General features: G+C 40.1%; 8 protein-coding genes across 18 annotated transcripts; 3 read left to right on the top strand and 5 right to left on the bottom strand.

Annotated features, from left to right (window-relative positions):
• Nucleotides 1-31,819: 31,819 nt before the first annotated feature.
• On the bottom strand, nucleotides 31,820-46,838 carry LOC139759569 (venom phosphodiesterase-like). The gene is given in 17 exon segments (XM_071681846.1): nucleotides 31,820-33,152; nucleotides 33,500-33,641; nucleotides 33,874-34,117; nucleotides 34,303-34,479; nucleotides 34,830-34,965; nucleotides 35,621-35,710; nucleotides 36,607-36,789; nucleotides 37,383-37,609; nucleotides 38,467-38,698; nucleotides 39,077-39,184; nucleotides 40,050-40,166; nucleotides 40,358-40,419; nucleotides 40,422-40,500; nucleotides 40,818-41,090; nucleotides 41,544-41,578; nucleotides 42,360-42,431; nucleotides 46,758-46,838. Coding segments are annotated over 16 exon segments (2,271 nt in total). The 5' UTR covers nucleotides 42,370-42,431; nucleotides 46,758-46,838; the 3' UTR covers nucleotides 31,820-32,996.
• Nucleotides 35,651-70,082, top strand: LOC139759567 (receptor-type tyrosine-protein phosphatase epsilon-like). Of its 3 annotated transcripts, none has more exons than XM_071681844.1 (18): nucleotides 35,651-35,759; nucleotides 52,774-52,934; nucleotides 54,988-55,194; nucleotides 55,227-55,339; nucleotides 58,679-58,878; nucleotides 59,215-59,302; nucleotides 60,039-60,115; nucleotides 60,535-60,678; nucleotides 61,905-62,048; nucleotides 62,579-62,703; nucleotides 63,229-63,364; nucleotides 63,485-63,610; nucleotides 63,964-64,054; nucleotides 65,110-65,321; nucleotides 65,545-65,667; nucleotides 65,772-65,926; nucleotides 66,499-66,634; nucleotides 67,391-70,082. In XM_071681844.1, the coding sequence occupies exons 2-18, from the start codon at nucleotides 52,828-52,830 to the stop codon at nucleotides 67,502-67,504; spliced, it is 2,298 nt and encodes a 765-aa protein (XP_071537945.1). In that variant the 5' UTR covers nucleotides 35,651-35,759; nucleotides 52,774-52,827; the 3' UTR covers nucleotides 67,505-70,082. The 3 variants fall into 3 exon arrangements, with proteins under 3 accessions (XP_071537945.1, XP_071537944.1, XP_071537946.1); XM_071681843.1 differs by lacking the exon at nucleotides 35,651-35,759 and adding an exon at nucleotides 51,837-51,965; XM_071681845.1 differs by lacking the exons at nucleotides 35,651-35,759; nucleotides 52,774-52,934 and adding an exon at nucleotides 51,897-51,965 and having other exon boundaries at nucleotides 54,988-55,339.
• A 412-nt stretch (nucleotides 70,083-70,494) lies between these two features.
• LOC139759570 (putative ammonium transporter 2) lies at nucleotides 70,495-179,145 on the top strand. 3 transcript variants are annotated; one of them, XM_071681848.1, is made up of 14 exons: nucleotides 70,495-70,683; nucleotides 166,670-166,745; nucleotides 167,586-167,648; nucleotides 168,965-169,036; nucleotides 169,699-169,958; nucleotides 170,409-170,688; nucleotides 171,020-171,177; nucleotides 171,914-172,055; nucleotides 172,234-172,409; nucleotides 173,315-173,446; nucleotides 174,200-174,295; nucleotides 174,805-174,893; nucleotides 175,155-175,335; nucleotides 175,802-179,145. In XM_071681848.1, exons 2-14 carry the CDS (start codon nucleotides 166,672-166,674, stop codon nucleotides 176,017-176,019), a joined length of 1,941 nt encoding a protein of 646 aa, XP_071537949.1. In that variant the 5' UTR covers nucleotides 70,495-70,683; nucleotides 166,670-166,671; the 3' UTR covers nucleotides 176,020-179,145. The 3 variants fall into 3 exon arrangements, with proteins under 3 accessions (XP_071537949.1, XP_071537950.1, XP_071537948.1); XM_071681849.1 differs by lacking the exon at nucleotides 70,495-70,683 and adding an exon at nucleotides 159,859-160,012 and having other exon boundaries at nucleotides 168,968-169,036; XM_071681847.1 differs by lacking the exon at nucleotides 70,495-70,683 and adding an exon at nucleotides 159,859-160,012.
• Nucleotides 71,275-105,682, bottom strand: edl (ETS-domain lacking). The gene is made up of 3 exons (XM_071681842.1): nucleotides 105,567-105,682; nucleotides 100,992-101,157; nucleotides 71,275-79,444 (listed from the first exon to the last, which is right to left on the bottom strand). The coding sequence occupies exons 2-3, from the start codon at nucleotides 101,155-101,157 to the stop codon at nucleotides 79,230-79,232; spliced, it is 381 nt and encodes a 126-aa protein (XP_071537943.1). The 5' UTR covers nucleotides 105,567-105,682; the 3' UTR covers nucleotides 71,275-79,229.
• LOC139759565 (glycerophosphocholine cholinephosphodiesterase ENPP6-like) lies at nucleotides 129,822-143,727 on the bottom strand. Its single transcript, XM_071681841.1, has 9 exons — nucleotides 143,572-143,727; nucleotides 136,780-136,929; nucleotides 135,234-135,480; nucleotides 134,755-134,961; nucleotides 134,509-134,647; nucleotides 132,872-133,032; nucleotides 132,053-132,173; nucleotides 131,038-131,166; nucleotides 129,822-130,893 (listed from the first exon to the last, which is right to left on the bottom strand). The coding sequence occupies exons 2-9, from the start codon at nucleotides 136,917-136,919 to the stop codon at nucleotides 130,658-130,660; spliced, it is 1,380 nt and encodes a 459-aa protein (XP_071537942.1). The 5' UTR covers nucleotides 136,920-136,929; nucleotides 143,572-143,727; the 3' UTR covers nucleotides 129,822-130,657.
• Nucleotides 179,146-180,491: 1,346 nt separating the features above from the next.
• Nucleotides 180,492-202,019, top strand: frtz (WD repeat-containing and planar cell polarity effector protein fritz). 4 transcript variants are annotated; one of them, XM_071681838.1, is made up of 12 exons: nucleotides 180,498-180,515; nucleotides 181,515-181,679; nucleotides 182,512-182,650; nucleotides 184,117-184,297; nucleotides 184,923-185,122; nucleotides 185,381-185,629; nucleotides 186,718-187,502; nucleotides 190,142-190,437; nucleotides 191,899-191,978; nucleotides 193,370-193,754; nucleotides 196,881-196,908; nucleotides 199,826-200,042. In XM_071681838.1, exons 2-12 carry the CDS (start codon nucleotides 181,597-181,599, stop codon nucleotides 199,896-199,898), a joined length of 2,499 nt encoding a protein of 832 aa, XP_071537939.1. In that variant the 5' UTR covers nucleotides 180,498-180,515; nucleotides 181,515-181,596; the 3' UTR covers nucleotides 199,899-200,042. The 4 variants fall into 4 exon arrangements, with proteins under 4 accessions (XP_071537940.1, XP_071537939.1, XP_071537937.1 ...); XM_071681836.1 differs by lacking the exon at nucleotides 180,498-180,515 and adding an exon at nucleotides 180,520-180,628; XM_071681839.1 differs by lacking the exon at nucleotides 196,881-196,908 and having other exon boundaries at nucleotides 180,492-180,515; nucleotides 199,826-202,019.
• Nucleotides 202,020-206,766: 4,747 nt separating this feature from the next.
• On the bottom strand, nucleotides 206,767-213,326 carry LOC139759562 (cytochrome c oxidase assembly factor 5). 2 transcript variants are annotated; one of them, XM_071681834.1, is made up of 4 exons: nucleotides 213,261-213,326; nucleotides 211,863-211,977; nucleotides 209,991-210,092; nucleotides 206,767-209,813 (listed from the first exon to the last, which is right to left on the bottom strand). In XM_071681834.1, exons 2-4 carry the CDS (start codon nucleotides 211,965-211,967, stop codon nucleotides 209,772-209,774), a joined length of 249 nt encoding a protein of 82 aa, XP_071537935.1. In that variant the 5' UTR covers nucleotides 211,968-211,977; nucleotides 213,261-213,326; the 3' UTR covers nucleotides 206,767-209,771. The 2 variants fall into 2 exon arrangements, with proteins under 2 accessions (XP_071537935.1, XP_071537936.1); XM_071681835.1 differs by lacking the exon at nucleotides 213,261-213,326 and adding an exon at nucleotides 212,897-213,050.
• Nucleotides 213,327-216,552: 3,226 nt separating this feature from the next.
• Nucleotides 216,553-247,512, bottom strand: TfIIEalpha (transcription factor IIEalpha). Of its 3 annotated transcripts, XM_071681832.1 has the most exons (11): nucleotides 247,369-247,512; nucleotides 240,833-240,911; nucleotides 225,525-225,655; nucleotides 224,941-225,107; nucleotides 224,352-224,480; nucleotides 223,102-223,260; nucleotides 222,744-222,817; nucleotides 222,409-222,496; nucleotides 221,857-222,000; nucleotides 220,601-220,814; nucleotides 216,553-220,071 (listed from the first exon to the last, which is right to left on the bottom strand). In XM_071681832.1, the coding sequence occupies exons 3-11, from the start codon at nucleotides 225,643-225,645 to the stop codon at nucleotides 219,887-219,889; spliced, it is 1,281 nt and encodes a 426-aa protein (XP_071537933.1). In that variant the 5' UTR covers nucleotides 225,646-225,655; nucleotides 240,833-240,911; nucleotides 247,369-247,512; the 3' UTR covers nucleotides 216,553-219,886. The 3 variants fall into 3 exon arrangements, with proteins under 3 accessions (XP_071537933.1, XP_071537934.1, XP_071537932.1); XM_071681833.1 differs by lacking the exons at nucleotides 240,833-240,911; nucleotides 247,369-247,512 and adding an exon at nucleotides 228,724-228,742; XM_071681831.1 differs by lacking the exons at nucleotides 240,833-240,911; nucleotides 247,369-247,512 and adding an exon at nucleotides 227,040-227,194.
• Nucleotides 247,513-267,167: the final 19,655 nt, after the last annotated feature.

Genomic DNA, 267,167 nt, shown 5'->3' with positions numbered 1-267,167 from the left:
CTCTTGAAGCCACAGGATGAACAAGACCGCGTAACGTCCCTCGCTCTGTGACACATGTGATTGTGTGATGTTCTTGAGTGTCGCATCCGCCCGTAACACTTCTCACTCAGGCCACAAACAAGGGTCGCCCCGTGCATGACAATGCTGTAGAGATCCCGTAAGGCCGCCACTCACGCGCGATGGCACTGTAAACAGGGTCACGTGCTCCATTAAGTGAGACGAATGAGGCGGACGGCGATAAAGGCGCAGCACCAACACAACGGAGGAGACGCGACACACGCTATACAGCTGCTACCTCCCTCATGACACACTTCTGTGGCCACCGCCACCTTCACCGCCGTCACCATCACCACCCCTGTGAAGCACCACACCCCTGTGACCCACACCGCCACAGAGGAGGCAAGACGCTGTACAGCCACAACCTCTCTAGAAACATTCCTGTGGCTTCCATCGCCAACGCAACCACAGAAGAGACCTCTCCTGACACAACTTTGTGGCCTCCACAACGCTACAGAAGAGGCAAGACGCTGTACAGATACAACCTCCCCACACATATTCTCAGGCCACCAATATCACCAGCCAACAGCAGCCAAGTCCTCACGATGAGATTCACGTCCTGCACCAGGAAATATTTGGCCTTGTGGAGACCAGTGCCAAGATTTGAGGACCCCCCTCGCACTTGATGAGATACGCAACAACCCTAGAACAATACCTTCTTAAAGTATAGAAGTTGTGTAAACCATGGTGGACGGAAAGTCACGGTTTTATTCACTGTGAACTAGCCACACTTCCGCTGAAAAATATTTTGAAAGTGAGACGACCTGACACTGAAAGCAAGTTTGGGGAGGATGAAGCACATTTCTTGTGTCATCACCTGCGTCCTGTTGTTGTCCTTAAGCCCTTGATGCTGCTGGGTTCTGTGGCTCAAGATTTAACAACAAAATCCTAAACTTTCTTAATTGGTAACTATTTGTTGTAAGTTAGGAAATCACTTAGACGTTCGGTTTCCTCAGAGAAAATGAAAAATGTTTGTCTGAAGTTCTAAACTGTCCACAAAAGGGACAAGGTTGCTTGGTTCGTCACAATTCCTCGCTGTTTGTAAACTGTTCAACACTTTCTTGCTGCGCATCAAAAGAGAGGAAGGGATACGGTAAAGATTTCCTCCTACTTCATGTAATTTACGAGGTGAAATTAATCAGAATCTGTCGGTGGGATGTCGCACTTAATCATTTACACTCAGCACCCCATACATCTCACACCGAGTGCCCTGTAAACCATACATTACGTAAATGATTAATCAGAATTGACTGAACGCAAAAGAAACCTCTCAGCTTCTGGATAAATTACTGATAACTTGAACGTATCTATAAATCAACTTAGCGATTTCAACATTTTCTTAGCGCCTCAGGCATAATAACCATACTGAACGTGAAGGAGAACTACAAGAATTTAGAATAACACTATGAGGAGCTTCGTAACTCAGCTGCTGATGATAGTTTGTAAACAACACTTCGTAAAGCGTAGACATTAGATGTCGTTCCCCTCAGCGATCTTCGCTGCTGCGCGTGCTGTGAGCGCGACCTTGGCTCATCACAGTTCTAAGCTACCAGGGTGGAAATAGCTTTTCCTTAAGCATGTGTTGAGGAGACAGAGTGGCCAGGGAGTGTGACACGCTCTTGCTGGCACTCGCCCGCGCTGTCCAACATCACGCAGTCCAACCTCTTGAATTATTGTGTTTCTTTTCTAGAAATAAAACGCTGGTTAACTAGATCTGTCGTCTTGCCAACCTGTAGCATAGTTTGGGCCGGGGACCCAAGACCTGTAATAGTGATTCCCATATAAGGCTTAGGTATCTCCTTGGGCCTCCCCTACGTAAATGAGAAATAAGGATATACAGACAAGTAAATTGGCGGATTTTAAATAAACATATTTTGAAAGACTCACTTCATAGACATGGTACATATAACAGATTTTTCCAGTGCCCTGCTTTCAAATATGTTTGTATATCACTGTTGAGATTCCATATTTGACATATGACAGGCAACTATAACTGATTCCTGCCTCCGTGGTTGTATCATTCCAAATCACATTACATAATTCAGATTCTGTCTTTGGCCAGAAAGAGTCATATATGCAAAACACGTCTTATTATGTGAATTAAGACGATGTGTGACACAATGTTGCTACGCAATGGTCCCCAGCAGATATATATTAAGACAAAGAATTTCCTGGATTTCCGAGAGCCAGTTGACGTAAATATTAACAAACGAAAAACACAGACATTCCTCAGGGGAAACACAAAGCAAATACTGAGACCATTATGCTGCGCTACGTAGCTTAGGGCCATAAATATCAGCCTTACGGCCCGTTGGAGTTGGCACCGCCCAACACTGCACCAATAGGCACTCCTCAGCCCGTGTCGTGACGCCCCACACATCACCACCACAAAACAAAAGACTTCCTAGCGGTAAATTATTCGTCTCTCCGCGCTACACTGACGAGGCCGTCCAAGCCACAAAGCCAACACTACCAAAACCAGACACCTGGACCAACCCTAATCTTACCTACCTTTATACCTAATCTAACGTAACCTTATACCTGACCAAACCTAATCTACCCTACCCTTATATCTAATCTAACGTATCCTTATGCCTGACCTAACCTAACTCAATCAAAGTTATCACAAACTAACTTTATATTTGACATAAGCTGACCAAACCTAACCTTATGCATAATATCACCTAACCTTATACCTAGCCTAACCTAACCTAACATAAAACTAACCATGCTAACCTTATACCTACTCTACCTAGCCTTACCAGACCTAACTTTGATTTAATCTAGATATGCAGCAAACAGTTTTTTACCCGTATATGACACTACACAGTGGAGCCGAGTAACAAAAGACTTGATATGGTATAACACGAGGCTATCTCCTGAAGTTGCATTTGAAGCCAACAAACTCCATATAGAATATCGCTGAGAGACGTGTGCGGCAAGGTCTCCATATCCTCAATGAGGAGCCTAAATTTGTTTATGCTGATGTACAGAAAATAAGGGTCTTGTTTTTTTACGATTTTTCAGGTCACGGAAGCTGTCTGTCGTGTGGGGTCTAAAACACCTGGGGTTTGAATGATGGGTCTGTCGCGCTCGTGGGCAAGAGAAGTAAAAAAATAAGTCATGGTGTCTCGTCTGTCATACAATATGTGTAACGTGTGGTCGGTATTGGATAAACGTGTGAACTTAGGATTACTTCGATGGGTAACTGTTCTTTTGTGTGAAAGGGTCAAAGGGAAATTGATTCTTGATTTCTTCGATGATACTGAAGGATAAGTGTATGACTAATGCAATTGATGTTGCTTTCGTCGTGAAGTCTACTGTCAGTTGATGTTCTGATATCTTTATGAATGTGTTAATGGTGCACCTCTAATGTTGATATGGTACTAGTGCCAATCATATATATCTGGTGTCTAATGAAGTCAGAGGAACCTGATTCTTACATGTACATGAACATACGGCTCGTTACACTTGTACAGAAGAATATATACTGAAAATCATGACAAAAATGGAAGAAAAATGTTTCTCCTACTTTTTGAGAATCTTGTTAATTATTTTCTTCCATCGTCAGAAATAATGAAAAGTAATAAATTTAGTTATGAACAATGACGATGGCACTGTAAATCTAATATTATAAAAAAAGAAAATAGAATAACCAACACACAAAATATTCTTCTCTTTAATACACCGTCCAGACTGCTTCAATAAAGTTCATTATCATTATGGTTGAGTCTACAACAGAGTTAATGAGATATCTCGGTAATTTGAATAAAGAGAGATTTTAGTGTGAGAAAATAATTAACATTTTAATATCGTGTGTTATAAACGCAGCTTCACGTAAACCATTATACTTGGCCCTGACCACAAATTATATCATATTCTTCCACCGCCTACCACATGCATTAGGACGACCACATGTATTAAATGCTTTTTTTTCCTCTTCAATAAAAAACTCAACCATGTCCATGCACACACACACACACACACACACACACACACACACACACACACACACACACACACACACACACACACACACACATATACATATATATATATCATACCAAGCTATCTGTGTAATAAGATGTGATATGAACTTCTGCTGAGAAATGGTAGAGAAAAAGGGAAGTAGTTCAAAGTAATCTTCAAGGGCTTGAATAACAGAAACAGCGAAAGAAAGAGGAAAGAAACTCCTTTTGTCTCTCTATCTCCGGCCCTCCCTTACAGTTCCTGCGGGCGTGCTACAGGAGGGAGAGCCTCTGGAGGGAAGGGGAAGGTATCCTGAAGGAGGAAGGAGAAAAAAGGTCCATTGGAGGAAGGGACAGTAGGGGCCCGATAGAGGAAGGTGGATGAGGACCACTGGATGAAGGGGGATGAAACCTACTGCAGAGAGGGAGATGGAAACCACTGGGAAAAGAGGGAGAGAGAGAGAGAGAGAGAGAGAGAGAGAGAGAGAGAGAGAGAGAGAGAGAGAGAGAGAGAGAGAGAGAGAGAGAGAGAGAGAGAGAGAGAGAGAGAGAGAGAGAGAGATGACACTGAGATGACACCCACTGGAGGAAAAGAGATGAGCCCACAAGGAAAACGGAGATAAGCCCACGGGAAAAAAGGAAAGGGGCCCCACCGTAGGAAGGGGAATAAGGCCCGTTGGAGGAAGGAGATGGGTTACTATATGAGACCTTTTGTCCTGGTTGCTGCTCCCTGAGGCTAGCGGAGGAAGGGAGGGAGTGAGGGAACTATAATTAGCAGTCATGACAATAGGAGTTCCTGGTCTGTGTTTCTGCAAGTCGAGTAGAACCTCCTGCAAAACCCCAACTACCCCACCATTTTCATACAAATTCATCCACGAGAAATGAAATGGAATGATAAAGAATAATGTCATCTTAATATGTGGAGGTTAATCACCCTTCATAAATTCGAAATAGAAAGTGTACATGGCAGTACATTCGAGTGCAAGGAAAAGCCAGATATCAGAAGACCAAATGGTCAATGACGAGACTATCTTCCGAAGGAGAGGAACACAATCCTAGATTCCTAATCTGTATAAATGAAAACAGGATGATAGTAAAATGGTTCGAGTTTTGAAGCGATTCGGTGCTTCCTGAATTATGAGTCATTCTCAGTTGATGGAAACTGCATATCCTTCCTGGATCCCTGAGGAGGGTCTTCGGGTAGGTGGCCTGCGGATCACCCGATGATCCGGGACCAACTTGATCATCGGCAGGTACACGGCGTCAAGAGGATATCCCCTTAGTCATAACCGTATGAACCTTAAACGAAATGGTTCGAACCTTGATCTCGATTTGTGACTCTTAGGTATGATGGTGTGACCTGTGACCTGACCCTGAAGGGTTAGGTCAAAGGCAAAGTCCATCATACCTAAGGGTCCTATTGTCGTGCTCAAGGGTCGTACCGTCGTAAGATTTACAAATTTTTGTGGTCAGAACACGGTACCAGGAATCTATCTTTAACTTTCCAGTCTATAGCTGTTCTGTATCCATATACATCGACAGATGAAACTTATAACTGAAAAATGACAAATTGTTATAACAGCAAAGTACATAGAGTCAAGCCTTTCACCGGCCTGTGCACCTTTATTCCAGATGAACATAAGGACATTTTTGTCGTAACACAACTAACACAAACATTCCATATTTTGCCATGACTTTCCTAAAGATTTACTGCTGTTATTCTTTTCTTGGGGAAAAAACTGGTCCATTTTAACTCTCCCGAAAGACATGAATTCCTGTAATATTTGTAGTCCTTGCGAACACCTATGCAGGCCCCATCACTCAGCTGGAACTCTCCTTCCCATACCAACATCTAGCAACTTACCTCCACCCTTATGATGGCTGAAGCTGTCGGTCCCAGTCACAAGAAGCACCACCACAGCTTCTCCCATTCTACACCGATATAAACAATACAATCAACCTAACTCTTCTCATACCTCAGGAAAATTTGTAGATTGTCTCGGCAGAGTCAGAAGCAAGTCTAAATATCCTGACTAGCCTTTTTTTCTTTGTATTGTAACTTGAAGTGCTTTTTCATTTGTAAAGAAAACTAAAGCCATCACTGTTCTTCCCCCCTTCCATAGGAGAAGGCTCATTTACATCCTCTAAGGGTCCCAGGTGTCCTCAGAGGCGCAGCCCAGATTCCTTTGATCTCCTCTTAGGATGCTACATCGTCATCCCGACGCCTCCTATCAAAGAACGAATGTCGATTTCACGAACATTTCAGGTTTTTGTGCGCGAGGAGGTCTATACTCCAGCAGCTACACCTGGAGGGCAGTGAACCCTAATGTATGGTGACTGGTATGTTGGATTTACTGGCCAGCGAATTTTGACAGGTTATTAACGTCTTCAGCACAGTGGTACAGCCCTTGAGCACGACGAAACGACCCTTGGGTATGTTGGTGTAGCCTTTGACCAGGTCAGGTCAAAAGCTACACCATCACACCAAAGGATCTTACCATTTTGCGAAAAGGAAACCATTTTATAGTTTCGTTATCACTGAACATCTGTTTCCACACAGAATAGTATGGTGTACACCAAGGAGTAACATCAAAGCCTGTGAGACGTTCCTTTCAAAGAGACAGAATATCCAAAAAAGTAAAGTGAGAGGAAAGGTCTATTCATTTTCGAAAGAGAGAGAGAGAGAGAGAGAGAGAGAGAGAGAGAGAGAGAGAGAGAGAGAGAGAGAGAGAGAGAGAGAGAGAGAGAGAGAGAGAGAGAGAGAGAGAGAGAGAGAGAGGAGAGAAGAAAGGGAGAGAGAGACCCCACATGCTCCACGTGCAACAAAATATTTACACCACACACCTGCACACACTTCAGTCTACTCCTGTATTTCAAACTTTCCCTTCCCTTCCCCCACCTCTTCCCTAACCACCATCTTATCAAGAATAGAAAAAAGGAAAAGTCAAGGTGAGGCGACACCATTCACGTCTTGGCCCTGAACCTGACGCCCACCATTATCCTGTCGTCTGCAGGATCTTCCTAATTGCTGGTTTTGCGTCACTCACGGGTTCAGCTGTCGCTGCCAACACAACTGTGGCTTCCTCAGCTGCAAGTTACAGCCCAACTGTAATGTGCTTTGTAATTGCAACATGCCAAGCAACTGCAAAGGGCCAAACAGCAATGATATGTGTGACTGTAACATGCTGGGTTCTCGTTTAGCATACGTATGTAACGAGACATCATTCTGTAACATGTTGTTCTGCTGTAAGATAATGCAAAGATAATGTATCTTTATTATCCCTCTCCTTATGATCACTATCTCTACCAAAGTTACGTTTTCAACTAATTGTCTTCAACACAGTTGATAATTTCGCCCCATCATCATCATCATCATCATCATCATCATCATAATAATAATAACTCTCACTACACATGATTCTTATCCTCATGTCCGTCCTTATTGTCTTCATCATAGTCATTATCATCATCACAGTCGATATGAGCCTCATCATCATGATCATGATGTTCAACACTGACGATACCCACTCACCACCACGTTCTTTGAGTTTATCATCTTCCCTGATGCATCAATGCACGCAAAAGACTTGGGCAGCGCTAATACTTATTCAGAAGCATATGTTTGATTATCACGTCTCCATCTACTGACCCCTTAAGCCTGCATATCACCTAAGGATCACGACACACATTAATCTCATCCTTCTCTAAATCTCATCAGCACAGTTGAGATGTTCTTACTCCCCTTGTAAAGTGAATCTTATAACTGGCTCATTAGCGTGGCCCAGGAAGGGTAAGGTTATTGTGTATCTATCACCCGTAACGCTCTGTATCTCGTTTCACTTGACGTGGGGGAAGCTGAGGGAGTGCGTACAAGTCAAGCGCTTCCCAGATGGGGTTGTGGAAATGTTTGCGTTTTAGAAATGAGGAAGAAAATGGTGGTTCGTGTTCCATCTGCAAATTGTCAGCGGAGCTCGAGGGTGTGTACGCTGCTTCTCTCTCTCTCTCTCTCTCTCTCTCTCTCTCTCTCTCTCTCTCTCTCTCTCTCTCTCTCTCTCTCTCTCTCTCTCTCTCTCTCTCTCTCTCTCTCTCTCTCTCTCTCTCTCTCTCTCTCTCTCTCTCTCTCTCTCTCTCTCTCTCTCTCTCTCTCTCTCTCTCTCTCTCTCTCTCTCTCTCTCTCTCTCCACGATCTTTAACTTAATTCTTCATATCCCATCATTGACCTTTGAGTTTAATGTTCCTCTCCCTGTACTGACCTTTGACCTACTTAACACCTTGCCTCGCTGACCTCTGGGTTAGTCTTCCTTCCTTCTCTGAACTTTAAGTTAGATCATTCCTATTCCTCTCTAATCTTTGATGTACGCTCTTCACTTCCCAGATATATAGCTAAACAGGGGATAGGGTAGAAAGAATACTTCCCACGTATTCCCTGCGTGTCGTAAAAGACGACTGAAAGGGAAGGGAGCGGGGGCTGGAAATCCTCCCTCCAGTTTTACTTTTTCAAAAGAAGGAACAGAGAAGGGGACCATAAGAGGAGACTTCCTCTAAGGTTCGGTCATCTGTTATGGAATGCTACCTTACTAACCCGGGAAATGGCGAATATGTATGAAAAAAAAGATAGATGATTAGATGGATAGATTAACAGGTAAATAGATTGGCAGACCATAGTTAGATAGATAGATAGGTGATAGGTATTTGTGTGTGTGTGTGTGTGTGTGTGTGTGTGTGTGTGTGTTGGTGCTTGTGTGCCTGGGTTTTCCTGCTAAACACCCTACATCAGCTGGATACCCTCCCATGACCTCCCTTACAACCTCGTTGATGGTAACTACCTCCACTGCATCATTACCATGTTAGCGAAGCGCTGAATGCTTTAAATTAACTGAATATGTGCCAATTAACCTGAGTAATTCCGCCGTTGCACCTTAATTGCCTGGCTCCAGGGCTTGATGATGCAACACGTCACAGGCAGGGGTAAGTGATGGGGTTGTGGGGCCAATTATCCCGTGATACAGGGCTTGAGGCGTTCAGTCTCCCCCGGGGTTACGTTCCGATAAGAAGGATAATTTGGGTTTTGAATTCACATCAAGCAGGAAGGTGCTAAAATAACACTGAAAAAAAAGAAATGTCTTCTATTCATGGTTTCTCATGGGAGGTTAATGGTCTTAGCTATGCTGTTCATTTCGCGGACACTGACAATGACTACAGTTTTTTTTTACTCTGCTGTTGATTGAATATAGGTCTGGATCTGTTGTAGTTGTCTCCGTTTTCTTCTGCTGTTGTTAATATTTGACTCAATTCGTTTCCCTTGTTTAACTATTCTTTTTGAGCTCTATTCTTATGGAGTTTGGCTTCATTTTCTTGGGAATATTCCTTTTGATCCTACTGTTATAGACAATGACCTCATTCTTTTCTTTCTGTTGGTTTAGGACCAACGGAGGTTTCCCTCTCTACCGTTCTGAACACTGGTTTCATTTTCCTTCAACAGATCTATTGATATACTGTTGGTTTCACGTGTTCTGCAGCTGAGATCATTAGCCTCAGAAACAACCTTGTTGTGAACCTTGGTTTTCTGACCTCTTACCCAGCTGTATTCAGAACTGAGAGACTAACTTCAGATGTTTGGTCAGTAAGAGCACAGCCTTTATGTGTTATGTCCGATAAACATTCTTTTTACTTTCGTCTTCATAGACTAAATCAAGATCAACAATTCAACTGATTCAGACTACTGGTTTGAATTACGAAAAAAAAAAAAAAAATATATATATATATATATATATATATATATATATATATATATATATATATATATATATATATATATATATATATATATATATATATATATATATATATACAAAGCTTCTGCTACATAATTCAGAAACACCTCACGTCAGATAACACATAATCAGAATGCTTCCCATGCAAATGATAGTTCAACACGAGTTTTTTCCCTCCAATATTCAAGGTATAAAAGAATGCCTCGCCTTGCAAACTCGAATTTGTAACGAAACTTAGGAATACACGTCAGAACTTGAGCTGGAAGATGGTGTGGCGTCATGAACTATAAATTACCATGAGATTTGCGAAACCCATGAGTTTTGTGAAACGCATGAAGTTTGCGGACGTTAGGTTAGGTTTGTGATGTTCAGGGGGCTTGACAAGCAGTCTGAAGGGGCTTGACGGGCTTAGGGTGCTTGTCAAGTAAACTGGGGAGGTTTGACAGGCTTACGATGCTTGTCAAGCAGACTGGGGAGGTTTGACAGAATCGGGGGAGGCCTTTCTTAGCAGACTTGTGAGGTTTGACAGGCTGAAGAGGCTGAACAGTCTTAAGAGGCCTGTCAAGAAGCATACTGCGAAGGTTTGACAGGCTCATGACTTTTATCAGCAAACTGGGGAAGCTTGACAAGCTTATGGAAATCTGTCAAACAAACTGAGAAAGCTTGACAGCATTAGGAGGCTTTTCAAGTATGCTGGAGAAGCTTGACAAGTTTTGGAGGCTCGTCAAGTAGACCGAGTGTGAATGGCTGGCTCAGGAGCCGTGCCAAGGAGGGTGGAAAGCTTGACAGGTTCAGAAATTTGTCAAGCAGTCTAGTGAGGCTTGACAGGATTAGGGATCTTGCCAAGCAAGCTAAGAAGGCTGAATAGGCTCGGGGGATTTGTCAAGGCGGCAAAGGAGACTACTGGACAGTTAGGTTCATGACGTTTGTCAAGCATTTTGATGAGGTTACATGACAAGTAGGCTCATGAGGCTTCTCAAGCAGGCTGAGGAGGTTTGCCAGACGTAGTGGGCTTGTCAGGATAGCTTCTAAGGAAGCTCAGGAAGTACCTCGAGCACAAGCTTGTCAAATGAGCAAGACCTGTTAAGCAGGCCAATAAATAATGTCTAGATGGAGCAAATGGACGAATAAAAGGACGAAACATAAGTTTAAGAACTAATAAAAGGAAGGTTTGCCTCTCAATTACCATTACTTAAGAGAGGGCTTTTAGTGAAGATTTACTAGGGATAATGTTCCTGCCATTAGTGTTTAAATTGCTTTCGTGTTTTACAGGAACAGACGCTGGTGCGGAAGAGGAGGGGAAACGTTAGCGTGAGATATGACACATTATACCGTAGTAGCATGACAGTCGTCAGTAGATAGATTCTAACCCTCTGGAGGACGACGGTGCAATCCTTGTGCACGACGGTACGACCTTGCGGTACGAACGTACGACCTTTGGGTATGACTGCCTGGTTTTGGACCTGACCCTGATGGTTAGGTCAATTGCTTATGCCATCGCACACCCAAGGAGGGTAACGTCCTGTTCAAGGATCGTACCGTCGTGTTTCGGTATCGTACCATCGTGTTTAAGGACCGTACCGTCGTTCTCAAAAGATTCATCAACTTTTAGCAGAGAAAAGGATTGTAAGATATTGTGAAAAAGCATACTTCACAGGAGCTGGTTGTAGCTTGGTAATAAGAGTGAAGGGATGGTTGTAAGGGAGACGATGTTTGTCGAAAGGTGAAGGGGTCGTGCTGTAGTAAACAGGACCCCAGTTAAGAACTTACTTGAAGGACTTACTAACTTTTTCATCTGCAACTTTTGTTGACTTGAGTTCTCGAGACTTAAGGCAAAGTATGTAGATTGGTAATGGCTGGAGACTTTGAACGTAAGGGAATCATATCTCCTGTACACTTTAAATTTCTCATGATACTGTGATAGGCTTTTCTCACATGTAGTCATAACCTTCTTCCATATGTATCAACAGATCTTTCGTTTGTCTCCTGCCATGAAAATTAAGTTCCTGAAAAATCGCATCTATAGATAAATGATGCATCTTATATATCTAACACACACACACACACACACACACACACACACACACACACACACACACTTACACACACACCAGAATGCTCCCTTCACATGCGAAAGAAGAACCATACTCAAATTCTACGTGACGTAACGACACTAAGAACAGGTCCTTATATAAAGCCCACTGTGCCATCCTCCCCACTTGTACCTCCTCCCCTGTAGGTCCCTGTAGGACTCGCCCCCGTACACTCCTCCTCAGACCCTTCTCAATCATCCAATTAAAAGGGGGTAGATGACCTCGAGATCAATACAACCCTATCCATCCCAAGCCGTTCTCTTTTGATATACCATATCGTAACCCTATATACCACCGTAAAATAGAATATGAAAGGTGTCTCATTATATACATATATATCCCACCTAGAGCTCTATATTCTGACGAAATAGCTGGTTTATTGATCGGGAAAATCATCGAGGATATAGTAGACAGATGGAGCCGGTCAGTACAATCAGGGGAGGTGGGTTGATAGTGGCTCAGAAGGAGAAGCTTTGCTCTTGGTGATCACATACCAGAATAATGACAAAACTTCACCTGGCAAGGACACCACTTTCCTCCAAGTTGGCTTGTAATTTGCTTAAATGGTTCTTTGCTAAGTGGGGCCTCAGTCATGTGATAAAAGGGACAGGCACTGGGACGGGAAGGGACGGGACAGGACGGGAGAGGATTTCGTAGAAAGGGATGGGGTGGCTCAGCATCATAGTGTGATGTCGAGATTCAGAGGTTTTATCAACTCCTTGACCACAACAGCACGAAAGTACGACCAATAAGCACTAAATTACGACCTATAATCACGAAGGTACGACTCATAACCACGAAAGTACGACCCATAATCACGAAGGTACGGCTCATGAGCACAAGATGAACACGAAAGTACGACTCATAAGGACGACAGTACGACCTAAGAGCGCGACAGTTCTCCGACCCTTGAGCACGACAGAAATGACCCCCTAGCAGGACAGTACGATGCTTGGGTATGGGACAGGTCGAATACTAGGCCTTATCATCCAAGGATCACAACATCGTGCTCAAGGGTTGGACTGTCGTACTCAAAGGTCGCACAGTCGCACCCGAGAGTCGTACCGTTGTGCTGAAGGTTCGTGCCGCCGTGCTCAATGAGTTGAGATCAAAGACAACTTTTTCCTCTCTCTCTCTCTCTCTCTCTCTCTCTCTCTCTCTCTCTCTCTCTCTCTCTCTCTCTCTCTCTCTCTCTCTCTCTCTCTCTCTCTCTCTCTCTCTCTCTCTCTCTCTCTCTCTCTCTCTCTCTCTCTCTCTCTCTCTCTCTCTCACTCTGCGTAGCAAATGCACCAGTGCCATGAGAACAAAAAGAAAAAGAAGAAATAGATTAACAGTGTCATTTACTATCTACATTATAAAGAAATCATTCGTCAAATTCTCTTACGTAACACGAAAAATTCCTGATGTAACTTTACCTGAGGTTAAGTAAATCTTATTATAAATCACAGAGTAAAAATGAAAATAACCTTCATTATGACAGGTTAATGATGCACCCGGTGATTAAGTCTGGACAATAACATGCAAATGACCTTTCTATTCGAACGCAAGATATGAAAAGATAAATATTTTGAAGTAAACTTTATAAATTGTGCATATATATATATATATATATATATATATATATATATATATATATATATATATATATATGTGTGTGTGTGTGTATGTGTATATGTGTGTGTGTGTGTGTGTGTGTGTGTGTGTGTGTGTGTATAAATCGTGATCAAAGTCAGTGAACATTAGTGTTTGTATCTGTTATTGTCTCTCGGGTCACAGGCCCCTGGAATTCCAACCCTGTCCTCACTAAGCCCCAGGTTTTGTTTGTCCACGAGACCATTTGAAATATCCAATGTTGACCACAGCTGGGGATCAAGAGCATGCAGGTGGGTGCGTTATCCCAGATGGTGAGTCGTCCCCGGCCAGGCAGGTGGATACGGGATGCCAGATGGCTCCAAACAGAGGTGAAAAGAATGCTGGTTCTCAAGCCACAACAAACAGACAACAGACAGACACAAAAACAGTAAACAAAACAGACACAAAAGTCTAGCCAACACCCCAGACACGGATAACGTCAGGCGAACCCCACAGCATATCAAAGGTACCTCACATCACAGATGATTAATTAAAGGCGCTATAAATCTTATGATAATTATCTACTTATTTGTGTGAAAGAAATTCGCCAGTTTGTATTCACTGATGGAAAACAATTTCAATGATAATTACAGTTCGAGATTTGTATTACATCAAAATTGTATATATATATATATATATATATATATATATATATATATATATATATATATATATATATATATATATATATATATATATATATATATATATATATATATATATATATATATATATATATATATATATATATATATATATATATATATATATTGCACTCTTGTTATAGACGAAATGACTTAAATCACGTCATTTGTAATATTCATTAATGTTTCAACGGACAGGGATTCAAACGTTTATATTTACTCATTAAAAGGTTAAGAATTAACACTCCGTGTTTCCCTCGTAAGTCTTACCCAGACTGGTTATTTAGAATCACCTGCAGCGTCGACGCCGAAGGTCATTAGAGCATCAATCCCCCGAATGTGCCTTTTTACGTACAGCCTCCTGAGGAGAGGCTCCGCTGTGATGATCCTCTGCAGGGAAGGATGGATGGTAATGGATCCCTTGTAAACCTAAGGCGCGCATGATAAGAGGATCAGAGAGATTCTTGTGATCAGATCCTTTGAAGACTTGGTCTCTCCTCTCCTGAAATCCAGCGTAGCGGTGCTTTTGGTTAACTTTTTTCATATTTTGAATCTTTCTCAAGATGGGGGAAGGCTAAAGTCTGCCCATGCGGATTTTTTTTTTGCAATTTCTTATGTGAATATGACAATGTTTCAGTTTAGTCTGGTGATGACGAATATTGGATCTAATAATTAGATTTATGGAATCATTTGTAACAATTACGTTATAATCAGCATACGTTTTCAGTGAGAGAGAAAGAGGAAGAGAAATGGAGAGATAGATACATAGATACATAGATACATAGATAGATAGGTAGATAGATACATAGATAGGTATATAGATAGATACGCTTTTGCATTTGTTAGCATGTCTCTGTTTGTTTCTTGGTTTAGATATTGGTTCCTTTCTCTTATTTTTTTCTCTTGGATTTTGATCTACGAAGTTCATGTAAACACGCTCAAACGAAGGTCTAACTTACAAGACATTTATACATAAGATACAAGACAATTGTCAAAGCATTTTGTTGCATGCCAGTAAAATATCTTAAACAAAAGCAAACTGTACGAACGAACGAATCAATAACGCCTGTGTGAACTTTGATTCTACCTGACAATATTTGATTTGGTAAATGGATGAAAACTCTGAACCACAATCAAACTGGTTCCCCTTAACAGCCGACCCCCAAAACGTTCGTATCAGAGTTCGTGTTGATATTTGATTCTTCAAAAAAGTTGTCGATAAAGTTGGCCATAAGCAGCTAAAATTATTAAAAGTTATTTTCTGGGTTACGAAAGAGAAATTACACAACATATTCCCTAAATTTTCTCGCCAAACAAGAAAAAATCTTTATTTTTAATTCACTTACATAATGCTTTGAAATATGTGGTACTTTTTCCCCGTTTTCGAAGCTGCTCACGAACAAAAAAAATAGTGTTATAAAAAAAATGGCACCATATCATCCCATTAGCTGTGTAGTTAACAAAATATTTCCCCTAATCCATTTATTCCCAACATGGTTAGATAAACTAGACTAGGTGAACAAAGTTGGGACGTATTCGGGGGGAATATATTCTAATTTTTTTTTATAAACTGGAGATAAGCTGATTACATACCCGAGTTTGCAACACAAGGACTAAGATCATATTATGGAACTGTCCCCCTTCTCCCTGATATACACATACAAGAGCCTTTTCTTTTCTTCTTTTTTCTATGGCAAAAGCGTCGAATTTTTTGTCTTCTACGCATTCCATGGGCGGTGGTGCAAAAAGGGGAAGAGAGAATGCACAAAAAAAAGGTCCAGGGACTGAGCCTCAATAATTGAGTTACATTAAGGTCCTGTATGCTAGCGAGACAGAGGGAGGGAAGTAAGATCAGGCCATCTCTTCATTCTTCTTTCATTAATCAAATCCTTTCTCAGGAATTTTCAGAGATCACCAAAGAGGATAACCAATATCGGTTTATTCATTATTCCGGTTTCCTTGAAGTGAATGAAGTATGAACTTTCGATCCTTGACTTGAATTTATCTTTCCCTTCTCATTTTGGTTTTATATTCTGATATATTTTTTCCTTTTTCATTCAGCTGTCTGTTCTGTCCTCAGAAGGTCCTTGATATCCCCAGCTTTCCTTCCTGTTATCTGTCTGCTCCACTCCTTCCTTCTGATTCTCTGTTATGCCATTCTTTTTCACTTTTTTTCCACGCTCACACAGTGTTTAAGCTATCTAGACAAACATGAACTGTCATGTATTTTCTTCTTTCTATGTCTTGTGATCTTTTCTTTTGTATTTCTTCATCTGTTGTATGTATTACCTCTTTGTTCTCTTATTTTGATACAGTTCTTTAGCCCATACCTTATTTCTGATTGTTCTAACCGATTTCCTTACCTTTTTATACTTTATCCTGAAATTTGTGCGTCCTACTGTCTGCATATGTTTCTGTGTAATTGAATGTGTATATATGTGTGTGGCTACGTGAGTGCATGATTATTATTTGTGTGTTACGGGGAGAGAGTTTTAAATTCGTATTGCTCTTTCTCTTAACCATGTATGTGTCTTTACTCCAGTGAAATTATGCACACACACACACACACACACACACACACACACACACGTAGCATAGGTGACAGACAGAAAGACAAACAGACTGTGAGTGAAAATTGATATGGAATTTTCCTGGTATTTGTTGGGCGAAGATAAATTAGAACCAACAACAGCAGAGGAAAGAAAATCACAAAGCACCTGTGTCAAATAAGGAAGCCCTCCCTCCATCTAGTAGTTAATGAAACACCATAAACTAAAAGACACCAAAAGGAAAACCAACACATGTGACATCTTTATTGCGCCTGTAAAGTGGTTTTACTCCCATATCAGAGACGTTGCATTCTTCTCCAGAGAGAATGTTTATACAGAGTTAGACAATGCCGTCTGCTTTACTATCCTGCCTCTATCTATGTAGCGCGTGAGTGGTATGGGGGCCTTCTTTTTAATTATCCCGTCTCCATCTATAGTGGTGGGTGAAGGCGGAGAATTCTGCCCCATGGTCCTGTCTCTGTCTATAGTGGTGGGTGGGAAGGGGACCTTCCGCCTTTTTATCCTTTCTTTATCTACAGTGGTAGGTAGGTAGGGGACCTCTGCTTAATTATCCTGTCTCCATATATAGTGAAGGGGAGGGGATGAGCCTTCTGCCATATCATCCTTCCTCTGTCTACAGTAGTGGGTAGGTAGGGGTCCTCTGCTTCATTATCCTGTCTCCATATATAGCGGTTGCGGTAGGGGGTAGGGGGGGAGGCCTTCTACCTCTTTATCTTGTCCCCATCTATATGAGTCAGAGACGTAGGTTATTGTCACTGTCCTCAAGCAGATAACCTCGTCATAGACCATCAACTACGTCGTTATCTGGCTTTCCCATGTACCCCCACATTCCTCCATCGATACCAAAGAAGTGGTTGGTAGAGAACTCATTTAGCACAGTGTAATAACGACATTAACTTAATTTGACTCATCACTGCTGGGTAAATCGGAACTAGAGACCCTCCAATCTAAGTCACGGTAATTCTTCACTTACCTCTAAGATCCTGATGTATATTGATGTAAGATGCTATACACAGTGGGCTGCCCTTGTGATTCATATAAGAATATGTTGTTCGAAGTCCACGACTGATGTTTATTTGCGCCTTCGTAGCTGAAGATGTTTACAGGTATTTCCTCTTAAGATCTCTACATGGGTTTTTTGCTCTCCCTACACTTAGCTCTGTCTCTAATCTCTTCAACTATCAAAAACAATCTCGATTGGGCCTTGGTGGTCTGTTGCTGTTTGCATTCTTTTGTGTTCAAGAGAGAAGGATAATCAACTGTATATATACATGCATGATAGTACGGTGAAAAAAAAATGGGTAATCAATTACAAAATGAAATATAAAAGACATCTTTAAAAAAAAAATCATAACAATCTAAGATGATTAACTGTTGTAATGTAACCCATAATATGTAGTAATCCATGATGATTACCTTTAGTAATGTAATCCATAACATGTAAGTTATTTTACATGTTGAGTGACTGATGTTTCTTCATTTGTAGGAATGACTGTCAAGTATTCTTGTTACATTGAAAAACCTTGTATTTCGTCATCCATCTTGTGCATGTCATCAGCTGACCTTTCTTAGGTCCGACTTCTTTCATAGATATCATTCTCTCTTTCCATTCATCAGATTCTTCTGACTTCCACTTCTGATCTTCAGTCTTCCCTGTCTCGTCTTCTGTATAGAAAACGTTTTCTCGTTCCCTCTTATTTTTTTTCAGTCTTTCCATCTACTGTTTTTGTCTTTTTTCTATATCACCTCTCTCTCTCTCTCTCTCTCTCTCTCTCTCTCTCTCTCTCTCTCTCTCTCTCTCTCTCTCTCTCTCTCTCTCTCTCTCTCTCTCTCTCGCCCACCCCCTTCGAACCATCTTAGCCTCGGGTATAATCAAGTAATGGCAGACTTGGGGGGAGAGGGGGAGCAAACACTGATGTTTACCGTCATTCCTTTAAAATTCATGTCATCAGCGAGATGGTCCTTTAACAGCAACTTGGTTCTTTGAACTGTTGACATAATGCATCTATTGTCTTCTGGATAAAGTTTGCGATTAAAAAAAGAGAACATCAACAAGCGCTGTTCTTCCCCCAGTCAGCGATGCCTGGACAAAGATTTATTTTTTGAATACTTCCGAATTGCTCATTAGCGTCAGCCATCGTCTTAGTAGAAGTTAAAGAGCCTCCGCCCGCCTTGAGTATAACGATACGATCTCTGAGTACGTGGCAGTACGGCCTTTGAATATGATGGTACGAACCTTGAGCACGACGATACGAATGTTAGATATTGATGGCCTGGTCTCTGACTTGACCCGATCCATAATGGACAGGTCAAAGGCCAAGCCAACAAGCGTAAAGATCGTGCCGTCATGGTCAACGAGGGTCGTACCGTCGTGATCTAGGAGCCGTACCGTCGTGCTCAAGGAAGGTACCGTCGTGTTCAAGGAATGTACCGTCGCGCTCATGGCATGTACCGTAGTGCTCAAGGGACGTACCGTAGTGCTCAAAAGATTTATGGGAAATCTTAGTTCGATCTGATATACTGAGCTATTCTCTAATGAGAATTAAAAAGGAAAATCTGTTTATATATTCTTAGAAGTCCTTTTTCTTTCATATGATTTGTTCGGTTGGTCTTCTTCTAACTTTATTAACGTCATTCCCATCTGTTATACGATGTTAAATGAAGTGTAAGGTCAACTCCGTTAGCGTTGATTAACACATGAGACGTACCTGAACTTTGACCTTATGGAACCCACGTCCTAGAGAAGCGAATGACCTACAGAGTCTAACACCGGAAGCCAGTGTGAGCTCTCAACAAATTTTCTCCTATCTAAGACGTGTGCTTTGTCCTGAACACGTCTTATAATATATATATATACATATATATATATATATATATATATATATATATATATATATATATATATATATATATATATATATATATATATATATATATATATATATATATATATATATATATATATATATATATTAGAGAAGTCATTATCGTATGTCTTCCTACTGGTAAAGATGATGATGGAATCTCATTAGCCTAAGATAACGTAATTGAGTCATCGTTGTACGTTCATTTTAAAAGAGTAAATACCACGAGCATGTGATGTCATCTCCAGGGAATTTTTCGTCGGAGTCAAGTGTCAGTGATGAGTTCGTTTTCAGTTGAGCAAAAGGTCAAGTGGTGAGGAGTGAATTTACGAGTTTCTGCCATCCTTAATCACCTCTCTCACTGTCCCTGCTATCCCAGAACATCCCTAATCCTTACCCCGATCCCACTTGACAAAAACCCCAATGATAGTCTTCTTGTCGTCTATCGTCCTACACCTACAATGCTGTATCCAGTAGGTGTCGTCATTCTATGTTCTTCGTTGCAACCTTTTATACAACAACATCTCCGTCTTCTTAAGTCCACCTCCATCCTACCGACCTATTTTCCTCAACCTTCCATCTGTCTATCTCCATCACCCCAGCATCTTCTCCCCTCCCTCTTTCATCTACTTCCACATATAAAGGTATACCCACCACGAATAGATTGGTCCGATTTGCCACATCCATTTCCTCCACCAAGTCTTTCTTCCTCTCCCCATACAGTAAGTACTAAACTTTCCCCTTCATCCACCGTCTACCCATCACGCCACAACCCTCCTTCTTATCATATTCCGTCCATTTCACTCCTCATTTCAGGAGCTTCTCTCACACGACTTGCCTTCTCCCTCCCTCAGGAGCACTTCATTTTTCCCACCAAGTTGCAACCTCCCGTTCGGAACAACAGAGCTGCTGACTGCTTCATTAATCAGACACAAGTGCTCTGTAAACACGAGTCTAATCAGGCAAACTAACATATGAGTACACTATGAGTGTACTCGAGGTACTTAGAAGTACTTAGAAACTGTCCTCCAAGGTATACAAAGGTACAAAGAGTGTCCTCGAGGTACACAGACTGTCTTCAAGATACAGAGAGTTACATATACTGTTGCAGAGGAACTCAGGAGTACATAACTCGTTTGTAAGGCACTCAGAATTACACAGACTTTCCTTGAGGCACTCAAAATTATATAGACTGTCCTCGAGGTATTCAGGACACAGACTGTCCTCGAGATATTCAGTACACAGATTCTCCTCGAGGATATGGTGCTTACAAGCTGAATGAAATCTGTGATTTGTATTTCTATACAAGGTTGTGATATCTAATTGTCTCTTCTTCGTCGTCGTCGTCTTCTTCTCTTTCTGTCCACTTAAACTTCACATTCTTACCTTTATTCATCATAACCATGATCATCTTCATCATGGTCTCATCATCATTGTCGTAACCTCGTTTTCATCATCCTCATCATCATCATCATCACCCTCCTATTCATTACCATCATTATCTCTTAAGCTTCAAAACTCTCTATCCTTTAATCTGTGTCATTTGTTTACCCTTCTCTCTCTTTTACCGTCATATGTTAATGTTATTGCGCCAACAGCGTTGTTTTCATCTGCTGTGTGTATATATATATATATATATATATATATATATACACAGTGAAGGCATGTACAGAGCATCAGATTGGGGAAGAGCAGTGTGGTTTCAGAAGTGGTAGAGGATGTGTGGATCAGGTGTTTGCTTTGAAGAATGTATGTGAGAAATACTTAGAAAAGCAAATGGATTTGTATGTAGCATTTATGGATCTGGAGAAGGCATATGATAGAGTTGATAGAGATGCTCTGTGGAAGGTATTAAGAATATATGGTGTGGGAGGAAAGTTGTTAGAAGCAGTGAAAAGTTTTTATCGAGGATGTAAGGCATGTGTACGTGTAGGAAGAGAGGAAAGTGATTGGTTCTCAGTGAATGTAGGTTTGCGGCAGGGGTGTGTGATGTCTCCATGGTTGTTTAATTTGTTTATGGATGGGGTTGTTAGGGAGGTAAATGCAAGAGTTTTGGAAAGAGGGGCAAGTATGAAGTCTGTTGGGGATGAGAGAGCTTGGGAAGTGAGTCAGTTGTTGTTCGCTGATGATACAGCGCTGGTGGCGGATTCATGTGAGAAACTGCAGAAGCTGGTGACGGAGTTTGGTAAAGTGTGTGGAAGAAGAAAGTTAAGAGTAAATGTCAATAAGAGCAAGGTTATTAGGTACAGTAGGGTTGAGGGTCAAGTCAATTGGGAGGTGAGTTTGAATGGTGAGAGGCTGGAGGAAGTGAAGTGTTTTAGATATCTGGGAGTGGATCTGTCAGCGGATGGAACCATGGAAGCGGAAGTGGATCATAGGGTGGGGGAGGGGGCGAAAATTTTGGGAGCCTTGAAAAATGTGTGGAAGTCGAGAACATTATCCCGGAAAGCAAAAATGGGTATGTTTGAAGGAATAGTAGTTCCAACAATGTTGTATGGTTGCGAGGCGTGGGCTATGGATAGAGTTGTGCGTAGGAGGATGGATGTGCTGGAAATGAGATGTTTGAGGACAATGTGTGGTGTGAGGTGGTTTGATCGAGTAAGTAACGTAAGGGTAAGAGAGATGTGTGGAAATAAAAAGAGCGTGGTTGAGAGAGCAGAAGAGGGTGTTTTGAAATGGTTTGGGCACATGGAGAGAATGAGTGAGGAAAGATTGACCAAGAGGATATATGTGTCGGAGGTGGAGGGAACGAGGAGAAGAGGGAGACCAAATTGGAGGTGGAAAGATGGAGTGAAAAGGATTTTGTGTGATCGGGGCCTGAACATGCAGGAGGGTGAAAGGAGGGCAAGGAATAGAGTGAATTGGAGCGATGTGGTATACAGGGGTTGACGTGCTGTCAGTGGATTGAATCAAGGCATGTGAAGCGTCTGGGGTAAACCATGGAAAGCTGTGTAGGTATGTATATTTGCGTGTGTGGACGTGTGTATGTACATGTGTATGGGGGGGGTTGGGCCATTTCTTTCGTCTGTTTCCTTGCGCTACCTCGCAAACGCGGGAGACAGCGACAAAGTATAAAAAAAAAAAAAAAAAAAAAAAAAAAATATATATATATATATATATATATATATATATATATATATATATATATATGCCTGTTTTACGTGCACATGTTTGTTTGGTACATTTATTTACTTCGCAGCGCGCCACAGTATATTACATGTCGTCCAATATCATTAATGCTTCAGCTATTTGGTGCAGAAACTCTGGCTCCTCCTTCGGTTTTTCCAGATAAGACTATCTGCCCAACCCACTCCCCCAAACTCGGAAGCCCCTGAGAACATGATCGACAAGGGTCAAGACCCACCCGCCGGGTACAGAAACATTCCCCGACGCTCGGCCGAAAACCAAACCTCAGTCAAAAAGACAAGAAAATGCAGCTCGTCTGACCTTTACTGACCTGACACAGTTCCCTTGGGCAGAAATCTGCAACTCTTCCACTTCTCTCGAAACTTCCCCCTTTCCCCCTCGGGTTCTCTAAATACCAGGGGGAGTAAAGGGAGGTACGTAGCCACCTGCTGATGCGCTTTTAAAACTCCAAACGTCAGGTCTTTGTTTCTTTTGTCTTTTACTTGCAAAATTTACAGTTTCCTTGCCATGGCTGGCTAGTCTCCCAACAGGAATTTGTGTGAATGCGAGAAAATGTTGGGATAGTTTCTGTCCCAATTTCGTCTGACGTATCATCCTTACTGCCATGTATTTGCCTCGACCCAGAATGCTGCGGCAGGGGGTGGGACATATATGCAAATGAAATATGTAATTGCGACTGCTCAAAAGTGCTTAGCATCCGCATTCGCTCAAGTAAAAGATATTTCGGTAAATAGCTCGTAAAGGAGAAACGAATACTTAGTAATGATGACATGTTTTTAAAGTGCTGTACGGGATAATAGTAGCATTATCATATTGCTCACGAGAGTTGATAACCTCAATGACCACTATTGAAAAATGATACCTTAGAAATACTCGGAGTTATTACCTGCACTCTCGACCATTTTCATTCAAGATTATATTTGCTTTTAAAATCTCAGTATATGAAATATTCTCTGAGTAAGAGTGTGGCGACAAAATGTTATTTTGTATCACTGAGTTCTGTAATTAGGGTCTGTAGTAATCATAAGTTTAATTGGTGATTGTTACTACCTACCTTGTGAGCATAGGGAGCATTACAGAATATTTTAGATTTATTTCTCAGGTAGAGAAGCCTTTCATTTTGCTAATCTTCTTCAGCTAATTTCCAATTCTGAAACGAAATGCTATTTTCCCTTTAAGATAATCTGAAATATTACGTGCGTTTTTCCTGTTTTCTTTAACAATTCAGATTTCCTTTGACTTACCAATACAGGTCACATTTCTAAGCTGAAAAAGTTTCTAGGGTACAGAATTCCTGACAGACCATTGGTACCTGTAATTAAGCTTTAAAATTGTTGCAGGTTTTATATATTATATAATTCTTTTTTACATTTTGTTGGCAATATTACAAAATATTTCAGTGTGATAATCAAGGCAACGATGCCTGTCATTATGGTATGTTCCCAGTTTAAAATTAATGTGTTTTGCTGGAAAAATACCCTCAATTGTATTCCTTTTTATAAAGTATAAACTAGATTTGGGTACAAATTCCAGTTTAGATCATATTTCTTTTATGCTGAATAAGATCCTTTGATTGATATGTGTTTTATAAGCAATTCGATTCTGTTATCGAGCTTTGAGATGATAGTATGCTTAATATATTTCTCATATTCATTCGCTTCCTGTCGGTAACATTATAGAATATTCTTTTTTTATACTTAAGACAGGGAATCCTTCCAGTATGTTTCATCTCTATACTGAAGGCAAATGGTTTCTAGCCTTTACCCTTAATCAACCTTAATATAGCGATGAATAACTCAAAGATGATAAAGGATAGTATTTTAGAGAATATCTTCATATTTTGATATTTCCCTGTGTCAAATGATGAGTCATCATCTATTTTTCAAAAATCTTAAAAGACTTTTTTTCTAATTGGCAGATAACATCTGACTCCCATGAATTTTTGAGATCACGAAAGTCAAAGTTCATGTCAGATGGAATAACACTGATAATTCTTATCTCTCAAACGAAAGTTGATAAAATAACATTATTTACTTGAGTAGAAACCTGACAATAGCTTCGTGTCCCAGAAGCTGCCAGTAGCTGCATGTCCCAGAACATGACATTAGCTGCACGTCCCAGAACATGACATTAGCTGTACGTCCCAGAACATGACTTTAGCTGCACGTCCCAGGCCCTGATATTCGTTAATGATATTCCAACACCCCCATTAGAATATTGCCGGACCGGAGGAAGTCATCCTCGAAATGATGCTGCCCCTCCAAGCTGCCACTCGATCAGTAAACCTCCAGTCCAACTAATAAACTCAGGATTCTTCCACATACAGAAGGGGAAGACGACTTGATATATGAGCACAAGTTAAGCAAGAATTAATAAATAGTCACGCAAGGATCCCAAGCATGATTTTCTATTCACAGCCCTAACTTTCTTTACCTTTACAGCCTTTAGCTTATTTCAGATAACTTTGAATTGGTTATTATCTTCTTTCAATAATGTTCACTCCCCATCGTCACCCTGTTACACCTTGTCCAATAAATTTTTTATGCTTAGACTCCCAGGTACATAAATCTAATTTTCCTTTTCAGTGATCTAGTCTTTATATCTCTTAATCTCCAATTAGCTCCTGGAGATCAGGTCTCAGTCTCTCTTAATCTTAATGATCATCTAAGATGTCGCAAAGCCCCGAGTCATTCCCAGGATCAAGATGAACTTATACTAAGTCGTGTTCCCTGGATGATGTGAGTGAACAACAACGACGCCAAGACCTTCTCACAGCACTGTTGAGAGTTCCTTTCTCCTCTTTCAGCTTCTCCTTTCCTCTCTGCTTGCTCAAGTGCCTCATATATTCTCGACGAATCCCAGCTCTAAAACTTTTCTAAATGGCGTCATTCTGTAAGGATCTGCGTGAACTCCTGAAGAAAGAAAAGAAAAGAAAAAAAGGAGGGGAGATTTATATGACTCTGCTCGTGCAACGAGGTCAGGCAAACATGCCTTGTTGGTCTTGGATATGTCAGTGATAAGTAGATTTGTGTAAGGCGCAATAAAAGGTTTGTTGAGGTTCGTTGCATCGCACTTGGCGATACGAAACATTGCTTCGTGGTTTTCTAAGTAACAGGAAGTAATGGTAATTCAGCACCTGAACTCGTACATGACCTTTGTTGGATGACAAGAAAGATCTTTGGTCTCGCTTATCACCAATCAGCTTTGTAATTGATACTAACCAGCTCAGAGGCGTCCCGGTGATACATATCCCCGGCTCCACTCACAAAGATTCCTGTGTCACATAAGACCAGTGATAGAATTAAGGACATGTACGTTTCACTGAGATGGATCATAATTATTGAGAAACTGCCGCGATATGATAACGTGATGAATATTTTTCCGTGTGTGAGATCTAAATAAGGAGACTAAAACTGGGAATAGACATATCTTAGAGGTCCCCAGGGTACTAAACCCTTTTCAGTCGGAGATATAAAGTTTCTGAATGACAGAATAAATCCAGGTGAATTTGTAGATTTCAAGATTGATAGCTCTTATGTATACAAGAAAACTTTATAGTGGGTCAGATTCGCAACAATAAAAGAATTCTGTATACCAAAATGCTGAATGGCATTAGCCTGGGGAAAATATAGAAGGAAAGACTTTACCTACCCTTTTATATCTTCGACACCATAGAAACTAAGTATCCTCAGTGTCTAGCATTGGAGATGAGGAAGGATTCCTTACAAGTTCCCGTGTCGTTGCATACTAATGTCTCAAACAAATCTGAATAAACAATTCTGCTAGAAACTCTCTCAAAAGCGACTCATATTTCGAGTGACAAAACAGTTGCTAAACTTTTAATAGATCTCTTATTTAGTAGAACAAACTTATGAGTTGTTTGTATACATACACAAATGTTTACCCTCCGTTTAGGAGGGGTGGAATAATGTATATTTACTGAGAAGTGTGTAAGCTGTAAATGTGTGTTGTGGTTTAAGTCTCGAGATTACTGTAAAAGAGATGAGGTTATGATTGTTTTCAACAGCTGCAAATGTGGATGGTGAGGAGAGCTTGGTTGTGGGTGGAGGAGACTGCTAGGTTATGGATGGAAAGGACAGCTGGAATCATCCACAGATGTGGCAATCACTTATACCAACTTTCTTTTTAAATGTCAAAACGATAAAAGCCTTACACCATACTCTGTGTCCTGCAAGACTACCTTACTTGAATATGAATGAAGAAAATAGCGGGGGGGGAAAAAAGTTCCATTGGTTGATACAAGTACATCGGTATTCCTTGAAAGTTACAGCTGTGAGATCAGTTAGGATATTGTAACCAGATATGGTGGTTCAGGGTTGCGCCCTCTAAGGACGAGACAAGATCAGGCAACATTGATCAGCTAAACGCAGGGGAAAGCAACACTGATGCACCACAGAGGCAAGTTTCGTGAGCCACATGAGAACATCTCCTGTGTCCCTGTGCTATATCACTTGTCTGCTTCGAATGAAACTCTTAAGCTTCAGAGTTTTGGGACTGAACGGAAGAAACGCACGGATACCTTCCCTAATGTCAGCTATGGAAACGAGGTGTTCTCCACTATCGCACTGTCTGATGTAAACTCTCTGGTTACATTGCTGGACCCGGCCTGTTGACATTTTTCCAATTCCAGCCACATAGTTTGGGCGTTTGATCTTTTCAACAAGCAATGGTTTACAGGGAGATTGATCCGAATCCTTTCCAGTGGATGATAGCTGTTTCTGGGTGAAATAGCAAGCCGTAAATAAAGCTAACTTTGCATCACCATCACTGCATTTTGTGCATGTCTATACAGAAATACTGTGGTCACACGAGACCTTCTGTGCTGTAAGCGACTCCACGATAAGTGGGTTTCGACAGGAGTATATTCATCTGTGATTTATATTTCACGTGTGTGCGTTACAGTTTTTTATTTTTCTGTGGTGAGAGAAGGTTAGGGATTAAGGAGTAGTAGGGAATAGGAGGTGGAGAGGAAGGGGTAGTTTAGCTATAATCATATCTTACACTAGGCCCTTGAAACCAGCCAATTAATGCTTACGAACTTTGTGTATATTGGTGTCACATTCATTCTCATAGTTGCTGTTCTATTTCTACAGAGGATCTCATTCGCCCCTATACGAAGTACTGCTCGTATATGTGGATTAGTTCTCCTTCCACCTGTGTTATTCCACCTTGACATCTCTCTAATCCTCATATTTCCTACTCCCTCCACCATAATGTTGCTTTCTTTCTCTGTTCAACACATATCACCCATTCCTTCTTTTGACTTTCATTTTTCCTAAAGGAATGAATTCTACAAACGCCTGAAGGCTAAAAGAGAAATCATGATAATGCTATTTCAAACATTTTCAGTGGCATGGTTTTGCTCGTATCATGTAGGTTGCTACTTAAGACTTTTCTCATACTTGTTTGCTGTTTCCTGCTTTAGCAAAGAGGCGCCAGGAACAGACAAAGAAAGGCCACATTTGGTCACAACCTTTCTCTAGCTGTCACTTGTAATGCACCGAAAACACAGCTCCCAATCCACAACCAGGCCTCACAGACTTTTTAATATTTTTCCCAGCTGCTTCAAATGCCCTGGATCAGTCTGTTGGCAGCACGTCGCCCCCTTTATACCATATCTTTCCAATTCATTCTTTCCTATGCACGCCTTTCACATGTATGGGCTTTATGGCTTTGTAATATGTTGAAACGATTTTTGAAATTCTGGAGGGTTGGAAGGTTTCCAGAACATAGAAGAAAAAGAATAACTGGCACATGTCTTGAACGTGTAGTTTCAGATTAGTGTGTCTACGCGAGTGGTGTCTAAGACTGGACTGGCAAGGTTATTGCTAGTCTAGTCATTACCGTGTGTATGTGTTTTGTCAGTGTCGTGTTCGTTGGGGAAACGTGGAGTAGGAACAGGTTTTATATTTCTGTCTGGGGGATGGAGGTCGATTACAGAGTAGCTTGGATAGAAAACGTCCAGTGATGTCGCAAAGAACCGAGTGCCAAACGTATTAAAGTATGATTTTACTGGGAGTAATTTTGTTGTTTCATTGTGCACTAGCTGTGGTTCTTACACAGCTGGTAATAATTGTCCTAAGTGCTCTGTTCTATGTGGTTTACAGCTTTGTTGTATTTGCTTTTGAGTGGATGGCTAGCCAGGCAGGTGAGGGGTACTTGAGGGTTGAGTGAACGTGTTGTTTGTAGAGGATGATAAGGGATTCTTTTACTTGTTTAAATCTGGTACCGGTAAGTCTTTTGAGGGCGGTTACTTTACTTATGGCTTATGTGTTTGTGGTGTGAGGATTGAGTGTCATTTCTGTATGTCGTATTTCTTGCCTAGTATGGATATAGTTTTGTTGAGTGGGAGTGGTTGACCATTCAGGGCGATGGAAGAGTGTGAATTGGATTTATGTGAAAGTTGAGAGCGTTGATTTCTTTAAAGATATTTCTCTAAAGCTGATATTTAGACTCTTCGTTTAAGAAAGGCATATGGATACATCATTACTTAAATTTATTCTTATAATCTATCATGTGATCTAAGATAAGCTAGATAAATTACCTTAGTGGAAATATTCTATAAAGAAAATAAACACTAGAAAAATTTTAACATTTACACTAGTCTACCCAAAATAACATTTTCTATGATAATCAAATTTTGAATAAAAGAAAACAAATTTTTACTTGGGTAGACTTTAGTATTATGATCCAATATTTGTATTTATTTTTAGATTTCACGACAGGAACAGAATATGTTTGCCCTGACTATACTTCATGGTAATATCACATAATCAAGGTGTAAGTTGATGAGCGAGATACGCAAAGAACAAACAATAATTTACTACTAAGATCTGTTTTTGTTTCTAATTCAAGAATTTGCTGTCAACTTCTTCTCTTGACAAGATATCCAAGCTGGATATACATCGCTTTGGTGACATTCACAGAACAGAATATCAGTCCTAGTTTAGATTAACACATACGATAACTCTGAAAGTGACCTTGCATAGCATGAATTGAAAAAATCATCATTATCATACGATCCAGATATACCCATCATCTTGTTTCGGATTCTAATGAAACTCATTTGAGCAATCCTGTGTTAGAATATGAATAAACACAGTGATGGGAGATCATGTAGCAACATGGCGTATTCTAGAACTCCTATGTTGAAATGGTGGTTGAAAATATACGTTTTTCATAAGCTCACTCTATACGTGCTCCGAGAACCGTCCGCAACGATGTATAATGGAGCTGTTCACTCGTTCCCCCTGCAGAGGGAGCCTAGCTCTCGTGGGGGCCGGGTGGGATAACAAGTCCAACCCCCTAGGCCCAGTGCTTAGGTCCCTCACCACCGGCGAGCCACCCTAGGGCACAGGGCCCGCATCTCCTGAGTTGTAGGGAGGTTTAATCTCAAACAACATGAACATCGTTCCCTTAGTTTACATTCGCGTCGTGAGCGAAGACTCAAGAAATCTATCGTGTACACAAGCCTTTGGCTTTACAGTCTGCTGGGCTAAGAAATCTAAAGCGCTTGTGTAAGGAAATACAGCGAGAATTTTGAGAGAAATTCAGATCTAGTGTAAGAAATTGTTTCATTGTAGAACTTTATTTGATGCCAATTTCTGAAGTGAAAATGTTTTCTGGAGCAACATAAACACTGAGGCAGCGACCCCCCCTTATGCAAAACTTCAAATGACGTTATCATTAACATGAACGAAATCTGATAATCTCTTTCTATATACCTTCGTAATAATGAAAAACCTCTGTCAATACGGACAGTCATTATCTAATGAGCAGCAGATATTTGTGTTTCATCTGCGCTCAAACATAATTAGTGATACAACATCATTATAATCAAGATAACCGAGGAACTTAGAATACGTGTGTGGACTAATACCGTGAAATGAGAGTGCATTATTTGTATGTATTTGAATACCCGCTCAAGACACAAGTGAAACAAGCACCAAGCACCAAGCATATTTGGTGATTGGCGTTCTCCGTTACTGGCCAGCTGATCAAAGCTCCTCTCCCAAGTGAGCAGGTGAGGCATAAAACAGTAGAGAGAATGAGGTGTGAGGAGTTGTAGGAGGTGGTTATGAGAGTTGACTGGTGGGTATGTCTGTTGCAAGAACCTCAGCGGAGGACATGAGTACGTTAGAATTAATTTGTGATGAAGATGCACGGAGAATATGGTGACATAAGGAAGATGGGCTTTAGTAAAACAGGGGAACGATAGGCGAATATTCATAGGGAAATTTCAGTCGCTATGCTTCACACATGCTAACATTAACCCAACTTTAGGGAAGTCTGTGTTTTGTATTGCACTAACCAGTGTATTGTCAAACTAGATCAACAATCCAAGCAAATGGGTCTATAGGACCAGAAGTTTGCGTATTTTTGTTAACCAAGATATGTTTCCAGACCAGTTGATCAGTGAAGGAAATCGTATTAAACATACGATTTCCATCACTGATCTGCTGTGATCCGCGTCGAAAGTGTCGTTAGCGAATTTCGAATTATCATAAGAGATGATCGTTGTGCTGCTGGAAAGCTCGCTCTCTATAGCGAAGTTTCGTTGACAACTGAAATGTTTGTTACATTTTCTTTTTTTTTCCCCCATTTGGCAACTCACCCGGTTGAAAGCGTGCTCTAGTGGAAGACATTTATAACGAAAGGAGATGAATAAAGAGTCTAAGACAAAGAATATGGGAGAGGGGTGGATTAAAGCTCCTCAGATTTTTGTAGATTTCAGCCGTGGAATTTTTGAAATTGATATTAGCACAAACTAGTTTATGCGCGTATATGAACTAAGCCAGGTTATTACTTCCTCATTCCGAGATGCTGCGCAGGCCCGAATTTTGAGAGGAAATGGGTTCAGTGAGAGGAAAAGAATCGAGTATAGGAATTAGGAGGGAAGGGGAAAGAATAGGTTGTAATATGTATAGTGGAATCGTCGATGTAAGAGTAGATAGTGTGTGCAGCTGAAGAAACGCAACCTATACCGACAGAAAACGGAGGGTAGGCGAGAGGAAAAGAACACCACTGGTAACAGGACTGGAAACGAAAATTAATACTTGAAGCGTTTAATAAAAATAAACATATGTTTCGTAAATCATCAGAATATTTGATAACCCCGTCATTATTCGTACCTGCTTAGATATACGATAAGTTTACAGATCTTCCTATTTTCTACTCCAACCACATTAAGTCAAGAGTTTCTGTTCTCTTCTACTACCACAAACAGCCTCGTCACTACCACAAACAACCTCGTTAGGACCCACTCGTCTGTTGGTGTTCGAATTCACTTGTATTCATTTGTATCTGTAATGTTACATCATCACATGCTTTGGTGTCCCAAAGTTCGTTATAAACAAATGGTATGAAGCCAAACCTAATTCAACTTAACATAGTTTAGATTTTGCCAAGCTCGTAAAAACAGACATCATACCCTACAACATACATTATACTCTGCATTATACTCTCCATTGTACTCTACATCTGGCTTCTCGTAAATAGAAAAATAGCTTGAAAACTTATGTTAAAGTCTTTAGCTACTTTGAAATGTTTAGATGAAGTTTGGTTAATGAGCTTTCTTTTCGGTAATGAAAATATCTAACAACTTTCATCTCATTCACACCCTTAAACACACACACACACACTCACACACACACACACACACACACACACACACACTTAAACACACACACACACACTTAAACACACACACACACACACACACACACATGCACACACACACACACACACACACGCACGCACGCACACACACACATTATATATTGGAAAGGATCATAGTTTTGCGCGTGATCAAGTATATTCTTACGAGTCCACGGGGAAATGAAACACGATAAATTACCAGGAGCACTTTCGTGTAATAATCACATCATCAGGGGAGATACAAGAAAGAAATATAAGTCAGTTGTAACACAAGGAATGACGTAGCTAGGACGCCATTTGGTAAACAAGGGCTGTCACTTGTTTACCAAATGGCGTCCTAGCTACGTCTCTTCCTTGATAATTAACCGACTTGTATTTCTTACTTGTATCTCCCCTGATGATGTGATTATTACACGAAAGTGCACTTGGGAACTTATCGTGTTTCATCTCCCCATGGACTTATAGGAATACATTTAAAAAAAATTTGAAATATACATATATCTATATGTACTGAAACCAACAATACATATTCTCAGTTTAAAAATCTTGCGACCACTCCCAAGGGTTGACTACTTGGCCATGTCACTCCCCCAGAGGTCAGGGTGGACCCTCAAGATGACCCTGACCCGGTCAGGAAACGTCAGTGCAGGGAAGAAGGTCAGTCCAGTAGCAAGCTCCACATCGCGGACCTCAGCGCTGAAGATCTGGGCGTAACGTTCAGCCGACTGTTGTGGGGAAAAGGTTAAGATATAGTTTGAAATTTATGAACTCTTAAGAGATCATTGGTATTATCGAACGTTAAACCTCTTCATAGTTCTTTTGGTTAACGTAAAAGGGAACAATTAAAAAGGACCAAATAAGTGAAAGCAGCTCTGATTTTAGAAATAAGGGGAGATGACCACAGTTTTACCAGTTAAAGACGTCATCTTAGAACTGTGTAAGGTAAAGGAACCAAAATAACACGTTTGATGCATGCAAAGGACAGTTTTACAAATATGTACCGGAGAAAAAGTTATATATAGTTTCAAAATTTATAAAGGAAATATATACATATATATAATTTTCTCCTTACCAAACAGTTTGTGACAGCTTGGAATTGAGGGAAGATGAAGCTGATGGCGTCCAGACTCTGGTGAGGACACAGGTCAAGCGACGTCACCTTCTTCATGCAACGAGTCACCACAGCGAACATGTCAGTTGGAACCGCCGGTGTTCTAAAGTTGGTAAGGAAGACATAAAAAGAACTTAAGAATATGTGTCTATTATATATTAAGCTCCATAACCTTAACCAGGCCTCAAATACACTTGAGATATTGTCACACTTTATATACGTGATGTTGCATTCGGAAGGCTAAGTCAAGAGTCGAATTAGATTCTATGTATTATATATACAGGTGAACACACAGCGGCACAGAGGTGTGGTGAGGAGAGCGGGTTCCAGTCTACCTGAGAACGACCAAGTTGTCGTGATGGGAGTCGTCGTCAGCGTCGTACACAGGGCCCAAAACGACGTTGATGGGACCGTGCTTGTCGAACCACCTAGGAATCATCTGTTCCACCAGACGTCGCCACCTCTCCGCCAGCTGGTTGCTCATGGCCACACCGTTGCTCACGAGGTATGGCACTTCCCCATGGTTTCCATCCCCAGGGTCGTTACGCTCCCTTAGGAAGGTCGGACTTCCCGCCAGCCCTGATAGATAGTAGTCTCCCTTTGGTTATATATATATATATATATATATATATATATATATATATATATATATATATATATATATATATATATATATGGGTTTGCTCACTAGTTAACAAACATGACTGAAAAATACAAATTGAAAGATATTTTTATGGTATTAAGTCTAGATTTATCGGACTTACATGGAGGAAAGAGGGGCGTCATGGTAAAGTTGGCTAGTGTACTGAAGTCGGTGAGGGAGGGCGCGGCGCTGGGCTTCAGGCGAGGGTCGCTGGACCAGGCAGCGAGGGGCGTCTCGAAGGGCTTGTCTTCGACGGTGAAGCTGGTCCAGAGGGGCACCTTCAGGAGTTGAGAGTACCCTGCGGGGGTAGATGCCCTCTATTACCTGTGGCTCTCTAGGGCCTCTCTATTACCTAAAGCATGTCTATGTTTCCCCTGTTACCAGGGGATTTCTAGATACTCCCTCGTTACCTGAGGCTTTCCAGGTACACCCTGTTACCTTGGGCTGTCTAAATAACAGTCACCTGAGACAGACTGTCTAGGTTCCCCTGTTACTTGAGCATTGCCTTTATTTGTCATTGAATTGAGAACCGTCATCAAGAACTTGTTATCAGAAGCTACCATAAGTATGGCCTATAACCCCCCCTTCCGCCTTCCCTGTGGCTCATTGTCCTCGTTCACCCTAACCATGACCGTTTGGTTTACTTACCTGTGACGTGGCTGAGGTGATGGAGGAGGACCATGTCAGCCTTGAGGGTGGCAGAGTGTGGGGTTCCCCATGGTAGGTGTCGGGCCTCCGCCTCCTCTCTCTGCGACGCCGTCATGACCAATGCCGACAACCACCCCTGCAGGGAAAGACAGTTCAGGATGAGAACGTTTGATCCGTGTTTAGATACGTTAAACGCATTCAAAAATGTTTTATTCATGTTCAGAAACGTTTGACAGTCAGAAATGTTTTCATTCTTGATCAGAAACATCTGACACGCACATAAACGTTCCAGTCTAAGACTCTGAATTAACACACAGAAGACTCATTCACAGCGTTTTGACTGACCGAATTAGATTGAGGTAATATGAAGCGATACGTGGGATGTGAAGGGAAACATTATAGAAACCAAAAAACTGTCGAACATAAGCGATGAGGGTCTGTAGAAGAGCTTGGTCAGGGAAGATTTAAGATGAAAAATGTTAATAAAGACTAAGAAATTGTATGCACTATTTCCTGTTCTACAAAGAGTTTATGGGTAAGTTTATACGGTAGTATTTCAGGTTAAAATAAGATGAGACAGAAGTATACTTTTAGGTGAGTTATGTACGCCAATATATATATATATATATATATATATATATATATATATATATATATATATATATATATATATATATATATATATATATATATATATATATATATATGGCGTTTCTGAAAGCTAGGATCCATCAGTCAGACAACAAAGACTAAAGTCACTACTTAAAAACAAATGGAGTGAATGGCCTTACCTTATCTCCTGCTAGGTTACAGTCGCAGTCAGCGGAGGCCTGTGACTCTGCACCGTTGCCAGAGCAGCAGAGCGCTGGGGGTTGGACCTCCTGTTGGTAGACGAGAAGGAAAGTTTTAGTCATCAAAGACCTGCCGAAGGTATGGCTCATCACGTATCACTGTCATATCTCTCGGTACTTTTGACTAACATAAGGTACTGGTACATTAACACAACAATTAATTCCTACACTGACGTCAAGTATTACTTTATTTTGCATTCGTATAACTAACATTGTATGTACTAGCATACGTACATTTAACAGAGTATATTTGAGAAAGAGTTCTCTAAATTCCTACTTTGTCACTTCTATTATACTTTTTTTATATTCGAGACAGAAGCCCCTGCCTCTTGTACTGCTGCTCCTTAATTAATAATCACTTACGGGACAATCATTAAGAAAGAAAGGTTACATCTCTTTTTTTTTTTTTTTTGATGGTTGGGGAGAATGTGTAAGACACCTCCGATGGGTTGTCTCAACGTTTTAATTTGACTGCATCAGATTATCTTCAGAAGCGTGTGTTGAGGTCACTGAAGCAGCTGGGAATGACTGCAGGTTGCTAGACGAGAATGGGTAATAACAGTGGGCGGATATGCATGTATCGATGCGCAGTTATTGGTTGTTACGTGATGCTGGTCCGTGTAGCTGTGGCAGTAGTGTGTGTGTGTGTGTGTGTGTGTGTGTGTGTGTGTGTGTGTGTGTGTGTGTGTGTGTGTGTGTGTGTGTGTGTGTGTGTGTGTGTGTGTGTGTGTGTGTGCGCGCGCGCGCGCGTGTGTGTGTGTGTGTTTATAGGGGAGAAAAAATACTTCCCACTTATTCCCTGCGTGTCGTAGAAGGCGACTAAAAGGGGAGGGAGCGGGGGATGGGGCTGGAAATCCTCCTCTCCAGTTTTTTACTTTTCAAAAAAAAAAAAAGTTGTAAAGGTGGGTCAAGGAGGCAACATTTACCTTGGCAATGGTGGGGTTGGGAGGTGGGTTGGCCAGCAGGTGATGGAGCGCACCCCAAGTGCCGTTGTTAGGGACGGGCGCCACCCCCGTCAGGATAGTCATAAGGTTGTATAGTTCAATGTTATGGAAGGGCTCTACCTCCAGCCCATGCTGCAGGTCCGGTCCGTAGCCCACGAACAGCGCCTGTAGGAGGAGATGCGGCCTTAGAGACATGCACGAGGGAGAGATCCTACTTAGTGACGGGTTTTAGTAAAGGCGACAACTATGGTTCTGGAATAGATCTTCTTCCACGGAGACCCATTAAGGCGACAGGTCTTAGAGAGATCCAACCGAGATAGTATTCACATTGAGTCAAAGTCTCGACGAGGATCAGCCCTGGGCAGGAGCAGACGAGGGAGAGTTAAGACCTATGGTAGGAGAAATATTCTCTTCCCTATTTCTTCCTGGGGGATATAGAGCCTGTTGAGCCATAGAAGATGTTCTTAGAATCAAGAGAAGTAAGATATGACGTGCCTTTCCCACACCCTCGCCAGAGATTTGGTAGAATGGCTAAAGTTTTCAAGACATTTACTTATAATCATGAACGGAAAGCAACACAAAGCTGAACTTTCTCTTCGATTTATCTATACCAGGAAAATTGAGCTGTCGATCACTAGTCAGTAACTGAGCTACATTTCTTTTCCACAGCAGGAAGTACTTACTGACAAAACATCAGCCTTTGGCCAACCATTGTAAGTACTACAGTAACAAAGTCTCCACCTTGGCCAACCACTTACGTTCATCTCCGGGAAGTAGTAGTCATAACCATGGTAACCGTGATCAGGCCTCTTCTTCCTGTTGTTGGGGTTGATGTCTTCGACGCTGTACCCTGGATCAAGGTGAAGCACCAGGTCGTTGATGCGTCTGTTGTTCGTGTAGTGGAGTCGCTTGGGCAGGTCCTCTCGTCTGAAAACGCGCATTTTCTCCTGGCAAGACAAGCGTTGCAAAATGTCCAGCTTCGTTTCTGAAGAAGAAGAAGAAAGCTATTCATAATGCTACGATATGCAAAAAGCAATTCATAACTCTACGATATGCAAGAGAGAGAGAGAGAGAGGGAAAGATAATATCTAATGCCTGGAGTAAAGGAAAAAATAATATCTACATCAGAGCAAGCAGGAATGGCATTTTTTAGCGATGGGAAAGAAACAATGTGCGTATTGCATCGACGGAACCTTCTCTCTCTAAAGTCACCTGTTGAGGGTTTATGACGCATCGAAGAAAAAGCAAGTATTTTCTACGTTGACAGAGGAGAATGAAAACATTGCCTACAAGGATGACGTCCCATTCCTTTCCCAGAGAGTAAGTGATCTTAGAAGGCATTGAAAAACAATTTCTTGGTTTGAATAGAACCTTAGAAATGAATATTGCCACACAGCTATGAATAACACCCATGACAAAGACGGGATTATTTCCTCTTCTTCCACTGACGGAGTGATGAAACAAGGGGAAATTACAGAGCTAATGTGCCTGAGAAAAGTATAAAATGCTTGACTGTTATGTGTCAGACACAATCACCTTTGTGTTGAGTGCCTGTGACATGTTGAAAAATTGAGACATATTAATACCAACTTCTGATGTGTTCGTAACAGATATGAAATAAAAAATGAACTGTCCCCTGCCACTGTGTTGTGCCCCATACACTTTCCAAACAGGAAAATATAGTTCAAGTTATTTCATTGAAAACCTTTTTCACTGATAATACAAAACCTTTTCTAGTGCGAAGTACTTGCTACTGAAGAAAGACAAGCTAAGGTCTTTACTGTCTTAAATCCTATCAAGACTTGTCCCATCGTTTCTTTAGACCTGACCATCGAGCCTCACCTTCGTTGTCGTTGCGAAGCCTGATCCCCGGGGAAGCCCCGGAGAACACATCCGCTTCCATGTCGATTTCCGGCACGTATCGCTCCAAAGAAATAACCTTGTCTGGCCCACTCTGGGCCATACCGTGGTCAGATACCACCAGTATGTTGACACAGTGTTCCAGCTGCCGCTCGGCCAAGCCCTTCATTAGCCTAGAAATTTCATTATCCACAACTTGCAGCTTCTCGTTTAGCTGAAAGAAGAAAGGGCGGTGATGCATGAGTAAATAAGCAGCCATCTGGGCAAGATCATGTATGAGGAACCCTCGAAGGGCGAGTGCACTCGGCGTTCTGGAAGTTTTTCTAGTTAAGTTACACGATGAATGTATACAATCTTGTTCTCACGTCTTAAAGCGAAACGCCTCCTGATCGCAGTCCCATCTACATCCCTGCTCCTCTCCAGATGCCAATTCCACACCCGTGCACCTCCCTAGACGTTACATCAACACCCCTACACCTCCCCAAAGGCAGCATCCACATCTCTGCACCTCCCCAGATGCCACTTCAACACCCATGCATCTCCCCGAGGTACCAGCATCTACAAACCAACAACCCCCACAGCAGCCACCTACCTGTGGCGAGTATGGTCCCGTAGCGTGACCCTCATGATCTGGTTCGTTAAGGTAAAGACACACCCAGGCGGGTCTTTCGTCAGCTGTTAGGGACAACCATTCCAAGACCTGCAATACAGAATGACTTGAAGCACTCACAACAAATCATCGTATGCAAACCTGTGTTGCAGAGGGCTGGCTGACACACTGCTTATGAGAAATATACATTTTCTGTGGATTCCTGAGCTCTGTAAGCACTACTACTGAAAGGGACTACATGGAACAGTATTTGTCAGGGCCTGTAACAGTGACGCAGTCGTCTTTAAAACACTTCCCCAGCACTTGTAACAATGGCGCTGCTACACTTAAGGCCCTGTGAGCTACAAAGCTCTCGTACTTAGAAAGATTCTGATGTCTGTTGGTGAAGTTGTCATATTGTGACGGCTGTTACTGTACTCTTAATCTATCATGGTTCTCTAACGGCTGTTATCGTATAAGCGTACTCAAAGGTTTAATTCATCGTACTCTAATGGTTAAGATATTGTACAGTAAGGATTATAGTATCTTAGTGTCAAAGGTATCGTTCTCCAAGGTTTAAAACAATCGTAATATGACGATTAGTTTTAGTACTGTAAGTATTAAAGCTATTGTATGCCAAGATATCGTACTCTAATGACTAAATCCATTGTATGCTAACTGTTACAAATACTATCCTGAATTACAGTATCCTAAGGATTAAAGTTATCATTCTCTAAAGATTAAAGGTACAGTATGCTAAATTTTAAGTTATCGTACTCTGAGAATTAAAGTTATTGTACTCTAACGACTAAGTCAACTTACCATTCAAGTTACGTATCAGTTCTATAAGATGTATATCATCAAACGAAAGAAGTTGAGATCCAGGGCTCACTGCGTTGGTTAGACAGAACAAGAGACAGAACAACAGGTAATGGCAACAGAACCGTTGTTATAGTACAGAGGGCACGACACTTACTTGTTGAACTCGGTTCCGGTAGGGAACGCTCCTCTCGTACTTGCGCCAGTAAGTGGGATGCATTCCCTGGATGTCGGCATCTGAACCAGGCCAGAAAAAGGTGGCGCTTTTCTTCCCCTGGAGACAAAGTAGGCGGATATTACTACACATACAAACATTGCTGACGGACACAGACAGATTCGAATCCCGGACAGATGAGCCGATTCACAGATAACCCAGCTCTTCATCCTCCTCTTTAATAGTGTTGACGAACAAGAGCCAACGGCAAGGAAGCAATCATAAAGACTAAAACACAGTCCAAAACTTACATGCCTGGCTAGGGTATTCCAGATTGGCTCCCCGCCCCACCAAGTGCCGTTGAACTTGACGAGGTCCTGAGGGAAAAGTTCGCCTGGAACACGGGATCGAAGAAGTAGTTGCTGATGATCCCATGGCTCTCTGGGTACAGGCCCTGCAGGCAGCACAAGATCGACACCACCATAAACATCAGGAGTGAGAAATAAGAAATATATATATATATATATGAGTGAACTACTCCGGGTTTTGGGATCCACAACCTTTTATAAAAGATTCCGTATGATCCAAAGAAAGATTCACAACCACTGGAGCATTCGGTGTGAGTGAAAGACTCAGTATAGATACAGCAATCCAGTTTAGTGATGAAACTGACATCAGAAGGCAGGAGGGACTCGTGGCTTACTCTCGACGCTACGAAGCAAAAGTGGGCTTGTGAGCCTCATACGACCCCCATGTTTACCCTACACATACCGTGACTATGCTATAGTGGTTGGAGAAGGTGACAGTGGGGAAGGAGGACATCATGAAGGGAGAGTGAACTCCGTTCTCCGCCATCCTCTGTATGGTCGGAGTCAGTCCTCTCTGGAGGTAGTCAGCTCTAAAGCCATCGAGAGAGACGAGGAGAACTGGGCGGTGACCATAGTCGGCGGGGCATTGCGAAGGATCTAAGCGACTCGGAAGGGTTTCTCCACCTAAGGTCAAAGACAGAGTCACCACTAAGGCCACCACCAGCGATGAGCTAATCTGTTGGTAGAGGAGGTGGGGTAAGTGGGCGCAGGTGGGTGTATGTCACAGGAGTTTTTTTTTTTTTTTCGCTGACAAAAGTTTCTTTTTTTCTCGATATTTAAATGACATTGAGAGGCCATGGTCCTCAGCAGGAAGGTTTGTGTTCTGGCTCATGCAAATTTGGAGATTTTACATGTTATCTGTACACTTCACTATCACCCGTGATGACCAGGGGGGTGTGTGGTAGGAATGGGAAGAAGAGATGTTGCTCGTGAAAAACTTCGGTCTCTCTCTCTCTCTCTCTCTCTCTCTCTCTCTCTCTCTCTCTCTCTCTCTCTCTCTCTCTCTCTCTCTCTCTCTCTCTCCAGCATAATTCCAGGCTAACAAACCCATCCAACCCCCTTGACACATAACACGTCCACTGAGGGAACGTTCGTACCGCTAAGGGACATCAGGAAACGTTCTACTCACGGCTGTGATGATGGCGATGTGCCACGGGTTCATTCCTGGAAGAGAAAGAGGTGGTACATGTAGTTCTTCATTGCCACAGCTCGTACGCACATGGAAGGTATATAACTATTACTATAAGAAACCGGGTCAAGCTAATTTCTGTCTGTGATGTTCAGTGTAGTTTACAATATGTGTGAGCGTGTGTGTGTGTGTGTGTGTGTGTGTGTGTGTGTATCAAGACAACATACACATCGGATCGGATATACAGACACACAGAGCAAAGACTTAACGCCCAGATTCGGGATGACTTTCATATCCTCGTAGACATGAGGGTACGACCCTCGAGCACGTCGCTACGACCCTCGAGCACGTCTGTGCGACCCTTGAGCGCGACGGCCTGAGCCTTAGATGTAGCGTCTCCCTTTAATATAACCCTTAAGGGTCTGGTCAAAGGTCACGTCAATCGTACCTAAAGTTCGTAACTTCTTGCTACAAGTCGTACCGTTGTGCACACGAAGGTCGTACTGTTGTGCACACGAGGGTCTATACAGTCGTGCACGCGAGGGTTCATACTGTCGTGCACACGAGAGTTCATACCTTCGTACACACGAGGATTCACACCGTCGTGCACACGAAGGTTCACACCATCTTGCACGCGAGAGTTCACACCATCGTGCACACGAGGGTTCATACCGTCTTGCTCAAAGGGTTTAACTACTCCCATGTGATGTGTGCTAGTTAAGGTTCAAATGTCTTCTAACCACTGTCAGCATAAGACTTTCCTTATCCATATTTCAAAAGGAGCAAATTAAAGGATGTATTCTGTTGCGTTCCTACCTGAGATCATGCTGCATCAGTGGTCAGTATTAAGTGATCACGTTGTCAGCTTCTTTAGCACCACGACGTCAGCTGAAGGTGGAGAGACAGACAGGTTGTGAAGACGATAGCACGAGAAATGGTATACGATGCAAGGCATCAGTCCCAGGCACGTCACCAACACCAGGCGCGTCACCAACACCAAGCACGTCACTAGCACCAGGCAGTCACCAACACTAGGCACGTCACAAACACTAGACACGTCACCAGCACAAGGCACGTCACCAACAGTAGGCACGTCACCAACAGCAGGCACGTCACAAACACCAAGTACGTCACCAGCACCGGGCAGTCACCAACACGAGGCACGTTACTAGCACCAGACACGTCTCCAACTCCAGACAAGTCGTCAGGTCCTGGTCAGGAGACACAATGAACACTGGCTAGCCATCTAACGTCAGGAAATTACTCTTGCCTTCCCCATGATACGTCAGGGTAAAACCCACTTGCCACATTACACGTATACATATATATATATATATATATATATATATATATATAGATAGATAGATAGATAGATAGATAGATAGATAGATAGATATAGATAGAGATATATAATGTTCACTGACACAGTTGTATCATAACGGATTATTAGTATCAAAGATAGTGACATACTAGATAACCGGAAATGAAAATGAATACATGAGACTTGATTGAACTTACCTTTGGTGGTTATCCATTTATCTTGGAGTAGCAGCAAATAACAGAACTGGACCCAGGAAAGTTCCTACGAGATACTGAATTCCTCGAGGGAGTCGACCTCGAGAAACGAAACCCCACGAGGCCTCGACGCAGTTGTATAAACTTGCCTCTCAGCCAAACATTTTTATTTTAAACAGTTTTCTCGCTTTTCTTGCTTTTATACCGGTGGATGAAGTAAGTCAAGAGATAGAAATGCTATTTTCTTTTATTCGTAATTTATTCGTGTGCATCAGTTCGACTTCAGGAGATACAGTTGAGGACCGTAAAAGATAGTTCAAGTCCACCGACAGCGGAGTGGCAGTGTTCCAATCCTTCCGTTTGGCTTCACTTAACCTTTTCTTTTTCATTCAAGTCCAGCTACTAAAGCACATCATATATCCTGAATCGGCTTTTGTATCACAAGGTAATAGGGATGAAAACTATAGGAATTCACGGCTTCAGTACTAACGTCAGATTGCATTTGAAAGTTCCAAACAGAAGCGGTGGAGCGGAGTGGAAAGTTCGGAAGTTAAAAAAAAGCTGTGACAGTCATGCTTGCAGAGCTGAGGGTGAGGCTGCAGGAGGCGGTGACTCTCTCTCTCTCTCTCTCTCTCTCTCTCTCTCTCTCTCTCTCTCTCTCTCTCTCTCCAACCTGCTGCTGCTTCGGAGGCATTTTGTGTGATCATGACAAACATCGTATTGTTGGTATTTCATGAAAAACAATTCAAATAGCCACCCATCTCTAAGTGATTGCTTGGCGAATAAGTAATTTCTTTTTCACTAAAAGATACACGAATTCACCACCTCCGTCGCTGTAAATTCGTGCCGTAAAAAGTTGTGGACTGAAACCCCTTTCAGCTTCCCTTCCCTAACTTGTTCCAGTGTTTATGCAACAGGTCACGACTGTGTGGAGCTAAGTTAGATTTTCTCTCACTTGGAAACCAGGAAAACATTAATCCACGCATAGAATTAGTTTATGTTGCTTCCTTTGTGGGACGCGATACTTAAGACGTTGGCGGGTTTATTCTGTCCTGATCTCTCGCTGGTTTTGAACTAACACTAGGCGACCCATAGTCATGGGGTTGTATTACATATATATATATATATATATATATATATATATATATATATATATATATATATATATATATATATATATATATATATATATATATATATATATATCAAAACCTACTCACAGAAATAGATATACATCACACTCACACCAGGAACTATAAGTACAAAATTATATAAACACATGCACACACACGCTCACACACACACACACACACACACACACTCACACACACTGCAGCACATCACATAACACTATTGTTACACTGTAGGCGACAGAACTAAATGAAGCACCTGAGTTTGTATAGTGTATTGTCTGCACTTCAATCCCAACTACATCCGGTGGCCTTAGGTGAGGCTGCGGATGTAGAGTTCCCAATTCACAGATGTTGACTGGCTGGCGGATTTAGCACTTGAATTCGCAAAGAACTATTGGACTGGATAAACCTCCATTATTATTACTTTCTTGATTGATGAAAAACGTACATATTTTTCTCTTTCATACATGATCGCCACCTCCAGTGTGAGGGAGGTAGCGCCCAGAACAGATGACCGAGTATTGCAGGATGTGAGGATTTCCAGTTACCCAACCGTGCCCCCCCCCCCCTAGTCGCCTCCTACGACTTGCTGGGAATACGTGGGCAGTATTCTTTCTCCCCTATCCCTAGAGAGAGAGAGAGAGAGAGAGAGAGAGAGAGAGAGAGAGAGAGAGAGAGAGAGAGTTTACGTAATAGCAATCTCCTACTCACATACGTATACTTAGGCACATCTCTCTTTCTAAACCAGGCATTCCCAATCACCAGTCTTTTTTCAGTACACAAATTCACAAGCTCTTCACCATTTCCATTTACAACGATGAATACCCCATATACACCAATTATATCCTCAACTGCCACATTACTCACTTTCGCATTTAAAACACCCATCACTAAAACCTGGTTTCGTGCATCGAAGCTGCTGACACACTCACTCAGTTGCTCCCAAAACACTTACCTCTCGTAATCTTTCTTCCCATGACCAGGTGCATACACACCATTATGTATGTATTTGCTTAGTCGTTGTAATATATTCTCCACCACGAGCCCTGTTATCATACAGAAGGTCGCCTTCGCAACAACCTCATTTTCCATGCTGCTCAGGGAGTAACATCTCTCCACTTCTGACCACCAATTAAGCAGCCATGGGCTGATGTTGTAAACACAGGGGAAGGTACATGGGAAGATGAGACAGAGACCTAGTGGTCTGTTGACGGGATCGTCTGTGTGGAGACGGTAATAGATAAAAGACAGGAGGGCGGACGAACACTATGGAGAGTAGAGGGGCATCTGTGAGAGGATGAAATGAAGTCAGGGAGTGTTCCTTTGTGGTAGAGGAGGAACCCAAGGTCTTCCCTAGGGTCTAGAGTAGGCTCCAGTAGCCATGACTGGCATGTGGCTGACGCTGCCACACCTCACCTTACAAGGAAGGGACGACCAGTGTAGGTATCTTGGTGCTCTAATGTAAACATCTTACAACAGGGGTGAGGACGGGAGAGGATAGGCAGTTCACTAGGTTCAGTCCTCTCTCTCTCTCTCTCTCTCTCTCTCTCTCTCTCTCTCTCTCTCTCTCTCTCTCGGTATCAAAGTCGGGAGCACTTGTCTGCACGGATATGGTCCAAATACAATAAATTCATGCTTGAATTCAAATTAGATTTCTCTAAAAAACAAATCAACAGAGTTTACAGAACTTCACGTTGGTATTCTATGATTTCATTTACGTAAACTCTCTGCTTGACGGTATAATTCATCCAATACACTACACGAGTTTAGTTTACGTAGTTTGTGTTCGACTTACCCCGCATTGCAAAGGCCACGCAAATGTCCCTCATGCCCATATAACAGCATATCTCTGTAATCTCTAATGGTATAATTAAGGTCACGTTTTAGTATAGAGGCACCACAGTAAAATAATTCACGGATTTATAGGAAACGAATATCAGTGGGCTCTTTATATCTTTAGTGGAAGAGTTTTAGACCAAAGGACCGTGATTTGCTGTATTGCTTTTAGCTAACGAACGATAGATAAGTGACATCTGGGAAGGTTATAATGATCAAAGAAGCACGTCTAGAAATCAACTGTACCTGAGAAAATCTGACGTTCCAGAGGCCGAGATTTGTCTTAGTCGACGTTAATGTTGAAATATATCAACACCATCGTCATCTTCCCTCCATAAAAGTTACAGACAATGTGAGGAAGAGAACACATCCAGCGAACACATCAGACAGCGAATAGACCCATCGACAAGAGGAAAAAAAAGACGTAATAGTTACATGTTTTACCAGTAACTTCCAAATCAAGGGAAATATATGTTGCCAAGAGATGTTAGGTGAGATTCTCACAGATTCCTTACTCATAACCCCACATTAACTTATACCCAACATCTCCCATGATTATCACAGCCTTTCCCCTTCTCTCCATCAAATCCATTACATCATAGGATAACAAAATAGCGATCCAAACCACAATCTAAATCACTTCCACTGAGTACAAGGTATTATTACTCCAAGGGCACCTGAACTGTAACTAACACTACAAAATGAATAACTGTATTACTAAAACTCTTACTGTAGACTGTCCGAACACAACGTTGGTTGAAGTCGCTAGCTCCCGACACTCAGCAAAAACGTTTGCCAACTGATGTATAAAAACTGTGCTGGTTGGTACAGTTGCCAAGTACATCAGTACTCTCGCGTGATACTTGTACGCTGTTATTTTGAGCTGTATCCTTAGAGGCTCACTGTTAAAAGATGATATGTAATCTTACCTTAAGTCTAGCTTGGAGGCACAGTGTGTGTGGAGAAGTTCAACACGGTATGTGTGTTTGTGTGTGTGTGTGTATGAACCGAGCACTTGAGACGACATCTGGTATTTGGTGAAAAGATTTCTCAGTGGAAGGCGGAACCACGTATCTGGGCGATATGCGCGCGCACACACACATAGTTTTACTCCTGGGTCTGAGAGGGGCATGGGAAGATCACGTTGATAAATACTGAATAGTTTTGTGTACCATAATCTCGAGTATATAAAAAAGGACAAGTTTGTCTCACAAATGGTGCATGTTGGTTCCCTCAAGGCCCCTGTGGATTCCGAATCAGCAGACCCCACACAACGTAATTTTTTACAGCAGCTAGACTGATTAAACAACGTAAAAGTACTAAATGATGAAGAAAAACCTACACAAAATTTTCAGTAAATTCTTTGATTATGAATCAACAATTTTTCCGTTTTTATTAGACTTGTCTGCATTAAGTCCTTCATAGGCTTTTTATAGTAAAGTATGGGATGTTTGGTTACGTAAAGCACTGTGCTTGGACGGGAATGAATTCTGTTGTAAGTTATGGAAGTAAGTGCCAGGGAATAATATACAGTGCCAAAGAATGATTGATGGTGAAGGTTGACGGTGCCAAATAATGGTTAACGGAGCCAAAGAGTGGTTGACGGTGTCAAAGAATGGTTAACGGTGCCAAAGAATGGTTGACGGTGACTGAGAATGGTTACCGTTGAAAAAGAATGGTTGACACTACATAGATTTAACACGAAGGACGCGCCAAGGACACTTTCTCCACTCACAATTCAGTTTGTTTAAGGTTGTCAATGCCGAGGTCTTACAGTTCCCAGACAGTGGTAGTTAAACAGAAAATGAGCTAAGTTTTTACTCTGATTACTTCATAGTCATTACTCTCCCCCACATGTAGCTTCATCATACCATCGCAGGAATAAGTAATTGTGGTAAAGTTCGTCGCGCTAGACTCTTTAGACTAACCCCATGGTTTCATGCAACATTATGTCTTTCGCTAAGTTCAGTATTTTCCTTGTGCATTGAGTTGGCGCTGGAAACAAATCCTTATTTTTCAAAACTAACACAAGCTGAGAATACAACAATTTAACGAAGCCTACTATCATGCGATTAAGAATCGCGATTCGCTGCTGAGAATATTGGGCATATAACATCTTGCTGAACATCATTACTAAGTTTGAATTTGTCATCATTGATTTCCATTTTAAGATAGCTTTTACGATTGATTTTATGCAAACTTGTTGCTGGCTATGATTCACTTTCACTTTCCTCTTAACTATCGCTTTAAGGCTTTTTTAGCCTTTGACTATCAAATGCATTAGAAGCGCCCACATGATGAAATTATGCGCCACTCTAGATTAAGGCAAAAGCGGACGCTGGTTACCGCGTTTATGCGTTGTGTAAATAACACTAAATATAAACGAATGTCAAGGAAGGACACCGTTGACGTGTACAAGTTATAGACACCACAATAGCTCCATAACTAGTCCACCAGCGAACCTCAGTATGAAAAACATGGATAGGAATTTATTTAATGTTTTCACTTTTTTTCTTGAAAATCTGACTAGGAAACGTGATTCTCTAAAACAGTATCTTCAATGGCGTTTGATGTTTCTGTAATCACTTTCCTAAATATTGAAAATATAGACATACAAACATTCGTCTTGATGAATCTGGATGATCCTCTGAAATAGAAGCAGCGCGTTGAACGTTGAAATATATTCATGGATGAGTGTGAGAGCCCCACGCCGTCTCTCTCTCTCTCTCTCTCTCTCTCTCTCTCTCTCTCTCTCTCTCTCTCTCTCTCTCTCTCTCTCTCTCTCTCTCTCTCTCTCTCTCTATCTATCTATCTATCTATCTCTCTCTCTCTATCTATCTATCTATCTATCTATCTATCTATCTCTATCTCTCTCAGGGCTTCATCAGTGAGCTAGTCGACTAGATCTGGTATTAAAACTTTCCAGGTTCTCTCCTGTGACATGGCAACTCATAAGACTAGCCTCCATTGTGCTTACGATTGGTTAACAATTTTCGTATATGTTAAAACGCTTTGGTATGCAAATCATGACGCATACCAACAAACCTTGGGTTTGAGAATTCATTCATTCACTCAATTCTGAATTCTCATGACACAAACACACATAAACACTGACCAATCAGAGAGCAAAGGATTCATATGGTATACCACTAGTGGTTGTTGATAACTGAAGTATATAGATGGCTGATAGATATTTCCCACTTCGTAAACTGTGATCATATTTCATCACCAGTACACCACTGTATTATACATAGAACATAGACTATGTGTATCTGTATATCTGTGTGTATGATCGACTCCCATGCCCGAATGGGTAAAGACAATTGAGATGATATCTTATAGCCATATCCAGGGGACCCCCAAGGATATGCTTTGGCAACAGAAGAATTAAAGAAACACTTTAATTCTAAACTGAGAAACATTACAAAAGAAAAATCAGTTCAATGACCACAAGAGCAAAATTTAACCAAAGACAAGTTTTTTCTCATTGGACATGAATTTCACATTTCTGGGTGATTGTTACGAAGGGGCCGTAACCCAACCCAACCCTCCACCAAGCCCTCCACAAAGCTAGCATACGAAGGAACGGGAGGCCTGACTTCAAGCAGTAAGATATATATGTATATATGTATGTGTGTGTGTGTGTGTGTGTGTGTGTGTGTGTGTGTGTGTGTGTGTGTGTGTATCAAATATCCGAAAGTCCTGAACACAGCGACAAGCTTCAGCGTTGACCTTCAGAGAGCGGATGACGAGAGTTGCCACATCATATGTTTTTCATCTGCATTAGAAAATTTTTCGTTTTTTTCTTTTTCAGCAGTCCCTTACATCAGATATAAAATCATAGCAAAATTCCCAAAATATTTCTTGTCATATATATATATATATATATATATATATATATATATATATATATATATATATATATATATATATTTTATCCCTGGGGATAGGGGAGAAAGAATACTTCCCACGTATTGCCTGTATCGAAGAAGGGGACTAAAAGGGGAGGGTGTTGGAAATCCTCCCCTCTCATTTTCGATTTTTTACCTCAAAGGCTCAGTCCTCTGTTCTTAAGGCTACCTCGCAAATGCGGGAAATGGCGAACGGTATGAAAAAAGAAAGAAAAATATCATGACGTATTTCTGTAATGTTTAAAGAGGAAGAAAAAGTTATCACTTGGTACATGAATATTCCTCGTTCATCAATGTACCTTACGAACAATGGCGTTGTCTTTATACAATATTGATCTTGCAGAAAAAAAAATGATCTGTATTATCAATTATACTATCTTTCCTTACGTGGTTGGTTGGCTGGTAGGTTGTTTTGGTGCTCTAGTTTTATAATCTGCCAGGGTCATAGAAACGTAAACGTTTAGATACCACCATTAAAAGAAGGATCACCTCTCTCAAGGCATTAGGGATATTTCCAAGATCAATTATACCCTCACTCTTCATGTGGGCCCAGATCTGTCAAGATAACAAGCACGAAGACGAATAATATCAAACAGTGCTTTTGTCCTCGAGTGTAAGACTGTTATTCAAACGTCACTCGCTTCACACCGTTAGGGAAAGCTGTTGAAGCAAATGCATCTTTTTTAAAGTTCATTTAGGTAAAGACATAGACAATGTGTGTGGGTTCTATCAGCCATCCCTGGCGAGGCAGTACCAGAGTGAGGGTTGGTTAACGAAGCCAATCCTCCATCCCATGACGAAAGAAAGAAAAACATTCACATTATGAATGAGGTAAATCTCCAAGTAAAGACGTAAATGCCCCATATGACGAGTTAGGTAAATCCCCAGAATAAAGAATAAGGTAAATCCCTACTTAAAGAGGGAGATATGTCCCCTAGATCACGGGCAAAACAAATCCTTAAGTGACGACTGAGATAAATCTCCAGATGAAGTGGGAGACGGATATTCCCATATGGTGGGATAGGCAAATCCCCTCGTGGAATAAATCATCCAGGTTTTGGGTGAAATAAATCAACCAAGTGAAAGGAGAAATGGCCAACAGTCTTCTGAATAAATCCACCTCATAAGCGTATCGTAAATCTACAAGTAAATCCTGTCAATCCTGGGTAAGACAAGTCTCCCAGATGCCGAGTTAAGCAAATTCTCAGATGAATTAATCGTCTGCTATCTGTGTCTTCGACTACGAACACTTAAGTGATGCCTTTCCTATTTGTAGCTCTCCATGACCAGAAGTTTTTCTGGTATGATAATCGCAGACCTCAGAGACACCCCCCTTCCCCCTCCCATCATTTGCGCAACCTAAGCTGCCCAGAGTTATGGCTCTCTCTGGACTATAATGAATACGTGCCATAGTTCTGTATAGCTTTCATGTATTTTCACTGTGCTAGGTTAGTTCGTGATCGTTGCACTAGCTTTTTCATCATGCTCGGTTCAGATTCAGAGCTAGTTTGGTTTTCATTTGTCAGACTGGATGAAATTTTGGTTAAGTTTGGTTGAGGTAGGAGAGTTTAATGTTTGCTTGGGCTGGTTTGCTACTGATGGTTTAACTCTGTTGATGAATGTACAATGTACGTCAGCCAAAGGCGTGGTGAGGATGAACATCCTTCCTTTAGGATTAGAACGGGCAAACAAGATGTATATCTTTATCTACGACAATCAGAGTTGGTCTAACTAAAGCCTACAGTTTTTTCTCTGTTTCACAGTCACAAACAGATGTGAAGACTCAGGTATATAATTGACACGTAATAAACATTCGACAGAAACTCTAAGAGCACTTTAAAATATTCATAGCCATGAACTGGGGATGGCAACACTTCCATATCACAGGAGAAACGAGCAGTCACTCGTCCATCCTCTGTCAGTTAGATTATTTTATTTCGTGAGTGGAGTCTCTGTGCCATCTCTCTTCTATCATAACTCCCAAAACTGAGGTATTCCTCCAACAGCCAAGCAACTAGGACGAGAAGGTAGAGTCATTTGAAAAGGTAGTTTATTTTTTCCCATCTTCGATGATCAGTTTGGTGACATTTAATACGGAAATGTCACAGCCTTTGTGTTGAGAGTCTACATGGGTTTGTGGTGCATGGTCCATGCGAGTGTGGCTGCTACTGTCATAACTTGTGATTTACCTTATTGGTTATTACTGTATGACTTATTACTGGAGCTGTTGTAGGTTGGTGTCACGCTGGTACTTTGATGGATGTTGCTATGTTGCACCGCCCGCCACCTCCATTCCTGAGGTGCCATAGGAAATGCAACGGGTTTGGTTAAGGGTTGCACCGGAGAAAATGACAAATGCTTTCTGGCATTCCAGAAACACGTAATTCCACCCAGCCTTCTCTTTTGTTTAAAACGGACCTCACTCTTTAATGGAAGTTTAATTGATTTTTTTCTTTTTATGCCTTGGGCTATCAAAGTTGAAATGCGTTCATGATGAACGGGCGTATGTATGACGATCACACTCATTTTGCGTCATTGAGGGCACTCGCCAACAGAATCTATGCACTTCTCCAAATTCTTGGGCTTTCTTGTAAACAATGAAGGTGTAAAAGGCCATATTTTTACCGTTCACTTGTGAATTTTTAACACTAGACATTCTCTCTTAGCTTGTTGTGAGCGCTGCAAATGCTCCTCATTACGCAGCACATCAATGGAATTCTGTTATCAAGTTGATATAGACTTACACTGGTAGCAAATGAAGATGATAGGTTATATCTTTGTTGACAATGTAGCTACATATCACTAATGCTGCATCTCTTCATAATGACTCGACAGGAGCGTCACCATCGAAGAAGCCGAGATAATGAGCAAGTGATTATCTGGACTAACATGGAAAACAAAACGGAGACGAATTCCGAGGTTATAATCAACATCTTGACTGCCGTGTGCGTGACCTTGCTCCTCATCATCATCCTCATGATCATCTGGGGCAATAGGTAACTCGAAGACTGAGTGAGGATGGAGAGCATATCTGCGCTCCACCCTGCGACACTGCAGTCTTAACCACAAGGCCAATAGTCTTTCTTCTTCTCCTTTTGGCTATGCCTCACTCTCGCCTTAGATGCCCCGCACTGTTACTTCTACACATACTCTTCTTCACGACCTCACTGTGTCTCAGTTGATTCAGAAACACGATTTTCTATACCTCCAAAAAAAAAAAAAAGATAATGCTTCAAGTACAGTTTTATTTGGCATATGATAGGCCTAGATCCCAAGTAACCAGTGTCCAACGCCTCCACCCTCTAGTCTCTCTCTCTCTCTCTCTCTCTCTCTCTCTCTCTCTCTCTCTCTCTCTCTCTCTCTCTCTCTCTCTCTCTCTCTCTCTCTCTCTGCGGTGCAGCACTGCCTTCATGACGTGCTCCACTCAAGGGATCCTTTCAATCCCCCCATTCAAGCTCGGCCATTCATGTGAATATTGCCTCTCGAGTTTTCAGTCTGCCTCCTTCTTAGCTGAATGTTTTACTTGCTTTTCTGACATTCGGTAAACTCTCTGTTAATCCCATCCATTATGTGTTTAGATTTAACGTATCTGGTCATTCCTCTTCTAATCTCGTCTCTCATTTCCGTCTCTCCAACAAAGTTACCTCATGTCAGCCTTTAGACTTTTCTAGGGAGCCTTAGATTCTATTGCAATACTCGTATAGCATTTTTTTCATTGTCCCACAAAACTATTTAGCCGTGTTATACTTAATGTTCCTTTATTTACCACTGATTCGAACCTCCTACACCATCGTTTGCTACTCCTTATATCTTGTTATTGACTCCGCATCCTCTTGGTATTCTGTTGGCTTCCTTCCTTACTTACCCCAGTCCCTTCATCCATCAAGAAATCTTTTCTGTCATAAAGGAGAAAGGTAGGAGTCAGTCATCTCGCACCTGTAACGTAAAATGTATTGATTTGACATTTATACACTTAACATAAGAGACTGGAATGCATACAGATCGAACAGAGATGTCCTCAAACCCCTCACCTTGTGTCAGTGATGATGGTTATATCCACAGGTCTCTTTATTGGCGACGAATACTTTGAAAATGATTGTCACTTTTAACTGCAAATTTTCCATTTGTTCCGCTGTCAGTGGCCACTTCGTCGTGCACCCACCATTCTTTCTGATAATGGTGACACGAAAGGAATACATAGGTCACGAAGGGTCTTTGCCAGACACTAGTAGGTAGATAATCATTACATGAATTAGCATAAAGTCGGTTCATTGCCTCAGTTAAGTCTCTCACAGAGTAAGCTGTGCCATTTCTTGTGGGGTTTTCACAGTTTAAGACCCCGTGCCTGAGACAGCTCAAACGTTCGCCCTCAAACTTTTCAGTTCACATTATCACCATCTTCAGATAGGCCAAAGCGCCAGTAGTACCCATAGCTTAGCTTTGATCTAACAATAAAATCCTTTAGTCTTCTAATCTTATTACTTTTTCTCCATGTACGTGTTTTACAGCAAACCTTTACTTGTGTTGGAAAATATTTCTATAAGTGCCTGTGCACGCACTGCTATTTGTTTCAGAGATCTACTCGTTCCTTCCACGTTTCAGTTTTCAGACTTTTGATTGACAGTCTCGGGTTTTTTTTTTTTTATCAGCTTCTTTACCAAGTGTAAGTTTACAGCAAATGCATCACCCTTATCATCCTTCTAGAACCAGCATGAGAGGTAGTACATAACAATTTGATAGGATCCCATAACCAATCATATATGAATACTTATCTCTAGCTTCAGAGACCATCATATTACATTCTGATCTCAGGTTATTCAGGGTAATTAATGATGATAAGAATCACAGATAATGAAAGTGTTTGTGGTGGTGATACAGCAGACAGGATGATTATCCTAGTTAATGACATAGACCATACTCATACCATTAGGTAATTTGATATAGAAAAGTTCGTCACATAATACTCGGGATTCGATGTAAATCATTATGCAGATGAAATGGTGTAATATTAGCTGTCTCTCATGGCCCCATTTTCAATGATGTGTGCAGGAAGAGGATACTAGGACACCTGTCGAACTGGAGGTGTCGGTGCTCGTCCTGCGTGGGTGACGACTGGGGGTCGACCTCTACTGCTTTTCTCAGGAGACACAGGAACAGCTGTTCTGCTTGGTGGAATCAGTCGAGGAACAGGTGTTCTGCTTGGTGGAATCAGTCCAGGAACAGGTGTTCTGCTAGGTGGGATCAGTCCAGGAACAGGTGTTCTGCTTGGTGGATCAGTCCAGGAACAGGTGTTCTGCTTGGCAGGATCAGTCCAAGAATAGCTGTTCTGCTTGGTGGAAGCAGTCCAGGAGCAGCTTTGAATCCTGGTGCTCTAGACTCGCCTGTATGAAGACTTCTCCAGGTAAGACGTGTCTGGGAGTAGGAAGGGGGGGTTACTGAGAAGTGTGTGCGTGTGTGTGTGTGCACTTACATATCTATGATTATCAGTCTGACTTAATCTTAGAGTTCATAAGAGCTCACGTGAAAATTTGTATCATCCTATCACTATGGGTAGAACCCAGAGCATGTCTCCCTCCACACCACCTGAGCTCCTCCATTCCTTGTCGTAACGCTCCCATCGCCCAGTAACCCTCCACCTCGTCTTCGTCGCACTCACTACCCTTTAGGGTGGAAGCTAAACGTTTACGTCTGTACTATACTTTTTGAATAGGGTGGTTAGTAAGGAGAAAAAGAAAGGGGTTGGACAGGAGAGGTAAGGTGGAGAAAAAAAAAGGATGTCATAGAATATACAGACGTGTACGGTCTAGCGTATGTTCATGTGTTCCACTATCATGCCTTTTAATGTTAGTTTGAGACTTAGGATTTAACGGATTTTTGTGGTGCGTTATTCTACTAACCATCCACGGTATGTTGTTGGATTCTATTCTTCCTACGTCCCTTTCAAAGATGCTCAGTTTAGATACTGATGACTAAGTCGTCTGCATTAAAGATGTCCCTTGCTCATGTTCCCTACCGATGGTTAATGTCTATTGTGCAGGTTATGAACGACATTGGTGATAGGACGTTGCGTTCAGGGACAACGTGTGTGAAAGAAAATTCTGGTGAGCTTGTAGAGTTAATTGTGATTGCAGTAGGCAGTTGGATAAGATGCAGTCTAGTTTCAATCCGCTGGTAGTTGTGGCTAACATCAGTGATAACGCACATCCGGTCCACTAAAAATCATCTGGGAAAACGTTACCACTTTTGAAAACTAATCTTCAGAGTCATCACTAAGTGAGTCATCGTTGCATTCCAAATGTAGTGTACTGAATGATATATAAAGATACTGCAAAGGAAAGTATAGCGAGATGTCAACTTGGTGTACGGTTCGCTTTATAACGTTTTCTGTAGAGGTAAAATCAACACAGAAAATGAAAAAATTTTAAGGGTGTCTAAAGGAAATTTCCGAATGCTGCCTATCTTCAATACCATTATATCCACATTTTTTACTACATCCTTCATAGTGATTTAATGCATGATTATATATCTTGATGGGTAAGTAGTTAGTGCTAAGTTCACTTTATTGAGAATTTACGCTTTAACCGCGCGACCAGTGTTTAACAGACTTATATCATAGCAACGTAAGAAAATTAAGATTGCTTAGATGTGGTAAAGGTCTTCGTATTTAATCAACCAGGACTGTCTTCGACACTTTATAAACAGAAGGAAAACCAATTCCAGAGTGCATTGTCTGAATTGGATTGCACGTTCTTGAACGTAATGGCGTCATCTTCTAATAGCCACAAAGCCAGGTGTGCCATACCTCAAACATACAAACAAAAAATAATCTCGTTATGCTGATCACTTCCTCTGTTCCTCTTCTTACTACCGAAAATCTATCTACAAATCTGGAGAAGTTCTACAGAACGATTAGACACTTAAAGCAAGGGCCTGATACGTTATTGTAATAAAAAGTCTTATCCTCCTATTTCAATATATCATTTATGAAAAATGTAATTCATCTCCAGAGGAAGAAAATAACTACATATTCTGTCTATGCTGTATGTTTTAAAAAATCCATAGATCACCCGAGATTACCGGAGACTTACAAATATTAAGGTGTTCAGAAGAAGCGCGTCATGTAATTTGGTAACATACCTTCTGCACAAAACTCGACTGTATCTAACGTCTATTTATGATGTTGTAAGAAAAGAAAAGCCACTTCTGGTTGGCGATTCACTATTTAAAGCAGCTGCCATCATGTGAAATAATGTTTCATTTCATTATTTTATTTGTATAGGCTAAGTTCCTGTTCAAGTTTGATTCCGTACATCCTGAAAAAAGAAATGAAAATAAAGCTCCCATTGGTAGATTAAGTTGCTATTGAAAAGAGAGTGTGGTACAGTGAAATACATTGTTGATATAGATCTAACGACAGTTTCCTTCGGTGACCAGGATAAAAAGGTTTTCAAAACACCAAAAACTAAACAGGAGGAAACTTGTTGCAGAGGTCGTGTCCCCATATGGAGCATTGCTAATCACATAGTTTGATTATTAACCAAACCTCATCCAATGGTAGTTTGATTGCCATATTTGCCAGCCCACATCTAGAGTAAGTTCATCTAGCAGTGAATTTTTTTTTGCCAGCCCAGATCCTGTGATAGTTTCATTACATTATTTGCCAGCCCACATTATGAGGTTAATTCCTTCATCAACGATCCAACATCCTATGTAGTTTGCTTACATTATTTGCCATCCCACACCCAATGGCGGTTTGATTATGATTTGCCAGCCCATATCTCATAGTAGCCTTCATATTCTATTTGACAGCCCAAACGCTATGGTAGTGATTACTTTATTTCCCATCTTTTGGTAGGTTCATGACTGTAAGTGCCAGCCGACATCCAGGAAAAAAGATTACATGCACTCGACAGACGAGGGTATATATCAAAAATGAATATGTAGACAAATATTAGGTAAGCCACAGAGGTGGGCTGATAACCCCATGGATCCAGTGCATAGATACATGCACTATGTTGGTTAGATCAGTGTCCACATACATGGATACATGAACAATAAAGTGAGCAACGAGTCATAAAACAGGAGCTGGGCTGGGGCCTCATGTATTCAGTAACAAACACACTTTACAGGTTGGGCTGGCATTCACATACATATAGGTATATGCACAAAAAAAGACAGAGGAAAATGAAACATGATAAGTTCCCAGGTGCACTTTCGTGCAATGATCACATCGTCAGGGGAGATAAAAGAATGAGATAGAAGAGGTAGACCAGTCAGTTGATATAGAAGGATGTATGTCAACTGACTGTTCTACGTCTTCTATCTCATTCTTGTGTCTACCCTGACGATGTGGCCATTACACAAAAGATCACTTGGGAACCTTATTGCGTTTCATTTTCCTGTGTTTTTTTTTTTTTTTTTTTTTTTGCATTTACTAGATCACGCGCCCCAATGTGACCTCTTGCAAATAGGTATATACATGTGTAGTTACTGACTCATACGCATAGAAGAAGAAGGAAAACAGATTCCAACAAATCATTAGCATCATGGGTACAATCATTTAGGTATTAACTTACTCGTGAATCTGTGTAAGAACATTTTACATGAATCGTTTTACTGTTTCTTTGAAACATTCTACCAATTCATACAGAATCAAAGAAACATGAAAATATTCGGATTATATTTCACTGCTGTTTATATTTCAAGATGTCATGGTAATATGTTATTTGGCCTCTTCCAGCTCGGCTCGCTATCAAATTGAGTGTTTCCTCCCTGGACGGCGCTTCAGACAACACTGAGAAATTCGAAGGAAAGGAAACAAGCACGAGGACGGCCTCCCTTATGTTTCCTCCTAATTGGAAACGCATAAAGAGAGAGGAGCTGGAGGAGTACCTCACCAGTGTTGTTTATTCCACCGTGGACTTCGAGACGGAATTTCAGGTGATATGAATGGAGCAGGCTTTCTGGGCTCTGTCTATCCCCCATGCATGAGTATCTATCACATTGTGTCTGTCTGTCTGGTTTTGTGTGCTTTTGTTATAATTCCAAGGCTACAGTCACAGACTAAAGTCCCATTCAAGGCCAACCCTTAGCTGAAATGAAAAAAGGAAAGGTACAGAGATGGAGAACTAAGGAGAGAAAGGGAAAGATGATATTATAGGATTAAAGGAACTGGAAAACCTGCTTTTTTGTCCCTTTTTTGTGTGTGTCCTAGCCCCATTTCCCCCTGTCTCTTTGACATAGATCTGACCCCATGTCTTTCTCTCACACATGCAGGCCATCCCAAGCGTTTTCAACAAGTCCATCGTCATTGCTACCATGCCATCCAACATCAAAAAGAACCGCTACAAGAACATCCTCCCATGTAAGTCTCTCTCTCTCTCTCTCTCTCTCTCTCTATATATATATATATATATATATATATATATATATATATATATATATATATATATATATATATATATATATATATATATCAATCGCAAAAGAACACGTGATTCAGAAATATGCTGGTAGCCAAGAGATTGCATCTTTTCATTCAACTATATATATATAGAAATGCCATAGAGCCTAGCATTAAGAAGCATATCATTCATGAATATCTCAACATCATCCTAAGCATATGCAAATTAGATCCTATCATTATCAAATGAATTTTCTATATATACAAGTTTGTGAGTTATTCCATGACCTGACACTTGCCTTTGGTCATCCGACCCTTGCTTGTGGTCTTCAGACATTTGCCCTTGGTCACCCGACCCTTGCCTCGGATGATCATATTTCTTACATACCCTCCCTCCCCATCCCGCCTCCCGACCCTCACCTGACAAGGTCATGCATCTTACGCGTCATGTCTAAACGTCAGAGAAAAAAGTGCATTTGTTCATTACTTTTGTATAACTGGAAATGTGAATTATCATGAAAGTGCTAGGATCTTTGTGTTTCATTTTCTTTGTAGCTACCAGAATTTATCTCTATCTATCTATCTAATCTACCTATCATTGTATCATGCCTACGGGACATGATAAACTGTACCATATATTGTTCAAACGCCGATCAGTTATGACGCCATGAAAGAGGAATTGTTGCCAACCTTGCAGACGATGACACCCGCGTGGTGCTGCGTCGGCCCCCGGGAGCAACGGGCACAGACTACATCAACGCCAATTACATCAGGGTTGGTAACGATGCGAAAATTCGTTTTCTCTCAATCCCAACAAATTCACATGTTTCCAACAACTAGATTTTTTTATATGAGGACAAACCAGAAGGGTCATCCTCATGATTGGATTTTTTTTTACTTAAGGCACCTACAACCAAAAGCAAAACTCATGATGTAATGACGGATTCGTTCATATACTGTAGAATTATAGGTATATATATGTACATTTATTTTCAAGAGTAACTTTACAGGTGAATCTATTTATGTATTCCTATGGTTAAGTCTACGAAGAGGAGAAGTAGATATGGGTTAGAGACTTCATCTAATTTTTAGAGATTTAATCTAGCTGTTAGAGACTTCATCTGACAGCGGAAATAGAATTCCCCCTTTGCCAAGCAATGTATGATGATAATGTTCTTCCATCTTCCCCCAAGAGCCACAAGCAGCCCAAGGCTTATATCGCCACGCAGGGCCCCAAGGACACCGACGAGAGTACTCTGGGTGACTTCTGGAGCATGGTGTGGGAGAACAGCACCAACATCATTATCATGATCGCCAAGTTGGTCGAGGGAAACGTGGTGAGGATATTTCATTATCATATTAGAACGTTTTATTGTCCATTTATACAAGAACGTTTCTGTGATGAATTGGTCGAAGAACACATAATAAGGTGAAGGTCAAAGGAGTGTAGTACAGTGATCTAAACTCGTCATTGTTGGAGGACCAAGTGGGTCCTGTCAGTGAGAAGGAGAAGGACCAACGTGGACGTTTTAGTTACTCACATTGGCTGGTTGGTCTGTTATGTTCCCTGAGACTTCATTGGTTGGGTCTCACGTGTTGTAAAAAGGTTAAGTTGAGGCCTTTTTTATATCAAGAGGTCCCTGTTGACTGTGAAAACTTGAGAGAAAACGAAAGAGAGAAACAAACGAAGGATAGGGTCAGGCATAGAGAAGTGATATTTGGATTGTTTAATGTCGTGAATGAAAGATGTTGATTGTCCGTAACGTTATGTTTAAAGAAAGTGGCCTCTTCTCTTTACATGAGACCTTGTCTTATGATAATGCAAGAATACGGCGTAGGATATGTGACCCTCATCTACACAGAGGGCATGAGGGTAAGTGTGACATAGCCCATCCCTTTCAGAGCACGTGTGTTGAGTGTGGTTTCATTATGATGGTGGTGGTAGTGGGGCGCTTAGAGAGGAGGTAACCTCTCTAACTCTCCCGATGTCTTTATCACACAGACAACAAGAAACGAACTCGTTTCGGGAAATCCTATGTGTACTAGATGGTAAGAGGCGAGGAATGAGGTCACACTATGATTTCGGGGTAAGAAAATGTCAGGTCCATGTCGTGCTGGCGGATCTAAGTATCTAATCTAGTTCATGAACCTATATGAGATAAGAAAAAGTAAACCCCAAGTTGCTTGGATGCACTGGACAAAGATAAAGTAGAGATGATGTTCTTGGACAGCAGGAGTAGGCAATTGAGATGTCTAAATAACTAAATGTATATTAGATTTTGATCTCTGTAGTAAACTAAAACTTTTGATTCTACCACACGTTACAAGCATTATACAAATTTCCTGATACAGTCTTTGGTTTCTCTCCAGCACGTGCTGTAACTCCTAAGGACTGTAGTCCTTTCCTCCCTCACAGGTTCAGTAACATCCAGGAACTGTAACTCATGTATCTCAGGTGCAATAACCATTAGGGACTGTAATCCATATACTCCAGGTACAGGAACCTTCAGGCACTGTACCCCATGTATGCAACATCTGAACCCTTGGTGCATCCCCACCACAGGTGAAGGTGAGCCAGTACTGGCCGAACGCCTTGGGCGAGTGTTTGCAGTACGGGGAAGTGTGGGTCCAGCTGAAGACGCAGAAAAGGCAAACGGAGCACGTCAAAAGATGCTTCTTGCTGACTTGTAAGGGCGAGAGCCGGGAGGTGAGTGTTACTGTGTCACTGTTGGTGGTGGCGGTGCTTCTGTAAGAGGCTGCACATCGCAGGATGTGCAGCTTCAGTGGTGTCCTAAGGCAGTTCTTGCTGTTGTATGTTGATAGTATTTCTGAAGACTTTTCCCGCCATTCACGAGGTGCAGTAGAGGTGAGTCTACCATCTCCAGGTTACAAAGGAACCCATCCCCCACTTCCAGGTCACTAAAAGACCCATCTCCCACCTTCACGTCGTTTAATTCCCATCCCCCTGATAGCTAAGACCACTGAGTACTGCGGTAACTAAGAACCTACCCATCCTCCAGTAAACAACACGTGTTCTCCAGTAAACAAAGTATCCGCCTTCCCAATCATGAAATTCGTAACACTTCCATGAACTAACGTATCTTCCAGACACCTTAGTCAAACCTTTCCAGATATCCATGACCATACCACAGATAGAATAGGTCTTCCCTGTTCATATTTCTTAGTATCAGCAACTTTTCCCCAGACCACAACAGCTCTAACCTTTCTCCCCTGCAGGTGATGCACTACCAGTACACTAACTGGCCTGATCACTCCGCGCCCAAAGAGGCCATAGGCTTCACGTATATGGTCAGGGATTTCTACCAAATGAAGCGCACTGGGCCACTCGTCGTCCACTGCAGGTACGAAGACCACTTCGCATCTTGAACGTCTCCTGACTATCCTCCTTTTCTCTTCTCTCATGCTTCCCCGACTCTCCTTTCGTACAATCCTCAGCGCTTTTTTAATCATCCATTCTTCCTTTATTCTACAAAAGTTTTTCTCCTAAATGTATTATCCTCCTCAATCACACCTTCAGTGTTCTCTCAGCTTTCCTTCCCTCAGTAATTCTTTACTCTATTTCTTCCTTAATTTCGATCTGAGCTACTAAGTCAAACAACCCCTTTTGTACTTTATGTATCCCAGATGCAGTATCATCAACCCTTTAGCTTCTGATATATTCTGTTTCGACTTAGATCTTATACCCTTTCAGTACGATGTCTCCTTCATGAACTATCCCAAAGGTATGCTAACAACCCCGCATATACGTCCAGCGTAAGTCTACCATTCTTTGAAAACCCACTTTCCTTTTCCCTTCTCATTCACTAATGCTTGTATTCCCACTCTTGCTAATCGTCGTGGTTCTCGTTGCATGGACACGACATCAGTGCTGGAATGGGCCGCACGGGGACGCTGCTGCTGATACTGGAACTGCTGGTCCAGCTGGAAGACTTCGACCTGATCGATCCCTTGAAGACCGTCGTGGCTCTCAGACTGGGACGGGCCAGACTGGTCGAGAATAAGGTCAGCTCAGGAGTAAGACCCATCGGTAGGATTAGTCTCAGCGGCAATACTGGTGACTTGTTAAGTTTGAGTATTCCATCACCAACACTTTCTTACCTACATCCCTTCCTTCACCTGTAGATGCAGTACCAGTTCGCTCACCAAGTCTTGCTGGAGTTGTTGTACGGTGAGGTCACCAGCTATCCTGTAGATGGGTTCCCCAAGCAACTGGATAACATCAGAGACCGCCTGGAAGGGCAGTACCAGGTAAGAGTGGGGTTTTAAGGATTTGGGTTGGAGGAGATGGAGTGATAGTTGCAAAACTTTGTAGGGGAGAGAGCGACAGTTCCAGTCCACCACTGCGCTGAGACTTATCTTCAGCCTTGTACCTCACCAGGATGAATGCTAAACCAGTAGCGTAGAATCCTAGGATGAATTCCAGGTTAGTAACGTCCCAGGCTAGGATGTATTTCATACCAGTAACAATGTTAGAATGACTTTCTTCCCACTGATGAGGCCATGAACCAATACATTAACACGTTAGCATGAGTCACAGACCACTGACATTTCGTGTTCCAGCCGAGTAACGGCCCGGTTCTCTTTGTCTCCTTCTCCTGAAGAAGTTGAAGAACCTGCCACAGAAGCTGACGGTGAAGTGGGGGAGCCATCCGGGGCACGCACACATGAACCGCCACCAGAGCGTCCTACCAGGTGTGTTTCCTGAGATGTACCATTTACATCTACCATACACGCCCTCCTACCCGCGCCTACCAGCCACGTCCGCCCTCCAATACCTACCACCCACGACTTCCTTCCTGCGCCTACCATCCACGCCTTGCTCCGCCTGTTTCATGATTCCCTATCTAAATATTTGTTAACAAATTCCTATGTTAGTAATCAATATCTAAAAGATTTCTTTTTCTTAAACTTGACGTTGTTGTGAATTAAATTTTCCAGCATTCATGAGTAACAGGTAATTGCATTTGCTTGATTACTCTCTAAATTGGCAGAGTTAATCATTTTTGTATTATGATCGAGATGTCGTCAATCGTATCTATAGTCCTGTTCGTTTAGTTTGTTTAAGTAATTCCTGGATCAGTACTTCCTGTTCAATCATTTCCTTACGTAACAGACTTTTTTTTTCTCTCTCGATTGTTGGACATCCTTTCATACTGTTAAGTGATATTCAATCATTCCATAATGGTTTATTGTAACAAGTACACAATCATTTTGTCATATTTGGCATTGTTTCCTCTTTGGCGGATATTTTCAGCCATCGTATTATCCATATTTCGACTCCTCTTTCTCGTTTACGTAAGCATAACAACCATCTGATTAGGGAGAATAAAACCAGATACTCAGGGGGATACATAAACCAACCAGTCATTGATAGGAAACGTAAACCAACCAGTAATTGATGAGGATACATAAACCAGCCAGTCACTGAGAGGATACGTAAACTAACCAGCCATTAAAAGGATGTTTAAACTATATTAGGAGTTTCAGAAACAGACAAGACCTCTAACCACCATGTCTCTCTCTCCACCAACCTACCTGATACCACTTTCAACCTCTCTCTCTCTCTCTCTCTCTCTCTCTCTCTCTCTCTCTCTCTCTCTCTCTCTCTCTCTCTCTCTCTCTCTCTCCTTCCTCGCACACAGTGCCCGTCTCTTTAAACATCCTCTCTGTCTCCATCTCAGCGCCTTTCCCTCCTAGCGCTCCCAACCTTCCCCAGTCACTAACTCTCTCGTCTCGTCTTCTGACAGTTGATGGGCGTCAGGTGTTCCTGTACATGATCAACGGACAGAAAGAGTCGCAGTACATCAACGCTGTGCGGATGGACGGGGTTGACTATCCTGACGCGAACATCGTGACGGAACACCCTCTGCCCTTCACTCTCCAGCGGGTCTGGAGGATGATGTACGAGAAAAGGGTCTCCACCTGGGTTCTCCTCCATGCTCAACGACACGATGATCAGGTCAGCCACGGATTCTGACTTCTTGACCTACTGGTTCGACCTGGATGTGTACACAAGCGCCCATCAGAACTGTCTGCTTTTGTTGATATTAGTTCACATCCACAAGATTCTGCGGTCTTTATTTAACCCAGTGGTCACTAGTTAACCAAGCGATCTCTACTTAACCCAGCGGTCTTTGAATCAACCCAGCGGTCTCTAGAGTAACCTGGCGTTCTCTCTGCAGGAGTACCCGCCAGTGCTGCCAGCTGCCGGCCAGTGTCAAACGGACGAACTATTCATCAAGGTCGACCATGTCAACATCCACCACTTCTTCACAGAGACCTTCGTCTCCCTGGACACCAAAACGGTAAGACACACTCTCTCTCTCTCTCTCTCTCTCTCTCTCTCTCTCTCTCTCTCTCTCTCTCTCTCTCTCTCTCTCTTTCTCATCCTCCTTCTCCTCCTTCGCAGGAACCGTCCTTGCCCCTCAGGCTTCGTGTCCTCCAGCTACTCACTTGGAACTCTGACGAGCTGCCCGGGAATGTGAACTCGCTTCTGTACCTTCTGCAGTACCATCTTCAGCTTCGTCAGAACAACCCCGCCAGTCCCACAGTCTTTACGTGCAGGTGGGTGTCCCATCTGTCTGAGTGTCAGTGGTTGCTATACGTGGGTCTAGGTGGTTGCTTTACGTGGGTCTAGGCGGCTGCTACACGTGAGTGTAGATTCCTGCTGTACGTAAGTGTAAGTGGATGCTGTACGAGGGTGTAGGTGGTATCTATACGCGGATGTAGGTGGCTATAATACATGGGTGTAAATGGCTACTATATATGGATGCCGGCGGGTTTGAACGTGAATTCAAGTGGTTGGTTTACTTCGGTGAAGGAACAAAAACGTAAAACATGGGGCCCAGATGGTTAGTGTGAATAGTTTAAAGTGCAAGATGTGCAGTTCTATTATACGTGGGTGCAGGTGGGTGTTGAGTTTACATGCTAGCAACACTGCTGGAAGACACCTATCAAGTCCACTGTAAACAGGGGTGATGGTTGCGTAGGTAGGTTCCGGTGTTGCATATGAGATCCGACAGATGTAAGTGGAGACAGGTGTAAGTGGGCGTCGGTGGGGAGCCAGAACTACCTCTTAGTGGTGTAGTTGGACGTAGGGTAGGAACCTACAGCTAATTCATGTTGATGTGTTGCAGAGATGGGTACACAGCCTGTGGCGTGGCGGTAGCCTTGGATTTGGTGCTGTCGAGAATCTGGCTCGGAGGTGAGGTGGACGTCTACAGAGCCGTGCGCACCATCCTCCTCAGCCGACCACAGTTCATCACGTCCTTGGTGAGTGCTCCTGCCCAAGCGTCCGCTTACGTATCCTTCCCATGTCCAGGTGTCTTCCCTGCATCTCAGATGAGTCGTGGTGTCCACTCGTCCAATCTACAGTGTCCTCCTGACTTTACAGTAATAATGTCAGTCGACCTAAACTTCTCTTCTCATCTTATAAAGCTACAGTTAAGTCTAGGTTTCCGACTTCCTATTTCTGTCCTGTTGTTGTCCCCAGCATCACTATAACAGGGAAGTCATCATAGTCGTCCCCAGCAACACTAGAAGAATGGAGTCATCACCGTCGTCCTAAACATTATAAGTGAGGGGAGTCATCATCGTCATTCCAGCATCGCTACAAGAGTGGGGGGTCATCATTTTCGTTACCATTACAGTTGTTAGTGTCTTCATTTTATCGGTAAAAATATCTATAGTGTCTATTTTCCTCACACCACATGTTCCATGGTGTACACACATTTCTTGTTATGTATGTAATCTTTGTGCACACACCAATGACGATCATTTCGGGCGAGAAGAGGCTTGGCTGTGGGCGAGGAGCTGGTTTCACTGCATGATACACGACTGCTGAACTCTCCTCGTAATTTACATACCAGTCTCTCCCTCACACCCCCCTCTCCCCTACACTCGTCCTCTCTCGATGACCTCAACCATACCAATTACCAGTTCCCAAAGGTCCTCTCTCTCTCTCTCTCTCTACCCTCCTCACCCGCTCCGTATGCAAGATTCCATAATCCTCTGTTCCTTCTCCGACAGAGGCAGTACGTCTTCCTGCACGACGCCACCGTCACCTTCCTCAAACTGACGAACGGCACGACGGACCTCAACGATGAAGTAATGGCTGATGAGAATCACTCTGTCGTCCTTTAGACGAGTAGGTACTACGAGGAGGTCCAGTGGGACGGTTTAAAGGTCCACCCTAGTCTTGTGTGGAAGAGAGAATCCTATGTAGACATGTAAACCAGAAGAGACTTAGTGACTTAAGCTCTTTAAGTTGCGGAAGAGGTTAAAGCAATCTCGGAAGTATATGGAGAAGGTGAACAAGTAATACAGATATAAATTTATTGATTCTATACATACCAATTGTTTGTTGTGATTTCTTGTGATATACAGAGCCGTACAGTTATCTCCAGGAGTAAGCTATGAAGAAAGTAAATGTATGTTATGATGTACATTCAAATTCAGTGATTGTCTCATGTTGTAAGAGCTGTGTGATCTGTATGTTGATTTTCAGAGGTTTTAAGATGTCTTTTACCCTCCAGTGGAGACGCAAAGCGGTATCATAATGTGGGGAGACTGGTGTCCGAGGTGAAGGTATTTTGGGGTAGGAGGTATAGGATGATGCTTAAGGTGCTGAAGGTGAGGGAGGTCCTGTTAAGCTTTTGAAACCAAGTCGCTGGTTCGTTGCAGATGTATGATGGTGAGTCTTGAACTGAATCCCGATTAGGCGTGTTTTTGGAACAGTTTTTTGTTCAATGGATAATCTTTTCTCGTGTTGTAATAGCAAGGTCTTGTATGTGAACCGTTTGTTGATCAGTGTTATGAACAATCCTTTAGAACTTCCTACGCAAAGGATGTCATTTGTGAGAAGTGCAGTAATAGTACTTTAGCTTTTGAAAACCATATAGTTTTCGTCACTTAGTAAATCTAAGAGGCAAACTTAGCATATGATGACGCTTAAAAGGTAGCCATGTCTAAAGAGAGTCATCCATGCACAAATGGTTCAGTACCTCTGAGGTGTCTATGCCCAAAGGGCTCATTCCAGCTGCAAGGAAGCCCTTTTGTCCAAAGGTTCAGCTCATCTTAAGGGAAGCCCTTCTGCCCAAGAGACACAGTCCTACTGAAGATGTTCACTCCTGCTGATATCTTTCTCATCGTAATAGAGGTGATGATGCAGGATACAGTCACTATCATCGAAGAACCACCACCATAGTCCAAGTCTTGCTCCAGCGTTCTCCAGGTCTTGTTCTAATGTTCTCCTGGACGTACTCTAGCATTCATGAGTTTCAGTCATCGTCCTTAATTAAAGGTGACGTTTTTAGGAAGAACTCCAGGTACTCTAAATGTGGTTCATTCTCCTCCTCGGCAGGGGTCGAACCCTGAGCGATGACCCGAACCCAAGGTGTCATCCCTTATATCCATAAACGTAATTTGTAGAAAATGAATCTTGGGTTTTTGTCTAGCTCAAGACACAAAGTCCAGTGTTATTTGTTCTCGAGTTGCGTGATAGGAACATCTCGTCTTTTTAAATAATGAATACTAAAAAAAAGACCGAGCAGGTTGTTCGGATCTTGAATACTGTTTCGAAGAGTCCGGAGCTTTTTAAGAGAGAATAATAATTTCATCCGTTTAAAAAAGAGTATTGGAACAGAGAAGCCTTGAGCTTTTTTTCCGGATATAATACAGTTACTGCAGAGAGGCTAGAAGCGTTATGTAACCGATACAAGTCGTCAGAAATGTTTATCGATGGCTGCCAAGGAAGCCATACTCAGACCGGAAGCTCAGTGCGTGAGTCATGCGTCTGGCAATGACGCAGATTGAGTCATAGGTAACTGTCACGCCTTTCCAACCTACTGTGTCCACACTTAAGTTCGTCAGGAAGTAACCAGTGAGTGGGACAGGCTTCCCATGTTGACCTTTTGAACAGGATGACCCTTAAATAGGACGACGGTACTACCTTTAGGTATGGTGGCCTACATGGACTTTGACCTGATCCACAAAGCTAAGGTTAAAAAAGATTCATCATGCCCAAGGCCCATACCGTCATCTTCAAGGATCGTACCGTTATCTACAAGCAATAATACTTCTACTGTTAATTTGTTAAGTTATTGCTCTTGTTGAACAAGGAGTCAAGGATTTATCTGTATCTATATATGGTCCCCATTTGTAAAATACCTATTGCATTGTTTATGAAAATTATGTTAGTGATTGCTTACAAATCTATGTTTATAGGCACAAGGGTATTACTGTTGAGTAAGATATTTCATTTTCATATTCCCAGTTTTGTATATGTTGTACAGTCATATTGCCTTAGATATCTACATGTTATTTTGGTTTAGCTGAAACAGTGATATGATTTTGTTCATTGTATGACACGATGTGACTACAGTATATTCTCAAGTTCAGTATATGTGATACTGTGGTAAAATATTTATTTTTCAGGGTTTTCTTAACTGCTTTATTGACTAAGTTCCTGATCTATTAATTTGTATCTTATGTTGACTTAATTTACTGTCATGGTATTTCTTATTTTGGATATAACATCTCATCCAGAATTTCTCAAGTAACTGGAAAATATTGATTGATACTCTGATTAGAAGTTCTAAATTCAATGTGGGGAGAGAATGATTACATAGTACATAAAGTTCAGTTATGAAAACAATATTTTGAGAAATCCAATTTTTTTCTTGTTTTGTTACTGAGCAGAAAATAAAATATATTTATACCATTTTTCTTTTTCGATAGATTTTGATCCTTGGTCATTTGTATTGTGATTTAGGTCATAGATTAGGTATTTACTTCAACTTCATGCAGTTGTTTTTCACACTTTTGTGATTGTATAACATATCAAGGCGTTACCAGACTCCGTTACAAATCCGCTATCAAGTATCTTTAAGATAAAAACCTCTTTTTTTTTTATCAGTCATGACGTAACTTTATAGAATGTTGTATCGTGAGACACATATTCTTATGAAAATAAACCCCTGCGTGTTGAATTCTTCCAGTACAAAGGCGCCACGCTGGGTCATATGATCTAACAATCCTTAACAACCATTACGGGTAATTCGCTTGAACTCTTTTTCCCGCCCTTTTAACGCTGCAGAGGTGATGACCTGTCTCACATAGTATTTTACTGTAGACTCACTCGAGTAAGAGCGTATTCCGAGGTTCGCTGCTGTGTGTTTAGTTTACAGTGCATAGTTTACCACACTACGTCTTCCATCGCTTGGTTCCACGGCGTACCGTCTTCCCTTACTCAATAACAGACTAGCTCAAGCACCTCACCGATCCTCTCTACAACACCTTCATACGCAACAAGGCTTTCCTAGGTACGTTGCATTGTCTTAAATCAGTGGCGATTGTTGGATGGACAAGCCTAGACGTATTTTTACATACTGTTAGCTTTATTTATCATATAATCTTTATATTAACTTTTTCTACGTGTCTAGATAGCTGTAAATGGCAGCAGTAAAGGCGTGTATCTGTGTATCGAATTAGCAGCTTAGGCGAGAGATGTTTGGTATGAATGTAAGTACAGGAGGCAAGCTGTATCAACACTTTATATAATATGTATGTGTGTGTGTGTGTTTTACCGGATTCCACCTACAAGTGGTTACAACATGAATTAGAAATCGTCTCTCCTAACAAGTATGATCTGGCCCATTTCAAGAAGTTACGTTTTCCATTTCCTTCGAAAGTCTTAAAGTATTTTCTCCTTTTATCATTTCTCCCTTCACTGACCTTCACATCTCAGTAAAGGCTTGTCCTCGATGTGGTTTTACGTTCGTAATTGGAGCTTCCAACTTGAAGAAAAAATATTCCATATATATATATATATATATATATATATATATATATATATATATATATATATATATATACAATGTGTATTCTGGCAGGGATAAAAAGAAACGCACATCTGTCTGGATGCCTGTATATTCATCTCCCGTATATATTTATATAAACAACAATAAATACAGTGTGTGAAAGCTTTGTCGTATCTTCACTTAACACAGTCTAAACCTGTGACTAGATGCCGGTGGCCCAACGTAAATTAAAAGTTTGTCAAACTTGCAAGTTAGCCTAATATATTTCCCCACTGAACCCCATATCTGAAACTTTTAAACTTGATAAAGAACATTTGAAAAACTGACATTTGCTTCGATTGCAACATCACATTTACATGCAAGTAAAAAAATAGATAATTGAGTCTTAAATTTTCTCCTTTGACAAATTTCCTATTCTAATTAGTATACTATACTGAAAAATCTCACCTCTAATACTGATATTGTGAGACACCGTTCTGAATTATTTACGATTAACCAAATCAATTCACCATATTGATTATACATTTGTTTACAACGTAAAACAAAATATGAATTTTGAAATTGCGAATACTATCATTGAAAAATACATAGTATATCAGTAAGACAGTGTATCTAATAAAAACACACAAAAAAGTATGATGCATGAATTTCATAGCTCCTCAGTGGATGTTATAATAGCACTGAGGCCAACATACTTGCATTTTTGTTAAGCATATCCAAAATTTAATTCCAATAATTACAAAAGATTAACATCGAAAAAGAAAATCAACATTGTACAAAACAAAATTCCTTAACATCGCACAATTATTACAAGTTACTAAGCAAAACAATGTAAGTAGATTATATGTACAGAAAAACTGGGCATCTCTATTCTATCCATACGAATAAGACTAAAATTTGCCCATAAGAAAAAAGGTAGATATTAATCCTATAATACTGTAGATTTTATTGAACAAAAGCGTTTTACACAAAATAAAAGATCTGTAACATCCTAAAGATTCACACAGTTATAACTATCAAAGGTAATTCAAGCAAGTGTATATTTACACACAACGTCCTCAACACTTGACACGCAAGATTACTTGACACGCAAGATTACATTGAAGAGTAAAGATACAAAAATAATCAAGGTAATAAGGTAGTGCTACAACGGTTATTTCAACATGAAAGATATGATGTAAAGTTCAGAATAAGGCAGACTAGAGTAAAGGACTGGAAAGGATAATAATACTTAACACATCTTAGGCTATATACCCTATACATACGCATGACTCAAGTCAAGATTTCCACAAGGAAAATGGAATTGCCTAATGTTGCATTAGTTAACAAAATAGATCACAATACATTATATACAAAGACTCCGAGGTAACTGTAGCCTGGACTATGGTAATAGCATCAGCTTAAAAAATAGAATATACATTATACGAATACGTTGCTATAGTTAGAAATATTCGGTAGTGTTTTTTACTTGGCAATTATATTTTTTTCCAAGTGAACTTCACTACATTTGAAAGTATTAGATGAAGTTCGAAAAATGTTAAATCAATGGTCTTTCCATTCAAAAAAGAGCTGCAAACTGTGTTTCCTAGTTACATAACTGCGTTTTTCTCTTGTCTAAACCGAAAAGTAAAACATACCCCTGAATACATTTCCCTACCATAAACTTCCTTAAATACGGTTGAAAATACAATCAACAGTTCGGAAACATATTACAAACTCGGTTAACAACATGAAAGTGAACTGAATTTGCATGAGATGAAGCAATTCATCACATTTTACACAACACACACATTCGCCTTAGAGCCCAATACACTATAGTCAAGCACGGGCCGTCCTGAGCCAGTAATGGCACCCCGAGCACACATGCCCAACCTGTGCCAGTAATGGCACACTCGAGAATGAGATGTCATTGGCAAACGTCCGGACCAAAGCTTAAGTCTAGGCGAATCTTTAGACACGCACATGAACGGAATTATGCTAGAAAATGGCTGCAAAATACAGACAAGAGGAATACAAATTTTCCAAAAAAAAAAAAAAAGATAAAAAGGTGAATAAATAAATTGACCGAGGAGAACAATGGAGGAAGTAAGATTCGTTCAGTTCATTTAGTTCAACATCTGCTGGGTCAGCGCGGGACTTCCTGGGTAGAGGGAGCCTCCCTTGCCCGACACAGCTGTCTTCCACCACCGCCCCTCTCTCCTCTCATCACAGCTGTCTCTCTCTCTCTCTCTCTCGCACGTTATCTTTACACGAAGTTCTTCTCTAACCTTCCTTCTTACCTAATATTACACATATGGATTTGATGATGCATAGTATATGTGTGAACTGACGAGGAGGAAAAATGAGTAATGTCTTAACTTCTAACGTTCTTATAGCACCCCCTAGTGTGAAATGAGGAGGAAAATGGGCATGCGTTCCTTACTTCGTTACTCGCGTAACATATCCCATTTTCTTTGCAACGGCAATAAAAGAGAAGAATGTGGAGAACTCGTAAAAAAAAGAAAAAAAATCCAACTCGCAGGTCGACTTCCAATCGTCACTTTTTTTTTATCTTTATGTTACATCTCTCCCGGTGTCCTCAACCCCAGACTGGAAATGATTAGTAAGGAAATGATATAAAATCAGGTATATCGAATTACGAGAATAAGAGTGAAGAAAAACGTTTGTGAAGACAAAACAAGTTCGTTTTCCTGTTAGAAATTGATGACTTTCAAAGATTTCAATTGCTAGGTTAACAAAATCACTTCATTTTCAATATCAAATTTTGGTGTTTTATATATGAATTGCTGTGATATATTATCACACCGCTAACCAGCCTGAATAGTTAGAGTAGTTGCCATACGGTAAAGAAAGAGTGAAAGGAAACACGGCTGTTCAGTCTACCACACCTCCTCCTTGCCCTTACCAAGAAAGTGGATGTTTCCTCAACCACACTTCCTCCTTCACTGAAGCAACTCTGGTACTAAATAACTAACCATTGGTACGTAATAATGGCGTGTGAACTTAAGAGAGGAAAAATCATACGTGGAAAGGCTGTCTTCTTTTTGGCTTTTATAGTAATCGTTTCACCGTGAATTTCCCTCGATAAATTGCATAACGAAACGATTCAAAACAACTTGGGGAAACAGCAATGCCCTTTCGAAGTGATTGGGTTTAAGACAGAAACTTTGTTAAATGAAAACAGATGTTACAGATGACTCAGTATGAATACTGACAGTGTTGGATCTTATCAGTCATACAGTAGCATTTATATGTCGTCAATAATCACACTATTTCAGCAAACGACATGAGAAAACACAGAAAACTACATGCGATATGATCTCTCCAACGGGTAGTTTAAATTAACAGCCAGCAAACTTTAATCTCATTCTCGTCGTCAACTAAAAACAGGAAAACCATTGACATAACACTTTGGGCCCCTGTTAAGACACGGGACGAAATTGGGATATGAGCAGCCGTATGTATAGTGGTGTTTGGGATATATGTGAACGAAATGGGGATATGAGTAGCCGTATGTATAGTGGTGTTTGGGATATGTGTGAACGAAATGGGGATATGAGCAGCCGTATGTATAGTGGTGTTTGGGATATGTGTGAACGAAATGGGGATATGAGCAGCCGTATGTATAGTGGTGTTTGGGATATATTGTGATGTTAGGGCAGAACGGTAGGTAGTAAACGGTGCCGGAAGGGCGATCCGGTAAATATGAGGATGGGTGGCGTCCCCCGGTTACCGCTCAGACAGACCCAGACCGCCCCCCTCCCCCCTTTCCCGGTCATTATCGCTCGTAAATTATTGCGTCACAGTCATAAGCTTGACGATTGGGAAGTAAATGACTTTTTTTTTCGAAGTAATTACGGTGACTGAAGGATCTAGGCTTGACTTGGAGAACGGTTGGAAGTGGAAAGATTATTCGCTCCGGTTAGCGAAGGTGAGGGTTGGGCCTATATAGGCTAAACGAGGAGAAACAATGGCGATGTTTACATCCGAACAAGCACACACCCCTACCCCCCTGTGACTAGAGCCAAAAAAAACGATAAAGGTAAAAAACGCATGTAATAGTAAAGCTGAAAACTATACAAATGACGAAAAGTTAAGGAAAAAAAAATGGGGTGTTCAAGACCTGTGAATGTTGGTTGAGCTTCCGGAGGTTATAATTAGGTGGGAATAGTAGCCTGGTCAGAGGATATTACGGAGGGGTGTCTACGGCTGGGAGCGAGACGCCCCGTAGCGCTCCGATGGCAGACATAATCATATAGCAGCTTCACCTAAATGGATGTTTCTGGTTACGCTTTCTCCTTCGGCTACCAGTGATGCGGTTAAAGTCTTTATGAAATCGTCAAGAATCTTAAACAGTTTCCAGGCCTGAATATTTCACATAGAAAAACGGATGATGGTTGAGCGTTGAGTGAAACGGTGACCAACCATTTTTATGTTCTCAGCGTGAGCGAGGAAAGAGGCATTTGGAGTGGGTTAGGTTAGGAGGGCTGACTATTGGGCCAGAGATGTTTGCGAATTAAGAGCGGAGGATGTCAACAAGAGATAACAAGGTGTAAATAACTAGCAGAAGTGGAAACGTTGCCTGAGATTGATATTTTGGGCTTGGAGGACATGATATTATGAATTAAAAACACAAAATTTAAAATGCCAAGCAGTGCGATGTAACATAAGGCATTAGTCAGAACGGATTCCAGCATTTAGAAGTAGTGGGAGATGAGACGAAAGGAGAGTTCGATCGGGAAAGTAGTGCGAGGTGACGTGAAGGCACAATAGGTTAGCTTGTTGGAGCATCTGTGGTGAGGATGAGAGACGGTCAGCTGTTCGTCTGATCGGCTGTTTCCGGCGCCCCCACCCCACCCTACCACTGCAGCTGCCCCACACATGCTCTCAGGGGGAAGCAGGAGACAAACCTCCGACCTTTCCTTCTTACCTGTCCAGTGTGTGGTCACTGGGTGGAAAACCCAGCTAACCTTCTTACCTACCTGCCTGCCTAACCCGTCGAGGTGAAGTGGTTCTAGCTTGCTATCTTGGCTCCGTCTATAAACATTAGGAATATTGGGCACTAAGTCACTATCCTCCAGAAGATGACCTCGTCATAGACCCACACCAGGTCAGTCTGTTTTCCAGCTTTATACAACGAAGAACTTCAACCCTGTCTAACTTGCCTGATCATCTATCTATCAGCCCCCGTCAGTAGCTACCTAGTGTCACGGATCTCCCGTTCCCGCTTGATTTCCTCCTCCACCCGTCGTGGGAGGGGAGATCTGGGTCAAGGATACTCGAGGAGTCATAGGCCATACCTGCGCCATCTATCTAAATGTCCCTCTTCCTTCTCTAACCACCTTCCCATAAAGACCTAGAAGACGGAAATGGGATCCTAGTGACTAAGAGAATGAGTTAGGTGGTAGGATGACCAGTAACAGTATCAGCCATGTAGTAAGTCTCCGACAGCTGTATTTTACATACGGCGTAAAACAAAATCGTTTGAAAATCGACCAAGAGTTTGGTGATAAGTGTTTACTGTTGAGAGAAGCGACAAGCTGTTAAAGAGTTTTTAAGGCCAGTGCATCTTTTTACCCACAAACATGTGCTAGTGCGTGCACATTCAAAATATCCTCATTTGCATACAAACCCATACGTGAGAACGTTTTAAAAATTTCAATACAACGAACCTTCAACAATAAAAATGCTATGGTTCTTATGATTACATATCATTTACAACAACTCTGTAGGTCAACAGTCAATAGGATTTACTTTTACAAATTATGATTTCTGGAAATAATCTATCTGTAAATTTCCACATATAGACAGTGGCTGAGGTAATATGGTGTTGATGTGTGAAGCGTGTGTGTTTGTTGCCGCATTGTGCTTGAGTGTGTGTATTGTCGTGTTTGCTGTTGTGGGTGTTGTGCTTGTATCTTTTTTCTCTCTCTCTTTCGCCAAGATAGCCACGTGTTTATTTGTTCCCTGTCTGTAGTGTTTGTATATAATTCCTCCAGCCTGTGATGGGTATGTTACCAGCCTGTCCTATTGTGTATATACTTCTCGCTCGACATCCGGCGTTGTTTTGTATATCTATTACGCTCACTCAGTTCTACCCACATGGACCATCCTCGTTACCAGCCGCTGGTATATACCATGTTGGTTTATCGGTGTCTAGCGGAAATGACAGTTGACCAGCGGGGGGCGGGGCTTCTGTAGTCGCATTGATTCTGTATCGGCAGCCAGGATGTCCGCTGCCTGACCCCCTACCCCCAAAACACCCAGATACCCCCCTTCCCCCCGCTCCTCCTCCCTTCCCCACACACACACACACACACACACACACACATGTGGCAACTGAGGCAGGGAGGAAGGGAGGGAGGGAGGTATGCCCGACGGATGTAGATACGAGCTAACAGCTTCCAAGAGATAATTTGGTGTTGCGTTGGTTTCGGGGTTTTGGAGTCTGGCTCTTCGCATCATCGAGGGAACCCCACTTGTCACTGTCATTTAAGGCCAACAGTATAACAGGTTTCGGCTTGAGGTCACATCCATGTCAGGTGACCAATGTCTCTCCCTCTATACAAGACCTAGGGGACGAGGATCTACTCAGGTCGTGTCGGGTCAACCACTGACCTCATGCCGATGGAAAGGAAAGCGACCATGTCGGGTTCACGGAAGACTAACCTTAACTATTGGTCATTAGTATCGTCGGCGGGGACTTAGAGACGGAGTCAAAAGGCCGTCTGTTCCTATTTAGAAGCGTCGGGGGCATCACGACGGGCAGTGGTGGTGTTGGAGTGGATGATGGAACTGCTGTTGTCGGTGGTGAGGGAGAGGAAAAGCGAAAACAGGAGGTAGTGGAGCTCGGTGGGGATATTGGTGGTGCTCTGGTGGAGCTGCGTCCGGGAAACACGGCTGGGTGTGAACGAGGCGCGGATGCAGGTTGAAGGCTGAAGAAACGGGGTGAAGGGTAGTGGATGAACAGGTGAGGGCCGAGAGTGGGTGAAGGGTGGGAACGTATCAGGCTGGGAGCGGATGAAGGGTGGAAAGCGGGTGAGGGCTGGGAAGCGGGTGAGGGCTAGAAGCCGATGAGAGATGGGAAGCGGGTGAAGGATAAGAACGGATGATGGCTGGGAAATGGGTGAGGGGTGGGATCAGATGAGGGGAAGGGAAGTGGGTGAGGGTCCACGAGGGGTGTTGGTGGACGGATGTTCGTCGCTTCCCCTCGACGCAGCAGACACCAGGAAGTGCCGTGTACCGGTTTCCTGTTTGCTGGTCGATGCGTTGTTGGGGGCCTGGTGGGCGGCAACCATGGACGGACGGAGTGGTGGACACCAGCTCCCACCACAAACCCCCCGCCCCCAGCACTGACCATCGGCCAGAGCCAGAGGCCTAGCTACGGGCCGGCCCATAGGACATGATACCTCCATCCTTCGTGTGAGTGAGGCGTGGCCAGGACTCCCACCTCCTTCGCCAGGACAGGAGACATCTTGGAACATTCAGCAAGCTGTAGATATTCCTTTTCAAGATTTTCTACGCGTCAGGATAATAAAAGGAAACTCTTCGGCCTTGAAGAGGGACAAAGACTCTATAAACACAAGTAGGAACAAGAGCAGAGGGCGTCACACGTCCAATCCATCGACGCCCTGACAGCGCTTCAGTATAATCTTTGGTTGTTAGCACAGCAATGAGAGGTACAGTGCCCAGGTTATACACTTTAGACTCCAGGTCCCGCATAGTTTCTCCCTCTCATCATCATTATATACAAACCCGAGTCGGCGGAACTCAGACAAAACGACTAGGTTCCTATAGTCATTCTCGCATACCTTTCTGAACTTGTCTTTGAGATTATATTTCCTCAGGTGAATATGATAAATACCTGATCAAACTCATCGTCTTCACATGAATGGTATTTTCACACCTGACACTAAGCAAGACGTCAAGGCTTCCCCCGGGATTCCTCGAGCGTTAAGGAAACCCCTTCGTCAGCCACATCACGTCTCCCAGGCAGAGACACACCTGTAGAAGAACCACAAACTTGGTACAGAACCTCCTCAGAGTCATCAGGCGTACATAGCGTTACAAAGCCTCAGCTGGAAGTCCTTATAGAGCAGCTTGCCACCGAGGGGGACCCTCTGGACGAACATATCCAGCGTCATGAGGCACAGGGCCTTGCCGTTCATGAGGAACCTCTCTGGGAAGACCCGAGGTAACTGGTGAGCCTCTGACACATGATGGAGCCAACGGTGTACGTCCTCACGACTCCACGTCCGTGGGTCTGCAGTGGTAAATAAACAGAAATTAGCTGAGTGTGTTTAACCCCACGGGTCTACAAGTGTAAACAAGGAAAACGTAATATGGAATTGTGTACTTCTAAAGTCTGCATTTGTAGAAAAAAGTAAGACTGAAATGAGTAAAACCACTTGCATATATTATCAATATTCATAATCATACAGTTAACATGCAAAGTTTTGAGGTATAAAAACATTACAACTTTGAAATACATGACAGGAAATACGACGGCTCCATTAGTGATATTGTTAACACGAATGAAAATAGTATCAAATATGATTACAAGTAGAGCCGACAGTCAAAGATGTGGGCTTCGATTTATATGCAGGTCTATTAATATGAAATGTAAATAGATTTAACTCGTAAAAGTACACTTGATTCTAATAAGGTGTTGTTACCTATCACAGTAATCATTTCTGCAACCACAAAGAAAAATACCGGAATTTCTTTACATACAACTACAGAAATGAGTACATACAAATAAGTATGGTTACATGCATTCAGCACTTTAGAAATAGATATCAAACAATTATGAATTCCCTGATCGTACACTAAAGTGCAGATGATTGAAAATAGATACATGATTCAACTAAATGTATCTTTACACACGCCCAGAAAATACATACACATACATTTACACATGTAAAAGTAAGGGACGCACGAACACACATAAAAGCATATGAACAGACAAGTATAAAGCTAAACGCAAAGAGGTGTTTATAATTCCTTAGAGACTTTTTAAATCTCCCAGTAATCCATCCGAAGAGTATCTAATCCCCTTCCCTTGAATATATGGTAATTGTCCACAGAATGTAGAACTGCTTATCTGTGGTCTAACCGACATACATCAGTCAGTCTCGGGTTATACCCGTGTGGTTCATATTTTTTGGGTCCATCATAAAATATATTCTGGTTTGCTCTGCACCGAGCCTCTCCCTTATTCTTCGGCCTGACCAGTGATCTTCAGTCTGACCCATATTCTTTGTTCTACCACTTACTCTTCGTTCTCCCCCCGTATTTTGTGGTTTGCCCTCCGTGTAGCAATGACCCAGATATCCGGGTGAGAACTCTACATGGCGAGCTAAGAGGAAGGTAACTCTGCACATGGGTAGGAACACGGCAGCCTAAGACCACGTCTGGCTTGTCGATGGTTCATGAGGGATTTATAGTAAGGGAACGATGGCTCGAAATGAGGTTAGGTTGGCAAAGGTGAGTGCGGGTAGTATGGGTGGATGTGAGAAGCACGGGTAAGGTAGGTGGGTGATATGGATGGAGGTTGGCGAGGTGAATAGGCTTGAGTAGCATGGGTGGGTGTTGGTGACTTGGACGATGAGAGTGGCATGGATGGATGTGAGTAACATGAGTGAGTGTGTAAGATATGGGTGGGATTTGATGACGTGGACGGGTGTAAGTTGGTCTGGGTAGGAGGGGATCCTTCAAATGGGAGGAAATGTGAGTCTTTTGAATGCAGAAATGTGTATGGAAACTATCGAAGACGTGTCTACATTAGAGACTCGTGGAATAATGACCAGACCCTGAGAGGTGTGTACACCCCTGAAGGAGGCGTATTGGCCCAAATGGAGGCAAGTATACGGCGGGAAAGGTGTCTAGATATCGCAAAAAAGCGCCTAGCTACTGGAACGTGGAATCACTTGGGGGAAAGATCATGGAAACCCTTCAAGGACTGTAGAGAACAGTAGAGGTATGTAAAAGGTAAGCGTGTGGGTAGATGGGAAGGCACACAGACACCGGAGCAGGCGTGTAAGAGCCCCGAGGGCGAGTGTGTAGCAGCCCTGAGGGCGTGTGGGCGCCAACTACTTGATGACCGGAAAGTAAGGTTCAAGGAGTGACCCCAAACGTTCCACCCAACACTGTAATTCTTGCAGACCTCTTAAAAATGGCCTCTGGGGTGGGGTACGACGGTGCGGGAGGGGGTAAGACGGTACAGGAAGAGGGCATGACGGTGCGTGTAGGTGTTCGAAGGTACAGGAGGAGGACACGATGGAGCATGTGAGGGTACGACGGTAGAAGAAGGTACAATGCTACGTGGAGGGAGGGACCCACAAACCAGATGATGGGCCATCAAAAAAAAAGTAGTCCCAGGAACATCGGTTATAGGGTCCATTCTACCATGTGTTTGTTGTTGGTGATGATACAGTGGAAGGTGTTATGAATATTAGATGGAAGGAAGTGATGGTGGACTGGTTGTGTTGGATTCGGAGAAACACAGGGAGAAGGGCAATGGTGGTGAAATCATATTAAAATGAGAGAAAGATGATTGTGTGATGTTAGTGGTTAGAGAGGTCACTGTTATAGAGGAACACTGGTGGTGTTGGTGAAGGGGGTCGTGTTGGAGAGACAGAAGGAGGTCATGTTCGTCTCGGTGAGTCTTTAGTGGGGAGGTAATGGTGGACAGAGGGGGTTTGTCTTTATGGAAAGGCCATGTTGAAGAGACGGGAAGTGAGTCGTGTTGGTGGCGAATTGTGTCGAAAGAGAGGAAAGGGATACGGAAAGCGTCGCAACCACCACAAGTGTCGTCAGACGGCTAGGCTGCGACGCCTGGCGACAGGGCTGCGACGGGTATCTTAACGACGGTGTGAGGCGGAGGTTGCGCAAGGTGACACGTCGTCGCCCGACGTCCTGTGGTTGTGTGCGACATACTAGGGTTCTACTGCAGCCCCTAACGCCGTCCCCTGATGTGTGAGACACCCAGGGGATCTACTGTGGGTTCTAACGCTGTCCCTTAGGATTGTCGCACAACCTGGGGCTCTCCTAAGCCACTATTGCTGTCTCTTGTGTGTGTGGGCCATCCTAGATCTGTACTGGGTCATAGCTGCTTTCCTGTAGGTGTTTGGGACACCCTAGGGATGCTTTAGGGTACTAAGGGCAACCTCTGAGACTGTAGAATACCCTTAAATTCCACTAGAGACCTGGCGCTGTTTATGTGTATGGGACACCCTAAGGCTCAACTGGGACACTACTCCCGTGGGACACCCCAAGTTTCTTCTATGGCCCGAGGATCTCCTGATGTGCCACAACAGTAGTCCCCCAGGTGTGTGAAAGGGCCTCGGACTTAACTTGTTGCCCCAGTGGCGTTCCCTGGTCATGAAGAACTGCTGAGGGCCACCACCTGTGCACGAGCCTTGGGGTTGAAGGCCTTACCACCACCACAGTCGTGTGGGAGAGTGGGACGCCACGGGGCTCCAGTAGAAGTCAACACGAGAAGGTTCTGCTTAAGGGTATACCCTTCAGCTATTTGGTGACTTCAAAATCCCCTTTAGTTAATGGCACCTGATCACCTCTCTCCCTTCCGGTGGGCTCAGCGAACAGAGTGGATTGTATTGGTAATAGGTTACCAGTGGGACTTAGTAAATGTATTTGTGGTTGTTGAATCTGATGGTCGTTGATTGCAGTAGTTGTGGTTGTATGTTTACCGCTCGCGGTTACAGATGGCTGTTATTGTCTGGCGCCATAGGAATATGGATATTGGTAGTTATTATTTGCATTACAACCTCGGGAGAAATGTGGTGTGGACGGCCCGGGGCGATACGGGAACGGTACTGCCTGTAGCCTCAGGGGTGCGGACGGTGCGTGGTGCGAGGTGCGGCTGGTGCGTGGTACGGAGTGGGTGGGGTGGGCGGGTTAGAGGGGAAGGGGGTGTTGCAGCAGGCGTCCCCAGGCAACCACGGCCTCAAGTACAGACCACAACCACGCCCGGGTCACCAACTTTCCCAAGCTCCCCCCCTTCACACACACACACACACACACACACACAAAACACTCCTCTTTCCACCAACGCCATTGCCACCATTGCCACAGTCACCATTTCCACAACTGCCATCACTACCACCACCTCCACAAGTGATTATAAAAGTGATTACAACAATATTTTGGCGGTCCTTTTCTTTCGCTAGTATTGTATCCATAAGAGACTTTCTATACAAATCATTTAGACCTGAGTAATGAGTGATAATCATGACACAAAGTTTGCTTTCTTGGTCCATTATCCCTATCAAAACAACTTCCCGTCAGCAGTTATTGTACTACTGGTACCAACAGTGATGGAAGTAGCTGTAGAAGTTGAAGTTTTCACTGCTGTATTGATATTAACAGTGACAGCTGAAGAAGTTCTAGGGCTAACTCTTGTACTGGTGCAAGCAGTGATAGATGCAGTTGCAGAAGTTGTATTGTTATTTGTTGTACTGGTACGAGCAGTGATACATGTCATTATAGAGGTTGTTATAGGTTATCGTTAACCATAAGACCAAGAGCAGCACAAGACAACAACTGTTGTTGGTGATTGTAGAGGGCGGGTCTGGCTGGCTGGCTGGCAGGTGGTGGCGAGGGAAGCGGGCGTCCCACACAAGGTCGCCACCTTTCCCACCCAGCTCCACAGCTCCTCCAACTCACCTGGTTTACGCCCCATGTACTACAACACCCCCCCCCCCCCTTCCTCTAACACCTTAAACTCCCTCCACCATTCCAAATCCTTCTCGCTCTACTGAACGAATAAAATCCTCCTTTAGTCTCTCCTCGAATTAACGACCGCTCGCTTAAGTCTCCGCCTTAACACGCCATAAGACCTAACCCATTATCCCTTTGCTATCCTTAACCCCCCCCAACCCCCATTACCCCTTTACCTCCCCATCTTCGACACCCTTTTCCTCGGCCACCACTTCCTCCAAGCGAATACAGGAGGTCAATGTGGTTACAGGTCCTTTGGCTGTAGTAATCCATTGTTCCACATTGTGTGTGTGCGTGAGCGCATATGTCTTTTGACCGACGCTTATAACCTGGAGAACCGTTTAGCCAGCCGCTGGGGAAAGTGGAGACTTTGTTGTACAATATATAAAATCGATTCAAACGCCATCTATTATGGGAAATGAGAGGGCTAATTCTACTCAAACGACATGTGTCTGTGTGTATGCGTCTATGTGTTTGTGCGTTGTACATATACTCATAAAAATGCATGTGATTTTGTGTATATGAGTTTCTTGATCTGTGTATGTGTTAATTAGGATTTGTGTGTTATAAGGAGAGAATTATAGGCGCGTGTCCCTTAACATTGTATATATGTACTATGTCATGTGTAAACAAGTTCCTTCCAGCATTCTTACATAAGTATATATGTATGTGGTGCAAAGAATATGATTACAATTAATCATGCGAGCAGCACTTAATCTAATCCTGCACCCTTCTAACGTACGCTTTTTGAGGCATCATATCAGAATTATTGACCCACAGACCGCTATGATTCCCCATAATCAATAGCTACTTTAATCGCTTCTACTCCTAGATGGCAGCGAGCGCAGCTAACCCTTAAAGTCGGGAGTCTTAGACAGACCCAAAGACCCAGCCATGAAAGCCGTGGGTGGGAGGGAGTAAACCATAGCCAGGGACAGAGCGACCAAGGGTGGAAGGGAGCTTACGACGAGGACGGTAGGAGCAGTGTGTAAGCCATGGTGAGCGAGGTGGGAGGGAGTTAGCCGTGTGGTGGGTGGGAACAAGTCGTAAGTAAGAAAAGGGAGAAGAAATAAGCCATGGTGAGGGAAGCGAGGAGGGTGTGAGCCATGGGGAGGAAGGTGGGAGGGAGTTAGCCATTGGGAGGGAGGGAGCAAGCCATGGTAAGGGAGGAGGGAGGGAGTAGCCATGACAAAGAAAAAGGAAATGGTGTTTCCTCCTTGAGACACTCACGTGGTCCTGGACCAACCCTCCTCCGGCCCTCTTCCTGTTCCTTGTTATTCTCTGTTCCTTCCTCTGTACGCTTCCTCCCACCTGCCTCACACACCCACCCCTTCACGCGCACACCATCATAACCACACACACACACACACACACACACACACACACACACACACGGCCAGCGTATGGAAGGTCGTTACATACGAAGCTATAAATTCAAGTGGGTGGCCACCATTATCCTGGGAATGCTCCATAACCTCTAGGAACACGTGTGCATGATCCTAGAATATGACTCTTACGAACAGTGTAGATATCATTATACAGAAAATGTTCCACTAAACCCCGGTATCTTTGGCTTACTTCTCCTAGTAATACCAACACATTATTCTGTTTACATCTAAGGTTTTTTCCTTTTTTTGTCATCATTATCCTCATTATCGTACATGTGCTCATCCCTTCCCATTTAGTCTATGGAATCCTTTTCTTTTCATCAGCCTTACTCGCTGATATTTTTTTTCTTTCCCTTATGCTTCACATCTCCCCGCCTTCCCATAGCACCCGCGCCCCACTCTCCTCCCTATTACCACCCCCCCTTCTCACCCAGCAACCCTAAAGGTGGCCGCGTTAGGCCTGGCCGTCGCGACGGACCCCCGACACCAGCCTTGTGTCCGTCGTCAGCGTCAGGATTTACTTGAGTCACCCCCGCGTCTGGCGACGAAAACGGAACACTTCTTTTTTTTTTTTTTGTATGTGTCAGTTTCCTGTCGATGGTTTACGATAATAATACGTTGTGCTCCGGTTTGTTCCCTACACCGTAGTTTACATCGTGATTCGTATCCTGTTTGTACCAAGGTTTATGAATCCTGTTTTGTGATCGTCTAATATCTCGGTTCCTGTGCTGCGTACACCCGTTCCTTGTCTTATGAATCCTTCTCTGACTTCTAATATACACGTTCATACTCCCTACCAAGACAAGGAGACAAACTCCTACTTGCATCTTCTCATCCACTGGTATATCGCACAGCAAGATGAGATGTCTTTATCCTCGAATTGCATGCATGACTCAAGGTTAAAATGTATAATTATAAAAAAAAAATCATAAAATATCCCAAAAAAAGTACGTCCTCCCCTTAGTCTGTACACTTATTCTATATCATTTAACATCTGTTGCTTTATCACCTATACCGTTTTCATCTTGGCTTACATGATACAAATCCGGGTTGTCACAAGTTATGAAATTGTTTTTGTCGCGTATCATATCAGATGGAGTCTCCAACCACACGCGACAGATTATAACAAAGAGGTGTTACAAGTCATATACAGAGAAAGACGGTCATGGATTACGTTATACAGGGCGAGTAAAGCCCTTGCCAGGGAGTGTGTCAAACACAGAAACGGACTGTATCCTGTTTCTCCTCCCCTTCCTTATCTTGCCCTCCCCTTCTACCCTCCTCCCCAGGAAGAAGGCACTTGGGTGAGGATGTGGAGGCTTAGGTGGGTCATACAGGAGTAAGGAAGGAAGGAAAGAACTCTTGTAAGGTCCTGATTGTGACCATTTTGCCATAGTGTCCCTTAATCTGTGAGGAACTTGCACCTTATTGCTTAAATCCTTTCTTGTACTGAAAGCTCCATATCATGAATACTAATTGTTTAGACAAAGTTCAAGAGCTGGGACCCCATGAGCAACAATCTCCCTCCCCATACAGGACAAGTTGGTAAAACACACACACACACACAGTACTGAGTAGCCGCTTCATTATAATCGAATAGAGCTCACGAATACCACGACGTACGTCAAGTCCGTGTGGCATATGCGTCAGGACGTTACCTCGAGGAATGCGACGTGCACGTAACGCTCCGTGTCACGATGATTATGAACGCAGCACGTCCGGTGAGCAGTTCTTAGTCATTTTTCTGCCAGCGTCCGCCATTTACGTTCCCAGGTGGACATTGGCCGTCCTGCCATTAGCTTCGTACTGTCCTTCTCACACTCGTCCTCTTCCTCCTCCTTCTACTGCTGCTTCCCTTCACCCGCCCTTCTTTGTGCTGTCTCGCTATTCATCCCTCTGTCAACATTAGGTGTCGGCTCTCTCCGTCTTTCCTTCGATTTGTCAATATTAGCCCAGGACGCCTTTCAGTCCCCGTGTCTGCTTTCATTGTTCACTATTTCCGTTTCTTCTGTTTAATGTTTCTCCCTTCCGTCCCCTCTCTATTCTTTTCTTCTTTTTTTTTCAATCCTCAGTTGTCAACCTTTTCTGTACCTTCACCATCTATTTCATTCATCTTATTCAACATAGCCACTGGAAGTCTCACCAAGTGGGAGTGTGTGACAAATGTGTAAATTGGGAATTTCAGCAGCGCTGCTGTTCATTTCCGAATTATCTTTCACAATTGCTGTTGTTGTTAAAGATTCGCCAGACTTTATCTTGGCACGGGACCTTGTCTTCAGACGGCCTTTTCTCCCATAGTCTCTCTCTCTCTCTCTCTCTCTCTCTCTCTCTCTCTCTCTCTCTCTCTCTCTCTCTCTCTCTCTCTCTCTCTCATTCAATCAATGGGAATTCAATAAAAATTCTTTCACATGAAAACTTGGTCAGTGGAGCAACTGTTTACCAGTAAATGCCTTTGGTCTATATGGATGTGAAGTGTGGGAGATTCGTAGCTGTTAAAATCTTATTGTGTATCTACTGGATATATTTTCATTAGAATCCATCAAAGGGTCGGTGTTGTCGTGTGGTCTTTTTGTTGTTCCCCACCCGACTCAGATCATTAGATTTCTTCAAAACGTGCTTCACAGTGATACACATACACACACACACACACACACACACACACACACACACACACACACACCTTTTCTAGAAATATCATTACCAAACACGGTTCTACTCTGTCCCTTAATATCTTGTCGAATCAGTCATCAGCAATGATGAGTAAGTTCATTCATCACATGATTCAAGTGTTGCTTGTGATAACTGATTAATTATTGCTTGGGGATAACTGATTAATCATAGCTTGGGGATACTTGATTAATCATTGCTTGGGGATAACTGATTAATGAAAGATTTGACGAACTAGGGAGATAGCCAATTGGTTCCCAGTTTGAATCCCAGTGATGCAAATCTCGAAATAGATCAGGTTAGTTAATATGTGGACTACTGTGTTTGTTTATGTGTATGATAAGTTTTTGTTCTGAGTATTTCTAGACTGTATTTTCTTTCTATGATGTCTGAAGTAGCAGCTCCAGCGACAACTAACACTTACATCATAACATATATACAAGACATTGCCAACGTGGGTTTGAGTTTGATCAAACACAGAAGTTTATGGAAGTATAACCGTCTCTGTTTACCGAAGAAGAACGCATAGAGTCCTGGGAAGCCCCATTATTCCCCCCGTCAAGAGTCTGTGAAGTGTGAACACACACTGGATGAGAAAATGATACAATTAACCACAGAAGAGGCAGCAGCGAGGCGCTCTGTAGCTATATTTAGCAATTAAACTTACCGCTCATCTTACTCAATATCCGCTACCGAGACTTTTCCACAAATTACAAGACGACTCGCTTACCTCAGCGACATAATCATCTTGTATACAACCAAAGGAAGTCAGAAAATATGTACATTATGAAGGATTAGATGCTAATATATATATATGTATATATATATATATATATATATATATATATATATATATATATATATATATATATATATATATATATAATAAGACATACGGTAGTTACTTTGAAGTGTCAATGCTGCAACGATAAAGTTAGGATATTGATGATGACTGGCTCGCTGAGATTTCGACTCGATCGCATTTTCATAAACCCGCTTCGACACCCAACCGGGCGATGTTTTCCATAACTTAAGGACATATGATCATAACGAACAGCGTGCACGAACGACCAAAGTGGCGTTGACACAGCAGGTTACAGCTCACTGGACATCTTGCGAAAATGAAGGGCTAATCTTAGGGCAACTGTGCTGGGTAGTTGTGGACTATTGTATTGCCACTTTAAGAAGCTGCTCAACTCGGATGGTCCCAGTGCAAAATTACATGGGAATGGCAGGTTCTCTCTGATTACTGAGCTTAAAACGAAGTTATATATTTTTCATCTTTAAAATTGCATCTTTTGACTTCGGTGAGTGACACTGATTGCTGTTCACACACAGTTCTTTTTTCTTTTTCTTTTTGTAGCCGAGAGAAAAAGGTGATTGAATACATTCCATCAGTTCGGTCACGTCGGGGAGGAAAAAGAAATAAGAAAAATTGAATCTTTGATAATACCAACGTTGATTTTTTTTCCCGGTATTGGAAGAGGAAGATCATGCAAAAAAAGACTTTTATTCCTCCTACTCCGCCTTCTCCTCCTCCCACGATTCATCACCACCGGGAGCGTTCGCTCGCACGAACACCAAAAGTACACGAATTATACGAACGCATGAGTACGCATCCTCCCTAATCCACCAATTCCACTAGCACCCCAATACAACGATTTCACGCACACCCAAGCACACGAACCAAAACACATAAGTAGAACTTCATGAACACTTAAACTCACGACTCTCGCTAACCTGTAATTACACGAACTTTACGAACCCCAAATACACTATTTTCACGACAATCTAAGTACACGAATGCTACAAACGTTAGAGTACAAGACCTTCACGGACACTCGAATAAAAAAAGAATTCACGAATATCCAGGTATACATACTCCACGAATATGTAAGTGCATGTGCTTCACAAAACTTACAAGTTCCCCACCACAAAAAAAAAGAGACTTACACACACACACACACACACACACACACACACACACACACACACAGTAGCCCCAGGTCCACGAATCTAACGTACAGTGTACACCAACAAGCATAAACGACTGTGTGCAGAAACTCACAGGTACACGGATCCTCGTGTGCAACGCCCACCAGATCGCGCGGGGTTTTTAGCAAAATTTCGTCACAATGACAGATGCAGCGCGCAAGAAATTCCTGATATTATCTACCCGACCGTGAGACACTGGGGGGATCCATGACGTCCAATAGTCACCTAACGACGTCGAAGATTCTCTGGTGCGTCGCGAGGAACATACCAACTTAGATCGAAAGGAAGTGAACCTAAAATGAACGCTCTTCTCCTTCGGCCCCTTCGGCGTGAGGGTCTTACCACGGGCTCAGCTTGCTGTCAGCACACTGAAGCTATATATCAACTGGAGTCTACGTGAATGTCTTGGCTTAGACGGATTCTTTAGTGTACAAGAAGTGATATACTGTCGATCTGAATGTTCTCACTCACGTCAGGAATTTAGCAGAGCTAACGCATCAGTGGCACCATCGGACAATGTCAATGTCTGGATCTATCCACAACCCTCTGTACGTCAGTACGGATCAAGTCAGTCAATAGCACAAGAGTCGGATCTAGTGTACCCGTGACCTAAGTCAGATATAGTGTGTCCATGACCTAAGTCAATGCGACTGATCCGACACGTCAGTACATGATCGGTACACCAAGCGCTTTGAAGCCAGATTTGTCCCTACGTCAGGGTGCTTAACTGGACCTGATGCGTTCCTCCCCAAAAAAATTTAAAATGTTCCTTTTTTTTCCCCGTCAACTGCTTGATGGTCATTTTGACGAGCCTCCGCAGTAGACCTAAAACGTGTCCCTTCCTCCCTCGTACTCGTCCCCACAGGAAAATGGTAGCGGTGACGTTGGGTTTGGTGGGCCGAGAAAAGATTTATAGAAATAATTGTAAAGCGGAAATGTGGTAATAGTGTAATCGCGGCCACATCCTTGAGGCGCGTCGCACAGGAAGTTACGAGGGTCCTCCTCCAACTCATGGCGTCGCTGGTTTGACCAGCAGGGAGAGGTTGCTGCAGGGATGGACGGGAGGAGGGACATACATGAAAAGAGACGAAGGACGGGAGGAGAGACATGGGAAGAGATGAAGGGAGGATAGGAAAGGAGAGGACTTAGGTAAGGCGAGGACTGAGAGAGACAAGGGACGAAGAAGTAAAATGGGAAGAAGTAAGAAAGAAGAATAAAAGACAAGAAAGAAGAGCTGACAGGGTGATAGAGGGAGGGAAGGAAAGGATTAGGGTAAAGACACGAAGATGACGTAGCAGACGTCTGCTACTGTTTGCCGCTCGAGTTACAACTCTAGAATATACCTGAAAGTCAAAGGAGGAAAATGGAGCCTCTGCTGGTTCAAGGTCAAACATTTTCCTGGTTTAGAAATATGTTGGTTTATATCCACTTTTGAATACCACTGATTATTTCTTTCCATTATTCCATTTCCTTGGGGAAAAAAAGTCAGACACACAAAATTGTTGAAGTTTCGGAACACTCTCCACGCCACATTCTCTGGTATCAAAGCTTCTGTTTTTCTTTAAGATATGATTTGATACTTTAAGGTTTATGTGGGGAGATGTCTGAAATTTCCAGACAATGTGTCGCTCCCAGGCCATTTTGGCAGCCCTTCCTGGCGTCTGGACTTACGCGTCGCTCCATGACACCTTGCACAGGCTGGAGCAACACTTCTATAGATCACCAACCTGGCTATAAAACTACCTCTGTACATAACCCAGCAGGCTATAACTGTTCGACATAGGCCCGTTGTTGTTGGATTCTGTAAAGCATTCGCTTGTCACTGTGGACCAGATGTGTCCCGTGGGGAGAATGACCTAAATGCTTGTCGGACCCAAGAAGGGAGCCTATCGTATCCTGTGGTCATACGAAAAAGAGGTAAAAAGGATGGAATGGGACGGGTGGGTGGGTGGAGGGAGTAGGGTGGTGGGGAGTGTGGGAGGTGAAAGAAGGGGAGAGGGGTAAGTGGTGAGGAGGAGGGGATAACTGAGTGGGGGGGCGGGGGGCGTCAGTGTTGTGGTCAGCGCCGTCCTTGGCTACTCCCGAGGGCTTCCCACGTCACCAGCCACGCCACCCACCCGCTCCCCATCCTCTTCCTAGCCATCTGGACCCTTCGCACGTGTCTTGCCTTCCCGCATTTCGCGTTTTATCAATATCTCATTCAACAGCATATCCTATAGCAGCAAGGGGAAGCCCAAAAAAATGGGTGTTGGGCGAACAGATATATAATAATAGTTTGAGAATGAGAATAATAATCTCAGGATAATATCCATGCATAAAAAGTTGACAAACCCACAGATGACAGACATGTTGCGCCACCAGCTGACGTGAGCGGAGCTGGTACTGGCCTCACACCAGCTGTTATCAGTGACATAAATAGGCGCATAACTAGAGCATGAGCGGCACCGCCTCCCGCCATTCCTTGTATATTGAGGTCCGACGAGCTTTTCTCGTGAAGCTTCGAAATAAGTCGCGCAAGGCCGGAACATGTCCGCAGTAATGCTATCATCAGGTCACCCTGACAGACAATCATGTTGACGAGCTGGTAGTAAGGTATACAGTGATAGACAGGAAGGAGGAGTGTATATATATTTATATGTGTGTGTGTGAGTGGATGGGCCATTCTTCGTCTGTTTCCTGGCGCTACCTCGCTGACGCGGAAGACGGCGATTAAGTATAATAAATACATATAATCAGATTATTTGAGAGAGAAGTATACAATAATTATGAGGTTCCATTTTTTCCTAGGACGAACAAATTAGTCTCCTGCAGGAGAAACCTTTTTTTTTTTCTTTCCACTGACATCGAAAGGGACATTAAGGTGCAATGTGAGACTCGTCCTCCACATTCAGGGCGCCGCCGAAGGGTGAGGGGCCGTCAGGAACCTGGCCATGAGTGGACACATGGGGTCATCACAAGCGAAGTCTCGTAGCATATTGAGAGACGACTTGTGCTGGCAAATAATGGCCGGAAACTTTCAGACGGACGCACGGACATGAGTTTGATCCACTCTGACGTCACTCTTGAAGAGAGGAAATGAGCATGACGAACAATACGCCATAACATACACACACACACACACACACACACACACACACACACTTGCAGTACTGCCAAAGTTAAACTCGCACAAAAAAAGCCAAATATTCTTCACTGCCGTTGATTTTCACCTCATGGCAACATTAAACGCCCCCGCCGGCCAAGCTAACCTCCTACAAGGAAACATTAACCCCAAACTATCCATTCCCTCCGGCGTGTGTAAGTACCCCCGTCCCTCCCTCCCTAAAACAGACACGTCTAACTAACGTTTATCGCGCTGGAAAGTCTGGTTTTCACGCTAGGGAAATAGCTCCTTGAAAATTCTCACGTTACGAAACTCTAAACACTCGATATTTACAAGACCAGTAACTTGAAATACAGTGCAGATATTTACAAATGATCGATGTAAATGATGAAATACAGTGAATATATTTATAACTAATTGATGTAAATGATAAGATAGTGCAGATATTTACGAATGGTTGATGTAAAGGATAAAATACAGTGCATATATTTATAAATAATTGATGTAAATGATGAAATACAGTGCACATATTCATGAATGATTGATGTAAATGATAAGATACGTAAAGGGAGATAAATGAAGCAAACTACCATCAAGCAACGATAGCGGGAGGAACTATCGTGGAGGAAACTAGCCAGGGGTGGCGGGGAAGCGCTTGCCGTAGCATATGCGTGGCGCAGCGTCGGCCACTTTTGACTTGCTGACTTCGCTAGACGCTGAAGGGATGGGATACTGTAATACGACCCCCCCGTTACATCATACAGCTGATGTAGTAGCCAACATGATACTGAATGCGGCCAATATGGTGTATTCTAGAGGTGTGTGGCGTCATGTGTGAGCGAGAACTGCCAGCCAACATTTCTAGGCTATTTATACCTCACAGACTTTTACTGGCATCGCAGGGGGAACTATTATAGTTCTGAAGACAATTCATACGTCTGCATTTGAAAATTACTCGAGACATTCACCCCAAACAAGATTTCTCCACGTTATTTTGTCCTCAGTTACGTGGTCGGGTTAAACAAGACCTTAAAACCTCCGAAAAATGTGGCAAAAAAGAGAACGTATTCCAAACAATACTCCAGTAATAGAATACATCAACAACATTATCCGTAAAACTATTGGCCAACTGTTGCATCGAGAGAGAGAGAGAGAGAGAGAGAGAGAGAGAGAGAGAGAGAGCTGGGGCTGGGCGTGTGGGTGGAGCTGGGTGGGTGTCTGGGAGGGAGGGAACCAATGCGACACATACCGTCACGTCTCACAAAGTTCACTCCTCCCAATAAGCAATTAAAACGCGCACGCCCGCCAACCCCTCCTTTTCAGGAAGTACAACGAAGAGGATTTCCCCTGCAGTTGAAGGTATCATTACCAACATGATTATTAGTTACCTTCAAGTATCATTACTAATTTTCGTTGTTTATGCTATAATCTTCAAAGAAATACAAGCAATTCAAACTGCTGCAGACCCCTTGCGTCCCTTCGTGGCTATTTGTGATAGTGGAGGATGTCAGAAATTCACAGAGAATGTGCACGTACAGTACTAGAAAGCCATACAGATGATTCAGAGAGAAAATATCACGTCCTTTCATGTAACATAGGCGACGCAGATGATATTAGACGTGGACCTTAAAGTGGAAACATTCATAAAGTGTTTACTTATCATACCCAGTGAGTAGGACGAAGTTCTGTAATGATATCATATATTCTAACGATTGTGGCGAATTCTGCCTCGATGGTTGTGGTCGGTGATGGCCACGATATCAACAATAACATAACATACGGACTCTTGTCTTCATGATGCTTTGACGTAGGTAGCCATGAATGATTCGAGTATACACACACGTGTGTGCCATGGGTTGCTGCCCATTGTATAAGATTAAGGAAACGTAGGAGATTGTTGAAAGTGATCGTAATGACACGTCGCCCTCGCTATACATGCTTGTAACAATAACAATCGGATGTTACTTTCGCTTACATTCTGATCTTCATAACAAATATTAGAACGTGTCATTGTTAACATTTTTATAAAACTTGACTCGTCTCTGATCTGTATGATATTTCTTCAATCTTTTTGTTATGAAACACCGTATTCATATGTACAAAATGATAATGATAATGATAATGATAACGATAATGATTCGTAGAAATAATCAATATGATAATGATAATCATAATGAGAATGATGATAGAAATATTATTAATAGAAACACTAGCAGTAGTAGTATTAGTAATAATAATGATAATAATAATGATAATAAGAGTAATTCTGAGACCAAAATCCAATTACGTATTTCTTCACTAAAGGTTGGCATTCTTCTCATTTCCTTCCAAAGACAAGGAAAAAGAAGGTTTGCATCCTGCCAGAGCCGCTCCCTGTCTGACGGAGGATATACGCCTCAAGGAGTGCCACTCGTGGGCGCCTTGCTCCCCAACAGCGGCAGTCGAGCAAGGCAGGGGACCAACTCGCGCCCACGCCCCTCCCCATATCAGTACATTTCCACACTGAGGGGAAAACACCTACGTAGATATAATTATCAGATCGTGAACGTTACCAAGGGTCTTACGCCTGTCTCGAACGCTATCGAGTAAAAACAAAATCCTGCACTGGTTTACAACTTCTCTCTCTCTCTCTCTCTCTCTCTCTCTCTCTCTCTCTCTCTCTCTCTCTCTCTCTCTCTCTCTCACACACACACACACACACACACACACACGCAGATACATCTACCATTTGCAGACGTCTGTCATTTACAGTATCCTCAATCCGTTACGTGTACATTTTCAATGTTGTCCATTTGACATCGATATCATATTCGATCCTAGAACAAAATTTTGTTTTCCTTCTACATTCGTGAGCTTAGATTTGCCTTTCATTCGAGTCATCAGCTTGTAAGCCATACCAGACGCTAGTAACATTTAGACTGGCTGTAAGAAGCAGTACGGGGAAAGAATACTAGAGCAGACAAGAAAACAAGATAGTAGGGACAAACAGACGATACATTTACCAAGAAATGTCGTGAAAACGAAGATAAAAAAAGAGGAACTAAAAGCAAATCAAGATCCAAAGTATCACTAGTACTAGTGTAAGATACTAGGTACCACTTACAGGGAGAACCAGGCTAACACCCAATGCAAGAACTGATGGAAGTTGTAGTCTAAAACCCAGAGCAGTAATCAGATAGTCACCACAGCACCAGTTGAAAAAGGAAATGGACCTAAAACTCGTGTTCAGCTTAAAGCAGCGGGGAAAGACGGGAACAGGGGATGCATTGTAGAGGAAGCAACGACAGGGTGAAGTAGCCTATCACTTCCACAGAAAGTCTTCGAGGAAGCCTTGGTAGAGTAAGCGGCTGGTGTGACGACGTGGGTCCTGATGACTCATTACCTGGGGATGATCTTACCGGAAGTGCGCGCGCTGGTAGCAGGTTCAGCATCCTTGGGTCGGGGTCCCGGATGGGTGTTGGGGGATGGTGGCAAGGGGGGTGGAGGTCTTATTGAAGATTATAAGGGGGTTTGAGGAGTGAGGGGGGAGTATACCGGAGATATGGAGGGGTGCGTCGCCCTATATATATATATATATATATATATATATATATATATATATACACCGACTATCTTATGTACGTGTACACATCGATAATCATTCTTGTACGGCACTGCACAGATGTACACCACCAAGTACACACGTGTGAGTGTTTAGAGATAAATGTCCAATAGACAGACACGGTGTTTATCAATACACCAAGTTATGAAGGACGCCACTCGACTGTATGTACACGAACCATCTCATTGTGTATATATATATATATATATATATATATATATATATATATATATATATATATATATATATATATATACTGGCAGGATCGGTGGTAACGTTAGCAAGTAACCGGACCCTCCTGCTCAGCCCAGGGAGGCACGCGTATACACATTCCTCAGCTCAAAAACCGCTAATGGCAATCACGCTTGTCAGGTCAGTTGCCTTTGGACGCATTGACAGCCGGTGTATATTGGATGTTGACCGAGGGAATGATAACGTAAGTCATTAGCAGGGGATTGGGCAGGGGAGGAAGACGAAAAATACATAAGAGGAGGAAGAAGATGAATTAGAAGGTGGGAAAGAAGTCTCTGGCAAAATGATGAAAAGGAGGAAAGGGGAATGTCAAGAGGAGAAAAAGGTAAGGGGAAAAGTCTGAAGAGATGTAGAGAGGAAGACAAAAGTATAGAAGAGGAAAAGGAGAAATATGGAACAAAAGAAATGTCAAAGAAGAAAAAACAGAGGAACGAAGCAACAAGAGAGAAGAAAACGATTGATGAAGAAGAAGACCATAAATGAGAACACATAAGAAAGAGGATAAAGAAGAACAAAAAACTTCAACTGTAAATAAGACGAGAAACGATGAACGAAAAAATTCTGGGGGTCATGTTGAGGAGAGACGATCAGACATGGTCATGTGGCCGCGGTGTTCAGACACGAAACGCAGACACGCTGCCGGAGGTGCAGGCGAAGGAACGGAAGACGTACAGAGAGAGAGAGTGTAGATAAAAGTGGAGGATGAAGTCAGACAGACAGACAAACAGACATAGAGAATGTAGACATTCGACAAGCAGACAGAATCGCAAGGAATGCTACTACAATTAAGAAAAAATGTCACATTCCACGAATAAGGAAAAATTGTGTAAACATTTTACAAGTTATCAAAAATAGGATGACAGTTCAGTAAATGTATGATTTCATGTTTATGAGAAACACTTTCAACCTTATCGAACAATTCAATAGTTTACTTCTCATGTTCATATTCATTTCCTATTTTTTGCTGCTGTTGCCTACACTACTGATAATGGCTTTATTTCCTTATTCACTATTTTTTCTTTATTTCTCATCATCCAATTCAACCCTGCTGACGTACTGCCTCTTCTTTTTCCCTTTTGCGCCTCGTTCAAATACCAGTACTCATTATTTTGGTGTGTAGTCTACCAATGTCTTCTTTCTTCCTTAATCACTCATTTCCACTCCACCCATCCCAGGCATCTACTGAACTGTTTCCTTCATTCCATCCTACTTATCAAATGCTTATAAATTAACTCATTTCAATCCTCCCTTCCTACTTCTACTTTATATACCAATTTCCACACTATTTACCATTTCCACGCTACTCACCCACTCTTCCTTTTACCCATTTCCACCCTATTTACCTACCAGTTTCCTCCCCTATTAACTCATTTCCACCCTATTTACCCATTTCCTCCCGGTAGACATCGGGTGCTACTTAATAAGGGGCAATTACCTGCCACTAACCTTGGCCTACCGCACGATCACCCTTGGATTAACAAAAGCGAACCAACGCCTCCGTGAAGGTCCGTGTTGTTGACGTAATTACCCATAATACCCCACTAAACAGAAGAGGTGAGACTTCTGGGATGAGGATATGCTACCGACTTTATCTGCGGACCTCCTTGTGTTTCCTGTTTTCATTCGATCTTATTAGGTTGTATTGAATGAGGTTTATAAACGTCCAACAAAGAATCTGAGACTTTTAGTTTATGGAGAGTAATAAACGAAGATAAGAAGAAGAAGAAAGAATATGTCTGAAGACCACGAATGATGAAACGCAAAAAGGTAAAAGATACGATTATAATCCAACAGTACAACTAGAGGCAACAGGAGTCCATCAACAGGTTTTTGGGACCATGGGTTGAATGGGAACCTGAGGACATCCTGACGAAGAACGTGGAGGGCACCGCTGTCTTTGGATGCTTATGAGGACTCGTCCACGGCCTCTACCACCGCCGATCAGTGTTCCTCGTGGTTTCTAACGTCGTCCAGTGCCACCTGAGGTTTCTGTCGCCATTTTTTGTTACTAAAAACATCCGTCAGCGTCCAGTGGCACCCGTGTTTCTCTCATCATCCAGGATCTCTAAAGTCATCCACTGTCATCCAGGATCTCTGTCGTCATTCCCCTAGTGTTTCTGTCCTCAGTCAACATAACTTGGCCGCCCACCAGCGTATATACCACCCTGGTCGCCGCCCACCCACCCAGTAACGCACGGATGGGCGGCCCCGTCCTTGGAACGCGGATATGGTGCGATAATTATGTTGGTCTCCATTATCCGTACCTCGTTCTCCATTATTCGTACTTCTGTCTCTATTATCTGTACCACCATATGTCGTAAAACCTCAATTGACTACAGTCTCCATAAACCATAGTTCCATATACTGTAGTCTCCACACACTCACTGTATACCGCACCTCCAAGTTCTATACATATGGCTCGGTTTACTTTCTAAATCGTCCGAGTGATTAGGACAATGGCGATAATTTGTCGACGCTTTGTTCTGAAGTCATGCCACACCTATCTTCCCCGGCCATTTAAGACAGTCATGAGGTGTGTATGTGTGTGTGTGTGTATGTATGTATGTATGTATGTGTGTGTGTTCACGCGCGCGTGTTGTTTGTAAGTGTGTGTGTGTGTGTGTGTGTGTGTGTGTGTGTGTGGGCGTTTACGTAAATGGATTACGAATATCGTAAAAAACAAAGAAATCCTTCAGAATGTTTAAAGGTATATCAAGAATCATTATTAATACAACAGGATAGAATGATTCGGGGAAGGTAGAGTGAGGGAAGTCTGGAAATCCCCTCCTCCTGTATCACCACATTCTAAAAATAAAACCAGCAGATGGAGCCCAGAGCTGACGTTTTCTACATTTTCTGTCGGTTCCTCTTAACTCCATCTCATTTAAGCTGGCAAAAGGTGAATGATTATAAAAAGGATATATATATATATATATATATATATATATATATATATATATATATATATATATATATGTACGATGACGGTACTGTGATGATAAACCCTCGAGAGACCTGGTATAATCATGTGACCAAAGGTTGGACGAAGCGATGGAAAGTGTGTACCTAATATCCTGACAGGTGTTTGACTCGTGTGATGAAACTTAGATTACAGTGATTAAGGCTAAGTTGTACGTAGTTTAGTTAGGTTAAAACATGTGAAAGATATCGACGTCAGCAAATCGTACAGAGTGAACAATCTCCTCTCAAGATATCAAAAATGAGAGAGAGAGAGAGAGAGAGAGAGAGAGAGAGAGAGAGAGAGAGAGTCTACAGGCCAGAAGCCGCGCCCCCGCGCCTCAACCTACCCTGTGAATTTCAGGAGAGGAGGAGGAGGAGGAGGCGTGTGCCTCACATGACGAGCGAGTGAGGGAGAGTGGGCAGCATCGGTGGCAGGATGTGGTGTTGAATCACTCCTGAGCTTCCTCTCGAGTAAGATGAGTAACCATGAGTCACCGCTAGAGATTTCTGGCACTCTGTGGCGCCGATGTGGCACCGCCAGTAAGAAGGGGCGCGTCATATACACACACACCTCAAGCGACTCCAACTTGGCCCTCTCAGGCCTCGTAAGTGACGCGACATAACTCCAGTTTCCTTTGTGGCATTCTATTGAATCCCCTTCTGTCTCCTGTTATTATCTGTCCTTCCCACGTACTCCAACCTCCTCCACCTTGCCGTCCTCTGGGCTTGTGGAAAACAAACTCTTATCTAACTCTCCCTCCCTTTTTCCCTAAGGATCTCTCTTTGTTCTTAACCCCAGCATCCCCACCCGACGTCTGGACCGTATGACATAACTAACCGCCGACAGACGAGTCACCGGAAAGATGAGGAAAAAACTAATGACGCAATTCACAATCTCTTCGCTGAATACGTCCTTTAGAAACAAACCAAAAGTCACACATATGCGTAAGTGCAAATGAACTCCATGTATGCCTGAATACGTGGGTACATGTGTGCATTAACACCATACACGCACATTCAGACGCAAAGGCATTTAAATATAGATGCAGACACAAAGGACGTATAAAGGAATGGGGTTCTCCCTCACGCTCCACATACGTACCGTGGGGGAGGGTGTTCCTGACGGCGCGCTCGCGGGCCCGCAGCGTCTTGAGGGTCAAGTCGTGCACCTCCTCCCTGGGTGGGTAGTCCTCGCCCGTAGGTGGGTACTCCTCGGGCGTCGGCGGCCGTCGCCCTCCCATCAAGCCGATCAGCACGTCCGAACGCATCTATCGGGGGAGATAAGGCGAGTTAGTACGTGCAGGGGTGGCACTGAGAGCATAGGTCTATATCCATCTCTGGGGAGGAAAGTAGCTTCAAGGTTGACAAGATCACAGCAAATGGGGGCGTTAAGTTCAACTTAAGCATATATGGATGGAATATTATAAACGACGTTCATAAACAGGGAAGGAGAAAGGAATGAGACATGCGCTCCGAAGGAACATATGGCTATATAAAGTCTCTAGGGGATATATGGGGACGGATCTCATTACTGAAGCACATGCTTGGTTTGAAACTGCACATACGGGATTCATAGTTGGCATGGATTAATCACATCTTGGTAAGGTTCAAATCTATGAACTGAAGGGACAGTTCAACACGTATCTCTGAAGACCCTACGTGGGTTGAAACGGCTATGCGGTTACGATACGAGTTCAAGATGTATTTATGAAAGGGCATACCGCTTTGTAATGTACCTACATGGAACATATATAATGGATTAACGCATCCCTTTACGATGTCTAGTTGTTTGGGTATTTCAAGTCTATCGACTACCAAGGTCATTTTCAAGTGTTCGACATTATCCTAAGTCCATCTATGCGTAATCTGTTGGCTGAAGATGAAGCCAGGAAAATCCATTTTGATTGTTCACTGGAAGAAAAGGTTTAGGAATCGAAGGATTTAGTAGGGGTTTGTTGGAGACGAAGGAATTTGTAGGGAATTGTTGAAGCGCTCTTTTAGACGTGCGGTGAGGAGGAGAAAGCTAATAAAAGAGAACAGAAAAGAAGAGGGGCTATAGATCCGGAGGCTAAACCCAAGTGCGCTATAGTTGTCGAACGGCGAGTGTAAACATATCTACTGCGAATATAGTTACGTAAACTTTGTTCAGTGAGAGTTAACGAGAATTATGAGTTAAATTTTTGACCTCACACATACTTCTTCGGTGAAATATTGGAGTATTTAAATGTCAACTGTTTGATATGGATGCCTGAAGTCTATTACACTGATCTTTCTCGTTTCAAGCTAACTACAACGTAGAAAAGTGTTGACACATGACACTGTAGGTAAAGCTATAACATGCATGACAGCATTTTTTCCCGTCTCATAAAAGGAATCACTTTACACTGTATTATATTTCATATCATTATCAGTTAAGAGCATACTCCAAAAAATGATATGCAAAGTCGATATCTTTTTTATTATTTGTGTCATCATACTTTATATGAAAAGTCTACTTAATATTTACCGACAACCAGCGAGGGGAGAGACTGTAGACAAGTCAGCATATGTGATGTACTTTGCGGGTCTTGGTTTAATGACATGTTGCTGTTCATGACCATTAAATTCAACAACACAACGTAGGCACCGTACACCATCATCAGGTTTCATATTTTTCAACAAAAAAAAATATATAGACATACAGTTGGGATGATAATTCTCTACAATTAGCTCACAATGTAGAGGAATAACTAGAGAAAATTAGGTGTTTGTGTTTATAGTGACCAATGGGGTAAAGATGAGGGTACTTTAAATTCTCATCGGAGGGTCAAAAGATGAAGTACAGTACAAATTTGAGTTCTTGAGTCAACCTGAACTCGTATAAACCGACTTTTACAACTTGATGTAAAGAGAGAGAGAGAGAGAGAGAGAGAGAGAGAGAGAGAGAGAGAGAGAGAGAGAGATTTTTAGAGACGGCGTATTTCTTGTGGAAGTTGATGTATATTTTAGTACATGAGAAAGAGAGATGAGAGGTAGATAGATAGAATGATAGAAAGAGAGAGAGAGAAGGAGAGAGAGAGAGAGAGAGATCGGAAAAGTCCTTATATACTTATACTATGTACAGTAAATTAATATCGATACGGAAGTATGTTTCTTACAACCAATACTAATATAGGCTTTGCAAAGGGTCTCATTACGATGGGCAGTGTTGATAGGGAATAAGAGAAAGAGTCTGAACCGCAGTACTAGCTATATCAGTTCCTTTCAGCGAAGGAGATACCCAAAATCACACGATTAAAAAAAGAAAAATTAGCAGTAGGGATCACTTTTGTGCTTAAGTTGATGCCATGCAAATGCAAAGTCTACTAAATGCGTGCTTCAGGGTATGGCCCATAAGGTGGAGAGTTACGACTGGAATCCAACATCTTGAGAAGTGAATGTACCAGCGTGGAAGTTCACGTTTCACTCCTAAACACTGGGTAATGGTCGAGGATGTATGTGATACGGTACGCTGTATGTGCGTGATCCATTCCTCATAACAGCAAACAAAATTGAGGGAAACCAGACATACTGACGGACATACAAGGATATGAACAGTCTAAGAATTTTTAACCTGTGTATAGATAAATGTCGCATCATACCACCGGACTAACATAGACACAGAGAACTGTGTAGATCATTGTGGCATGATACGCATTTGCATTTATATGTGTTTGCGTCATTACTATATACGTGTTCCGGGTAGAGAGTTTTACACTAGTGTTGCTCTGTCTCTTAACCTTGTATATATGTACATTGTCTTTACTCCAGTGTGTGTGTGTGTGTGTGTGTGACATAATACGTCTCTTACTGTTGACACAAAGGAATTTAAACACCAACAGACCACTGGGTCCTTTCGCTATTGACTGTGACAGTAGAAGTGATCAGAAGCGTAGATATTAGTATGATAGGAATAGAGGATTATACAGGTATCTTAAAGAAAAATATCTGGAAACTTTTTACGTAATCAAAGAGTGGGCAAAAATCATGTCAGCTTTGGACTCGAAGCTATTTATCAAGCCTATTCCCCTCTCTTTTTTTTTTTATTTTCCAAAAGAAGGAACAGAGAAGGGAACCTGGTGAGGATATTCCCTCAAAGGCCCAGTCCTCTGTTCTTAACGCTACCTCGCTAACACGGGAAACGGCGAATAGTATGAAAGATATATACACACACACACACATATATATATATATATATATATATATATATATATATATATATATATATATATATATATATATATAATGCTTCTTTCAACAACTCTTCTTGGTAAATCATACCAAAATCAACAGTCCTGTGGAAAGAAATAGGTACTTTGCCTCACTCGAAGTAAAACGCTTACACACTACTACGAGTTGAATCAGACAAAATCTAGCCCTGTGCTGCTCCTGAGGACGAGATTATCACAACCTTTGATGATTTTAAACACACCGCGCTGAATCACCTCAACCCTTCCTTTTGAGATTTGATAAGAGCAGATGACTTCAAAATAATCAGTCGGTGAACATCACCCCCCAGCAGAATTCTGATATCCCTCCAACCCACGTGTTTCCAGGACTAAATCAACTTTTTGAAACACGATGACATGAGCACGATGATGCAACCCTTAGATATGATGGCCAGGCCTTATGTCAAAGGTCCCGTCATCAGCATCATCATGATGCTCAAGGGCTGTATGCTCTTAGGCTCAAGGGTTCGCATCGATGGCGCTCCTCAACGGGCCGAATGAAACTCTGCAGAAACACACCACAAAGTTTCATTTTCAAAATAACTGACCATAAACACACCTCGCAAGAGGTTTAATCTCATCAAGAGGGCGGATTTTTCTGTCGTGAATTTTGGCGCTCGCGTTCTATAAAACTGTTCCTGACGTCACCTACCATCGCGCACTCGTGTGGAAAGCATGGTGTACTGAACCACCAATAGTCCTAACACACACTACAGAAATAACACGAGAGTCACGTTCATAGATAGGCCGCGGACCGTGGGAGGGGCGGGGGGTGGGGATCAGGCCCCCCCACTATGAATGAAAAGAATTTTCACTAACTTATTACTAGACTTATCCTTGTGTGTGTGTGTGTGTGTGTGTGTGTGAGTGCGCGCGCGAAAAAAAAAATGTTGAAATCATCTCGATAAGTGTCCATTTATGTTAAAATCATACGAAATACTACTATTTTGATCTATTATTGTTATCATCATTACTAAGAAATCTCCCTCTTGTGGGAAAGGAATGTCAACTTAGCATCCATCACCTTCGGAGCATGACAGCCACAAACATTATAAAAAAAAATGTATAAAAAAAAAGGTCCTCTGCCTTTGAGACCCATGTCACAAAAATCAGCAAATGTTACCCTAAGTACGCGGGACTGCTAATGTCAAACCAATATATCCTACTTTCTTTAATGTGAAGTTGAGGTATGTAAAATAATGTAATCTGGACACCAGTCGCTGAATTACTGCATTAAAAGAGCATTCGGATTCTTTTTTAAATAATTACAGGCTTCCATTTCTGTGCACAGAATAATCATAACAATTCATTAACTTCATAGAGTAAGTATTATCTTTCCCACTATTTATTCACCGATTCGACTTATTTGTAAAAATTCAGTACAATTTTCTTTGTTCACAGGTAACCACCTCATATAAAACTGTGCCTACCTTGTATACGTAAGTGATGATGAAACCGAGAGATAAATATAACACAGCTAATCACTGCGTGTATTAAACGGACACCACCGCTCACGTCTTAACTCCGGTACGTCTGACAGAGGACTAATTTCTAAAGTTTGAAAACCCATATGGTTCTAATTTCTCCCAAATATCGTACTGCGTTTCCTGAAGAAAACTTTAAAAATATCCAGTTTCGGTTTGTTTTGGAAATCAATATAATCATCATGTCAGATGCATTCCGTCATTGTGCAAATGTACATATATGCATATATTTGTATATATAACTGAATACAGTATTGTATTGGTGAAAGGCTATGTTAAAGGGTAAAGTACAAGTGTTGTTGTATATCATACGTCTGGCAGTGGAGAGAGGAGCGGAAGTGAGCCTCCGTACAGCTGACACCGACTTCCCGCCAACTCGCGACCTTGCTGCCCGGGCACGGAAATCACTCGCATTCTGTCGCACAAAGAAATGTAAAATTGCAGCAAATAACTTCACGAATATGAATAACATGTACCTGCGTTTATGAACAGGTTTTCAGTTCTGATAATTTTTCACACCTGACCGCACAAAGAAATATACAACTGCTTTCTTTGGAACTCCGCTCAAAGGTTGAGTGCCACAACAGTAACAATTTCACAGGGCAAAAATGATATTAATCGTAAAAGCGATTTACCGTTCCCACTGATAGACTTCAAAAATGAAGCGTTTCAAGATTCCTAAGACAAGATAACAGAACTGCACATGAAATGTTTCGATTATCGCTACCTGTTGATAAGGCAAATATTCTTGGTCTCATATCTTGTCCAAAAAAATAGTGTGGTGAAAGTAAATGACAATTTTTTTCACCTCCTCCAAGATTGGTTACATGCCTTCCCTTGTCTCTTCTTCATCCCTTTCATAATCCCTTCTGTATTTCAGTGCAGGCCTGGCCTCGATGTGGTCTTTTGCCCATCACTGGAGCCTCCAGCGTATAAAAGAAAAATCCATGGTCTGACATGAACTAAATAGGAATTATTAAGACCAAATGAAGATCGTTCTAAAGTAGATTATCCTGAGAAGAATATAACGAGTTCGGTCAAGTTCGATACGGTATATAGCGTCCAGAATTCAGTCCAGCTTGACTGGTTTGGATTTCGCTAGAAAGAGCGAGTTGACACAACTAGTGAGGCTGGCTGAACCAGGTTCATTTAGATTGAAATCAGGAGTTGCTGAGACACTTTATAATCAAGTGCTGCAAGCCAGAGTCGTATGGCTGTCTAAATTGCTTTCGAGCAACTCAGTGCAGACAACGATTATATCTAGTTTGTTGAAGTCAATTAGAACATGTCATAACTTACATAAACCTCCTGTACATACACACCTCCTCACTCCCCGGCATCATCGTCCGTTTGATGTAAAGCAGGTTCCGATACCACGCTATACTGCAGGCGGTGCTGACTATGCACTGCCTCGGGAAACGTTGTCAGTGTCATCTCGCTTATCGGCTATGAACTCTTGAATAACGATACCACAGATATCACATACGACACAAGATAAATTTCGTACTGAAACGATTCATTTCGGCTAAATTGAATATATCTTCTGAAGTGGTCCTTAAAGATTTGCCAGGTCCAAACATCTTACAAGAAGCTGATTTCTATGTATAAAAAGCCTAACGTTTAAGTCTGTATGTTGCTATAAATGCCACTTGTGTCTGTGTGTACGGTTTCGCCCAACCTCTGGCTTAGCCAGGGCAAAGTTTTGTTAATGACAACGTGTTCTCGTGGACGTGTCTTGGGTTCCTATTACCGGCACAGGTCGACTCCTTTGTGCCTGTAACTGTGTGGGTATTTTAAGGTGGCTATGTTAACTATTTCAATGTTCCATTCTGAGATCTCAGCACGCGTTGGATTAATTAGTATAGAATAATTCTTAGTATGTTTTATACTTGAATACGTTAAATAACACTTGAAAAATAGATTTTCATAATACACTTCCGTATTCAATTTGCTACATTTTTTCTCTAGGTGTTTTGACTTCATGCACCGATGCTTTGAATTTAGGATTTTAAGTTAATGATTGCGACCCAGACCAGTCAGCTGACTCTGGTCAGTTGATAACAGACTAAACATGGAAATAGGATCAGCTGGCAGAGCTCATAATAGGTCACTGTTTTGTATGCAAGGAGTCGGTTCATTGTAGCAGGAGGTTAAGAAAAAAAAAAAAGAAATACCTCTGGTGAGAAATAAGTCTAATGATTTTCATCGAAAGACGAAATGATTTGGAGGAGGGGGAAAAAAATAAGTAATGGAGAGAAATAAAGAGAAATGATTGATGGTTAAGCAAGGAAATAAGATAGCCTTAAAGCTCACCAGAAGAGGATAGAGTAACTTTTGAACCATCTCGAGGTTGATGTCCCCAATGAAGGGACTTTTGTACAAAGTCCTCAACTTATCCTGTACTGCAGGTCGATTCCAGGCCGTTGTCACGTGGTATCAGGGGTTTGTAAGAGGTGGGTCGTAATGCTATCAAGTTGTCAGCTATGGTGTTATGATTGTTGTCATGTGGTGTCAGGGGTATGGGCTAGGTGCTAGTGCTGGTAGGTTGTCAGCCACGTTGCCAGGCTCTTGTCACGTGGTGTCAGGGATGTAGGGTAGTTCTTAGTGTTGGCACGTTGTCAACCACGGCTGAGTTTACACTCCAGGTGTACGACGAGGGCCACTGCTAAGTCAGGTAGTGACAGGTAGATTACGACAGGCCGCAATCTGGCCCACTGTTGGTAGTGTTGCACTGGCCCGGGGGCCATAATGTTGGCGGAGTGTGTGTGTGTGTGTGTGTGTGTGTGTGTGTGCTGGGAGAGTAGGTGGTTGTTCGCACGATCTCTAGTGGTCATGTCGTACAAGCGGGAGTTTTTGCCTGCAATCATCCGCGTATCCTGGTCAGTCCCTATCAGCGGGGAGGAGGAGGAGGAGGAGGCAGTGGGTAAACGATGGGGAGGAAAACCAGCGGGTAAGTGATGGGGAGGGACGAGTTCAAGGTCCGCGTCAAGTGTGAGGATTTATACCAAATAGAGACCCTGTGGCCAGTGCTTTGCGCCAGTTGTGGTCAGAGGAAGAGGGAAGTGAGGTAGACAAGAAGATATAAAAACAACATAATTGTTTTATAACTGGAAATGGTACAATCGTAATACATCTGGAAGTGATATATTTGTAATGCAATTGGGAGTAATTCAAGTAATATTAAACTAGAAGTAATGTAATTCCAACCCTTGCGTGTTTATACAAACAGCTTTTGTGCATGATATATATATATATATATATATATATATATATATATATATATATATAAAGTAGGTAAAGGAGATAAGAACAGTGATTGCCACCCCCCCCCCCCCTGTGAAATATAATGAGGTGTGAGGAGAAAAATTAAGGGAGAAAGACGTTTGATGCATGAGGCGTTGGAAAGAGTCGTGTATGAACATATATTGGTCATAATGTATCCATATAGTGCATACGCAGTAGAGGATGATATGGATACATTGGATTTTAGGTATCTTATATCTGAAACATGCATTATCAACGCATCTTACGTGCAAACTTGATATCTGTGTCTTCTATGGTTGTGAAAACCGACTAATATGATGTGTGTGTGTGTGTGTGTGTGTATGTGTGTGTGTGTGTGTGTGTGTGTCTACACAGGGGGATGGTGTGAGCTTACGTGACTCCAAAGGATACTGTAAAGTGCCACAACATAAACACAGACTTAAGCTGTCATGCCAGTGTGATCCAGTGGCTTCCATTAGTCTCTTGTGGCGACTGATTATACGATATCGCTCTGAGTTCTTCCTGTACCCTGACGCCTGTGTGTGTGTGTGTGTGTGTGTGTGTGTGTGTGTGTGTGTGTGTGATAAATTGAGTTCAGTCGTAGTAACCTTGCTAAAGGTGCTGTGTTTACAATTCTCCAGTACTCCTATTAATTCACCAAGCAAGAGACTGTCACCGTATACAAGAAGATATTACGTAATTCCCATTAGTAACGATGCTGGTTGTTTCCCATGTGATCAGAGCCCCTATAGAGTCTGTTACAAGCTCTATCATTATTACATCTGATGCGCAAATACCATCACAACCTCCTCCAACTACGCCTAAACATCTCTACCACCCCTAGATCAATGCCCGCCCTCCATCATGCCGTAAGCCCATATTTATGACGTTTACGATCTATCAACTTAAACCGGAAACAGTTGTTGATCCCTCGAGTACTGTGGAAGACCATCATTTTTTCAAATCCATAGTCATCCTTTTGAAATCATTTGGTGATGTTCATTAATACGATACATAATAATTACCTCTGTGAGCAAAACTGTCGTCAAATGTGGCAGAAATCTTTCAAAACTGTGCTGGTATGCACAAAAGCCAAACCAAAACAAATACGGCAACCTTTGTTGTCGAACCCCTATACAACGGTATTATCGTCGCGTTTTACACCTCTTGGCAGGGCGCTCAGGAAATATAGTCAGCACCCATTTTTAACGCCGTTTCCTCTCCTTCCTGTCTCCCCTCGTCTCCATGCGCGCCCCTGTAAACCCAGTTTCCTGTAAGCTGGGTGGGCGACGAACTATAACCATGTGTGCCGGATACCAAACTAGTCTCAGCCATGTGTGCCGGATACTGGCGCAAGATGGGTATTTTTCTTGTCGTGTCAGCGGATATTTGCGGTCTTGAAGTGTCTCTGTGATGGTGTGTCACATATAGGTGGGAAGACAACGTCAATCTCTCCATGGAGGAATCGTGCAAGAGCAAGACTTCCCTTCACCGTCATGTTTGGTTAGCACTGCTTAACTGATGAATTTTGTATACAATAGTCATGGCGTATGGATGACAGCAGAACATATGAATATGAATGAAAGAAGCATATATAGATAGATAGATGAACTAGATGTAATGGTGAGGCTTCACAAGAGGTTTGTTGATTGGTTGCTTGGTCTTAACGCCTATCAACTACCAGATTGTTGATGCTAAGGTCGTCACCATCATCTTCAGTTTTTATAGGTAATTCTGCGACCACATACACTATGCATGTGACCCTTCCGAAGGTTGCGTGGTTGGTTGTTATGGCATACATCGCAAGTCGAACTAATTTGAGCTACAGCGCCCAGTGATTTTATTGGTTTTATGGAAATTAGATATATTTCCAGCATGTGCGTTATTCTTGAAATATACGAATTATATTATGAAAGTAAGAATAGTCATTGAAAGGTTCTGAACTTTGACTCGAAGGTTGAGACCCACTTTTGGTCATATGACGTGATTCGAGCTAAGGGTTTGAGGAATGGAACCTTCGATCCTGAAGCATTCAGTAGCTTTCGTTCAATTGTTCCGAAGCCTCGAAGAACTGTAGTTAGGGGTTCCTCCGCCTCGGGTTCCGCACCGTAGTTTGCATTAAAGGCTGAGGAGTCGGGTTGAATTGAAGCTTCGGATCATCTGGCGCTTTAGATATATCAACACTTAGTGAATCTGGAGACATATATGAGATATTTTACGTTTATTTTTTAGATTAAAGTTGCTCCAGTTCAGTGACACAATATGAATTTTCAGACTACTGTAAGGGTATAAAGAATTTTGGTTAAGAATATTTTATAAAGAAGTTTGGTTAAGAATGTTTTATAAAGAATTTTGATTAAGAATATTTTGAGTGTAAGAGTCGAGAGGAATAGTGCATGGACATATCTTGATTGCCTCTGGAAATCCTTTCCAGAGGCTCCTGCAACCCACAGCTGCGGTATTCCCAGTAGCAGGGAAATGATGGACCTCTTTGGAGTGAAAAGTCCCGTGAGGAAACTGTACTCCCGGTGACACAACCTCGCCAAAGGTGACATTTTATTCATAGTGTAACCTCGTGCTGGAGGTAACGGCTCTCTCTCTCTCTCCCCCTCTCTCTCTCTCCCTCCCTCTCTCTCTCTCTCTCTCTCTCTCTCTCTCTCTCTCTCTCTCTCTCTCTCTCTCTCTCTCTATATATATATATATATATATATATATATATATATATATATATAATGTGTGTGTGCGTGTGTGTGTGTGTGTGTGTCTGTGTGAATGCAGACAGCGTCAAGGGGATAGGGTGTTACACGTGGTGAAGGTGTCACATGAAATGGCGTCACATGGAGGCAGGCTGCTACGCAGGGATGAGGTTGTTACAAGGGAGATAGAAACGTCACTTGTTTTGGGAGTGTCACGGGATGGGTAACACATGGGATGGGAATTTTATGTGAGGGCGGAAGTATCCCACGGGAATGGGGTTGACACACGGGATGGGAGTGTCGCTTGATGTCACACGGGGACGGAGTATACGTACGTCAGGACCGGGTAAGAGTGTCATACGTGGCTTGTGTCACACGGAAATAGGAATGTCACCCGAGGGAAAGAGAGTGTCACAGACAGTGGGAGAGTAACTCGATGATGGAGGTGTCACTCAGGGTAAGTGTCATACGGAGTAGGAGTCACACGTGGTCGGAGTATCACACTGGGATAGGAGAGTCACATAGGGGTCGAGGTGTCATACAGGGTTAGGAGGGTCACACGGGGTAGAAGAGTATCACACGGGGGGGTGGTGTCACACGGGGGAGAGTGACCATTTCCGCCTTCTGTCTCCTCTTCCGGTGACCCGACCTCGTCCCTCCCGTGTCCCTGGCCGCCCACACGCCGCCCGTGGTACGCCCACGCATCCTTCCTCCTCGCTGTCCACCATATATTAAGCGAGGCTGCGGAAAATAACGTAAGACCGTAGAAAAATCAAAATAAGACAAAGATGATCGCGCAGCGGAATTACCGGGAGTGGGAAATGCTTTCAAACAAACTACAGGAATGAAAGACAGGAAGTTGCAGGGAAGCGTCGATATGGACTTGGCGGGAAAGAAAGAGATTTAGCGAGAACACGAAAGGCTATAAATGGCGGGAAACCGCAAAGATGTAAACGATATATAGCGCGGAGGGAAATGACTGGAGGGGAAGAGAGCGGGAGAGGAAAGTGCAGCCAGCACAGAGATTTCGGTTGAGGGCTTCCGGGAAGGAAGAGAGAGAGAGAGAGAGAGAGAGAGAGAGAGAGAGAGAGAGAGAGAGAGAGAGGGACAAGGAATTAATACGAGACGCTGGAGGTTCCCTATCCCGCTCTGTTGACTTTTGTCAGTCGGTGACTCGAAGCACACACACACACACACACACACACACACGCACACGCACACCGTTCTTTAGGTGAAAGTTAATCTTTATTAGAACCTAATCCCCCACACCCGGCTTAAGCTGTGCGATTCCATAAACTTCACTGTGAGCATCACTTGTGCTGTCGTAACTCAAAGAGCGAATCTTCGAAAAATTGGAGGTAGGCAACAGTGATTAAAGAAGATAACGATTTCAGTAGGTTAACCTTAGCCGTTGGATAAGAGTTGTGGACTAAGTTGGCTGCTATATGTATATATATAATATGTCGCATATATCTGTGCCAAAATTCATAATGACAACCATCGGTATATTGATCATGCATCACACCTATCTGTTCAGGCATATACCCACTAGATATACAGTTTCCCTACACAGGTCTGATTTTACCCACAAGCTATGTGTGGTCGACCAACCGTAATACGACAGAAGACATGTCATTTCCAAATCCCACCGTGTGTTTATTTACCATATCCTGTATCGAGTAAGTCCCCTACGTCTCTGTTAATATAGACAGACTTGGCGAAGTGAAACTTAGTTGTTTCTCTACCCAAGGAAAGTTCTGTGAATCAGAAAGTGATATCTGGTTCTTTTTGGTTGTGTACCCCTGGAAAGAATTTTCCCTGTTAGATTCGCAAGATATACTGTGTACTTGAGGATGTAATGCAGCAGTAGATGTATTGCTGCATAGTCACAGTGATCATAAATGGTGCTATACCGGCTGTTTATGCTTCCAGTTGTAGAAATATGTTGACTCTTTCTTCTGTGTGGTGACGCTGGCGTGTGTGTGTAGCTGGTGTTGGGTGCGCCGGGAGAAGTAGGATGTTAGCGGGGACTCTAGTAATACTGCTGGCGAGGGACCAGTCCTCTGTCTTCAGAACTTGCTATGATGATAGCTTTCTTTGGCTGAGGGTCATAGGGACTATCACGCCTATATGTGGTCTTTTTAGGAGGCTTGTTTCGCTGCTTCATCAGCTGCGTCATTTACGTGAATTCCCACTTGATTAGGCCTCAAGTGAATGGCCCCTTGTTAACTTTGTGGAGACTACAGCTTTTCCAAAACGGTGGTGATCATGTTGGACGCTTTTACTGCAGCGTTTAAACTTATTACTTCGATTGGTGTGGAGGACCACTGGGGTCTGGTGGTAGTGTTCTATGTTAAGAGAGAGAGCCTTTGAAATGGCCACCACTAACTCCGTCTGAAGGATAGAATAGCTCATCAGATAGCCTTCGTGTTGTGTGTGTGTGTGTGTGTAAAGATTATGGAAATATTAATAAAGAGTATGATGGCGTGACCTTTCACCTGACCCTGAGGGGTCAGGTCATAGGTCAGGCCATAATACTCTGGATGCGACAGGTGCAAGTTGTTGGTGGTGCATTCGAAATGAAGCGCAGCAAATTTCTTTATGTTAGGATATCATCATGGTGAGGTAAAGGGTAATGATTTAGAATGATCGTCGGGTGTACAGAGCAAATATATCAACTTGTGAATGGTGTCAGAAATTCTCTATCACATCTGTATCATGAAAGTACTTTGAAGAGTTTTGATGATATTGTTAAAAGTTTGTTGGGAAATCTAAGATTTATGTTTATAACTTGCTTAGAATATTGCCTTTGCAAAACGCTTTCCATTTAACGGTACTAAAGTTAGTTTTGGATATTACATCTAATATTTAACATAATTGTATTTGTCATATATTGTTGAACTGTAGATTGAGAGTTTCAATACTCATGGTTAAAAAAGAAAACGGTATAACGAGAGAAAACGTTAACTAGTATCTGGGGGAACAACTTTAAATTTGATAGCTCCTGGAAACGTGCTTGTCCATGTTCAGGTGGCTGGAAGGTGTGGACAGGAGAGACGGATTTTGAGAGAAGACCTCCAGAGAGGTTTGTTCGATGATGTCATTTTTTTTCCTTTTTAGCTTAATAAGTTTTAGTCGTCTTGGCGGCTAGCATAGGACTTGTTTCTCAGTCGGAAAATCATCTTGATTGCTCGCTGTTGCTCCCTCTATATATATATAAGTAGGTAGGATGACCATAAATGAACACATTATTCAAGGAAGTGTCGCACCAGTAAGGATTATCAGGTTTTCAGGTTTCTTCTAAAATATAGGCCTAAAGCCCAAACGACCAACCAACCTTCTAAAACACTCTTTCACTAGGAAAGGTTCACTGCGTTTTAAAATGGACAGTGTATTGTTAAAGTAAACTTCTATAGAAACTATGAGAGAGAGAGAGAGAGAGAGAGAGAGAGAGAGAGAGAGAGAGAGAGAGAGAGAGAGAGAGGAGAGAGAGAGACTGTAATTACAACAGGGAACAAGGGCAATATTAACACCAAACCCTCCACTCTAAACGTCCCGCCAATGCCTGAAGGCCCATAGTCAGTGTTGATGACACCCTCTGTCAGCTAAAGCGCCACGCTTTACCTGGCAAACAATAGTTTACAAGCATCTATCACACATCCACTTATTGTCCCACAACGCTAAAACTACGTATGGCCCGCCTAATGCCAGAAGATACACAAACGACCGCATTAGGCAATAGCACACCCGACAGCGAATGATCTATAGTAGGTTACCAAAAGAACAAGCGATATAAATTTTCTCTGCGCTAAAGTAATGTATGATAACCGTTGAATCATTGAAGAGGTCAACAAATGCTGGCTTCAAAATTACGAAACATGTAATCGATTATAGTATTAAGAATTGTGTGCTAATTTTTGTAAACTTTTACTCTATTTTACACGACATTGTACTGTTTTCGTATACAAATTATATGTATATTTATTATATCATCAATTTCCTTTTACTTTAGATATGTCTTTCAAATTATTGTATGTTCATATTAAATTAAAAAAAAAACATCAAATTATCAGTAAGAGTAGCCTTATTACGCCTTTTTTAAAATCAAGTTTAGGGACATGAAATACCATTACAGAAAATGCTTGACAACGAAATCAAATGCTTGACATTGAAAAGAGCTCTTGCCAAGCCAAGTCTTCACGTACCTTTACACATATATTCCATTAATATCAGGATAGGCAACTGTTGCCGTACAAGATACAGTATCATAAACTTATATTGATAGACGATAATTCAAGTGCAGTTAGCTCAAAGAATGTTTCCATTATGGTGCATTAATTTGGTATAACTGCAGAATAACATGCTTTATAAAGCTCACCATTATCTTCCCCGATATTGATCAATACCTGCAAACTAGATATAGTACAATGTTACCTTGAAATTTGCTATACTGTTATGTAAGTTTAATTTTTCCAGGTTTCAAACACTTTCTGTAATGATTTACCATGTTCTTAGATTTGATTAAAAAAAAAATATCAAATTTACACTTAATGTTAATTTAATATTTTATTTAAGAAAAATGTAATATTTATTATAATATACATAAAAAGATATCATGAAATTAATAATTTGTATAGAAAAACAGTACAATGTCTTACAAAACTAATGAGACTGATAAAGATTTAGGCACTTCATTATATTACAGCACAACATGTTTCGTGGTATTTTTTTAGCCAATTTTGTTGGCATTCAATCATACTGATGCAAATATAATTTTCTAAAGTTAACATACACAATTTTTTATTTCAAGTTATATTCATTGTTGTTATTATCGTATCGTACTGAACACTATATAGATTTTTTTGATGTATGGAAAAATACTGTAATTAACACACAAAAAATAGCATTTTTCTCATGGGGAGGTGTTGAGTGATGAAACAATGAATCTCATTTAAAACAACACCCATACATTCGCCTACAGGAGCCCAGTACAACGCAATACCCTAGGGGCCGATTTGTGCCATTAATGGCACACCGAAAACACACACACACACACACACACACACACACACACACACTCTACTGGCATACCCGACACAGGCTGTCATTGACAAGAGCCTGTGCCAAGCAGGAGGAACAGGTCAACTCATGAAATATAGTTCTCAGAGACTAGCCAATTTCTATGTTATAGACTGGATTTTTTTTTTTCCTTTTGCAAATATATAGGTAAAAGAAATGCTACGCAAGGGTACCAGGTCATAACCCAGTTGTAATGCTCCCACCTGCGAGTGGTCAATAGTAGGGTACCAAAATAAGCTGTGATTATATTTCTTTTCAGGCTAAAGTTATTTATAATCACTGTTGAATGTAAGTTTTTATTCTGTGATTGAAGCCCAACAAATGTTGGCTGCAAAATTTAAAAGATGTAATCGACAAAATATATGATAACGTGCCAATTTTCATATACTTCTACCTAATTTTACATGATATTGTACTGTTTCTTTTATACAAATTATCAGTTTTCATACGAATTTGATTATGTGTTGAACATTATTATATATTTGTATCAAAAAAATCAAAACTTCAATAGGAAAGCTTTAGCATGTCTTTTTAAATCGAAGTTTAAGGACATGAAATACTGTAACTGAAAATGCTTGACACCGAAATCAAATGCTTAACATTGACAAGAGCCCTTGCCAAGCCAAGTCTTCGCATACCTTTACATATTTATGGGATAAGGTATTAATTGAAGATTGAAGCAAGTCTTTTTCAACATATCTTGATGAACACAAACTAGCAATGTAGAACCTGTGGTGAACCCAAGGAACTATTACCCTCTCTTTCTCTTCGTTACCGTGGTCCAAATCTCAGTGGGGAAGGAGGCTTCAAAATCCCATGTCTCCTTTAGCAACTACGAAGGAAATTCAGTGCTTTGTTAGCAGACCTAATCTGTCCGAGAATGATTTCAGGATCTACTGTCAACGTAAAAATTGTTTCCTATTAAACTTGCAATCAGATTATTGTCGTCAGACCATTGTATAGTTACCCCTCAGACCACCGCAACTCGTATAACAGTCTGTATTTTCAGTAACATCAAAAATAACTGTTAGTACTATGTTATTGAATATAATAACAAAATTTAAAGTTTTATTTATAGTAACAACATGCTTTTAAAGAATTGTAAGAAAAAACTAGCATACATAAACTGTATATTATCCACAGATTTTAAGCAAATTTGACAAAGATTTTTTTTTTTAAAATTAATGTATTACATTTGAGTATTACTTTTTCACAATATAGAAAAATTTATAGCCAATGTTGGTATATTACATATATAGGCTTTGCATTTCACAAGAGGCTTCACGCAAGGCAGCGTTCTGAGCTCAGTTTTGTCATGGATTAATGATATTCTGTCACCAATTTCCATACGTTGATATATTAGATACTCACTTTTATGCTGATAATTGTACATTATGGCTCCCCTTGTCCAATGCACACTTCTCATCTGGGTCTTTTCAAGGTTTCTTATTTCCTTAGCTCTGACCAACGCTTCGTGCTCTTTCCCACATTAGGCTCATTTACTGAGAATGCTTCTGTTACTGAAATAGGAGACTTTGAACATTAACTTGTAATGTTTCTTTAAGATAAAGCTAATTCGTCAAATGAATCTTGGGATATTAGCACACTTTAATTGATAAGTTTGCTGATGATTATACACTTTTTTCCGAATGATAGTTATCCTCATACAATTTTTATCGGTATTCATGTAGTTGATAACTGAGGACTTCATCGCACAGTATTTATGTATTTATATAAAATTGTGTGCGTTACGTTTTATTCATTGTTATAATTAAAAACATTAATTTTGATTAGTGTTGAGAGATTTTATCTTATACCGTTTTGGAAAATTAAATATCATCTTGATATTTTCTTTATACAATCTTTATACTTTTAGATAGACTTGACATACTATTACATTTAATTTATATTATTATTCATTACTGATACATTTTAGGAGTAGTATTATAAAGTAGTCTATTAAGTTTTGATTTTTTTAGATAAGTAAATGGACATAAAAGGCCATTATAGAAACGCTAAACAATGACAAACTGAACTCAACGTTTGCCTCGCTTAGCTCAAGTGATTGATCAGCTGAACCGTGGCTAAATGACTCGCTGTAAGTCACAGACTTTGCAGTTTATTATAAAACTATTCCTCTCAGTTTTAGTGAAATAACATTGATTCCCATACTGTATTCATCGTTCGGAGTAGATATGAAAAGATATTTTGTCATTGGTAGAAAATTTGTGTTTTTGGAATAATTCTTTGAACTTACGGTCTTTAAACTATCATTTTTACTGATTATAGTTTTCGATATTTTATCTAATAAACTATAACAGTATATCTAGATGTAAATACATTGAAAAATTGTTTTAAACAAGTCCCTACTCACGAGGATGATTAGAGAGAAGGGTGTGGTGAAAGAAAACGTGTGTATACATTTACTGGGAAGCAGCTTCAAGTTGACTGTTGCTCCTAGAATCGTTCTCAGTACAGGTTCAAGTGACAGCAGATAAAACTGAGAATATATTTTGTTAATATTAGACACGAGAGACTGGGTTGGGAGATGACCTTGGGTTGGGTTATATTGCAAGGGTTTCAGGAGCTTGTTAACGAAGAAAGGGATTAGCTGTTATGATACCTTTATCCTTCAAACAGCTAAGATGTTGAATTCTGTTCCTTCATTTGTCTTTCCCTCTTCATATTCAAGAGTCAGTTCTACAAACCCTTGCGAAGCCCTGGTCAGTTTCTACTCTTTTTTCTTTAACTTTGTTCTCTCGCCTGAGATAGCCTTGATTATGACATGTTTTGCCTGTGCCATCTACGTCGCTTAGAACAAAATAAAAAAAAGAAAAGATAACGGGATGATAATAGATCCCAGGGCATAACCCAACGGCTCCATTGTAAGTTCATCATGAAATTCTTAGAACAAACATTTTTTTGATTGATATTTCGTTTGTGTGAAGGAGTGTGTGTGACGATCACCAAGACTAAGCCTGACTCGGGCTCTTCTCAATCGCGGCCCGTCTCTTAAAGTCAGTACTGGCACAGGTCAGGTGAGAGTTCTCACAGTGGCATTGCTGTCACAGATTTGAGAGCGTATTGAGCTTGAAAATGGATGTGTATGTGTGTAAAGATTCACCACGTCCAAGCCTGGCATGGGTTCTTTTCAGTGACGGTCAGTCCTCGGGTGTGCCATTAGTGGTATAGGTCGAGTGTGCGTCCTCTTAAAGTGTGAGAAATTTCGAGTTAAGGTTGGTTGGTTGTTTGGGATTTGATACTATCAACTGCCAAGGTCATTAAAGCCGTCATCATCAAGCTACATCCACTAATCGAAGTATCTTTAACGCCCTCTTCAGATATTAAGGATAATTCTAAGATTGAAAACGCCCTAACTATGCGCATGTCTCTGTATCTGTGTGTGTGTGTGTGTGTGTGTGTGTGTGTGTGTGTGTGTGTGTGTGTGTGTGTGTGTGAAGGTTAGGCAAGAATAAGCTTGACACGGGCTCTAGTCAATGATAGCCTGTTCTTCGTCAAAGGTAGTCTCATATGTGACTGCAGTGCAGTGGGTTCTTTTAAGTGGATATGTGTTTTGTAAAATGTATTCTGGCCCATCAAGTGTATCAGAATGATTCATTATTTGATATCATACTCATGTGCTATATGATAGATATTGTAATATGTAAGCGTTCTTCTTGATTGGTTTGTTTAAAATCCTATATTTTGACTAAACCAAATTTTCCTAGGTTTTTATACTTTTTTGCGGATCATTTTAGTAAAATTTGTTTTATCACTCAGTGCCAAAATGCTAACAAAATTACCAACAGATCACATGAAGGTTCGCATCCAACCCCTCTCTCAACCAAACCTAACTTCGCTTAATCTAGACACTCAAGAACAGCGCTGGGGTTAAATGGAGCAACCTTCAGGTGACTCGTTGTAAGAACTAGTGTAATAAATACTTCCATAGAAAATAGAGCGTGTGGTAACAGGGCAGGTTTTCATTTGAAATTTGTCCGGTTTTATTATAGGCCAAAATTTTGGCAAAAAAATATATTTGGTAAGTTTCCATTACATATTCAAGGAGAATTGCATGTAACTATTATTCTTTTTCAAAGTTTTAAATATATCTTACTATTTTTCTATATAATGTTCACATTACAAAGACTTTTAAGAATATTTCTTTCATTGTTATATCAATTTTTAATATTAGTTAACATACATCAGGTATCAAAATATTCTACGTAGCCTTGATTTTTTTTCTTTTTAATTATGTGGACTTAAAAAGACTATTACGGAATCGCTTATCTTCCAGCAAAATGAAAAAGTATACATAATACTAGCTGAAGTTGATTGATTGGCAGAATCGTGGAAGAAAAAAAAACTGGTTTCAACCCATTTAGCTGATGATTATCAAAATTTCTGCTTCATCATTCTAGAATAAAAGTGGTTAGAGTGCCGCATATATCAGTATTTTTTTTCACAAAATTACATGCACAGTATTGGATTGACTCTAAGAACTATAGATTATTTAGCTATCATTTTATTTGTATCATTATTTGGTAATGTATCTAATACTATAATGATCGTCTTTCTTGCCATGAATTAACTGAAAATTGTTTTAAACGAGGATAAATAGAGAAAAGGGGTTTGTGATAGAAAACGTGTATAGATGTTTACTGGGAAGCAGCTTTAAAGGTATGGGCTGGAGTGCTTCCGACACCCTTGTGGAAATTTGGCCCATGTTGCCTCAAGAGTTCTGAAATTCATGTGAAAAAGAAGAAATCCTTTTATTAGTATCGACAAGTAATACAAGTAGTACAGTATAGTATCAAAGAAAATTGATGAAGTTGAATTATATAGCCCAAAGATTCTTAGTTCAAAGGATGAACCCCATATCATACACGTAATACTGAAGAGATGCACAAAAAACAATAATGCGTTATAAATCTCGCTGAAATCTATTCAGAACGCTGACAATTACACGGGGACCACATCCATATAAAGATGGGGACCACGTGACCAGTCACACGAGAGTGCTGTAGGAAACCAAAACTATGAAAATAGATAGATATGGAGATCACACAAGGAGCTGATAGAACTCCTTGCAAAATAGAATCCTCCATAAACACTCACATTTATATAATATGGACGAAAATAGCCCATTCTCAGACAAACAAACACCAATTGTGCCAACAGTGACACACCATGGAATAGAAAAAGCAAATGAACGGGCTGTCATTGACAAAAGCTCTTCCCAGTCTAAGACCTGGCGATCCTTTACGCATAGATGTTTAAGTAGAAAAATATGATGATCATTAGTAAAGTTAATTAATAAAAGCGTGTGGATTTGCCACGGTTCAGTTAACAAATCGCCTTGAACTAGTGTCTCGCAAACATTTTCTGTTATCGCCTTGTAGATTTCCAAAGGTATTTACAGAAGAAAGATAGAGCCTACAGAATATATTATGATTATAAGAATATTTATGGTCCATAATAATACAACTTTCCGCATAGAATGTTTTTCAGAACATTACTGAAAATTGAAACTTTTGTATAGGAAAACGGAAGAGTGTTTTCAAACCTTTAACAAAATTTCAAATTCGTATTCGTGCATGAAAATGTATAATGAAAACTTATCGATAAATGTAATTTTTTAAGCCATTGTTTTGGCAATTGATTATTCATAGGCTTTATGTGTTTTAGAAAGAAATTGTGATCCTATCAGTAGTCCAAACACCTTAAGAGGGTGTTCGACATGATATTTTCAGATGACGATTGACTGTTTTACTTGACCCTGGCAATTGATGTGTCTGAAGCCAAACTAACACTCGATGTGTATGATTATTTCCAGTCAAAATTTTACTTCTTTATCCAGATTATTGACTTTTAAACATAACAAACATGTTTCATGCATTTCGTTGTCATACGTTATATTTCAATGCAGATATGAAAAATATAGCGATTATCATTTCTTTAGATAGTATGTGTACTGATATGTAACGATATCACTGTACGTCAGCATCACTGTTACTCTTGAGAGAGAGAGAGAGAGAGAGAGAGAGAGAGAGAGAGAGAGAGAGAGAGAGAGAGAGAGAGAGAGAGAGAACCAGTCCTAACTGTGTCGAGCCAATTTTTTGACCGATATTTTTCCTTTATTTTCATAGTTTTGTTCCAAAGAAAAAAAAAATCTTTATGACAGAAAAAGCTCGGATTCTATGGGAATAATATAATAACGCGGTTAAAGTGTTTTAAGTATAGTATTAGATATTACTGTACTATTCATTATCAAAGAAGTGATAGAAACCACTATTACTCCATTTATTTCCTTAGAGGATTGAGTTGTATGATTGCAAGCTATATGTATTTTTCATTTTAAGCATTGTTATAGGCCAAAGTTTTGGCTAGAAAAATTACATTTTTAGATAAATTTTCACGCATTAATGACCGCCAATATGGTTTATAAGAGATTTGTTAAGATATGAAAAATACTCTTGTGTTTTTCTATCTAAAATTTTATATTTCTCTAATTATTTGTAATTTGTAAATACAACACTATCTTATTTTTCATTTTCTAATATGCTTTTAATGATAAATAATTTCTATTATTTAGGCCTGATATTTCGTCCATAACAAACATTACGGACCTAAATAGCCATCACAGAAAATGCCTAACTTTCTGAAAAGACCTACAGTTTATGTGCCACCAGATACCGTTGATTGAATAGATGAACCGAGGCAAAAACCACACTATTTGTCGTGAACATTTTAAATGGTTATCAAAATATTTTGATAGTAATGGCCCTTCCCGTATTATGGTCGGTGTTCAGGGCAGATGACAGAGACTTCATAATACAATACATCTTGCATTTATACAAAATTGCATGCTTAACTCTGAAGACTGATATTCTGTTTATGACATAGAAATGGATTATGGTCTGTGAATATAATATGATTACTGTATGGCCGTTGGCAACTCAAAAGTGGGCTGTTTTGATAACTCTTTCCTGACAATGGAAAGCTTTGGAACACTTTAACCTCTGTCTTTTTTAATGATTATTATCTGACTCATTTTAAAAGACAGGTTTTTTACTTCCTCCAAAATTCGTAAATGTTTTTTTTTCTCTCGTCTTTTCGTCCTTTCATCCATTACCCTCTTTATATTTCCATTAATGCCTTGATGTGACTTTCGTCCATGGCTGTAGCCATGTTTTGTTATTTTGTTTGTCATTATTGTTTATCGTTGGTAAGGGCGTGACATTGTTTACAGTATTTTGTCTATAGTTTTCACGTTTGTTTTATAAGTTGATATATAAGTTAATGAACTGAGAGACCTTAACAGAAAATGGTTGGCTAACAGAAAACCTGAGCATGAGACTATTTGATCATGTTTATAGGTTATCATTTAATTACCTGAAGGGACATGAGCCAAGAATCATGAAGTCAAGTTTGCCGTTCATCATTGAAGTTCGTTGCTAATTCACCGAAAATTATATTCATCAGCTGTCGGAGATCGAAGTAACATGGGTCATGTGTTTGAATCTGTTGAGATTGATTCTTGCCTGCGCCTGAAGATGAACTTACCGTAAAGTAAAAAACTTCTTAAAACATTTCACATTTGAGCTTGTGGATTCCACCCTCGTGACATCTTACACAAAACACACGCCCACCTTAAAGGGACCATACACTCACAGACACACGTCGATCTGTGCCAATAATAGCACCCTGAAAACATATGTTCAACCTGTACCAATTATGGAACAACAAGAAATGAGGCTGGCATCACCAAAACCTCGTACCATAATTAAGCTGCATGATTTTTACACAAATACAATTTATAAGACAAATGTAGTTTCATAATGTATGTCCGTTTTTGTGTGTGCCATTACGAGCACAGGTTGGATATCTGCACTCGGGGTGCCGTTACTGGCACGGGGTGTCCCATGAGTAAACTTATGAAGAGGGCTCTTTTAGAGGGATGTGTGTGTTGTATAGATGTGGATATGAAGGGTTGTTACATACAAAGTAAAAGTGTCCCATCATAACAGTTGTGATAGATATTGATTTTCCTAATTTTTGGTGTATTTCAGAGCTGAATTTTCTTTGCATTTTACTTCTTCCTACCTTATACTATTATGTTTTACAGAAGACAAAAGTTTGCACTAATAACATCAGAATGGACTGCATTTTATCATAATGGTATTTGATCGTGGTCAACTGGTCTTGCTGTTTCATATACTGATTTTATTTTCTGTATAACCGATGAAATCACTCTCTCATAACGTAAAGAGACATGATTATTGCAGTATTAATATCTACAGTAAATGTTATACGTATGATGAGAGAAATAATGATGTTAGTGTTACTTGAATGACATATTTAATCACCAAAAACTTGGCTTTAAAAATTGTTATTTTCTGTTTTTATTAATATAATTTCTATATGGAAAGATTGGAATTTAAAATTTTGTTAAAGTCGTCTGTTTATAAACATATTCATCTATACAGTTAATATACATACATATTATATTGTTTTCAAAATTATGTTTCATTTCATTTTGTTATATTTTATTTCTATATTGATATAATCTGTGAAATGAATATATGTCTATGAATTTGATAACTTGTCTTTAAGTGTATCAAATAAGAAACTCCGACTAGATAATGGTTAACCAATTTAAACTTGACCTTAAGAACATTTTGCACGCGTGTGTGTATCTGTGTTTTTATATATATATATATATATATATATATATATATATATATATATATATATATATATATATATATATATATAACATTCTGAAAAACTAAGCTGAGCACGGGCTCTGTCAACAACGGCCCGTTCTTTGTTCCATTACCTGCACAGGTTTTATCTCTGTGCTTGGGGGATCATTATTAGCACGGGGCGGCCCTTGTGTAACTTTATCATAGTGGGCTTATTTAGGTTACTGCGTATGTTGTGTGAAATTTGATGAATTGCTTCATTCCAAAATAATAGTAATCAATTCTTTATGCTTTTCACAAAATATGAGTTATTTCACATAATTCATCTCACTAAAGAGATACGCACTGATCAATTCAAAGGTAGTTTTAGATTATTATGTTGTAATATATCAAAATACAGTGCTATTATGTATGGTAATATATTTCATTATCATGTAATATTTATGTTAGATATTGTAAAAACTGTTTTGATATCATAAACTATATATTGCCTTAACCCAAAATGGAAACTATTTGCATCGACTTGAATGATGGAATGGGCCACGGTAAATTCTTTGTTTACGTGTTCATTGATAAGGCTTATTGATTTTTTTATTATTTGTAAGGCCAAATGCTGACTGTATTTCATTAATTTTTGTGTGTTCAAGAGTTAAATTTTCGTTACATCTAACGTTTTCCTGCCGTATACTTTTACGTTTCTCAAAAGACAAAAAACATATATTTTTGACGTTAGAATGAGTTAAATTCTGTTATAATGGTGTTTCGAGTTTTTATACTCTACAATCTCTGAAATATCCTCACAGAGCATATGTATGAATATCATTACAGTATTGATAATGATATCATCAGTTGTCATATAGCATGATAGTGAAGGTATGGGTCTGTGCATATCGTACGTACTGTATAATTAGCCTTATGATTGGTTCAAAAAATTTTATTTTCTGCTTTTATTTATCTGATTAACTTATTGGATAACTTGTTATTTATAATTTTGCCAAAGTCTTGTGTATATATAAGTGACTTACTATATGATTATTTTACATAATAGAATTTTTCGTGTTGAATTCAAATCTGATTGATTACAATTCATATATGGTTTATATTATTAGAATATTGACTGTGAATTTACCTTTTATTCTTACGTTAAGTCTGTACACTTTGAGATCCAAACAAAATTATTGATCATTGAAAATATAACTTAAGAATGAAACTTTGTGTCTGTCTTAAAACATTCATCAGGTTAAGCTTGGCATGGGCTCTTGTCAACAACAGTCTGTTCTTTGGTAAGCCATTACTGTTATAGGTGTGGTGTCTCCACTCGTGTGTAACTAGTGTAGCAGGCCCTTTGTACAAAGGATGGATGTGAATGGCTATTATATATAACGCAACTTCCAAGTAGTAGCAATTGTGATCAACAAGTATCTTACAGGGTTTTTTTTTTTTTGTATTTCAGTGATAATTTTTTTTTTAACTATATCTTTTCCTGCCTTATACTGTTACGTTTCATTAAAGAAAATTTTCTTATTGCATCAAAATGGATTAAATTCTGTTGTAATTTCGTACATGATGTTTTTGTTAACCAAATACTTGACTCGGAAGATTTTGCTTTTTGTTTTTATCAATCTAAAGATCTGAACGAGGAAATTGGAGGAACTGCTGTATATAATTTACTAAAAGCCTTGTATGTATATGTAGGTCTCTGGCACTTAACCTAAATAAGCCAACTAACTTTTCTATAGATTAATAACTTTTATACAATTTTTTAGAATTTGATATTACAGTTAATTTCAGTTATTCTTCCTGTATGATATGATTAATGAAACAGTATCATTGTAAATCTGATTCCTCATCACATCTCACTTAACACATCCACCTAAAAGAGCCCGTACACTCTCGGTCACCACAAATAGGCTGAGTTAGCCATGAAACACCCGACGTGTAAGAGGATTGGCAATGTAAACAACTCCCATATTAGCTTTCATGGAAATTGTTTAATTGATGTTTGCGTCCTCTATACACTGTATTTATAAACCAAGTACTTGGCTGCAAAAAGTTTTATTTTCTCCTTATATTTTTCTGATAACTTAATCTAGGTAATATTTGGATTAATAATATTGTCTAAGTCAAAGAATTATTTAAGTAATTTTCTATATGAATGTGTATCTTTTTGCTCTTTAATAGCAAAATTTACTTTAAAACTTAATTTTCATTTACCTTTAGTATTAGATGTTAAACAGGAATATATTTATTTAGAATTCTTCCGTCGTTATGATGTTTATGAGCTAAAAGCTGCTCACAAAAAATGGTTGACTTATTAAAATTAATACTAATTAACGCATTCAAATATAATATTTTATTTGAAACATTGTAGCTTAATTTGTTTAGTTTAAGCTTGGATATGATTTCATAAATTCACCGCTTATTCCTTTAAAACGACATTGCTTCTTATACTATGCTCATTAATCAAGAAATGAAGTTCATTAGGCATCAACATATAATACTCAGGCACATATTCATCTTCGGTATTGGATTCATTCCTAGTTATATATGAAGCAGCAAACATCCATCTGTGCATATGCTTAAGTAACAAGTTAGCTTCAATATATTGTTTTTAGACTTGGTATCTCTGTCATAAGCTATTTTCATACTAATGGCCCATCCTTAGTGAGATGATGTCTGTGACACAGAGACATATTTTACTCACGCTACACTTTGTGTGTGTGTGTGTGTGTGTGTGTGTGTGTGTGTGTGTGTGTGTGTGTAAAGTTTCACCAAGCTTGGCACAGGCTCTTGTTAATGACAGCCCTTTCTAGGGGTGCCATTGCTGGCATATGGTGGCCCGTACCTGAAGTGTAGTGGGCTTTTTTAGATGGATGTGTGATCTGTGTAAGCTAAAAGGTGGAATTATTAATTGATAAAATTTATGAATGGCCTATCATAACACCTGTGATAAACATGCACTTTTGTAGTTTTGGGTGTTAGCTGAATTTTCATTACATCATGCGTTTACCCATTTTATATCTCTAGATTTTCAGTTAGCGAAATAATTTCACTCATCAAAATTGATTAAATTCTGTTGTAACGGTATTTTATTGAGGTGAATTTGATCTTCCAGCTTTGTGTCCTGATTTTATTTTCAATATAATGAAAATCATCATATCGCAGTGATAGATATAATTATTACCATATTAGGAATTTCACTGGAAATTGTAACGCAGAATTATTGTACTTGCGTTTCATACCTGTTATTTAACTAAACCAAGTATTTGGCTGCAAAAAGTTTTATTTTCTCCTAATATTTTTCTGATAAATTAATCAAGGTCATGTATATTATTAATGGTCTTGTTTAAGTCTTTAAGTTTATTACAGTAATCTACTATACAAAATTTTATTTTAACTTTTAATATTTCTTAACGAAATTACATTACAATATTTTACATCATCAATTACATTATGTGATATATGAAATTTTTTATTTTCGTTTTATTAAATACATGAAATATAACGCCTAAACAGAAGTTGGTATACCAATTTAAAACATGAAGTTATGGATAATTGACAATAATTCATATATATATATATATATATATATATATATATATATATATATATATATATATATATATATATATATATATTGAATTGTCATAATTTAGCTGGCTTTATTTCAAGGTCGCAGATGTTTAGATGTTTACCTGAATTCACTGCTTATTCATTTAAGATGACACTGAATCCCTTACTGTCAGCAATATTCCGGGAGTAATCTTTATAAGACCATTCTTAAGTATGTCATGCTTAATAAGCTGAAGTGTGCGTGTGTGTAAAGATTAACCGAGACAAAGCTTAACATAGACATCCGTCAATAACAGAGATGCAATTATTAGCACAGGATGGTCCGTGTGTAACTGTAGTGTAGTGGGCTCTATAACATGTACATGTTCACTGCGATAATGTAATGAAGAGAGAGAGAGAGAGAGAGAGAGAGAGAGAGAGAGAGAGAGAGAGAGAGAGAGAGAGAGAGAGAGAGAGAGAGTGTGTGTGTGTTTATAGGGGGGGAGGGGGGGAAATATTTTACAGAACTATGCTTGGCACGATTCTATTTTGCTCCTTATATTTTTCACTCTATCAGTTTGTAGGTCCCTCATGAAGACTTCCTTCCGGTAAGGCAAAATTTATGTCACACCTTTCCTTCCTTCCTGTATTCCACTCCCCTAAAATAAGTTTTCTAGTGGGCATTCCGTCCCTCCTCTACAGTATCTAACCATATTCATTGATTTGTTATGCCAGAAGTGATAGCGAACTGCTTTTGGCAGTTCAGGATTAGCAGCTTTGCCTACAAGTGACTTTATTTAGAAAATGTGTGATCTTGTCATCTAATAACAATATGGCTAGAACAGTACCAAAAAGACGGAACCTCACAGTAATATGAATCTACAGGAGGGGAAAAAAACTCGTTTTCATAACACTGTATTTACTAAATTTCGATGTATTCCTTTCAATGGCTTTCATTACGTCCATTTTACCTATACGTTGACCTTTATAGTTACACAGAAACTTATCCGTGCAACCTAAGGTTATGTAAATACACTATAATAGTGCCACAATATATTGTAGAGAGGTATAGCCGAAAGATCTTAATAGTTTTAATATGGCACCATAGAGAATATTGTATAGTCGTGGTAATATTCAGGTTCGCAGACTTTAGTAAGAAATGCAGTAACAATTGCAATATACACAAGCAAACAAAAAAAAGGTACAGCACAATGAAAACGCTAAATCATCACAAAAATCTCTTATAGAATATTCTTGAAAAACCAAGTCTGCAGTTCACGGCCGGTTTGACTTGTAAACATTACAGCAGATGTTAATGAGAGTACTCAGATGTTAATACAGTACTCGGAAAAAAAGTGCATTTCTATTTGTGGGTATTATTCTGACGTGCTGATAAAAACAGGAAGACAAATGTTCTGCTTATTTTCAGTGATGAACACAAATTTTTGAGCACATATGGGCCTTACTAATGTATTGAAACTCTAGCAGTCACCTGCAAAATGACAAACATTTCTTGTACTGCATCACTTTAAACTAAAAAGAAATCACACAGGTGGAATATATTAGTTAAGAGAATATTATCTAAAAAATGAAAAGTTCATTCATTGTTTTGTTCTAAAGATTGAGCCTATACATAAAGAACTACATGGATGAAATATTTACACCAATCTATGAAGAGGAAGTTTAAACGAGAATATATTATTGTTATATGCAAAGGATATTAACAGTGTTAGCAAGGCTAATTGTAAGTTAGAGAAAGAATAAGTAAGAAGACAGCTGTCAGAAGACCAGTAGCTGGATTTTGAACATTTGGGGCATGGGAGTAACAGGTATCGTCACCATCAACTTTGAATATATTCTCAACACGATTCCAAGTGCCATTATGAGTCTGTGGTGTCAGATGCAGCACATGGGTTAACACTTGATAGATGTCCACCACATGAATTGGGTCTACTGTCCATCCGCATTTGAAGGCTGGAAAATAATGATAATAAAAAAAGACAAGCTTATTAGAATGGGTTGCAGAATTTACAGTATTTTGACAACGTCATATCAGAATACCTCAAAAGAAAATCGAAATATATATATATATATAATACGAGAGAAAAAAGATCTTACCAGGGCCTTTAGCAAAAAATATCCCCTTCATATCTTGGATATTTGGGTTGTACCCATGGGCACCAATATATACAAAGTCATTACGTGGAGGCAGTTGCTTACTCGAATTGGAAGCCATGATGAAGTGTCCTGCAAATAAAGACAACCATTATTTCCGCACTTTGAAAGGAAAGGGTGACCGGCTAGATGGGTATACGTACAATAATCATGCATTCCCTTGATAAATCTGAGCATTGCAATAAAATACCAACCCTTTTTAATTAGCATATTTTATTTTTTTCTAATTCATCGTAATTAATTGTGCGTAACGTGTTTACTGTTACTGGTTATTCATTTTTACTATATTTATCACTTTCACCCCAGTTTTACACTAAACCCAAATACCGTTAGTACTGTTCAACAAGCTGGATTAGCCTTTTATAACATGATACGCAAAATATACAGTTATCTGGGGATATGTATATTACGTATCAGCATTCATTGTGCACTGTATCAACCCGTCTTCTTCATTTGTAAGTTAGTATATAATAAGATCTGCTCTTTCGTTCCATGAACCAGACTACGTTCCACTGGTTACTATTTAGAATCCAAGAGTTGCCTACACAATAAAGACCTGAGTATTTATCACTTTGTAATGCAAAATTGTCGCACCGACAGTTTGCATACAGGTGAAAGAAGGAAGGCATTAACATATGTAATCCCAGGTATTGTAAATTTGGAAATCTCTAATAGACAGTAAGAGTGTGTGCATATCAAACTCAAGTATCACCATAGTTATCCAAATATAGATGGATGTCAATTTGTGGTAATTAGACAAGCAAACAATGCGCAGAAATTCAACAAAAATAATCTTCCATATCTGTTATTTAAAAAAAAAAAAAGGCCCCAGTTACCAATCTTTTCATTAGAATTGGCCTGAGATGAAACTTTTTCCGTATTAATACTGGAAAGATTTACCCAACAGGTTTTTCCGTGATATCGTCTCTCAGAAATAGTAAGACCTGCCAATGCTCACCTTCATCAGCTAGGAGAATGATGTCGTGGATGTATTTATTGTTCTTAAAGTGAAATTGTTCCGGGATGTCATAATGCTTGTATGCAGTCACCCCTGGTATTTCAGACACTTGTTCAAACACCTGCCGGTATCAAGGTCACAGTTAGACGAATCATATAAGCAGGAAAGTACAGAAAAGATCAGTAAGTTCTGGTTTTCCTACTGAATACCAGTCAGTATATATATATATATATATATATATATATATATATATATATATATATATATATATATATATATATATATATATATACTGACTGGTATTCAGTAGGAAAACCAGAACTTATTGATTTTTTCTGTACGTTTCTGTTTAAATATCAGAAGTAACGATTGCAGTAAAAGTTGGTAACCCTGGGAACCCTATTTTTTGGACCTCTGTAGCTTCGAAGTTGCACTCCACTCAGAAGAAGAGTAGACTGGTCTGTAAATCCTCGATGATGTGTGTGTGTGTGTGTGTGTGTGTGTGTGTGTGTGTTTTACCGGACTCCGCCCGGATGGGGTTACACCGCTAGTGGAATGTTATCAGTAGATTAACAGAAGTATAATCTCGTTCAGGAACTCACTCCATAGAAGTTCATTTCCCTAATTTTACGTCGAGTGCATCCTTGAAGCTACAGGAATAGTTATGTATTATGCAAATTATGTAAATGTTCGCAAAATAAAAGACAGCAATATATCAAAACATAAAATCTCATTAACAAATATACTTTGTGAATTATAGAGATTACTGCATTCATATGTCACCTGAAGGTTTTTTTGGGGAAAAAAAACATATCTAACCTTCTCCACGTTTTCAGAAGGAATTTTTATATTCATGAACGCGCCTTTGTCGGCAATATTCTCAACCAGGTCAGTGTCCAGAAAGTCGTCAATTTCATGCCGCACTATTGCTCCCGGAGCTGTGTATGTCATCCCATGGTCACTCACTATCACAATATTCACTGCAAGGGAAAACCGAAAGGTTAATCTATCTCTGGGTGATATCATTTTGAAAATTGTGAATATCGTGTGTGTGTGTGTGTGTGTGTGTGTGTGGAGAGAGGGAGAATTAAAGGACAAACTAGACGATCAAATGGTTAAAAGAGAGAGAAAAAGGGCATGAAGAATATTACATTCATATTATTCGTAATTGCTACAGGGAGCAGGAGAAAGAAAAATTATGATCATGCATAACAGAGTGTCAGAAAACGTTAACGATATTTCAAGGGCTGTGAAATGAAGGATAACTTACAAATCGTTCTGGAAGATATACTAGTAGGAGGAATGACTTGTACTTCCCTAAGTAATCAGAGTAGCCACAGATGACCCCTTGTCTTACTCAAAATCATTCACTTTGTCATCGGAATGTATTGACTTTGGATCAGTTTGGTATACGCTTCATCCTCCCCTCTATGTTTAAGAGAATAAACAACTTACTACACCACCCTTGCATGATATAAGTAAATCACAACTATGTTCCAAGAACCACTGGAAACCTTAATGTGTCAAACCTGAACAACTCTGTCACGCAGATCCGTCATTGTCAAAGCTCCCAACCATGAGTCAGGGCTACCTAGAATTTCAAACCTGGTTGTAATAACTATATATATATATATATATATATATATATATATATATATATATAACTACAACCTTGAACAGAAATTAACTTCCCTGTGTCTGTGTGTAAAATTATCCTCGGAATATCCGGCACTGCAGCTATGGCACTTTTCTCAACTAGTATTTCTCAACTCGTTACCGAAATTCATAACCCTCCGAAGATGTTTTCCAGTTTTAAGAGATGAGATATAAATGATTACAAAATTAGATTCAGAAGAGTACATCATCCCACTTGATATGAGGATATTCAGACCAAAGAACAGTGTCTTGGTTATGTTTAAGAGGATGATATCGAGAGAAGCCTGGGTTTATTTGGCTCAGAGGCAGAATGTTGCTGAAAGGTATGTACGTTGATTCGGTGTTATACTAGATGGTGAAGCATCGTCACATTCAGGAAGGTTAGAAATGAATCTACTCTGCAGTCATGGTAGTGAAGGGTAGCGTTTCATTATACAGTCTTGGAACTGAGAGGTTTGAGAGGTTCTGTAGAGTTATTAGACGATAGACACGCCTACAGATCTAAAGAAAAAATCGACATTTTTGTTCATATCCGTTCATATCCATCACATTTGTGCAACGCCATACATAATATCCTCATACTAATATTTCATTACACCACTGTCTTCGTTGAAATCTTCAGTCACAAGTATACCTGTATATCTCTATATGTTATCATCATCAGTTCTTCATTCCTTGGAATGGATCTCATAAATACATTTGCAAATGTATAGCCCACTCAATACACGAACAGTTCAAACCCTCCCCTGAAATTTCAAATCTAAGAATTCCTAACACCCTCTCACTCCACTCCAACCTACCTTCATCTTCGAGATTTCTCTTTTCCAACTCATCCATCAGGGTCATCAAAACATCATCGAGGTCCTTTACTGCTTGCCTTATCGCTGTTGAGTTAGGGCCCGTGTTATGCCCTGTGTTGTCTGCATGTTCTGTGTACACCTGTGGAAGAGCAGACATAACTCCAATGCAGCGAAGTGGGAGGGAAATTCTTCGGCAGTAGACTGTACAGTTGAAGCTTTTAACTCAATGTTATAAACAGATCTCACCTGTACGAAATCAAAGCCCTCGTCAAATTTGTCAAGTGCTTTCATGATGTTTTCTTCGAAGATAGCCTTGCCCGGGATCTTTACGAAATGTTCACAGTATTCAGTGACAATGCCCTGAATGGGAACGTCACATCGAGCCCACAAATACTGAGCTGTGCGGAGACCTGCCTTCTCTGCTGTTGTCCAAATTGGTTCTGATGTCCACCACTACAGAGGAAATAAAAGTGATGACAAACTTTTTTTTTTCGGGTTGTGAAAGTTATGTTAAAATTTAAGATAAAGGGGTTGGAAATATGGTTTTAGTCACGGGTGAATATATATATATATATATATATATATATATATATATATATATATATATATATATATATATATATATATGTATATATATATATATATATAGTATGGATGTTTAGGTAAGATATGTTGTTAGCACTATTATTGCAGTTATTTTTTTTGCTTTCAAAGCCGCAACATACCTTCTCCTTCCCTGTACTCGCATCATCAAAAAGCGAAAACACATCCCCAGTTTCAGGGTCATAGAAATAATTGCCAACGATGCCGTGTGTCTCAGCATACTGGCCTGTTGCTAGGGTAGTCCAGGTAGGGTAGGAAAGGGATGGGAAGAGAGGATTAGTCCATCGGGCCCTTCCTCCATCTTGCAAGAACTTGGTAAACGCTGGTAAGACACTGGCGTCTTCTTGATCCACGTAATCCCATTTGAACCTAACAACAACATGTGATGATAGAAACCACAAAAAAATGATAATGTATAATATATCCGACATGAACCAAGACAACATCAAGAGAGAGTGGAAGTTCTAGTAATAAAAAAAATACTCATGTCGAACTCTCCGAAAAACAAACACTAATTTCCCACAACTCATTTTCAAAGGCCACAAATAAAACAGTAGTTATCCTAGGCATAATCATATACCCCAAGCTATTCAGCAAAAACCCATACAATGAACATCGAAAAATGTGCTTCTCAAAAGCTGGAGACGATGTATTGATATTGCAATTATATTTCTAGTGAGCAGCTGTTCTTTATTTACGGGGGATATTAATTTGTGTAGTTCTTATATCTAAGGTGGCTTCTACATCTCGGTCTGCCGGAGTGGAATCGAAAGCCTTCCGCCTTCCGCCTTATCATTTCACCTGCTGTCACTTCTCTTACGTCTGCCGTGACGTTTCTTTGCTTTCGTCATTTTTCAGTTATCGTTCCGGCCACTGTTGCCTCAAGCAGTCTGCACCCCTTTGTCCTGAACCTGCAGCATGCGTTTGCCTACTGCTTCCCATAGTTTGTGTGTGGAGATCAGCCATGCATTGTGATACTTGCTCCTTTCCTCGACAAGCGAAGCTGTGAAATTCTCTTCCACCTTTTGTTTTTCCATCTTCTCATAACCTTTCCACCTTGAAGAGTCAGGTCTTCAAGCTCTAAAGAAACTCGAATTAATTCTTCTTGCTTTCTTTTACTTTACACTTTTCATCCCAAATCAGATAGTCGTAACTGGGACGTATTTTGCCTGTCTCATGTCAGTTGCTCTAAAAAGATATATGACCCCCCAGAAATAGAAGCATCGACTGGTAAGATGGGTTAACAACCTTCTAAGGAAACAAAAGTTACAACAAAGGCGCATGAAAACTGGGTGTTATGAATGAAATTAAAAGAAAGAACTATAGATTAAGCTAAGAATATGGCAAAGAACATATTCATAGAACCTTCACGTGAAAATGAAATGGCTGCACAGTGCATATACCCATCCTAATTAAACATGAAAGCGAGAGAATTTTGTCAAATACAAGAAATACAGAATAAATCTTAACCCTTGATGCAAGGGCTGTAAATAATAATGCAACATAGAGACATCATAAAGAACTAACCTCGCCCCCCCCCCCATTATAAGCTTGCTCCCTTCATCACAGAAAAGCTGCATAATCTCTTAGATAACAACCGATGCACATTGTGCACCACACTTTATAGGTAGCATTACTAAACATGTAAATGTTGGCTGCGAGACTGACCCATCCATGAGGATGTAGAGTAGTTTGCCATGGCCTTGGGTTGGGGGTCCAGTCTGTGATCCATCACAGGTTGGGAAGCCAAGAAATATACAGCAAACCACTACCCATGCCACCCACATCAAGTTGAAGCCTTTTACCATGCTTAGCAGCCTAAAAAAGAAAAGGAATGTATTAAAACAGCAACAATAAGTCAGAAGAGAACACTTGGTTATGAACATGTTCAGTAAGATTACTAAGGAGATAAGAGGACACAAGTCTGTAGACGAAAATACTTCGTTACAGCCTACGTCGTTGTGTGTTAGAGAAGCTTTCACCAGGGCTGGCCCTGGGTTCCCCTGTATACCACTAGCCTCTATATAGGACGCACTTCTGACGTATTCAAAGGAAATAAATTTTTTTCTTTTTTTTTCTTTAGCCTGAGATGATGATCTCTACTGTTTACATCATTAAATCATTTAACTTATTCCAAGACACTGGCTGACCGTGATATTCCCTGCCATAGCCTACCGTATTATAACTACCTTTGAGGCTTGTGGCTTGGATTTGGTTTCCATTGTTTCGGGGCACCGCTGGCTGATTTTGATGCCATATCACGTTCTCTTAATGCTACAGGCCTTGCTCTATCGTAAACATAATCCTTGGCTGCTGTGTATGCAAGGACCTACTCTCCGCTACACTCTTCTTACGAAAGGCTCTAAGTGACCGAAATGTATGGCTCCACACACAACAACAGAGAGGGCTGGAGCTTGAACGAGAGCAAACTGACTTCTTCCCATTAATCGAGAAATAGACCCATTGAATGAAGCTACAGCTGACCACTGTTTAATTCAGCCAAGGGGAAATGACCACAGAGTTAGGCTCTGATACATAGCATAATCTATCATGGCATTGAAAAAATGAGTGTAGATGATATGGCCACAGCGCAGTCGGTCCGCATTCTGTACAGATGTTATCCTCCTTCGGAGACTAGTTCATAAACTGCGTGTCTGACTGAAGAAAAAGTATATATAATCATATAAATATGGCAGCTACATGTGTGTAATCACGAGCATTTGTAAATTCAGCCAGTTCTCGGAATACCATTGCTGGCACAGGTTGGCCGTGCGTTACTGTGCATGAAATGGGTTCTTTCAGGTGGCTGTATGTGTTATGTACAGCAAATTTGTACAAGACTGTACTTTCAAAACATAAACATTAGGTAGGGAAAAAAAAAGTTGTTTTAAGATAACGAGGTTCCTGTAGCTTCAAGGTTAGGCTGCAATCAGGACCAGCGAATAGGATAGACTTCTCTGCAGGGAGGGTACAAGCTTACCAAAAAAAAAAAAAAAAAAAAGGAAAAAAAGATAACTCACCCGCAGTGCAGCCGCCTGCAGGTGGAGTCCAGTAACGCTCATCATCATTATTTGTGTCATGACATAATCCCAGAGCCCCATTTTCTGAAGGGACTTCTGTAGCTTCAAGGTTGCGCTATTTTCAGCAGGAGGGAAATGATGAGAGTTGTATAGAGTAAGAAGTTCCTCGACGAGATTGTACCTCCTTTCTTCCACTAGACAAAGATACAGTAGCCTTGCAGCGTAACCACAAGCAGGAGTAGTCCGGTAACACTCCTATAACGCACCTCTCTCTCTCTCTCTCTCTCTCTCTCTCTCTCTCTCTCTCTCTCTCTCTCTCTCTCTCTCTCTCTCAGCGTCTTCACATGGACCATTTTATGACTGGGACTCATCCATGGAGACCCAGCAATGACGATACCATGTGAGCAAATATAACAATAAACCCATTAAACGAACAGCAAGAGGACTGTAACCTTTATAAGTCTCCCGAATCACGATAAGGAGGAGGACTAACAATTCAAAATGTTTATTGTAAATATCTTCACATTACGTTAGGTTCGTTACAGGCAAGATTTATAATGAACAAAGTGCATCATTCATCACGTGGTTTATGAAGCTCTAAGCTCGGTGAAGCTCACACTACAAAGAGTTCATTATAACAATGTTCATTATAACCTATTGACGGACGTAACAAACGTATATAGTGAACGTTACTCATTCGAAATATGTTACGATTTGTTTCCGTCGTCGTACGCACCAACTTCGTTATATACATTGTTTATGATTATTCATGTTTGTAACAATACAGTTGATAAAGCAAGAAGTTTATTACAGGTAAAGTATATTTAGTAGGAAAGGATTTCTGACACCATTTGTGAGGATTTGCGAGTTAGTGGGAAGGTACGTAGGTAGGTGGGTAGATCTGTGGGAACAGAATGTGGGAGAGAGAGAAAAAGAGACGGTCTGAAGTTAGCTGGCAATGTTGACCGCCATGCGGGTACTGTATGCTAAAGATTTTTTCTCCTACTTTTCATTTCTGGAACTAAATTTCATGGGAAGAAATACTGAAAGATACACAGAAGAGAACGAAACCTACGTATATGAAATGACAAAACCACATTAAAAAGCAGGCCTACAGAATACACAAGACGGCACACAAACAAGCATCAGTTATGCTCCTTAGAATAAAGGTCAGGTTCCCAGAACCCTGGATGATTTAACTTATTTGTACCCTTCAAGGTGTCGTTGCTTAGGGAAAACAGTGAGTTACATTTTTCATTAGGTAAACAGCGACAAAGCAAAATAAATAAATATATATATATATATATATATATATGTATATATATATATATATATATATATATATATATATATATATATATATATATATATATATATATATATATTGATAACTTGAAGATTGCTTCCTTCCCCCCCCCCAAGAGTTCTTTTTGTGTTACGTTACGTTACGTTAGCTGGTCTGGGATAGCGATACCAATACTGGAGATAATACAGGTGTTCGAGGCAGCATCACTCCAAATCAGAGATGCCTGAGGCGGGTAGGATTGCCACACACTGCTATTAGCCATAATGTAGGGGTTTGGACTGCCAGAAACCATCATATATTAGGTGCTGGTATTCTGAGTTAGCCATATACCTCCTCGTACGTGATGTGGATGCTTCCGATAAGCGGTACATTATCATTTGCTGCTAATTACATTTTGATAAGTATCTGCACAGTTTACCAGACCAGCCAAGATTTGGTGTTTCGTAAGCCTACTGGCTTCGACCTGCCTCCAACAGCCTAAGAGAGCCGACCAGCAACCTGTCTGCTTAGTGTCAGGCCGAAGTGTACAGAAAAAAGACCACCGTAACAATCTCAAAGTATATATGTAAGATATGGTTAGGTCCCAAACCAATCTATTGGTGGAGGTAGAGGACCTCTTCATCGTTGTAAGATATTTGTAAATTTTGATAAAGCCTTAAACCAAGCTGTGGGAACAGAAGACCTGCCAAATCACTGTAAGGTATACGTAAGGTAAGATATGCACGTACATGGTGTAATTATGCAGGGTTACCCGTAACAATGAACCACCATTCGCCTAAACCCGCCTAACGTTCAGGGTCAGTATGGGATGAGCTGTACCTCAGATACAATGGGGTAGTGGACACTTCAAATGAATCACATGGAAAATTAGAGAAAATTCAACAGTCCATCACTTGTTGGATGCTTCTCTACACTCAAGGAACTTGCCAAGTGTTAGACACCCGTGATAAAATTACTATGGTACTGGTGGAAAATCATCGCCCTATTGAGCAACTATATTCGAAACGACTTCAAATAACGATTTATACTTCATATGATGGTTCTTCTTCCTATATACGATAACAAGTTGAAGAGATCAGCACCTACACTCCCTCAGCACGATTATTTAAAGGGTTGATACTGTGGAACGTTTTTTGAAGTACTCAAGTAAAATATAGTGGTCATTCGGCGTAGTTTACCCTGTGGGGGGGGGGGGGGGAATCTAAGAACTTACAATTATTTACATAGAGCAATTATTCTGAACTTTCAGATGTGCTGTACGTACGTACCTCCACCCCGAACTGTCTACAGTGACTTATGATAATGGGGCACTTAGAAAAAGTTAAGTGACATAATTAAAGCCACCATAGGTCTGTTCACCGTGATAGCTTACCATTTCCTCTGATAATCACTGAAAATATTAACAAGAATCTATAATCAGTGCGTATTTTTTGTTTTTTGTCACACTACGTATTCGCTATTTTCCGCGTTAGCGAGGTAGCGTTAAGAACAGAGAACTGAGCATTTGAGGGAATATCCTCACTTAGCCCCCTTCTCAGTTCCTTCTTTTGGAAAATTAAAAACGAGAGGGTAGGATTTCCAACCTCCCCGCTCCCTCCCCTTTTAGTCGCCTTCTACGACACGCAGGGAATACGTGGGAGGTATTCTTTCTCCCCTAAATCCAACGTTAAGATATACCTTCCACAAGTTCTTGTTATGCTGTTGCTCAACCAGAACTTCACCAGTTAACTTCATCTAGTTTTATACAGATGAGGATAGAAACTTCAGAGAGGAAGGACTGGAGAGAGTCTGAAAGAAATGGAGAATGAGAGGGAAAGTATGCGATTCAGTCTGTATCAAGGTGAGTGCGAGAATGAACAGAGAAAGTCCGTTTCCGCAGCAGAGCTTAGGTGACAGCTGCCTCCACCTCCACGGAGCTTGATACACCACACCACTCTCCTTCCTCCTCCTCCTCCTCCTCCGGCATAACACATCCATATTTCATGAGGGTTGAGGCTCGGTTCTTGGATCACCCACCCTATGAACCCACAATATCCTCCAGAAAATTGTTGCTGAACGCTAGAGAATAGTAACTATCCTGTGTTATAGACAGGTAGAACAATACCCACTTTTGTTAACGCTTAACAAAAGGTGATGTAGGTTTGGCCATTTTCTTTAGGTTTGTTATATTTTCCTAAAGGTATTTTGAGTTTCATGTTATGAATGTATACTTGTAACTTTCCTTGTTGGGAAGTTGTCGTCTCATTCCCATCAGAAAAACAATCATCTTTCTTTTATTTATAACGTTGTCTTTCCCGCCTTATGGAGGTAGCGCAAGGAACAAACAAACAATGGCATCACTTGCTCACCAACGCTGTCGCTGTCAAGTACAATGCACAACTTTTTCTCCCCTAAATCCAACGTAAGATATACCTTCCACAAGTTCTTGTTATGCTGTTGCTCAAACAGAACATCAACCAGAACAGCACATCGCTCCCTCACAAACACCACATCGATTTAGTTCATTCATTCCATTGCACGCCTCTCGCCTTCTTGAATATTCTGTTACCCTGTGCCGTAAAGCTTCTTTCGCTTCTTGCGCTGCATCTTCCTTTTCCTTCTCGGTTTCTCCCATTCCCTTTCTCCCTCCACTTCGTACGTGCATATCTCTGTTGTCAGCATTTCTTTACTCGTCCTATTCATGTAACTGAGCCATGTCACTACAACCTGGCTGGCCCTCTCAGACTGCGCATTCTACCACATCTCTGACACTGTCATTCCTTAAGTACTCAAATCCGCTCCACATTACCCACCATTCTCAGGCGTTTCACCTCCAACAATCCACGTTCCTTTCCTTTGCATTCAATGCAAACTGCCTTCGACATTAATATACCCTCAGATATACACATCTTTGCCCTTATTGACACGGACCTTTCCTTCCATATTGGTGCACCTATGACCATAGCTCCTACAACATGGCACTTCAGACTACACCTCTCCCATTTCTTTTCCTCACTAGCGATTTGACTTCCTCATCCACCACACGCTAACTCTTTTGCTAGTTCCGTAACGCACACCCTGTATGTTGTACACTTCACCCACCTATTTAAATAGTGTTTCACCAGAATCCTTACATTCTTCTTCCACTCCCTTAATTTCTTTTCACCTCATGGAATTCTCGTAATTTACCCTGATATTTTATCACACAGGCCTCTTCTCCCAACTCGCCCACTTTCACTACTTCCTTCACACTTGTGTCATTTCTTCTCCTCCTGAACCCACCACAAACTCCACACTTACATCCACTAACCTCTTTCTTCTATGCATGCCAGATGATCCCACTCCCAGTCACCTATGTATACTTGCTGACAGCCACAGAGCAAAATGAAGCACGATAGGTCCCAAGTGCACTTTCGGATGAGATATGTATATATATATATATATATATATATATATATATATATATATATATATATATATATATATGAGAGGCTGAGGTAGACGACGTTGATACAAAAGTGTTTGTGGTTTGTCGTTTATTATGTGGTCAAGAGTGGAAACGTTTTCAAAATTTGCCTCCAACAAAGCTATCCAGTTTATGCAGACCTTCATTAGTCTTCATATTGCGATTCTTTGTATATTTAATGAGAGAAGATTCAATAATATGATTGTTGATCAGATGTAGTAGTTAGACCATGTTATTTTCCTTTCTGATTCCTCTAGGATAATCTCTCACTTGGCTCTTTTCTCCCTTAAAAGCTACGCCTTAGACGAAGATGGAGATACTTGGTTAGTTTGTAAAATGTGTTATTGTCAAAACCTAAACTTTGGTTTGTGGCTAAATCATATATGATTTTCTGGCATACGAATCGTTCCCATTAAGTCATAACTTGTAAGGAATATGAAACGCATGTATATGGCATGGTGGAATAAAATACTGAGATCCATGATACGAGGGGTAGTCACTATGACGCGACGTGCGAGTTGCTAAGTCCCAGGTACTTTCAGTCTCCACCGATTCTGAATCTACTGACGATATATAAAAAAAAAATACATAAAGGAGATTTTCCTATTCAACTCTGGCCGGACATCTGCGAAAGTCTTATACCACTTCGTCATACATTGATAGATCAGTAGCAACAAGAACCTTCTTACCTCTTGTGTTAGCGTAATAGTAGAGCTGTCGACCTTTTTTTTAATTCTTTTCTAGTGTTAACGCTGCGTAAGTCTATGCTGCGCAGTATGCTAGCCAATCCTCGTCTAACAGTCTGCGCACGACACTGCCGGTAGAGTAAGTACTCTAAGGAGTATGGAGACAGCTGTTTCTTCCAGCGGCAGTTACATGGGTATCGTACTGCTCTGCCAAATAGCAGTTTCATTTATTTACATGAGATGATTGTTTTTCTTTTTCGTATGAAATAGCTCGGTCTGAGGAGTAGAGAACATATTCGTATCTTATTATGTCCTCATAGATATGAATATCATTTTTTTTTAGTTTTTTACGTAGTTACGATGCCATTCTGATATGATTGGTGCTGTAATCATAATGTGCTCAACTTTGATTAAGTATGTTACTTTTGGCAAACAAGACGAGCCAACATGATGCTTAATGATTACCAGTGCTAAGTTTTACGTCTGGCAGCGAAGTTTGAGCTTCCTTGATTTGCATCCCGAAGGTGAACGCTGTTTGCAGGTATTATCATCATCATCATCTTCAACATTATTATTATTATTGTTGTTGTTATTGTTGTTGTTATTAATGGGTCACTTTCATGAATCCCGGCATTATGACTTCAGCAAGTACACAGTCATTACATTGCAAAACAAAGGAAACTTGTTAAGTACATGACAAAGAAAAGTTGTCGGTTTCATTCCATTATCAACTTAGTATTATTAAGGCTACTTCGAACGCATTTTGTTTTGCTTGTCGCTGGTTCGAACTTCGTTCAGCAAAGTTTTGGACCTGTCCTTAAAACCCTATCCAGAGTTTGTTTATGAAACAGCGTTAGTTTTACAAATAATGAGTTGAAAAAAAATTTTCACCTTGATGTGTTTCTGTGTCGGACCTCCTGACTGTCCGTTGTTTAATGATAAAGCCAGAATATTCATCATACACTTCAAATACACATAATCAAATATACACGTGTAACATTACATACGACATTATTTGGTTCAGGTCCAGGTGTTTTAAAACCTTGGATATGATAATTCCGTCAGATCCACTACCCAGCATATGTCCGTTCGATCATTGACACGTCTCAAGCCTAATATCAGATCTTCAGCATTACCTTATCATTCGAGAGGTCTTCATCCCAGATGAATTCCAATGTAAATTAAATGTATGAATAACGCATTTCAAATTTGATGTGTTCCCCCTCAAAAATGGCACCTCAATAGAATTCTTAGAACAGATTTTTACGTCTTTCATATCACAATTTTCTGGTTCTTTTTAACTTATATCAGGTTACCGGTTCATCAGTCAGACTTCAAGTGCTGAAAATTCAACGATTAGATAGACGTACAATAACACATTGTGTACTTCAGCTTTACAGATAAAAGAGTGCACAGGTCCAGCATACACCTCAATACTTATAAAAGGCAGTCATAAGTAAGTCCTCTCTCTCTCTCTCTCTCTCTCTCTCTCTCTCTCTCTCTCTCTCTCTCTCTCTCTCTCTCTCTCTCTCTCTCTCAGCTTGTGATTACTCGTAAGTACTCTCTCTTTCTCTGTTTTATCATTAAAATCAAATGTCTTGGAGAAAGTAAGTGAAGTTATTAAAGAGTAGAACTTAGAATTCCAGTGATTACTTGAAGTTATTTTTACAACGGCCCGGTAACAGTTCAGCTGCGAGAGAGAGAGAGGAGAGAGAGAGAGAGAGAGAGAGAGAGAGAGAGAGAGAGAGAGAGAGAGAGAGAGAGATAGCTTGTCATCAGATGAGGTAAGGCTACGGATATGAAAAGATGTTAAGTCGATAAAGAAGGAAAAAATATTAGTCAGAAATGGCTGTCTATCTTTGACCTGCCTATCTATCGGGTTTTCTATCTGTCAGCCCGTGAAAGACTCTCGGAGTTGTGTGATGGGAAGATTGAACCGATATCGGAAGATTGTTCAACTAGTATCGGGAGACTCAACCGGCATCGGAAGATTGTCGGACGAGTATCGGGAGACCCAGCCGGTAGCGGAAGAATATCGGGCCAATATCGAAAGAAATGATGAGGAAGAAAAGCGAAGGAATAAAAGAAATAAGAATAAGGAAAATCGAAGGAAGAGAGAAAAATAAAGAGGAAAGAGAAGCAGAATGGAAAAAAGAAAAGAAATTAGAGGAAACATAAAATGACAAAAGAAACGTGGAACCAAAAAAGATAACATAGAAAAGCGGAGAAAGATAATAAAAAGAGGAGGAAGAACAAAGAAAAGCGGAAAAATATAATAAAAAAGAGGAAGAAGAACTAAGGGAGATGAAATGGAAAAAAGTAAAGCGGAGTAAAAAAAGAAAAAAAAAGAGGAAGTGGAGGTAGAAAGCGAGAGCGAGCCTTCTGTCGTTTTCTAAACGTGGCCAAGGTGACTCATGAATTGAATGACCTTGTTGTTACAGCGGCAGCTGTCCCTGAATTACTGTAATTTAATGCCGTCATGCTTGACGAGGAAGATTTTTCCTTTAGCACATAACCCTTAATAGAAATAACTTAAAATCAATATATGTAATATCACGTGTTCTAGGTAAAAGATAATGTTAAAAATAAGAAAATTTTGGATTAGCTTTAAAAAAAAAAGGTAGATTTACCCATACTTTGTTTTATATTAAGATTTTTTGTTACGGAAAATGGAATGATTATTATCCGAAATTGCAGATAAATGAAATTATCTTATTGAAGAAATATCAGTAATGAGGAAAAGACCTTGATAGATGTTATCATATAGCAGGCTTTGTGATATATATATAAATATATATATATATATATATATATATATATATATATATATATATATATATATATATATATATGTATATGTATATATATATATATATATATATATATATATATATATATATATATATATATATATATGATATGCCATTTCCCACGTTAGGGAGGGAGCGTCAAGAACTGAGGAGTGAGTCTTACAGGAAAAGAAATCCTCCCCTAGCTATCGCCCCTTTTCTGTTCTTTTTTGGAAAATTTTAAACTGGAGGGGAAGGATTTTCAGCTCCCCGCTCCCAATATCTCTCTCTCTCTCTCTCTCTCTCTCTCTCTCTCTCTCTCTCTCTCTCTCTCTCTCTCTCTCTCTCTCTATATATATATATATATATATATATATATATATATATATATATATATATATATATATATATATATATATGTAAACTGATCCGTAAAGATAGATGAACAGATATATATTGGAGAGCATGGCTGTACTTTTATCAAAACCCTGCATGGATGGTACAGATGTATTGATGTGGTCAATTGTTTTTCATGTTTCTCTGACCGTAGGGGTGTATTGATGACCCCAGTGTGTGCGTGTGTTTGTGTAATTATAGACTCTCATTCATCGTAACATTCATCACAAGGAAAGTTATATGATCACGAACAACTTACGTCGATAGATCATCCATCAGTAGACATATTTGGTCATCATATCCATCATCATCAGCATCATCATCCTCAGGCTCTATTCCGAAACATCATAACATCAATCAATAAATATTTCATGATCATACTCGTCAATATAAACATCAGTACTCATTTTGTATCCTGTCTCTTAATAGTTTTATCATGTTTGATGTTTGCACCATCCACCAAGTACTTCCAGCAGTGATTTGTACAATCATCAAGCCATTTATCAGTACCCATCAATGAGGTCATCAATAGCCATCGATACGTTCATCAATATTGCTGCCGTGGGGCGACCTCGCGTGCGGCGTCTTCAACCAACGGCCTCTTTGAATATGCACAGATCCCCTGTTACCTAAGCCCCGAGAGACAGAGGTCGCCCCACTAAAGTTTCACGGTAATCGAACGAGGGAGCAACGTGTATGTTATCGGGGTGGAAGTAAGTCTGAGGTTGAAGAGAGTGCAAAGTGGGCGTCGTGGTGAAATGTGGGTAGTAGAGTGCGCTAAATGAACCATTATATGGAGTTTGGGATAGTCGAGAGCGCAAATATGAAATTTTACAGTAATTATTGGGTGTCAAAGAGTACTAGATGAAAACTGGGAATGAGTTTGGGTGCTTGAGAGCGTAAAAATAAACCTTCAGATCGAAACCTGGGTGTCTGAGAGCGTATGATGGACCATGATTAGGAGTTTTGGGTAAAAGAGAGCAAATAATGAAACTAGTGTGACTTTGGATAGAAGAGAGTGCCTGATATAATCCTTCAAGTGTGAGGTGAGAATGGTAGAGAGTACCCCGAACTATTATACGTGAGTGTTGGTAAATAGGATACAAGCATATAGCATCACCAGATGTTTGGAACGATGAAAAAATTTGAAATTCAATTTCACTGGGTTACTATCACCAGGTGTTTGGAGCGATAAACAAAACATAGAATTCAGTTTGACGGGGTTCTAGAAACGGCCAAAGACTCAGAGCGAATACAATTGCGATATATTTGCTGACAGAGAATGTGAGCTAAAACGGAAGAAGTTCAGGGGTATGTCAGACGAAACTGAGCCTGCCATGAACTCAGAAGGAAAGTGGGAAGAGTGAGAATCCGCAAGAGAAAAGGGAGAAAGAAGCAACAGCTTACGAGACGCATTTGTACGGGTTGAGTAGAACGCGGGAAGAGTGAGTGAGAGGTGTGCGGTTAAGGCGGTCAGAAGAGAAAGGTAATTGGTGTCGTGTTGCCACATCATCCCGCTATACCTGCAGAACGTACCCCCTACATCCGTTTGTAGCGGCGGATGAACCACACGGGGCGGACTTAGCTGCAGCCCCTAGACCCCCACTAAAAAGCAGTGGCCAACGGAAAAGAAAACAGTAAGAGAAAAAATACAAAGCCCCTCAAAAGGGTGAATGAAATAAACACTAAAGGAGAAAGAGCACGACCTTGGGAATTACTGTTTACTGGCGTAGCGAGAAGGGGTTCTGAGTGGGGCAGGAGCCCTGGCCGGTATTATGTACGGAGCGAGATTTTGGGAGTCTCATAGACTGAGATGCGACAGAAATATGCATATATTTAAAGGAATGTTACCAGAACTCAGGATATAGACCTACTTGATGCAGAATATATGATATCTTTGGTAAATAAACTGATCCAATATTTCATGTCTAGAATCATAATCATATATGTTATGTAATGAACATGAATGTACATAATTACAACACCATTTATATCAGGCGTAATCATCATGTACGCACTTTCTACAAGTTTCCCTCGACTGCTGAACGTTTTAGCCCATAAAAGTTTCTAGGAACAAGAATAACTATTAGGCTGGGTCTTTTTTTCTTTATTTACGTCTCCATAGTTCAAGCTTTCTCAGACAATCATATTAATTTGGTGTTCGCGCAAAATCGTGGGAGAAAAGGAAAACTATTCCAGTCTCCGATGGAAACACGGCATTGTCGTATGCATTCGCAGGTCAGGCAGCTTCTCCCTCCTCCTACCTCATCCTCTTAAGATGCTCGTGATAATATCAGCTCAAGGTTAACAAGTTCATGAAATCCAGTTTGAATATTTGTTCTCATTATGATTGGGTTAGTTTACATATCGATGTCTTGTGTGTGTGTGTGTGTGTGTGTGTGTGTGTGGAAAATTTAGTTTTCAATCAACATTCGATTCACTGAAATACATATCCAGTTCGTGTATGTTCAGCATACTTTCGTATTTCTCTAAGATATTCAATCAGGCGCAAATGGAGGCCTCTCCGTTTACGTGAGTGGGAGAAGCCTTTATGCCAGCAGCAGCAGCTGGAATAAATTCAAAATGAGAAGTATTAGAAAATGCAATAAATAGGTAACAGTTTTATTGATCAAGAAATTATCGTCCGGGTAATCTTACCCGTGTGCGTCATGTAAAGAAGTTGTCAATATGAAAGATCAAAGCCACTGTAAAGTCAAGCTAAACGCCGAAACTAGATTGGGTGCACCACAAAAGGCGAAGCAAGTCAAACGTGCAAATTAGAAAATTTCTTTCAGATATATATATATATATATATATATATATATATATATAGTGGGAAAATAGTGGTCCGAGGACTGGAGACAGACTTACCAGCTGTGGGAGGGAACACGTTAGCCTTGATTTCTCTTCAAAGGACCCACTTGACAGGGAGTATAACTGGTTCTATCACACATAATGATCTCTCTCGCTCACTCTCGCTCTCTCTCTCTCTCTTTCTCTCTACATATCTCATTCTATCTCTCCGTGTCTTCCTCTTATCTCATTTTTCCCCCTAAAAAAAAAGCAGTTGCTTCCTCGACGTCTGGCTTTACCTTATAGAATTTAAGGAGACTGTAATCTCTTTAATGTCTGAGATCATACAGGAACCAGAGGAGAGGAACAGGTGCTGATGCAGACGTAAAGATAAAAATACTGATCGTTATTATTATTTCCTACGAGACACGACTTCATCTGTTTCCATACCAGCTTCGTGCGAATTCCTATAGCATAAGCTTTACAGATTTTGAACGTTTGTTGTGGAATACCTATTGGAAGATTGCAGCACATACTATTATTGTTATGTGGGTTGTGGAATGCGGGTATGTCCTTGAGCACAAGAAGGTTTAGAACATCACTCGAGTTCGTATAACAGTGTCTAATTCGACCCTATGTGACGTCGTCCGCAGCTTGACCCCAACTGAATCCTACCTTTAAAAAGGTTCTGCCTGGCGTAGCAGCTGAGCCGGACTTGCTTTGTGTGGTATAGAGCCCTCGGTGCATAGCCAAACCTGCTTTGTCAGGGATAGCGAAGTACGATTACAATTATCCTATTACTCTCGTTTGCTTGTCTCAGCGTATTTTGCTAGTCTTAGAATATCTTTGCCTAGTCTTACGTAACAAGTTTCTCACTTCGTTCATGGCGGATGCAACCTACTGTTGGATAAGTACATTGGTACGGCAAACTGCTGCGTCACATGATAATCTTGATGTAACAAGCTACTCAAGGCTTGATTCGTCTGACTTCGCTCGCTCTAAGAGATACAAACTCGTGGGGCAAACGCACTTTTCTTCCACGGGATTGCCAACGCATAGAATGATTTACCAATTAGATTGACTGAAAGTGGTACTATAGATACGTTTAAGAAAAGACATGGTAGATATTCCGCTTCTAGTCCACAACTTTCATTTTTTGCACCTCCTTAGTCACACAGTTTGCTAGTTATTCTTTTTGGAGTATGTGTATGTCTTCTAACTTTTACCATACCGGTAAGTGAGTTTCTGACATATCATCCACAATCACGAACACCCTCGTTAGGACTAATGATCTGTTTCTGCTTGCATTCCCTTTTAGGTACCCTTTTTATAGATAAGATTACTCTGAAAGATATCAGGTGTTTTTATCGTCTTTTGGGTAAGCCCTGATACGCCGAGTCTTATTTTCTATGAGAATAGAGACAGTCTTTTAGAAGTATGTTGTAACATACTTTTATATCTATAACATATGGAATTTTGCCATTGCTGTAAAATCTTATATTTACATTTTGCCTGCCGTCTGTATGAATTGGCTTTATCGAAGACTGTCAATAATCCGTTCAATAAACGAAAATTACCATGCATGCTGTAAGCCATTTTTCACTTCGTAACTCTGTAATAAACGTGACAGTCATCCGAAGCTAAGTATGTAATTATGTCTATCGCTGCGAGGAGATAACAAAAGCTAAGAAATATCGATAACTTTTACAGTGTAACATGCTTATCAAGATAGAATCATTTCATGAATGTTATCATACAGTCACCCATGGCATGACCTTGTTATGAAGTAGGATTAACGTCCGCTCTCTTCCCCTTACTGGTATTGCCTTTAATGGAGCCACTAGGTCTTTGAAAGCAAGCCCTTCGCCTGGGTACGGAGAGCGCACGTGTCGCATGTAGATTTTCGTGTGGTTTGCTGACTGATTGACCTGCAAGAGTTATTGACACATCATTGAAAATTTCGTTTCAGGCAAACCCATTTTACTTTTCCGTTCAACTTTTCTTAAAACACGGGAGTTGATTGAGATTGAAATAGCTTTCGGAAGATGTCTTTTTAATGTTAATTTCTTCAGGAACACTAAATGATAATTGGTATGGATATAAGACAAGACGAATCTGGAGGATGTTGAACTTTTCGGAAAGGCTCTTACAAGAGGGGAAGTTTTGATTTTGTTTTGATAGAGGCTTGATGAACAGCTTGCTACTGGGCTCCGCCTGCATGAGGTTAGAGTGCGAACGAAAAGTCACCTTTGATGAGGTTGTATTATTGGGAGTGCTAGCTCGTAAAAGACCTCATTCCAAAGAAAAGGACATTTTCCTGTTACTGTAAGTTGCGCAATCTTAAGTTGCGGAAGCCACTGGACAGAGTTCGTGGATAACATCAGGTCTCCTTCGTAGAGGAGTAAGTGTTCATTGTGGAGACTACATTTTAGGCATGGATGCTAATTCATTTGTGGCGGGGTGGCGACGTAGATGGATGAAGGCACCAAATATGAATATGTACATGTCAATATATGTATATTTCTGTGTATGTACATGCATGAATACGTTGAAATGTATATGTATGTAAATGTGCGTGTATGGACTCTTATGTATTTTATGTGTGTGTGTGTGTGGATGGGTTGGGCCATTCCTCGTCTGTTTCCTTGCGCTATCTCGCTGACGCGGGGAGACGGCGATTTAGTATAAGTATAATATATATATATATATATATATATATATATATATATATATATATATATATATATATATATATACTACATTGTGAAATAAGATTTTACATCGGCGGGTAAATGGTCATGATACTATTTGATAAATTTTCGTATATGTTGTGAAGTGTTAGCCAGAGGAGGTGGCATAGGTGGACCGACGACCCTCCTCGCATGGTGACTTGCTGACCCCGAGTCATGCCATCCTCCTCTTCATGAATATCTCTCTCCCCAGCTTGGAAGAAAAACACAGTAATCGATGTGGTCTAAAACTCGTCATGGTCACGTACCGTTACTCCCCCCCCCCCCCCCCCCCCCCCCACACACACACACACACACACACACACACACACACACACACACACACACAACACACGGAGTGGCGAGTGCACTGGTAGGGAGGAGCTTTCTACATGTTCGTTTCAATTATTGTGTCCTAGGTACGCGCGTGTCTTTCTACGTGATTGTCGCTTTTCTACCTGTTCTGTTTCAGCGGTTGTGGTCTTAGTGTCTATCTCAAAGGTTGTAGCCTTTCGACGTTGTGTCTGTCTCAGTGGTTGTAGCCTGTAGGCTTGTCTTTTGTAGGGTGTAGCCTGTTTATGTGTCTCTGTGGTTCTACTCAATTCCTGTAGAGTGAGGACTCTAACTTCTTATATACAAGTACCAGAAATGTATGAAACTTATTGTTTCGATCGACGATAGTTTAAGATAACGAAGGACTTACCATTCTACATTGATATAATATGATCCTAGGATTTTTTTATATCCATTTATATAAATGATTTAGAATATGATATGATTAGAATTATCAGTGTTATTGCTTCAACATTTTCCATCGACTTCGCGAAATTTGCTAAGTCTATGATGAATGATGGTAACGCAAACTTGTTATCATGATGTCTTCCTGTAGAGGTAATAGCGCCATCTCTACAGCTATCTATATCAGATATCGACACAATGTCGAGCATCGAAGGAATTGCATAGACGTGTGTGTGACTTTCTTTTTTTCTTTTTTGGCGATTGGAAAAGAATACTGGGACACGAGGTGCCAAGGCAGTATGAGGACGATTTTTTTTTTAAGGGAATAGATTTTGTTCCTCATGACCGATTCAGGTATCTATATCTACTCTGCCCGTTTGTTTTCGACCAACTTCCCATATTACTATTGCAAGCGTTCTCTCTCTCTCTCTCTCTCTCTCTCTCTCTCTCTCTCTCTCTCTCTCTCTCTCCTGTCGTTAAAAGCTTTCGTTTTTCATAGTATTTCAAGTCAGGTCCGTTTGGTCCATGTCAGCCGTTGAGAGGAACAAAGTAGGGTCGTGTGCCCTTAACACGGATGGTGGTTATCGGTTGCTTTGAATTAGTACTGCCCCCTGCAGTACGTTTCTGCAGTTTTATGTCCATATATAAGTTCGTACGACTTCGTACACACTGGGGTGTATACTGTAATCAGTCTGTTAGCGTTTATGTAGTCCTTCTGAATCATTTTATTCTCGTCTGTGAGGCATGTTGTGTGCAAAGAAAATCTGTGTGCACGATGCGTTCAATTTATATTTTCACTGGTTGCTCTGTGGGTCCTCTGTTGCATCGGCTTTTCCAAGTAGTTTCAGGAAAGTTAATACGATTGTTTCAGGCGCATCCATTCCCGCGCACGACGGGATGGGCGAGGGTATGCACTATCATCATTCGTATATACCGTAAACTCCTTCCTCCCTGGAGATGGAGTGGAGGATAGAGAGAGAGAGAGAGAGAGAGAGAGAGAGAGAGAGAGAGAGAGAGAGAGAGAGAGAGAGAGAGAGAGTTAGTGGAACAGAGATGGAATAAGGTAGCGAAAAGCTACAGTTACTTCAGAGTTAGTACGGGAGCTGAGTATGAGGTGACCAGGTGACCATGGGCAGGTAAAGGTGACCATGACCTAGTGATGATATGGGGCTTTGTGGTAGGTATAAGGATGACGTGGTTAGGGTGTGTGTGGGTCACAGCCTGGCCAGCTAGGGAGAACCTCTCTCCTGACCACATCAATAATGAAGTGTTTTCGTGGAGAGAGTTCCAGGTAGTAGTATCGGTAGGAGGGCTTCCAGCCGGGATACTGCATCAGTTCCAGCCATCCAGGGGACGAGGGAGGTTGCTGGAAGAGCCTAGATCTAATCTCCCTCCTGTAGTAGTTGATAATCTGGTAGCAACGTGAGAAGGACTTCTTTGAAAATCATAAGTTTCTGTTAACATTCCATCTTTACTTCAGAAGAATAATTCATGAAGTGCATCTGGATGAACCCTTGACTGCCACTTAATCAGCAACTGAATGACTGTCCCTGGCAGTAAGTCGACTTCTACCTCCACTTTCCCAAAGACTTCAGTTACTACCGGTCAAATCGACTGTCTTTGGGTGACAGTGAGGTCCCTCTGGTAAGTCAGGACCTCAGTCATCGACGTGGAGAAAGCCTGGATGTCTCCCGCTGGTAAACTGTGGTTATCCAGGAACTTGGTTGGAGGCAAGATCAGTGCGAGTCTCTGCGGCTGTGTCTGTGACCCCAACACTGTCTGTGGATGCGGATGTGTGCTCTGTGGTTCCAGCTGTCTCTGTGTCTGTGGTGACGGCCGCGTAGTACTGTTTACTCTTCACATGAAACACTAACATTCAATCTAACTCAAGTAAGTGTTGTTTGCGTTTCTGTAATAGCAAGAAAACGCACTATTTCCACCGTGCGAAAGCCATCAGAATATCATCCAGCGAGAATTGATATATATATATATATATATATATATATATATATATATATATATATATATATATATATATATATGCGTGTGTGAGCCCCCGACTTCATCTGCTTAAGGTTACACCGTGAGTGAAAAAAGTCACCTTTAGCGAGGCTCTATCGCCGCCGTCAGTTGACGAGAGTACAGCCTCTTCGAAGGGAGTTCATCTTGTCCCTGTTCTCTTGCTGAGGAAGAGGCTCCTCGCGTTTCTCCGTAGTACATCTCTCTTGCCTAATTCCCACTTGTTCTGGACTCTCTTCTGGCGTCGTGAAACTGTTTTATGCTAGAGTCTCTCTCATGGCCATTATGGAATCTATATATCTGTGCATGTAACTGCCCGTTTATTATAACCTATTTGTACTGTACAGGAAAGAAGATTTACGTTCGTGGGGCTCGCCATCTCTTTTGAACTTCCGCTTCTGTCGTATAACTTTCTTAAACTTCATTATGCAGTCACACATTGATAATTTCTTCATTAAGTTTTTATCATGTGTGTGTGTGTGTGTGTGTGTGTGTGTGTGTGTGTGTGTGTGTGTGTGTGTGTGTGTGTCTGTCTGTCTGTCTGTCTGTCTGTCTATCTGTGTACTCGTAAGAGGGAAGATAAGACAAGATAAGGTCAAGAGACGGGGCAACAAGAGTATAAAACTCTCTCATCGTATCACACAAATTCCGCTAATTACACACACACACACACACACACACACACACACACACACACACACACACACACACACACACACACACACTCACAGCCATCAGTTCTATCTAAATATGCTGTTCTAAAAGAGAAAGAATGAAGAAAATAATAATCAGAGCTACTCAGGTATTTAAAGACCGGGAAATTAAAGAGTAAAAGTAAATACGAAGAAAAGAAAACGAACGAAGGAAGAAGATTCCACGTCTTCGCTGTTCGAGGCCACAGAGAAAGGGTGACCATTGGTACTATTTCATCCGACCAAGTTAGCCCAGATGGTTGAAGACAAAGTTATAAGTATTTTCTTGACTATTAATACGGACAATGAGAGTTGAGGATTTTAAGTGGAGCTTGTCAGAGGATTCTTGGGTGATCTCGACTAGAGGGGCGGTTTTAGGGAATTGAAGACTATAGGAAAGGATTTTGTTGAAGTGCTCCTTGGATTGTTGTGGTGAAGAGGTGACGAAAATGAAAGAGAATTAGGAGCATAGATAGCAGAGCCTCGGGGACAACTGAGATGTTAATTTCCAATCCGTCAATTACTTGAATTTTGGTTTCATCCATCCTCAGGTCCTTGCAGTCTGCCCATCTACAGTGTCTTGCAGTCTGTTCCTTTTAATTCAACTAAACCATTGCTCTCCGTCTGGCGTTAAACTCACCATACATCATTAGGTCTTCTGGTTTCTAGTATTCCCACATACTGTCCTCCAGACGACAACCTGCCACAGACCATCAGTTCTTCTGTTTTCTCGTGTACTGTCCTCCGGTAGATGGCCTCATCAGAGGCCATCAGGTCCTTCCTCATCTGGGTTTCTCGTGTACTCCCACGTTGTACCTCCCGCCAGCAGTTAACCTCGTCACTGACTATTAGATCCTTCGTTATCTGCCTTTCCCATGGACTTTATAACAACGTATTTGTCTTTATTTGATTTGATAATGATGAATCTTACAGTGGAATTTCCCTTGAGCCAACTTATATCGGTGTCGTTTGCTACTTAAATAAGTCGTTGTGGCCACAAAGACGGTGGCTATCGCCTCCCTACAGCCGGATCTTGCATAGGTACGTCATCGACGCCTGTCGTTATGCGAACGTTGCTAGGATACGGAGGTAGCGATCCGTCCGTGGACTGAGAACCTGATCATTTGAATACGACAGGCTACAAAAGGAAAGAAGATATGATAATCTAGTCCCCGCTTTTCCTAGCACGATTTTGAGATCCCGTTAAATATGTAAATCCCGGCATGTGAGTACGACTGGCGCTCCAGTACAGTAGCTGTGATCCGTAACGCGTTATCCTCCACCAGGAGCTATTCACTGTCCCTCGCTGACCCTAATTCACATGGCGTATCCTCGTCTACCACGTCCTCGACTCGCGTGCTGAGGGGGACTTTTCACCATAATCTATTCCCGTAGGAGGTAAGCGTTCGCTCATCATATTTGATAGCTGGGTGTGGGTGAAGGAGAGACCTTCGGGGTAATTGCAGTATTAGAGAAGAGAGAAGAGAGAGAGAGAGAGAGAGAGAGAGAGAGAGAGAGAGAGAGAGAGAGAGAGAGAGAGAGAGAGAGAGAGGACCACAGAAATAGTGAGAAATGTACCGAGAGGAATGTAATCAGACAGTACACACACAAAAGGAATGACATCAACAAAACAAACTGAATAATCAGATTTAGTTAGATAGAAATAATGATAAGTAAGAGAAATGCTGAAGTAGAGAGGTGTTGGATTCGAGAGGAAAATGATTAAGATTAAGGATGTGGATTTAGAGAGAGGAAGAAAGATAATTAGAAATAATGAGACAGAGTGAGTGGATGGGTTAGAGTGAAGAGCATGTGTATATATAATTTTTTCTGTGTGTTTATATATATATATATATATATATATATATATATATATATATATATATATATATATATATATATATATATAGATTCTGATGGCTGTGAAAGATACATAAGAATCCTCTCTGTACATATGTATAACACTGTCAATAAAGTATTAATGAGAAAAAAACACAAAGCCAATCAACACGCCACACTTGTTACCAAGGCCTTAATACTCTCTAGCTATGCTCACTTTTTTTTTTCTTTTTGTTGGTTTATCTTAGACTGAGATAAAACGGTGGCTCCATCGAGGGAACTGTGTGTGTTGTTATGACTGTCACTGACTGATAAAACCTATCTTGGAGGTGGGGTTTATATGTCAAAAGGTTTGTTTTTGTGTGTTTTTTTTCACGATGTATGGTGAGGGGAAGGGCTCACAGTGCGTTGTTCCGGTGTGGGGAGGTGAAGGTTATCGATACTGAGTGACAGATGTGGAATGCTCAGTAATTTCTCGCGTTTATGGACCCATAAGAAGAGAATCACAGACTCAGTCACACAGAAGGTTGGCCTCCGTGGTGTAGTGGTCAGCGTTACTCACCATGCATTAGCACGGGCTAGCCCGCATGAACTCGAATCTTGGGCTTGCCAGTAGGCCCCCACCAAACCCAAGTTTTCATCCTCCTCCTGAGGCTGGTCGACGAATGGGTACCTCCCTTAGGCTGGTGTGTGTGTGTGTGTGTGTGTGTGTGTGTGTGTGTGTGTGTGTGTGTGTGTGTGTGTGTGTGCATACACAGCTTTAAAGACATGATATCTATGCACAGGGATAAGAGACAAGTGTAAAACTCTACACACACACACACACACACACACACACACACACACACACACACACACGTAGGGAATGTTAAGAAAGAGGAAAAAACTGACTGATAGAATATATCAAAAGGCAAAGGAGTTTCGAGATGTGCAATGACAAAGACTACACTCCAGTCAGCCATCATTTGCAAGGTATAAGAGAGCAAGGAACGAGTCTACCACGATAGGAAAAATAGCAAAGAAAACGTGAAGAAATTATTGTGGACAGGGCAGAGGAGAATCAGAAACTTTTCCGTCAATCTATCAGGAGTCACTTGTCAAATAGCATCTGATCGGGTTAAAGGATTGAAAGGGAAGAATTTTGGAGGATGATATAAGAACAGAAGAAGAACTGAATGCCAAGTTTAAAAGTCTTTTTCTTTTACTGGGAAGGACACTATTGCTTCGATGCCAAAGGGAATAGAATGGGAAAAGGTTTAGGAAAACATTGAGATATCTAGAAAAGTTATTAACGGAATACTAAATGGTCTTGACTCATGCGAGATTCATGATTCCGATGAAATACCCCCATATGAGTGCAGATACCCTATCTAACCCTCTCGAAACACTGCTCAAGACGTCACTGGAGAGAGGAAGATTGCTAAGGGAGTGGAAAAGGGAGCAGACGCAGAAGTACAGACCTGTCCTCACTGACGAGTGTGGTCTGCTAAGGTTCCGGAAAAGATTATTAAAAAGCCAGTGGATGACTTTCTACAGAGAAGTAATCATCTAAACGAGAGGTACCATGGTGTCAGCACACCATCACAATGGTACCCAACAGAAGGGTAGACGTGCCAGCACAACACTTGTAGACAAGGGCGGACTGTTGAAGATATGCCGAGATATTCAATATTTACTGGCATCTGATGGATGAAGAATGAAGCGAAGAGTTTTTAATGCCCCTTCTCTTACCACCTCCGCCTCGAACAGAGTTTAGCAGTGAACAGGGATTTTAGTTATATATCATGAAATATTCTTCGTTGTCCACTTCGGGTTATGGTGTAGCAGAGAGGGTATCAAAATTGAAGGCTCTACTTCGTTATGAGCGTCCGCCGCTTATAATGACTAGTATAGTGTTCAGATTTGTACAAAGACAGAGCATTAGGATGTACTTGTAAAATGAAAATTTAGGAAATTTTATCAAGAAGTCGTTGAAGTGTTTGTTTTTCTAAGACAAATCTCTTCAATTATTCCAGGAAGAAATGTTCTTCAACCTTTCCACGGATACCTTTCGCGTGTCATCTGTCCATATCAACTACAAGGCCCTGAAACCTTCTTATTGGTAATCCATAAGGCCGCTTGTTTCTTTCTGCCATAAAAATTGTTTTCGGATCCATGGAGCTCGCGTCAAATCGTTGCGGAGAGTTTAAGAATATCGAGGTGTACGGGGAAGACGAAGAGGAAGGCTTGGTACATACCCCGCGGCGTGGCAAGGCCTGGTCTTGAGTCGTCGGAGACAGCGAGTGACGGACAGTGTGACGCGAGCAGCTCGGGGTGTGAGACGGGCTCAGGCTCCGTCCTGTTTACAGATAGACAGGCCGTAAAGGATTGCGACTCATGTTGCTGTTAGAGAGGACGTCAGCGTCATCGTCAGCAGTGGTGTGAACCAGTTAAAACCAGATGTGAACAGGTACCAAGTGTAGAACCTTTGTTAAGCATCGTCAGAGGTCGAGCTATGATTCAAGACACCGAGTGGTAGCGACGAGTATATTGTGAGGCTTATGTAACCTTTGGGATCTAATGAGAAATGGTAGATGTACATTGTCCTCTGATCTTCCGTGATTATGGTCCAGTTGGAGCGATGACAGACCCTGGGGAAGAATCAGAGGACATGTCTGTTCAGGAGGAACACGTCCCACAGTCGGAGGTGCAGCCGACGTAGCTCAAGTCATTCTTTCTCTTGGGGGTCGCTCAACCCAACCATCTACGGGACTTCGTAGTCATTGGAGAGCTCCTGTCCCTCCTTCCGGTGCTCACAGGAGATGTTCTGATACTCCTTGTGGTGCTCACGGGAGAGCTCCTCACCTTCCTTGTAGTGCTCACAGGAGAGCTCCTCACCTTCCTTGTGGTGCTCTCAGGAGAGCTCCTCACCTTCCTTGAGGTGCTCACAGGAGAGCTCCTCACCCTCCCAGCAGCGTCCACTTCTCCGCTCACCAACAGATCGCGCCGGGTCCTACGGCCTCAGCAGTCACTCTAGTGTATGGTAATAGTTTTCACATATAGCAGCAATACGAGCAGAAGCTAACTCATGTAATCTACCATTGAGGATGTGACTGACAGTGTGCGATTTATCCCTTGTAAAGATATGTTAGGTTCTAAGTTGGTTAGAATGGGGAAGGTAGTTAGAAACATATAATAGCCAACATGATTATGATACCACAGTTGTCCAGCATCGTGCCTTCCTCCAGCTTAAAACTTTTTATGATCACAGAGATAAAGGAACGTTTTTTGCATTTTAAATACAAATCGTTTCCTGGAAGGAAATATTCTTTAGGGTCCTGTTAATCAATCTCAAGTTACAATGATAGATATACTATTTATTGGCATTTTAGATGTGGTCAGTTGATCAGTGACTTGGTTAGTCTGACGTGACCTATGGGTCAGGTCAGGTAAGGTTATTCACGTTATCATACCACCTCACCCAGTCTTGTGTGTGTATCCTGCCATATGTACTCATTTTCTTTTTTCTTTGAAAATGTAATATAAGAAAGAGCGCAAATTACACACACACACACACACACACACACACACATATATATATATATATATATATATATATATATATATATATATATATATATATATATATATATATATATATATATATATATATATAAATGTGAATAAGAGCAAGGTTATTAGGTACAGTAGGGGTGAGGGTCAAGTCAATTGGGAGGTGAGTTTGAATGGAGAAAAACTGGAGGAAGTGAAGTGTTTTAGATATCTGGGAGTGGATCTGTCAGCGGATGGAACCATGGAAGCGGAAGTGGATCATAGGGTGGGGGAGGGGGCGAAAATTTTGGGAGCCTTGAAAAATGTGTGGAAGTCGAGAACACTATCTCGGAAAGCAAAAATGGGTATGTTTGAGGGAATAGTGGTTCCAACAATGTTGTATGGTTGCGAGGCGTGGGCTATGGATAGAGATGTGCGCAGGAGGATGGATGTGCTGGAAATGAGATGTTTGAGGACAATGTGTGGTGTGAGGTGGTTTGATCGAGTAAGTAACGTAAGGGTAAGAGAGATGTGTGGAAATAAAAAGAGCGTGGTTGAGAGAGCAGAAGAGGGTGTTTTGAAATGGTTTGGGCACATGAAGAGAATGAGTGAGGAGAGATTGACCAAGAGGATATATGTGTCGGAGGTGGAGGGAACAAGGAGAAGAGGGAGACCAAATTGGAGGTGGAAAGATGGAGTGAAAAAGATTTTGTGTGATCGGGGCCTGAACATGCAGGAGGGTGAAAGGAGGGCAAGAAATAGAGTGAATTGGAGTCATGTGGTATACAGGGGTTGACGTGCTGTCAGTGGATTGAAGCAAGGCATGTGAAGCGTCTGGGGTAAACCATGGAAAGCTGTGTAGGTATGTATATTTGCGTGTGTGGACGTGTGTATGTACATGTGTATGGGGGGGGGGGGGGGTTGGGCCATTTCTTTCGTCTGTTTCCTTGCGCTACCACGCAAACGCGGGAGACGGCGACAAAGTATAAAAAAAAAAAAAAAAAAAAAAAAAAAAAAATATATATATATATATAGCAATATTGCATATATAGTTTCGTCAGCTATGATGTCAGTCTATATATATATATATATATATATATATATATATATATATATATATATATATATATATATATATAAAATGACTTTCTTTATAACATGCTTCCTTTCCCAAATAGCAGGATAAATCCATATTTTTTTTTTGACACCAGTCACTCCTACTTCATACTATATTCCGATATTACTTATAGCTGAAAATTGTCGAACATCAATGCATTCTTCAGGACTGTCCATAAATTATCGTTTTGTTAGACCATTTTCACGAATATCCTTTTGTTCCGATATTTGAGCAATATTGCATATATAGTTTCGTCAGCTGTGATGTCAGTCTACTGAAAGATGGTGGCTACGAAATGGTAAAAAGATGTATACTCTTTTACGCCATTCTTTCACAGTTTTCTAAGCAGACGGCATTCTGTGATAATTTGTTGTGGATTAATCACGTTTTAGCCTAAGCTTGTTTACTGTTACAATTATTATTATATCCCTCATCGCATATATATATATATATATATATATATATATATATATATATATATATATATATATATATATATATATATATATATATATATATATTGCTGATAATCACTGTCATACGAAGCTATAAGCGTATGAACATTGTGGTAAATTCGATATTTTAGGATTCTATAAGGGATTCTATAATCATCCAGTGTCAAATGAATGAAATTCTAACTGCGTGAAATACTCGTTGTCGTAGTGGGAGTAAGATCAAAAAAACCTCTACGAAAAAAAAATTGGAAGATATGGGAAGGGGTTGAGTGACAGAATTTTAAAAGACTGAAAAAAGAGAAACACATGGAAAGTAGAAAGCATGTGGGCTGTATACTTAACTACGACTGTGTTGTTATCTATTCATTTATTTTCCCCCATGATAAATGACTACAGTTTGTGTGTGTGTGTGTGTGTGTGTGTGTGTGTGTGTGTGTGTGTGTGTGTAAAGATTCACTAAGACTAAGCCTGGCACCGATCGGGTGTGTGTGTGCTCGGGGTGTCATTACTGACATAGGACGGCCCAAATGTAACTTTTATAGATAGTAATAAACTGTTTCATCTCAGAAGAATTCAAAGTTCTGCAGATATATTTCGTCTTGTTTGAGGCAGAACCTGATAGTGTCACCCCGAGGAGGTTCTTGGGAGTTTACTGGTCATATTACCATTATGTAAATGAGCTATGTACTCGTAGATTTAGTGCTGAATGTCTGGATCATGAAGTACTCTGACGGCGAAAACTTTTAAACATTTTTGAGATCAAGAATTCGGACCACACAGTTTCGGCCGAGCTACCACTCGGAGGTTTGAGGCAACGATGCATTTATCACTATATATTACAAGGTATGCTATGATATTAGAGGGTATAATGTTAACTCCTCACAACGCTTTAACGTTGCTCAAAAGCACTCCACCATTGTCCTTTGTCGAGGAGTCATTTTTTTTAAGCAATTTTAGTGGTTATGGCGTTCTTTTAAACATAAGCGATTCGCCCATGACTGCTATTGGAAATGGATATAAACGTAGCTTTTGCGGTATTTCCATTCCTTTTGATCTTGGCATATATCTGCAGTGGTTCCATCTTTAAGTCTAAACTAGGCTACTTTAAGAGCATTAACGTTTTAAAGTGTCCCTAGAAATACAGTTGTGTGCGCAATAGGAATCGTTTTAGTCACAAAGAAAGTGAATACCGTTAGGGCTCTTGAGAAATTGAAAGATAAGAGCTGATGAAACTCACACGGTTGCTTTTATCATGGAGTTCTTGGAAGAAATTATTATAATACAAAAGCAGATAGATTTCTTGATTAAGTATACCAAGTGCAGTTAAAGTCTGTGTAAACTAGATTAACAATGCAGCAGCAACTGCTTCACTCACAGTCTTGTCACTCGTGATGCTGGATTAGTAGGCAGTCGATAAGCATTACTGCCTACATTGAGTACCAGTCTGTAACCCGTTAAGGTAACTAAATTTTCTAGCAACTTGATCTTTGTGTCGTATGACTTTTAAGTCCGGTAGGACTCTTAGATACGTTGAAGTAGCTTGATGTGCCCTGAACGAGATCATGAACCCATTTTATGCGTCTTCGAAGCAATCTCGAAAACTGTGATATAAAGATTCTCAATTAGTTTGGAAGGAGCTTCCCCCACTCTTAGTGTGCTTATTATTTATGATCTGTAACATCCACTCTATTTAGACAGCCACACTCTTTATAAGAAGGTGATTTTGAATTCAACATTATTAAAGGAAGCGCTCGACTCCCCTTTGGTCTTGGCTTCCTTTTTCCACACAGGGTTTAATTTATCATGATCTGTAATTCACATTTGCAAGGCTGTTGTAGCTGACTACAATGTGGCTGAGTTCATTTTTAGTTGAAGGAACAAACAACCTCTAACGTTTCTTGAGTTGTTTTGCGACGGTATTCATCATTGGTATCGTCTCTTTAAAGATAAAATCAAATCAAATGCGATTATGTTCAGTTGTGAATATTAGAATAAAGACATAAAAACCTATAACACTTAGTTACAGATGTTTGTTATAAATTACGTAAAGATTAGTTATATATTGCATCATCTGTATTTACGCAAGTTTACGTAACAGGTTTAATGGTTTACTCATAAAAGAATCCATTTATGAATATGAGTATAACAAAGCTGAAATAACATAATTATACAATCTTATCGTCGGTGTGTTAATGTTTATCGTAGCATTTTATGTTAACTAAACGCAGTGGTAAAGGCAATTAAAAAAGACTTTCCTGTGTAACTTATTTAATTACCTGCATTACAGTTAATTATTAGTAATCATGCCGAGATGTAAAACCGTAAAATGATGTTAAAATGACCCGAATGCCCCAATCCACGAAGCACTAGGTGGAAAAAAAAAAAATTGCTAAGAGAAAAAGTTTTATTTTTCTATTCTTTTAGTAACTAGACTGATAATTGGCTATGTTAATGATTTACGTATGGCATATTATATATCCCCGGACTCCCTCTGCAAGTGGTTACGTTGCTAGCGACAAGTCACATCGGTAAGGCTGTATCATCGCTGACGAAGAGACAGGAGTAGAATCTTTTCGAGGACCTACTTGCTCCAAAGGAGACCATCATCATTACCCTACTCCTGTGTTCAGTGCAAGAGACCCATATAAGAAGTCCACAGTTTGTATGATGATGATGATATAGTCGTGCATGAGTGTTTAAGACCGTAAATCCCGTGTGCGCCCAGCGGCCATTTGGCCTTTCGTGTGATTGTCCGCTTAACTGGATGTTTGAGAAATGGTTGTCAGTTCATGGTGGTACGCAACAACTGTAGCCACAGTATTGCCAGTCCTATGGTTGACGGAAACCTGGGTAAAGAGAGGTGATGAAAAGAGATGGGAGAGAAAGAGATAATAGGACAGAAAGAGATATAGAGACTGCGGAAGGACAATCAACCTTCACAGCAAAGGTTCGACTATTGATACTGAGCAGCAGGGGTCAAAGTGAAGCATAAAAGAGAACATAAGTCACATTTACCACATACCTTTACCACGGGAATTTCTACATTTGTTTAAACTAACAGGATTGTTTTGGGCCAACCCAAAGGAGTCACTGATAATACCGCTAACAGTACAAGCTCTTTGGTTCTGAGAAACGCAAGAGAGATAAACTCAACATCTACTATGACTTGTTTCGCCTAACCTACCCTAATACTACACAATATCTTTGAACAGTGTCACTGTTTTATTAATTAGCTTCCTCTCACAAGTTCTGCTCAAGATATCGATAACTATCGCATTTTAGCTTTGGGTTCCAGAACCAGAGGCATCTTTTAATGTCAACGCCATCTAACAGCTACCGGTCGCTTGCACTCTCTTATTAATAAATAATTCAACCATGTCCTTGAGAGATTTTCTGAAGACTGAGCGTGATCCTGGATTTACAGTTTTCTGGTATTTTGTTATTTCTTCTTCCATGATGCTTCGCTATTTTCTAAACGTAAGAGCAATTTAGTGTCATGATTTCCTTAGTGGTTTCGCACTAGGAGCGACCGTCCAGCATCATTGAACACTAAGCCTTGCCTTGTGTCGACACGAGCAACGGAAAAAAAAAATCACTAGATGTATAATGTATGAATTATAAAATTTGTTCTCTAAAGCTTCCTGTATTATTTAGATGGATTTCACGTATGTATCTATCCAAAGCGTATAAGCATCCAACACCTTTTGTGATGTGTCATTTCTTTCATAAGTCTCTTGAGTGTTTGTAGTCATTAATTTTATTACGTAATAACTAAATAAATACTTCAAGTTTTGGTATTCTAAATCGACCTTATATTAGTATCAATTAACATAGTTGCGTTGCACTAACGTTACGATGAGTATTTAACCGCAAGTCTTGAATACAATAGTTGTCACACAATCATACTACTAGAAGTAGTAACTCAAGTGATATAGAACTTGGTAAAGTGACTGTACGTAAGATAAGGTATTAAAATTGATTCGGTTTTGTTTTACATCCACAGCGATGGCGGCGGAAAGTGTCGACCAAGACGTCACTGCCCGGCCGACACAAGCCAACGAGGGAGAAGAGACGAACAGGTCAGTATATATTTATGAATGTATACACTACCTGCTCCAGGGGTCTCTTCTGTGTTTATGAGGATTTTTTTTTTTTTCTCTGCTCTCGGGAAGCTGGCCACGTCCACCGTTCGGGACCACAGGTCATACAGTGTTGTAATGTGTGTACGTGTGTGTGCAAAGCGTGCGGTGCAATTGAGTAGTAAATGCTTGTTTTCTGTACTGTAGTTGTGTCTTGTGCAGGGAAGGTATTGGGGGAAACAGTGTTTGCAGTGCTGTAGTGTTGCGTGATTGTTCAATACATACTTCTATTTTTTCAGTTTCTTTTCCAACATTGTAAATGCACAGGTTCTGAATCTTCATATTTATCATGATCAATACATTTATCTGAACGTACTGAAATATGTTTATTCTGTTGACTCATTGTAATTTATGCTTTATCATTTCACCTAACACCTGTGACTCCCTCCGACAAATCTGAAGCATTCGAACATTTTTGTTGCTCCAAACACTTACAAGCCTTCCACTTGTAACCCTTTCTAACTAAACATTATATCCCGAGGCGTTATAATTGCGATGCATAATCCAACCGGGACGTCATAAACTTTAATCTAATCCAAGTTTACCCGAGCTAAGATTAAGTATTCATCCATGATCTTAAGGTATTTGGTACCATTCTTTGTTTGCACTATGGAGTAGTGATACTCCAAAATCATGATCCTTTGGATCTACGATGCTTCGAAAATGTGATGAATTGGATCTAATATTCTTCGATTTTCTGATGCTCCGGAGTAAATGTGATAACCCCATTCCTGACACTTGCTTTTTCCTTACTCTTCCGGCACGTCTCCCTCACTCTAGCGAGCCTACGACATCGCTGGTGGAAGGGTTACTCAACGCCTCGAGACAACTGCTGCTCGAGAGGTGAGTCGTCGGCTGGGTGACGCTAGCGAGCACAGCCAACCAGACCGAGTTGATATGTGTGGCAGAACTGTGAGTAAGGGGTAAGCCAGAGTGGAATTAGCCCCTCAGCCTTACTACTATCTCAAGCTTGAATTTCAGGTGGTTGTTGGAGGCTTTATTTTCTTTTTTCTTTTTTACTCTATCGTGAAAATAGATTAAACTTTTAGGGTTGATCTTTGGTTATATAATATTAGGAGATTAGTCCATTTGTTTAGGTTAGATTAGATTAGATGAACAGACTTAGTTTATGTTAGAGTGTTAGGTTATAGTGTGCTATATTGATGCACATAGATTGCAAAATTTGGGTCACACGGTCGAGACGTTTCGTTAGAAGATTACATTTACATGATTTTGATATACAAGGTGAATTATAGATTTACAGCATATTAGTATAATTGATTTATATGGGATATCCAAAATAACTTAAGAATAGAGAATTTTCTTGCTTGATATCGTAAAATAACGTACATAAAGGCTAAAACTGGGGTTCGCTTAAGTGTTTGTTCACCCATCCTCCCAACTGCTGTATCATTCTGTAGAAGCAGACTAACCCCTGTTGTAAAAGGTGCCACAAAATACCTTCACATTACGTTACAAGAATGTACAATTAAAGATCAAATATGATAATAGAAAATAAAAGTTTTTCGTGAAATTTGGATGAGTATTGACTGGACTGTTGTTGATGCTGAGGTAGGATTACTAAGAAGAGAAGCTTGCATGAGACAAGGGATCACGCGCGGTCTACATCGTTGCCAGCTCAATAATTTGGGTACATCTCACCAGTGAGATTCTTCCTGAATACTATGTCCATTGTGCAAGTGACAGGATACCCCCGACGCATCTCACTACTCAGCCACTTACCTTAAACAAAGTTAGATTTTCATAGTCTGTTCTTACTTCCTTAAGGTGTTGTGTATGCTTACTGATAAGGGATTTCTTTGGTTTACCATGAATAGCAATGTCTTGTTACAGGCAAATTCGTAAATGATATCATAGTATGGTATTGAAATTTTGTCTGTCTGAATTTACGTTCGTCTGTTCATCCATATCGAAAAATTAGTTCATTTCAATATCACGTATTCTACGTGAAATCTCCATACACTTTGCCTCTCATGTTCATGACAATGTTTCTTCACTAACAAAAAAAGCATAAATAACTCATATTTGATATACATATAGAAAACATATAAGGAAAGTTTATGTCACTATTTGTCAATCAAGAAGAAACTTCTTAAAAATCATTGCTTCGTTTATTAATGTCATGTTTTCTTTTTCAGCAGTTCAGCGGCGTCGAATTTGGTGTCTGAAGTTCTGAACATGACGGAGAGCATGGTGCAACTCAATACGAGGTAAGTTAAAGGACTTTGAAAGAAAAGGGTATATACGAGGAGTAGAAATCCATACATACAGACAACCCATTGTGTGGCACATCTTGTTATGTATCTTAATGACGTCACTGTTTTGTGTGTGTTTACATTTATAGGCACGTGAAAGACGACGGCTCATGCGAACGTTGATTTGTGATGCTCAGAAATTGCTGGTTTATAAATATTTAGAAGACTAACAGGATAACTTAACAAAATAGTCATCCTTATGTTAGTTTTGGTGAAGTTTCCTACTACTGTTTTCAGTACTTTCCCTTGTTCTTCTCCAAGGCTATACCCTTATGTATGTACATTTAGTATGCACATATTTCCGCAGGTATATAATTTTGTCATTAATCTGGCTGTTGTTTTGGACATATGGTTTGCTAAAGGACAAACACCTGGCCTCTTTCAAGTAGACCTGGTCCCAAACTGGGGACCTTTGTATGCAGTGGGGGAGAGAGCGTGTTTGGTTTTCCAATTATCTTGAACATCTGAAGGTGTTTAAGACTTTTCAATTGATTGTTATGTATTGACGTTGACGCTCACAATGACCTTGAGAGTCGATTGGCTTAAAATCCAAATAACCAACCAGCCGAGCAACCATCAACCTAACTACGAACCTATTCTCATATATTTGATCACAGTGACTTAGTGGTCTCAGTGAGCCAAGAACCTGGGACTGCGGAGCTAAACGGGACGACGGAGACCTTCCCGCTGAACATGACGGATGCTCTCGGCATCATCGACTACGCCAACAGCACGGAGGGCGCGACGCCCGGCGCCACCGTCAACATCACCTACAATTCTCGGGGCGGAGGTGTCCAAGGGGGCGATCCGGGCGAATTCGGTAACGACGCCGCTTGGATTCTGACCGCCACCTTCATCATTTTCACCATGCAGTCAGGTGAGGCTGGGGTGCCGATGTATGTTGATTAGAAAATAGATATTCTCAGGATAGTTAGGCTAGTGAAGGAGGTGATTAATCTGATAGATGCCATGATGTAGTTAGGTGGTAGCGACCGTAGAGGATCGTTAAGCCTTAAGTACGACTTAACCTCTTAAACACGACTGTGTGGCCCTAGAGTGCGATGATATGACCCCCGGTAGCGTTACCTTTGAACTCCTCATTAAAGGTTATGCTAAAAGTCAGTTCATCAATACTAGAGGGTCAGACCGTCGTGCTGCAAGGTCTTATTGTCCTACTCAAGGGGTTATTTAAGTGGGCAAGGGTTTCAGACACCGTAAACCGTAAGAAGGATCTTAACGTGAGTAAAAACTTTCATAAAGCCACTGAAATCCTCCGGTGTGGCGGCTGTTATGCTAATACCTCAATGTTCCTCCGACAACGCCTCAGGGTTCGGGCTCCTGGAGTCCGGTGCTGTGTCTATGAAGAACGAGACGAATATCATGGTCAAGAACGTGGTAGACGTGGTGCTGGGAGGCTTCACCTACTGGCTCTTCGGCTACGCCCTCTCCTTCGGCAAGTCCGAATGGACCAACCCCTTCTGCGGATGGGGAGACTTTGCCATCAACCCCAGCGAGAGTGAGATGGGAAAAACGTACACCACCTTCTTCTTCCAACTCTCCTTCGCCACTACAGCCACCACTATCGTGTCCGGAGCCATCGCTGAGAGGTATGTGTGAGTGTGTGTGTGTGTGTGTGTGTGTGTGTGCTTGGAAAAGATCAGCTTGATATTTAAAGATACACATTCATTGTCTCTGGAAAATGAGCATTCTTCGACAAAACCAGTTTTGTGTGCTGTCACGGACAAGCTGATGTCTACTCTATGCCACCTCAGACTCCTCAAGGACGCTACGTACTGAAGCAGAGGAAACAGTATCTACAGAAACTAAGAGAAAAAACGTTATCAGTAATTCCACGTATCTTAGAGTCTTTGAGTACACTGACTACTCATCAGTACACACGTCTTGGATCTCACAGGACCTTCGTACCTTTTGCCTTAGGTTCAACTTCGTGGCGTACGTGCTCTTCTCGGCGGTGAACACAGTGGTGTACTGCATCCCGGCTGGGTGGATCTGGGGCGACCACGGCTTTCTCAACAAGCTGGGAGTGGTGGACATCGCGGGTTCCTGTGGCGTCCATCTGTGTGGCGGAGCCTCAGGTGAGATCCTTGACCTCTTCTCTGGTGTTATTGAATGTATGATAATTCTATGCCCTGTATGTGTATGGATAGTGTTGCCACAGATTTGTTCGCAGCGTAATAAAGTATCTCATACCTGATAAGTTTTGCTTTCAGTCTCTTCCTTGCTTTACTGTACAAACAGACAACAAAAATGTTCCTCACACATTAAACTACTGTAGTTCTGGTTGTTTATACATTTTTTAAGTCCACCTGCTTAAGACAGAGAAAAACAGGATTACGGTTTCCGTAAGTATATATACGAGTGTATATATTTTTGTAGGTATTTGTACATACGCATCTCCTCCGTACGTGCACATAATGGAGGTTTGAAAACTTTGCGTACTTATGCTTCGGAGGAAGAAATAATGTATTCATAAAACTGTCGGTGATCTGAAGATCCCTTATGGTAAAAATGTACTGAATCCAACTGCATTTGTTTCATCTTACCACACTTCAAGTGTCACCGAACATATAGGAAGCGAGTCAGGAAGTACTTGATGTTTATAGATTCTGCCATTAGTTTCGATGCATTTCATTTCATATATCTTTTTGATCTTGGACGTAGGAATTCCGAGGTAAGCTGATGTTACAGAATTATGAATTTAAAAGGAAGATTTCACACGGTAAACATATTCTTAAACAACACTGATTTTCTCAAAGTTATTACCCTCGCCAACCGATCTGATACAGGCACTTAATTTAATCTCTGATACAGCTCTGGTGGCGGCCAAAATGGTGGGCCCAAGAATCGGCCGCTACGATGACAGCGAAGATCCTCTTCCCATGGGTTCTCCAACCAACGCCATCCTGGGCATGTTCATGCTCTGGTGGGGCTGGCTCGGCTTCAACTGCGGCAGGTAGGTTTGACTGCCGTAGGCAAAGTTAAAGTAGCGTCTATCTATCTCATCATTGCTCACTTCGTTATCTCGTACTCTTTTCTCCCCTTTCTCCTCATCATTTCTGAGCTCTGTTTCTCCCATTCCTTCCCTCGTGATCTTTATGGATGCCAACGGCGCCTCCTTCCTCCTCTCGCAGCACCTTCGGGATCACGGACCACTTGTGGAAGTACGCCGCACGCACGGCCGTCATCACGCTTCAGTCCAGCATCGGCGGAGGTCTGGCCGGGATGAGTCTCTCCTGGTACAAGAACCACCGCCTCGAAATCGCCGACGTGGTCAACAGCGTCCTCGGGGCGCTCGTCAGCATCACAGGTGGGGTTCTGGCACGGTGCAATGGGGTTCTGGCACGGTGCAATGGTGTTCTGGCACGGTGCACTGGGGTTCAGGGATATTACACTGGGGTTTTGGCCAGGTATACTTGAGTTCTAAGCCACTACATTGTAGATGTGGGTTAGTGGGCAGTCTCGGGGATGGAAACAAATGGGTTTTATGTTTGTAAAGTAGTTTCTTTGTTGTTATTGTTGTTGTTGTGATGAGTTGTTAGTTTGTACAACGATGTCTGAGGAGAAAATCGTGAATTTTTGAATGGTGAAAGTTTTGTACCGAAACTGAACAAGTGAAAGAAGAGATTCCTTTCCATATAACCCTACATATAACTACGTCAGTTTGCTTATGATTTCCTAGTAATGACTCGGGAATGCCATCTTCCTGTGGAGATGTGTATAGATGACTCGGGAATGCAATCCTCCTGTGGAGATGTGTATACTAGAAGGCTCTAAGTCTTACCCATGACGTTGTATAATGATCAAGAGGCCAGCCCGACTTCATCCTCAAGGCTTTTGTAGTGGTTAGGTGCCAGCCTGAAGTTGTGTAGCGATTATGAGCTGGGCTTGTTGGTAGAAATACGTCTCAAGCTATGTGGTGATTGTGTTCACAGCCGATAGATGAAGTCTCATGACACAGAGGTACCTTGCAGGCTTTTTCTGAGGCCACCTCTTCTTTCTATTTGTCTTTTTTCACCACCTCTTCCGAGCCAGCTGGGTATATCCTCTGACCACCTGGGTAACCCCTCTTTAACCACCTGTCTTCCGAAACAGCCGGGATCAACCACTTTACATTTACCCCCTGACTAACAAGGGGGCGCCCCTTTTTACCATCCGTCCATAACCATCTGTGGCCTTAACTCCCGATCGCCGCCTTGTCTCTCCTCCCGGCAGCTGGCTGCGCGCTCTTCACCTCCTGGGAGGCGCTGTTCATCGGAATCGTCGGGGGCCTCATCGCAGTGCTGGCCATGCCCGTCTTCGACAAGTTTCATATCGACGACCCCGTAGGAGCCACCTCCGTCCATGGTGAGTACAGCCTCAACCAACTCTATATCTGTTTTTACTTGACTCCTGTATAACAGTGTTGAATCCTTTATGCCACGATAGATTAGGATTTCACAAAACAATAATGTAAGTTTTAGTTCCCTGTAAATGGAGTCATTTTTAGAGAAGTGATTAAAAGTTCTTTAAGAATACATGTATGTGTATGTGTATGTGTAAGTTGATGCATACTCGAAACATTTTATGTACACTTGCTATGCAGTTTACTTAAATCAGAGTTGTATTTTGATTATATGAATCTTAAGTGGAGGTTATGAACTCGCCCAAACGTGTTACAAACATATTTATATCATTTTAGACACGTTTCCCCTCCAAACCAAAAATGACTGAGATAGCTTAGAAATACATACGACAAAAACCTAAGCTTAATATCCACACAATAACCCGTCTATCGACCTAAAGGCCAAATATCCAATAAACCGACCAGCAAGCATGGGTTTCCCTTTTAACCATCAGGTATCTGGTTTCTTTATGAGAACACTTAAGTCAAATCCCACACTTCTACGAAGGTATCAAATCGTGTTCCATTATCCACCAGGCCCTGAGCAGGCCAAGCTGAATCGCTAATCTTGCTGAACATATTTTCTTTTTTTCTTTTTTATAATCGGATTTAAATTATCGTTTGTAGGGGAACATCTTCGTCCTAAGTGATGGTACGATGGCTTAAAATGCTCACGTGTATGTGGGTTCCAATATTTCTCTGGGTTGGTCTTGCAGGTCTGTGTGGTATATGGGCCATGGTAGCCATTGGCCTCTTCGTGCAGGAGGACACTCTGATCGGCTTCACTGGGGGCCACGCAGGTGTCTTCAGAGGTAAGTATTTATCTTCATTAATTTCTATCTCTCTACTACAATAAGAGTTTTTCTTATCTATACCTCCACAGTTCTTCTAACACTACTATAAACACCGTTATCGTGTGACGCGTCTATAAACACCACCATCTTGTGACGCGACCATAATCACCACCATCTTGTGACCCGACCATAAACACCGCCACCTTGTGACCCGACCATAAACGCCTCCACCTTGTGACCCGACCATAAACGCCACCATCTTGTGACCCGACCATAAACGCCACCATCTTGTAACCCGACCATAAACGCCACCATCTTGTAACCCGACCATAAACACCGCCACTTTGTGACCCGACCATAAACACCGCCACTTTGTGACCCGACCATAAACGCCACCATCTTGTAACCCGACCATAAACACCGCCACTTTGTGACCCGACCATAAACACCACCATCTTGTGACCTGACCATAAACACCGTCATGTTATTACACCTTCACTCACATGCCGGCCATTTTGGTGTTCCAGGTGGTGGGTTCTACCTGCTGGGGGTGCAGTGCCTGGCTTGCCTCTGCATCTCCGTGTGGGCCATGTGTTCCACCTTCACCATCCTGTTCGTAAGTATCGTCTTCATCCTATATGCTCGTACCTTCAGCGTCCTTTTTCATATGTACTTTAATTTTCCCGATCGTGAGGTAGACGGTATATAAGAAAAATTGACCAATTCCTTATGACCCACGACCACCCATCTCCTCACCTCGTGACTCGTGCATTAATTATTCTTTTGTTCTCTTTTGACTGAAGAACCACTCTTGACACACAGTCTTTTTGTATACATGTGTATCCCCTCTCACTCACTAGCCACTCGTCTTACTCAGATCGTGAATAGGTTCGTCATAAAGATCCGCATGAGTGAGTGGGAGGAGCTGGTCGGGGCCGACTTCGCGGAACACGGGATCCGGAGGCGACAGATTGGGGTCTCCAGAGCTGTGTCGGTCCTTGGTCTTCAGCACAATGGCTTCGACTATAGCGACATTGCACCCCAGGGAGACAACCCATGTACGTGTGTGTGTGTGTGTGTGTGTGTGTGTGTGTTATTTACGATCTAGTCTTTGGAACTCGAACTGAGGAGATCGAGGAGCCTAATGTCCTTTGTACTGAATAAAACAACTGGTAAATGAAATTTGTTTGGCAGCCTTCCAAGGTTCAGACAGAATGGGAAAGTGATCGTGAAACTCATTTGGGTTTGTGTCTGTAATTAGTTCATTATTTACGAGCTGGATTAAAACAGAAGAATGTAATATTACTCAGTGTCTTGTTCTTACTTTCATTATACATGGTATAAGCGAAAATTAGTTTCATCCTTGCTGTCCACCAGTTGGTGATGAGTTTCTCTCTCTCTCTCTCTCTCTCTCTCTCGAGCATGTTTGCTTTCAGTATGTCTTTTGCCTTCTGCTGGAAGCCAGCAGCAAGTTCATACCCATATACCTTCATTCTTTACTCATCCCTTCCGTCTTGTTCACAGGCCACGTGAAGGTCCTTCAACGCCTCTCATCTCTGGAGTCCCGTCGGGAGTCCACAGTATCCAAGGCTGTGGCGCAGGTAACCCGAGGTAACCACAAGAACTCAAGTCTCCCCGCCTTTCTCCTCAACGGCGACGCCACGAACCGGAGCAAACAGACAGCGGCCACAGACGAGATCACGCCCATCGGCGCCCCCGATGCATTGCAAGCTTGGAAGTGAAACTGGTACTCCTCCGTCTACAACAGCATGGACCTTTCCTTCGATCTTGCACTCTGTGATACCTCGGATTCAGAATGATTTGTTAATAAGTTTCACACGTGGAATGATTGCAGGTCGAAACTTCAAGGCCATAGTAATTACTTCTTTTTTTGGCTCAGGAAAATTGTGCATGAGATCGAAATCACGGTTAATGACGGCGTGATTTCCTCCACGGTGTGGGTGAGGCTTCCTCCACGGTATAAGGGAGGTTTCCTCCAGTGTGGGCGAGGCTTCCTCCACAGTGTGTGCGAGAATTCACGGGATGGGCAAGGCTTCCTGAAAATTGGAATTTGGTTCATCTGGCTTCATTTTTTGAGTTCAGGGTGATGAAAAACGAAACCTGATGGTGATTTCCAGTGATAAGATCCAAAGCGAACGTTTGTAGGAACTGTGCTTCGGAATGAAAGGATGTGAACAATTAACCAAGAGCCGTCGGATATGAAAGTTTCTATTTCGAGTCTTGTGGCAGGTACAGCCGCTCTTCTTGCTAGAAAGACTGAACGTTGGTGTAGGTAAAAGTATAAACTTGCTCAGAATGAAGTTAACAGGCCGGTTGGTGAGTTCAAGTGATCTTCCTAAAGGGGAAACGGATTCAAATGATACTGTGTGTGTATGTTGAGGAGCTGTTAAAAACATTCGGATGACCTTTTTGTCTTAATTCTTTCATTTTTTTATGTTTCTCCGTGACGAAATTTGTAAATTTGGATTTTCTCACATAAATAATGGTATGGTATATATAATGGTCCTGCTGCAGACAGGAGGAAGTGAAACGAGAAGTGGTGAATACTGTCCATATCCTGATCTACCCAACAGTTTGACGAACTGCGTGAAGTATTTATATCTGTATATACTGTTTCCCACATACGTTTAGCCCTCTATAGATGCAACACATGGAAAAATCCTTAATGCTCTAGTTTAGCTATCCATCATCATGGAAAGTCTGACGTGTAGGCAATAAAGCAATAATTCTTTTATACACCAACCCGCATAAATTGAATGAAAGACGTCATCTTACTATGGCAAGGTGGACGCCACAACCAACGTACCAGTTGTTATATGTGCTACTGGTTATGATAACGAATCGAGACTGACCTCAAATAGAAAAGTCGAAGTTGTTTGTAACGGAGAAGGAGAGATAACACCACCACCACCACACTATATACAAATCTTAGGCCATTTATTAGTGGTTATACAATCTATCATGCAAATGAATGTCTTCACCAAATGTGTATTTCTCATCTGTAGTGCTCTCAATAAACTCGTTAAGAGGATAATTTCCCCAACAGAAGTTTCATGAGATTTTAGTGCATAGTTAACACTTGGAGTCAAGCTGCAGAGCCCTAAACATAAACTAAAACAGGACAAAAAATTGTAGTACTTCCTAGTAGCCAGTTGTTAGTTACTAGTTCCATCTTTGTGTTGATATTCATATTTCTTTTAAGCTTTTACGGTAAGTACCTTTCTGATACGAGTGTTTCATGAATATCCTTAACTTTTTACATTTTCCTCGTGGTTCCAGAAAGTTCCACGTATTGCGTTCCTAGATATCTTTTTCATGTTTGTTTATAATGATTTTTATTTTGTTTTGTTTTGTTTACTAGGTGTAAATAGTGTATATATACATATATATATACATAATATCTATGACCGGCAGTGGTGCCTTGAAAGAGAACTCATGTAGCACATCATGGATATCTTCATAGAATAACTGTAGTTAACCAATGGTGACTGAAGGTTATTGCACAAATGTAACCAATTTACTCACAGTTAAGGTATCGCAGAGACATCGTAGTCCAGGTGTACATATGTGTTGTGATAGATTATCATTCTAGAAGATTTAAATGTGCTCAACTGGTCAAGTTTTTGCAAGAAAGAACAGTTTGGGGTCATGTGATGGTGTGTGAGGATAAGTTATGATTATGGAGTCATACTTAGAAGGAGATCGTGCTCAAAAAAATTAAATTTACGAGGATGATTTGTATCCAAGAGGTATTTTACACTGAAGACGTACACTGGGTAAAATTGTCTTAAGTGTGAGGTCACTTCATTATAATCCCAAGATACCATCGTACGTATACATGGTCAAGGGATCGTATGTACTCGTGAGGTTCCTTCACCGTACTCAGAGGACTGCTATCATACTCACCGTGTTGAATTATTGTACCCGAGAGCTTATTGTGCCCAGTCAACCCAAATATGTTAGCGAGGGCATTGTTGGTTCTCCAATACTAGAAACGCTCAGTCGATAGTCTCCTTCTCATGTCTTGCGCCTAACCACAGAAAATCCCTGCTGTTATAGGAAGACATCATTATAATCTGTTCCATGAGATTTGCATTTATGAAGTACATTCTTCAGCTGAATTAAGCAAACCCATCAAGTCACGTAAGGTTAAGAGGAGGATTTCCATAGAGAGAGAGAATATTGTAGCGGAAGATGTATTTCAACAAAGATTTTGAGCTTAAGTCAAGGATGTACAAAATGAGATGTTCCTTGATGAATGTAACTGAATTTGAAAATAATTGCTAAACAATTTGAGTGATGAAGGATGTTATGGCCTCATTTCGGCGAGCAATATTTTATGTATATTCAGTGCACCTATAGAATGTTAGTTCTTCAATTACGGTAATCTGTAATGCTTTACTCTTTGCCTGGCTTCGATAACTAACTCGCATCTAATCATTCCTAATGTAAAGCGTTACCGTTTACAGTTGAGAGTCTGGTAGACTAGAAATGGTCATCAAAGTTGTCTATATCAATGAAAAGTATTGCTTGACTGAATACAATGTGAGCAGGATTCGGTTCCTAAGCACTATGAGTGGCGGGGTGGCGACGGGAATGAATAAAGGCAGCAAATATGAATTATGTATATGTGTATATATGTATATGTCTGTGGATGTATATATATGTATACGTTGAAATGTATAGGTATGTATATGTGCGTGTGTGGACGTGTATATATGTACATATGTATGTGGGTGGGTTGTTTCTCGCGCTACCTTCGATTGGCCTTGTATATTTCCTCTCAAAACAGTCTCTCTCTCTCTCTCTCTCTCTCTCTCTCTCTCTCTCTCTCTCTCTCTCTCTCTCTCTCTCTCTCTCTCTCTCTCTCTCTCTCTCTCTCTCAGTTTTAGAGAAAATATAATCAAAGTGAAAAATTTGGAGATTGCATGTTATGTACAACTAAGAATAAAGTTTACCAATATCGTTGATGATCTCATTACCCTTCCATCTTGATATCCTGAAAATCAGTCGAACACAAACATTGTAAATAGATGAAGAACACAAGATACATTTAGAAAACGAAGAAAAAGTCCTTAATACAAGAACTGAGAGCGATGAATATTGTTGGCATTATATGAACTGAGAAATCTAATCAATAATGCAAGAAAATGGCAATCGAGGGAGGAAATAAGGTACGAAAAACGACCAGAAAAAAAAAAGCTTGGAAGATGTCATGGATACTGAGTGAAGCATAAGGAAATACTCCGGTAGGCAGTAACATGTAAGAAGATGGAACACTTGTATCAAAAAATACTTGCAAAAATGACCATAAATCGGCAACGATCAGGTAAGAAGACAAAGAAAATAGTGAGAAGTTTCTAAGATATATCAAATGAGAAAGAAGAGATAGAACAATCAAGGACAAAGAGAAAATCCAGGACGTGAGACCGGACATGTAAATCAGTAGGCATACGGAAGAGGAGAGAGGCAGAGGCAAATCTAGGTGGATTTCTTTAATTTTTACAGAACTATCGTGTCGTTCATTTTTTGGCTTGAGAGTTTACAGTATAAAAGTCTTATTCCCTTATACTTTATACCTTAAGCAGGTAGGTCAAGGTAACATAATCGATTCATTTTCGATTGAATTCTTATTAGCAAGCTATACCAGTTCAGCTGTAGGCAGTATGGATTGCTATGTGTAGAATGGATCCCACTACCGTAATCAACATCTGCCATATGTCATGCTGATCAACTGAACAAGTTTGTAGAATGAACAGCATCGTTGATGCTGTGCTAGTTTTATCAGCATAAGATTCAATACGAATGCTTCGATTTGCTGACATCCTGGGTTCTTATCATACAACCCTAAATTTTATTGTAATGAAACTTCAATGATCAACAGATTTATAATCGACCAGGAGATTTTATATCACACGGTAGAGGTGACAGTCCCTGCGGTCATATTTAAAAGAGATATCCCTTAAAATGCTAACTTTTTCTTTAACACCAAAATCTATTACCAACATGCATTGTAGTTTTCTCTTGTCGTATGGTTTTGAAAAAATTTTCAATTTATATCATAGTTATGAGAATATGATAAATACTTATATATAATGCATATATTTCCCATATTTCTGGACTGATCAAACGTAAATAAGATCCGATAGGCCTTCAATTACTGCCTTGCAATTTTGGCATCACTGCTTTTCCAAAACAATAAGCCGTCAACACACAGGTGAGAAACACAGGTGACAGAATTGAATGCGTATTAGTACTTTTACCGTTATTTTCCTGGGAAATTTTTAGATGAATAAGCAACAGAGATGGAGAATTTTATATAATGCCTGTGTAAGTTTTTTCTGATGTATAACATAGTGCCTTTGAGTGGACAACAAGATGTGAACGAAAGGGATGGAGGAATGGAGTGTGGTTGACAGCTCTTAGGTCGGACTGCATTCCTCAAAGTTCTTTTACCCCTGGATAGGTAATCCAATGTATTGCTTCCGGACTTAATAGCGGATCCATAAATTTCCTGTAGAAGGAGGCATCTGCATGTTAAAAGTTATCAGAATAGTCTCACACAATCACATTACATTGAAAATGTGTTTTTTATATAGTATATGTTATCCTTGGTGAAGTAGTTATGTATGTATAACTTTGTCTTAATGTTTACTTAGTAAATGCGATCAGACCAATTAGGTCATGGTATGAGTACGGGTAAGTAGGAAGTATATTGAATTTCTCATCTCTAGTATTAGATCAGTTGCCCTGTGAAGTTATTCTTCTAGAAAGTTGTGCACTTATTTCATGTATAAATCCATCCCCTTATCAGAACAGTGGTTTAGGAAACATGATTACCAAGATGAACCATATGTTCTCTGATGAAGCTATATGAAATTCTAAAGCAAACAGTTGGTAAGGTTTTTCACATCCAGGTACTCTGTTGCCATAGGTTATAAACTAGGGCACCAATTGGTATTCCCCAAATAAGCATGGACTGTTATGAACTTAATGAAATGATATATATCAAGCTATATTAAATTGCTGTAACTTCAGTATCGTGACTGCAACTTTTATATATGGTCATCAAGTTGAAAATTAAAGATTAGAGATGTTCTTCTAAGCCATTAGAATCAAAAGTCCAAAATGCAATATAAGGACCATTGATAATGATATTCATTTCCCATAAAGTTCCATTCCTTTCTCTCTAAAAGACTGCTTTCTGATATTTCAGATGGACTGTGAATGAAGAGAGTAGTAATTTTTCAAAGCTTTGTATCACATCACATCACCAATGCTGTGATCAGGCTTTGAAAATGGTAACAATTCTAGGAGATGTCCATTTCTGGACTCTCCGTGATGATGTGATAGTTAAAGATGCAGATTTTGGGGCATTCAGGTAAGCTGACATATAATTTGAGACATTACAATCTCAGTGAATCATCCTCACTGAAGATGGTCATTGCTTTCAAAATGTTGGTATATTTTCTAACTGCTTCATGGTTATGCACTTGCATATGTCCTTGGACCTACATTTGTTTATTATCTCTGTTCCTGAATGTGTGAAATATCACTAAAGCTCTCAGATCTTCGTATTTCATTTTCCTTGTGGCTTCTCGCATATTAATGGTTATATCTTTGATGAGAAATTTTTTTTCAATTTTCTTGTAGATAAAATGTAGCATGTTGCATGCAGATACATAATTAATGTGTAATTGCAGAAGATGCATAAATGATACATATGTGAAATGTGAAATCATTACCCAACATCAAAATGCCCTAAAACTTGTAATTTACTTCTAAACTAATCATTTGTCCATATTTATTGTCATATTTTCTGAGATGTATTCTACCGACAACATATATACAAACCAGCTCATATTAGAGAGACATAACAGAGCCTTTCTATATTGATATCAACTATAATGATGCAGAGAAGAGCTTCAGTTTAATAATTATTTTTTGGATTTCGTGCATACATTGCAAAGCAGTACATTTGAAAGATCTGGTATTGTATAGTTTTATGCAATGAATACATGTAAATTGTTACTTACAGTAGCATACATGCAAGTTGAGGCATGTGAAAGTGCAATTAAAAAAGTGAATTTTCCTGACTTATTATCATAATTTTGGCTTGTCACCAGTTGCAGTGGTGTACAGCAACTTGATTTATGTACTAGAAAATGAAGAATGCTTCCACTGAACAGTCTGTTGATTCTGTATTTTTAAAGGTATCAAGATAAAAACAATGTCAGTAAGGAGCGTGTGTACTATGAAGACAAAAGACAGTATCTTGAAGCTCGAGGGGTGATGGTAACCCCAAAGAACAGTCGTCCAACTAAACTTAGAGACTCACTCAGGGAATTTGAAGTAAGTGACACTTGATACCTTTCTCAATTATGTTTTGGAATGTAGACTCTTATATAATTTGAATTCTGAAAAATTTTCGGTGTTTGAATACTAGTTGATTGGCAGTTTGATGGACAGAATATGGTGTTCTTACCTTTCATAATGTTTTTGTCTGCCTTAACCAAAGTTCCTTATGTCTTTCCCAGGAATATTAGTTAAACAGCATTGAAAATTTGATTACACCATATCTCTACTAACATCAAAATCTCATAGTTGTCTTCTTTCATTTAAATTTTTGACGTACTTGCATAACTCCAACCAGTGATTTTTTAAATGAATTTTTGCAAGATTATATTTTTATACATGAACCTTTCATGCATATAAAGTTGTTATATTACTCTCTGTCAGTTTATGTTTATACAAGTGTTGCATTACTCTCACTTTATTAATGTGAAACATTTGGAATAAACCAAAGAAAGTTCTGTGGGGCCTGGATGTGGATAGGGAGCTGTGGTTCTGGTGCATTACACATGACAGCTAGAGACTGGGTGTGAACGAATGTGGCCTTTTTTGTCTGTTTTCTTGGCGCTACCTTGCTGAAGCAGGGGGTAGCGATGCTGTTTCCTATGGTATGGGGTAGCACCAGGAATGTTTGAAGGCAAGCAAGTATGAATATGTATATGTCAGTGTATGTGTATGCATATGTTGATATGTATATGTATACGTCTGTGTGTGGGCGTTTATATCCCTGGGGATAGGGGAGAAAGAATACTTCACATGTATTCCCTATGTGTCGTAAAAGGTTACTAAAAGGGGAGGGAGCAGGGGGCTGGAAATCCTCTCCTCTCATTTTTTTTTTTTTTTTCCAAAAGAAGGAACAGAGAAAGGGGCCAGGTGAGGATATTCCCTCAAAGACCCAAGTCCTCTGTTCTTAATGCTACCTCGCTAATGCGGGAAATGGCGAATAGTTTGAAAAAAAAATGTGTATGTAAGTGTATAGGTCATTCTTCGTGTCTCCTGATGCTACCTCACTGACATAGGAAACAGTGATCAAGTATAATAATAATGATAATCTACATATCTCTGTGTGTTATTTTTTTTTGTGAAATTAATTTTCATCCACTCGAGATATTAGCTTGGTCTTTTTAACACTCTTTTAAGAGATGGGTAATTAAAAGTAGTATGGGGATGCCCCAAAATCATGTCTGTAATCATTTTCATTTGTTACATGCTGCCATATTTCTTATGTTTTTTTAGATAGCAAAGGAAACCCTTCAAATAACTGAATAGTTTCAGTTTGAGCAGTTTCATGGTTTCCACTGTCACAGAAAATCCCCATTTTTACTCAAGCTTCCCTTGGAATATTTTTTTTGGTAAGAAGGGGGGAGGGGACTAGTTGCACTTATGCATATAGTCATATTTATAATTGTGTTCTTATATTTTGATAAATTGATCAGATTCATGTCTGTTACTTTTTTCATTTTTAGGAGTTGGTATCCAAGGAAAGAGTAGTTTGGGAAGGATGGCTTTCACATGTAATGTATCAGCTGATATTTGCATCTGGTATAATTGTAATGCTGACTGTAAATGCAACTACAGGGGATCTAACAAGAGTTGCATTTGACAAGTTCCTCGTAGGAAAACTTCTTTCAGAACATCTGGCTGATGGTAAGTAACTCTATCTTTGAGGGCTATGGATGAAAACTTTTCAGTTATCATTTACTCTCCTCGTGCAAGAAAAATTATTTATATCAAAGCTGACATGATAATACGACAATATTTTATGGTATACCCGCTGACATATCAGCTTGTGTTTTTGCATTGTAGAAAATAAAACAAATCATATAGATAAACAGATTGCCAGTGTTTTATTAGGTCACAAAATTGAGAAGGTACACATTAGTATATCTTAGCCCTAGAGTTGCAGCCTTTCCCACCTAAGGAGTCCTTGGCATGTGATAAGCCCAGAGTACATTATTTTGTTATTGAATAGTAGTAACAGTCACATAAAGGTAAAAGTAGCTAAATTGTAGGGAAACACGTGGCTGACATAGTTCAAGCATATATCTTGGCATCCAGTTGACATAGTTTAAGCTTATATCTTAGCAGTCCAAGGATTGTTAATGATTCCAGCATATTACACTTGCTAAGAGCATATAGCTTTGTATCTTTGATTTAGATTACTTTTAGGTCTATTCAGAAATCCAAGGCACTGAGATATATCTCTTCTTTCAGAGATTTGTTAAAAAGAATTTATTGCAACAGGTGAAATTGAAAGCTCTTCTGTTTTCAGTTGTTATGACAAAGCACCACATGCTCTTTTCCTACAATGAATGTCGACTGTCAGTTGTGCACTTCACACGTTCACCACCAGAGGGTCATGTACATGAGCGATTATCTGCTATGGATCCTAGAATACACACATGTGAAGTTGCTGGGCCATCAGGCCGACGCTTTGAACGAAAGTTATCAGCAAATCTCTCAGGTGATATGGTGAGTGTGATACATGTGTATGTGGCAAAACATTGCCTCATGATAATTCTTACAGAATATTTTTCTTTAAATAATGAATTATGATCTATCCTTTTATCTATCAATCATGTCTCCAATGCCAGGCCCTCAACTTTTTAAAAACTGATGATTTTTCTTTAATCTCTCTGCTTTTACTGTTTCCTGGCCCTTAGACTTTAGATCCATGCAGAATCTACCTTTGACACTTAAGTAACATTTCATCCACTCTTATTTACATAGGTGGTAGTATGGTGGCAGACAAGTGAGGATGAAGTGTACCCTTGGAGTCCACTGGCTAAAGACCGTGACCGTGCAAATATTCTTGTGTATGCTCTTCATGGAACCACTCTTGAGTTAGTGTGTTACTGCCGTACAGAGATGGCCCCTCTCAGTGTCTCCTTCAGCAAAGTGCAACCTAATGTGTTGCTGACTGTGGAACAGGGCTTTGGGAAGAAAGGAGGTGTAACAGTGCTTAGCTGTGTGTATGAGGTAAGAACTGTTCTTCAGTGTCAACTTTTTCATTATTCTTATGCTTGCATTATTATAGGTCATATTTTCTGTACCTCAAAACTCCTTAGTATACATTCTGTTTTTCTTGTCTATTCAAGACAGCTAAACCACCATTGAATGGTAAACCAAAGTACTTCAGCAAATTATAATTCACACATAACAGTTAGAGAATGGATGTAAGCGAATGTGTTCTTTCTTCATCTGTTCCTGGCTCTACCTCACTGATTCAGGAAACGGTGGACAAGTATGAAAAGAAAAGTAACCTTGATGATTACTTTCCATATGCAAGCCAACCATGGCCCAATAATAAGTTTAAATACTTGGATAGGTCTTCCTCATTTAGGGTCTCACACACTTCTCAGCCTTCACTCAAACTGACTGCTGCATAAAGTCTGTCCAAAACCAAGCAAACGCTAGAATAGAGGAGTAAAATGATGGTAGTAAAATCTTAATGGAATTGTTGGCATCAAGAGATTCTAATGTCCATCAAGTGTAATTATTCTTTTTGGGGAACTTAATGATATGGTTAAAGGCATCTGTTGTTTCCCTTGTATTCTGTGGGATTATCAATATACACTCAGAAGACTCCAATTACAGATGCACAGTGTGCTTCGCAATTCATCATGTAAATACTCTCAGTATGCAGGTATTTGTAATGAAGTTTCAGTGATTATGTTCAGATTTGAAAGAAGATTTTTTAATGTTTTGTTAATAACTAATGTTATATTTTGAAATTTCCAAAGGATACATAAAAAAGTTGATATGATGACCAGCATCATGTATAATGAGCATGTAATATTCTTTGTATGCATTTATTACAAAAATGTAGTAGAGTACTTAAGCTTTTTTTTTAGTATTGTTCTCTTTCAGAGAAGGTAGGGCCTGTCCTCATTGAATATGGCTGTAGTTCTGTTAAAGGTTTTACATTACTGTAATGTTTTTCTCAGAAAAATGCAGTAAGATTTTGTGATTGACTTTTGATGTTTAGATTTTATTGCTTGTAAAGAGAATCTAAGCATAACTTTATGTTTTTTATTTGTATTTTGTATGTATTTTTTTAACTTCAGGTAGAAAGAGGTGCATTACATCGTATAACTGTTACTACAATCCCATTGGATGCTCCGTTAATGGCACACTCTCACAACCCAGCAGAGGATCGCTTACTTTTGGCTTGCAACAATGGGGTCCTGGCACTTCACTGTGATTCTCGTGGCATGACTCATGTGACAAAAGCAGGGCTAATTCCATCCAAAATTGCTTGGCTTTACTCTGGGAATATATTAATTGTGAGCAATGAAAGAGGACAGATCCAATGTTTTGACTTTGCCTTGTCTCTCATCAGAATGCAACTGGTTATGGAAGATCCCAATCCTCAGAGAATTCTAGATTTTTCAGAGCATTTTTGCCATCAACAGTCCCTGTTAAAACTTGACTGGGCTCCAAATAAAAAACCAGAAGATTCCCAGCCAAAGAATAATCCACATTTACTTTTGCTCCATTATATCCGAGGACCTTTAGCTTGTCTACGTGTTGATGTCAGCACAGTGAGTAAGAATGGTCTTACAGCTTCAGCTCTAGTGGCTCAATACATTAAGCATCGTCAGCTAGATGAAGCAGTCAATCTTTTGGTTTCCCTCAACTGGGACCAAGAGGGACCAGTGGCTATGCGGTGTTTAACATCTGTTGCAAACCATCTCTTACGATTGCCAATGACTCCTCAGAGAGAGACTCAGCTGGAGACTGCCCTGGGAAGCTTTCATGTACCTGTGCAACCTCTCAGTCAGGCTGTAGAGGAGGAGTTTGGCCCAGCTGTAAGGGCACTAACTCGTAGATTCTTCTTTCGTGTGCTCAGGTGAGAATCTTTGTTTTACATGAAGGAAATTTAAGCGAAATAATTTAGATTTGCATAAGGTGCCTCTGGTATGTTTTTCATTGAGAGTCATAGCATTATGATAAACAAGTCAACATGGTAGAATTCTTTTTGTTGTATGGCTTTTGACTTCATTATAGGGAATGATTACAATTATTAACAAGATTTTCTGTATTGAAATGTGATTTATGGAAATAGGCTGTCTCACTGTCCAGGGAAAACTGCTGGGTTTGTGAATATTGATAGACCCTTAGAAAGATTGCAATTCTTCATTAACCATCATGCAGCTGGCCCCAGAGCTCATATATTTAGAAGCTGCCATTCTTGGCTTGCTGCACAAGCACCATACCCCCATAAATTTTGGAGACAGGCATGTTGATATTTCAGATTTTTTGATACAGGCAGATGCAAGTTTATTTGTAATACTTTCTTGCAAACTTGTTTGGAAGTATGAACAGTCAGTCACTGTATACAATCTACATGTGTTTTTAAAGTTTGTAGGGAGCCTAATAAGACTCCTCCAAGCTGTTAGAGAATTATGGGAATGCCATAGTGAGTAAAGTCCAGTAAACCAAAAGTATTTATTCATGCTGAAGCTAGATCTAATTATTTTCATCTCTTCTGGTGATTTATTTGGCCCTCTGTTGGTAATGTTTACTCTGAATTGATTCCTGCCTTGCTCATTAGTGGAGCAGGTACTTTAAAGGTAAGACTTAGCAACAACAAGAGGTTGTGTTCAGATTTTGCAACTGGGGATTATTCCTTAGCGTTAACTTGATTTTACAATGGCAGAACCAAGCTTCAGCCTTCAAGATGAATAATAGCTTGGCACTTTGCTTTTTTATGTGTTTAGATACATGTAATCCAATTGCTGGCCGTTTAGATAGTTTGCTGCCCCATGCATCATTGAGTTAAGGTCAGGCTTCACAATGAAGCAGTAATCACCTATATACTACAGTAAAATCAGCTTACTTTAGGCTTATAACCACCTAGAAGAATATTATTCTTTCCTGTTTGACTAAATCCTTAGAAAAGAATTATTTACATAAAGGTACATGTAAATTGACATTCAAAGCCATTTTCTCTCAAAAATGTGTTTGATTAGAATAAGTGACAGCGTGCCCTTGGACCTCTGCTGAATATTTTGCTTAATGTTTATTCATGATATCTTGTCTTTGTAACAATGGATTTCATTGGTAACACATGCTATCTTTAGCTGCAGGTAGTGAACCTTTTTTTTACTAATCACATTGGATTATTATTATGCATGAGTGACCTTTTTAGCCTGTTCTTAATACTCACATGTTTAGAACCATGTGAGGGGAGCTTTGTCAATCTGTTCACTTTAGTGTCAGCATCTTAGCTAGCTGCTGTAAATTGGAATATTTTGATAACTTGTAGTGTTGACCCTGATCATACTCCTGACTGAAATTGGTGAATAAATTGTTGTTCATGAATTTTACAGAATCCTATAATGTCAACTTAGTGTAAAGGATTGTGCATTTGGTATGGCTAGCAGTTCAAAGAGGCTATATTCTTTTTTCTTTGCTAGATGAATTACTTGAGGTTGTCTGCAGAGGATGATTAGAGCTTCTAGCTCAAAATCATCCACTTACTCCATTCGCACATACTTATAAGAGGCTAAACAAAATTTATCTTAATTTCGCTAAGTATGCTTATACAAAATGTTCACCATTTTCCATGTTAGCAGGGTAGCACCAGGAACAGACTAAGGAGAGGCCTCATTTGCTCACATCCACTTTCAAGCTCTCGGTATAATACATTAAAACCAGAGCCCTCCTCCTCCACATCCAGGCCTCACAGACCTTTTTGTGGCTTCCCCCTACCACTTTATATGCCCTGGTTCAAACCCAGTGACAGCACATTGTCCCTTGTAAATTACATTGTTTCCAGTCACTTTTTCCCTAGTACACATTACACCCTCTGCATGTTCAAGCCCTAGCCTTCAAAGCATCTTTCACTCCATCTTTCCACCTCCTCCATGTTTACTCCCATTTTCTTTGCTCCTTCCATTTTTGACATCTATTCCCACTTTGTCATCCTTTCCTCATTCATCCTATCCATATGTCAAAACCATTTCAGCACACCCTTTTCAGCTCTCTCATACATACTCTTCTCATCAGTACATCTCTCTCCAACCATATCATTCTTATTTCTACACCACATACAGTCCTTATACATTTCATTTTCTTTTTCATCTCATTCACCCTAGTCCTTATACATTCATTTCCGTTACATTCACTCCATCCTTGTCATTGAACTATGGATGCTTAAATTCTTGAAAGTCCAGTGGTATTTTAATGTTTAGAAGAACTTGCTCCATGTTGAAGTATCCTTTCTTATTATTGCTTGCGTGTGTGGACGTATGTATATACATGTGTATGGGGGTGGGTTGGGCCATTTCTTTCGTCTGTTTCCTTGCGCTACCTCGCAAACGCGGGAGACAGCGACAAAGCAAAAAAAAAAAAAATTATTGCTTGAAATATTTCAGTGTAGTAAGAAGTCTCAGGTTTATCAAAACTACTTTTTATGTTTTCTTAGAAATTTCGAATACTTAATGTGTGTGCAGTGAGCAACTTTTCTTAATATTTTTTTTACAGGTCGGCTAGGCTAGAAAAGGCATTTCGTTTGGCTATTGATCTGAAGGATTATGATTGCTTTATGGCTGTTCATTCTGTTGCTAAACGCCGCAGGGACAACCAAATTGCAACATTAGCATTGGAAAATGCACGTGACTTAGAATCATCATGTAGCTCTAGTGAGTCGTGCAGCTCTGTCCTGTATGGAGAATCTGGTGCAAGCTCAGGCTCAGAGTCTTGCAGTGAGACATGTTCTACTTGCTTCTCAGACAGTGGTTCAGTGAATGGATCTGACTTCAGTAGCCATGGAAGAAAACGTAAGATATTTTTATTTTGTTACATGATACATATTTAATGTACAAAGTTTGTCTTAACCAGGTCATTGTGCATGGAATTTTTTTTTTCTTTGACATTGCTAACCACTTTATGTCATCATCATTTTACAAATGCAGAACCCCTTTTATTGGGCTCAGTATCAGGAACAGGGAAGTGATTGCCTTCTTTTGAGTGAGAAGTTCCTCAGTGAGACTGTACTCCTTTCTGTCCATTGACAGTGTTACTTGCTTGTCCAAGGTGACTTTTGGCTTGTGTAACCTTTAGCAAGAGTCTAGTAATCCCCCAACATTAGAAACACCAATTCACCATATCACATCCGCCTTATTCCCAAGATGCAACTTCCATATTTCCTTTTACCTTTCTGACCTTAGATCCCCATCTATGAGGCTCCCGCTGCACTCAGGAAGCCAGATGGGACCACAGGTCAAAAAGTGTGGTGATGTGTCTATGTCTGTGTGGAGTGAGTGTAGGACAATTGAGGGGTAAACGTTCACTTTGTCTTCAGTAAGGAGGTTGCATTGTAGGCTTGAGGGACCTCGTGATATGTTGAATCAGAATTTGTAATATTGGAGACATAGATGGTGTCCGGACGCAGATGAGAAAGCATAACTCATACACTCCTAGGGAGTGTAGTTTTGGATGGGTTTACATCAGGATGGGTGGTATTTATCATTATTATTATTATTATTATTATTATTATTATTATTATTATTATTATTATTATAATTATTGTTGTTATTTTTATATTTTATATTATACTTTGTCGCTGTCTCCTGCGTTTACACAGGGAAGCAGGAAAGAATGGTCCAACCCACCCACATACACATGTATATTATAAATGCCCACACATGCTTATATACATGCCTGTACATTTCAACGTATACATATATATACATAAAAAACTTTCCGTGGTTTACCCTAGATACTTCACATGCCCTGGTTTAATCCATTCTATCCATTATTATTATTATTATTATTATTATTATTATTATTATTATTATTTTTATTATTATTACGATTATTATTATTATTATTATTATTATTATTATTATTATTATTATTATTATCATTATTTTTATTATTTTACTTTTTGGTAGTTTTTAATTGAGAGATTTTAACAGCTATCATTCACAGATGAATTGTGGTGACAAATGTGATCAAAACAGTCTAAAGCACTTCAGAAATATAAAAAGATTCAGATATTGAAAACTGTCTTTTACTGTAAGTGTTAGGTATGTTATAGTAGCTTTTTTTATCTAATTTCATAATACTGTACATGGATAAAATGTTTTTACCCACACTTTGATATCTGCAAGTTAGAATACTGGATTAGACCAATTATTTGTATTATTAAGAGAGTATGGTATTCATAACACTTTCTTTGGTTGTTACATTTATCGTACTGAATAAAAGTTTTACCTTGCATTGCTAACTCTTTTCAGGAGAAGAGTGTGGAGATGGTAGACTTGAGGTTATTGCAGAGCCAAAGAGTCCCCAAGAATCTCATCATTCTACACATTTGGTATGGTTGAAATTTATTTAGTATATCACAGTTACTGGTTATGTGTTTTATGATAGTGTTTGAATTCAGAGATATAGTTCATTTGTTCTTCAGTTTTACTTAGATGTGTGTTATGTTGTACCCTACATCCATTCTTTTATGGAAATAGTGTCCTTAATCTTGCCACAAGAACACTTCTCTGTATTGTCAAAGCTGACCACAGGCTACTTGAGGCAGATTGACATAAGTAAGATGCATTTAAGATAACTCTTAGGCTTTTTTCAGAAAATATTTAAAACTTGAAGTGACTATTAATAAGATGTTATCCCTCCTACATATGACAAATTAGATTGCTGTTGCCCTGTACCCTAATTTTTTATTTATACACTCATATCAGGTTTAGAAATGCTTATGCTTAATTCTGTTTTACTGTTAAGGATACCTAAAATTTTACATTTGTCCTCAACATAGCAAGAGGAACATGCTTAGCAGTCCTCTTCAGCCACAGCAACTGGATCCTGAAACAGATAGCCCCTCTTCCACAAAAAGTACTGACACCCCACATTTTATTCATCTACCAGGTCAACCAGTCATATGCTTACAAAAAAAAAAAAAAATTCAACTAATAATTATTACAGCTAAAGGTTGATTTAAAGCTTAAACAGTAGCAAATAGCAGAAAAGTTCTGACCAAAGGTTGTCCCAGGCCAAGTGACAGGGCCACCTCATAGCAGTTAAGTTTGGGTAATACTGTATGCTGTAAACTGTAATTCTCTTTCAAGTCATTGGTTATGATATTCTGTGTAATTACTATTTTCCTTTCACCACTTACAATATGACCCTTACCCACATTATAAGTATGTCTTATTTATTCACTTTCTTTATCATCTCAGTTTGAAATAGTTATTCATAGTGAGATAAATGAATAATCTTTTGGATGCCTGAGAACTAGTCCCTGCATCCACAGGTATGGCGTCATCTTTCTGTTTAATCTTTCAGGATTACAAAATACAAAAAATAAGTTTTTCCTGGAAAGGTTAATTTTGTCATCCTGGAGAAGCTTAAAAGAAAGATACTCTTAACCATCTACCCACCTGGATTTGGGATGCTGTTTGAGGTAGCTTTTTTAAGGCTATCACTTTTCTGGTGGTAGCCAGCTGATGTTCAGGTCAAAAATTTACCCCAGTTAGGGGAACAATGTCTTAAATGTCATTTGTTTCAGATGAATATTAGTTGGTCCACAGGAAACAGATATTAGGGAGTCCTGATACTTTGATAAGTATTATATTTCATGTTAGGGTCTGTCTTTACTGACTGAAGAGGATTACTGTACATATATAATTCAAGCCTCCACTTTCAGAGTGCAGAAGTTGGTTTCTTCAGGCTGATTTTTTCTTTTCTGTTTTGCCACAGACACCAGGAATGCAGTATTTGTCTCTAAACAACAGCCTACCACATAGTGGTGGGATATCAACAACCCAGGCATCAGACTCTCCTACCACCTCTCAGACCCATGCCACAGCCATTACTTCACAAGATGGCACAGTCACAATTAATATTCGGCAGCCAGAGCAACCATCCAAGCAATCACCTGGACACCCAGTCACTTCTGTAACACGATCCAGCAGGCAGGCTTCTGCACATCCTTCAAAAGGCAGTGGCACAAAGTCATCAAAGACAGTGAGGGAAGTGTTCTATTCGTCTGACCCTAACGAAGAGTTTGTTGATTCTGAAACTGTGTCAGTGTTTGTTGATAAGGATGAGTTACAAAATCAGTATGACCGTGCTGTATATCATGGTAAGTGTTTTGTTTTTATTTTTTACTCTTTTCTGGAACAGTGTGAATTCTTCGTCATTACAATAAAGCTAGATATCAAAAATTCTTGGTCTACTCTAAACATTATAAAGATGCTAGAAAGAATATTTGGTTATTATGTATGTATTATAATGACTAAGAATTTATTCATCTGTTCTTCCTTGTTGTAGTTGCTATTTCTTTCACTGTATCATAAGTCACATGTAGTTGAATTAAAATTTCTGAACTTACTATATCTAATTCGACTATCCAGTAACCTTTGGTATGCTTCAGCAAAAGGGGTTTTGTGTACAACCTGTCATCTATTCAGTTCCAAAGTTCTAAAATGGGAGATTCACACTGTGTAGAATTTCATTTTGAGCACCACCTTTTAAGTCTCAGCACATTTCTGATTTGGTGGAGGCTTAATTTAAGCTTGTTTTGTAATGAAATTTATGAAAATATCTTATTTTATTGTAATTAGTTGAGGATTTCCTCATCATTTTCTCATGGCAGAAAGTGTTAACTATAGTCATTGAGTAGTTGTAACATTACATTTCAAGAAAATAACCAGAAACATTAGTATATTTGTCAAATTGTTATTCACAATGGTTAGATAATTTTTGTATGCTGTTGTAATGAAAATGAATGAGTGGAAGAATACAAGTAGAGTATAACTTACATGTAAATATATGTGACTACGTGTATGTGGAGACTTTGCAGTGATTGACATTAATTTGACATTATTTATTAGGACAATGTACTTACCGAAAGATGAATTTTCTAGTAAGTGTTTTGCAGTATCTGATATTGCATACATTGCTATGCATAATTGTTTGGGTCTGCAGTATATCATTTGATTAGATATACAGAATTGATAAATGTGTTAGGATAAATTGTAGAATTATTGTATGAATTCTCTGAATTCATACAAAGCATTTGGAGTACAGTATTTTGAAATGAAAGATGGGAAAAGTATGGTGCTAGGTTTCCTGTGGGGCATATTACTGAAAGATTTTTTTTCTTAAGGAAGTTGACAAACAGAAAACAGTTTTTAAGCAGGAGGCTCATTTTTACAGTGTTCCAAGCAATCACTTATCAAACTTAACTACTTCCAGCCAGTAACCTTAATTTTATCATCATTGGACACTTAAGGGGTTGACTTGGTAGCAGGTTTGGTATCAAGACCACACAAGGAAAGTTGAGCTACTGACCTGTATATCTTTACTGATGAAATGGTGGTAGAATGCAAGGAATAATGTATGTAAGGGTGGCATGTAAGAACAGGGATAGAAGGAGACTCTTTTTCCGTAGCCAGGGATAAATGGAGACTCTTTTTCCATAGCCATACCTTGATGGGAGTTCCGGGAGGGAATGGGTATTAAAGATATAGATAGAAAGATAGATAAAACTTTAAAAGTTTTGATAATTTGCCATTTCATTTTCAACTTTTTTATATGTCCAAGGATGGGTACTTTGAAGATGCAGCAAGTCTCAGTTTCATGTTTGAAATCTTTGTCCTGTGAAAAAAGGAGTGCATTTAATAAAATATTTATACAGGGAATTTTCTCTAGAATGTGAATATTTTAAATATACTACCCTGTTTAATGTCTGAAAATTCAGTTAAAATATCAAGGTCTAAATCATTTGGGGTATTTTGCTGTGAAAGAAACCATAAGGTTTAACAGTGTTCTACATTTAGTGCAGATTTTAAAAAAATCATACATTTACATACACCAACTTTTATAGAATTTTAAAAATTGTAATTACTTCTACTATATTGCAGTGTAATTCTGTTTTAAGAGGGTGTAGGTGAGTATGTTTCAGCCTCTATATCTGTGATACATGGGTAGATTTCACCCTGTGAGTAACTTAAAATTTCAGTGTATGTTTTGAAGATTCTGACATGAAGTTACGTTTATATGATTAAAACAGAGACAGAGTCATATGAGTACAGAATATATAACAAAACTCTCCATATGTGGATCCGTTAGATTAGTTTTTCACCTTTTGAATAATGATGAGCATAGTGGATTTCACACCACATGAAAGTCATTTTTTCTTTTTCTTCTGAGACCAATTATTAGCAGTGCTAGTCTTCATTACCGTAAACCTCTTGATTTTTCCATGCATAAGACAGACAGTGAGTTAAATAAGTGTATGATCTACAAACAGTAATATTTAGAAGTCATCCATATTGGTAAACAAGGCATAAATGTCAAACTGTTCTCTTACCTGCTTCTTCATATTGACCATACTTGTCCAGTAATTAGATTTTTTAGTTTTCCTCTGTCAACTTCAGAGAGAACAGATGAAATAATTACGCCACTTCATTCATATTAGCTTATGTAATGTATGTATAAATATGTCTCGATCTTTATTTACGTGAATTTATGGAATATGTTTGAAAATATCCTATTAGAATTATCAAATGGTTGTGTAATCTTGGTTTAAGGTTATATGAATTATGTTTCCATAACCTCTGGATCATGTTGGTAAAGAATGGGTAGGAAAATAATGCAGGAGTCACTTGATAGAATGTTAAGAAAGAGTGAAAATGCTATCAGTAGTAATGTTAATGATAGCTGGAAGGGTGTGTATGAGAATAGATATGTGTTTGAAGTAGTATGATAGTTATGAAATTATTTGTTCACCATAAACGTGAATGGTTTCTTTTGGAGTAATAAGTAACTTTAGATACTACATATGAGAAGAAATGACAAACAATGAAATACTATACCTGGGAGGAGAATGAGATAATCAAGTGAGTGCGAAGAACTACATTGATGGTAAAAAAGTTTATCATCCCCATATCAATATACTTTACCAAAGTTTGATATTAGAATTGTGATACCATTATTGGCAAATATACATTTTAATTATAATGTTTACTAGAAATATAATAGACTTTACTGTACAAGGCATGAATTGTATAAGTTTATGATCCTTGCCTTTGAAATTTATGGCCAAATGTAAGAAATGATGTGGAACTCCCATTAATGTATATCCTTCTTTCTTAATATATTAATTCTTGGTGTTGGCCTTTTGAAGCACTTTCTCATCATATCTTTCTTATTTTCATTAATTATTTTCTTGTTTATTTAATTTTTTTTTCAATTCTTAATGCAGGTTTTGGGGGATACTTCTTGGAGCCAAGGTACAGTATGATTCACTTGAGCTAGCAGAGTTGTAGAGTGCATCCTTGTGTTAACCATTGGAAGTACTGAATAGTTATGATTCAAATATGATTGGTGTACATTTATTCTTGCTTTTTGTTGTGTTTACATTAATGCTTACTAATAGTGCAAGGAAGGGGATTTAGAAGTAGATTTAACACATTTGTACAAATATTTTCATATATTTTTTCGAAACAATACAATATCCCCATGTTCAGAGAATGGAGTGCATTTATTTTACAATTATTTTCATAAAAGATATTTCTTCAAGAATAATAGTTTGAAAAGGAAAAAAGAACTCAAAGGATGGATGAATACTGACAGAAAAGACAATTCTTTAGGAAGCATTGTAAAGTATACAGTAATGAGTAGCTGTTCTTTGGATATGGGTAATGGCCATTGAGCTGGAGCTGCATACTTTTGAAGACTAAAACATTAAAATAATGAATTTCTGGGCAAATCATTGCTGATAACTCAGTTATACTATTCCATAAGACCCCAACTTTTGGTTTGTTATAGCTTTACACTAGACTTTTCGTTTAGCTCTTGCTTTTGCTAATAATTTTGCAGCTTTAGACTGATTCTTAAAGCTGTACATTAATAGCTACAAGAGGCATTGAAAGGATTATGTGGAAAATACACAACTTGTATTTATACATAGGGAGCAACCATATGATTGGTTTTTAAGATTAAAGATCAGGTCAGAAACTGTAAGGCAAATCGGTAAAAGACTTAGATGCTGTAACAATAATGCAGTTTGATAGGTTATTCATAGATAAGGAAAGGCAGTTCAACTTGATCTTAAATAAGAGCCAAATGATTGTGAAGGTTTGAAGTTAATGTATGTATTTATACTGTTCATGTCATGAAGATAGTAAATTGGGGGATATACCAAATAAATATCTGTTTTGATGTGAATTTGAATTGTTTAAGGTGCAGAAAACTATAAAAATGATGGGAAAAATAAAGGGGTATTTAAAATCATGTCATGTCAACAACTAGGGTATGAAGTGGTAGAAGCAGCATACTTATATGCTTTTGTTAGTCTTGGTTATTAGGAAACAAATCTATTTGGTAATACATGTGTCAGAGTTATTAGACTCTACACAACCTTTCAAAACTCTTATTGTATGCATTTCTTTTATGGTTTACCTATCTTTCTTTCTCTAGCTCTCCTTGCATTGTGTTTGCTTGCTTGATTAGTGGCAATATTTTTCACCTGGTAAGAAAGGAGCTTCCATTAAGTGACAGCCAAATTAGTAACCTCTTTTCTCCCACCATTATTTGAAGCTTTGCTCTTGCATCTCCAAAACTAGGAGATATGGAGATCCTTATTAACAAAAACTGTCTGGGGGAAGAATTTGCATGTATGATCATTCTCTGAATGCAGGATGAAGCATAACTTGGTACACATAGAGGTAATCTCATTGCTAATTGAAAGTTTTATTGAACTGGTCCTTGAGGAATAATAAATATTTTCAAGAGTCTTTCAGTGAGACAAGTACACCAGTCCATAACAGTCCAGGTATATGCTGTATAGAACATTTCTGTGAAAATTTCCATGTGAGTGCCTGACAAATTGGTTATGGTCTTGTTATTGACCAACGATTATATGATTTTATAGGTGTCACCTTTTTAAATATCATTGGCAATAATTGATACTCAACACTCAGAAAATAACCCATTCTCATACAGAATTGCCTGACAACATAGATGCCAGCAGCTCGTTAGAATTACCCAACGAGAGTCCTATTTTTGATATTAGAGAGAAGCACTACACCCCTGCCCCACCTTAGTATTTTTGCCCTTGCCCAGGATTCACACCATTAGGCTTGGTTATTGAAGGATTCATGGAAAAACTATCATAAAGGAAGTATGTTATATCTTCAGTGAATCTTCTACTGCTAACATGTATTGGTTATGTAATGATTGAGAATTAAAGGGAAGGTTATATGTAAACATTTTCTGGGGAAAGAATTGCACAGGCAAACTTAAGGAAGAGACTTGCCCACAAAATTGTGTAATGGAATGAGACTTAAATTTTTAAGAGTTCCTTTTTATTTTTTTTTACTTTTTCATCTACTGCAAGTTAATAAGAGTATCATGTCTTCCAATTTTAGGATAATGTAGGAAGAGGGAATATGAAAAAGAATTGTCCAAATTCCTTTCCCATATGTGATTTTAAGCAGTCCAAATTCCTTTCCTATATGTGATTATAAACAAAGTCCCATTCCAAGCCATTAGATCTGTTTATCATTTGCTTATTTATTGTTCCTGTCTTTGAAAGTAACTCTGTCAAGACAAGAAGTGCAATTGTTGTTCTATAAGTGTACAGGATGCCAGTTTTAATTTCATTATCAAATTTTTATGATTCTTACCTCTCCTTAAAGAGAATTTTTCTGTAGAGTTCCCTTTAGTGTATACTCTCCTCATTAGGCCCCTTCCAGGGTATTGGCCACTTGTGGCTTTTTTTCTCTTCTTTTTTTCAAAATATTGGGTTTTTCTCCATGGTTAGGACAACTTCATTAAATGGTATGGAATTTTTTCATTTCATATTCTATAGTCGAAAAACTGGACAGAGGCTGGTGTCCTTGCCTCTCCCTTTGTAGACTCAGAAATTGTTTTCTCATAGTTGATGTTTATCTTCTAAAACTGAACAAAAAAAACATTGTAAGCTGTTTACCTGTAGGTTTTGAGCTACGAAAATGAGCATGAGAGGTTAAATACTTGTTCTCTTAATGCTATGTATAATTAAGTTCATTAGAATAAATGTTTGTTTCAATTTGTCTAGTCATGTAATATTCATTTTATATTGGAATTTAGTGCTGAATTTGAAGTGAAAGTAGATTTTCATCTCTGAGAATTATTTTATAAATCACTGATGTTTCTCCCCCACAGAGGTATCCACCGAAGAAGAAGATGGGGGGACGGTGAAGGTGGTCCATTTTGGGGTGGTGTAAAGAAGACTTAAATATGTGTTAAAAGTACAAAACCATTGTCCATCTTCAGAACCTGTTCATAACTCATTGATGATTAGAAATATTTCATAAGGTAACAAGTATGCAAGTTTTTTCTTTGAGATTTAGTAAGGCATAAAAGAGTGGAAATGTTCTGTGTGAAGAAGATAACCACCTGCCAGGTAAGGTGAAGTGAGGTTGAAGTGTGATTATAATGGTAGATTAGAACCTGGGTTTTTATTTGGAACCCAGGGAGGTCTTTCATAATTTTCTGTCTCCCTTCAACTATATATGCCTGTCAAATAGTAAACACATAGTTGCCCTAGAATTTTGAGATATTTAATTTTTTATAGGATTTAATTTTGTTATAAAACTATATTTATTTATAATGAGTGACTGACAAAATATTTCATAACAGAGAACAACCCGACTATGCATGGGAGATGTATTCCTAGGAAAATGTATGTACAGTGCTGCAAAGTGCAGACCAAAGGGCTTGTGGGGAAAGCTACTGATTTGTTCCTAACACCTCTAAAGTCTCCATCTTATAACCTCTGCCATGGAAAAAAGTATACTCAACAGTTATAGAGAAGCAGCTTACGTATGAAGCCTTGGCATGGATCTCACTTGAGCTTGAGGGAGTCTGTTTCTGATTTTGATCTTCCATACAGATTGCCAAGAATTTTTCCATTTCCCTTAATTAAAGATCTCTCACTCTTGTCATATTTAATCATTTATCAAGTGTGACTGAGCCACGGTATTTTCAGTTTTCTTCATCAAGGTGCCATGACTCAAGAATAAAACCCAGAAAGTAAATTTTCATTAATAACAAATGTTTCAGATTAGTATACACACAAAAGGAAAAAGTGAATGAATCTTTTAAAAGGATTGAAATTTGCTGCCTGGTACATACACAGCATTTTTCCACTTTGACTTAAAACCTTAACTCATTTTTCTTCATTGTCAAAGAAACATATGCTATGTATACACATATTATCTTTTGATACCTTATTTATATATTGACCAGAGTCCCCACAGTAATGTTGCAAGCATTAAAAAGAATTTTCATTGCTGTAATTGTGATGATGTAGAAGAAATGTTTTCCCACCATTATCGTTATTATATTCATTAAGCTTACGATACTGACTTCAACATGCTATATTTCATTTTATTAATGATGATATCCTCATAACATTACAGAAAGGATTCTGTACAGTATACATGTATGTAATGTGTCAGTAATACTTAGTATGTTGATGTACTTGCTTGCATTTGACATTGAAGAAAAATAAAAGTTATTAAGTTCCTAGTCAGAGTGAAATAATGCTGTTGTACATTTGTAGTTAGTAACAAATTTCAATCCATTTAAAAGTTACATTAACATTTCTTTCCTCTTTTTTTCCCTAATCAATGTGATACTACTTTTGTATTAGTGAAAAATGCCCTTCTCTAGTTGAAAAAGAGGCTTTGTAGTTATTGTATATGTGGAAATCATTTACTTATGACTGATGCTGGGGCAGGTTGAGTGCCTAGAAGATACCTGATGACACATTTCTCCCCCTCACAGGTCCCTTATCCCACAATTCTAATAATTTATCTATATATCTGATGCCTGTTCCCACCAGGAACTCCCATCAATGGGGTGGCCACAGCAAAAGTCTCCATTTTTCCATATTCCACATTTCAGGCAGACACACTTGACTTTTTCTGTTAGTCTGATTTATTAACATTTCATATTTACTCATGGGCAATAAAATAGAATGAGAAGTAAAAACAGAGTAACAACAAATCAACTCTGAATCTGCTTTACATAAGTAGTAATGAAATGCAAGATTATCAAGCTTGTGTAATAAATAACACTAATTATGATAATTCAGAAAACACAGCCATTAAAAAAAAATCTATTGCTGTTCTGAATTTTAAATCAATTGATCAAGTTTTGTGAACTCCATAGAAAATGAGAAGTCCAAGAATTTTAATTTCGTATCTTTCCACAAATTACTGTATTCATTAGCTTGAATATTTGTATTTAGGACTTTTTTTGCCATATTAATGTTTCCTTGATCATGATAATGTTAATTCAAGTAATATATATTTTAAACTTGTTGACACCCCAACAGTTAACCAAAAAAAAATAGTCAATTAAATGGCAGTCAATTTGACCTCTGGGTGGGCCCTTTTGATGTTTCTTTACCAACACCTTGGAGCTTTGGAACTCTTAACCGCTTCACGTTATTCCTACAACTTCTTCATTTTTCATAAACAGATTTTCCACTAACAGTACTCTTTAAGATTCCCCTCCCTTATTAACTCTTTTTATATCTTGGTGTGGCCCTGCCTTGATGTGGACTTTTGTATGTGACTGGTGACTCCAACATAAAACTTATTTTATTTTATTCATTATACTTTGTCGCTGTCTCCCACGTCAACAAGGTAGCACAAGGAAACAGACAAAAGAATGGCCCAACCCACCCACATACACATGTATATACATACATGTCCACACACACACATATACATATACATTTCAACATATACATATATATACATACACAAACATATACATATACATATACATATGTTGTATGGTTGCGAGGCTTGGGCTATGGATAGAGTTGTGCGCAGGAGGGTGGATGTGCTGGAAATGAGATGTTTGAGGACAATATGTGGTGTGAGGTGGTTTGATCGAGTAAGTAATGTAAGGGTAAGAGAGATGTGTGGAAATAAAAAGAGTGTGGTTGAGAGAGCAGAAGAGGGTGTTTTGAAATGGTTTGGTCACATGGAGAGAATGAGTGAGGAAAGATTGACCAAGAGGATATATGTGTCAGAGGTTGAGGGAACGAGGAGAAGTGGGAGACCAAATTGGAGGTGGAAAGATGGAGTGAAAAAGATTTTGAGTGATCGGGGCCTGAACATGCAGGAGGGTGAAAGGCATGCAAGGAATAGAGTGAATTGGAACGATGTGGTATACCGGGGTCGACATGCTGTCAATGGATTGAACCAGGGCATGTGAAGCGTCTGGGGTAAACCATGGAAAGTTCTGTGGGGCCTGGATGTGGAAAGGGAGCTGTGGTTTCGGTGCATTATTACATGACAGCTAGAGACAGTGTGAACGAATGGGGCCTTTGTTGTCTTTCCCTAGCGCTACCTCGCACACATGAGGGGGGAGGGGGTTGCTATTCCATGTGTGGCGAGGTGGCGATGGGAATAAATAAAGGCAGACAGTATGAATTATGTACATGTGTATATATGTATATGTCTGTGTGTGTATATATATGTATACATTGAGATGTATAGGTATGTATATTTGCGTGTGGAATTGTATGTATATACATGTGCATGTGGGTGAGTTGGGCCATTCTTTCATCTGTTTCCTTGCGCTACCTCACTAATGCGGGAGACAGCGACAAATCAAAATAAAATATAATTAAATAATTCATACAAGAAAGGTGCAAGAGGTGAAAAAGAGGGCAAATGAGAGTTGGGGTGAGAGAGTATCATTAAATTTTAGGGAGAATAAAAAGATGTTCTGGAAGGAGGTAAATAAAGTGCATAAGACAAGGGAGCAAATGGGAACTTCAGTGAAGGGGGCTAATGGGGAGGTGATAACAAGTAGTGGTGATGTGAGAAGGAGATGGAGTGAGTATTTTGAAGGTTTGTTGAATGTGTTTGATGATTGGCAGATATAGAGTGTTTTGGTCGAGGTTGTGTGCAAAGTGAGAGGGTTAGGGAAAATGATTTGGTAAACAAAGAAGAGGTAGTAAAAGCTTTGCAGAAGATGAAAGCCGGCAAGGCAGCAGGTTTGGATGGTATTGCAGTGGAATTTATTAAAAAAGGGGGTGACTGTATTGTTGACTGGTTGGTAAGGTTATTTAATGTATGTATGATTCATGGTGAGGTGCCTGAGGATTGGCGGAATGTGTGCATAGTGCCATTGTGCAAAGGCAAAGGGGATAAGAGTGAGTGCTCAAATTACAGAGGTATAAGTTTGTTGAGTATTCCTGGTAAATTATATGGGAGGGTGATGATTGAGAGGGTGAAGGCATGTACAGAGCATCAGATTGAGGAAGAGTAGTGTGGTTTCAGAAGTGGTAGATGATGTGTGGATCAGGTGTTTGCTTTGAAGAATGTATGTGAGAAATACTTAGAAAAGCAAATGGATTTGTATGTAGCATTTATAGATCTAGAGAAGGCATATGATAGAGTTGATAGAGATGCTCTGTGGAAGGTACTAAGAATATATGGTGTGGGAGGCAAGTTGTTAGAAGCAGTGAAAAGTTTTTATCGAGGATGTAAGGCATGTGTACGTGTAGGAAGAGAGGAAAGTGATTGGTTCTCAGTGAATGTAGGTTTGCGGCAGGGGTGTGTGATGTCTCCATGGTTGTTTATTTTTGTTTATGAATGGGGTTGTTAGGGAGGTGAATGCAAGAGTTTTGGAAAGAGGGGCAAGTATGAACTCTGTTGGGGATGAGAGAGCTTGGGAAGTGAGTCAGTTGTTGTTTGCTGATGATACGGTGCTGGTGGCTGATTCATGTGAGAAACTGCAGAAGCTGGTGACAGAGTTTGGTAAAGTGTGTGAAAGAAGAAAGTTAAGAGTAAATGTGAATAAGAGCAAGGTTATTAGGTACAGTAGGGTTGAGGGTCAAGTCAATTGGGAGGTAAGTTTGAATGGAGAAAGACTGGAGGAAGTAAAGTGTTTTAGATATCTGGGAGTGGTCTGGCAGCGGATGGAACCATGGAAGCGGAAGTGAATCATAGGGTGGGGGAGGGGGCGAAAATCCTGGGAGCCACTCTATTCTTGACTTCCACACATTCTTCAAGGCTTCCAGGATTTTCGCCCCCTCCCCCACCCTATGATTCACATCCGCTTCCATGGTTCCATCCGCTGCCAGACCACTCCCAGATATCTAAAACACTTTACTTCCTCCAGTCTTTCTCCATTCAAACTTACCTCCCAATTGACTTGACCCTCAACCCTACTGTACCTAATAACCTTGCTCTTATTCACATTTACTCTTAACTTTCTTCTTTCACACACTTTACCAAACTCAGTCACCAGCTTCTGCAGTTTCTCACATGAATCAGCCACCAGCACTGTATCATCAGCAAACAACAACTGACTCACTTCCCAAGCTCTCTCATCCCCAACAGAGTTCATACTTGCCGCTCTTTCCAAAACTCTTGCATTCACCTCCCTAACAACCCCATTCATAAACAAATTAAACAACCATGGAGACATCACACACCCCTGCCGCAAACCTACATTCACTGAGAACCAATCACTTTCCTCTCTTCCTACACGTACACATGCCTTACATCCTCGATAAAAACTTTTCACTGCTTCTAACAACTTGCCTCCCACACCATATATTCTTAATACCTTCCACAGAGCATCTCTATCAACTCTATCATATGCCTTCTCCAGATCCATAAATGCTACATACAAATCCATTTGCTTTTCTAAGTATTTCTCACATACATTCTTCAAAGCAAACACCTGATCCACACATCCTCTACCACTTCTGAAACCACACTGCTCTTCCCCAATCTGATGCTCTGTACATGCCTTCACCCTCTCAATCAATACCCTCCCATATAATTTACCATGAATACTCAACTAACTTATACCTCTGTAATTTGAGCACTCACTCTTATCCCCTTTGCCTTTGTACAATGGCACTATGCACGCATTCCGCGAATCCTAAGGCACCTCACCATGAGTCATACATACATTAAATAACCTTACCAACCAGTCAACAATACAGTCACCCCCTTTTTAATAAATTCCACTGCAATACCATCCAAACCTGCTGCCTTGCCGGCTTTCATCTTCCGCAAAGCTTTTACTACCTCTTCTCTGTTTACCAAATCATTTTCCCTAACCCTCTCACTTTGCACACCACCTCGACCAAAGCAAAATAAAAAAATATAATAATAATTCATACTTGCTGCCTTTATTCATTCTCGACGCCACCCCGCCACACATGAAATGACACATGAAATAAAATCAAAATAATTATAATTTCATTTGAATTAAGAATTAAGCTTTTCTACTTTACAAAAAAAATTTATCTGGATATGCCAGTCATAAGTATGGGCAGCAATGGGCACCACAGACATAGTATGTCATAAGAGAAGATATGTAACCGTCCATTATGGTCACTGTGGTCTCCAGGCACCTCCTATGATTCATCCTTTGTTGTCTAGCTTGTGGCCAGTGAACAGAGACCATAATGCATATGAAATTCAACTGTGGAATGGTATGGGTGCAGCTTGATGTCAGTGGCACCTTCTTATGTAAGCATCAGTTGACACCAATAGCACCAAAGGGTTAATGATGTTATTGGGGTTATGTTGTGGCAAGTCTTCCATAGCAGTTTCAACATTTGAACTGTAGTCATTAGTTATGTTTAGATATCAGACGTGAGTACTGTGCAGGAATATCAGTAAGCATAATGAATATACTGACCTTTGTTGATATATCAGAATATAGCACTCTAACAAGTACAGTATTGATTACAATGTGAACATGATAGTTTTTTAGAGACTTTTTTATTCCTGTTATATGAATAGAATATATGCATGCATAACTCAATATTTACAGAGCAATGGGGTTCTGTTTAGACTCCTTTATCTGTGTTGATTATGAAGCACCAACTTGTTTCCTATACTTAGAAGACTAACGTGACAATGAACAATTGGTCCTGTACCTCTGTTGTTATGCACTGCATTAAATTTAACCTTCAGTAATAACACATGTCTAAAAACATAAAAAAAGTAGAGAAAAAATAGAAATGAAGATTAATGTTACCTAACTATATTTGTACATGAATTGGTCTGAAAGTGGTAATGTAACTAGTAGTACAGTAACAGAGCAGTACATTCATGTTATCAGTTTATTTCTGTCTGAGACCTTATAGAAGTTATGGTACAACAACATGGGTAATTTTTTTCAGTTTCTACCTTAATGTATTTCAAAGTGTTTATGCTGTTTGTGCTATACATCTAGTCTGAACACATTTGTTTAACACTGATCTGTTCCTATTTCTTCTGAAGCTTTCATTCTTGAAGATTGTTTACGTCTATTCTGATCCTTTTACAAAGTTAACTGATAATCACAGATTCATTATTAACATCCAAGGTTAAAACCATTATGCATCCAAACCTTTTTATGAAGGCTAAATAATATGTCCCAAACAGAGTAATATTTCTCAATAATATTTGGATCTGGTAATTTATTTAGTAAGTGGAAGGTCTTGAGAATATACAGGATGGAGAATGAGTACCTTGATATATATACCCTCAAGTGATTGTACAATTGTATAGTCTCTAAACACCAAATAACTTAAAAGCAACAAACAAAAGATGCAGTCTTGGATGGATGGTGGAATAATGTTTTGAAGTCATTGTGAATCTGTACACAGATCCTTAAAACCTCTACAATACCAGGAATTATGAAGATATTAAAATACTGATATCTAAAATTGGTTTCTCCCACCAGAATATGCTGTAGAAATACAAACTAAATACATTACAGAAATGAGCCCTTGTTTATGTAATTACTATCATGCCTTACAATTTGGAATTATTGGACTTCAAATTTGTCAGCCTCCTGTACATATGAGCTTACTTTCAATCTCCTTAATAGTACCTGGCCACATGGCAGTTCAATGTTGTGTGATCCACTGTCAATCCATCCAGTTGTTACAGGTTTTTATACTTTTTTATATTTTTGTAGACTGTTGCTATATTTATATAAAGCATCTTTATATGTTGCAGTTTTTCTAACCCCCACCAGCTTTTTGGCCAATTTTTTACAATTTTTTTTTTTCTAATGTCTATATGTGCCACCTAATATGTATAAGGATCTGCAGTCTAATAAGAAAAAAAATGGACAATTAGGTAGGTTGTGAACCCTCACAATAACTACAAATTTCAATACATTCTAAAGTACTTACTACTTATCAGTTGCAAGTAACATTTTGCAAAATATTTGGTAGTGAAGCAGTACACTATGTCACCATTCAAATTTGAAACTTTTTCTGCCCAAATATACCCTAAAAGTTTTGGCCATTTTTTTTTCAAAACCTACGTTTTCTCTGAAACATCAAAAGTGCAGTTTACTCCAGTGAATCAAGATGTAGGGTCTAAATGCTGGATGCCAGCTAATCAGGTGTATTAATGACCCTTGGACTGATTATATGTTGACATAATTCCTATCATTTCCTATCTGCAAGGTTTCCATACAGAAGCTGATAAAACTTTCCCTGACTCTTCCTAACCCAATAAGTAAATCCAGCAGACAAGAGTCTGACCATTACTCTAGCTAGATCAGCAATTAAACATTTAAGACAACAGTATTAAGGGAACTTAAGATAAATAAACCAACAGAAAGTCCTACCTACGCAAGTGTATGTACCTTAATAATTCTACAGCCAATCCAAATCATCCTTGCATTTAACTTAAGAACCTCTCTCAGTTTAATCTTTTTAAACAAGTATCATCTTTTTGCATTCTACCAAAATATCCTGGAATCTCACATTTCCCCAACCTTACAAAATCTACAAAATCCTGAACACTTCCCTGATCTTGCAAACACGGGAACCCTATTACAACCATGAGTAAGAAACATATTTTGTAAAGGTTTTTGACAATATCTTCCACAAACATCTTAATCTGATACAGTACAAATATCAATCCACGTAAACCAATTCCCTAATCAGTGTACATAGGTGAATCTGGCAGAAAATTGATGTTTCCATCCCAACCAAGAGCTACAAATAATGTACCATTTTGATAGCAATGCACTAAAAGGATTAGCAAAGGGTATAAGCTTTGAACAGATAGCAACTCTACTGACTAATTCCACCTATTGCTCCAAATGTTCCTACCTAGTACTTCTACCTATTGTTTCTACTTCATCTTCCTGCTTAAATGTTCCTTACTACTGTTTCTGTCTAATGCTACTACTATTTTGCCAAAAGACAGAGCTAGCACATAGTGCTCACTGCAGGAAATTCCAGAGTTAAGAAGAATGAGCTATGTGAATAAGAGCTGTCAAATGTTATGTATGAAAAGAAGAGATTGTATGTTTATAGACAGAATGCTAGGAGTCCATGTGTAGATGAGGAAAAAGAAAAGACAGCTACCTGGGTCAGAGAAGTGCAACTTTACAACCAATCAGGTCCTGGCTAACCAATGAGCTGTCACTAACCCTTCTGATACCCAGATGGGTAGTATTGGTAATACAGCTTCCTAATCATTGGCTACCTATCAATTACTACTTACCAAAAAAATGCAATAAAGTATTTAGCTGTGAATAAGTAAATTTACATCTTTTCACATTATCATGTTTATGTTATTATTTGATCTGATTTTTCCATTATGGGAACACACTAAATATGCCTACTACCTGCATAATGCTTACAAAAGAAAAGTTTATACACTAATCATGTTATCCAAGTTAGGAAAAATTTACATAGACACTCAAATATTTTCATGGATTTTGAGACAGAACAATACATGATGGTAAACTCACTGACAGGACACATCTGTCATGCTTTTCAGAAAAATACTATACATACGAAATCATTCAGAAAACATCTTGAATCAAATGGATTTGCACTGCACATTTTTTCTCACATCTGTTTGTGATTTCCCACATTAGTGAGGTAGCACTAGGAACAGATGAGGAACGGCTGTGGATGTGAACAAAATAGATATCGGAGCAAAACCTTAAATCTAAAATATAAGGTCAATCATTTTGGGTGTTCTACTCCAATCTGACTTCAAACATGTGTATTACATGAAATTAATTTCAAGATATAAAAAAGGAATCATAAATTAACAAGCATATACACAAAAAATACAAAATTTTCATTTTGTCATCAGTATCCTTTTCGGCCTCTAAACCTCTGTCTATTATCCATCTGAAAAAAGATGAATAACATCAGGGTAAACCTACAAAACTCATATTTATACCAATATCTTATTTGTGCTACATCATGCATAGACACACTATTCAGCAGAAAGTCATTCACAATATAGAGAATATACAAAGTTACATGAATGAATTCACAATTATTCTGAATTGAAAAAAGTCTTACCAGTGAACGTTTGCATTCAAAGAATGTTGTGCGAAGAGCTAAACACTCATCTGGTACTGATGGGTCCTTTGAAAGTAAGCATTCTCGGGGAGTTTTCCTATGCTAAGAGGAGGACGAAAACCTAATGAGTAATTTACTTACTTTCGGGTAAAAAGAAGATTAAACAATACTCAAGAGCCTCAGATAACATCAATACTGATAAAATATCTGTATATTAACAAAATACATGTATTATCCTGAGTTAACATCACTATATGAACTTCACATTCATAAGGATAAACATAATAATACCTTGACCCACTTCTACATCATAAAATAACAAAGTCATTAGAGCACTTGGCTACTATGATCCAAGTTCCATATTTGAGTCCCACTTATTCATAAAAGGTGTGCCCCTAGTTCATACAGCAGTAAACAGGCACCTATACCTAATAACTAACAAATCAAGGGAGGCTTCAACATACAGATAACTTCATTGCTCCATTTACATTCATCTGTGACACTGATATATGTATTATTTTATTCATTCATTATACTTGATCAGTTTCCCGCATCAGCAAGGTAGTGCCTGCAAACAGATAAAGAATACCACATCCACTCATACACACATATATATACATAATTGCCCAAACACTAAACATATACATACATATACATTGACGTGCTCTCAATGGATTGAACCAGGGCATGTGAAGCGTCTGGGGTAAACCATGGAAAGTTCTGTGGGGCCTGGATGTGGAAAGGGAGCTGTGGTTTCGATGCATTATTACATGACAGCTAGAGACTGAGTGTGAACGAAAGTGGCCTTTGCTGTCTTTTCCTAGCACTGCCTCGTGCATATGAGGGAGGAGGGGGTTGTTATTTCATGTGTGGCAGGGTGGTGATGGGAATGAATAAAGGGAGACAGTATGAATTATGTACATGTGTATATATGTATATGTCTGTGTGTGTATATATATGTATATGTTGAGATGTATAGGTATGTATATTTGTGTGTGTGGACGTGTATGTATATACATGTGCATGTGGGTGGGTTGGGCCATTCTTTTGTCTGTTTCCTTGTGCTACCTCGCTAACGCGGGAGACAGTGACAAAGCAAAATAAAATAAATACATATCAACATACACACATATACATACACATACACAGACATACATACATACACATGTATATATTCATACTTGCTTGCCTTCATCCATTCTCGGAGCTACCCCGCCCCACAGGAAGCAACATCACTACCCCCTGCTTCAGCGAGGTAGCACCAGGAAAACACACAAAAAAGGCCACATTTGTTCACACTCAGTCTCTAGCTGTCATATGTAATGCACCAAAACCATATATATGTACTTCAATCATAACTGAACAGAGCTTGCATCTAGTATGGGACATACAACAGAAAAATATTATTATAATTATGCAACCCAAGGATCCTTTTTACAAGACCCCTGCATTTTTGAAGCTATGCTCCACATGGAAACAGGGTAGAGCTGACTCCTTTTGGATGCAAGCGTGCTTATTGCAGCTGTATTCCTTTCTGTTCAACAGCAAATTCCAGAAAGTGATTAGAGAGTTTGGAAGTGTGTATGAAAGGAGGATAACAAGAGTAAAGGTGAACAAAAGATAATGAGGTGCAGGAGGGGGATGAAAAAATTAAACAAGTTGGTCTGAGTTCAAGTTTGAATGCTGGAGGTGTGGAAGAAGTATAGAACCAATCAGACACAACAACTGGGTTTATTTCCCATCTTACTCCATGTAATCATTTGGTTCAATTGATAAATGTGCTGCCAAAGCCATAGCATATTAGATATCATGACTCTGTTTATATCATAAACTTGCAATGAGCTGTATATGCATCAGTAAACTTTAACTTACCAATCTAACACAATCTGTGGCCAGAAGACATGCTTTCAAGTCCTCCCGAATATTAGCACATGGTCGTTTATGCTCTGTTTCTTGGACCTCTTCATAATACTTCATTGCAAACTACCTGGTGAAAAACAAATCTATGAATATGTTATTTCAAAATTATACCTGCTTCTTGCTTCCTACCTAAGAATGAGCTAGCAAAACTGGTATCAAAATACTTAGCTAGGAGGTAATAAATAACACACATATTACTGACAGTGAGTCACCACAAGCCCATCTAGGGTCAAGCCTGTATACATCTGAATCCTGGGTTTTGCAGTTGGTCCACACTCAACCCAGGTATCGATCCTTCTCTTTGGGCTGCTTGACTATACTATAGGTTTTGACTAATAGGTCACTGGCTTAGCCTGGGGTATACAAATGTGTGTGATTTTGTCTATAAACTCATAAGTAAAGACTTAGTACATATATAAAAGGTTGAGATTTAGAGCAATGTAAATGAAAACCTCTCCCCTCACAAATAGTCGTCACAAGTGTAAAACTTCCTCCCTGTACTGTAACTTATCTATCAATACCTATCACAGGACCTCTTTCTAAGAAAGGGTCTTGGTGTTACCCAGAACATCTTTTCAGTGGCTCCAACAGCCTGAGTTTTTAAATTGTTTCACCAACTTTTACATTCACTGACCACTCTCTATTGCCCCAGATTATATGGCCCAGTCAGTTTACTTTTGTGAAGACAAACGGATTTCATCACATGACCATGTAGTGTGACAAGCACATAATACTACTATGTTTTAGCAATAACACTGAAAATAAAGATAAATCTCGGCTACTTGGGAAAATCGTTTGGGGGTTTTCACGGCGTCTGCTGATCTCTGAAAGTACTTTACTTACGTTTACATTAACTCCATATTTGACCTTACCTTCATAACTCTCCACTATCGCATACTGGTGTAAAAAAAAAAAATAATCTCAATCATGCACGGTCAGTCTTTTACTAGTCTCCACGTAGATAATAACTGCGGAACTTTACTAACCTAATCGGGCAAAAATATAATTCGGGCTTTCGTAAGACAGTTGGTGTGATAGCATAAAGAGAACTGTTCAACCAAAGGCAATCTCTAGTGAATGAAAACCGCGGTATCCTGGATGACGAACTTGCGTGATTGACGAGTGATACACTTCAGTATATAGAAAAACAGTTTCTAAGCTAAGCAAAGACGCATTTCTTTTCTTTTTTTACACCAGGATTTCACCTACTTCTCTTGGTTTCCTGTTAACAACCTTATTGTAATCTCTAAAACTCCGTATGATACCGTACGCTTACCATAACAAATACATTTAAAGAGCTACGCTTACCATAACAAATACACTTAAAGAGCTACATTTAAAGAACTTTACCTCTCAGCTGACTCGGTAACCCTGTTGTTTTGAAAAGACACTGTTGCCAACACAAAAAGGGAATAATTCACTACAATTAATGTGATTTTTTAAGTTTACATTTACTAACTATCATAACAATTTTATGATATCAATCAACTTTATATCCAAATAAAGAAAGCCATTGCTGATTTTTGTTTCCGTATTCGCAACAACTATTTTTAATTACCCAAGTTGGCAATACATTTTAAAATGACGACGAAAACATCATATGGAGATAACTGGCTTAAATTAATTAATTAGGTTTCAAGAGCTTATAGCTAAATGTAATCAAATAAATAAAAAGTAAGTTTTATCAATATACGTACCGTGTCCATAGGAACGGCCATTTATGGAAATTGATTTTCTACCCGTGTTCAAAATGTAATATAGATATGTTTGGACTCACTCAAGTATATTACAGATTAGTTATTGCAATGCATCTTAAGGTATGCTATTTGATTTCTTGTGTCCTAGTGTATGTATATGGGTCCTTACAAGCAATAGTTTAATATAAGACGAGGATGCATGTAATGCATTATTTATCACTCACTGTGATGCATAATGGACAGAAAGTTGCCTTTGCAACATGCAAGTACGAAGTAATCTTGGGTGTGGGTAGAATGGACAAATATGCACTCTTTGGTAACCTGCCACTCAACCGCGTGCCTACGTGCCAAGTCCTTGGACTCGAACCAAAGTCTATTTAATCCCTGGACTCACACAAAAAGACAATTCATTCACGATATATTACCTTTGCAGGTATGTTACATGACAGAACCCAAGAAGTAATGATGTTATAATAATAATAATTATTATTATTATTATTATTATTATTATTATTATTATTATTATTATATCATTATTTACAATTACAAACATTCTTGATGTCTTCTCTCATGTGGTAATGACTCTTCCTTTCGGCACATCCTTAAAGCCTCGGCAGTGCCTCCCTTCTGCAGCAACACCATGAGACCAAGCTATGACACACCGGTACATTTTTCCACGCCTGCTCTTGTATCACTGCTTAGGGAATCCCACCTCGCCTCTTTTGCTTCTGCGTTAATACCATACAACACCTACCTCTTTTTTTTCGTCAATTCTTCACCTGTAGAAGCAACTTGTCTCTGTAGCCCTCTCAGTCCTAACATTATGAATAAAGTTTGACCACAACAGACCCCTAAACTGGTCTTGTATCACTGCTTAAGGAATCCCACCTCGCCTCTTTTGCTTCTGCGTTAATACCATACAACACCTACCTCTTTTTTTTTCGTCAATTCTTCACCTGTAGAAGCAACTTGTCTCTGTAGCCCTCTCAGTCCTAACATTATGAATAAAGTTTGACCGCAACAGACCCCTAAACTGGTGATCCCTTGAGTGAATGGCAGGTCTAAAGAAATAAACAGTATCTGCATGACAACCTCACCTCAGATCCAGCCATGTGTCATGTCGCCTCCCTGATGCATTCCATTCCTGTCTCGTTACCTTCTCTTTCACAGTTCCTGGCAACGCTGGAGCCTCTTTCTGTGGTCACCACCAACATGTAAACCCAGCAGTTGCCTGCACTACAGCCATGATGACACATTCATCTGCGAGAGATTAATGACAACCACCCTCACCAAACTGGGTGTCCCAACCTGACTTGCAGAAGTAGGCTTTACAATACCATTTTGAATAAATGAAAACAGTGAGCCGGAGTGTAACTTTAAGTGGGAAACACTTAAAAAAGGATTGAGCTGGGTTCATTTCTTAAACTACATAAACTTGGCATCAATGGGATTCCTGCTTTAAGTTTAAAGTCTGTTACAATCAATTGTAGAAAAATAAAGAACTTTAAAGTGAGAAATTCGTTGATAAGACTGTTCTTCTTTCATTCACTGTTGATGATACAACCTCAAAGGTGATTTTCATTCGCAGTGTAATCATATGCAGGTAGAGACAGATAACGCCTGTTTGGATTTAGTGCTTTACAAACATGACACAATGGAAGAAGAAATAGAGGAGAGAGCTGTCCTGGGATGACAAGCAGTTTAATCTTTGGGAAAAATCATGAAAAGGATAAATGTGACCATGGAAGTGGAAAAAAAAGGGATTGAGGAACAGCATAATTCAATCAACCTCATCTTATGGGTGAGAAACATGGACACAGAATAAAACCTATAGTTTTAGGATTAAAGCTACCGAAATGATATACTTGAATAGCATTTGCAGTGTTAGCGTACAGGATGGAGTAATTAGCACTGAAGTGTATAGATGAGGGAAGAGAGAGTAGTGTCACAGGGATAGGTCAAGCACAATGCTTTGAAATAGTTTGGTCATATTGAGGGGATGAATGATGAGAGATTTGTTACAAAAATTATGTACAGTATATACATCTAGGAACAAGGTAAAGAAAATAAAAGTGTACTGCAGGTATGACAATTGGCATTTAGGGAAGGGAAAAAGGGTGATTATCCTGCTGAAAGGACCCAAGTAGGTGTAAGCGAACAGAATTTCCATAGAGGTGAATGTGGAAAGGGTAGCCTTGAAAATTTTTTACCATAGCTATTCACCTCCTCCCAACACACACACACACACACACACACTACAAGTGAAAACATTTTGTGTTTTACATTGAAGGGCATATGCTCCTCATATATACATGACCTACACACACCATCACAAACAAATATAGCTTCATTTGTGCATGTCATAAAAAATTTAAGAAAGTCTTGAGATACATTAATATCTAGTAAATTATCCCTATAGAATTCACACTAAGCCATCAGACTCACCTATCAACTCATCTCATCTGCCAAATGCTCAGCTGTCCATCTGGCCAAAAGACACCATCGGATTCATGAAAATGTTGACACAGATATATTCTTACCACCTATGATGGACATTATACGTATCAGTAGTTGTAAATGTCAAATAAAATACACAGAGGTATTTGATGAGACAGCTTTTTACAGCATGTGTTTTGTAGTATGCACAAAATAAGGATATCTACAAACTTTACAACACTTGGTTTTTGTCTCTAAATATTGAGAGGCACAGTCCACCCTAAACATTCTAAGATACATGGTGAACACATAAAATGAAGTAGAGGCAATCAAGTATGGTTTGGCTTTAGAATGGCTCAGGCATAGTGGGTTTGCTAGTACATCACACATGTAAAAGTAAATCATTCAATTTGTCGTTAGGATGTGCCTTTTTACCAAAAAATGTGCTTGATTAACACAAGCTCTTAGTCTGACCATCAGCATGGAGCAATGGAGAAAGGAACTAGAAATGAAAAGTGAACTTTATTTTTCCACCCAAACATTTTAACATCTCTACATTATTGTCACTTATTCTTACCCTCACTATACAGACCCCTATAGCATACATCATGACTTACCAGTGAAAAAGGGGGCATTTCTCAAGGGTACAAGAAAAAATAGCTAACTGACAAATTTGTAGAGAGAAACTATAACTCTCCGTAATGATATGAAAAGGTACAAAAACTTGTCACTTTTTACAGTGCTTTTATCTTTTCTGACAACTCCTCAATCAATTATCCTATTCATATCTTATTTCTTTCAAATTGAATTAGAATCAATGTGGTATTTACTCAGTGGCATCCAGTTAAACACTTAGGCTCATAATCATTTTAGTCGTGATATACAAGTAATGAAATTGATACAAAAGTTGAGTTATTTTCACATATTGATGACCATGAATTTTTGAGTTTACAAAGACTTGGACTTGGAGTTGTAACCAACTTACATTAGTGATAAAATACTTTAGTCACCTGCCTATCTCAGCAATGAAATACAGACCATCCTTCTAATTTAGCACAAATCCCTATTCAAATATGGATAAGCTGTGGAAACACACACTTTGTAGCTCACTGGGACTGGCAGTTGGATTAACTTATGCAAAATTACAAAAATTAAGTGACAGTTCCTCCCTGCTTGACCAAGAACCAATCTGGTTTGGAGCTAACCCTGATATTAGTAGTTACCTAATTCCTCCTCTGATAGGGACATACCAACCTCTGATAGATCACTATTACTATCACTTGCAATTCTTATAAAAACATTTTTTTATACCCTATTTCTTTTCCCACATTATAGAGGTAGGATCAGGGACAAACAATGGCCTCACGCATCAAAACCTTGTATGATATACTAAACTTGGAGCCTCCCATCAACATTCATGCCCAACAAACTACTTCAATGTTTATCTTAAATATTTCACATGCCCAAAACTGAAAATCATGAAATTTTGTATGTTTTACTTTCAAATCTATTTTGGTTATAAGAATATATACAACTAACATAAAGCTACACCTGATTGTCAGCTCCCTCTATCACCACAATGGCTCACCACCTCCCTCCACCCATTTGTGGCTTATGCACTGGGTTACAAGCTCTAATCCTTACAAAAGACACGTATTTTACATAATATGTATGAGTGTAGTGCCTATATTTAGTCACTATTTATGAAACTGGAGTGTGCCTAATGGATTTGGGTTGGGGCTAGAATTCCTCTCCTTTACTATGTAAAACTGGGTCAACTTTTCATGGACTTTCCTCCAAATACATCTCCCATGCAGAGCGGGAAGGGTGTACAATGAACACCTTAAACCCAATATTCTGTCAAATCAAAGAAAACTTATAATCTGCCTGCAGTGCATTTAAAGCATAAAGCTTCCTATAACAGTGTACCGTGAAACACAGTAAGAGATCACACTCACTGAAAGTCATCATCATAAATGAAGTGGAAGGCAGGTAGAGATAAGGCACTGTAAACAACATACATAGCTCCTTTTGTAAGGCTCTTCATTTAAAATTACCAAAGAACATTCTTTTATTGTTTAAATTCTAAAATCAGCTTAATCACAATACTGAACCACTTATCTCTTGGGTTTAGAGAGAACACTAATACTGTCATTATGAAGCCCTATCTCATGGTTACCCAGGTACCAATACTGAAAACAAATGGGAATAAAAGTTAACATCTTGTGCCAATTTCCACTTTCCTATGGAGGTAACCTACCAGGAGGGAAGGGTATAGCTGGTTCAGGGACTTGACAAGACAAAAGTTTTCAGACCTAGGCACACTATGGCAAATAGTTCTATGATATTTACCCCCAAACAATCACTACCTAGCATAAAAATATGTATACTAAATGACAGAACAAGTGTTTGCAGGGTACTTCAATTCTTCAAGTTTCTCTGATTTAATACATTTTAATCACCACAAGTGTGCTTATCTTTTTTTTTTTTCTCAAAACATACCAAACCTGACCACATTATTAATCTACCATATTCATTCACAACGTGGGAACTGTCCAGGGGAAAATGACTTAGGAAGGAAATGACATGGAGGATTGTCTAGGGGTGGAACTGTCCTGATGTGATGGGAAATACCCAAAAAACCTTGCCTTAGGTTTAACTTGAAGTTCTGTCTCATGGGCTGTGAACTAATCATACTGACAGTCTTCTAAGGTACTTGAATAAAATGTATCACATTTTAAATACTGTTGAAATCTTATGAAAACGAGTTTTGAAATCATGAAAAATTAGTGGGCAATGGGAATAAGAGAACCCTACTCTCCCTAGGAATAATGTAGAAATATCCCACCATCTGCCCCTAAGATGAGGATCAACTTGTGTCAACCATCACTTGTCAGTTTCCTCTAGAGAAGAGTTGCTGCATATCACAAATTCAAAGCCAACAAATATAGCAAACAAGCATACACAGCAACTCATTCCTGTAGAAGTCCAACCTACAATATAGTTAATATAAAGGAAAAAGGAGGAACTAGGGAAAACAAGAAGCTTGCTCACTGGCCTTCACTAACTGTCATGTCCAGCACTGCCAAAGTCCAGCAGATACTGGATAGCAAACCTTTCCTTTTGCTAATAAAGAGGAGTAGTCTTGCTAATAAAGAGGAGTAGTCTCTCACAAGACAACAGTGACCCAATAATAAAAGGTAAATACAATTCAAGAGAAACAAAATACACCCTGATCATGAATTCTATGATGAAAGCACCCTAAATAAAAAAAATCACATGATTAAAGCCCTAAGATGCAAAAAGGAAAGAACTCCAAAGTTTGAAAACAAACCTAGATCATGTCATGGGCCCTTTAAAAAAATGAAGGAAACCCAAACAGTAGTCTCGAAAACACAGAGAAAATAAGAACTGGCAAAAGAATACTTATGTTTGCTAAGAAGTTCTCATGAGTAAAAACAGGAAAGAATAAGAATGCAAAACCAAGAAACATGTCAGAGGCAGTTGCTGGCATAGGCTCTGTTCTTTTATGTATAAGCTAGCTATGAATTTATAACACCAGCCTCCTCCTATAGAGGAGCTAATGGCAAGCAGTTAGTCACAAAAGGCGATCTTGTCCTTAAGGTGGGTTTTACTATAGATTTTTACTGAGATATTGCTATTATTCCCAAAGAAAATGGAGCTTTCACATTACCTTTGTTTACAGGCTAAATTCTGTTTGGAAAAAATCATATTCTTGTAATCTCCATTAAAAGGTTGCAGTATACATATCAAGTCACATGAGGTCTTATGTAATAACCTACAGTAAATAAGCTAAATTAAGAAAAGTGGAATGCAGTGACTTTAGTCATCTAATGAGCCAATATAATCTTGATAAATAAGCATGTAGGAATTCTTCTCTTCTTGGGTCATCTTTGCAATAAGGGCATTGTCTACTTCCGTGATTGCCACCTTTTCCCCTGCCACACTCACTTGTGGGACAGAATCATCATCATCAGAGTCCATCAGCTCGATTATGTCATCCCCACCTTCAGACAATAATTCAATTAGTGAGTGATACATGAAGAATTATGTTATTCTCATTTGTGATATCAAATTCTATCATGATAAATCATAATTGGAATACTTGTTTTTCACATAAGAAATGGCTTATGAAATATGAAATTTCATGAAGTTAACTAAATGAGAGTACCAGGACAGAGCTTTGCTGTATCCTTTATAATGAGTGTAAAACAGAAATTCATATCATCAATCAAATAATGAACTGGCAAATGATGAACTGACATCATTACTATATAAAATTCTCACTCTCTCTTTATGCCTTTCATCAAAACAGTAAAAAGGAAGTCATCCAAATTCATCCTGAGGTATATGTATAACTCAAATCACATGATGTACAGTCAATAAGGGGTGGAAGGTTAGTATTAGGAGTCTGAGCACAATACAAGAGGATATGTAGCCATGTGAGAACCAAAATAGTCTGAGGAGGATCTGTAAGGGTGGCAAAGAAAGAAATATCATAATACAATCATCAAAGAAAGTATGAACAGCACATACCTCTTGACTCAGGGCCAAATGCAGTATCTGGAGTGGTATTTGCTGCTGTTTTCACATTCTCATCACCACTTTCATCAGAGTCACTGTCAGAGTTGCGTCCACCACCTTTCTTGGCTTTGCGTTCATGTGCTTGAAGAAGCATTAAGACATCGTCTGCTCCATTGCCTGACTGAAGTTGGTTGTTATTGACTGAAGGTACTGTCTTAGTCTCATTCTGTGCAAAAAAAAAAAAAAGAAATTATAGTCTAATTAATGAGCAAAAAAAAAAATTGGGACACTATACCAATACTTAATATAAAAAATGGAGCATCCATGTAACCTGAGGCTACAGCATAAAGGCAATATAAATACATCACCTTCATAACAAAAATAACACAATACTTGATTAAGCTCACATAAATGAAATTAAAGTTCCTAAGTAATGCTCAACACATATCAAGCTGAAAAAGTGAAAAGACTAATACTGGAGATGAAATATACCTTATATATGAACTTGGCACAAAGCACTGATGATTAATAGCACTTGAAAAAAAGGCCACATGACCTAAAATCTTGGCACTTCATCATCTCCACTGGGGCATACTTATGGTGTAAGTATGATGTTGCTATTGTGTACTATTCTTGTATCATGCTTATAAGATTGTGTCTACATGCAGACAATTGCAGGGGTGATAATACAATGTCCCACATCCACTTAATAGTGGTGGGATACAAAAACATTTTGAAATTCTAAATATTGAGCAAAATTCGTGAGCCCAAAAAGCAGTTCATGAAGTTTCCATAAAAACCAGCATATTTTGTCAAGGTATATGAAGGGCTTGAACAGTTATGTTTGTGACACCTAAAGTGTTCATATTTGAGCTTTATAAGAAAAGGAGCTAAAAAGAATTGTAAAGTGAGTTATAACTGAGCATGTACAAAAAGCTTTGATAAAGTATCAGGTTTATTCATATACAAGTTTCTCATTTAATTTACCTACAATAAAAGCTGAGCAACAAGGTAGCCCTCCTTTCCCATCCCATGTACCATCTTTAAATTTACTGAGTAAAAGTAAAGAAAAAATCTATTGCCTTCACATAATATAAAGAAATTTATCATATCAGCAAAATGATGATTGTAGAAAAGAGAACCTCCATCCAAAGAGGTTAAATAAGTATATCTGAAAAAACTAGAAGAAATTAGTAATTTCACCAAGGTAACAGTAGGGTAACAGGTTCTATGATATACTACTGCATTTGACATTTTGTACAAATTACCTGAGGGTTAGTTGGCTCTGATGACGTAATATTTGTTGTGATAAGTGATGTGGCATCAGACAACCAGATAGGCTTCTCTTTTGCCTGTACTGTTTCCTCTCCAGTGCCATCAGCATTAATGTTGACATCAATAGAACCTTCAACCTGTAATGCCAAATACTCTTCAGTCACTCTGCTTGTTTTCTATAGATAAATGAAGGCTGAATATATGACAAATTGTTCCTTAAGACTATTGATTTATAAAATAGAAATGTAAATTTTCTCTATCACAGTCTTTAGTCTAAATCTAACTGAATTCATCACAATATCCAGGAGAGTCTTACAAAAACCTATCTTTAAATATTCTCTTTTTAACTCTTCCAGTATTAACAGTTCTCTACTGTTTCATACACTGTATATCCACTTGCACCCACCTAAATTACTGTATATCCACTTGCACTCACCTAAATTATATGTAATTCTCCCTTTATTTTATTAATTTCAGGCTCCAGTAAGTAACTAAGCTAGCTTTATACCTGCACAAAAGTATTAGCAAAAATAATATTGGCAAACCTGAAATCCAGATTTCTTGGTAGCATCTCCAGACCAAGCCCGGGACGAATCATTTCCTTGGTTTGGTACTTTTATTGGCCGTATTTGTCTGGGGAAAAAAGTATAATGAAAAAGCTATCTATATATCTATCAACCTCTCAACCTACCTACCTTCAGTACATTGGATAAAGAGTTTTCAACATTTCAAACTAATGTATAGGATAATTTCATTCAAGAAGCCTATGCAGGAAAAGAAAGGAGTTGTAAAATGAACAAGAAAAACAAGACATGTGTTAGGGTTTGAAATCAAATGAGCTGCCCCACCTTGCAGCATGAAACAATAAATTTACACCTACCCTGGCTTCTTAAGTTCACTAAAGTCTTTGGGTTGTGGTTCTGAGAACTTGGCAGCCAATTTTATGTTTTCAACCTGGAACAGAGTACAGTACAGTATTAAATGGCATCATCTGAATTACTGATGTACTCATAGTGCTATCAAAAATCTTAGATATCTATGCTCAGTTTGCATTACAGTGGTGATAAGATAATGATCAAATGCATGGTACTTTCAATGAAATATAAACAGAATTTACAGCACCTTGTTTCTTTACCAAAATGTGCATTGAAAAGCTACTATCTACACCATAAAGTAAAATTTTTACATAACATGTATATATCTGTAATGGGTTAAGCTGATCAAGATAAACAGCTTACTTCACGCAGAAGATTGAAGAGAGGCTCCATCTGCTCATTGAACCTCGTCAAAAGTAAACGAGTGTCATGGCGAGGCATTCCTGACATATCTTCTTGCACTTCTTGCTTACAAATGATGCATAATAACTGACCTGTCATCATGTCTAGTAACTGGTCAGCCTAACAAAATGAGAGATCAGTGTTAGTATGCTGGCAGAAAGGAGCATCTTAGTTTCAAATCAGTCCATGAAAGCTCCATCATGTGGTTGTAAACCATCTTTACATGTGAAAATGATATAAAGAAATCGAGACTATTTTGCCTAATCAAAGAAGATCACTGAGGAATTTATAAAATGGAAAAGTAATCCTAAATATATAAAAAAAAAGATGATGTGACAGTGTATTTCTGCTAACTCTAACCTATAAGTGTCTCAAGTCATGAAGGAAATTAAGAAATGAACAGGATTGCAACAACCTACAATAACACACACATATGCTCAATCTTGGGTCAGGTAAATGGCTGATAAATCTTAGTCCAATCAACTGAACGAAATATGAGCAGGACTACAATAACCTACAACAAAAACTGGATAAGCTTCGACTTTGGTCAGATAAAGAGCTAATCAACCCTAGTAAAATCCAATGCAAAATGATAAAGACAAGACAAATAAAACAGACCAAGTTATCACTATAATGTATGAGGAACAGGCTACAAATTACAGTAACCCACACATTATAGGGACTTGATAGACTGTCATAATCCCCATCTTATCACCGGAACAACTAATTAACAGAAATGCGGACAAATCATCTGTTAGTTAACATCAAAACTGTATCTAAGAACATGGAATATGACCTACATCATATATCAGACCTTCTAAGCTGGGATATGCTTCATCAGTCCAATCACTTCAGTTGAAGAAACAGGTGATAAAAAAAAAGATGAATTCTAAATAAAATTTTAATTGTGTAAACTACTGGAAATGACTTTCCACCATCTAAAGAAACCTTACTCTAAAAGTGAAGTACAGACTTTTAAAGTAATAAAGAATGGTGTATGACACAAAATTGATGTATCACACATATTGAAGGGAACAAAACCGTTTTTCAAGTGTTTTGGATGAGTCAAGATAATAGTGGACACATGATTTAAACAAATGAATAATTGGACACCTGATTCAACTTTCAGGTTGGTAACATAGATATACTCCTTAAGAAAGACCAATTACCCAATCTAACCAAAATGGATGCAAAAAATCTTGGTTACATACCTCAAGATCTGTATATGACCGTTGACAATAATGACATATAAATGATGCTCGGCTAGTCTGGTCACGTTCTTCCATCTCCAACTTTTTTCGAACATGATCCAACTTGTATTTAACAACATTCACAAAGCTCTGAAAGGTATAAAGAGAATATTGTTACCCAAAAATATAAAAAAGATATTCTTTGACATGGATATGACAAAAATGCTTCTCACTTATGCGAATAAAAAAGCTTCTTTATAGGATGAAATAATCACAGAATATATCTCATTCTGCTTTCCCTACTCACAGATACTCAATAAATATGAACTGAATAATTACAGAATCTCCTAAAAGAGTAACCATTAATAAGTTATCCACCAACATATACCAAACAATTTACCAAGCTTCAGCTGTTCATCACCCTTTGAAAAATTTCCTCACGTTTCTTAAAGCTTCCATCAAAATGTCATTATTTCATGCTCCCAAACAAGTCACATGATGGCATGGAAGTTCATGGTTAACTGGATCTAAGTGCTGGACCTGAAAGATTATATACAAGTGATGAAGTTCATCCATCATGATGCAAAAAAAATAATCATACATAATGTACCTTGTAGTTTATGAAGTAATACTGTTCCTTCTGTGTCTTGTTATCTTCTAATGTGACCATCTTCATTCTAGCTTGGATGAATTTATCTGCACGTAATGTGTTGATACGCTGCCTTAGCATTTTACGGTCAAACTTAAGGAGATCACACAAGTCATCTTCACTCATACCTGAAATTAGTGGTTATACATGACACAATTTACTCTAATCTTCTGTCAACTGACCATCCAAAGTTACTCTTGAGTTATCAGTGAAGAGCCACTGTGTAGTTACTTAATCCAACATAGTCTTGATTAAAAATGTTCATGTTTATCATCAAACTCATGGATATATGTATCAACTTCCATCTTTGTATTTGTATAGACGCAGTCAATCTAACGATCCCTGCTTGATTTTATACGTATTCCTTTTCTGTATATTTTCAACTTCTGGCTGTATCTAATTAAGTGAACTGTTTACCATTATGATATTTTTTACACCCAAACACATATATTTATGAAGACAGAAAAAACTCAAATGTAGTATTATGCTTATCAAAATACCTCCCAGTATTCATCAACTCTCTAAACCTTGAATGCACAACTTACAGAAATTTCTCACAAGCATGTCAATAATGAGGATATCTTCAGTGGTGTAAAATCCTCGAACTACCAGACGAATAAGCATCTGCAAGTTCTGGGGAACTTCCATCAACACTTCACCATCCATTCTTCTGGACCTGCAAATCAGGAAAGTGATAACTATGAGGAGGAAGAGTAGAGGGAGGACGTCCTGCCTACATTTTAGTTCTGAAGGAAATTTCATACAAAGCCATCTATCTTAGAAAAACCAAACCATCAAGTATATCTGTGGCAACCCTAAAGTAAAATGATACCTTAAATGAATATGTTCAGTATGAATTATCATCTTGAATCCTATAAGATTACCGGACATTATGGATTCCAAATCTTGTAAAGTAGTACCCAAAGCACCTTTAAAGCATCATAATCAGTTTTAACTTTGTGTTGATCTCATACTTGCTGTGTATATTTTAAGTTACATCATGTATAAACACATGACACATGATCACCATGGATACAACAGTGTGAATTCCCTACTTTCAATGATCTACCTATCTTTACATCAACTTAACAATATTCTTTCTATGTTTTATCAACTGAATAACATTCTTTCTAAATGTCATCAATGTAATGACATTCTTTCTAAATGTTATCACTCTGGGTAGGTACAGTTAGCCTGATAAACTAAATGACTGAAGTTAAAACACAAGTCATCCCGAAATTTGTAATAAAGTCTTTTTGAATATCTTCAAATTATCAGATTCTCATAAACAGTTCCAAATATCTAATGCATGATGGTTAAATGAATACTTCTCGATACTATGTCTGAATCTTGTCTTACACAGCTTTTCATCATAGCCTCTACTAATTGTTTAATCTCATATTTCAAGCACAGGATTAGCATTGCAGTTGTAATTTTCATTTGAATCTTGAAAGTGTTATCATATTTTCTTTGATTCAGCCAAAGGAAAGACTTGGCAAATTCAGAGTTCTTAGACTTTTCTCATGTTATATATCTGTCAGTTTTGACTCAGATCACTGTAATGTTAGTGCCCTCAATATGCTCTTACTGATTTCATCTGGCAATGGGGAATTGTCCTCTTTTCTACAGCATCCCTGTGTCAAGAATAGGCACGCACATCTTTGAATTCTTCAATACAATACACTACCATCTAGTGCTAACCAAACAACTTGAGGTATTAAACTCAGCTAAATGCCATATTATCATATACTGAAAGTCCCTGCTCTTTTGTTAATTCATTGATACTTTTAGAACTGATGTCTTTACTCAGCATACATCCAAAACTTCTTTGAATTGTCATTGACACTCTCAATTATTTTCTCCTCTTGGATTACAGTCCTTCTGGAAAGATATCTCAAGTGATTCCCAGCTGTTATATTTCTCCTTTTCTAGATTAGAACCTGACTGTCTAAACCTGTATCCGATGCTTTTTCTATTAGATGTCAGCTTAATTTCAGAGGTATCTTTTTATCGTTGATGTATAAATAGAGGCAAGCGTCCAAAATTCACTATAGACATACCTTTAAATGTTAATGACTATGATGGAAGTAGGTGTGAAGCATATGAGCTTACAGACGTCTTAAACAATATGTCCAGAGAGAAATCTTTATAAGTAGAACCCTTCCGTGGTCAGCCGCCGTTGTTGTTGTTGTTATGGTCGTATTAGACAATAATTCCGGCTTATGAAGATGAGACACTATCCTCTTTTGTAATTCATTTATCACTACTAGTATCAAAGCATGTATAAAAATCAATAGTTTATGACAATATACATAATAAGGCGTCAGACTCTAATATCAATCCATATTTACGTTACTTTCTCTCTTCTGAAAATCTGGTTTAAAATGCTACGGTACACGGTACACGTCGTCTGTATTTCAATAACTTCTTTCGTTGATAATGCTCATTTCTTGAATATATATATATATATATATATATATATATATATATATATATATATATATATATATATATATATATATATATATATATATCAACTGAGGATGTGCAGAGCAGGGTCAATGTGTTGGAAATGAAATCTTTGAGGACAATACATGGTGTGAAGTGGTTTGATCAATCAATAAGAGATATAGATAGATAGACAGATAGATAGATAGATAGATAGAGAGAGAGAGAGAGAGAGAGAGAGAGAGAGAGAGAGAGAGAGAGAGAGAGAGAGAGAGAGAGAGAGAGAGGGGTGGTAATAAAAAGAGAGGGTTGAAAAGGGTGTGCTAAACTGGTTTGGACATATGGAGAGATATAGTGAAATGTTGACAAAAATGACATGTGTGTCAGAAGTGGAGGGAACAAGGAGAAAGGGGCATACTGAACTGGAGATGGAAGGATTGAATGAAAAAGTTCTTGAGTGGTCGGGGCCTGAACATGCAGGAAGGTGAAAGGCGTGCACGGGACAGAGCAAATTGGAACGATGTGGTATACAAGGGTATGCCTGATATCGTAAAACTGAGCCGTATCGGAGCCAATGGAGAAAACAATAGGAATTAGTGACTAATCAAGGTATTTTTCACCTAAATTATGCCATATTTACTATTTTACTTGTTTCTAAAAATATGTATCATTATGATATTGACTTAACAACTACGCAAAGAGATGTAACGAAATCATTGAACAGCTGTATATTATAGTGGTTTGATATCCCCTTATGGATATATCAACTTAGTACTGCAATCAGATTTGCAAACTTTTGAATATCATGGACTGAAGGATCGTTAGTGCCAATAGAACTGAGTCAGTAAGTATAATGACGTATGACACAAAGCCTGGAGTACAGCCGTATGACATTTGTGTTGGATGATCAAACTTTAACCTGACCCTTCAGTCAGGTCAGGTATCATGCCATAATACCTTCGTGCTCAAGGAAGTAAAAGTAAAATATTGTACGTCGGTTAGTTAAGACTCACCCTAGTCGCGGTATAATTCAATATATGAAGATGATTTGACGGTAACCTAGGGAGATATTTCTCATATAGTAAGGGGAATCGACATCGGATTTTATAGAAAAAAATAGAATCGTTCGTTTCGCTTGGATCACATTACGTTAGAAGCGTATCACGCCGAATATGTTCCCTACCGACTTCCATTGCACCTCCTGTGCCATCGTAGCCTAACCTATCCTAGCGTAACCCCTGCCACCACAGAGGTATTATAAATGGTGGCAGTGATGTGCAAGACAACAGCACTAACCGCAGAAGTGGACGTCAAACATTAGGGTTATATCTGTGCAGACGGACGACCGTGACGCTCACAGACGAGTCTATGTGGGGACGACGCAGCTTGCCCGTACAGTGAGCGAGCTAAACAAACCATCACGACATATCCATTAGAAATGGAGTTACCTTTTTTTGTAGTTTTAAGAGGCAGTATATCTAATATGAATCAAGGTGAATTGAGATAGTCTAAGGAATCATCCTACGTTAAAGACCACATGACCTCCTCACATTTTGACTCTCGGACGGGGAATGACTCAAGCTTACCCTACGAAACTATTTTCGTTACGTTTTCCGTCTTCATATTTACCTTTCATTTTCCCCATTTCATTTTAATTCGTCACATCCATTTTCCCCAAATCTCTCAGGTACAGCTATCTGGGTGGATTCTGATACCTACAAATTTTGATTCAATCCATTTTCACCGTCTGTCCGGTACTGAGCCATTCATACTATCCCAGGTCTGTGCGTTCCTCTGTGTCTACGCACAGTCTGCGTAATCATCAGTATACAGCAACAGCTTCAGATTTCGTCCCTTCCTCCTGAGTCTAGAAAGTTTTATCATCTCGCAATACAAGTTCAAATAGTTAGTCCTCTACCACAGATATATTCATATATCATTACGGTAGGCTTCTGGTGTTAATAGGAGACCCCTCTTCCAAGGAATTCAATTCTGCGATACAATCGGTAGCAGGGACAGGGATGGAATCATTTGAAGCAACAGACTGACGATGATAAAGGCTGGCCAAAGGTGAATTTTCACTCGCGGTGGAACGTCGAGCAGGCAAACCAACTGTTGGAAAAGGTGTCAACAATCCATGTTACGTACGATGCTCGATCTAAGAGGAAAGCTGATTGCGGTGTATAGGATATCCACTCTGAAATCCTCAGGGGTCAGAATGATGTTAACATAGATCAGCGTTTTTCTTTTTTCATATAGAGGAATGTCGCAAGTGGAAGACATACCAAGCAAGATCTTGAAGAGCACGAAAGGAAATGAGGTTGGAACGGACACCTGCACCTCCTGCCATCTGAGATCCCTCGTTCCTATGTTGCAGTTCGGTACCACAACCGCATGGACACCATTTAAGTTTGTAGGGACCTCAACAAGAATAACCTCCTCCGTGTAGAGATCTCTACAAGAACAGCCTTATCCAAACAGAGACCTCAACAAGAAAAGCCTCATCTATGTAAGGAAACTCTGCAAGAACAGCCTTATCCAAACAGAGACCTCAACAAGGACAGCCTTATCCACGTAGAGACCTCAACAAGAAGACCCTCATCCATGTAGACACTTCAACATGAACAGCCTCATCCGTGTAGAGACCTCTACAAGAATAGCCTCATCAGTGTATAGACCTCTACAAGAACAGCCTCTATCCATGTAGGGACCTCTACAAGAACAGCCTCTATCCATGTACAGACCTCTACAAGAACAGCCTCTATCCATGTACAGACCTCTACAAGAACAGCCTCTATCCATGTACAGACCTCTACAAGAACAGCCTCTATCCATGTACAGACCTCTACAAGAACAGCCTCTATCCATGTACAGACCTCTACAAGAACAGCCTCTATCCATGCACAGACCTCTACAAGAACAGCCTCATCCACATAGGGTCCTCTACAAGAACAGCCTCAACCCAGTCATCGGGAAAATCATCAACAGACAACTGATCATGTATCAACCTCCACCTAAGCGTGTGTAAAAACAAATGTATGTTGAATAATCCCACATTATAGTCTTAGTGTTAACGTTGTATGAATTATTCTCCTTTTCTTCGTCTTTGGCTGCAGTTGATAAATTATCTATCATTATAATTATCATTGTTAATGTTATCAATATCATTCCCTACAAACACACATTAACTTTGGAATATTTTTCTTTTAACCAGGATCTCTGTGTAATATTTACCATTCTCTATCTTCCCTATTCCTCTCCGTCGCTTTAGTATGCTGACAAAACAATAATAAAGACACGAGCAATGAACAACTTTGTTAAATACATTCATTGTTCAGTTATTCGCGCCACATAAATGCCAACTATAATCTACAAGACTGTGAAGTAAACGTAATCGTATCTTTATATCTTTTGCATCTGCCATTAGCATTTGCTTTGTTCTCAAGCCTAAGTATAAAAGTGGTGATTCTAAAAGTATCTAGACAGCTATTTCTATGCACAGTAGGAATGAGGCAGAGTATCCACAAGGTAACCTAAAACAACAGATATATCATTGGATAGTCATATGGGGGTGATGGATCCCATGCTTAATATACCATATAGAAACAGGAGTTCAATACGAGCACATTCATCCCTATTAAAGTGGAATGCGTTTAATAACCTAATCTTGAGACTGGTTGTGATGAATAAACGAAACTACGAAAATCGATAGATTCCTTGCAAATGGTGTGGGTATAATGGTCTCCCAAGCCAAGAGTTTACAGTAAGGGTCCCTTGCCCCTCGGCGTGGACTTCAATGATTCCACTCCTCGTCGCTGGCCGCAGGTTATTGGTTGTTACAATATTCGTCCTTCTACTGCATTCAAGGACATACTGAATGCACTGATACGCAAAAAATATTGTACTATGAGTACGATTTTTTAAAAGCGTAAGCGGGATTCAGGTTAGAGCTCAGTGGGGGATTTTTCCACCTCGGAAATGTGTTTTAGAAGAATATACACCTTCCATCCAGTAATGGCTGAAGGGTCCCCGGTTATGATATAATGGCAGTGTATGAAATTCTCGAAAAGGTTGACTAATACCATACTGCCGAAAATGTAAGTGAAAGACTCCGATGTGGTAAAATCCTCTCTGAGGTTCAGCAAAATCTATACAGTCAGTTGATATTATACAGGAATTATTTCGTGTAGAACAAAGAACATCTGAGCGTCGGGTAGCCCACTTACGACACAGCTAATAGGAGGAGGGAAGGACCAGCTGCCAGCTGTCCATTTTCGATAAGTTTATTTTTCTTGAGTATGAAAGGGAGATGTAACCCGTGTCAGTTAGATTTAGAAAGAGACGCTGAGGTACATTTCATTTTTATCAATATTCTCCCTATTTTCACGGAGGTCAATCACACTTTAGTGAAAAATAGAAGTATCCTGCATCCTCTCCATGTGGGGGAGCGGGAGGGTTTGGGGAGGGGCTTCATGGACAGGAGGGAGGGAGGTTTAGCTGAGGGTCAGGTTAACCAACGTAAAATGATCAGTATTCGTTGTCTTTTTCTGCATGAAGCACGTTCCTCGTCCGCAAGCTCGGAGTTCGTAACGTTAAGTGAATCTTTTGTTTTTATACGTTCTAGTAAGTTTAAGAAACAGCGCACCCGCGGTGTACTAGATGGGAGGGATGAGGAGAGAAGAGGTATGGAGAATCTGTGGGTTGTGAGCTGCGTGGCGCAGTTTGTGCCGAAAGCTGCGCTGGTCCAAGACGTGGAGGCTGATGGCTGGGCTGTCCTCCCTCGCTCCGCGGTAGGTGCAAGAAGGCCGTCCTCTCCAACCACTACAGCAGATGTCTTCCCACCCCCCTCCCCCCCTCCCTTAGGACGCACGTCTTCTCTCTACCTCGTTTAGTACAAGTTATGTTTAGCTTGGCTCACTTGTGATTCTTATTTTGTTTCGCAGTTCGGAGGGCGAATGTTGTACGAGAGGAGTAAATTACTTATTATCTGGAAAGACAGAAGCATCGACCGAACACTGTACGCAGTGGAATTATATTTTCCTAATCTGACCTACTTCTTAACGGTGCTCGTCGTATTAATGTCCTGGAAACAGCTTTCAGAGTTTCAAAGAAACTGTGAACAATAGGTAAAAGTTGTCATGTATCGACAATGTGGAAGCTATTTTAGGAAATCATTGTGAATGAATGAAAAAGCACTGTATAAAATGGTTTCCTTGAAAAATCATGAAACGAATAAATCCCATTGTAAGTTCGGGAGGTCCTATGAACGGTTAATTGTACTGAAGTCATTGTATTGGGTAGCTCAAAAAATCACGACTGTATCCCCATTATTCGTTTTGGATGTATCTTCACGTGTCGTCCCGATATTCATAATAATTTCCCTCGCTGAGTGACATTCAACTCATGGGTAGGATGGCGGACGGATTTTACACGAGTGCCCCCTCCGCCTTCCTTTATCCCTTTGTAACTTCGCCATTACAGCCTGTTCTCTTAATCTTTATTTCTTCAATGTACACAACTTATACTGCTTATTTGTGAACAGTATTAGATATGTAGATGTAAAAGGAAGGAGTTAGGAGTACGATATCATTGCAATCTGATTAAATTCGGCGTTTTAGTTCAGTTTACAAATACAGGAATGCATATCCACAGATGTAACGTCATGACTTGGCTATTTCCTGTGAAGACATCGCATTTTATCATGAAGCGTTAAAGATCCTGATTATTCTCTTTTCAATGAATTCAATGCGAAGTACTGAGCATACAGCAAAGATATTTCACCATTAAGAACAAATTCGCGAGTGCTTGCTTGGAAGTTTTTGAAATAGTGGATTATTAGTCATATGAAGAGTGATCGGTGATGTTGCACTTGACTTCATGAAGTGGAAAGGAATTGATTACGTTTTATGCACATTTTACCAGATATTGGGTGTTACCGGACTCCCCCCCTCTTCATTTGGTTTCACCGCGAATGAAAAGGCACCTTCGGCTAGATTGTATTATCGTCAGTGGACGAAAAGGCGTACATTAAATTCCTTTTAGGAACTTCTCTCATTCTAAAGGTGACTATGTGCATTCTGCCGATTGTAGCGTGGCCTTGAAGCAGCAGGAGCCTCACAGAAGGGATTCTGAGGTAATGAAATTGAAAATAACATTTGATGATATATGGACAATTGTACCTAATCCTTACATCACCTTTATATTGGACCATCTTACTCGCCATAAAGAATTGTGACTATACCAACTAAGAGCCTTTACAGATTGCTGTAAAGTTCATTGCTAGCCTCCATTTAGTTCCCCCGTAAAAAGAAATGTATGATTTCTTGAGATTTTGCCCTGATATAATGAAATGTCTCCGTGTCAAAGTGTTGCCAAAGATTGTCACATCTTTATGTATTTTCTAGCAGCTAAAGGTATATATAGTACGAGGAATAACAACACACACTGCGACTTTTTCTTTTTTTTTAACGTGGTGTGTTACGGCATAACAAATCCGGTGCCTCAAATTTAGCTCCATCATTTAATAAGATTTTCAAGTACAGTGAAATTCAGGCAACACTTGGATACCACAGGAGGCCGTAAATTTTGGCAACTGTAGGCAAAATGGCGCGTGTACGGCACGTAATTAAAGTAATATTTAACGTCCTTCTATGTCTTCAGCGTCGGGAAAACAAGAATGTGTTTTGGATTCGACTGATATTGATTTTTTTTCCAGGGTCATTAAGACAGAAGAACACTTAGCTTATAAATAAAACAGGTATTATTATTATGGAAAATGTGGTGGGTTTTCGGTCTATTGCACTTAGGGGGCGTAACATAAAACTATTGCCAGATACCTCATTTATTTCTGGCTTCTGCTGTTTTAGTGATATATGGTTCAGGGTATGCCGTGAGTAGAATCAATAGTTGTAATAGGCTAGCATAAACTGATGAACACTGCGAGGAGGGTTTAAATAACTATTGAGAAGCGACGAACAAATGGTTAAGAAACTCATCCCAGAAAATTCTGAAATATTGCCTCTGTGTGTGTGTGTGTGTGTGTGTGTGTAAAATGCTGGTAAAACGGAAACGGAAAACACGAAATATACGAAAGCGATTGACACTGTACTTTCCGCTTCCCTGTGGTATTATACCTTCATATATATATATATATATATATATATATATATATATATATATATATATATATATATATATATATATATATATATATACATATATATATATATATATATATATATATATAATGAAACATGCAGATAAAAATATAATAGATTTGCATATACAAGAATACATGATACAAATGTAATTTGAAGAAATGCAAGTAAAACGCATCATAAGATTCATTTCCATTTTAGTTCATATATAATCCTTGAGGGACGTAGTATTTGGCAGGACAACATGAAATAAACGTAGAGCTCTGCTATATATTGAAAATAATTTTGAAATAGATAATAGCAAATAAGCGCCAAAACTTAGAATTGTATAGAATTATAACATCTGATTAGCCACTCTCAAGGTACACTTTACAAGGAAATGTTTGACATTTTCCTTAGAATAAAAGAAACTTTTTTAATTGGTAAAGCTCCCAGAGGTAGACTATTCCATGAGCTGATGTGTACTCAAAAAATGATTTTTTCCAACCATATTCCTTTACCTGGGTACAGATATCGCCCGGTGACTGAAACTTCAATATATTGCTGTAGGTATGATTAGGCTAATTGATTGGACAGGTATTTGTGAACATTACCCTTGTTACTCTGGTGAACAGAATTTACTTTCAGGAATATAACCCTCCCCCTTTATCCGTAACCAATTTGTTCATGTAAAGTTAAAAGTATTCCAAATTGATAAGAGTTTGACAACTTGGAGATTTGTTGCAGTTTTTATTTGACGTACTTCTTGGACACACTTGCAGCACCGTAGCAAAATGATTCTGAACTAAGGGCAATGCATTTAACTTCGCAGTCTCCAGAACTGGATTTTTTTTATTTTGGTCAGAAATTATCTTTAGGCGTTGATTCTGAATCGCTTTACGGGCTATATATATATATATATATATATATATATATATATATATATATATATATATATATATATATATGTATATATATGTCCGGATGTAAACTGATCAAATTCTGCACCAAGATATTTGACAGGTAGTTTTGGCTTCGATTAGGAAGTTGCATTTACCGAATCAAATATCACAAATGGATATATTAGATTAATAAGACCATTTATTACAAACCTAACCGTTAATAGCATCTCTTTAGCTCCACAGTCGACACCAGTTTAGTCTTGGCCACATGTCTTCGCGATACCATCACAGCTAAATCATCAGCATATAAATGTCCGTCAACGCCAATTGAACAATGAGAACATATTTTTTTCTTCATATCAACAGAGTTGAACCATCAGCTGATAAGAATAGAATATAGTTCACTTCGGCCATCGTGTCAATGACATATAACAAGAAGTAACAGTTGACTACTCTAAGGGGTGTCTCAAGTGATCTTACCAGGTTCTGACTTCGTCCTATTTACATCCATAATTTGCACTCTTGGCCACAAGTTATCGTACCAGGTTCTGACTTCGTACTATTTACATCCATAATCTGCACTCTTGGTCTCAAGTTATCGTACCAGGTTCTGTCTTCGTACTATTTACATCTACAATTTGCTCACTTGGTTGAGTATGAACCCATCGTCATTGGTAAAACTAACGGATCGTAGATGAAACAACAGCATATCAGTACTTTTATACTGCCTTTACATTTGCCTTTTGGAGATAGAACATTATACCTCAACATTTACTTTAATAATTTTTATCATTTATGTTGACGGTCAAGTGCTAAGGATCGGTTGAATAAAGGTTTCGAAACCTACTGAATGTATTCATACACATCTGCTGCACGTCCTCTCGTTGAATAGGAATATTCAGCATGTGAGCATTGGTGGTAGCAATTTACAAAGCAGCATATTTCATCGAGTTGCTAACCATACCACACGGACTTGGTCAACACACGGCAGATTGAGCTGAAGGGCTCGATCCCGGCCCGTGAGGAGTATTCTCTTATTTTGGTAACAAGTGAGAGAATATGGTTACGGAAACATCTACGTTGGGTGGGTTGTGTTCACTAAAAAAAAAAAAATCATGGCTGTGACGGTAAGAAAACAGAAGGTTAAAACTTTTCAACCAAATTCAGAATCTTTAAGAGAAACTTTCCCATCAATGTTTTGTATGATCCAACTGTTGCAGGGGGCTGCCAAAATTCTCTGACGATGTTTTTGTGTTGGATTATCCCCTCTAGATTTTTTTTCAACATCAGCGTATTACTGTTTACCTCATTCAGTATTTGTTTTTTTTTTATATATAAATTCGTTGACTACTTTTTAATCATTTGATGATTGATGATTTGGATCTTACAGCCTTATCGACTGCTAGGGTCATTTCAGGCCAACTACTTTATTTTATATACCATAACCTCCAATAGAAATAAAGCCTGAACACCTTGTTCAGTTGTTCAAGATAATTCTAAGACCTTACACGCCCTCCCTGCATTTATGGCCCTTGATTATCTGAAATCATGAAAATCTGCTTTGTGTTAACGTTGCTCAAGATCTTCCCAAACATTTCTCCAATTGTTGATTAGGTCTTATAGGACAGTACTTAGGCCACTAGTAGCTGGTTAACTTATCCCTTAGCCAGTGATAACACAGGAGTCTGTGTTGTAGAAGAACTTACAAGGATACGGTAATATGGACCGGAATAAGGCACAGAACAATGACAGGACGCTTTCCTGCTGAGATGAGGGAAAGCGTCTGTTTCCATCCAGTCATTTTTATTCCTTTAATTTCTAGCAAACATCGTTCCCAAAACTGAGTAAGATAAGTCAGAATTATGACTGTTTCCTTGAGTAGAGCTATAGTTTTAGGGTCATGATGTGTGAATTCTTGTCTTCAATGCTTTATTTATAGCTGAGAAACGAGGTTTGAAACACTGGATGGAAACTGACATCGACTTGCTTCAAGAAGACTGCAGAAGAGAATAAGGTGGGTTGGTGGGCTAGTTATGGGCGTACGGGCGGATGGGCGTGCTTCTGGTACATGTTCCTACAAGCATGACTAGATCCACACTCATCCATCTAGACGCCTTATGTCGACGGTTTGTGTTTTGAAATCATTGTTACTGAAAATGCCTTTTCCGGTCGCTTGCAGGAAACAAAAATTCTTTTCTTAGGGTCCTTAAACTTAAAAGTGATTTGGTAACGAACTGTTTGATGGTACATTATCAAGACTATGTTCTTCGGTCGGCCTTGAACTTAGCTCGGATTATTTTGGGCTTAGGTCAAAGGCCTTTATGACTATATTTCTCAACTACACTACATATTTAACACCCTCCCATTCATTAAAATGCATCCTCACTACACCCCCATCACGAAAAATGCATCTTAACTACAACTTCATCTTCACTACACCGTTATCTTCATACAGTTTCATCACTATACACACTTCTGTCAACCCCCCAGTTAGTAGAAGCTAATCAAGTGTTTTGAAAAAGGACGGATACAACACCCTCACATAGATCCCGAATTTGACCATCATATTTTGAATTTTGAATGCAGGAGTAAACCTCTTAGAAGTGCTGGTAACTCGGCCTTGCCTCTTGACAAAGTCTCGTCTTAAGTACCCGTAGGAGCGCTGAGAAAAAACAGAGTCCTCCAGATTTACAGCAAGTGCATTTACGAAAGTTAGATATGGAAGGTCCTATGGCATAAGATGTACCTTCTTATGGCATAAGATGTACTACTCTAGGCACTAAATCCAGGTCAGATCATAATGTGATCGGCACGAACAAGAGAAGATGGTGAACGATTATGTCACCTATCAAGATGGGAAGAATGGAGACGTGATTCCATCATGGACAACCGCTTGACCTTTAACGATTTTCGTGATATGAGCAGTCCGGCAGGTCGGGTTTCCCGGGCCATTTCTGCCGCGATCATCGAAGTTCGGCCAGATTAGGTAATGTTGGATAACGTTTAATTCCATTAAAATTGGGGGAATTAGATTTAGTTTGGATTATAGTAGGTTTAAGATGGGGTATTATATTTTGTTCTGATCGGAATAATTTCCTGAAATCGCACAAGTCTGTGAACCTTGTTTTTATTAGAAATGGGAGAATATTACTGGTCCTTACTGGTGTCAGAGGCGAGAAGCGATAACGTCAGCTGGACTGGAAGTTGCCCGAATAAGTATGGATTTAACCTAACCAGAATAAAACTTGAGACAAATATTAAGAACTATAGTGCAGGGCAGTGTCGAAATTTCAGGCCTTAAGATATGCCTTTCTAGGAACCTGGTTCCCTTTGAACAAAAGGGTTTTAGACCTTGATCGGTCTCACCGTTAGTTAACTCAGTCACATATGGATATAGGAATAAAACTTTCTGACTTACGTATTCGTAGAACACTGCGCATCATAAATCAAGTATCGTGATATTATGTTAAAAGGACTGGGTTTGATATGTGTTATCTTCAAGCTTAACGCATGAATCTGCCATATTTGTGATTTTGGGATGTCTTAGTATTTGTGCTGTTCTACCACAACACATTGAAAATTTGATGTCTTCTGTGATTTTGGCTCACATTTGTGCTGTGATTTGGAAATTATATATAGGGTATGGGATCCAGGTGTCTTTTGATTTTTTATGGGATCCAAGTTTCTTTTTATTTTTTTATGGGATTCACGTTTTTTTTTATCTTATTTTTAAAGGAATTTCAGTTCATTTAAGTTAGGAAGCACCTTGTTGGTTTAGGATAGGTGGCATCATTGCTAAACCACTCCTGACTTGGTGGTTCGAATCCCTCTATAAGATACACAAGATGTAAATATTCAGTTGATTCATCACCATTTTTTTTCCCATATACTTTTATGATAGTTGAATTCATCTCTAGAAAAATGGAGTATAGATTTCCTCCTCAATGATGCTTGTCTCAGTGGTATGATTCGAAGCCTTTCAGGAAAGGTTTTAAGTATAGGACAACAGTATACCATGAAGCCCTTAGCAAGGCTCTGAGCTTACGACTGTAGGACTGGGACAGCGTTGTACGCGGAAGCCCATAAGAGGGCTCTCTGATCGCCCTTGGCAAGGCTTTGAGCCTAAGACGGCTATGTACTACGGATCCTTCAACAAGGAATTGAGCCCTTAGTACGACGGCGTTGTGCCATCCCCTTGCATCTGAACCTCGGTCACAATTTTACAAGGGCACGCCTATGTTTGCAGGAGAAACACTTTTTTTTTTTTTTTTCATTTTCATATATTCCTCTTTCCCATTCGTCTCCTGCATATCCACAGCAATTTTTTTTTTCTTTAAGAAAAGGAAAAAAATGAGGTGTTCATCAGAAATGCCAGTCCGATAAAACTAACAACAAAAAAGTTAAATGCGCTGAAAAGCCAATAAGGTTCAAGCTCTTTACAAATTCCACAACTTCAATATATCATCTTTTGTTTCTAAATTTATTTTCCAAATAGATCCGAGTTATCAAACTTCGTAGTAGTTTTCTCCACCCAAGAACGACAACTGAAAGACACAAGCTAGCTCAAGACTTGAATTATCCGACGGGAGAGCGGGCGAGCGAGCCTCCGACCGCCGCTCTTGTGATTTCAGAGGCGACAGAGGGAGTATGTTTGCCGATTGCGCCATTCCGACCCCAGGGTGTTGTGGTGAACTTAGGGCGCACTATCTCCCTTCGCCTCTGACATCACTGGACCCTAGTTCAAGCCCTCTCATGGTAGTTGTTGACAATTTTTATTGTTTTCAATTTCTACCAACAGCATTTTTTGGGGGGTATGGTATACCTCTCTCTCTCGATCTATCTATCTATCTATCTATCTATCTATCTATATATATATATATATATATATATATATATATATATATATATATATATATATATATATATTCCTATTTCTGAATATGCGTGGCACTCATTTCTTTGGAACAGCACTAACCATTCCCATCCTAACCAGTCTGTAATCAATTCCCAAATAAAAATGAAATGCTTTCCCTTCCCTTATTCACACTTCAGCAACGTACATTTACATATCCCCCCTCCCCCCAACAAATGAGATAACACATACTGAAATGATCTGACAAATACCCTTCCAAGTCAGTCTTAAAATCTACATCAGAAAATACATTTGATACTACCTCCCCAGGCGTATATGAGTTACCCTTTCCTGTTTGCCTTGTGAACGCCACCCGTCTCTCCATCATTTCAAACACCTATCAATTGTATCACAAGACTCTTCGTGCCAGGGAGAGAGAGATTCGACTTTCTCACTTAAGGTACATCAATTACTCCGTCCACTCATCCCAAAAAGATAGTCAACTATGACCTTACCCGGTAGACGTGGCTGGTGTCCTGAGCGCTGCGGAAGTCCTTTAGGGATGATAAAGTCCTTCAGGAGGATAACGTGGTGCTGGAAAGTGAAGATAAAAGGTATCCTGAATTTTAAACTATTTTTCACATTCAGTTCAAAATCATTTGGGATATTTTTAACCAAATATTCTTAGGATATTTATTTTCTATTTATGACAATCTGAAAAAGTTTCTTAAAATATAAAGGACTATATCGTGGTTTTATTTCTGAGCTAGGCTTTTTTATTATTTATCAATTATCCAATATTTCATTTACTGTACAGTGCAAATGTTAGGAAAACTAAAGCGAAGGGAAAAATCGGGTTAAAAAAAAATCTTTGATTATTTTGCCCACTGTATTATTTCCTTCATGTCTATGTCATTCCTGGATCTATCGATCTTTCCTTTAGAAGTAAAGTTTTTGAAACTATGGAGAGTAATAAAATTGATTACTTCAATCAAGCGAAAATATCAATTCTAATTAAGTCTGCTACGATCGCGGGATAGCGCGCGTGCCCGACGCCATCTTGAAGTCAAGGCAAAGTGTTAAAAAGAGTCAAACCAATCAACCTTACCTCCGTCCCCCCCACCACCCAATCAACCTTACCTTCGTCTCCCCCATCACCCAATCAACCTTACCTTCGTCTCCCCCCACCACCCAATCAACCTTACCTTCGTCCCCCCCACCACCCAATCAACCTTACCTTCGTCTCCCCCACCACCCAATCAACCTTACCTTCGTCCCCCCCACCACCCAATCAACCTTACCTCCGTCCCTCCCACCACCCAATCAACCTTACCTCCGTCCCCCCCATCACCCAATCAACCTTACCTCCGTCCCCCCCACCACCCAATCAACCTTACCTTCGTCCCCCCCACCACCCAATCAACCTTACCTCCGTCCCCCCCATCACCCAATCAACCTTACCTCCGTCCCCCCCATCACCAAACCGGGAGGATTCGTACCCCAGCCCTAGCCCACCTAAATGTAACCCTAGCTTACCTTTAATGTAACCTTAGCCTACCTCACCGTAAGTCATAGGTGCCGGGGGAGAAATTAAAACAACCTCGATAAAATAAACGAGTTGGCAAAACAGCGTCTGAGCAGCAGATGCAAACTAGTTGGCCAAAAAAAAAAAAAAAAAGAAGAACCTTCAGAGTAGCATAACCAGCCATTTAAGTTTACTTTGGATCAGTCGTTAGCCAATCCGACGACGGAGACGGGAGGACACCGTCAGAATCCGTCGGTACACCAAAATGGCGTTGGTCCAATAATGCCACGGCGTCACGCTCCTCGCGCAGCTGCTCATGCCATGTACAGTCTGTTGCTAATCAGTGAATAAATATAAACAGTATTCATCGGTAGGTGTATGCATTCATATGTACACACACACATATACTTACGAAGAATGGACGGTTTGCTCTTCCTAATAACATCTAATAACATTGTAAATCTGGCTGAACGACAAATGGTAAAGCGGATGCCAAAGACTATCGTAATTTTGCCCAGGTGATTGAGAGACTAATTCGTCATTCGTGGTCGTTAACAACGCTAAAAAATACATATGACACTAGAGCCAATAAACGATATTAGAGACGGAACAATAGTTGACAAAGTGGGTGGTAATGGAGAGGGGAAAATAATAAGACACCAGGTGCAATGCATCACATGAAAGAAACAAAACGAGAGGAGGAGTGTGTGTGTGTGTGTGTGTCTGTGTGTGAGCCGGGGAACAAAGGCTTCCCGCCGGCCAGCCAGCGGAACCCAAGCTGGTCCGCAGCCACACTGGCCATTCACCATCTCCTGTTTCTATGGGAGGCATTTTTTGCAGAACTTCCAAGTTTTCTCGACATAGATTTTTATTTTCATCATAAAATTCAAAGACCAGGGAAAAAAATCGTGAACAGTCTTGGACCTCGTTCCCACTGCCACTTATCATGTTATTACTCATGCTTATGCTTGGGGACAGTAAAGTTAATAGCTACTTTGGTTTAAACAAAAAAAAAAGAAACAGTTCTTGCTGGGGTAGGAGGAAGTGTCAGTTTAGAAAAGTGTGGCTCTTGTCTCGGTGGTAGCCATTGTGCAGGCGCCGCGCATGCGCACGCCGGACTTGGCTATGGCATTCTAAAGCGCTGTGGAATCCTGCAAGGTGATGAACTGTTGCCTTTTTTATTTTTACTTGTAACTACAATATATGACTTTTTAACTTTTTTATGAACATAGGCAAAGAACCACGTAGTTTCGACGTTTCTGTGAATGTTTCATCGTGGTATGGAACCACGCCTCTGCGGAGGGATAGGAATGTGTATGTAATGCATATTTTCTAGTTCTGATATATATGTATGTGTATATATATATATATATATATATATATATATATATATATATATATATATATATATATATATATATATATATATATGTGTGTGTGTGTGTGTGTGTGTGTGTGTGTGTGTGTGTTCCTATTTCATGACAACGTAAATCTTTAACAAAGTAATATTTTAGTCTGAAAAACCTCGCCATATATTTTGTGATTTTTACGCTTTCTTAGTACTAACAAAACCTTCTAATGTATTTTCAAATTTTTCGAATTTGTGTTTCAAGGTTAAGAACTGCCACATTTTTTCAATGTATTCGAACTATTCGAAGTTAGACAATTCATTTTATCTAGTTCGTAGGTTTCATGAAACAGTTACTGAAACTGAACCGAAAATGGGATATTTAGCGGAAAGGTTATCGGACCTGAATACAGTTTAAATTAAATTATTAAAAAATTTTGATTGCTCATTTCATGAGAACCTTAAATATTCATAACGTAATCATTATTATTATTAGTAGTAGAAGTAGTAGTAGAAGTAGTAGTAGCAGCAGTAGTAGTAGTAGTAATAGTAGTAGTGGTAGCTGTAGCACTGAGAACGACTGAAAGCACTACGGCTACACTCGATGGAATGCAGACGGCAGAAATGTATCATAATCTACGCATGGAAAATCCTGGAAGGCAAAGTTCACAGCCTACATTCACAAATGGTTCCCTAATGGCCCGAAAGGCAGACTGTAGAATACTGTTACTAACATGAAAAACGTCGTAAAGCAAATTCGTTAAAACTAACGATTGTTCGACACACTGCCTGAACCCATTAGAGGTATTACGATCCGCTTAGAGAAGAAATCTAAAAGAGATCCTGGAAAGGAAACTATATTGTTTACCAAACCAGCCAACATTTTTTTTTATTTTTGTTTTGGGTTACGTTGGCGGCCTTTGAGTAGCGGCCTCCAACAGCCTGGTCGACGAAAGAGGCAACGGAGGAGTTTGGCCTCAGGCCGAGGTTTTGGGAGTGAAAAACCTTCTGGTAGCGACGCAAGGCAAGGTATCGGGGAATGAGGAGTGACATTCCATATTGCTACAAATATATCAGTTTATTTGAAACCAATTAATCGGATCAACCTTGGCAATGATAAGAAGAAATCCAATTGGATATCGGCCCAACGACATAAAGGTAATGATACCTCAATATATGCTCCAACGGAATGAACAGGAAACAAGGTATTCTGGGTGCTGAAATCTCACCCAGAAATACAAGATTTCCATCTGACTTGCTGGATGAACACATACCAAAGGCATGTGATGATGTGATCCACACATGGCCAGTCCTATTTATTAAAAATATATACTGCTGTGCCATGACGTCATGAAATCAAAAACATATTTGTGTGTGTGTGTGGGTTGGTGTGGGTGGAAAACACGAGACCGAAATAAGAAGACAGGTGCAGGTAAAAGGAGACCACACTTGTAAGGTGACTCTACTACCACGTCATTGTTTCATTATCTTACACAGGAAACCCCAGGACATAATCATTAATTGACCTTAATGACTCGCCACACGAATGATTCCTGTATTGAAAAAACACTGCAAAGTAATCTTACCAGGAAAGAAAGAACCCACTCAAGAAAAACAGAAACAAGCATATATATATATATAATTGCCTAATCCTTCAGAGGGATGAAACATCAAGAACAAACAACGGCTTCATTTACCCACTTCCCTTTTCTCGCTGACATGTATAATGTATGGAAACCAGAGCCCGCCATCCATACTTTACTTTGACCACATCACATGCCCTGGTCAAGGTCAATGACAGCAGGTCTTCCGCTCCCCATATACCACTTTGATCCAGTTCATCCTTTCCCGTGCACGTCTCTCGTCAGACCCCATTATCTCAAAGCCTTCTATACTCCACCTTTTCCTCTCTTTGGTTCCCTCCATCTCCATTCCTTCTTCTCACCTTTGCACACAGACCTTAGTCATTTTTTCTTCTTTCATCTTCTCCATACGCCCAGACTAGTTCAGCGCACCCTGGTCTGCCCTCTTAGTCTGCGCTTACTACCACGTCTGCTTCTGACCCTGTCACTCCTCACACCACATATCGGCATCAGACATTTCATTTCCTGCACATTTAACCCCTTCCTGTCTGTTGTGGTTAGGGTCCAAGCGACATCCAGTAAACACAGCCAGAAATTACTGGACCTTCAGATTGACTAATCTTTGTCCTGTGGGACATTAAACTCTCCTACCAAACGTTCCTTTGATGCACTCAGGACCTTAACCTTTCACCCCTGTGTGTCTCTCTCTTCCTGTGATTCACTTCAGCACCTCACTGTTCCATCCGGTGCCAAGTCCACCCACACTCAGTTACCTAAAGCATTCCACTTCCTCCAGGTCCTCCCCATCTAAATGTACACCCAGACCATCCTGTCTCGCTCCCCTTCTCCAGCACCTTCTAACATTACTTTTCTTCACATTTAAACTTTCTTTCACTTTCCCAAAATGTCACCAGCATGCGGAGTTTCTCTCTGGGATCTGACAATAAACCCATATCATTTATAAACATTTGATTCATTCCTCATGACCCAACACTGTGATACCATAGATACGCCCCTCACCTTATGGTCTTTGTATTTACCTCCCTCCTCCCACTCCCTGTCGGAAGAGAAAAGGGGAAGGGAAAGACAAATTGGAGATGGAAGGATGGAGGGGTAAAGATTCTGAGTGATTTCGGGGCTTGAACATACAGGGGGGTGAAAAGCTTCCACGGGATAGAGTGAATTGGAACGATGTGGTATACTGGGGTCGACGTGCTGTCAGTGGACCGAAACTGGGCGTGTGGACAGGCCTGGGGTAATTATAAGTGGATAAATACACATATTCAGTGTTACAGGACTCCGCCGTGAGTGAATAGTAACCTTCGGCGAGGCTGTATCATCATCGCTTGAGGGATAAAATACAGTTTCCTCGGGGACCTCTTCGTATCAAATGAGTCCGTCATTTCCCTGCTCATGCGAGTAGCGCAGCCTCGAAGCTGCTGCCAGAGCCCCTTATAAATTAGGCCCTAAGGTGGTATGATAATATAATGGTCCTTTATTGGTTAATTCTTTGTTTCCCAGTAATGTTAGTTTAGAGCGTGTGGGGGACGGGTTATTCCTGCGGTACCTCATTAAGGTCAATTAGTGAAGACATCTTGGGTGTTCCTGTGTGGGACAATAGAACAATGGCGGTGGTGGTAATTATTCTCCTTACTGTCTAAGAAATCTCTCTCTCTCTCTCTCTCTCTCTCTCTCTCTCTCTCTCTCTCTCTCTCTCTCTCTCTCTCTCTCTCAGCTCACACAACAGACTCCCTGTTCTTCCCCTTCTCCCTCAACTCCACCTTTAGCTTCCCCCGTTAACTATGTACCTGAGTTGACGACTAAACTCAGAGGGTAATATATTCACCTTATTACACACACACACACACACACACACACACACAAGGGTGTAATGCACACTAGTAATCGCACACACATAACTCATAACTGATTCACTACATCTTCAGTTACTTGCACACATGGCTAGTTACACACATGGCCACCTACACCACACTAGGTTTATACATCTTGCTAACAGTATGCCTGCATATTATACATATACACCTGATTACCTAAATACAAGCTTCGTTACACTCAGGGGCTCTGGACACACCAACTATGTCACACCTCTTGAAGCATATGTATTCTGCTACTAACATGGCCATGAATCCAGTTTATTGGACAGATGGAAGTAAACGTAGCAAAAAGAAACGACTCGCAAATCCTGCATGTGTTTCCATTTCCTGCCGTACTACCAGCCTAGACATGGTCGTCTGAACACCGTAAAGTTAGCGAAATAAACATTTAGGCAAAAGTTAGCGAGATAGACATTTGAGGAGCTGGGCTTTAATGAAAGGTATTAGTACCTACACTAGCGGCTACTTATATCAGTAGGTAGTCATAGTAGAGGTTAGCTTTTCACACGGGTATCCAAGTAAGGTGTCTAGTGGTTAGCTGCCCACATGGTGAGCTACCTACATGGCTTACTGTACTCATCGTTAGCTAAATTGGTGGCTAACAGCTGTACCACGGCATTACTGAAAGACTTTGCTAGTTATAAGCTCTATACTACACCCACGGTTGGCTAAACATATACACATATATGAACACACTAACCAGAGAGCAGATGTACCAAACGGGTCTGTTGACGCCTTGTTGTTTTCGTACAGGTCACACTGTTTAAGCAAGCTTGTCAGGATCCTGTGTGTGTGTGTGTGTGTGTGTGTGACGGGGCCATGAAAGCGGTGGTGTCAACGTCTGTGAACCTCGCATACTTTTGTGTCATTGTTGCTGTAGTGACGCTGGTGTATGTACACTGTTCTTGTCCTTCACTGCACCGAACCATCACTAGTCACATGCGTCACTCATGATCCCACACTGTTTACAAGCCAGTGTGTGACGTCATGCCACCACAGATCAAGGACCACGCTAGTCAGTCTCACGTACGACTTCCACTTGCTCCTCCGTGGTTATCATCAGCTGCACGGCTTCTGCAGTGCGCCATCTCTGACTTAAGGGCCACATGCGTAGTGAATGTTGTCGTAGAATGCTCTCTCACCACCTGAAGAATGTGTTAGTTTTTTCCTTATTATTTGGTTGGTGGACGTGGCTTGACGTAGGCGACCTTCATTAACGGTCGCGGTAGTTGATAGGTCTACTAAAGCCCAAACAGCCAAGCTCTCTTGACGGCCTTACCTGCGTAGAGAGAGAGAGAGAGAGAGAGAGAGAGAGAGAGAGAGAGAGAGAGAGAGAGAGAGAGAGAGAGAGAGATCCTGGATTAACTCCAACTTCAAACTCTGCCTCGCCTCGCTTCACATCATCCACGCTTTACGATTATTTTTTTTTTTAACTTCCTCCAGTGGGACTGAAGGGGTGAGGGTGGGGGGGATGATGATGTAGACGAAGCCCTTCCCGCCTCCCAAGGACATGCATGGGATGATTCCAGCGTTCCCCCCAGCAAACGAACGTCATTGTGCGACGTGTGGCTTGTCATGTTCCCCTTGACAATGACTCACTTTACCTCGGAACACTGTGGGATCCGCGGCGCCAGCTCCACCCGCGTGATCGGGGTGACATTCCACCGAGTTCCTGGGGTGTTGGGTGGATCCTGGTCCCTAAGAAACCATCGAAGGTGGACACACCGTAACCCACCCGCACCGCACCCCTTCCTCCCCCCTAACTCGTGACGTGCACCCCCTACCACCCTTGAGATCTGCGAACGCTGTCGAGTCTGGATCCCACATGACTGCGACAATACGTCGAAAGCCCCTTCGCTCTGGCTTTCTTTCCTACCAGCGTTCAACGTCACAGTAAGAGTGCAAAAAGCTCGTCTTGTGAATGAAGGAACAGTAACATCGAAGTTGTAAATTTACGTATTTCGGTGTCACCGTTTCTTTGTCAGCAATACGTGGTACCTTTGGTGGCTAAGGAGGGGCACCTTAACCTCTCCAGGGGGCTCCTGGAACTGTGTGTGTGTGTGATTAGGAGGGGAAAAGGTACGGGTTGAACAGTGAAGATATGGAGGAATGTAATAGGAGTTGAACAGTGGAATTATGGAGGATGGTTATAGAGCACAGATATATGTATGGTGCGAGTTTGACTGATGTGTGTGGGTTGTATGCCGTACACGTGTTTCCGTTGCATTTATACAGCCTCGGCGGACTGGGGTGTGTAAGTGTGTGCAGTGGCGCTGTTGCTTGTTGATTTAGGGAGAGACTTAGCTAAGCTAAACAAAGCATTGCTCACTGTTTATGTGGATGGATGGTTGGAGCCTCTCTCGTGTGATCTGAGGTTCCGTTGGAACCAAGGGTGTTCCATATTTGCACTTTTTTCAAGGTCTTAGATAAATCTGTAGCTTGTATTTCCGTTTTCGTCCATTTTATGCCACAGTTATTTTGCTGCTTCCCTTCAGCAGGTGCCGATAAGTTTCAAATCGTTGATGCTGTTCTTCAGTTTTCAATACAGGGGTAATTTTCGTTTGTGATAAGCCGTAGGGCCATATTTTAATCTTAGGCCTTTATCTTATACCACTTGTACCTTCAGCATGTCTATATTGGGTACCTGGGATTAGGTCAGAATGGGTAATTTTCTTTCCCCTCTCCGGAAGGTCTCACAGTCTGTGTAAACTACCCATGTCTGATTAAACTTGTGCGGTTGTTAACATGTTCTATTAACAAGCCTCGTACTGTCAATGCGCGGGTCAGGATGTCGCATTTCCGCTGTCTATGGTTCTCCACAGCGCCTCAATATTACCTGAAGGTTGGGGGGTTACTGATGACTATGTTTTTCCTACGGTTTCATACCACGTGTCTAATGCCATATCTATTTCTTCAGTATTCTCCTCTTCAAGGTCTGTACCGTGAAGACCGTCGTTTGTCACTTCTCCACACAGGTTCCAGGTTGTTTTGTAAGTTGTCAGCCATATTGTTCCTGAGGCGAGGACCAGTGAAGTCCGAGTAGCAACTACCAAAAGGGAATATGATCGCTGCTGGTGGAATCACATTGTCTCATGTGGATGCTGAGGTGAGTTTGCCCGTTGCCTAAGACTGTGTTACTCTCCTGATTACCTCACGCTTTAAGAAGCCCAGTGTGTACGAAAGACATGCTCTTATCTCTCGGTGTAAAGGTGAAACTGGTACTTTTACACGTTACTTAGCACTTAAGTATACATATACTTACTATTCATTACTTGATTAAAAGTGTTAAATAAACTATCACTTCTAGTTATAGACATGGTTATATATACGAATACAGGTACACACCACACTAGCTACACATACATAAACTAGCTACACACTTGGTTAACTCCACACCTGGTTAGTTAGCATCTATGCTAGTGGGAAGCGGCATACCTGTGTCACTGCACATCTAGCTAGCAACACACCTGGCCAGCAACAAACCTGGTTAGTCTTGTTCCACACCAGATACACAGGTTGACAGCATGATACCTGGCTGGCCGTTTTAAACAACTCCCAAAATATCGTCAAGTTTACTCACCCTCTGATCAACTCACTGGTATGTAAGTAGTTGTGAAGATAGAATTTGGGCTTCAAGACAATCGACTGCCAGGGCCATGGAGGACGTCAACGTCAAATCCTAACCAACAATCGAATAACCTTAAACAGCTTCAGGTATTCACGATAATTCTACAACCATACACGCACTATGCATGTATGACCTTCGCTTAAAGATTTAATATGTCAATTGATCGCAAGTACCATAATGAAACTTTCATGTTTTATTCCTGCTTTCTTTTATGTATGGAACAGGTAAATATATCCTCCAATGATATATGCAGTGAAAATCCTAAGTGTCATGTTAGAAACTAATGTAACTATTTATGTAAACAACTAACTTAAACGATTCTTATTTTCAGGAAATTAGTCTGATAAACTGAGCTATCTTAGTTGTTAAGGAGTTTTAACTTTGCAGTTTGATGAAAAGGTAAATAAACGAACCGTAAAACACCATTTAGAAAATGAAGGCTACTTCCTTGCCTTCATAAACCTATACTCTCAGATCCCCACCCTACCAAAAGACAACAATGATAAAACATATACACACCGAAATGACTCGACAAGCACTATACAGTCGCTCTCCCAAACAAAACTTAAACACCACTCCACCATATATACACACATCTTTAACTACACTCTCTACACAAATAAGAGTTAAATTTTCTCGTATACGATCTGGCCAACTATCCATCGACTCAACATATCGCAAGACCCCTCATACCGAAGATGCTACTTCCATACTTAAGACACTGAATGCTTACTCCAAAATTGTCCTACACTCAACTTACACCAAGATAGACGCATCATCAAACTCCTTGACCTGTGTCCTGCCCGGTGGACATGGCCGACCTCCTGAGCGCTGAGGAAGCTTCATAGACAGGGTTCCAAGGGCAAAAAGGTAAGATAAATAATGGGGTAGCATAACTTGTTGAATTGTGAGAGGAAAAATTTGTCGGAGAAACTGTTACCCCGAAATTAAGAAAATATACTCAATTCATGAATTCTATTATCCTATGAAATGTAAAGAGACAAAAACGAAATGCATCCTGCAGCGCTCTGAGGTCACGCAAACTGTACATGTAATTACCGAGGCATACTGTGCAGTGGGGGAGTCTGACACTCGTGGGCCTCATTTCTTGAGCCATTATTATCATACAACATTTTCAAATTTCTCTGTGCCAACCGCATATATTATGTTTCCTCATTCATCTCATTCCATTTATCCACTACTCTTAGACTTTAAATGTACTTCTTTACAATTCTTTCTAATGTTTTCCTACTTTAATTTCATGCTATGGCCTCTAGCTGCAATGTCTCCCCATTTTTTGAAGAAGCTGTTCACTGCAGCGGGATTGGTGTTGTTGTAAAATTGTGCAATGCTCAGCGTTGCCGCTTCCCAGAATGTCCGTTGGGGACCCCACTACTGGGGCACCCAACCCTTGGGGTCTCTCACCCCTCCCCATCCCAAGCCACCGCCACTATCATCAAAGGGTGAGTGCTGACACTGGCTCCTTGGGTCCCAGCCGAACACAACCCCACAACTCGACTTTCCCACCGACTATGAGCCCCAGCTCGTCTTGCAGTGTTTCATAGGCCTCAGACTATGGAAACTTGGATATCTTCAACGTCTGGATATCTATGTGTGTGTCTATCTTTTACGTGGGAGCTCATGTTAAACATGGTTACTCATACGTTAGATTCCTACTGTCCTTACGTGAAGTATCCGGCTATCTGGACGTGAGAGTGACTATTCATAGCCTCGCAATGTAATTTATTAAAGTCTGGCTATCAGTTTATGAGTCCAGTTATACTTGAGTCTGATTAAACCTTATGCGAGTGTATGGTTATCCAGAAATCAAAGTTTGATGAATGATTATCCGTGAGCCATGGATTCGTGTGTAAACAAGGTCTTTGAATGATGATCAGTAAATTCTATTTAAGATTTTTTTCAGCAGTTTAGATTTCATCAAACAAACTTTTTTCTTCTTTTTCGTAAAGTACAACAGTGAAGAAATTGTACATAAAACGGCGATGATAGTCAGCTTGGTGCTTGTGAACGCTTGAAATTTTACATTAGACTTTATCGTTAAAAAGATGAATTCATTAATCTACAAATAATTCCATCTATATAATCTTTTGTAAAATATTCCACTTTGCATTCCGCTCGTGGTGGGAGATTACTCCAGCAGCCATGTCTAAAACAAATGAAGATCCATCAACTCTTCTGGATGTTCAACGTCATAGATTTTATTGGGTTTCTTGAGATATGCGAGACTAGCCATGAATCCCGTTACTGCACCAACGTGCAAATTTTGGTCCAACAGTATGACAGTCGATGGCAGTTTTCCGAAATAGATAAAATCAAAGAGCCAAAAGCATTACGACACTGCACCAACCTAAATATTCTAAAATCTCACAGCAGAAGTTTGGCCAAACAGCACGGCAAATATAAGGTAACTGTTTTACATAAGAAAAAAGAGAGCATAAAAATATTTCACCTCAGCGCAAGATAAGCTAACGTGGCAGAAATAGATCAGCCCGAAATAAAGAACAGTGACAGAAGTCTTCATTAAGTAAAGTGGTTTAATCTTACGTAATCCTCCCTTGAATTAGACTCATGCAGTGTCGTTCTTTAGCCTCTAGCCAAAGGCCAAATGTCATACCTTAAGATCAGTATTTCATCAGCTGTGCAAAATGCTTTAGGGTCTTCATAACCTGGTTTAAAAGTTTTTAGGTTGATTTCAAGAAGGTAATCTACTTCCGTCCACAAGATATGCAAATAAGAGATTTGTCTGATGATGTGCTCTATCGTACGGCCGGCAGCAAGAGTAGGATCGTACGCCCGGCAGCAGAGTTGAGTGACTAAAGTAACGTTTATTTAGCCGTTTTAACCGTCACTTGAGGGTGGAATCCAGCGCTTACTTGAGGGGTCCCTGGCAATCAACTTGAGGGATCATCAACACTCACTTGAGCGGTTCCCAGTGCATGCATACATGAAGGGCACTTAGCTCCTACCTGAAGGGTCGCCAGTACCTACTTGAGGGGGGTCACCGATACCCACTTTATGGGGCACCAGTATCCACTTAAAGGGTCAAAAGTACACACTTGAATGGCCAGAAGTACCCACGTGAACGGTTATTAGCAGTACCTCTATGAAGAGCCACAAAATCCACTTTGATGGGTCACCAGCACCCGCGCGAAAGGTGACCATCACCCTTTTGAAGGGTTACCAGTACCCACTTTGAAGGGTTACCAGTACCCAATTGCAGGGGGTCACTTGCGCCCACTTGAACAGTCATCAATACTCACTTCAGTCCTCCAGTACTTGAAGGATTGCCGGTTCCCAGAGGTTACCATCACTGACCTGAGGGGTCATTATTCACCCGCGGGGTCATCACTCATCTCAAGAGGTCACCACTTACCTGTTTGAGTCACTATTCAAGTAATTGCGAATCAATACTTATAACTAAAAAGTCACCATTCATTTGAGGGGTCGTCTGCACCCAACAGAGCATGAGAAAGGCCAGGGACTTTATGGCTGACTACTGCATCAGTTGTCTTGACCCATTTTCTTTATGTGAATTTGTACAATAAACGTGTATATATTTCTACATATCTTAATAACCATTTTCCTATTCTAATTTGATTTTTATGTATATGGTACTTAATGGATATTATGCATGTATACATCCAAAACAATAAACACTTGCACAGAAACAAAAAGCGCGTAGCGGCCTCCCAGTCATTCATCAAAATATGTGGTCCATTCATCAAATCAGCTGATTTTGAATTATTTTCTTCATAATTTCTCTAAACGTTGCCTCTCCCTTCATATTTTCATCATTTAAATCACTTGAGACATCGATAGATTCCAATATGGTTCAAACTCTAGAAAAGAGAATTTCTAGATATAGTGCTTAGCAAATCGGGAATTTCCAAAAATTTAAATAAATCGAATAAATTCGTCAAAATTCGTTTCAAGAATCGATGTCATTGATAAAACTCGGACCGGCAGCGCCTTACAGAGCTGGCTCATGTCTACGACTTAAACAACCGGCACAAGACAGCGCCTTCGGTACTACATGCCTTCGGTACTACATCACAGGTCCCTCCACTATTCCTGGCAGCCGACAGTGGTCTTGTGTGAGGGTCGCAGTACACAACACCGGATGTTCGTGCTATCTCTCAGTCTGAGTATCCGGTTCGAGCCCCGTATAAACCCTCTGGTTCTGTACACAGTGGAGATACGCCCATCAGACCTGGACAAGTCTTATCTTACTTCAATATTCAGGTCACTAATCAGTCCACTTAGTTGATGTGCCTAATGTGGAGGTGGAGGGGAAGAGAAAGAGAGTAGTTTACGCTGATTCGATAAATGACAACAAGTTCATAAGACTCAGGACAGAAGGTTTGCTTCATTGCCAATATACTTGTGAACATTTCAACAACTTTTTATACTGACCTCACCTGACATACGACGGTAGCAGCATTGATGATAATGAAATGATAATAATGATAATACAGACATCATCTCATGGCTAGAAGGCACACAGGAATGATATAATTAAATCGAAGAGGAGAAGAAGAATAAAGACGTAAATGTTATTCTTTAAGATGACAGGTGCTATTTTTCTTCACACTGTCGTATCTCACAATTCAACGCATTTCTTAAACAAGCAGACAAACTCCCATGCGTATGTTATTTGATGTCTGAAATATGCATATTGGTGGGGGACAACTACCACTGAAGGACCTGGTGGTTGGAGAGAGAGAGAGAGAGAGAGAGAGAGAGAGAGAGAGAGAGAGAGAGAGAGAGAGAGAGAGAGAGATTGCGATGGCATATACGCTTATTGTCTGGTGTGGTTAAATTGAAGACACTCTACTGATTTAGAGGATAAGTCCCATGCGATTGATTAAACGTATTACTGGTGTCGTAATTACAGGTGAATGGGGTACAAGAGTTCAGGGTTTTATCAATGGCGTAAAGGACATTTAAGGTTTATCTTAGAGAACTAATTTCACATCACCATTCATTTCCAGAGGTGTTCCTTCCCTTGATTACATTTGAAATGCTCAAAAGCTGTGACTATATTACATGCAACTACAGCTAGGAAAGTACAACTGAGAGTTATGTAGCGGTTGTGTAAAGGGGTTAAAACTAGACAAAATTCATAAGAACGGCAAGTGTGAGCAGTGATACCAAGTGTATCTCGATATCAAGTCTGGCCTAGGTTTCGGAGTAGTTAAGGAGGAAGATCATTTCGGTTGGTTCAGTCCTATACACACACACACATGTAATTGGAATGAACGTCATTAGAAAAGCATTAATACTGAATAAACGTTTTTCATGTAGATCATATTGTACTGAAGATTCTAAAGTGTGATCCTTTAAGCCAAACGTTCCGAACGCTGGCTGCTCGAGGTAAGCAAACACCGAGTTTCATTACAGTGTAATTATTTTCAACTGCGCATCTACTAAGATTTAGACGCCCCTTTCCCAATGCATCTACCGTTTGTCTGGAAACGCCTACTGTTCGTCCCTCTATCAAAGCAGTCTGCTCACTTGAAAATTGAGCTACTGCAATGTATGTCGGAGATTCCGTTCACGGACAAAAGCCCTAATCGAAGCCAAGGTTAAGTTGATATAAGGAAGAGCTAATGAGACAGAGAAGAAGAGAGATGATCTAACACTTTTGGAGGAAATGGATAACATGCCTTTCCAATAGGGAAAAGTCGTAGCTGCTAGGAAAGACATGAGAGGGCTGAGTTCTAAAGCTTAGAGGACTAGGGAAAGAAACAGATATCGCAACGGCGCCAAGTTTTGAGTTGCTGACAGCCACACAATAATCAGGGAGTGAGAGAGTTTGTTCAACTTGCATTAACGTGAAGTGGAGCAGACTTTATAAGAAAGCCATCTCTACCTCACACTGAAGTTACATCAGGAATGGCTTTTCACCCTTTTTTTGAAGCCTGTCTGGTCTCAAAAGCTGCAAATGAATGAATGATTTTTTCAACCGTGGGGGAAAAACTACTACCTTCAGATCTAGCACATTAAAAACTCCTGAATGGAAGGTGTACATCGAGTACTTTATCCGCATATCTGCAGGAACGTTTCGGAGTTGTTTGACTTAAAACGAAAAACATGAGACTAAGTCTCCCTCTTTTTTTTGAGGTCTAGGAAGCGCTGAGGGTGGGTGCTTGGATTTGTTCCGCCTCCCGCCGGTGTGTGTGTGTGTCTGTGTGTGTGTGCATCATGATCACGTTTCCACCATGAGTGCGCCAGCGGCCACCACACTGAGACGGTCCATCATGCTGAGGTTGTAGCTGTGTTGTGACAGTCATTCTAAACTTACTCTTCGAAATGTAACAACTAAGAGGTACTCTTCCCATTACATAATTCAGAACCATCTACATTGTAACCCTCGACCCTTGGGTTTTTGTTCGCGTAGGTTGGGCGATTTTCATTCTACTTTTTACAGGGAAGTGAGAGAGAGAGAGAGAGAGAGAGAGAGAGAGAGAGAGAGAGAGAGAGAGAGAGAGAGAGAGAGAGAGATCCTTTCAAACCCTTATCACATCCTTTTTTTTTTTAACATGATTCTAGAGTTCTTGATCACAGCGAAGCTTCTATCGTCCTCCATAATGTAACCAGGTTCGAATCCTGGTTACGGTAGTTGGTCCACAGTTAACCCAGCTGTTCATCCACACCTTGGGTATGGCCTTGATGAAGGCCTCAGCTCCCGCAAACGTAGGAATGTACCTATCTATCATTCTTTATTTCACATGTATATTCTTTAGTTGAGCGCAACAGTCACAAACCATGTAAAAATTATATATTTTCTTTCCAGCTAAATTTCTAGATAGCTACAACAGCAGTAACTTTATGTACTAAGGGGTCGTGGACTCGTGTGTATCACAATACAAAAATCATCAATCAACACCATCATTTAAAGCTGGCGGTGTTGCTAGAATTAAAGATAATTCACGGTTGATCTTAATGCCGCCATCGAGGGGGGTCACAATTATCTGATACGTAATATAAATCAAAATTAAATATGTTAATTACAGTCGTATGGTAATTCATAATATCCACAGATAAGCTACTGGAATATCCGACTCCAACGCAGCTCACGAGATGTGTTCCTTACAAGCATCTGAAGCATTATGGTGTAACACGTCCTCAAGGTGGAAGTTCGCCCACAAGGTGGGGGGGAACGCAGCCAGGCTCCGGGACCGGAGGCTGTTGACTTAATACTCGCAGGTTTAAGGTGAGTCATGGTTCAGCCGGCTGGTAAACTGAAGGAGGACTTAGACGAATTATGTATCGAGTGTACCTCAAGAGGTAGAGTGTACTGGACTGCGGTCACCGACTTCTTGACTCTTGGAGCGAGACACAGCTTGAAGGCTCTGGAAATCGAGCCATAGGGATACATGTATGTATGGGGGGATACACACACACACACACACACACACACACTCCCCCTAGAACCGACGGAAGGTAAACAACGAGCTTCCTGACAGTTCCTGCAACAAAGGGACTAATTGAGGAAGGATAATGAAGTGATAAACTTCACGACCGGATTACTGAGACGAACTGAATGACACTGAAACCGGTTGGCATCCTAAAGAAGAACATGCTGAACGCTCCTTAGGGAGGGAGGGCGTGGGCGTGGGACATCCTGGGTCATGCTTGAGATACACCTCGTCGGGTCCCGTGACAAGTGGGAGGGGCGACGTGGGGTCATTACCAGGTCATAGCCTGGCATCTCGCCCTCCCGCACTACAGACAAGAGTTCTGGAGGCAGTGTAGGAATTGGTAGTATCAAGGCACATTTGCCACCACTGCGGTGCAGTTGAATTTTGCCTTAGAGCCATGTTGTCGCCTCTAATAAAGCTGTGATATTCCCCTGGTGCCTTCAGTAGAATGATTCTTTTCCTTAAAGGTCTTTTTTTTCAATCCTGTTGTAAGTATTATAAGCTTCCTTCCCAGCATGAATAGACATTCTCAGCCCAGTAGAATCCTATGAACTGATCTGTAAGTTCTGTTGGTGGCAAGATACTGCTCAACCATCTCTAGTAATGATGTCAGAGACATCCTAAATGGTCAACGACGATTCCTAGATCCAATGTTAACTGTCATTAACTATTTTCTTTTTTCCTTAACCCAATGAAAAATATCATATTTCCTTCTTTTTCTTACGACTCCAAAACCTTTTGTAATCCACTGATGTGCATCTCGGGTTCTCTGGCAGTTCTGTGACCTCTGGAACTCTTAGACAATGATACCGGAAGCTCTAGATAACAACTTTCCTCCTCCACGTCCTCCTCCACGTCCTTGCCTCGCCGAAGCACATTGTCTGCCACGTCACCACAAGCCTGGCCTGGCCGTAACACTCCTGTTCGCACTCCACGTCACCAGTGGGAAACCATTTACATAGATCAAAATCAACAGCGGCCCCAGAACCAAGTCCTGTGGGATAATGGTTAGTTACTCTCGGCCAGCATGAAGATGTACTCCGGTATATCTTGCGTCCCATCTCAGTCAAATTATTTTCGGCTCATCTTATGATTTCCTTCTTAATCCTGCCACGGTTGTGTCAAATGCTTTCTTATAGTTTAAAAACACAGAGGTCACTTCTCCCTGTCTCTCTGCAACACAGGTCCAACAGAATGGAAATGTTTAGTCAGTTCTTTCCTTTTACCCTGTGTCTCCTCATATTCAATTTTCTTTGTTATCTACATACTCATCAATTTGCTTTTACATAACTGTTCTTATCAATTCACAATATAGTTATTAGTGATAATGACCTACACTTTTGAGCAATTTCCCTGTCGCCCTTCTTAAAGGTGGGCATAATTATTGCTCTTCCCCATACTGATCCCTTATCTTGTGGTTTTCAGAACGACTATCTATCTTGTGGCCCATCAAATGTCCCTGCACACTCCTTTATCACAAAGGGTGAAACTTTAAGTAATGTGCCTTACTTAGGTTAGATCCTTTATGAGGTTCCTTTTATTCCTTCTGACTTTATTGCTTCCCACCATCATACCTCCAACACAATCAGGCAATGCTAGGTCATGTGCAAAACCGACAATAAGTTCCATTTAATACGAGGATATGACATTCAGTTCATCAATTATATTCTTCTCAGTTTCAGTAATCCTTCCGCCTGATTTCTTCAAGCTTTTTAATAACTGATTTACAGTTTGTCTCTGATAATTATGTCTAAGTGTGCGTGAGTGAATGAATATGTTTGGTGGTGTAGTCTGAATGTGTATGTCTCTGAGTCTGGGAGTTCATATGTATGTGTATTTGAGTAAGTGCACGTGTCTGTGTGTGCTTCTGCTTATCTGTGTGTCGATTTATGTAATCACGTGCTTGTAAACATGATGAGGAAAGGTTACACTTTTGTGACTCACTCTTTTAACACCATCTTTACATTTCATTAGCTTTTGAGTTTGACAAAATCATTAGTGTTTGCTACTTCATCACTTCGCTTGTTCCTTCAGCTTACAATTTTGATATCAGAGATGGTTTTCTTTCATCTTTCCTGGCTCTACATTTACTGACTTCATCGTAATGTCCTCTGGTTGTGACATTCCGTTATTTATTTTTTTGGAGATCTGGTTTCTGTTAACATGAAAGTTCCTGAGGAACTTATATGTGGTTAAGTCATCCGATGCTTTTCAAACTATGTTTTTTCTAGCGCAAGCAGCACAAGATTCCTCTCCGAATTCATCCCTTTGAATTCGGACACCTTTATTGACGTACATCGCAGGAAATGCTTCAGTTAGTGATTACGTTGGCTTGTGTGGATAGAGGACCAGAGAAAAGAGTGATGTCTACCTTACCTTAGGTGAAAGTAACTTTCTCAAAACTAGACACTGCAATGGCTTCCTTCCATCCCACCGCTGCATTGTTATCCTTTATAATTCAAGTTCCTTTATACTTCTCGCTAAATCATCCACATATGCATGTTTCTTCCAATTCATAGAATCTCCTGAGCTTCTTTCTGCTGAGGAGCAAATCTCTTGATTTCTCCATTATTGAATGTTTTTGGCTCTGAGTAAATCTCTACTTGGTTCTCCTTTGTTTTTTTTCCCCACCTCTTTCTTTGGTCTTTTTCTTTTCGCAAAACAGCCTTCTGAATTTCTGAAGATGAAACAGTCTTTGGGACATGTCTACGCTGCTTTCTTTACTGTCCGTGTTCGTCTAAAGTCTATCCTTGGCCTTCCCTTATTTTCCTCATTGCACTTGCCAATTTCCCGCAACTCGAAGGTCATTTTTCCTAATTTCCAGCGCCACCAGGATATCCTCTAACCTCTCCTTTTCTTCAGGAAACCTAACTTCCTCTGCCTCGTTGTGCTCTTCTGAACCAAATATCGTAATCACTCGATCTCTCCACCATTACTTTGATTTTATGCAAATCTTTCTTATTACCAACACATAACCTACCATCACTGAACCTAAACTACCCCTCTTCAAGAAATACATTGTAGTTCATATCTTCAACTTTATTCTTTGTGAACTGCTTCCATCAAGTTGTCATCGACTCTAAAAACGATCTTCAAAAGGCTCAGCAAACTTCTCTTCCCATTCCTTTAGCACCCATGAGGATAATTCATCTGATCTTGGGATGTTTTATTCAGTTCTATCGACAATTTGAACAATATCTATTCTTTAATGATACCAATTCTATCTAATATATTTCCACTTGGTCTACCATCCATTTCTCATACTTGCATGTGTTCACTTCTTTTCGTCCGCTTGCTCGTGATGCGCCAGTTCGAAATTCCTCAAGTCGTTACTAATGAGATCGCTCGTTAATTTGCATATACCTAAAGCTAAAGAACGGAGTGATTCACTAATCTATGGTTTCGAAAACAGAGTCATTTGCTAATATTTGCCTCACACGTTCATCATTTTCGAATCATTCGTTCACGGGATATATATCCGTTCGAGCAGACTTGATCACTAGTGAGGTTCACCTTACTCCATCAACTGGCAACTGTGGGGCGAGATGACAGAGTTGGTAACTATGACAAAGAAAACCCCCATGGGAATCATTTCGAATTAGCTGCTTCCTTCCCTGCCCAAGTTGTTCCCAAGGAAAAAAAAGGGAATATAATTTGATAAGCAATCTCACATCAGCTCTCTTGTATACACAAGTCGTGTGTGATATCAGAGCAGCTTTTGATGTATAGATTTCGTCTAACCCACACAAAGTTTATACTCGACATTTGTAAAACCTCAAGTAGTAGATCTGTATTCTGTTGACAGTGTAAGTATATTACTCTCCTCATCGACTAATAATGTATCACGTGGTCTCCCACACGGCTGGCAGCCCTGCTACGCGCGCATGTCCAGTCGAAGGGAAGAATAACAAGAGCAGAATAGCAGATTGCAACCGCCCGTCCGGCCACCCCGCTCCTCGCCCTCAGCTACCAAACGTACCCAGCCCTCCACCATCCTCCCTCATATATATATATATATATATATATATATACATATATATATATATATATATATATATATATATATATATATATATATATATATACTCCACCTACGGAACTACCTCTCGCGAACAGACACGATAAATGCAATGGACATATATGAATCTAAATGTTTCGGCAAGTAGCAGAATAGTGATCTTCCCCGTGAGCAATAAACAACAACATGGCGTTGCAAGAGCCAGCCAGACCCCAGCATATCGTATTCGGCCGCACGGATCGTCTTACCTCGGCTTGCCTGTGTTCCGTTGACCTCCAACTTGGACATGCACTTGTTGCATTCTACCGTATTGTACTGGCACTTGCTGCTGCTATGGCTCTCCTTGAACAGCACACTCTAAGCTTCTATCCTGTGCAGAGAGAATTTAATGATCATATCAATTGAATAAAAAAGAAAATGAATTAAGATAAATTTTGACATTTAATATGAACTTAGAGCTTGGACATGTCCTTGTTCCATGGTTCACTGCTTCTTAATGCTTAAAGTGTTTAACTTCTCCGAATTAAGATGCTTTTTTAGAGCCATTAAACATTACTGAGATGCAATTTAAATGCTCTTATCTACATACGAGTTACGTCTACTCTAAACTATACGGAGGGGGACCTGTAATGGTTCCTTTGCACTCCATTTCTAATCTAATTCACGACCATATCTTCATATGGAATGCGTGACCAAACCACCGAAATCCCATCGAGAAAGACTATCTTGCTATTATTAACGGCCGGGTTTTGCAGAACTCATTGTCAGTCACAAGATTTAAACGCACGTCTCACTCGCTCGCAGTTTCTCTGTTCATGATAATCCGCAAGGAATTAATTCTACGTTCAAACTACTTACTATCTAATCTTTGTCGTTTTCTAATACTCTCACAGACTTCCCTAAAGTGGTAATGACATTTAAAGGAAGGCTCCCTAGCAAGGTCGGTTCTAACATACATAAAACTAAACGGTTTATTTTTTTTTCACATATAGAAGAACTTGATATTCTACCTCGGTATCACTACAATATGTTAGCGTGTTAATATCTTCACAATAAATAATTTTTGGCCACCTGACGTACCCCTGTCCTCAAGCTCATGAGGGTTCGGTCCACTTGACACTCCGAATAAAAGGTTTCGAGCCGGTTCTAAACTGGTTTATATTCGGAACCTTTAATGGCGCTGAGCCACGCAAAAGGGTTCAGGATGAAGCCTTCTTCGGGTTCCAGTTTATGGTGTTGGTAACAGGCAGAGAGGGGATCCCAAAATGTACATTAGATATAGTCAAGTAATATTTGGAATCACTTCTACACTGTTAACAGAAACGTCTAACAGAACTCTCTCTCTCTCTCTCTCTCTCTCTCTCTCTCTCTCTCTCTCTCTCTCTCTCTCTCTCTCTCTATATATATATATATATATATATATATATATATATATATATATATATATATATATATATATATATATTATAAGAAACTGACTTTTAGAATTTTAAGTAAAACTGGGCTATCTTAAGGACTAATCATAATGTTATATATAAACATGATGTTCTAAGAATCTTTTTATTCCTCGAAGGTAGGAGTGGAAAATGTTAAAGGTTCCTGAAGAAATTACGACATGTTAAGGTTACTTTGCCGTGAGGTCAACCAGCGACGGAGGAGGAAAAACCACCATTGTGAAGGTTAGTTAGCCATGTGGCCAGCCAGCCATTCCCAGATGTGGTTCCCAATGGATGATTCGTAAGAGCTACCTGCTGGTGGTCTTGTACGTGTGTTCCAGTGGTAAGGAAAATACGAAGGTGTGTACCTATGTTATGGAATGGTTGGGAAACGTATCAAAACGCGTTTACATAATTGAGGGCCAACAGTAACAGACAACAGACCACTAGGTTCTTAACGAGGCTGGGTTAAGATAGTGACAGACATCAGATCTTTCTTTAAGTGAAGCCTTAAATGTAACATTGATCAAGTTCGAGGTATTTTACGATGTTAAGCCTGGGAGTCTGTATGTAAGACAGTACCCAAAGTGGGGGAAAAGACAGTGGTATCCCACTTTGGATATAGTTGGCCACCACTGCTATAAAACTACCCTCAGAGAGGGCAGGTCGTCACTAATTATGAAATTAAGAAACGTGTAATTACTTCAAAGGCTTGAGGATACGAGTAATCAATCTACACTTAACTTTCGGGCCCCACACTCACGCTCAGAATGCTTAACATAACACCACAGATTGGATTCCTAAACAAAATCTGAAACCCTAAAAATAAAAGCCAAACAGTTGGGTAATACTTTTTTTTCTCTTTTTTTTTATGATTGTGCTGAAAACATATTTGTTTCCATATTAAACAAGAAGTTGATGAAAGCTTCAAATTAGCACAAACCAAAATTTCCCAAAAAAATCTGCGACAAGAATTTACAGACAGCGTTTAATTAGAAAATTCATTAACACGTGAAATTGGTCCACTTATTACCATGAATAATTTTAGACAAATTTTTTTTGGACTCCGGAACCTTGTTCATCATAACAGATTGCACCAGTCTTGAAGAAAAAATGCTGTCAGCTAAAAACATTTAACCTTTTCTGTACAAAATCTTTTCCTTTTGAAATGGAAAAAAAAAGGTAATGAAGGACTTCGGTGATTTTAACCAAATACCGAATAAAACTCTTTCTCAAGCGGGAGAGGGAGAGGCGTCCACAAGGTACTGCTGGTTGAGGGTGAACCCGTAACGAAAATGAAACATGGATACGTTGGTCGATATTTTGTTCACATATTTCTCTATGTTAAGCAATGCCATAAACGTAAAACTTATTATTGTTCACATATTTCTCTATGTTAAGCAATGCCATAAACATAAAACTTATTATTGTTCACATATTTCTCTATGTTAAGCAATGCCATAAACGTAAAACTTATTATTGTTCACATATTTCTCTATGTTAAGCAATGCCATAAACATAAAACTTATTATTGTTCACATATTTCTCTATGTTAAGCAATGCCATAAACGTAAAACTTATTATTGTTCACATATTTCTCTATGTTAAGCAATGCCATAAACATAAAACTTATTTTTGTTCACATATTTCTCTATGTTAAGCAATCCCATAAACGTAAGATTTATTCTTGTACTCATATCTCATTACGTTAAGCAATGCTGTAAACGTACGATTTATTCTAGTTGAAAATTCTTTGGTATTTTAAAGTGAGATTTTACATTCAAGTTGGTACACAAAAGTGGAGGAAAGAGGTTATTGATCCGCCATTTACAAAGGCTGGGAACCACTGGTTAATAAAACTGCTTCATACATGATCCACCAGCCATGTGGAGGATCTACCACCGCGTGGAGGATCCAGTAGTCATATGGAGGATCTACGAGTTACGTGGAGGATCCAGGAGCCACGTGGAGTAGGATCCAGGAGCCACGTGGAAGATCCAGACGCCATGTGGAGGATCCAGAAGCCACGTGGAGGATCCAGGAGCCACGTGGAGGATCCAAGAGCCATGTGGATTGTCCAGGAGCCACGTGGAGGATCCAGGAGCCACGTGGATGATCCAGGAGCCATGTGGATGATCCAGGATCCACGTGGAGGATCTAGGAGCCAATTGGAGGATCCAGGAGCCAATTGGAGGATCCAGGAGAAACGTGGAGGATGCAGGGGCCACGTGGATGATCCAGGAGCCACGTGGAGGATCCAGGAGCCATGTGGAGGATCCAGGAGCCATGTGGAGGATCCAGAAGCCACTATGGGTAATCCTGTTCATTGATTCAGATTTTCACTATAACCAACACAGTTCCATTTAAGGATCTCTGCTCATGACCATCTTAACACTGAAGGTTCTATACTGCCTTATACTGAGTTCCATATGTTACCTTATACTGAGTGCAATAAGTTTCTTATACCAAGTGTCATATATTGTCTTATAGTGAGTGTCACATGTTTGTTATACCGAGTGTAAGATACTGTCATAGTGATCGCCATTCCGTCTTAGACTGAGTGTCATTTACCGCCTCATACTGTGTGTCATATGCAGTCATACAGTGTCTTACACAGGAGCGAGGTGGACGGCTGGCTGGGGTCATGTTGGTGTTGGTCCCTGTGCTGCGTCTCGACTTGGTGACTTCAAGTATAGCTCAGTCATGGCCCGGACGAACATAGATATGAAGAAGGGGATTTACCTATCTATCTATCCGTCTTTGAATATATATATATATATATATATATATATATATATATATATATATATATATATATATATATATATATATATATATATACATAAGCACGTTGATAAGTATGTGTGTGCAAAATGCACGCATGTGCGTCTATAGATATATATCTGAAGGCAAACCGTTTATGCATGTCATGAAAAGCAAAGCAATTACACCCACGCACACACATATCATCTGTCTACACATCTAATTATATATATACTAATACAAAATGGGAAAAAAAATACATACGCAAAATGAAGACAGAGAAATGAACACACACACACACACACACACACACACACACACACACACACACACACACACACACACACACACACACACACAAAGGAACACACACGCATAGACACACAAACTAACACACACCCGCCCACCCAAAGCCGGGGGGCTGTCCCAACCCACCCGGGTGGGGGTGGGGGGTGTCCAAGGTGAGGATGGGGGGAGCGGTTTACCTGCCCTGCCTCACCTTGAACACCGTCTCCCCCATCCCCCGCCAACCCCGGCCAGGTGAGGCGAAGCGAACACCCTCACCACCACCACGCCAGGGCCGCTATCCTCCCCACCAGAACCCCCAACCTTCCCCCTCCTCACCAGAACCCCCAACCTTCCCCCTCCTCACCAGAACCCTCAACCTCCCCACCAGAACCCTCAACCTCCCTATCAGAACCCTCAACCTCCCTACCAGAACCCTCAACCTCCCTACCAGTACCCTCAACCTCCCTACCAGAACCCTCAACCTCCCTATCAGAACCCTCAACCTCCCTACCAGAACCCTCAACCTCCCTACCAGAACCCTCAACCTCCCTACCAGTACCCTCAACCTCCCTACCAGAACCCTCAACCTCCCTACCAGAACCCTCAACCTCCCTACCAGTACCCTCAACCTCCCTACCAGAACCCTCAACCTCCCTGCCAGAACCCTCAACCTCCCTACCAGAACCCTCAACCTCCCTACCAGAACCTCCGACCCTCTCCACCAGTCACCCCAAGTTTCCCCACTAGCAAACCAGACTAACCCCACCAGGAGCCCCAAACCAACCCCCACCCCAACCAGCAACCCTAACCTGCCTCACTATTACCCCAGCACTCTCAGCAGGAGCCTTAACTCTCTCCACCTTTACCTCAGCTTTCAACTAGTACCCTCTCTACCAGAACCCCCATCTCCTCACTCGTACC

This window comes from Panulirus ornatus, chromosome 33 (genome assembly GCF_036320965.1).
Source record: "Panulirus ornatus isolate Po-2019 chromosome 33, ASM3632096v1, whole genome shotgun sequence".
NCBI classification, from domain to species: Eukaryota; Metazoa; Arthropoda; class Malacostraca; order Decapoda; family Palinuridae; genus Panulirus; species Panulirus ornatus.
Note: the sequence above shows the minus strand (reverse complement) of the source record. Positions and strands in the feature narration are given on the sequence as shown.

Bases quoted from the DNA above. Each gene is read 5' to 3' on its own strand.
- TfIIEalpha (XM_071681832.1), bottom strand. From the start codon at position 225,645: ATGGATGGTGAAGTGTTGATGGAAGTTCCCCAGAACTTGCAGATGCTT. The intron at 224,481-224,940 runs GTACATTATGTA...TATACCTTTCAG, and splicing joins ATTACTTCATAAACTACAAG to AGCTTTGTGAATGTTGTTAA. The intron at 220,815-221,856 runs GTAATTTGTACA...TTTTTTGCACAG, and splicing joins CAGAGCCAACTAACCCTCAG to AATGAGACTAAGACAGTACC.
- LOC139759565 (XM_071681841.1), bottom strand. From the start codon at position 136,919: ATGGTAAAAGGCTTCAACTTGATGTGGGTGGCATGGGTAGTGGTTTGC. The intron at 135,481-136,779 runs GTCAGTCTCGCA...TGTTGTTGTTAG, and splicing joins CTCTACATCCTCATGGATGG to GTTCAAATGGGATTACGTGG. The intron at 131,167-132,052 runs GTGAGCATTGGC...CTTTATTTGCAG, and splicing joins CATTCTCCTAGCTGATGAAG to GACACTTCATCATGGCTTCC.
- LOC139759562 (XM_071681834.1), bottom strand. From the start codon at position 211,967: ATGAAGTATTATGAAGAGGTCCAAGAAACAGAGCATAAACGACCATGT. The intron at 210,093-211,862 runs GTAAGTTAAAGT...TCCTCCTCTTAG, and splicing joins CCACAGATTGTGTTAGATTG to CATAGGAAAACTCCCCGAGA. The intron at 209,814-209,990 runs GTAAGACTTTTT...ATCTTTTTTCAG, and splicing joins TTGAATGCAAACGTTCACTG to ATGGATAATAGACAGAGGTT.
- frtz (XM_071681836.1), top strand. The intron at 182,651-184,116 runs GTAAGTGACACT...TTTCATTTTTAG, and splicing joins ACTCACTCAGGGAATTTGAA to GAGTTGGTATCCAAGGAAAG. The intron at 191,979-193,369 runs GTATGGTTGAAA...GTTTTGCCACAG, and splicing joins CTCATCATTCTACACATTTG to ACACCAGGAATGCAGTATTT.
- LOC139759567 (XM_071681844.1), top strand. From the start codon at position 52,828: ATGGAAAACAAAACGGAGACGAATTCCGAGGTTATAATCAACATCTTG. The intron at 63,611-63,963 runs GTAAGAGTGGGG...CTTCTCCTGAAG, and splicing joins GCCTGGAAGGGCAGTACCAG to AAGTTGAAGAACCTGCCACA. The intron at 64,055-65,109 runs GTGTGTTTCCTG...GTCTTCTGACAG, and splicing joins CCACCAGAGCGTCCTACCAG to TTGATGGGCGTCAGGTGTTC.
- LOC139759570 (XM_071681848.1), top strand. From the start codon at position 166,672: ATGGCGGCGGAAAGTGTCGACCAAGACGTCACTGCCCGGCCGACACAA. The intron at 169,037-169,698 runs GTAAGTTAAAGG...ATTTGATCACAG, and splicing joins ATGGTGCAACTCAATACGAG to TGACTTAGTGGTCTCAGTGA. The intron at 170,689-171,019 runs GTATGTGTGAGT...CTTTTGCCTTAG, and splicing joins TCCGGAGCCATCGCTGAGAG to GTTCAACTTCGTGGCGTACG.
- edl (XM_071681842.1), bottom strand. From the start codon at position 101,157: ATGCGTTCGGACGTGCTGATCGGCTTGATGGGAGGGCGACGGCCGCCG. The intron at 79,445-100,991 runs GTACGTATGTGG...TTACCACTGCAG, and splicing joins CAGGAACACCCTCCCCCACG to ACCCACGGACGTGGAGTCGT.